Source organism: Haliotis rufescens, unplaced genomic scaffold (assembly GCF_023055435.1).
Source record: "Haliotis rufescens isolate VD_foot unplaced genomic scaffold, xgHalRufe1.0.p SCAF_46, whole genome shotgun sequence".
Taxonomy (NCBI): Eukaryota; Metazoa; Mollusca; class Gastropoda; order Lepetellida; family Haliotidae; genus Haliotis; species Haliotis rufescens.
The window spans coordinates 1,570,467-1,822,719 of NW_025964179.1; the positions used below are offsets into that span (position 1 = coordinate 1,570,467).

Genomic DNA, 252,253 nt, shown 5'->3' on the forward strand with positions numbered 1-252,253 from the left:
AACTCGTGTCACGGTTGACTACCTTCATAATGCCAACATCAACGTCTTGCCCTGGCCGTCGCGATCTCTAGATTTCAACCCAATCGAACACCTCTGGGATGAACTCGATCGACGTGTACGTCAACGTCAGAACACGCCGCAGACACTCCCACAACTGGCCAAAGCGTTACAAGCAGAATGGCGCAGAATTCCACAGGACAGAATTCGTACACTTACCCAGTCAGTGCCGAGGAGACGCAGAGTCGTGATTGCTGCCGGGGGTGGTCACACGAGATAGCGCCACTTTGTGACCTTATGTGACATGACAATGAACTGTTTTCAATGCCTTTGTACGACAACATGTGACTATCGAGCTCCAAAATTTCATATTTGCATCTATGATATTAAATTTGATATCGACTTTATTGGGTACAATAACTTTACTAAAAATATACCTGTGCGTTTCCTTTTTGGAGAGTGTATATTGATACTCAAGAACAAACTACCACAGCTTTCTATGAAATCATCGACAGACATAAGTCAGATGTAGTTGAGTTAAGTGTATTAGCGTCCTGTCACCAGACTATACTGTTTTCAGACACAAACCAATCCGTGAAGATCCGGGTTAGAATAGATCTTCAACAACCCATGCTTGTCGTAAGAGGCGACTAACGGGATCGGGTGGTCAGGCTCGCTGATTTAGTTGAGGCATGTCATCGTATCCCATCGTAGCTCATGATGTCAATCACTGGATTGTCTGGTCCAGACTCAATTATTTACAGACCACCGTCATATAGCTGGAATATTTGTGAGTGCGGCGTTAAACAACAAGCAAACACTTAGAACCAACCCCTTTGTTTACCGGCACAAAGTGCTTCTAATGTTACGATAGGTCGGTCAAGTATAGAGGAACTGAAATGGAGACTCCAAGTAAAAGCCGTACCAACATGCTGCAATATTTGAAATACGTCTTTCACCTTCGTGACTATTAAGATCACTACATCAAGTTCTTAAACGAGAATGGATAATTTGACTATATCGAGTACCGTAATTTAAGTAAAAATATTCACAATTTCCAGCAGTATCCTATGCCTTTTTAAAACCAGCGTACGTGCTAGAGGATTTAACATCATCTGGTAACAGATCCCGGGGGGGGGGGGGCTTACTGAAAAATCTTGAAAAAATTTCTTGTAACAGCATACCATTTCTCAATTTATAATTATTATCCATTTTTATCCGACGCGAACGACATTACAAAGATATTCTGGAGCAATGCTATTTTTCATTTTATAATAGAAACATAGTTTCCTGACTTCCATAGTCTTCTTGAGGGGCTGGGGGGCACGGGTGGCCCAGTCGTCTAAGGCGCCGCGATTCGCGGTGCAGAGTTGCGTCCCTTGGGCACGCTAGAAACCTATGATTGTGGGTTCGAATCCCGGTTCGCCCCGATTATGTTTCTAGGTTTGTCAGCACCATACCCGTGCTCGTGGGTTTCACCGAAGTGGTAAACGTCTGAGACCTGCATCACTTCGGGCTTTCCTCCCACATTAAGCTGACACGCCGTGATATGACTGGAATACTGTTAAACTCACTCACTCACTCACTCACTCACTCACTCACTCACTCACTCACTCACTCACTCACTCACTCACTCACTCACTCACTCACTCACTCACTCACTCACTCACTCACTCACTCACTCACTCACTCACTCACTCACTCACTCACTCACTCACTCACTCACTCACTCACTCACTCACTCACTCACTCACTCACTCACTCACTCACTCACTCACTCACTCACTCACTCACTCACTCACTCACTCACTCACTCACTCACTCACTCACTCACTCACTCACTCACTCACTCACTCACTCACTCACTCACTCACTCACTCACTCACTCACTCACTCACTCACTCACTCACTCACTCACTCACTCACTCACTCACTCACTCACTCACTCACTCACTCACTCACTCACTCACTCACTCACTCACTCACTCACTCACTCACTCACTCACTCACTCACTCACTCACTCACTCACTCACTCACTCACTCACTCACTCACTCACTCACTCACTCACTCACTCACTCACTCACTCACTCACTCACTCACTCACTCACTCACTCACTCACTCACTCACTCACTCACTCACTCACTCACTCACTCACTCACTCACTCACTCACTCACTCACTCACTCACTCACTCACTCACTCACTCACTCACTCACTCACTCACTCACTCACTCACTCACTCACTCACTCACTCACTCACTCACTCACTCACTCACTCACTCACTCACTCACTCACTCACTCACTCACTCACTCACTCACTCACTCACTCACTCACTCACTCACTCACTCACTCACTCACTCACTCACTCACTCACTCACTCACTCACTCACTCACTCACTCACTCACTCACTCACTCACTCACTCACTCACTCACTCACTCACTCACTCACTCACTCACTCACTCACTCACTCACTCACTCACTCACTCACTCACTCACTCACTCACTCACTCACTCACTCACTCACTCACTCACTCACTCACTCACTCACTCACTCACTCACTCACTCACTCACTCACTCACTCACTCACTCACTCACTCACTCACTCACTCACTCACTCACTCTGGCTGTAGACAAGGGTTCTCTATATAACTTACTCTGGCCCACACCACATGTTGCACCCCATATTCTTCTCAAGACATCAAGATGAAGCTCCTCTGGGAGTAATTCCTGTTGTGTTGTATACTTATCCCATATACTGGAGTTGACATCGAGTACAGACAACATAAAAGAGAAATACATCACTTCTAGCGTTTTCCGGGTGGCGATATTTATAACGCTTAACATAATTACTGATATGATCCTACCTAACATCTTTTAGTTGTATATTTATACGAAAATGACGCCAGTGGATACCGTTCTATCCGTTGAGAAACCTACGGCATTATGTGATAAAAATCGTTGGCTATTCGACCATAGTAGGTGTACGTTACATAGCTGGAGTTTCGATCGTGTTACGACCCGTGAAGATCCGGGGTAGAATAGGTCTTCAGCAACCCATGCCTGCCGTAAAAGGCGACTATGCTTGTCATAAGAGTCGACTAACGGGATCGGGTGGTCAGGCTCGCTGACTTGGTTGATTAATGTCATCGATCCCAATTGCGTGGATTGATGCTCATGATGTCAATCAATGGTTTATCTGGTCCAGACTCGATTATTTACAGACCGCCGTCATATAGCTGGAATATTGCTTAGTGCGGCGTTAAACAACAAACAAACGATCGTCTTACCCCCAGAGATGGCTTCATGGAACGATTCCCAGGACAAGGCGTCCGTTCCCAGTTAAGCGGGCTTCTTTGGATCGGAAACGTATATATGATATGTGGAGGTGTCAACAGTGCACATACGTCTATTTTTTATGCATGGTCATGGTTTGAATATTTGTTATGGCGACGACTCCTGCGTTCTCTCCCAGTCGTTCTGCAGAGTTACGTCCCTTAGCCGCTTCAGACGTGCCCTGATGAAACCAACTGGTCTGTCAGCATATGTGCGTCGTGGTCGGCGGTGTGACAGTAAAAGTCGCCGTTTCCGACCTGCGACATTTCGGTATCAACACGCACGCACGCACGCACGCACGCACGCACGCACGCACGCACGCACGCACACACACACACACACACACACGCACGCACGCACGCACGCACACACACACACACTGACACACACACTCCCTCACTCTCACACACACACACACACACACACACACACACACGCACGCACGCGCACACACACACACACACACACACACTGACACACACGCACGCACGCACACACACACTCCCTCACTCACACACACTGACACACATGTGCACGCACGCACGCACGCACACAGTGACACACACACACTTGTTAAACTCACAGAGTGGTATTAAACAGGACGAACGAGGGCCACGGAGCGTAATTGTGTGCGTCTGTGAATAGGAGGGGTGGAGTTTTAGGAGAGTTGGCCATGGCTAGCTCGATAGGGTGGAGTGGCAAGTTTCCAGACAGCCAACGGAGCCAACATACGGGCAGTTTCGGAGTTGGTCTAATTTGAGTACCGCGTGTTGGCTGGATGCTATTGTTTCTGGGTGATCAAAAACTAATTTCATTGTTTTTCTAAACTCCCGTAACTCTTCCTCAAACCCCCTCGAAGGTCCACCCGGCCTTATTCATCAGAAACAAAATCAGATGTTGAAAAAACTTCCCGTTTGAAATCGGAAACCGTCGCAACGATAAAATCAATCTCATTTCTCTCACCATACAAAGCGTCTTAACTGGTCATAATGAATTCGGGTCAAGGGTCATCACGCCACGAATGTTATCAAAAGTAGTGGAAAATTGTCCGTCAACTGACAATACAATTTAGGCCAGGTGTGAAGATCGTCAATTCCCTTCAGCCATAGAGTGGAACTGCCTTGTGTCTTCCTGCACGTGAGTCGCAGAATTAATTAATTTTACTTTTTGCTAATTAGTTGAAAGAGCGTGAGTTTTACACGCGTGCTGGCGGGAAGCGAGAAAACAACCCCTAACAGCAAGAAGCAGGTGACACTACCCTACCACACCGCCGAAACGTGCACGCCGGTGAAGACATTCACAGTGTCCTGTGAAACAATATCCGTAGGACGTCCGAGCTGAAATAAAAGGTCCGTATTCCGGATGATGCGGGCTACTTTAGTTTAAATATGAAGGGTTGTTTTTTTTCAAATAATCAACATCGATTCATCACTGTATAAATTGCCCGCCAGACAATATTCTTTAACGCGCGGTCTATTATTTCCGTACCAGATAAACATTGTTGTTACAAGCTAATGGAAATCATCCCCTCGAACAAAAAACATTTCCTTTAGTGATCTTCTCAATAGTGCCCACCGTCAGTGGGTGGTCCAAATTAATTAAATAGCTGTGACGTCACAAATAAGCACTTCCTTTTCCCTGCGTGATCCAATCGTAGGTTTAGGAAATACCATGTTATATTTCTAGTTTTGAAACTCTGGAAGGGAAGGCGTCAGCGAGGCGTTGTTGCAAAGCGTTATTCGGTTCAAAGCAGGTGTTGCACACATCATGATGCACCCGACGTCGTAAACAGCGGTGGTTAGAAGGAAGTCAACGAAAATCCGTCAAAACACATGACAACACTTTTGTCTTTTATAGCCATTGGTGACTGTGTATCATTTAAGATTAAAAGAAATATAGAACGACTTTGTCAACGTATCACATAGAACTATTATTCCATGGCGGAGGAGAACACACGATTTTGATCTTGGTCAGTCATTGGTTTCACAAGCATATCTCCAACAATAACATATCTCCAACAATTACATATCTCCAACAATAACATATCGGCAACAATAACTTATCTCCAACAATAACATATCTCCAACAATAACATATCTCCAACAATAACATATCGCCAACAATGACATATCGCCAACAATAACATATCGCCAACAATAACATATTTCCAAAAATAACATATTTCCAACAATAACATATCGCCAACAATAACATATCGCCAACAATAACATATCGCCAACAATAACATATTTCCAACAATAACATATCGCCAACAATAACATATTTCCAACAATAACATATCTCCAACAAAAACATATCGCCAACAATAACATATCTCCAGCAATAACATATCGCCGTCAATAACATATCTCCAACAATAACATATTGCCAACAATAACATATCGCCAATAATAACATATCGTCAACTCAAACAGCTGATTTGATAGAGTTGTACGTGCTGTGTAAGCCCACGTATAGTCACAGTGACTAGTGACGAGTGGTATACGAGGTGTGTGGAGCTCACACATTGACTAGTAACGAGAGGTATACGAGGTGTGGGGGAGCTCACACAGTGACTAGAGGTGTGTGGAGTTCACGCAGTGACTAGAGGTATACGAGGTGTGTGGAGCTCACACAGTGACTAGAGGTGTGTGGAGTTCACGCAGTGACTAGAGGTATACGAGGTGCACGGAGCTCACACACTGACTAGAGGAATACTATATGTGTGTGGAGCTCACGCAGTGACTAGAGGTATACGAGGTGTGTGGAGCTCACTCAGTGACTAGTGACTAGAGGTATACGAGGTGTGGGGAACTCACACAGTGACTCGAGGTATACGAGGTGTGTGTGGAGCTCACACAGTGGCTAGAGGTATACGAGGTGTGGGGAACTCACACAGTGACTCGAGGTATACGAGGTGTGTGTGGAGCTCACACAGTTGCTAGAGGTATACGAGGTGTACGGAGCTCACACGGTGACTAGAGGTATACGAGGTGTGTGGAGCTCACACAGTGACTAGAGGTATACGAGGTGTGTGGAGCTCACACAGTGACTAGAGGTATACGAGGGGTGTGGAGTTCACACAGTGACTAGAGGTATACGAGGTGTACGGAGCTCACACAGTGACTAGAGGTATACGAGGTGTGTGGAGCTCACAGTGACTAGAGGTATACGAGGTGTGTGGAGCTCACAGTGACTAGTGACTAGGGGTATACGATGTGTGTGGAGTTCACACAGTGACTTATATGTTGCTATATCTGTTCGTGTACATTTGAACTTATTAATTTCATGATGAATTTGTCTCTTAAAGAAAACCAACACACAGCTTCTCCCAAGCATCTATCAACCGAATTATCATCGCGCTGTGCCTCACTGTAGGTGAAGAAACTACCTCCGGCGCACTGCATCCTCACTCCAGCAATCCTGCGCGTGCTACTGACCTCCATTGGAGTCAGTGGTTTATAATGTTCGACCTTGTCATGGGGTACATGACCTTCGTTATGCCACCTAACGACAAAAATGTTCAAATGTCAGCAGAATACAACTGTGGCCTTCACCTTCACCTCAGTGGTGTCCCGGATGTACGTATCGACGTCAAAATATAACTCCGTGAATTACAGTGACACCACGTTAAGTATTTTTTTTAAAAATACATTCGTTTGTTACAAATTTCCGAAAATATCACGTGTCACGTGTCAATCACGGTGTCGAGAAGCTATGATTATTGCCACAGTTACGAGCAATTTAACGATAAAGGTCGACTTAGTGTCAATAGCAGACTACATTCGGCCTACAGATAGAGTAAACTTATCTCGACCAAAATTAAATTTCATTTAAATTAATCGTCAAAATTTCAAAAAGCTGGCACAGTTATGTTCACAAGTGTTTCCAATGGTATAAGATGCCTGTCACCAACGCCTTGTGGGACATATGTATAATGCCATGACCACATAGGTCACATTGTCACACACTTACTCGTATGCTACTGTGGTAAATTAATTCATTTGGCGATGTTGTGACTTGCCCTGTCTGTGGGTGAAATGAGGTTTGACGTCGCGTTCAAGATCGTTTCACTTGTATAGCAACGTGAACGCACGTGTGTGTGTCTTTGCGTGCATGTGTATCTGTGTGTGTATGTATGTGTCTCAGTATGTGTGTCTGTATGTATGCGCGTGTGTGATTGTACGAGTCCTGGTTTATACCTCTTTTCTAAGTCTAGTCCACTGAGATACCATGCCGAAGGTTAATGTAATCCCATTGGGACAACACAATACAATCTCCGCAGGAAGATCAGAATAATCCCATTGGGACAACACCATACAATCTCCACAAGAAGATCAGAGTAAACCCATTGGGACAACACTATACAATCTCCACAGGAAGATCAGAATAATCCCATTGGGACAACACCATACAATCTCCACAAGAACATCAGAGTAATCCCATTGGGACAACACTATACAATCTCCACAAGAAGATCAGAGGAAGCCCATTGGGACAACACCATACAATCTCCGCAGGAAGATCGGAGTAATCCCATTGGGACAACACCATACAATCTCCGCAAGAAGATCAGAGTAATCCCATTGGAACAACACCATACAATCTCCACAGGAAGATCAGAGTAATCCCACGGGGACAACACTATACAATCTCCACAAGAAGATCAGAATAATCCCATTGGGACAACACCATACAATCTCCACAAGAAGATCAGAGTAATCCCATGTGGAAAACACCATACAATCTCAACAAGAAGATCAGAGTAACCCCACTGGGACAATACTATACAATCTCCACAGGAAGATCACAGTAATCCCACTGGGACAACACTATACAATCTCTACAGGAAGAGCACAGTAATCCCACTGGGACAACACTATACAATCTCCGCAAGAAGATCAGAGAAAGCCCATTGGGACAACACCATACAATCTCCACAAGAAGATCAGAGTAAACCCATTGGGACAACACTATACAATCTCCACAGGAAGATCAGAATAATCCCATTGGGACAACACCATACAATCTCCACAAGAACATCAGAGTAATCCCATTGGGACAACACTATACAATCTCCACAAGAAGATCAGAGGAAGCCCATTGGGACAACACCATACAATCTCCGCAGGAAGATCGGAGTAATCCCATTGGGACAACACCATACAATCTCCGCAAGAAGATCAGAGTAATCCCATTGGAACAACACCATACAATCTCCACAGGAAGATCAGAGTAATCCCACGGGGACAACACTATACAATCTCCACAAGAAGATCAGAATAATCCCATTGGGACAACACCATACAATCTCCACAAGAAGATCAGAGGAAGCCCATGTGGAAAACACCATACAATCTCAACAAGAAGATCAGAGTAACCCCACTGGGACAACACTATACAATCTCCACAGGAAGATCACAGTAATCCCACTGGGACAACACTATACAATCTCTACAGGAAGAGCACAGTAATCCCACTGGGACAACACTATACAATCACCACAGGAAGATCGGAGTAACCCCACTGGGGCAACACTATACAATCTCCGCAGGAAGATCAGAGTAACCCCACTGGGACAACACTATACAATCTCCACAGGAAGATCGCAGTAATCCCACTGGGACAACACTATACAATCTTTACAGGAAGATCAGAGTAACCCCACTGGGACAACACTATACAATCTCCGCAGGAAGATCGTCCAAAGACTCAATTATACATCTCTCCAAATCCGACTTGATGAAAACTTTAAGTCTTGGCATGGAACTCGAGACGCCTGTTGACACGACAACAATGTACTTGTACATTCAGACGAAAGGACAAACTCACGCAGCAGCAGAATGTTCTTGGGTGTGATTCGAACGCCAAAACTTTATTTCCTCCAAGAAATATCTCCACAACTAATATGTTGCTCTTCTTAGGTAGTTAGTACCCGGTAAAGTGGTTGATACCTGATAAAATGGTTGATACCTGGTGAGATGGTTGATACCTCGTAAGATGGTTGGTACCTGGTAAGATGGTTGATGCCTGGTAAGGTCGTTGATACCTGGTAAAGTGGTTAATACCTCGTAAGGGGTTGATACCTGGTAAAGTGGTTGATACCTGGTAAAGTGGTTGATACCTGGTAAGATGGTTGATACCTGGTAAGATGGTTGATACCTGCTAAAGTGGTTGGTACCTGGTAAGATGGTTGATACCTAGTAAGTGGTTGATACCTGGTAAAGAGGTTGATACCTGGTAAGATGGTTGATACCTGGTAAGATGGTTGGTACCTGGTAAAGTGGTTGATACCTGGTAAGATGGTTGATACCTAGTAAAGTGGTTGATACCTGGTAAAGTGGTTGATACCCGGTAAGATGGTTGATACCCGGTAAAGTGGTTGATACCCGGTAAGATGGTTGATACCTGGTAAGATGGTTGATACCTGGTAAAGTGGTTGGTACCTGGTAAAGTGGTTGATACCTGGTAAGATGATTGATACCTAGTAAAGTGGTTGATACCCGGTAAAGTGGTTGATACCCGGTAAAGTGGTTGATACCTGGTAAAGTGGTTGATACCTGGTAAAGTGGTTAATACCTGGTAAAGTGGTTGATACCTGGTAAAGTGCTTTGTACCTGTTAAGATGGTTGATACCTGGTAAGATGGTTGATACCTGGTAAAGTGGTTGGTACCTGGTAAGATGGTTGGTACCTGGTAAAGTGGTTGATACCTGGTAAGATGGTTGATACCTAGTAAAGTGGTTGATACCCGGTAAAGTGGTTGATACCTGGTAAGATGGTTGATACCTGGTAAAGTGGTTGGTACCTGGTAAAGTGGTTGATACCTGGTAAGATGGTTGATACCTAGTAAAGTGGTTGATACCCGGTAAAGTGGTTGATACTTGGTAAAGTGGTTGATACCTGGTAAGATGGTTGATACCTGGTAAGATGGTTGATGCCTGGTAAGATGGTTGATACCTGGTAAGGTCGTTGATACCTGGTAAAGTGGTTGATACCTGGTAAAGTGATTGATACCTAGTATTAGGTTGATACCCGGTAAAGTGGTTGATACCTGGTAAAGTGGTTGATACCTGGTAAAGTGGTTGATACCTGGTAAAGGTCGTTGATACCTGGTAAGATGGTTGATACCTGGTAAGGTGGTTGATACCTGGTAAGATGGTTGATACCTGGTAAGGTCGTTGATACCTGGGAAGATGGTTGATACCTGGTAAGATGGTTGATACCTGGTAAAGTGGTTGATACCTGTTAAAGTGGTTGATACCTGGTAAGGTCGTTGATACCTGGTAAGATGGTTGATACCTGGTAAGATGGTTGATACCTGGTAAAGTGGTTGATACCTGGTAAAGTAGTTGATACCTGGTAAGATGGTTGATACCTGGTAAGGTCGTTGATACCTGGTAAAGTGGTTGATACCTGGTAAGATGGTTGATACCTGGTAAAGTGGTTGATACCTTGTAAGGTCGTTGATACCTGGTAAAGTGGTTGATACCTGGTAAGATGGTTAATACCTGGTAAAGTGGTTGATACCTGGTAAGGTCGTTGATACCTGGTAAAGTGGTTGATACCTGGTAAAGTGGTTGATACCTGGTAAGGTCGTTGATACCTGCTAAAGTGGTTGATACCTGGTAAAGTGGTTGATACCTGGTAAGGTCGTTGATACCTGGTAAGATGGTTGATACCTGGTAAGATGGTTGATACCTGGTAAGATGGTTGATACCTGGTAAGGTCGTTGATACCTGGGAAGATGGTTGATACCTGGTAAAGTGGTTGATACCTGTTAAAGTGGTTGATACCTGGTAAGGTCGTTGATACCTGGTAAGATGGTTGATACCTGGTAAGATGGTTGATACCTGGTAAAGTGGTTGATACCTGGTAAAGTAGTTGATACCTGGTAAGATGGTTGATACCTGGTAAGGTCGTTGATACCTGGTAAAGTGGTTGATACCTGGTAAGATGGTTGATACCTGGTAAAGTGGTTGATACCTTGTAAGGTCGTTGATACCTGGTGAAGTGGTTGGTACCTGGTAAAGTGGTTGGTACCTGGTAAAGTGGTTGGTACCTGGTAAGGTCGTTGATACCTGGTAAAGTGGTTGGTACCTGGTAAGGTCGTTGATACCTGGTTAAGTGGTTGGTACCTGGTAAGATGGTTGATACCTGGTAAAGTGGTTGATACCTTGTAAGGTCGTTGATACCTGGTAAAGTGGTTGATACCTGGTAAGATGGTTAATACCTGGTAAAGTGGTTGATACCTGGTAAGGTCGTTGATACCTGGTAAAGTGGTTGATACCTGGTAAAGTGGTTGATACCTGGTAAGGTCGTTGATACCTGCTAAAGTGGTTGATACCTGGTAAAGTGGTTGATACCTGGTAAGGTCGTTGATACCTGGTAAGATGGTTGATACCTGGTAAGATGGTTGATACCTGGTAAGGTGGTTGATACCTGGTAAGATGGTTGATACCTGGTAAGGTCGTTGATACCTGGGAAGATGGTTGATACCTGGTAAAGTGGTTGATACCTGTTAAAGTGGTTGATACCTGGTAAGGTCGTTGATACCTGGTAAGATGGTTGATACCTGGTAAGATGGTTGATACCTGGTAAAGTGGTTGATACCTGGTAAAGTAGTTGATACCTGGTAAGATGGTTGATACCTGGTAAGGTCGTTGATACCTGGTAAAGTGGTTGATACCTGGTAAGATGGTTGATACCTGGTAAAGTGGTTGATACCTTGTAAGGTCGTTGATACCTGGTGAAGTGGTTGGTACCTGGTAAAGTGGTTGGTACCTGGTAAAGTGGTTGGTACCTGGTAAGGTCGTTGATACCTGGTAAAGTGGTTGGTACCTGGTAAGGTCGTTGATACCTGGTAAAGTGGTTGATACCTGGTAAGATGGTTGATACCTGGTAAAGTGGTTGATACCTTGTAAGGTCGTTGATACCTGGTGAAGTGGTTGGTACCTGGTAAAGTGGTTGGTACCTGGTAAAGTGGTTGGTACCTGGTAAGGTCGTTGATACCTGGTAAAGTGGTTGGTACCTGGTAAGGTCGTTGATACCTGGTTAAGTGGTTGGTACCTGGTAAGGTCGTTGATACCTGTTTAAGTGGTTGGTACCTGGTAAGGTGGTTGATACCTGGTAAAGTGGTTGGTACCTGGTAAAGTGGTTGGTACCTGGTGAAGTGGTTGATATACCTGTAAGATGTGTAATAGTCTTCTCTATCGGGATGTCCTTACACATATAGTATGTACCTATATGGTTGATGCATGTCTTGGTATCCCTATTTCTCAATCGATGCTCATGATGTCAGTCACTGAATTGTCTTGCTGAGATATTACGGAGTGTGGCATTAAACAACAAACAAACTGGAGATGAACGAGACAATATGTGGTATCTTTACCTGTTGATTCTTGTACAGGCGATGTCGGGGAATAATATTCTCGTAGTTTGATATCCCCTTGAACATCCCTTCTGTGTCGCTTTACCTGAAGAACCAACCTTCAAACCTGTCCTATTCAACACCACCCTGAGAGAGAGAGAGAGAGAGAGAGAGAGAGAGAGAGAGAGAGAGAGAGAGAGAGAGAGAGAGAGAGAGAGAGAGAGAGAGAGGGAGGGAGAGAGAGAGAGAGAGGTGGGGGGGGGGGGTGCAATAATCTTACTTTGTGACAATGAAAGAACGAAGGATCGGGGACGCTTCTGAAGCATACTAGTCACGTTGACGTATACCATTTAACAAATATAAGATGCTGTGCACACTTTTTTCCATAGCCTTCATCTTCCACTCTTAGGTCCCTTTCACAGATGGCAATGGTCAAACAGTGTAAGGGAGAGTACTCCAGATACTTTACGTTTCCTCTATTCCGTGCCTCCATGTAAATGTATGCTACACGAGTTCAAACCTGCTGGCACCTGGGATGGGTGTTATTCATTTTCACTGTTACAGCGCGATACTAGTTTAATAAACCCCAATAAAATAAATAACATGTCTTATCTGGCGGGGCGGTAGTGTAGTCTAGTGGTCAAAGCGTACGTTCGTCAGGTCGGAGACCCAGGTTCGATTCCCCACAAGGTACACGTGAAGCCCAATTCTGGTGTCCCCAACCGTGAGATTGCTGGACTATTGCTAAAAACGGTGAAAAATATACTCACTCACTCACTCACTCACTCACTCACTCCCCCACCCACTCACTCACTCACTCACTCACTTCTGTCCTCGTTGTTTTTGCATGAATATGTCTTCCAGAAAAAATGGTGCAATCTTTACGCTTCTGAACATTATAAATCTGCTGCATCACTCCCAACACACAATATAGTCTTTACATTGTAAAGTATAGGAGAATAACCGATACTCACAACTCGAAACTACGGATTGACTTGATTTTTAATTGTTCAGCATTAATGGGAGGGACAGATATTCCGTCAGTCAACGAGGAGGGTATTACCCATCCTCCTGTTCCGAGAAAATATAGACGTGTGCAAATACTCAGGGGAACCTCGTGGCTGATACGATGGGGATACAGATGCGGTAGGAGACTAACTTCACCGGTGTCCGTGCCCTCAAGGGTTAGCGCATATTTAAGCCAGGAAATTACCGGGAGGTGGAGGGGGTAGACTCTCCATGTACTTGTCTCGCGTTAAAAAGAAACAGCTTTTGATACTTTGAATTAAAAGTAAACCAGTAATTATGACCCTTCCCAAAATTCAATTGAATATACAGAACAGTAAAAGACACACGTATACTACTACCATCTCGACATATGGATGCGAACTGGCGTTTCTTTTTCTGTTCAGTTATTTTTTATGACCCTGATGACCCCTGGAGCTGTGTTAATATATTCTTTACTTTTTTACCCGTGAAGATCCGGGGTAGATTAGGTCTCCAACAACCCATGATTGTCGTAAAAGGCGACTATGCTTGTCGTGAGAGGCGACTAACGGGATCGGGTGGTCAGCCTCCTGGCTGATGTATGTCATTGTCTCCAAAACAAGGACTGGTCGGTTCGGAGTCAGTATACTGTGTCTGAGTGGGGTATTCATGTTAAACTGTCGCATGGTATCTCAGTGGACTAGCACTATAAATCGGCATCAGTCCGGACTAGTACAAGCAGCCACACACACAAACCTGCATGCACATCGCTATATAAGTGCAATTATCTTGGACGCGACGTTTTACCCTATTTCACCTGGCCACCAATTGCGTGGGTCGATGCTCATGATATCAATCACTGGATTGTTTGGTCCAGACTCGATTATTTACAGACCACCGTCATATAGCTGGAATATTGCTGAGTGCAAACAACAAACAAAACTTTACTGTTTTACAAATCCAGCGCTATATTTTTTTGGTGAAATATTACATTTGGATTCTTTGTTGATTTGTTTGTTGTTTAATTATATATATCCTGTGACTGATATGGTGAGCAACGATCCCCGCCGTCAGAGTACGCGCTCACAACTGTCACCAGCCTGGCCACCGTTTTATAACATCCCTCTTTCGATCACCATGTGTTGCTAGGCGCCTTGTCTTACTCGGAATCCCATTGGAGAGAACAGGCTCCAATACACATATTGGCTGTTTGCACGTACCCTGGCCTATGTCGGGCTGATAGGGCTAGCCCCCCGAAATACCATGCCCGGGTGCCATCTTTCAACTTATTTACGTATGACGCAGCCAGGGATCGAACCACAAACTTTCCTCTCTCCAGACAGATGCTCTATCCACTAGACCACGCCGGCCGTAAAGGGATAAGGGTACTGACATAGCGGGTTTCTTCGTCTGTGGGTATTTGGAGGCGGCTAACATGAGGTGGGTAGAGAGGAAATCTAAAGAATTTATTTTGGCCATACGGTCGACCATATTTTTGGCTGCTGTTTATCCATCGAGAGAAACTTTTTGCTGTTGTTTATCCATGGGACGCAACTCTTTGCTGCTGTTTATCCATCCAGGGAAACTCTTTGCTGCTGTTTATCCATCGAGGGAAACTTTTTGCTGTTGTTTATCCATGGGAGGCAACTTTTTGCTGTTGTTTATCCATGGGAGGCAACTCTTTGCTGCTGTTTATCTATGGGAGGCAACTCTTTGCTGCTGTTTATCCATGAGACGCAACTTTATGCTGCTGTTTATCCATCGAGAGAAACTTTTTGCTGTTTGTTATCCATCAAAGGGAACCTTTTGCTTCTGTTTTTCCAAGCAACTGTTATCTGTGTAAAGTGTTTTCTATCAATCGTTGACAACACTTATCCAACACAGACCGTGTACCGACCCATAAACTATATTACACATGAACAACAACCTTGCTCCTCCAATGTATGACACTTCCATTCCATGAACACACCTGGACCCATTCCTACCATAGCTCATTCGTCACCACTCGCCCCTTCCCGTAACCTGCAAGAAGACTCGTCCCCCTCTCGATGAATGTTATGTGCGAAAATACCACAAACTTATCCGAATGCGCGTATGATTTCAAGTTCTTCGTCAAATAATCCCTCAGAAATAATTTTTGATTTTACTTATGTCTTGCATCTAAAAATATACCCAAGACACAGTGAAAGGTGTTCAATCATACTGCATAATGCCGCACGTTCCAATGTCCTATAAATTGCATCTGAAATATATATAATATATGGGGAAATATATGTGAACCATTACGCAACGAGTTGACACTTGTTTTATGCCCATTTGCACTAAGACGGAACCTAGTTGCAAAAATGGCCACGAGAGGAGCACGAGTCGCTATTCGGCTTGCCCTGGAATAACACGTGTTGGTCACGAATGACCATAGCTGTGTTTGGAGTCCAGTTCAAGGCACAAGCTATAAATACCATACCAGGCCAGGGTCTGTATCATTATAGAAGGGCGACATCACACTACAGATAACCAAACAGAACCACATGTAACTGTGAAAATAATAGTTTATTTAATAGGCATGTTATGTACTATACAAGAAATGCCATCTCACAACAGAGAAACAAGTCCTCCAGTGATTAGGAAGCTATGGCGTATGAATACAAGGTACAGTGGGCGTATAAACACATATCACAGAAAGTAGTGCGACGGATTGGATTGAAATTTGTGATAACACTGTTTTTGTGAAAGTGACATATATAAGATTGTCAATTATCACTAAAAGCACCTGAAATTCCTTTCATATTTGTAAGGAAATTTACAAGCTACTCCTACATATCATTTGAAACTACTAATATTTAGTACAAAAGATATTTATCACTGAAACAATCTTTGTGAAGTGTGCCTAGAGATGGTTATTGCAGTGGCACGTGTTTCCTTACTTCCAAACAACATCTAAATACGTACTTGTAACAAAATCAACAGAATAAACATTCTTTGGGGAAAACTCTATTATACACAATTGAAAATTTGAGGGCATTTACTAAAACATATCTTCCCTCAAATCTTCCACTGGCATAAATCATCAACAGTGCACTGGGTTTTTATTCCACTGTGACAATGTACAATTCAGATCCATTCTAAAAATAGGTCATGATATTAAACCTGCCTCATCAGCATAAAGTTCATCAAGAATACATATTTTGACAAAAAGGATAATCAGTATCTGACATGAACACTTAACAATGCTTAACAGAGTTAACTTTACCCTCAGAGGCTAACAGTTGCTTAACTTTACTTACAGAGGCTTACAGCTGCTTAACTTTACTTACAGAGGCTAACAGCTGCTTAACTTTACTTACAGAGGCTTACAGCTGCTTAACTTTACTTACAGAGGCTTACAGCTGCTAAACTTTACTTACAGAGGTTAACAGCTGCTTAACTTTACTTACAGAGGCTTACAGCTGCTTAACTTTACTTACAGAGGCTTACAGCTGCTTAACTTTACTCACAGAGGCTAACAGCTGCTTAATTTTACTCACAGAGGCTTACAGCTGCTTAACTTTACTCACAGAGGCTAACAGCTGCTTAACTTTACTTACAGAGGCTAACAGCTGCATTACTTTACTCACAGAGGCTAACAGCTGCTTAACTTTACTCACAGAGGCTAACAGCTGCTTAACTTTATTTACAGACATTTAACTTTAATGACAGATGCTTGACTTGGCATCTTGACCAGTCTTAGAAATAGGACAATGTCTCCAGTCTTTGACACAGAATGTCAGGCAGACATGTAGTGTTCCTAGTGTTCACAGCTCGTGTAAGCCTGGTCCTGAAGGACCGTTAATAGATTCCCGGACAACTTCCGGTTTACTGTGTTAGGTTTTCCCTGCTATGACCAACTACAACAAATGCCATATCCAAAATTCTAAAAATATCAACACAATCTGAAATCCTCTACATTTTGGCCGCCATTCACCGTTTTTGGCACAAATAAACCCGACTTCCTCATGAGGAGGAGGTCCCAACTAAAACTGTAAACTGTCTAACACTTGTCACAAACACGACATACAGTTTCTCCAGCAATGAACAAACGCATTACTTCTTACGAACAAAAATAAATTAAAATACATATTTTTACAAGGATATTAACAAATGACTATGGCTTTTATTATGAAATATACAACAAACATTATGAAACATACATTTGCATCTTTCGAAAACTCTTAGTATTAAAAACAGGGCGTTGTCGTTAGTTGACGAATTTAAACATGCAAAAGCAAAACAAGCTTCATGAGGACAGCATCACTTCAAGGAAGATACAGAAGGTGTTAAGAGTTGAATGGTACAAGTGCAATGTACATAAAAGCAGCATTTCCCATGAATAAAACACTGGATGAACACAAGGAATCTGACTTGTAATTTCAGACATGTGTCAACGGCTCAGATTTAAATCTTCCTCTCACTCAAACCTCAGGCCAAGCTGACTCTGTGAAATCGTTAAACATTAAATGTTGACTGTAACAAATACACCCTGATGTACATTTAAAATACTTAAACAGTGTCCTGATTAAAAGGAATTATCAACAAAATGTGTCAACTGTACACTTTAAATTACAGTACTTCTAAAACAGCGATGGGTTTCATTGATACATGAGTGATTCACATTATTTGGGGATTTCTAAAATAAAGTCTTTCCAGCTCAGCAATCTTGACAACAACATATGTAACTGACAGTCATTAACACTTCACATTTCTCATTGTAAAAATATCTCCTCTCATTTCATCCAAACAATTGAGTTTTTTAGTCAGTTCAGTTGAACAATTGGGAAATAATGACTCGTATATTCTAGCACTCATCACATCAATCATGACGAGACGAAGGCAAGAAGTGTCACTTGGCCACAGATACCTGTAACATGGTTTCCTTTTGTCAAGGCGTAATTGCCGAATATTTCTCCTGCCATAAAATTTCCGATACTTGCAACAAACATTGATCATCATTTATTCCAAATACTGATATCTCACTCAGACATAGTGCAGTAACTCCAAATACTCTCCAGGTCGTCATACACTCAGTGATGAGAGCAGTGACTGCCTCAATCTTGATGGTCAATGACTGCTTCTATATTGATGGCAATGACTGCCTTGATCTTGATGGCAATGACTGCCTCCACCTTGATGGGCAATGACTGCCTCCACCTTGATGGGCAATGACTGCCTCCATCTTGATGGCTATGACTGCCTCCATCTTGATGGCTATGACTGCCTCCATCTTGATGGCAATGACTGCCTCCATCTTGATGGGCAATGACTGCCTCCATCTTGATGGCAATGACTTCCCCAATCTTGATGGTTCAATCTCCGTTCTGGATGATGACATGAAGTAGATGTAAAGTGGAATCAGGGTGTAGTCCACGATGACTCTGGCGTTGGCAATGCTGATGTTGTTGATGCTGCCGTTATCTCCAGGCACTTGTCCTGGTGGGACTTGAACCTGGGGAGATGGAAAGGGATTGTGAGTCCTTCAACATTCAAGCAGAGATTTTGCACATTCTAGACACATCCTGCCACATTCAAGCAGAGATTTTTGGCACATTCTAGCTAGACACATCCTTCGATATTCAAGCAGAGATTTGGCACATTCTAGGCACATCCTTCGATATTCAAGCAGAGATTTGGCACATTCTAGACACTTGCTTCGACATTAAAGCAGTGATTTGGCACATTCTAGTCACATGCTTCAATTTTCAAGCAGAGATTGTGCACATTCTAGACACATGCTTCAATATTTAAGCAGAGATTTGGCACATTCTAGACACATGCTTCAATATTCAAGCAGAGATTTTGCACATTCTAAACACTTGCTTCGACATTAAAGCAGAGATTGTGCACATTCTAGACACATGCTTCAATATTTAAGCAGAGATTTGGCACTTTCTAGACACTTGCTTCAATATTTAAGCAGAGACTTTGCACATTCTAGACACATGCTTCAATATTCAAGCAGAGATTTGGCACATTCTAGACACTTGCTTCAAAACTAAAGCAGAGATTTGGCACATTCTAGACACATGCTTCAATATTCAAGCAGAGATTTTGCACATTCTAGACACATGCTTCAATATTCAAGCAGAGATTTTGCACATTCTAAACACTTGCTTCAAAACTAAAGCAGAGATTTTGCACATTCTAGACATATGCTTCAATATTCAAGCAGATATTTGGCAAATTCTAGACACATGCTGCGACATTAAAGCAGAGATTGTGCACATTCTAGACACATGCTTCAATATTTAAGCAGAGACTTTGCACATTCTAGACACATGCTTCAATATTCAAGCAGAGATTTTGCACATTCTAAACACTTGCTTCAAAACTAAAGCAGAGATTTGGCACATTCTAGACATATGCTTCAATATTCAAGCAGATATTTGGCAAATTCTAGACACATGCTCCTAAATTAAAGCAGAGATTTGGCACATTCTAGACACATGCTTCAATATTCAAGCAGAGATTGTGCACATTCTAGACACATGCTTCAATATTCAAGCAGAGATTTGGCACATTCTAGAGACATGCTTCAATATTCAAGCAGAGATTTGGCACATTCTAGACACATGCGTCAATATTCAAGCAGAGATTTTGCACATTCTAAACACATGGCTTGTGTTCAGATGAACATGAACAAATCTGTTAACTTATGAGAATTTTGAATCGTTTTGCTAAGTACTCAAATAATGCAAAAAAGGTTCTACCTTGTACTTTTAGGAACATTCAACCCATTCGGCCATCATTTAAATTCAAGTAACTGTTGGCATGGTAACCTACCAGTGGTGTAACTTCCAAGGCGGGTTTGAAGATTCTCTAGTCGATGAAGGAAGTCGTCTGTAGATTCGTCTGCAGTCGTAGCTCGCGTCATGGGGTGACTTTGACCATACGTGCTCATGGTCCCACTGGTATTAGTTTGAAGCAGACGTCTGTGGGACAAATATTTCCTGTTAATACACTGACCAATGGTCAAAACTGGAGTGAACTTGGGACTCGAACCCATGATCAGCATATGCTGGCTTGGCAAAGGTAGACAACTCTGCAAGCACACCTGAAGATGGTCTCATGATGTAATATGTTGATGAAGATACTGCTGAATTTGATGAATTGATGACTGAATTTTGATGATACTTGATGTTAATTTTATCATGTGAAAATTACTTCCGTGTAAAAGTAGAAAGGGCAAATCATAAAAGCATAAAGTAACATAACTATCGAGCTAGGAGCGTAGCGACAGTCGAAGTGAAGAGATCTTTTGGGGGGAACGAGAAGAGGATCAGTTCCACAAATTGTTCTTAGCGATGCTTTTCTCCATTTTGGGTCAATCTTAGCACTAACAGATACCAAACCCAGCCAGACACACCCAACACCACCCTTTTCACCATACCAAACCCAGCCAGACACACCCACCACCACCCCTTTCACCGTACCAAACCCACACTGACATACCCCATCCACACAATCCTTACCACAACCACACCCACCCATTGGAGCCTAGCCAATCTTAGTTGTATCCACCCAACACCACACCACCCAAACACACATTACTTGCTATCTCACACATCCACCCCCTGACCTCAACCACCTCTCTCTGACACAACCACCTCTCTCTGACACAACAACCTCTCTCTGACACAACCACCTCTCTCAGACACAACCATCTCTCTCAGACACAACCATCTCTCTCAGACACAACCATCACTCTCACACACAACAACCACCTCTCTCAGACACAACCATCTCTCTCAGACACAACCATCACTCTCACACACAACAACCTCTCTCTGACACAACCACCTCTCTCAGACACAACCATCTCTCTCAGACACAACCATCTCTCTGACACAACCACCTCTCTCAGACACAACCACCTCTCTCTGACACAACCACCTCTCTCAGACACAACCACCTCTCTCAGACACAACCACCTCTCTGACACAACCACCTCTCAGACACAACCACCTCTTTGACACAACCATCTCTCTCAGACACAACCACCTCTCTCAGACACAACCACCTCTCTCAGACACAACCACCTCTCTGACACAAACTCCTCTCTCTGACACAACCATCTCTCTAAGACACAACCACCTCTCTCTGACACAACCACCTCTCTCTGACACAACCATCTCTCTCAGACACAACCACCTCTCTCTGACACAAACACCTCTCTCTGACACAACCACCTCTTTCTGACACAACCACCTCTCTGACACAACCACCTCTCTCAGACACAACCACCTCTCTCAGACACAACCACCTCTCTCAGACACAACCACCACTCTCAGACACAACCACAGACACACTCACACAGAGACTCTCACCCAGAGACTCTCACCCACGCATGGAATCTCACCTTCTAGCACTGGAGGAAGGAGTTCTATCACAGGATGTGTGACTAGCACTGGTGTCTTTTGTTGGGGGTGTTGTAAACTGGCGTCTTGTAGCTCCGGCACTGGAGGTCAGGCGGTATGGGTTGGCTACATCGCCATTTAACACCAAGAGGGGTTCGGAGGTTGATGATCTCGGGAGATCGGGAATTCTGGACATTGATGGGAAGTAGCGTGGGGAGGTCGCGGGTTGAGGATGTGTGTAGGTCGACGGCATGTAACCTGAAAGTAGTTGTAATAAGTATTTTCTTTTGTTACATATTACACTACAACTGCTCATGATATTGACAACACTGTACAGAACTAGGTGGTTCAACACAGCACGGCAATCTGAAACTACCACAAAGCTGACAATTCACAAAATATTTTGACCTGGAAATCTGTTACCATGTAAAAGAAGGGAGTTACGATCATCTTAGCACAAAGATTGTATTTTTGTCAATATTTCACAAAGACTTAACTCTAAAACATTTGTTTTGTTTTCTACAACACTACATTTTCTAATGGGTTGAAAGTTTGGAGTCAGGGGCAACAAAAACCTTTTCTCTAAAAAATATATAGCCTGTTTTGTTCTAAATTAAGCAAAATTAAGCAAATGTGCCTGAGGTTCAACTGGGTTGCCAATATTTGAAGATTATTTGAGTCATGTTAACAAGATGCTGCTGTGACTGATGTACCCTGATGCTGCAACCTACCGACATTCATGTTGACACGCCCACTCACGACAGGGGAGCCCACTCTGATTGCACGTCGCCACTTGCGGACCATGAACCTCATTCTGAAACATAACACAACATCATAAGCAGATCCAGGACTTGACTCATCTCAGAAATAATACCATACCTTCATTCTGTCACAGGCAAGGTGAGGTGAAATGGGCTTTCATTGCATTCAAGATTATTGCACATGTGTGTACGTGTGTGTATGTGTACGTGTGTATGTGTACGTGTACGTGTGTGTATGTGTACGTGTGTGTATGTGTACATGTGTGTATGTGTACATGTGTGTATGTGTACGTGTGTGTATGTGTACATGTGTGTATGTGTATGTGTACGTGTGTGTATGTGTACGTGTGTGTATGTGTACGTGTGTGTATGTGTATGTGTACGTGTGTGTATGTGTACGTGTGTGTATGTGTATGTGTACGTGTGTGTATGTGTACGTGTGTGTATGTGTACGTGTGTGTATGTGTATGTGTGTGTATGTGTATGTGTACGTGTGTATATGTGTACGTGTGTGTATGTGTATGTGTACGTGTGTGTATGTGTACGTGTGTGTATGTGTATGTGTATGTGTACGTGTGTGTATGTGTACGTGTGTGTATGTGTACGTGTGTATGTGTACGTGTGTATGTGTATGGTGTATGTGTACGTGTGTGTATGTGTACGTGTGTGTATGTGTATGTGTGTGCATGTGTACGTGTGTGTATGCATGTGTACGTGTGTGTATGTATACGTGTGTGTATGTGTACATGTGTGTATGTGTACGTGTGTGCATGTGTACATGTGTGTATGTGTACATGTGTGTATGTGTATGTGTGTATGTGTACATGTGTGTATGTATACATGTGTGTATGTGTATGTGTACGTGTGTGTATGTGTACGTGTGTATGTGTACATGTGTACGTGTGTGTATGTGTACATGTGTGTGTGTGTACGTGTGTGTATGTGTGTATGTGTACGTGTGTATGTGTACATGTGTACGTGTGTGTATGTGTACATGTGTGTATGTGTACGTGTGTGTATGTGTACATGTGTGTATGTGTACGTGTGTGTATGTGTACGTGTGTGTATGTGTACATGTGTGTATGTGTACGTGTGTGTATGTGTATGTGTGTGTATGTGTATGTGTGTGCATGTGTATGTGTGTGAACTGTGAAAACAATCCATTCCACCGATAACGAACATTACTCACCGTAATGACAGAAAATGCAAAGTGCACTTTTCAAATAATGACAATTTTCCAAGTGCTAAACATCATCTGTCGTCATGGCTGTGGCTTTGTTGGCCTTAATTGGAAAATGCTGTTTTTAAGAATTGATCATTTTATAAGTGAAGTTATTAGAGTGTCTGGCTGTGCTCTAGACACACTAGACACCTACCTAGCTATAGCGATGATGACTCGGGCGGCACTCCGGAAGAGGCCGAACAAGCGGGAGTGTCTGCTGCGTCGCCGCGCGTCGATGTCGGAGGGGTAGCCCCCCATCTGTGCTATCAGCATCAAGGTCTCCTGCTCACAGTCCTGGTACCCCCCGAGGAGCATCAGCAGGTAGCGTTTCTGATACACCAGGGCCTTGCGGAAACTCTCCGATCTCAGGAACTTGCCATACAGTCTTTGCATCTGTCACGGAAACCACATTATTCAGGAAACATCTCAAGGTATACTATATTGATTCTTTTACTAAATTAAAATGAAAGCAATTATCACTAGTTAACATTTAAAAGTTTCCCCTGACTTGTTTGTTTGTTTGTTGTTTAACGTCGCAATCATCAACATTCCAGCTATGTCACAGCGGTCTGTAAATAACCGCGTCTGGACATAACAATCCAGTGATTGACGGCATGAGCATCAATCCATGCATCAACCAAGTCAGTGAGCCTGACCACCTGATCCCGTCAGTTGCCTTTTACAACAAGCAAAGTCGCCTTTTACAGCAAGCATGGGTTGCTGACGACCTCTTTTACCCCAGGTCTTCATGTGTTGGTTCCACTATTTCTCACCTTGTCTCTATCTGCCTCTGTGAGATACCCCTCCGAGTCCAGCTGACCTCTGACGTGACGAATCTCTGACTGCAGTCTCTCCACCTCATGCTCAGCAGTGTCCAGGGTCATCTGCAGCGACAGCCTCTCACTGGCCCAGGACATCCTGTCCTGGAGGTACCGATTTTCTTCCTCCTCCTCATTCCTCCGAACCTGATACACCAGGAATAAGCAGTATTGATTACTCCAATTACACTCCTGTCTTTATAGGTTAAAGGAATGTTATGATTTCCAGTCTCCCAAACTTGACCCATTTATATCAGTTCTGACCTTGACCCAGATGGAGGTGAAAGCAACCTGACCTTGGTATCACAATCCCGGCCTTGACCCAGATGCAGGTATCAGGTATCTGACACTCGTACTTAGATCCCTACCATGATTCAGATGCAGGTGTAAGCTACCTGATCCTTGTACCCAGATCCTGACTTTGACCCAGTTGTATCAGTTACCTTCCTGACCCAGGAACCTAGATCCCAACCTTGACCCTGATGCAGGAGTCAAGAACCTGACCCTTGTATTTAGATCCCAACCTTGACCCTGATGCAGGAGTCAAGAACCTGACCCTTGTATCTAGATCCCAACCTTGACCCTGATGCAGGAGTCAAGAACCTGACCCTTGTATCTAGATCCCAACCTTGACCCTGATGCAGGAGTCAAGAACCTGATCCTTGTATCTAGATCCCAACCTTGACCCTGATGCAGGAGTCAAGAACCTGACCCTTGTATCTAGATCCCAACCTTGACCCTGATGCAGGAGTCAAGAACCTGACCCGGGTACCTAGATCCCAACCTTGACCCTGATGCAGGAGTCAAGAACCTGACCCGGGTACCTAGATCCCAACCTTGACCCTGATGCAGGAGTCAAGAACCTGACCCTTGTATCTAGATCCCAACCTTGACCCTGATGCAGGAGTCAAGAACCTGACCCGGGTACCTAGATCCCAACCTTGACCCTGATGCAGGAGTCAAGAACCTGACCCTTGTATCTAGATCCCAACCTTGACCCTGATGCAGGAGTCAAGAACCTGACCCGGGTACCTAGATCCCAACCTTGACCCTGATGCAGGAGTCAAGAACCTGATCCTTGTATCTAGATCCCAACCTTGACCCTGATGCAGGAGTCAAGAACCTGACCCGGGTACCTAGATCCTGACCTTGACCCTGATGCAGGAGTCAAGAACCTGACCCTTGTATCTAGATCCCAACCTTGACCCTGATGCAGGAGTCAAGAACCTGACCCGGGTACCTAGATCCTGACCTTGACCCTGATGCAGGAGTCAAGAACCTGACCCGGGTACCTAGATCCTGACCTCGATAAAGATGCAAGTGTTAAGTACCTGACCTTTGTATCTAGATCTTGATCTTGAGCCAGATGCATCAGTCTGATACCTGACTCTGGTTCCCAGGCATCAGCCAACTGACTCTGGTACCTAGATCATGACCTTGACCAGATCAAGCATCAGCTTCCTAATCCTGGACCTGACCTTGACCTTGAAACAGGAGTCAGCTACCTGACCCTGCTACCAAGATCCTGACCTTGACCCAGATGCTAGCATCAGCCACCAGACAACTGAATCAACTACCTGACCCTGGGACAGAGATCCCCACCCAGACCAAGAGGCAGGAGTAAGCTACCTGTGTGTGTCTGCCCTGCCTCCGCAGCCTAGCTACATCCTCCTCCATGGCGTCCAGAGTCACTCGGAGCTCTTCCTTCTCCTGACACACCCGCTTCAGGAACAACGTCAACTCTGCATTGTGCTGCACGATGCGCTCGTTGGCCAGCTGACCAGCTGATGCACTGGCACGGACCTGCATGACACAACATATACAATCATCACTGGTACTGATTGAGGGCGTCACAATTCAATCGGGTCAATGCACCATAGAATTAACCACATGACAATTAGGGCTGGGACGATACACTAACTGTGCGTTCCAATACATATCACGATACCGTGCCCAAGATCCAATACATATCACGATACTTGCATGTGCTCTTATCTGTGGTCGTAAGCCATCTTGGACAAGATGGCAAAATACCTGGCACACTGATGATTCACAGTTGGCAGTGTCATATATGGTGCATTGGATGTGACCAATACTTGTATAGAGGAGTCAAAAATTGTGATTCACCAATGTATCGATGTATCAATGGATTGATGTATTGATTGATTGATGTATCAACGTATTTATTGATGTACTGATTTATGTATTGAATGATGTATTGATTGAATGATGTATTGATTGACTGAGTGATTATGGTTTTACGCCACTTCTTGTGACAATATACAACATGCTTTTAATATTGCACATATCTATGCGAAACCTTTGTCACAAGCTAATTCGCATATCACATGACCAGACCAGAATCACCATTTCACTGAAACCAGTTTCTCAATGTAACAAATAATTCCATGGCATAACTGATCCAGATGAGCAAACTATTCCAAAGCAAGATGGATGAGAACTCTCTGTAACTGTGTGGCGATGATTACTCCCATTTAGCTGGCCTGTGTCAGATGGCTGACCATGAGTCCCTGAGAGTAGAGTCTAAAGACGATGAGTTGATTAGTGTTTGTGCCACCCACCTCACTAGACTCGAGTGGTTGTTGTAGTTGTTTCATGTCCATGAGTACTGCCTGGATGTCCGCCACGTAGTTCGATGTCCTATCAACCTGGGCGTCCACTTCATCCCCTCCGCACTGTCGTGGGGTCAAGGTCACATCATCCTGCATACGCAGGGCCAGGAACTCCAGCCTCTGTACCAGGTTATCAAAGTTGTCTTTCCTCAATGTCGGCCTGCCATCAACACTGGTCCTCACATTGACTGCTGCAGCTGGTGGCTGAGGAAGATTGAAGGAGAGAGTAGTAACGACATCTGACATTGATAGATTGATTGATTGAGAGTAGTGACGATATCGTACATTGATGGATTGATTGTTTGATTGATTGTTTGATTGATTGATTGATTGATTGATTGATTGATTGATTGATTGGTTGGTGACAGCATCAATACCATTGACATAGCTACATGATGAGCTCCCTACCCTGTCACTCGAGCTGGTGGTGTGGTGAGTTGTGGTGGTGTGGTGAGTTGTGGTGGTGAGTCTCAGTCGGTCCAGCTCGTGCCGGGTCTGGAGCTCCCGCCCTCGGACGTCATCCAGCTGCAGCTGTGTGTCCTGCACCTTGTCCGTCAGCCGGTCTGTCTCCAGTTCCAGCTCATGCTGAAACAGCAACTCAAGTATTCCTATCTACCACAACTCAAGTATTCCTATCTACCACAACTCAAGTATTCCTATCTACCACAACTCAAGTATTCCTATCTACCTCAACTCAAGTATTCCTATCTACCACAACTCAAGTATTCCTATCTACCACAACTCAAGTATTCCTATCTACCACAACTCAAGTATTCCTATCTACCACAACTCAAGTATTCCTATCTACCACAACTCAAGTATTCCTATCTACCACAACTCAAGTATTCCTATCTACCTCAATTCAAGTATTCCTGTACATTGTAATGCAACCATTGTTTACAAAATACTCCATTTCTGGTGTCCCCCGCCGTGGTATTGCTGGAATATTGCTAAAAGCGGCGTAAAAACAAACTCACTCACTCACTACAAAATACTCCAAATATGACAACATTCCAGACAAGGGGAGACAACCCTCTTACCAGTTTGATCTTCAGTTCGTCCCTCTCCCGCTCCAGATCTCGGACAGTTTTGCGTACTGCAGCCTGTTGGCTGTCTGTCCGCATCTGGAACTCGTTCTCCCTCTGCTTGAGGACCTTCACCTCCTCGTGGAGCTGCTCCGTCTGGTTCTGATAGGTTTTTATTGTCTCACCCTCAAACTCAACTTGTCGTTTCAGCTCCGTCTTCTCAACCTTGAAAACAAGGATGGAATAAAAACAAGATATTCCTTTCAAGTTTTCCATCTTAGGCTTAAAAAAATAAAATAATTGGTTCTAAAGCAATAGTTTTTGAAAATATAGTGCGGGCGGGCAGTGTCTTTTTTTTTGGGTTGTTCAAACTAGTATTTAACCAATAAACAGTTGTGTAATCAATAAACAATTGTGTACAATCAACCTGGGACAGGGCGTCCCTACATAAATTTATTCCTTGATGAGTAAAATACTGGAATACAGTATACCACTACTGTTGGACTTGGAATATTTAAGGATTTGTGTGTGGGGGGCGGGGGGGGGGGTTTAAAAAATGGAAATAAAAACGAAACGTGTGGCGAACTTTATGATGATGCGGGCAGTGTCTGAGAACCAAGACTATTATTTTATTTAGCCTTATTAACTGATGTCAAACAGGTTCTGATTCAGTGGGTGGTGTTACATTCTCTCTAATCACTGAGCCTTAAAGTAATGCATTCTTCCTCTAATCACTGCTGTGTTGTGAAAAGCTGTGTTTTACAGTGCAGACACCACACAACACCCATATCTCACATTCACCCGAACACTACATCGTATCCATCAACTTCTTATCTCCTCCATCAACTGACCTGCAAGTCCTCAGCATCCCTCTTCAGCTGCCTGTTGACTGCTCTCTCGTGCTCCAGCGTCTGCCTCGTGTTCTCCCGCTCGGTCTCCAGCATCTCGCTCACACTCACCACCTTCTGCTTCTCCCGGGCCAGCGAGCGATGGAGGTCCTCCACCTGCGCCTGGTCCGACCTCAGCCGCGCCTCCATGTCCTCGATCGTACCTCGGTCCTGACTGGCAGCCTCCTGGTGATTTGTCCTCTCCAACTCGAGAGCCGTCCTCAATCGGGTGGTCGTTTGTCGTTCCTCATCCATGTTTCTGATGAGGCAACAAAAACATCTTACTTTACGTACAAAGAACAAAAAAGTAGTAACGTCCAACAATACAACCACAGGACTTCAACAAAATGTATCAGATCTGAAATACATTGCATAAAGAGACCTGGGGTCTGTTCCACAAAGCGATCTTAGTGCTAAGGTTATCGTATCTCCCATACCTTAACACAGTGAGTGAGTGAGTGAGTGAGTGAGGTTTTACGCCGCTTTTAGCAATATTCCAGCAATATCACAGCGGGGGACACCAGAAATGGGCTTCACACATTGTACCCATGTCGGGAATCGAACCCGGGTCTTCAGCGTGACGAGCTAACGCTTTAACCACTAGGCTACCCGACTGCCCCTACCTTAACACAGACGTATGACAGTCACAGTACTAAGATCGCTTAAGGAACAAGGTCCTCAAACATCAACTCAGGAGTCATGAACTTACTGACTAAGATCCTCGACTTTGCCCCTCTCAGCTTCCAGGGACAACTTGAGCTGTGCCACCAGTGCGTCACAGTCTGTCTGCACAGAACGCATCTTCCGCCGCTCTCCTTCCAGCTCCTGCTGCACGCCATGTTTGGCGGATCGTTCTTGTTCCGTCTGTCTGGAACACTCCACGCGTTTCTCCCTCTCGCGCTCTAGTTCAATACGTAGTTGCTGAAGCAGGGACAGTAAGGATGAAGTAGGTCATATCAATGAGAACACAGAGAGCAAATCATGGCATCATCATCATCATCATCATCATCATCTTTAGTGTGGAAGGTAACTTTGTGTTGTGGAGTTTGTACAATCTAGTCAAATACTATTCATACACACTCTTCAAACCTTGCATGTGATGTTTATCTGTAGTGTCATTTGAAAGGCTGTGTTGTTCACACATTGTTGTGTGTGTGCATGCTCTCCTTGCTGCAGTAAACTATTAGGGTATCGGAGATCGCTACCTCCACAAATCTGCTCTCCTTGCTGCAGTAAACTAGTAGGGTATCGGAGATCACTACCTCCACAAATCTGCTCTCCTTGCTGCAGTAAACTAGTAGGGTATCAAAGATCGCTACCTCCACAAATCTGCTCTCCTTGCTGCAGTAAACTAGTAGGGTATCGGAGATCACTACCTTCACAAATCTGCTCTCCTTGCTGCAGTAAACTAGTAGGGTATCGGAGATCGCTACCTCAACAAATCTGCTCTCCTTGCTGCAGTAAACTAGTAGGGTATCAGAGATCGCTACCTCCACAAATCTGCTCTCCTTGCTGCAGTAAACTAGTAGGGTATCGGAGATCGCTACCTCCACAAATCTGCTCTCCTTGCTGCAGTAAACTAGTAGGGTATCAGAGATAGTTACCTCAACAAATCTGCTCTCCTTCTCCAAGTAGTCCTTGTTGTGAGAGCGGAGGTCAATGACCTGCGAGTTCAGCAGCACACACTTCCTCCTCTCCGACTCCAGGAGCTCCGACAGCCGACTGTTCTTGGTTCTCTCTTCTTCCAGAGCATCTCTGGAAATACCGGGCAACATATGCAAATCTATTCATAATTTACTCTGTAAACATATCACCTTGCAAAGTTGCTTCATCAGCAATTTTTCATAAATATGTAACCTGACTCCTAAACTGAGCATCACGAACGTTGCAGTTACTTAATCTTATATCTCATTTCAACTGCTACACATCCCCTACTGAGAACACAAATACTCAGATATTGAAATATATTGAGAATACATCACACATCATCACACACTTACAGAGATTTCACAACTAATTATAACATCTCCTAGCAACATCACTGCAAACAGCTGCATCACTGCTAATGACATCGTCTAGATCAGACACAGTCACTTCCAGACCATGATACTACACAAAAACCTGACAAACAGTCCACATGATCAATAACCTTGTGGAGTATTACAAGTTGAAATAAAAAATTTCACGACATCAGAACTTGCATGCTTAACACGCAGATAATGACGAAGAAAACACGAGATATCCATGCAACCTGGCAAATTATTTCATGACATCACACAAACCTTCAAATCACACATTCAAATATAGACCATACAACTGAAACTTCATACCATATAGATCTATGAAACAAGAAAACACCAATCCCTTGTTAGTTGAACATGAATGGCACAAATATTCACCCGACAAATACATAACCAAACAAGGGAGAAACAGTTTGTATCAACATGCTTGTTATGTGATGGGATGTGGGTTATGGGGAATAGTGTCAATCCGGGAAGTGTAACGTCGCATTTAAGGGGCTCGTCATAGGTTTCTGGCATGCCCAAGGGACGCAACTCTGCACATGAAAATGCAGAGCATAAGGCAACTTTGCCACCCATGCCCCCCTGAGGCAAGGGTGAGGTGAGGTGAAATGGGGTTTAACATAGCGTTCAAGATTATTGCACTTATATAGCAACGTGCATGCACATGTGTGCAGCTGTTTGTACTAGTCCGGACTGATGCCAGTTTATAATGCTAGCCCACCGAGATACCATGCCGCAGTTTAACATGAATACCCCACTCAGACTCAGTATACTGACTCCGAGCCGACCAGTCCTCGTTTTAGACCCTTAATGTCAAGCGCCAGACAGGGTAACAACAAGTACCATCTTTTTGGTATGACGCGGATGGAGATCAAATCTCGGACCTTCCGCTCTCCGGGCAGACGCTCTACCACTGGACCATGGAGGTGGTCCTGAGTTCACTGACTGAAAGTCCAGTTTCAACCCTTGCCACACTCAGCTGGAATTCCATTTCAATTTGGCTGGACTAACAAGTCTATGCCTAGTCCGATCAAAACCTCGTAACAAACTAGACATACGGATCATAAACAACATGGATTTCAATGTGCAGATTTCGGAAAACTGCAGGATTTGCAAAGCATGTGTACCTCCAACTAGGCGTCGACAGATATTTTCCAAATATTTTCATGTTTTTTATCAAGGTACTCAAATAATCTGATGCACTTCGCGAGGTAAGACCTGCCTTATTACAAAAGAGGTCTTGACTACTGATCAGATCGTCCCGACTGTATGCCGCCATCTTGTGTGCAACAAAGGCAAGCTATACTAGAGGTGGAATTCGATAGGTCATTCGGATGGACATAGAAGGGTCATAACTCGTAAAAGCCACCAAAATCGAGCCATGAAATTCAATCCCGGTTCGGCAAGGGTGGAAACTGGACTTTTATTGTCAGTTAACTCCCTTGCCTCGGGAAGATGTGTAGTACTGATGACCTTCATTACGTCACCCTACAGCCTATAGGGGGTCATAACACTATACATACATCTTATCCCCAAGTTTATAACCCATGCGTATTGAGCCTATGTACCCTAAAGCCTTGGAGTATAACGTATCAGTAATACAATTAAGGGTAGTCCTGGGGTCCTGGAGGTTTGCTCCTATGGTCACTGAATCCAGGGCAAACTTAATATGTAACTCTAGACATCAGGGCAATCAGGGCACCTTGACTGTCATGCTTGACTCCGTACGTCATGAAGTCAAGGATTCCTTGTCCGAGCCCTCAAGTTAAACCTTAAGATTTAGGGTTCCTTGATTCTAATACCTCTGCAGCAACCCTCAAGGACTCCAGTTCCCCTTAATGTAATGCATATAGGTGCATGTGATGGCTGAAGCATAAATAGACTGAACCACATACATGGAGTATATATATCATTATATCATATACACGGAGTATATATACCTATATATCATATACACGGAGTATAGTCTTTTGTTGATATACATCTGAGCTGTTGATAAAGGTCATGTTCCATTGCGTGATTATGAATCATATACATTGTCAACACATCGTCAGCATATGGGATGCTAATATCTTCAGATGTATCCATCAACCAGAGGCTTAAACCACAAGGACTGACGTCACCTGGTGCAGTACTCTATCCCCATGTCGTTAACTCCACAGCTTACAACTGATTGGAAATGTTTTACCCAAACCTACATGGCGGTTCAGATTTATAAGAATGCCTATTAAACAAAGTCTTGATTGTGTATTATTTTGGCAATTTAAATTTACTCAACTCAATTTACTCAACTCAGACTTTGTCCAAGTGGCTAACGTCGATGATTGTGAAATACGTGTGACAAGATCTCCTATAGACCTGGGTGCCGTTGTACAAAACAACCTTAGCACTACGACAGTCGTAAGTTTATGTTAATGTGTGGGAGTTACGATCTCCTTAGCGCTAAGATTGTTTTGTACAATGGCACCCTGGTGCATAACTTCTCCAAGACCATGACTCCATGTAATCTCAGTCTGTTGTGTTACGCCACACTGGCCAATATTCCAGCTATATGACGACAGCCTGTAACTAAATTGAGTCAATCTGGTGACGGTCCAAACTGTCAAAAAAGTCACATGACCACCCTGTCCAATAAGTGGCCAGGTACGGTCAGCACGGTTTCTAGACTGGAATGCCCTGGGTGTGGTCAGTTTAGTCATGTGCTTAGGGGGATGTTAGTTTTTGGAGGGGGGGGTCATCACTGTTCTGGGGATTCACAAACATTGATCCATCTTCCCTTGACACTGCATTTGACTTTAACCTTCAAGAGTTATTTATTTAGTATATTTTCACATCTTTAACATAATGAAAAAGATAAATCTTCAAGACTATATGAGCCCCGTAATCTTTTAAACGGCTTACTGACTGAAATCCTGATTCCTCAAGACTAGTTCTTTGTTTGTTGTTAAAGTTACACAATAACACTGTTCCATCTATATGACGGTAGACTAAAAAATCTCTTCTGGACCCGATACTCCAGTGATTGATATAATGAGCAACAATGCTTGATGTCAAGGTATGACAACACGTAATCAACCAAATAATCTCTAGCAACCAGCATCGGTGGGGATCTATTGTAGCCTGGAATCCCCCCCAGGACCTCTGTGATTATTCCCAGAGATGAATTCCCAGTATTATGGTGAAACTTCTCAATATTTTCCAAAAACTAAAATCAGTATAATTTCACACTCTGAACAACAAACAATCTGAAAGAACTATCGCCCAAGTACAACCATGTGAAGGAACTATTCCCCTGTGTCTCTAGCCAACTAGCCGACTAGCTGACTAGCACGTCCAACACGGACAGATTATGATCAAGACAGGACACCTGGTGGCATGCAAGGTTGGTCGGCAGGCAACTTACATCACGGTGTTCCATATCTCCCTGTGTGGAGAAGATGGGTTGGGAGAATGAGAACACAACAGAAACAACATTTTGAAATACAGTACATAGCCCAGTCAAGGGAATAATACTCCAGCATGTTGTATTCTTACTTGCACAAATTTCAGTCAAATATATTTCATCAATGAAGTATGTATACCTAACTAAATCGAGCAAAAATAAACTTTCAGCTGAACAAACCTGCTATAGGAAACCAGTAAAGTAATCAAAGCAAGAAACAGAGTAATGGGCATTTCGCTCAGAGTGTGTGGTTTAACGCCGCTTTTAACAGTATTCCAGTTATATCACGGCGTGTCAGCTTAATGTGGGAGGAAAGTCAGAAGTGATGCAGGTCTCAGATGGTAACCACTTCAGTGAAACCCACGAGCACGGGTATGGTGCTGACAAACCTAGAAACACAATCAGGGTATACCGGGATTCGAACCCACAATCATAGGTTTCTGGTGTGCCCAAGGGACGCAACTCTACACAGCGAATCGCGGCGCCTTAGACGACTGGGCCACCCGAATCAAGGAAGAACAAAAAGAATATGGCAAATGGAATTTCTACCATTCTCTGCAGATTACCTCCATATATGGTAAAAGAATTACAGCTGATGGCACCATACATATGTGCTTGTGTACAAGTACAAGTAAACGAGAGTTTACGCATTGTCACACATGACCTCCGACCTCTGTTGGATGATACAACCAAGGACAACATCAAGGATGTAGCCACGATACAGATTCATCTCCTGGATGTTGAGGGCGGATCGCGGGGCCAAAGTAACAAAGCGAACTTAGCGATGAACCTTTCATACCACACCTTCTTAAACACATATTCCAGATTTAAAAAGGAAACATAAAAGTCAAGGGGTCAGAACCCAGCGGTTGAAAAATAAAAGCTCAGCTCCCAGGATCAAGATTGAGTGAGTGTGTATGGTTTTACGCCACTTTTAGCAATATTCAAGAATTATAATGGCGGGGGCATACAGTAAAATGGGCTTCCCAATTGTACCCATGTTGGGAACCAAACCCAGGTCTTCGGTGTGATGAGCCAACCCTTTAACCACTAAGGTACCCCAATGCCACCGTCCCCGCCCAGGATCAAGACATTATAGCAGAAAGCTTCAAGGATCTCCCGCAATCTAAAATGTGTGAGACTGTTTACGACAGTCGTACTCTATGGTAATTTCGTACAAATGAACACTCAAGCCCTGAGAATGTTTCTTGACCAACAAATCACACAAAGTTTCTACATACGTGACTGAGATGAATCTGTTGTGCTCCCGCTCCAGAGCATCCCGAGCTTTAGACAGCTGTATCTGCACAGTGGAGAGTTCTCCCTGAATCTCCAGGCTTGAGTTCTTCTCGCGTGACAGCTCACCGGACACTTCACGGACCCGCTGCCGCTCCAGGTCAAGGCTGGTCTTCAGGTCGTCCTGGATGACCTTCTCCTGCTGCAGCTTGTACTCCAGGACTTGGACTGTCGGGAACAGGGGAACATGTCAGTGGGGACTTCACTTCACACCAGCACTTCAACAATTGTTCAACATCTGTAGCAATTCTGTTCCCTGGGACCACTCAGTTCTATGATCATCAGGACCACCTTCCCCTCCATTCCCCAGGACTACCTTTCCCCTCTGTTCCCCAGGACCAACTTCCCCTCTGTTCCCCAGGACTACCTTTCCCTTCTGTTCTCCAGGACCACCTTCCCCTGTGTTCCCCAGGACCAACTTCCCCTCTGTTCCCCAGGACTACCTTTCCCTTCTGTTCTCCAGGACCACCTTCCCCTGTGTTCTCCAGGACAAACTTCCCCTCTGTTCCCACCTTCCCCTCTGTTCCCCAGGACCAGCTTCCCCTCTGTTCCCCAGGACCAACTTCCCCTCTGTTCCCCAGGACCAGCTTCCCCTCTGTTCCCCAGGACCAACTTCCCTTCTGTTCCCATCTTCCCCTCTGTTCCCCAGGACCAACTTCCCCTCTGTTCCCCAGGACCACCTTCCTCTCTGTTCCCCAGGACCAGCTTCCCCTCTGTTCCCCAGGACCAGCTTCCCCTCTGTTCCCCAGGACCAACTTCCCCTCTGTTCTCAAGGACAAACTTCCCTTCTGTTCCCACCTTCCCCTCTGTTCCCCAGAACCAACTTCCCCTCTGTTCCCCAGGACCAACTTTACTCTCTGTTCCCCAGGACCACCTTCCTCTGTGTTCTCCAGGACCACCTTCCCCTGTGTTCTCCAGGACCAACTTCCCCTCTGTCCTCCAGGACCACCTTCAACTCCGTTACCAAGGACCACCTCCCCCTGTTCTCCAGGACCACATCCCCCTGTTCCCCTGGACCAACTTCCCCTCTGTTCTCCAGGACCACCTCCCCCTGTTCTCCAGGTCCACCTTCCCTCTGTTCCCCAGGACTACCTCCCCCTGTTCTCCAGGACCACCTTACCCTGCTCCCCAGGTCCACCTTCCCTCTGTTCCCCAGGACCACCTTCCCCCTTTTCTCCAGGACCACCTTACCCTGTTCCCCAGGACCACCTTCCCTCTGTTCCCCAGGACTACCTTCCCTCTGTTCCCCAGGACCACCTCCCCCTGTTCCCCAGGACCACCTTCCACTCTGTTCACCAGGACCACCTTCCCTCTGTTCTCAAGGACCACTTTCCCTCTCTTCCCTAGGACCACCTACTCTGCCGCTGCTGCTGCCGCTCCCTCTTGGCGTTGTGGTCCTCCAGGGAGGAGAGGGTGGTGCTGTACTCCCGCTGCTGCTCGTCCGTCTGCCGCCGCGTCTCACTCGCCTTCTTCCGCAGCGCCTCCATCTCCGACAGCATGGACTGCCGGTCCGAGTGGTGTAGCTGGTCCAGTGCTGACCGGTGGAGGACCTCCTGGAACACCAAGAACAGATGCTAATGCGAGTAAATAACAGACATTGTGTGAAAGACAGTGAATCCTATGAAGTTTACATGTATCAGAACAACTGAGAGCCAGTGGTACTGGAGCGGTTCCTTCCTTCATAATGTTAATTCAGACAAAAATAATTGTTTTAAAAATTCCTTCACCAATATTCCAAGAAGCAGGAAGCCAAACAAAATTGACACATGCAAAATTAATTAGTGAAGTGATAAGGGGTTTAACGGCGCATTCAAGATTTTTGCACTTATATAGCAGCACATGTGTGTGCGTGTGTGTGAGCATCTGTCTGTACCCGTCCGGAGTGAAGCCGGTTTTATAGTGCCAGCCCACTGAGATACCATGCTGCAGCTTAACTGAGATACCCCACTCAGACACATTATGCTGACTGTGCCGACCAGTCCTTGTTATATCCAGGCAGGACAACAACAAGTACCATCTTTTAACATTTTTTCGTTTGACACATCAGGGGATCGAATTGACCTTCAGCTCACAGGAAAGACATTCTATCAACAATACCACAAATCTGTCTGTGTAAAATTAAGGGTATGCCTAGCAATACGGCAGGCAGAGTCAATAGATTGTCAGTCACACTGTTTGTCTGATGAGAGAAGACCTAGAATCAAGCTTGGGACTGAAAAGGTAATTATCTGCAGCCTGTCATCAAGACGGTGTTTGTGTATGGATGGTAAACACACTGATGCAGGAATGCAACAATATATCGGTCCTAAAATTAAGGAGGTGAAATAATTTCAAGTCTTTGAAAGGCATTTTGAAGTGATACACATTAGAAAGAAAATTCATGGATGTCCACTTCATTATTATGAGAAACACAACAAATCAATTCACCTGCTGTAGGAGTAAGTATATACTCTGAAATGTTGTGTTCCTCACAATAAAGAAGTTGCCATTCATTAATTCTCTTTCCCATGAAAAAAGTTTGCTTGGGTTTTTGTTTTAAATAAAATTATTTCAAATAAGTTGACTGACAGTGAATTGGCTACCTGATCGGAGATTCTCTGTTCAAGCCTCCTGGTGCTGGGGTCAGCGTCGGGGGCGTGAGTGACCACATATGTCCGCAGTTCTGCCAACACAGCCTCACGTTCCTTGTCAAACAGTCCACAGACGGCCGCCAGCAGGTCTCCACGCCAGTCCTCCTCCCCCTCACACTGCAACACGGGGACAAGCAGTCTCAGACACTGGTGTCAGAGGTAGTCATATCTGTCCACGATCTAAAACTATCTCCAGATTGTCGTGAACATTCTGCAAATAGCTGATTGCATATAGCAATAATTACTCAAGTGTGAGAGTTCTTCTTGTTTATCTTGAAGCTGCATCTCGGTTGTCTAGCAACAGTGTCACACAGACACACCTACCCTGTCACACAGACACCTACCCTGTCACACTGACACCTACCCTGTCACACAGACACCTACCCTGTCAGTGTCACACAGACACCTACCCTGTCACACAGACCCCTACCCTGTCACACAGACACCTACCCTGTCACACCTACACCTACCCTGTCAGTGTCACACACACACCTACCCTGTCACACAGACAACTACCCTGTCACACCGACTCCTACCCTGTCACACAGACACCTACCCTGTCACACAGACACCTACCCTGTCAGTGTCACACAGACACCTACCCTGTCAGTGTCACACAGACACCTACCCTGTCACACAGACACCTACCCTGTCAGTGTCACACAGACACCTACCCTGTCACACTGACTCCTACCCTGTCACACAGACACCTACCCTGTCAGTGTCACACAGACACCTACCCTGTCACACCGACTCCTACCCTGTCACACCGACTCCTACCCTGTCATACAGACACCTACCCTGTCACACAGACACCTACCCTGTCAGTGTCACACAGACACCTACTCTGTCAGTGTCACACAGACACCTACCCTGTCAGTGTCACACAGACACCTACCCTGTCACACAGACACCTACCCTGTCAGTGTCACACAGACACCTACCCTGTCACACCGACTCCTACCCTGTCACACAGACACCTACCCTGTCAGTGTCACACAGACACCTACCCTGTCACACTGACTCCTACCCTGTCAGTGTCACACAGACACCTACCCTGTCACACCGACTCCTACCCTGTCACACAGACACCTACCCTGTCAGTGTCACACAGACACCTACCCTGTCACACAGACACCTACCCTGTCAGTGTCACACAGACACCTACCCTGTCACACCGACTCCTACCCTGTCACACCGACTCCTACCCGGTCACACAGACACCTACTCTGTCACACAGGCACCTACCCTGTCACACACACACCTACCCTGTCACACAGACACCTACCCTGTCAGTGTCACACACACACCTACCCTGTCATACAGACACCTACCCTGTCACACAGACACCTACCCTGTCAGTGTCACACACACACCTACCCTGTCACACCGACTACTACCCTGTCACACAGACACCTACCCTGTCATACAGACACCTACCCTGTCACACAGACACCTACCCTGTCAGTGTCACACACACACCTACCCTGTCACACAGACACCTACCCTGTCACACAGACACCTACCCGGTCACACAGACACCTACTCTGTCACACAGGCACCTACCCTGTCACACACACACCTACCCTGTCACACAGACACCTACCCTGTCACACAGACACCTACCCTGTCATACAGACACCTACCCTGTCACCGACTCCTACCCTGTCACACAGACACCTACCCTGTCACACTGACTCCTACCCTGTCACACAGACACCTACCCTGTCAGTGTCACACAGACACCTACCCTGTCACACCGACTCCTACCCTGTCACACCGACTCCTACCCGGTCACACAGACACCTACCCTGTCACACAGGCACCTACCCTGTCACACACACACCTACCCTGTCACACAGACACCTACCCTGTCACACCGACTCCTACCCTGTCACACCGACTCCTACCCTGTCATACAGACACCTACCCTGTCATACAGACACCTACCCTGTCATACAGACACCTACCCAGTCACAAAGACACCTACCCAGTCACACCGACTACTACCCTGTCACACCGACTCCTACCCAGTCACACAGGCACCTACCCTGTCACACACACACCTACCCTGTCACACAGACACCTACCCTGTCACACAGACACCTACCCTGTCACACAGACACCTACCCAGTCACACCGACTACTACCCTGTCACACCGAATCCTACCCGGTCACACAGACACCTACCCTGTCACACACACACCTACCCTGTCACACAGACACCTACCCTGTCACACAGACACCTACCCTGTCATACAGACACCTACCCTGTCACACCGACTCCTACCCGGTCACACAGACACCTACCCGGTCACACAGGCACCTACCCTGTCACACACACACACCTACCCTGTCATACAGACACCTACCCTGTCATACAGACACCTACCCGGTCACACAGACACCTACCCGGTCACACAGGCACCTACCCTGTCACACACACACACCTACCCTGTCACACAGACACCTACCCTGTCACACACACACCTACCCTGTCACACAGACACCTACCCTGTCATACAGACACCTACCCTGTCACACACACACACCTACCCTGTCACACAGACACCTACCCTGTCACACACACACCTACCCTGTCATACAGACACCTACCCTGTCATACAGACACCTACCCTGTCATACAGACACCTACCCTGTCACACAGACACCTACCCTGTCCACATTGTTGGCTTTGTGCACCCTGGCCAGGAGGTCCTTGAGTGAGTTGATGGTGGACAGCAATGTCTCACGTTCTCTCTCCCAGGCCTGTCGCACGGCATCAATATCAATATCGCCCTTCAGATGGTCATGAGACATGTGCCGTTGAAGGAACTGGAGCTCGGAGAGTGTAAGCACATGGACACCCTTCTTGTGTAGCCGGCTCAACAACACCTGAAACAATGGCCACATTGACGATGTTATACAGATAGTGTCATACAGACGGTGTCATACAGATGGCGTCATACAGACGTTGTCGTAGAGATGGTGTCATAAAGATGGTTGGATGGAAAGTGCTGTAGGCCAAGGACTGAATCAAAATATCCGTTGGCTCCTTAAATATTCATGTTTAATATTCTTAACTAAACAAAAGAAATTAAAGGGCTGACAAACCAACACAGATTTATATGTTTGTTATGTTTTGTTTTTGTTTAACGCCGCATTCATTTCCAGCTATATGACCGCGGCCTGTCAATAGTCAAGTCTGGACCAGACAATCCAGTGACGATCAAAGCTGTCAGGTGACGATCTACCAAGTCACCTAGTCGGACCACCCGCTTCATTAAGTAGCCTCATAAATCCAGAATGTGGACATTCTAACATGGTACCACCACAACTCGGCATGCCATCCTACCTGTAGCTTTGTGGATATAGCACCAGGTGGCGCTGCCTCAATGCTGGCCGTGTCGGTGATGCTTGTGGTGTCCGAGTCTTCTCCACCCGGTCCGTCAAGCTGCTCCATGAGACGGTTGTCCATCAGTTCCGTCTGCTGGATGTCGGAGATCAGACTCTGCCTCAGGTCTGTCACAGATGCATCATCTCGCACTGGAAGAAGACAATGATGAACCAGTCATCTGGACACTACGTAAATAGACTATTGGTTTAGCAGTGGAAATTATACTCCTCAGGATATAAGACTCTCATTCAATTTAACCTGCAAACATATAGTGTGCTGTGTTCAAAATGTCTCTTTACCATCTTCAAGCAACTCATCCCTTAATAAACCTCTAGTATTGCTCCTCTACCAATCCAGGCCTACCACACCGACCATCCCCCTTCCTACCTCACCCCGTCCTACCTCATCCCCTCCAACCTCACCCCATCCGGCCTTAGCCCGTCCTACTTCACCCCCTACCTCACTCAGCGTTAGAAATTGGCACTAGTCCTATAGTCCTTGCTAAACTGCCCAATAGTTAAAGTATCATAAGGACGAGTAGAAATTTGTCCTTTTAAAGGGTTCTGCTATATGTTACCATTATAAGGACTAGTGGACTAAAACTGTTAGTTTCTACCGCTGCTCACTCCCTTCCAATCTCACCCATCCTACCTCACCCCCTCCTACCTCAACCCCTCGTACTTCACCCCCTCCTACCTCACCCATTCCACCTCACCCTATCCTCCTCCACCCTGACCTAGCTCACCTCGGCCTTCCTCACCCCGACCTACCTCACCCATCCTACCTCACCCCCTCCTACCTCGACCCCTCGTAATTCACCCCCTCCTACCTCACCCATTCCACCTCACCCTATCTTCCTCCACCCTGACCTATCTCACCTTTTTCTACCTCACCCCGTCCTACCTCACTATGACCCTCACCAAATCCCGATCTACCTCACCTCATCCTGACCTACCTCACCCCATCCTACTTCACCATGACCTACTTCACCTTGTACCTCATCCCATCCTACCTCACCTCATCCTACCTCATCTCGACCTACTTCACCCCATTCGACCTCACCCCAACCTGACCTATTTTACCCCACCTCACCCCATCCTACCTCACCTCGTCCTACCTCACCCCTACCTCACCCATTCCTACCTCACCCCATCCTACTTCACCCTGTCCTACCTCACCCCTTCTACCTCACCCCATCCTACCTCACCCCTTCTACCTCAACCTGTCATACCTTACCTCACCCTACTTCACCCCATCTTACCTCACCCTGTCCTACCTCACCCCATCCTACCTCACCCCTTCTACCTCAACCTGTCATACCTTACCTCACCCTACTTCACCCCATCTTACCTCACCATGTCCTACCTCACCCTGACCTACCTCACCCCCTTCTACCTTACCCCGACCTACCTCTCCCTGTCCTACCTCACCCTGTCCTACCTCACCCCATCCTACCTCACCCCATCCCACCTCACCCCATCCTACCTCACAGTGCACATCCCTCCACATCTGTTGCACCCACCATCCCTCAACATCCGTAGCACCCACCATCCGTCCTCCCCCTGTTCTACTCACCGATGCCCTCATCCCGGACCAGGTCCACCTCCTGCTTGTGTTCCGCTATCAGTCTGTTGATCTCCGTCTTGTGTTGCTTCTCCAGGTCCTGCCTCTGCTCGGCGAGGACGGCCTGCATCTTGCGGTCATGGAGCTGACGGAGCTGCTTGATCTCATCTTCATGTCGGAGCTGCAGCGTGGTGAGCTGGGACTCAGCATCCATCTTGAGTCGCTCCTGGATGTCCCGGATGTGGTTCTTGTGTTCCTCGGATAGCTCCTGTCTCAGCTCCATCACCTTCTGCAGGGGAGAAAACCAGTTTGGTTCAATGCCGCTTTGAGTGAGTCAGTTAGTGAGTATTGTTATACGCCGCTTTAAGCAATATTCCAGCAATATCACGGCAGGGGACACCAGAAATGGGCTTCACACATTATACCCATGTAAGGAATCGAACCCAGGTCCGGCACAATGCTGCTTTGAACAGTATTCAAGTATATCACAGTGTGTTAGTTTGTGGGGAGGAAAGCTCCCAACAATTGGGAATCAAACACAGGTCTCTGTTAAGAGTGAGTGAGTGAGTGAGTTGGGTTTAACGCCGCTTTTAACAGTATTCTAGTTATATCACGGCGTGTCAGCTTAATGTGGGAGGAAAGCCCGAAGTGGTGCAGGTCTCAGACGTTTACCACTTCGGTGAAACCCACGAGCACGGGTATGGTGCTGACAAACCTAGAAACATAATCGGGGCGAACCGGGATTCGAACCCACAATCATAGGTTTCTTGCATGCCCAAAGGGCGCAACTCTGCACAGCGAATCGCGGCGCCTTAGACGACTGGGCCGACCGTGCCCCCTCTCTGTTAAGAGCAAACACTTAGGCCAGTAGGCTACCCTTGGGTGCAGGTCAGCACATCATTCAAGTCTGTTAAAGTACATACTTCAATCAGAATTCATACAACAAATTCTGATAAGGATTGATATTCCTCCTGTTTCAGTGCAAAGCTGACATTACATTGAAACGACAACATTATATCATGTCCACTTTCCAACACAATTCCTACAGCTGCTCACCTTAACAAAATCTCTCGATGACATAGAAGCTGTTGTCTTAAATATTTGAAGCTCTTCCTTCAGTTGGGCTACTTCCCGCCGAAGATTACGAGCATCTTCTCCCAATCTCAGAGGTGATTGGTCATCCTCCGTAGCACTGCCCTCAGGAGTTCGATCAAGGAAGTCACCGTTATGATGAATTTCTGCAAGTGCCGATTTGGCTTTCCGTAGTTCGTGTCTCAGGTGGCGTATTTGATGTTCACTTTCAGGAGGAGTTGCCTCCCTTGCACTAGAATACCGCTGAGACTCGGATGCACGGACTGCATGAATTTCAGTGTCCCTTATAAGGAGAGTTTCATTTAATTCATCGATTTCTGCTTGAAGGAGTTGGTTCTTCTTATCACGTTCCTGACAAAAAGAAAATATATTTTATATAAATTAAAAAAAAAAAATTTAAAAAGAAATAAGCAAGGGGTTAGTCTTAGATCATCCTAAACAAGCATGAAAATCTCATATGGCATGTCTGGTTGTGTGCAGGGCAAGAAATACTGTATGGTTTTCAAGATCTGCTCCAGAAACGAGCACTACCGCCAAAAGTCCTTCCCAAACAGCACAATAGTTATCATAAGGTCTAGTAGAAATTTGCCATTTTTAAGTGTTTTGCTATATGTTATCATTAGAAGGACTCGTGGACTAAAAATTGTTAGTTTCTACCACTGCTTGCCCCTTCATCAGGTTAATCAGGTCTTTCGAAATGGTTATAAAAAACTTGACTGCTGGAAAGAAATACAAGACAGCTGAATACTTGATAATACTTGAATACTAGGTACCAAATACTTGCTACTGACCTGAATCTCTTGTTGGAGTGATGTTATATGTGTCTTCACGTCTCCGTCTCCGCGGTCCTGGGACAGCCATTGCTCCAGCTGTTTACGAACGACCGACAACTCTTTGTTCTTGGAGCCAAGTTCCTGCTTCTGTTGACGCACAAGACTCTCCACCTCGTGTAAACGTGACCTAATCAACAAGAAATATGCAGTGAGGTGAGGTAGGGTGATGTCAAGTTCAAGATGATTTGACTTATACATAAAACATGTCTGGACTAATGCTGGTTTTCCAGTGCCCCACTGAGGTACCATTCTGGATACCCTACTCACACACATTATGCCGACTCCAGATGCTCAGTCCCTTTATCTCCCTGAGCGCCAGGCAGGGAAACAACAAGTACCGTCTTTAAGTGACTTTTGGAATTATGCTGACTCCAGCTGCTCTGTCCCTTTATCTCATCAATGTTGAGCGCCAGGCAGGGAAACAACAAGTACCAACTTTAAGTGACTTTTGGAATTATGCTGACTCCAGCTGCTCTGTGCCTTTATCTCATCAATGGTGAGCGCCAGGCAGGGAAACAACAAGTACCATCTTTAAGTGACTTTTGGAATTATGCTGACTCCAGCTGCTCTGTCCCTTTATCTCATCAATGTTGAGCGCCAGGCAGGGAAACAACAAGTACCAACTTTAAGTGACTTTTGGAATTATGCTGACTCCAGATGATCAGTCCCTTTATCTCATCAATGTTGAGTGTCAGGCAGGGTAACAACAAGTACCATCTTTTGGTATTACCCATTCAGGGATTGAACCACCCATTTTCCGCTTTCCAGGGAGACACTATCAAATAGACCTGGGAGGCGGTCGAATATGCAAGGTAATACTGGATTATTTCCATTGCCACATACAAACAACACCTACGTTGTTGTTCTCAATGTTGTGATGCAAAGGGTGTCATCAACAACTTATATCAGGGAATGTTGTTCATCTCACTGCATCACTATTACCATCAACGTTATCAATATCAATGTCAATGTTGTTGTCAACATTTATATCGATGTTATCAATATTTATGTTGTTGTTATGAATATTTATATCAATGTTGTTAATATTTATATCGATGTTATCAATATTTATGTTGTTGTTATGAATATTTATATCAATGTTGTTAATATTTATATCGATGTTATCAATATTTATGTTGTTGTTATGAATATTTATATCAATGTTGTTAATATTTATATCGATGTTATCAATATTTATGTTGTTATGAATATTTATATCAATGTTGTTAATATTTATATCGATGTTATCAATATTTATGTTGTTGTTATGAATATTTATATCAATGTTGTTAATATTTATATCAATGTTATCAATATCAACCTCAATCTGGTTATGAATATTTATATCAATGTTGTTAATATTTATATCAATGTTATCAATAATTATGTCATTATGAATATTTATATCAATGTTGTTGTTAATATTTATATCAATGTTATCAATATTTACGTCATTGTTATCATGAATATGTATGTATGTATGTATGTATGTTTGTATGTATGTATGTATGTATGTATGTATGTATGTATGTATGTATGTCAATGTTTTTTATGAATATTTATATTAATGCTATGAAAATGTATATCAATGTTGTTAAGAACATATGTTATTTCAACATTGTTATAAATATCAGTAATAAATATGAATGTTGTTATCAATTTCAATATCAATGTTGTTATTCTCAATGAATCAATATCAATGTTTCCAACATCAATATAATCATAAACATTCTTTTTAAAATATCTACTGTTTATCGTCAACATCAATGTATTTATCCCAGTACATAAGTGAGTGAGTGAGTATGGTTTTACGCCGCTTTTAGCAATATTCCAGCAATATCACGGCGGGGTACACCAGAAATGGGCTTCACACATTGTACCCATGTCGGGAATCGAACCCGGGTCTTCGGCGTGACGAGCCAACGCTTTAACCACTAGGCTACCCGACCGCCCCCCCTGTACATAAACATCAACATGGTTATCAATAGCCATCACATGTGTTACCATGGTTACCCTAATGCATTGATACCGACATGACTGTGTTTATCTGCAATGTCTCACAGACAATCTCAGTGTTACTCCACCTAACAACAGGGAAGGACAACATCCACCACACAGCCTAACACACAAATAACTGTGACGACAGTGACAACAACTTATGATCATAGTGAGTGAGTTGGGTTTTATGCTGTCTTTAGCCATATTCCAACAATATAACAGCAGGGGAATCGAACCTGGGCCTTCTGTGTGACAAATGAACGCTTTCCCCAATAGGCCACCCCACCCAATTGTATGACAACCAATGCTGACAATTCATCACAACACATTCCTCGTTCAACTCCATTGACATTTTCAAAATGTTCAAAATCAGGAAAACAAGATGTAACTTGTAAAGAATTTCATGAACTTTAAAGATGTAGAAATTACTGAAATCACATCATCAGAGTTGTGTATATTACCTGAACAGATGACTCTCACGTCTCCAGTTATTCAGTGCCGGTTCTGACTCCGATCGAGTCATCAGCTGATGATCCTCATCCAAGTCCAATGGCAGAGAGATTGACAGTTGATCTCGCTGCGCATTGGTCAGTTCAAACGAGGTCTGCTTCAGCTTCTCCTCCGTCTCGCGTAAGTCCTTCAGTATCTTCTCATGGTCTTCTTCCACAGTCCGAAGACGAGATGACTTGATCTCAAGTTCCTCTTCCGTTGCTGTGAGAGCTGTAGACAGTCGTTCAAGATCCTCGTCTTTTTCCCGTAACTCTAGTGAGAGTTCATACACTTCCTGTTGTGAGTCCTCCAGAGCTCGATTCACTTCCTCTTGTGACTGACTGCTCGTGTCAAGCCGAGGCTGAAAGTTTAAATATTACGTCAACGTTCGTTACAAAACCTTATTGTCAGATTAAGTTGGATCTGGTTCAAGGGTATTAATATTTTTCAGATGAAGTTGGGTGTCATTCATAACCACTAATGCAATATGCACATCAGTTTGGAATGCATATGACCCTACAACAAAAATTCAAAATCTCTTTTTGCCATTTTTACTCTAAAATATGGTGTGATGTCCATTTTCAGAATAAGTCAATAAACAACTAACGTAATGGTGTAATCACTGACTGACACTGAAATATAGCATGAAATTTGAGATAGCAGACAAATAATTGTGAACCTGAATCCAACTAAGGGAAACCTAAATGAATGTTTTTGCAAACAATTGCAACCTAATTCCTAGTGAACTTTAGAGATACCATACAACAGTTAACAACCAGCAGTGCCCCATGCAACCAGCTGTAACACAATTCAGACGTCCATTTTAAGTCATAGACAGGCTATGTGGCCTGGCTGTTTCCAAAAGAAAAGAAATAATTTCCTCAACTCAATGTAGAAAGATTCAACCACATGCATACATCTTCATAAACATCCAGAAACATTAGAGTGATCTCCCCTGAACAGGTAAAAAAGACTGACAGGAAAGCACACACTAAACCATACTAACTACTATATGTTGTATCCTTAATGGCACAATAATACACAGCTGTTGTTACATGATGAATGAATAAATTTTAATCCTACTTTACCTGAACAAACAAATTCATAAAAAAAGTAGTTAAATAACAGCATATACAATATTTTATGACATTAAAAAAAATTCATATTAAAATACATATTCAGCAATATGGGAGTTGCTTGAATGAATCTTCGTCAAACTATATACATATCCCATCAACAAGGTACACCCAACCCCAAGCCCCACCCACAGCCTGCCCCACCCACAGCCTGCCCCACCCACAGCCCACCCCACCCTCACCCCTAGCCCAGCCCCACTCCTTCCACCACAGACACAGACAGACATCACCACAACATCAACTCAAATTTTCTGAACTGGAAATTAGCTCAATCAAAAGACATGTTTTAGTTTAACACAACTTTCCACACAAACCCTGAAATCACTTCAAAAATTCAAAACTCAACACACAGGAAAACAACCAACCCGAGACAAACTGGTGACCTGAAAACATTCCAATGTTCAGACACTAGAAACACTGGTCACAGCCAGGAGACGTGGACGCGGTCTCTGAGATACCACAGACTCAGTGGCTTCTGTAACCGTGACCCAGAATGTGGATGTTCTGTGTCTCCTTCAAAGCTATTTATATACACAGACTCTGAATCACACCTCACTGTAAAGCAGCAGTGGTAAGAATGCCATCACTCCCTCATTATAGCATGTGAAATGTCAAATGTGATGAGGAAATTGTTCAGATAATTGATCAAATTGACGGTTGAATTTTGAAAATGAATAATTTTGAATAATAATATGATAGTGTCATTATGAAATAATATTCATGTTTCAAAGTTTCAATAATAAACTTGACAATAGTTCCAGCAACAGTTAATTTACATTTTTCAGCTTTATTCTTATTTCATTTTTCCATCTTATTTAGCAAAGCATGCCCTGCATAAATTTTCTGGAAAACTAATTATTGGTCAGAAAGTACTAAATAAAACCACAAACTATTTACTTGTTAAAAATATTAAATTGGAGGAGCAAGCATATATTAAATTTCCAACTAAATGCCCAACTTCATTCAACAAAACAACTTATCAGCAGAATAATTTTTTTCTCTTTTGGAAGCTAGAGATGGAAGTGTTTTTCCCAGAGAGGTAACTTTGCAAAATACAAAACTGGTCCGTATTATAAAATGACCACACCAATGTCAGGAGCAGGTGCTTCACTTGCCATCTCCAGAGGCAGCATCGATTTCACCACATGTGTTCCCAGTGAAGAGTGAGTGAGTGAGTTTTACGTGGCTTTAAGCAATATTCCAGGAATATCACGGCGGGGGACACCAGAAATGGGCTTCACACATTGTACCCATGTCGGGAATAGAACCCGGGTCTTCGGGGTGACAAACAAACGCTTTAACCACTAGGCTACCCCGCTGCCCCCCAGTAAAGACAGGCTCCCATTACAGACCACCACATACATCTCATATCATTATATTTCCATTTCTCATCAAACCATTTACATATTCCCATAATCAACAAAATAATGAATTAAGGTTTCAAATGAAATATAACCAAACCCTAACAATGTCTTCATTATCCTCAGGGCTACAACTGTTGTGAAACAATGTCAAACAGTGGGAGTGAAGATGGTCACAGCAATACACTTGCTTTGTGAAACAGTACCCAGGCATCGGTTTTTGTTTTACACGACAGTCGACAATACATTGGTAAATGTAAATTGGTCTGTGCCAGGTCACCTTGCATGACCATCTGATCCAAGTTAGTCAAGAAAGCAATGCTGGGGACCAACTCAAACCCAGGGTCCAGTTCCAGGAAGTGATCGTAGCACTATCCCTGTCGTAAGCCTGTTAATGTATTGAGTTACAATCATCTTAATACTAAGATTGCTTTGAGGATTTCAGTTCCCAGGTTATCGACCTTCAAGTTTTAAGCCAACATTCTGAAAAGCAAATGCTCTTTAATTTTTTTTTAAATGAAACTCAATAATCCAAAGTGCAGCTTACCTGTCCCTTTTCAAAGAGAGCCTTGATTTGTTCGTCTCTCTCGGCCAGCTGCACAAGGGTCTGCTCCAAGCTCGTCTCTGCAGCCAGCAGCTTCTCCCTGGTCTTGCCCAGCTCTGCCGTGACCTCCCTCACCTTCTGCTGGGTCTCGGCCAGGACTCCCATGTCGGGCTGCCTCTCCTGGATCTGGTGGATCTTCTGGATCTCCTCCTCCAGCTTCCCAGCCTCCTCCCGCATCTGTTGTTTCAGGTCTTCGTACTTGGCCTCCAGTTCTTCTATTCTCAGGTTCTTCTCCTGGACCTGCTGCTGAAGGATGTGGAGACCCCCCGTCTCTAGCTGCTGCTTCTGTTCTGCACAGTGTGATTCCAGTTCTATGATCTTCAATTCCTTCTCCTCGATCTCCTTCTGAAGGTCTCTCAAACGTTCACTTTCCTCTGAATCAATCTGTCCTGAACTTGTGTCGGTTTCCTTGTCTTTCAGTTCTTGTTTCAGTTTTGCGATGAGTTCTTCTTTCTCTGAGAGTTCATTCTTATCATAATCTAAGTTTTCTAAATATTCTTGCTTTTCCTCCAGCTTTGTTTCCAAATCTATGACAGTCTGCTCCAGCATGATCTTATCAGTAAGGAGTTGGTCATACAGCTGTGTCTTCTCACTCAACTGTTTACTGAGATCTGACTTTGCAGGAGTAGCTTCAGAATTCTCTAAACTCAATCTGGCCAACAATTCTTCTTTCTCATGTAAAGCTTCTTCAAGCTCACTTATTTTCATATTCAACTCTTCCATGATATTCCTGGTCTCATTGGCAATGTCCGCATCTCCTCCGATGCTGCAATCTCTTTCAGCTGGGACACCTTCAACTTCATCGATGAGATCAACAACAATCGCATCTTCTTCCACAACCTCTCCACCATCAATCCCTGATGCATCCCTCCCTCTCAGTTTTGTCTCCAGGTCCTCAATCTTCTGCCTTAGGTCTTCAACCTGTCCTTCTTCAATGCTTTTCTTCTCTTCCTCCAATTCAACAATCCTCCTCTGGAGCCTCTCCACCTGTCCCTCCTCCTCTTGGCCAGCCTGCTGCTCCTCAAGCCAGACCTCCTTCTCCTGGAGTTTGCCCCGAACATCATTCAGCTCCTTCTGCTGTTCGCTCAGTCTCTCTTTCAGCTCCTCCACTTCAGCTCGGACACTGTCCAGCTTCTCTTCTTTCTGAGACAGCTCTTCCTGGAGTTGACTGATGCTGACCAAGCTGGACTCCTTTTCGTGGCCATCTTCATGACTGAACTCCGCTGATGAACTCTCTAGCTTCTGTTGAAGAAGTTTGACCTCTTCTTCCAAGTTCTGTTTGGCAAGCCGTACATCATCCAGGGTCACTTCAGTGTCAGCTAGCTGTTGACGAACTGTGGACAGCTCACCACCGATGGTATCCTGGTTAAAAAGAGAAAATCCCGGTAATAATCTGACACAAAGTTGCAATTTGTCACACTACCAATGTTATAAGCACGGTTATTAAGCCAAAACTGCTGCCTGATTTGCTGCATCCTTGGACATGTTGGAGTAGGCAAACTAGTAATCAGGAGTATAAGGATTGCTAAACATCATCAGGGTACTGTTATGTAGAAACAAATAACTTCACAACATTCAAATCTAACCAAACATGGGCATGCCCAAGAAACCGACCATTTAATATCTAATGATGTCTGTTTCTCTCTACATATGTTTGGGAGTTTTGTTGGAGTGTGTATGTGTGTGTGTGCGAGTGTTTTACACTGATCTTAGCAATATGTGAGTCGTGTGCTGATGTTGAGATGTGTGTTACCTGTAACTCAAGTTTCTCGTTCAGGACGTACAGCTCCTCCTCCTTCTCCTCAATGATGTTCACCTTCGCCTGGATTGTCTTCTTGAGACTCAGGAGCTCAGCGTCATATTTATCCTGAAAACCAGCACAACATTAATCTCACATACATGCTGCTGCAACACTTCGATTTAGGCTAAAAAATCAATCAGGCCACAGACACACATTGTTTGGGACAATCTGCCCGATCCTTCAAAATAGCTCAGATCTGATTATTTTCTGACATTTTTTACTTATTTTTTAGTGAGTTGTAGAGTAGGAAGTACCAAGGAGAGATATATGCACTTGCTCACTAGCACGGGTCATTTAATCTCAACGATGCCCAAAAAGTCCTTATTTGGAATTCAGAACCAGTATGTTGGTTCCTTGTGAGTGAGTGAGTGAATGAGTATGGTTTTACGCCCCTTTTAGCAATATTCCAGCAATATCACGGCAGGGGACACCAGAATTGGGCTTCACACATTGTACCCATGTCGGGAATCAAACCCAGGTCTTTAGGTAACGAGCGAGCGCTATAACCACTAGGCTACCCGACCGCCCCCTGTGGGTTGGTAAACATTTCTGGCTGACTTCTACATCTGAGTACCTGTAGTTCAGAGGTGGCTCCCTCTGGTGGTAGGCGGGATTCGGTCAGCTCTCGTGTGAGTGTCTCGATCTCCCTCTCCTTCTCTTCTAGCATAGACTGGACAGTGTCGAAGTCCTTCTGCAGCTCAGTCTGAAAGTGCCATGTTAGTTGAACACATGCACGAATCAGTTTATCACTTTTTGTTTATTGTATAAGTGTAATGGATAATCAGCATAAAATATGAAGCATTTTCATTTTTCTAAAAGGTTTTTGCACTTTTTTCAACTATTAATGTATCTGGTGATGGGAAAAAAAACAGAAATAATTTCACATGGTTCTGAGAAGAGATGGGACATTATACATTTATATATACAAATAAGATTTTAAAAACAGTATAAGATAATGCGGCAAACTGACTCTTTGACTGGCAGATGAGTGAGTGAGTGAGTTGGGTTCAACGACATTTTGAACAGTATTCTAGTTATATCACAGTGTGTCAGTTTTATGTGAGAGGAAAGCCTGAAGTGATGCAGGTCTCAGACATTTACCACTTTGGCGGAACCCACAAGCACAGGTATGGTGCTGACAAACCTAGAAACATAACCGGTATTTGAACCCACAATCAATGGTTTCCGGTGCCCAATGGATGCAACTCAGGGACTTGAGACGACTGGGCCACCCCATGCCCTGACTAGTAGCTGAACAACATCAAGGGTCATGACGCAGTTGGACAAGACCCATGTGGATCACAGTAACATCTAGGGACAAGCACAGGGAGGCGGCCATGTCAAGTTGGAGATGGTCTTGCCACCAACAGGCAAAAGTTAGCTTGGTACAATATAGAAAACTATGATACAGTGGTTAAAAAGCAGGCAGAAGCAACCTGGATAAGTTTACACATTAAATAATAATTGTCCATTGATACAGCATTAGGCTAAACGAACAAAACACACCCATTGCATATTATCCCGGTCAATAGATGAGTGTGCATTGAGTTACATTCTCAACTCCCTGGGGAGTATACCCCCCAGGCTGCCTGTCACGTGCTAGACTGGTTTCATTTCCTTATCTGCTGCTGCTGCTGTACCCTGATAAGATGTACAAGCAAGTTTCAGAATCATTATTATTATTATTCCAAGCACACCTCAGCATGTGTTAACATTGCAAGCAAAGTGAGTGAGTGAGTGAGTTTGATTTTACGCCGCTTTTAGCAATATTCCAGCAATATCACGGCGGGGGGACACCAGAAATGGGCTTCACACATTGTACCCATGTCGGGAATCGAACCCGGGTTTTCAGCGTGACGAGCGAATGCTTTAACCACCAGGCTACCCGACCGCCCCTTGCAAGCAAAGGTGCCGATACTGGGAGAAATATTTCTGAGTCTGTGGAAACTGATTTTGATGACAATCATGGCTACCCAGTACCCAGTACATTATGGTGAATGTTGGATTGAAACCCGCAATCACGGCTACCCAGTACCCAGTACATTATGATGAATGTTGGATTAAAACCCGCAATCCCGGCTACCCAGTACCCAGTACATTATGGTGAATGTTGGATTGAAACCCGCAATCACGGCTACCCAGTACCCAGTACATTATGGTGAATGTTGGATTAAAACCCGCAATCCCGGCTACCCAGTACCCAGTACATTATGGTGAATGTTGGATTAAAACCCGCAATCCCGGCTACCCAGTACCCAGTACATTATGGTGAATGTTGGATTTAAACCCGCAATCACGGCTACCCAGTACCCAGTACATTATGGTGAATGTTGGATTGAAACCCGCAATCACGGCTACCCAGTACCCAGTACATTATGGTGAATGTTGGATTAAAACCCGCAATCACGGCTACCCAGTACCCAGTACATTATGGTGAATGTTGGATTGAAACCCGCAATCACGGCTACCCAGTACCCAGTACATTATGGTGAATGTTGGATTAAAACCCGCAATCACGGCTACCCAGTACCCAGTACATTATGGTGAATGTTGGATTAAAACCCGCAATCCCGGCTACCCAGTACCCAGTACATTATGGTGAATGTTGGATTAAAACCCGCAATCACGGCTACCCAGTACCCAGTACATTATGGTGAATGTTGGATTGAAACCCGCAATCACGGCTACCCAGTACCCAGTACATTATGGTGAATGTTGGATTAAAACCCGCAATCACGGCTACCCAGTACCCAGTACATTATGGTGAATGTTGGATTGAAACCTGCAATCATGGTTACCCAGTACCCAGTACATTATGGTGAATGTTGGATTAAAACCCGCAATCACGGCTACCCAGTACATTATGGTGAATGTTGGATTGAAACCCGCAATCACGGCTACCCAGTACCCAGTACATTATGGTGAATGTTGGATTAAAACCCGCAATCATGGCTACCCAGTACCCAGTACATTATGGTGAATGTTGGATTGAAACCCGCAATCACGGCTACCCAGTACCCAGTACATTATGGTGAATGTTGGATTAAAACCCGCAATCACAGGCTCATGGCACAAGTCTGGGCAATGAATGACGGGGTCCGGACAACCAGACACTGTGTCCCTTGTCACACTTTGACCCACAAATGATTTTCATGAAATAATTATGATTTTTTTGGTGATTATTTTCTAAGGCAAATTTGAATTGTTATTGAGTATACTCTGATGTGTATTGCTGATATTATTCCTGCATCACTAATAACTAAATAGCTCCAAACTTTACATCAATACCAAAAACAACTGCCTAAGAAATCAAAAACATATCAAGCACCTGTTCTCATCATTTTGAGCTCAGATTTTACCAACTAATCTGTGAAAATAGAGATAAAAGTAACAATTGTAATTTTTTCAGAAGGAATCAACATTCATATATCTCTCAATGTACAGAGGACAGATTCTTGCTGGAATCTAACACAGATTCAAACACAGTCACAATCAAGTCCTGTTTAGAGAGAGTCAACTGTCATATGTACAAAATGCAGGCAACTTGGATAATATACTTGTTCTTGAAGCAGGTTTTAGTGACAAGCAGTAAGTGTATGACAAGCATAAAGCTGAAGACTACTGGTAAATCTTGTACATATAATTCAAATTTGTAAAATTCAGATGGGTTTTAGTGTATAAGAAGTTTGGGATTTCAAAATTATTTTCAAAAATTCAGCTAATGAGGAAATAACTCTATTGTAAATAACTGCTGTACTTCACTTCTTGACTCTTTTCAAATTAATTCAGCAGTTTATGGGTTGACTAAGAGGCGTCATGTACATGTCAACTGTGTGTGTAGCTCCATGCAATCACAGGCTGAGTCTACATAGGTACAGATTACTTCAGAATCAAGTATTTACTATGATGCCAAGTATCATGTCTTTAATAACAAATATTTGTTCTTCCTATCAAGTTACCCGCCGTGATATTGCTGGAATATTGCTAAAAGCGGCGTCAAACAATACTCACTCACTCACTCCTAACAAGTTATTAAATTTGTGCAATATTCAACAACTCTTTAAATAATGTACCACCTACCCTCGCACAACTCATCAAATGTCCCCACTTCACATAGAGATTGTAATTTTCATTTTAAGGACATAACGATCCAGGACATGAATCATAATTAACAGGAAAATCAGTTAACTTTCAAATATTCACAAAAGAACAAGATTCATTTAAAACAACATACCTCACACGATTTTAACTTTCTAACTTCCCAAGTAGAACGAAAAAACTGCCAAGGAATATTCCAAGAGGCCATCCTCACAAGAAAGTGACGCCAACATGCAGACAGTTTGCAGACAGAAGCAGACAGCGAGGGACAGAGGAGGAGGGACTCAAGAGAGACTGACCAGATGACCATGCAAACATCCCCTTGGGGGGCACCTTGTGGGCGGGGCTACTGCAGGATTGCTACACATCTACATCTTCAGGTTTCTAGCATCACATGCATCTGGTTGGATTTTATTTGAGGAAGGTAATCATTATATGTCATACATTGAAATTACATGTATCTTTGATTTAGCTTTAGCGTGCAAACATTTTTTATGCATCTGAATTATTATTATTATTATTATTATTATTATTATTATTATTTGAAGTTGGGTATTATTATTATTATTAATATTATTATTATTAATTGAAGTTGGGTATTATTATTATTGAAGTTGGGTATATCTTGACCCAGTGTTTATTCATTTGATTAAAGATAATTATGTTACAATTATTTAGAGTTTAATCATGATAGATCATGTGGCATATAACAAACAACTTGACAATATTCAATACTTTGGTTCCCAATACATTCTTTTATTTACATGTTTGTTTGAAAACTAAATATCAAAGGGTTTTGTTATTTTATTCATTGAAAATACAACTATGATTTTTTTCACAAGTTGTATTTGATTTAGATATGATGATGTCTGACACATATAGTCAACCATTCAAAGGGATGCATTAAGCTCCCGAAGCAACGAAGAAAGCTATATCGCTTTGTGGAAAACAACTCAAACACGAAACATACATACTTCCTGGACATCTGTGATGATAGATGCTGCTACTTAACACAGCATAACACAGCTAGAGATCACTGATTAGCTACATCTGGCTTGTATATTGCATGTATATTTCACCAGTGATATGTACACCAAGGCATAGTGATATAGCTGTATCACACATCTGGGTTGTATATTGCACGTATATTTCCCAGTGAGTGATATGTACACCAGGGCATGGTGATATAGCTGTAATACCCAGCTGTTGTATAATCAGCTGACATCACAGAGGCAGTGGTTACACACAGATTAATTGCAAGTCTTCCTCTGGGTACCACGGTAATAGTGAGTGTGTGAGTGAGAATGGTTTTACGCCGCTTTTAGCAATATTCCAGCAATATCACGGCTGGGGGACACCAGAAATGGGCTTCACACATTGTACCCATGTCAGGAATCGAACCCAGGTCTTCGGCGTGACGAGCAAATGCTTTAACCACTGGGCTACCAGACCACAACACCAAGGTAACAGTCTTCTATGATTATATGTTGACAAACATGTGATTTCTTTTTTTAACATATCTTCCATGACAGGTTATGTGACACTCAAGGATTATTCACTTACAACCTAAACTGGATATAGACAAGACTTACTAGTTTAGCAACTTACATTCTAACCAGTTATATCAAAGCCATTTCATAGTTCTTCAGTATCAATGCTTTTGTGAGGCTAAAGTTCTGTCTATAATTAAAAGTATTTAAAGTCAAGACATTTGTATTCATATTCTAACAGCAACTATGGACTAACTGCCAACAAAGTAAAAGAAACCAGTAACTTTATTTTTTGTTTGCCCATTAAGTATTTCCCTGCTAAATGCTCTTATGGCTTGATCAACCAGCATAGTTGTGTTATGGACAAGTCATTCCTGAAGCTTGAAAAAGTTTTAAAAAGATAAATAAAAATTCTGTTTTTCTTTCTTAACATCTTCTTGAATGTTTTTTGGTTGTTGTTTTTTTATTTCAAGATTTTGTTGAAAAATTAACATCATACCATCACTGGCAATATTTTTCACTTTTGCCTTCCTGTCTCTGGTCAGATTGACCAAGATATTTGGTCATCCTAAAACTGGTAGGACCAAGCGGATTCTAAATCTCTAACAAACCAACATGCTCAGGGTGATCCAAGTGCTATATCTACCATTAACGTCTTTAACATACAAAGAATACAACAGTTTTCAGTTATACCACGGCATGTCTGCGTAACAGGAGAAGAAAGCCAGAAGAGATGTAGGTCCTACGCGTTTTCAGCTTAAGCCAATATCCACAAGCACAGGCCATATTTTGCTTCACAAACCAAGAATCATAATAGGGCGAAATTTTAAATTCAAAAAAACAATTTAGCATACTAGGGGAGGAAACTCTGCACAGGAAATTGCAATGCATCAGGGGATTGCTTCAATAATACGCTGGATAAAGCAGTTAGAGCCTCTGTGCTTGTGGGTGCTGAGCTCATGGTCCTGTTGAAGAAACTAATCTAGGATTTCTATATTGAAAGTCTATGAAATGAGGTTCCTGCTATACGAGCCCCTGAACAAATGTCAAGCAGTCCTACACTGACACGAGTGTCCAGTAGTGACACTTTCCCCTATACAGTGGAGAGATGGGGTGAGGTGATATGGGGTTTAACGTTGTGTCCAAGATTATTGAACTTACATAGCAACATGCATTCACGTGTGTGTGAGTGGCTGCTTGTACTAGTCCTAACTAATGCTGATTTTATATTGCTAGCCTATGAGATACCACGCTGCAGTTTAACATGAATGGTTGGTTGGTTTGGTTTGTTCTTTAACGCTGCATTCAGCAATATTCCAGCTATATGACGGAGGTCTGTAAATAATCAAGTCTGGACCAGACTATCCAGTGATTGACATCATGAGCAGCGATCCACGCAATTGGGATCAATGACATGCATCAACCAAGTCAGCGAGCCTGACCACTCGATCCCGTTAGTCACCTGTTACGACAAGCATAGTCGCTTTTTATGGCAAGCATGGGTTGCTGAAGACCTATTCTACCCCGGATCTTCATGTGAATGCCCAACTCAGACACAGTATACTGACTCCGAGCTGACGGGGTTCTTGTTTTAGCCCTTAATGACAAGTGCCAGGCAGGGTAACAACAAGTACCATCTTTTAACAGGGAAAGAACCCCTACAAGTGGTAGTGGGGTGGCGAAAAGTGCAACTAACATGCCCGATTGCATTTTTAGTACAATATGGCATCCAATGCTAGAAATGTTGCTGAGGCATCACTGAAGACTACCAGGGTGGATGCCATCCTTGAATGTGCATTTTCTGCATTTTAGGGGCCATAAAAGTGTTGTTTTGATTCATAATTTTTTCATAAAAAAATAAAATAAAATATGTTTGATTGTGACTTCAAAATCATAACTGCTATTGTTCATAAGACCTATATTTCCTTAAACTGCCAATATTTTGGTTCATCTGGAGATGGAAAGGGGTCATCTCAAAAGCTGGAGAGAGGGACAGACATCCACACAGACACCAGTACCTGGAAGCCGGTGAGTGACTTGATCTCCTCCTGGAATGCATCCACTTGGACGTTCACCTGCTCCAGAGCGAGCTGTTTGTGGTCTCGTTCCTCTTGAAGGTGATTCAGCTCTGACTCCCGCTCACTCAGATGACCCTCAAGATTCTCCCTCGCTTCATTCGCCTCAGCCAGAGCAACTCGAACCTCCTCGAGCTGTCTCTGCAACTCATTGCTGTCGTTGTTGCTTTGAAGGTGAAATTTCTCTTCAGACTCTTTCAGAGCTTTTTGAGCCTCCTCCAGTTGTGTTTGATGATCAGGGTTTGGTTGAAGCTGTAGCTTCTCCTGAGCATCATTTAGAGCCTGCTGAACCTCCTCCAGCTTCTGTTGAAGTTCACTGTCCTGAGCAATAACCTTCTCTTCAGCTTCTTTCAGAGAAACTCTGGTTGTTTCTAGCTCTTTCTGAAGCACAGACATCTTCTCACTGTGTTCAGCATGTAATTTCTCCTTAGCATCCTTCAGAGCTTGATGACTTTCCTCAACTGTCTGCTGAAGTTCACTGTCCTGAGCTGTAAGCTTCTCTTCCGTTTCTTTCAAAGATATATGGGCATCTTCTAGCTTTTTCTGAAGCTCAGAGTAACTGTCACTGTCCCCAGCTTGTAATTTCTCCTCAGCATCTTTCAGAGCTTGCTGAGCCTCTTCAAGTTCTTTCCTCAGCTCATCAACATCCACATCATCCTTATCTGTTAACTTTTCTTCTGCTTCCTTCAAAGCCTCCTTTGATTCCTTCAGTTCTTTCTGGAGGTCACTATTCTGAGCATCAGTTTCTTTCAAAGCCTCCTGCACCTTCTGCAGCTCCTTTTGCATCTCATCAATCTGCTCCTGAGCTTTCAGTTGTTCCTGAGCCTCCTTGAGAGCCTGCTGTGTCTGCTCCAGTTCCATCTGGAGACTCTCCATCTGGTCCTTCTCATGAGACATCTCGTCTTTGTCCTCAGGAATCTCTTCAGGACTCTGTTCCTGGTTCTCCTCAAGACTCTGTTCCTGGATCTCTTCAGGACTCTGTTCCTGGTTCTGCTCAGCATCTGTAAGAGCCGTCCGAGCTGATTCCAGTCCCATCTCAAGCTTCTTCACTCTTTGCTCCATTTCAGTTTTCAAACTGATTTTCTCTGCCTCCACTTCTGTGAGAGCTAACTGCGATGTTTCAAGCTCCTTCCTCAGATCAGACATTTCATCCTCTTTCTGAGCTATGGTCTCCTCTAACTCCTGTTGGAAGTTGGTCTGAAATCAAGTCAGTTGTTGACCAAGACATACCTCTAATAGAAAAGTCTTTCACATAATGGTGCTACCAATAGCAACAAACGTTCATGCAATTCTCCCCTACAATCTCTTATTCCTAAACTCCCTTTCCAAAATGATAATTAAACAGTTCATAATTTGTAAGCTGGGTATTCAATGTTTCAGGAAAATATCTGCTTGACATCCATTTCTAAAACCAAGCTTAACCAAACATCCAAGGGGGAGATAATTCTAAAATAAACCACATGAAGGCTAGGTTTTCCCACACACCAATCTAGAGGGTGAATATTCTACGCTGAATTAGATCAGGCAACCACCACCACCACCAAGCAGAGGACAGTCTCACCTTCTCTGTGAAAGAAGACTCCAGTAGACTTCGGTCAGCATCTGTCAGAGACATGTCTCCGAAAAACTGACTGCCACGGTTGACCGATGACAGTTTCTCCTGTAACTCGGAGATTGTTTCAGCTTTCTGGCGTAGATCTTCTCGAAGTAGTTCCATTTCATCATTCTAAATGAAATTTGATTAATGAAAATATCTAATTTACAAAACAATCACCTGTTTCCTTCATTTTACATTTTCAGTTTCTGTCACAAACAACTATGTTAAATGTTACAGAAATCAGTGGAAATCTGTTTTCCTCTTCTTCAATGCATGTGTCTGTATTCACTTCAAGCAAAGGGTTTCAGATGGGACTCTTCTTGATTATTATCTTTACAGCAACTTGAGATCCAAATATTTCAACAGATATATTGATTTGATCAAACGAGTTGTAAAGAATGAGTTTGCCCTCTTTTCCTTATTCTCTCCCCTCACACCTGCATTTCTCTCTCACTCCTACCTCCCTCCGTCTCCTCGCTCCCACACACCTGCATTTCTCTCTCACTCCTACCTCGCTCCATCTCCTCGCTCCCACACACCTGCATTTCTCTCTCACTCCTATCTCGCTCCATCTCCTCCCTCCCACACACCTGCATTTCTCTCTCACTCCTACCTCCCTCCATCTCCTCGCTCCCACACACCTGCATTTCTCTCTCGCTCCTACCTCGCTCCATCTCCTCGCTCCCACACACCTGCATTTCTCTCTCACACCTACCTCCCTCTGTCTCCTCGCTCCTTCCTTCCCTCACACCTGCATTTCTCTCTCGATCCTACCTCCCTCCATCTCCTCCCTCCCACACACCTGCATTTCTCTCTCACTCCCAGCTCCCTACCCTCTCCTCTCTTTGCTCATTCCCTCCAACACACCTCCCACACCCCATTGGCTCAGACTTCTCCCAGCCCTGTCACCCACCTCTCTGACACTGTCATCAATGATAGAGGTTGCCTCGCTCCTTCCTTCCCACACACCTGCATTTCTCTCTCACACCTACCTCGCTCCGTCTCCTCACTCCCTCACACCTACATTTCTCTCTCACACCTACCTCGCTCCGTCTCCTCGCTCCGTCTCCTCGCTCCTTCCTTCCCTCACACCTGCATTTCTCTCACTCCTACCTTCCTCCATCTCCTCGCTCCTTCCTTCCCTCACACCTGCATTTCTCTCTCACTCCTACCTCACTCCTACCTCGCTCCATCTCCTCCCTCCCACACACCTGCATTTCTCTCTCACTCCTACCTCCCTCCATCTCCTCGCCCCTTCCTTCTTCACACCTGCATTTCTCTCTCACACCTACCTCGCTCCATCTCCTCCCTCCCACACACCTGCATTTCTCTCTCACTCCCAGCTCCCTACCCTCTCCTATCTTTGCTCATTCCCTCCAACACACCTCCCACACCCCATTGGCTCAGACTTCTCCCAGCCCTGTCACCCACCTCTCTGACACTGTCATCAATGATAGAGGTTGCCTCTAGTGCCATCTGAAGTTGACTGATCTGCTCCGACAGATCATCGATTTCCCGGTTCTTCTCATCCAGCAGGTCCTGTGTCAAGCGTGGCAGTCCGACCTCGACTGAATCTTCCTGGTGTCCAAGAAGCTTCTCCACCTCCGCCTGCACAGAGTGAGTTAGTGAGTGAGTGAGTCATTGATACTGGCTTAACTGGTGCCCCATACCTACCTCCCCTCTCCCCACTTCAAAACCAGAGTCATTTCAACAGACTTGCACAAGGACATAGTTTGAAACTGTACAAAACTGGAACTCTGTCATAACGCAGTAAGCGTTAATTGGATTAATCAGTGCCAGATATATTATACCATGTCTGGTGTAAAAGCCACTGACATACCTTGAGATGAGCATTCTCCTCCCTGGCCTTGAGAGCAGGGTCGACAGAAGCCTGGTGGTTGCTCTCATCCAGCTCCGCCCGGAGTCTCTGGACCTCCGTCTCCTTCTCCTGCAGCTTCTGCTTCAGCCCATCCTTCTGCTCCTGGAGGCTGGTCACCTGTATTATCATACAGTACAGTGGAATGAGTGAGTGAATATGGTATTTTTTAGTGAGCTCATTTAAATACTATTTCAGCAATATCACGGCGTCAGACACCAGAAATACGCTTCACAGATTGTACCCATGAGGGGAATTGAACCCAGGCCTTAAGCGTGACAAACGAACGCTTTAACCTAACGGTTCTCCACCGCCTATCAGTTGTACAGTATATTGTACACATGACATCAGTACACATCTCCTCCCTCCATCCATCTCTCCATTTCCTCCATCTCCTTCACCCATCTCCTTCACCCACCTCCTCCTCTTTCATCTCCAGTGACTCTCTCTCCACCGCCAGCCTCTCCCTCAGCTGTGATGCGTGGGTTGCCGTGGGCGCCTCCCCTCCATAGTGCCGCATGTCATCCAGCTGGTTCCTCAGCGCTGAGATCTGCAGGAGCTGCTCTCTCACCTGCTGCTGGAGGACGTCCTTCTCCAGGGCCAGTTCCTGAAGGCAATACACAGTCAGTATCACAGCATTGGACAGCATATCAGATATAACACAGCCTTGGACAGTATAGCACAGCTTTGGACAGTATAGCAGCTATATCACAGGCTTGGACTGTATAGCAGATATATTACAGTCTTGAACAGTATAGCAGCTATATCACAGCCTTGGACAGTATAGCACAGCCTTGGACAATATAGCACAGCCGTGGACAGTAGAGCAGATATATCACAGCCTTGGACAGTATAGCAGTTATATCACAGCCTTGGACAGTATAGCAGCTATATCACAGCCTTGGACAGTATAGCAGATATAGCACAGCCTTGAACAGTATAGCAGCTATATCACAGCCTTGGACAGTATAGCAGATATATCACAGTCTTGGACAGCATAGCAGATATATCACAGCCTTGGACAGTATAGCAGCTATATTACAGCCTTGGACAGTATAGCATATATAGCACAGCCTTGAACAGTATAACAGCTATAGCACAGCCTTGGACAGTATAACAGTTATATCACAGCCTTGGACAGTATAGCAGTTATATCACAGCCTTGGACAGCATAACAGTTACATCACTGCCTTGGACAATATATCTGTTACATGACAGCGTATCAGGAACATTCCACAGGGCCAGTTCCTGCAGTCTAGGACAAACATTACAGCCAGTCAGTTTAACACAGCCTTCCCCAGTATATCTATCACATCACAGTGTACCATGTGGTGAATCGAACCTGGATCTCTGACATGACAGGTACACAGAGTGAGGTGTTCTGAGGCCTGTTCAATGAAAACAGACAGGAGCTCACAAATCAAAAATAACACTCAGCCCAATACTGGATTTGAACTCAGATTCTAGCCATTAAAGGATGATAGGAATGGGCTTCACATATTGTACCTATGTGATTGTCGTATTCGACATAATAAGTGCCCCGCTCTGATGAGCACCCCTATTTCTAACTTTGAGAGCGATATTTGAAACTGGGTTTTCAGCATGGCAAGCAGACCCTCTAATCCTTCAGCTGTGAACTCCAACATTAGAAACATGTGACACAAACAGTCTCTGCTTTCCTGACCTCTCATTACTTCCATGAAATCAGCTTTCAAAGTATGTCAAGTTTTATCAAACAGAAGACAAAACCATAATGACAATCCTACCTCTCCACTCTTCTTCGTCCTCTCCAGTTCTTCCTCCAGGGTGATCTGTCTTCTCAGCGGACTGCGCCGGTCTGGAGACATCAGGTCGGGTTTAGAGAGTGGCTGCTCAGCCGTGGAGTTGAGGGAGCTGTCTGACGTTTCATCGGGCACCGGCCTCAAGGACAACTGCTTCTCTAGTCTCACAATTTTCTGGAAACACCAAGAGTGTTTATATAGTTGCTCATAGAAAGTGAGGTGAAATGTGGTTTAATGTCGCGTCCAAGATTATTGCACTTATATAGCGACGTGCATGTACGTGTGTGTGTTTGTGTGGCTGCTTGTACTAGTCCGGACTGATGCCGATTTATAGTGCTAGCTCACTGAGATACCATGTCGCAGTTTAACATGAATACCCCACTCAGACACAGTATACTGACTCCGAGCCGACCAGTCCTTGTTTGAGCCCCTTAATGCCGAGCGCCAGACATGGTAACAACAAGTTCCATCTTTTAACGTCTTTTGGTATGACGCAGCTGGGGATCGAACCCCGGACCTTCTGCTCTCCTGGCGGACGCTCTACCACAAGACCCTGGAGGCAGTCAGTTGCTCATAGAAATATAGCACCTTCACAAGGAATTTTCAGTATTTTAAATATAGAATCCATTTGTACATCAAAACCTCAACTTCACCAAATGCCAGTCTACCAATGCATGACTAGGAAAACAGAATCTCCGTGGAGATATCATTTCATCTCCCGCATGCAGTATCTCCTGGTGAAACAAGAATTGGGTAATACAAATATTTTCTACATTTGCAAACAAATTCGTGACGAAGACCCACCTGCTTCAGCCCGTGCTCCAAGGCAGCTCTCTCATCCACTTCCTGCTCGAGCTGCGTCACCCACTCCTTCAGCTCAGAGGCTGTCAGCTCCTTGTCCTGAAGGACCAGGCGTAATCTGCGAGTCTGCTCATCATGCTCCCCCTCCACAGCCAGACGGTCCTGAAGCTGCTCGGACAAGACCTGCACCTGCAACACACAGCACAACACCAGTCAGACACACAGCACAACACCAGTCAGACACACAGCACAACACCATTCAGACACACAGCACAACACCAGTCAAATACACAGCACAACACCAGTCAGACATACAGCATAACACCAGTCAGACACACAGCACAACACCAGTCAGACACACAGCACAACACCAGTCAGACACACAGCACAACACCATTCAGACACACAGCACAACACCAGTCAAATACACAGCACAACACCAGTCAGACACACAGCACAACACCAGTCAGACATACACCACAACACCAGTTAGACACACAGCACAACACCAGTCAGACACACAGCACAACACCATTCAGACACACAGCACAACACCAGTCAAATACACAGCACAACACCAGTCAGACATACACCACAACACCAGTTAGACACACAGCACAACACCAGTCAGACACACAGCACAACACCAGTCAGACACACAGCACAACACCATTCAGACACACAGCACAACACCAGTCAAATACACAGCACAACTCCAGTCAGACACACAGCACAACACCAGTCAGACACACAGCACAACACCAGTCTGACACACAGCACAACACCAGTCAGACACACAGCACAACACTAGTCAGACACACAGCACAACACTAGTCAGACATACACCACAACACCAGTCAGACACACAACACACCACACAGATTTTCTTCTGTACCAAATGGATTGAGTTGTAAAGTCCTAAAAGATGGTGAATGTACAAGACCCTTCCTCCCTTTGTGGCCGGCCCTGGCCACTCTGTTCCTAGTCAGACACACCACACACCACAAACAGAAAGATTGTGAATGTCCCTACCTCCCTTTGAGGCCGGCCCTGGCCACTCTGTTCCTAGTCAGACACACCACACACCACAAACAGAAAGATTGTGAATGTCCCTACCTCCCTTTGAGGCCGGCCCTGGCCACTCTGTTCCCAGTCAGACACACCACACACCACAAACAGAAAGATTGTGAATGTCCCTACCTACCTTTGAAGCCGGCCCTGGCCACTCTGTTCCCAGTCAGACACACCACACACCACAATCAGAAAGATTGTGAATGTCCCTACCTCCCTTTGAAGCCGGCCCTGCATGGCCACTCTGTTCCCACAGCACCAGTCAGACACACCACACAGAAAGATTGAAGTCGGCCCTGGGCACTCTGCTCCCAGTCAGACACACCACGTACCACCAGTCAGACACACAACACAGCACACAGAAAGATGGTGAATGTACAAGCTCCTACCTCCCTCTGGAGCCGGCCCTGGGCACTCTGCCTCTTGTCCCGATCCTGCAGCATCTCCTGGAGCCGCTCCACCTCTCGCTGGTAGTCCTCCCGCTCCTGTTCCCGCTCCCCAGACTGCTCCTGAACACACAAACACCAACACTCACTCTTAGGTTTTACCCCCTTTACGTCGAGCGCCAGACAGGGCAACAAAAAGTACCGTCTTTTACAGTCTTTTGGTATGACCAATCCAGGGATCAAACCAAAGCCCTTTCCCTCTCCAGGCAGGTACTTTATCCACTAGACAACAGAGGTGGTTTTGTACCAACCAAACCAATAATAGCTACGACTGTGGGATGATCGTCGTAAAGCTAAAATGTGTATGGGACGATACAGAGATAATGATTTAAACTCTACAACAGCAGACATAACTCGATATTCATGTCCACATACACCCAGGAACCGTGAAGATCTGGGGTAGAATAGGTCTTCAGCAACCCATCATTGCCGTCAAAGGCAACTGTGTTGTCATAAGAGGCGACTTACAGGATCAGGTGGTCAGGCTCGCTAACTTGGTTGAAGCATGTCATTGTATCCCAATGGCGTGGATCGATGCTCATGATGTCAATCACTGGATTGTCTGGTCCAGACTCGATTATTTACAGACCGTCGTCATATAGCTGGAATATTGCTGAGTGCAGCATTAAACAACGAACCAACAAAACTTACAGCCAGAAACTGTTTGGAGGCCTTCAGCTGTCTCTCCACACTGTCCAGCTGGAGGCGAAGGTCCTCTATTTCTTCCCGTTTGCGCTCCAGGCCCTCTTCATGGAGCCGCTCCATCTCCTCCACACCGAGCTCCAACTCATGGATCCGAGACTGGCTCCGGTCCAACTGGTGTTTGGTTTGCTTCTCTAGCTCCTGTTTGTCCACGGTCAGACTCGTCACCTCAAGAAGCAGCGCTAGCAGCAGATACCATAGGTCAGAGCCATGTTCACAAAGACAGCTTACACTTCACACTGTCATAAGTCTATATTATACAAATTGAGTAACGGTCGTCATCAGATGTAAGTGTATAACGGTTGTCATCAGTCGTAAGTCTATATTATACAAAATATAGTAACGGTCGTCGTCAGACGTAAGTGTATAACGGTTGTCATCAGTCGTAAGTCTATATTATACAAAATATGGCAACGGTCGTCATCAGACGTAAGTGTACAACGGTTGTCATCAGTCGTAAGTCTATATAGTTCAAAATATAGTAACGGTCGTCATCAGACGTAAGTGTATAACGGTTGTCATCAGTCATAAGTCTATATAATACAAAATGAGTAACGGTCGTCATCAGACCGGTCACCTCAAGGATCAATAAACTTATTGAGTCATGATCATCGTCAGAATGTCGACCTCATGGAGTACGGCCATGTTCACAAAGATATATTAGATTTAAGACCATCAGAAGTCTAAATAAACTAATTGAGTCGTGATCATCGTCAGAATATCGTCCTCATGGAGCACGGCCATGTTCCCCAAAACATTTTAATCTTCAGCCTGTCAAAATCTATATATAGATTTGAGATGTCATCAGTGTGGTCATGTCAGAGAGCAAGGCCGTGTTCATATAGACATCTTTGTGCTAAGGTTGTCATGTGCTAAGGTTGTCTTGTCCTAAGGTTGTCGCCTATTAAAGTATATGAATTACAATATTTGTTGTTTGACATCTTACTGAAACATGCACCAGTGAGGGAACTAAATGTCTTCGTTGGCACAAATACGTCTTTTTCATCATTTAAACCCCCTACGATTGCCAATGTTTTTGTGTCTGGGATGAAAAAGATGATGGATGAGGCCATCGCCTATGGTAGTCACAGTTTTTGTGAAGCTTTAAGAGATAAGACAGCGATCTGATTGGATATCCTGTTTCATTACAAGGGGCAATACTCGTGATCTACGCGAGGTGGCGGCAGGGTCTAGCCAAGAAAAGTGGCCTTGATGTGGCTAGGGTAGAAACTAGGCCTTGAAATAGGTTAGTGGACACGCTTGCCTCGGGGAGATGTAGAAACTAGGCCTTGAAATAGGTTAGTGGACACGCTTGCCTCGGGGAGATGTAGAAACTAGGCCTTGAAATAGGCTAGTGGACACGCTTGCCTCAGGATGATGTAGAAACTAGGCTTTGATACAGGCTAGTGGACACGCTTGCCTCGGGGAGATGTAGAAACTAGGCTTTGATACAGGCTAGTGGACACGCTTGCCTCGGGATGATGTAGAAACTAGGCTTTGATACAGGCTAGTGGACACGCTTGCCTCGGGGAGATGTAGAAACTAGGCCTTGAAATAGGCTAGTGGACACGCTTGCCTCGGGATGATGTAGAAACTAGGCCTTGAAATAGGCTAGTGGACACGCTTGCCTCGGGATGATGTAGAAACTAGGCTTTGATACAGGCTAGTGGACACACTTGCCTCGGGATGATGTAGAAACTAGGCCTTGAAATAGGCTAGTGGACACGCTTGCCTCGGGATGATGTAGAAACTAGGCTTTGATACAGGCTAGTGGACACGCTTGCCTCGGGAAGATGAAGAAACTAGGCCTTGAAATAGGCTAGTGAACACGCTTGCCTCGGGAAGATGTAGAAACTAGGCCTTGAAATAGGTTAGTGGACACGCTTGCCTCGGGGAGATGTAGAAACTAGGCCTTGAAATAGGCTAGTGGACACGCTTGCCTCAGGATGATGTAGAAACTAGGCTTTGATACAGGCTAGTGGACACGCTTGCCTCGGGAAGATGAAGAAACTAGGCCTTGAAATAGGCTAGTGGACACGCTTGCCTCGGGATGATGTAGAAACTAGGCCTTGAAATAGGTTAGTGGACACGCTTGCCTCGGGGAGATGTAGAAACTAGGCCTTGAAATAGGTTAGTGGATACGCTTGCCTCGGGATGATGTAGAAACTAGGCCTTGAAATAGGTTAGTGGACACGCTTGCCTCGGGGAGATGTAGAAACTAGGCCTTGAAATAGGTTAGTGGACACGCTTGCCTCGGGATGATGTAGAAACTAGGCCTTGAAATAGGCTAGTGGACACGCTTGCCTCGGGATGATGTAGAAACTAGGCTTTGATACAGGCTAGTGGACACACTTGCCTCGGGATGATGTAGAAACTAGGCCTTGAAATAGGCTAGTGGACACGCTTGCCTCGGGATGATGTAGAAACTAGGCTTTGATACAGGCTAGTGGACACGCTTGCCTCGGGAAGATGAAGAAACTAGGCCTTGAAATAGGTTAGTGGACACGCTTGCCTCGGGAAGATGTAGAAACTAGGCCTTGAAATAGGTTAGTGGACACGCTTGCCTCGGGGAGATGTAGAAACTAGGCCTTGAAATAGGCTAGTGGACACGCTTGCCTCGGGATGATGTAGAAACTAGGCCTTGAAATAGGCTAGTGGACACGCTTGCCTCGGGATGATGTAGAAACTAGGCTTTGATACAGGCTAGTGGACACGCTTGCCTCGGGAAGATGAAGAAACTAGGCCTTGAAATAGGCTAGTGGACACGCTTGCCTCGGGAAGATGTAGAAACTAGGCCTTGAAATAGGTTAGTGGACACGCTTGCCTCGGGGAGATGTAGAAACTAGGCCTTGAAATAGGTTAGTGGACACGCTTGCCTCGGGATGATGTAGAAACTAGGCCTTGAAATAGGTTAGTGGACACGCTTGCCTCGGGGAGATGTAGAAACTAGGCCTTGAAATAGGTTAGTGGACACGCTTGCCTCGGGATGATGTAGAAACTAGGCCTTGAAATAGGTTAGTGGACACGCTTGCCTCGGGGAGATGTAGAAACTAGGCCTTGAAATAGGCTAGTGGACACGCTTGCCTCGGGATGATGTAGAAACTAGGCCTTGAAATAGGCTAGTGGACACGCTTGCCTCGGGATGATGTAGAAACTAGGCTTTGATACAGGCTAGTGGACATGCTTGCCTCGGGAAGATGAAGAAACTAGGCCTTGAAATAGGCTAGTGGACACGCTTGCCTCGGGAAGATGTAGAAACTAGGCCTTGAAATAGGTTAGTGGACACGCTTGCCTCGGGGAGATGTAGAAACTAGGCCTTGAAATAGGTTAGTGGACACGCTTGCCTCGGGATGATGTAGAAACTAGGCTTTGATATAGACTAGTGGACACGCTTGCCTCGGGGAGATGTAGAAACTAGGCTTTGAAATAGGTTAGTGGACACGCTTGCCTCGGGATGATGTAGAAACTAGGCCTTGAAATAGGTTAGTGGACACGCTTGCCTCGGGATGATGTAGAAACTAGGCTTTGATACAGGCTAGTGGACACGCTTGCCTCGGGAAGATGATGAAACTAGGCCTTGAAATAGGTTAGTGGACACGCTTGCCTCGGGATGATGTAGAAACTAGGCCTTGAAATAGGTTAGTGGACACGCTTGCCTCGGGATGATGTAGAAACTAGGCTTTGATACAGGCTAGTGGACACGCTTGCCTCGGGAAGATGAAGAAACTAGGCCTTGAAATAGGTTAGTGGACACGCTTGCCTCGGGAAGATGTAGAAACTAGGCCTTGAAATAGGTTAGTAGACACGCTTGCCTTGGGAAGATGCTGGAAACTAGGCTTTGATACAGGCTAGTGGACACGCTTGCCTCGGGAAGATGTAGAAACTAGGCCTTGAAATAGGTTAGTGGACACGCTTGCCTTGGGAAGATGCTGGAAACTAGGCTTTGATACAGGCTAGTGGACACGCTTGCCTCGGGAAGATGAAGAAACTAGGCCTTGAAATAGGTAAGTGGACACGCTTGCCTCGGGATGATGTAGAAACTAGGCTTTGATATAGGTTAGTGGACACGCTTGCCTCGGGAAGATGTAGAAACTAGGCTTTGATATAGACTAGTGGACAGGCTTGCCTCGGGAAGATGTAGAAACTAGGCTTTGATATCGGTTAGTGGACACGCTTGCCTCGGGATGATGTAGAAACTAGGCTTTGATATAGGTTAGTGGACACGCTTGCCTCGGGAAGATGTAGAAACTAGGCTTTGATATAGACTAGTGGACAGGCTTGCCTCGGGAAGATGTAGAAACTAGGCTTTGATATAGGTTAGTGGACACGCTTGCCTCGGGAAAATGTAGAAACTAGGCTTTGATATAGGTTAGTGGACACGCTTGCTTCGGGAAGATGTAGAAACTAGGCTTTGACATAGGTTAGTGGACACGCTTGCCTCAGGAAGATGTAGAAACTAGGCCTTGAAATAGGTTAGTGGACACGCTTGCCTCGGGAAGATGAAGAAACTAGGCCTTGAAATAGGCTAGTGGACACGCTTGCCTCGGGAAGATGTAGAAACTAGGCTTTGATATAGGCTAGTGGACACGCTTGCCTCGGGCAGATATAGAAACTAGGCTTTGATTTAGGCTAGTGGACACGCTTGCCTCGGAAAGATGCTGGAAACTAGGCTTTGATATAGGCTAGTGGACACACTTGCATTGGGAAGATGAAGAAACTAGGCTTTGATATAGGCTAATGGACACGCTTGCCTCGGGAAGATGCTGGAAACACAAACTGACTGGGGCTTGGTAAGAAGTATGCTGTGTTGTCACAGATGGAACAGTTGAAAAAGGGCTGTGGGTGTGTCAGAACCGTGGGTGTGTCAGGGCTGTTGGTGTGTCAGGGCTGTTGGTTTGCAGGGCTGTGGGCGTGTCAGGGCTGTTGGTGTGTCAGGGCTGTTGGTGTGTCAGGGCTGTGTCAGGGCTGTTGGTGTGTCACAGCTGTGTCAGAGCTGTGGGTGTGTCAGGGCTGTTGGTGTGTCAGGGCTGTGTCAGGGCTGTTGGTGTGTCAGGGCTGTGTCAGGGCTATTGGTGTGTCAGGGCTGTTGGTGTGTCAGGGCTGTTGGTGTGTCAGGGCTGTGGGCGTGTCAGAGCTGTTGGTGTGTCAGGGCTGTTGTTGTGTCAGAGCTGTTGGTGTGTCAGGGCTGTTGGTGTGTCAGGGCTGTTGGTGTGTCAGGGCTGTGTCAGAGCTGTGGGTGTGTCAGGGCTGTTGGTGTGTCAGGGCTGTTGGTGTGTCAGGGCTGTGTCAGAGCTGTGGGTGTGTCAGGACTGTGTCAGGGCTGTTGGTGTGTCAGGGCTGTTGGTGTGTCAGGTCTGTGTCAGGGCTGTTGGTGTGTCAGGGCTGTGTCAGAGCTGTGGGTGTGTCAGGGCTGTTGGTGTGTCAGGTCTGTTGGTGTGTCAGGGCTGTTGGTGTGTCAGGGCTGTTGGTGTGTCAGGGCTGTGTCAGAGCTGTGGGTGTGTCAGGGCTGTGTCAGGGCTGTTGGTGTGTCAGGGCTGTGTCAGGGCTGTTGGTGTGTCAGGGCTGTTGGTGTGTCAGGTCTGTGTCAGGGCTGTTGGTGTGTCAGGGCTGTGGGTGTGTCAGGGCTGTTGGTGTGTCAGGGCTGTTGGTGTGTCAGTGCTGTTGGTGTGTCAGGGCTGTGTCAGAGCTGTGGGTGTGTCAGGGCTGTGTCAGAGCTGTGGGTGTGTCAGGGCTGTGTCAGAGCTGTGGGTGTGTCAGGGCTGTTGGTGTGTCAGGGCTGTTGGTGTGTCAGGGCTGTTGGTGTGTCAGGGCTGTGTCAGAGTTGTGGGTGTGTCAGGGCTGTGTCAGAGCTGTGGGTGTGTCAGGGCTGTTGATGTGTCAGGGCTGTTGGTGTGTTAGGGCTGTGTCAGAGCTGTGGGTGTGTCAGGGCTGTGTCAGGGCTGTTGGTGTATCAGGGCTGTATCAGGGCTGTGTCAGGGCTGTTGGTGTGTCAGGGCTGTGGGCATGTCAGTGCTGTTGGTGTGTCAGGGCTGTTGGTGTATCAGGGCTTTGTCAGGGGTGTTTGTGTGTCAGGGCTGTGTCAGGGCTGTTGATGTATCAGGGCTGTGTCAGGGCTGTTGGTGTGTAAGGGCTGTTGGTGTGTCAGGTCTGTGTCAGGGCTGTTGGTGTGTCAGGGCTGTGTCAGAGCTGTGGGTGTGTCAGGGCTGTTGGTGTGTCAGGGCTGTTGGTGTGTCAGGGCTGTTGGTGTGTCAGGGCTGTGGGCGTGTCAGAACTGTGGGTGTGTCAGGGCTGTTGGTGTGTCAGGGCTGTTGGTGTGTCAGGGCTGTTGGTGTATCAGGGCTGTGTCAGGGCTGTTTGTGTGTCAGGGATGTTGGTGTGTCAGGGCTGTTGGTGTGTCAGGGCTGTATCAGGGCTGTTGGTGTGTCTGGGCTGTGTCAGGGCTGTTGGTATGTCAGGGCTGTTGGTGTATCAGGGCTGTGTCAGGGCTGTTGGTGTATCAGGGGTGTATCAGGGGTGTATTAGGGCTGTGTCAGGGCTGTTGGTGTATCAGGGCTGTGTCAGGGCTGTTGGTGTATCAGGGCTGTGTCAGGGCTGTTGGTGTATCAGGGCTGTGTCAGGGCTGTTGCTGTGTCAGAGCTGTTGGTGTACCAGGGCTGTGTCAGGGCTGTTGATGTATCAGGGCTGTTGGTGTATCAGGGCTGTGTCAGGGCTGTTGGTGTATCAGGGCTGTGTCAGGGCTGTGGGTATGTCAGGGCTGCGTTAGGGCTGTGTTAGGGCTGTTGGTGTATCAGGGCTGTTGTTGTATCATGGCTGTGTCAGGGCTGTTGGTGTATCAGGGCTGTGTCAGGGCTGTTGGTGTATCAGGGCTGTGTCAGGGCTGTGGTTGTGTCAGGGCTATGGCTGTGTCAGGGCTGTGTCAGGGCTGTGGCTGTGTCAGGCCCGTGTCAGGGCTGTGGCTGTGTCAGGCCCGTGTCAGGGCTGTGGCTGTGTCAGGCCCGTGTCAGGGCTGTGGCTGTGTCAGGCCTGTGTCAGGGCTGTGGCTGTGTCAGGCCTGTGTCAGGGCTGTGGCTGTATCAGGGCTGTGTCAGGGCTGTGTCAGGACTGTGGCTGTGTCAGGGCTGTGTCAGGGCTGTGGCTGTGTCAGGGCTGTGTCAGGGGTGTGTCAGGGTTGAGGGTGTGTCAGGACGGTGTCAGGGCTGTGGCTGTGTCAGGCCTGTGTCAGGGCTGTGGCTGTGTCAGGGCTGTGTCAGGCCTGTGTCAGGGCTGTGTCAGGGCTGTGGCTGTGTCAGGGCTGTGTCAGGGTTGAGGGTGTGTCAGGACGGTGTCAGGGCTGTGGCTGTGTCAGGCCTGTGTCAGGGTTGTGGGTGTGTCAGGCCTGTGTCAGGGCTGTGGCTGTGTCAGGCCTGTGTCAGGGCTGTGGCTGTGTCAGGGCTGTGTCAGGGGTGTGTCAGGGTTGAGGGTGTGTCAGGACGGTGTCAGGGCTGTGGCTGTGTCAGGGCTGTGGCTGTGTCAGGCCTGTGTCAGGGCTGTGTCAGGCCTGTGTCAGGGCTGTGGCTGTGTCAGGGCTGTGTCAGGCCTGTGTCAGGGCTGTGGCTGTGTCAGGGCTGTGTCAGGGCTGTGTCAGGGCTGTGGCTGTGTCGAACTAATGTGATCTGAAACATCTCCCTGGGTTTCAAGTCAACCAATGAAATGAAGATTGTGATTAAATCATGAATTTAGACCCATGTCTATCAATGACCTTTATGAAGCAGTGAAGGTAATGTTGAAGTCTGCAGCTGTCCAGAACCCTTAACAGTTCCAGCTGGATCATGAGTATAGAGTGAAAGTGTGAGACACGCACACAAGTCAACAGTGCTTTGATACTGAGTTTCACAACAGTCAACTTGTCAACTCTTACATGTCTGATGTCATAACAGCCTTGTCAAGTCTAGGGAGCTCTTACATGTCTGATGTCACAACAGTCTTGTCAAATCTAGGGAGCTCACATGTGTGATGTCACAACAGCCCTGTCAAGTCTAGGGAACTCTAACATGTGTGATGTCACAACAGCCTTGTCAAGTCTAGGGAGCTCTTACATGTCTGATGCCACAACAGCCCTGTCAAGTCTAGGGAGCTCTTACATGTCTGATGCCACAACAGCCCTGTCAAGTCCAGGGAGCTCTTACATGTATGGTGTCACAACAGCCTTGTCAAGTCTAGGGAACTCTCACATGTGTGATGTCACAACAGCCTTGTCAAGTCTAGGGAACTCTTACATGTGTGATGTCACAACAGCCTTGTCAAGTCTAGGGAGCTCTTACATGTCTGATGTCACAACAGCCTTGTCAAATCTAGGGAGCTCACATGTGTGATGTCACAACAGCCTTGTCAAGTCTAGGGAACTCTCACATGTGTGATGTCACAACAGTCTTGTCAAATCTAGGGAGCTCACATGTGTGATGTCACAACAGCCTTGTCAAGTCTAGGGAGCTCACATGTGTGATGTCACAACAGCCCTGTCAAGTCTAGGGAGCTCTCACATGTGAGACCACACTAAGGACTGTACTATTCACTTCCAATGCCGTGAGTGCTGGAGCTCTGTGGACTGAGGTACAAAGTAAGTATGTGACACTGAGATTCAAGGCAATGTGCAGATGGGGGTGGGTGCAGATTGGGGAGTAACACAACACGACAACTCACAGCACACAGGCAGCATGCGAAATTACCACCAGCTGAACACTCTTTATCTATATCTACGTCTACACCCTAGTAGCTGAACACTATATCTATCTCTCGGTCTACACCCTAGTAGCTGAACACACTATATCTATCTCTAGGTCTACACCCTAGTAGCTGAACACACTATATCTATCTCTAGGTCTACACCCTAGTAGCTGAACACTCTATATCTATCTCTAGGTCTACATCCTAGTAGCTGAAAACTCTATATCTATCTCTACATCAACAAACTTTCAACTCAAACTGCACAAAACAGGATAAATACAAGTCATACTCGCTACAATTTTCAAACCAATTTTGAAATTACATACATAAAATATACTAAAAAGCATAGCAACATATCTTTTTTTAAATATGTCATATTAAGAATATGTTTATTATTCTGAAAAAAAATATCATATTGCGATATTCAAAAAAATATTTCTCTATTATGAACAGCTCCTGATCAGGTGCAGAACTAAGCTACATCTACACGAGTACAAAGCATGTGTCTTATCAAGGCCTCAATATCGAGTATATAGATGGGAGTATACAACACCATAGCACCTGGCCTACCTGTCTATAGATAAATGTATAAAACACCATAGCACCTGGCCTACCTGTCTATAGATGAATGTATACAACACCATAGCACCTGGTCTACCTGTCTATAGATAAATGTATACAACACCATAGCACCTGGTCTACTTGTCTATAGATAATGTTTAAAGCACCTGGTCTACCTGTCTATAGATAAATGTATACAAAGCTATAGCACCTGGTCTACCTGTCTATAGATGAATGTATACAAAGCTATAGCACCTGGTCTACCTGTCTATAAATAATGTTTAGAGCACCTGGTCTACCTGTCTATAGATAATGTTTAGAGCACCTGGTCTACCTGTCTATAGATTAATGTATACAAAGCTATAGCACCTGGTCTACCTGTCTATAAATAATGTTTAGAGCACCTGGTCTACCTGTCTATAGATAATGTTTAGAGCACCTGGTCTACCTGTCTATAGATTAATGTATACAAAGCTATAGCACCTGGTCTACCTGTGCATTGATAGTGTTTAGAGCAACTGGTCTACTTGTCTATAGATAATGTTTAAAGCGCCTGGTCTACCTGTATATAGATAATGTTTAGAGCACCTGGTCTACCTGTCTATAGATTAATGTATACAAAGCTATAGCACCTGGTCTACCTGTCTATAAATAATGTTTAGAGCACCTGGTCTACCTGTCTATAGATAATGTTTAGAGCACCTGGTCTACCTGTCTATAGATTAATGTATACAAAGCTATAGCACCTGGTCTACCTGTGCATTGATAGTGTTTAGAGCAACTGGTCTACTTGTCTATAGATAATGTTTAAAGCACCTGGCCTACCTGTCTATAGATAAATGTATACAAAGCTATAGCACCAGGTCTACCTATCTATAAAAAACTGTTATAAAGCCAACTGCTGGTGTTAAGAAAGCTTGCACAGACATGACATGCTGGCAGACAATGGGGAAAGACAGAACAAATGGATGGATGGATGGATGGATGGATGGATGGAAGAATCGATGGATGGATGGATGGATGGATGGACATAAGACTTAATATTAAGGCTTTAATTCAAAAGATTTACTCAAAAATGTTCAATGCCATTTTTCTTCATCTGCATATTCACATATCAAGTTCAATATTTTGCCTCCTGTTCTTTAATAAATTACAAATTCATATAAAAAAGAAATACCTTAAATTTAATGACCTGAAAAATTATTCAATCAGTTCCCAAACACTATGCAAGAGGCAATTGAACCCCACCCACCCCTACCCCACCTGTTGTAGAAACCCACATTCATAACAAGGGCACGGATTGCTATCTTCATGTTTCTTGTCACCGAAATCATTATTTGTACAACTAGACTACTGACCAAAAACAATATCTCCCTAACTCCTCCCAATTTTGTTAAAAGTGATGAACAAAATAATATCAAGAATTGTGAGTTATCTCCAATGAAATGCCAAAATCAACTTCTTGACTCATTAATAAAGGTGAAAATCATTTGCAAATCTTTGGGTAAATTTAATTGGGTTTAATGTCTTTCTTATTCTTGGGGAACTGTATGACTAAATTTCTGAGCATAACGGCTACATGAAACATAAAAATAACGATGACCTATTTGTAAACCCACCTGGAGGTGTGGTGGACAACTCGGTGGGCATCGAGACTGTCGCTGTATTTGAAAAGCAATCATGCATGAAGACAATCAGAAATAAACTGTGCCACTAAGAATGCGCCAAAAGTGATCAGATGAGTATCCCTTGATGAGTTGTACTGAAAGAAGTATCCCTTGATGAGTTGTACTGAAAGTAGTATCCCTTAATGAGATGTACTGAAAGTAGTATCCCTTAATAAGTTGTACTGAAAGTAGTATCCCTGAATGAGTTGTGTTGAAAGTAGTATCCCTTAATAAGTTGTACTGAAAGTAGTATCCCTTAACAAGTTGTACTGAAAGTAGCATCCCTTAACAAGTTGTACTGAAAGCAGTATCCTTAACAAGTTGTACTGAAAGTAGTATCCCTTAACAAGATGTACTGAAAGTAGTATCCCTGAATGAGGATGAATGGGATGTTGTCAGCACGGGTACTACAGACATGTACCTCAGGTACATTTTGGTAAACAGAAATGTACCCTAGCCAAAATCAGAAGCCAGAACGGTACCCAAGGATGAGTCCATTACGCAGAGCGCTTAACCGGTTTCTCAACTCTGAACATGGAAGATTTTCTCCAGTTTCTGGATCGGACCTGTCATATTGTTTATGGGATGCGTTCCACGGTGCTATATAAAAAACAAGCACATACAGTGCATTACGTAACAGTACTCTTATTCTGAGACGCACAGCATCACCCACCATGCATTTGTAATCAGGCGCACATGATTAGGTTTTGGGTTGAGGAATATGGACTTGTCCGCCGTTTAGGGTACCAGGAACTGTTCTGTATTCTGATTTTGGCTAGGGTACATCTCTGTTTACTTAAATGCACCTGGGGCACATATCTACAGTACCCGTGACAACAACGACCCCTTCCGCCTCAATGAGTTGTACATAAAGACAGGAGGGTAACATCAATCCAATGACAACAAAGTTAAAATTCCAGGAAGTCTCTGTGATTCACAAGTCACATAGTACGCAATTTATACAATCTTTCTGTCAGAGATTATTTTAAAAAAAAGCAAATTCGATAACATAATGAAAAGTTTAAAATTAACATCATACCAACATTACCATCAAGTTCATAACTTATCTGATCACTTCATAGAAACATATCATATATAAAATAAATACAATACTAAATCTGTATATATAACTAAAATATTTTACTGCACGTTATTAGTATTTTACTATTGTGTATGCTAAATTATTTATTAAATAACTTTATAATTCTAATCTAAAGGAAAGATAATATGATATAGAATCATAAACATGCAAAGACATTATTAAGTATGAATCATGCAAAAGAGTTATATGCAATTTTATCAAGCATTACATGCAACCAAAAGCTGATACATTTCATGCAAAGCAAGCAAAACTATTAATGCCGGGATCACTACTTGAGTTAAACAAGGGGATGTACTAAGTCTGCATTTATTAATACAAAATGCAGACAATCTGAGTTGAAGCATGCAAGGTGCCAGAGATAGCTCTATGGCATCATATAAGGGTGTGCTAGTGCTTCAGTGAACAGGGCAGGGAGTTTAGTCTATGTTTCATATTAAAGTGAATATTTATAACAGGCATCAGGAACAGAGGAGGGACAAGGGTTAACGCTGCTTCCCAAAACACACAATGTCTTAGGATGATATATGCTGTAGGTTATTGAGCGGAATATATGGAAATAATAATAATTTTGCATTACATATAAAGGCATATAATTTCATTATAACAGTCCAGGTTACCTCAAGATTGACAAATCATCAATTGCATTTGCACTTTAGGAAAATATCATAAAATTCAATGGCATTTTTTAATATTAAAATGACAAGCAAAGTTGAGCTCTTTTCCCCAAGCAACCAGAAAAACTGCTCAATCAAACATAAGGCCCCATTCCCAAATTGTTCAAATATTATTTTTTCCAATAACAATAATTCCAAAATTTAACAATATTGCCATGCTAAAATTTCAACAAATAAATTCAAAATAACAATGCACATATATATACAATGTATGTATAATATAAAATACAATACAATATAAATGTTGGTGCTTACCCCTTGAAATAATATACTCGAAAGTGTTAACAATGTACAATCACTGTAGACACTTTAACACTGTGTGTTTGTAGTGATCAGATTAACTAAAGGTGCATTGTAATAGTACCCATCACCATCCCACCTTGCAACAGCATCCACTGCATCACCAGACACACAATGTGTTGTCTCGTACACAAAAACAAACTAAAAATCATCAACCTTTATTACGGACAAAAATCCACCATGTAAATAAGGTCACAAAAATTAAAACGTAAGTGCATACATTTGACACCTCATTTGAAAAAACCAACAAGGAAAACAAAATTGGTTTTCATAATTTGAACCCTGTGTAAGATGAATAAACAGACTACTCTGACCTACAACTGCCCTACAAACAAAACCTAAAACTATTATTTCTGAGTGAGTGAGTGAGTGAGTATGGTTTTACGCCGCTTTTAGCAATATTCCAGCAATATCACGGCGGGGGACACCAGAAATGGGCTTCACACATTGTACCCATGTCGGGAATCGAACCCGGGTCTTTGGCGTGACAAGCGAATGTTTTAACCACTAGGCTACCCGACCGCCCCTATTATTTTATGACCCATTCTGAACCATTCTGAAACATTTATACAGTTCAAAAAGGCTAATGTTTCATGCATGTATAAGTACAGTGACCCAAAGCATCTGGTAGTGGTGAGAACTGTGTATGTCAACCATTTACTTCAAAACTACTTCATCCACTCATCCAGCTCAGATAAACGTCACCTTCTTGCAAAACTACTTCATCCACACATCCAGCTCAGATAAACCTGACCTTCTTGCAAAGCACTCAACAAGAGACAGACTTGAAGAACTCAAGAATATCTCATGAAGCAGTCTGCCATGAGGCAACCACAGCCTCGGGTATATCCTCCAAAGAATCAAACATGTTAAACTTGACATTTCAAACAGTGAGTGAGTGAGTGAGTATGGTTTTACGCCGCTTTTAGCAATATTCCAGCAATATCACGGCAGGGGACACCAGAAATGGGCTTCACACATTGTACCCATGTCTGGAATCGATCCCGGGTCTTCGGCGTGACGAGCGAACGCTTTAACTACTAGGCTACCCGACCGCCCCACATTTCAAACAGAAGGTGAACTACTGAACATTCTTCTGATTACCATTTCCCCTGACTTCCAATAACTAAAGGTCTCCTCGGTCATATTAAATGTAAGGATTAAGATCCTTTGTTTTAAACACCCAGGACAAATATAACTGAAAGATTTCTATTTTCAGGAAGGGTAGGTAACTCTAACATTTCACTTGCATTGCTATTATGAATTTCTTGTGAATTCAACATAATTCCTATTCTCTGTACCAATGCAAAATAGATGAGAACATAAGACATTTGATGCTTCAATAACTGTATCTATTTTTTGGCAAAAAACGAGAAACAATCTGGACATTTCCGAAGCCCGGTACGTTCGCATTCTCTGTACCAATGCAAAATAGATGAGAACATAAGATATTTGATGCTTCAATAACTGTATCTATTTTTTGGCAAAAAACGAGAAACAATCTGGACATTTCCGAAGCCCGGTACGTTGAACATGGGATGTACCCAAGTGAACCGTCACCATTGGATGGGGCAGGTATATGAGGGGAAGGGCACAAGGCAAAGAGCTGACTACACTGGCTATTGCTGGGTTAAAGTATGATCTCCAAATCAATTTTAAACTTAAGTTTACAAATTATACATTTATTTTATCAAATCCTGTCTAACGGTGCAAAAGATTCATGGTTATTACAAGTATTTAGATTATTTAAAAGTTAAATTCTATGTAAAGGTCATAATGGACAGGAAGTGCAGTCTACATGAAGAATGGATTCTGCATGATGAGATGGACATAAAACCAAAAGAGCAGCTAAAAGCAAATGTATGTTTTGCATTAACTAGTGCAGCAGCTAATTGCCTTACAAGCAGTAAATATAAACCTGCATGGTTTCCTCAAACCTTTCACTGACTCTCTCTCCATACAGGAACCACAGATCATTCAAAATCAATCACCTTTGGGCGTATACTTAGAATAAGAGCCTCGCTGATTTGTTACTTAAAGTCGTATGCTTCCAACAATGGGCGATGATAATGTTAATTTCACTTGTATAGTGCATCTTCCACACAGCGTGCTCAGCGGGCTTAGTCAGGTTCAGTGCCGAGGTCATGGTTCGCTTATGTAATCTGAGTTACTAAAACAGTTCTGTGAGATACACCAGACTTCATTTTCAAGAGAGTAAACCCAGTAAATCCCGATCTTAATCTGGAGAGAAAGGAGGAAAGATTTGTCTTAGCCATGCCGTAGTGACCTTGAAATGACCCTCAACCCTTACCTCTGACCTTTGATCCTGACATCACCACAGCAACCAATGAACTCGACTGAAAGTTTCTAAAATTCTAAAAACAAAAGTCTACAAACTTAATTACAGGACACAAGCTCTTCCACTTGTCCTCAGAAAGATCTGGGAGGCAACAACAACACTCCCTCGTTAGAATCAGAGCCTGTCACATCGGAACTTCCAAGCCATCAGTAACAGCAGTGTTAGATATAAGTGGAGCCTGCAAGACGAAGGCAGGCAAAGTTCCCAGAGGGATACGAGAATGCAGAAGGTCACTGACTCTTCTTGCAAGTGAAATATCAGAGAACTACATTCTCCTGATTGACAATATTTCAGGGCTATTGTTGATAGTCCTGAATGTAATATCATGTGATGCACACCCTAAACCCTCTATATTCAGTAAGTGCCCTGTCATGACCAAACAGTTATCACACTACAACAGCAGTCAGGGCAAGTTCATCAGTGCAAGTTCCTCAGGGCAAGTTCGTCGGGGCAAGTTCGTGAGGGCAAGTTCGTCGGGGCAAGTTCCTCAGGGCAAGTTCCTCAGGGCAAGTTCACCTGGGCAAGTTTGTCAGGGCAAGTTCGTCGGGGCAAGTTCGTCGGGGCAAGTTCGTCGGGGCAAGTTCGTCAGGGCAAGTTCATCGGGGCAAGTTCGTCAGGGCAAGTTCGTCAGGGCAAGTTCATCGGGGCAAGTTCATCGGGGCCAGTTTGTCAGGGCAAGTTCGTCAGGGCAAGTTCATCCGGGCAAGTTCATCCGGGCAAGTTCATAAGGGCAAGTTCATAAGGGCAAGTTCATCAGGGCAAGTTCACCCGGGCAAGTTGGTCTGGGCAAGTTGGTCGGGGCAAGTTGGTCGGGGCAGTTCATCCGGGCAAGTTCGTCAAGGCAAGCTAATGTCCTTGCTACTTGCCTGAGTGGCTCATAAAGCCTTCAAGTCAACTGCTCATGCTGTAACAGGGCCATCACAAACCATGGTAACCCTCCCCTCCACGTGTTAGTTACTGATGCTGAATGGCTGAGTTAATAATGGCAAAGACATTCTGGAAAAAATCATCAATGTCTTCCAAACAGTCTGATCTGAAATACTGGTTATCTTGAACCGAAACACAAAATACTTCTACTGGGTTGCCCAAACAATTGTAGTGTCAATACAACTTATATATTTCCTACAGAGTTGTTCCCCTTTCAGTGTTGAGCTCCCTGTTATTTACTTTGCATCTCTAGGTATTCCTAGCTCGTTATGTCAGGTATTACACTGTGGTCTTCAAGGTTCCTTTCAACTGATAACTTGGTTCATACTTTCTAGCCAAATCTTATCTCTTACTTTCCGTCAGAAATCACACAAAATATTCGCCATTTTAAACTTTATTGACCTCTCCAACACCATGAAAGTGAAGTTCTACAGTCACCATGGAAACAGGAATACGGTTCCGTTGTAAGTGTAACTCAAACTTTTCTCTATTTTGATTCATAAATATCACTCACTTGTGGACTATGCATTACAATGAACAAAATAACAAATAACAACATTGTAAACAGACGCGATGCTGTGTAAAGCTTTCCGACATTAAATATCGTCAACAGTAGTAAATGATAAATAGTCATCAAAAATATAACACATATTGCAATAAAATGTCATAAAATATAATGTCACAAACAACCGTCTGTATGCAACAAATGCCAAAATATTGACCAATGAGGCGGCAAGTTAAATCCGATTGAACTAAAACCCGCAAAGAGTGTTTATCTACATGAATGTGTATAGTCAACAAGGATATGTTCAGCAATAAAACTATTACAAATGCACCTTTAGCTACCAAGTACTCACTTTTTACACAACAAATGAAAATAAAATAAAATATATCTGCTTTTGCAATTATAGCCAGTCAACCAAATTTTGGTGACGAGATCCTGAATGATATATTATGTAAAAAGGTGTACATAAACGTCTCAGCATCATCAATCAGGTATTTTCACACCAAAAGTTCAAAGTTCACAAGTTCAAAGGTTATTGGCCATTTGCAGCCAATCACGTAAGAGGTAAGCACCAACAAAGACACCAAACGGCACAAGAAGGAATTGGTAGTCACGGAAACCTTGTGTCTCCTGGCCGACATTTTCCCTCAGGATCTGTTCCTGCCGATCGACCGACTCCTGCCGGGACTGGATCTCGTGGTGGGCATTCTGGAACTCCTGTAGCTTGTTGCGCGTGGTCTCGAGGTCGATGGCCAGTCCTTGCCGTTGTTCCTCGAGACACTCCAGCCTCTGCTCCAGGCCGTCCCTCTCCGTGGCGTATCCTGATATCAAGCCTGGACAAAAGAATCTCACATGTACAAATACAGAGTTTCAGTGGAAATCTTGCCCAACTGATCGTAAGAATAGGATGCCAGCCTACACTAGGAACTCATCTTGGACCCTCTGCTGCCTTAGTTGGGTCACCCTTGTAATTAACTCAGTTGACCATCCAATGCTTCATTTACTTGGAAGAGTGATGAAACAAATACTCCCCAACATCCCACTCTACCTCAACCCCTAGACAACATCCAACCCCTTCTCCTCAGCTTTTATCTTGGTCCAAGGACAGTTACCTCACCCAACATCCAATCCCCAACCCACCCTGCCCCACACCTGACCACCACACCCCATCCCACTCCACTGCATCCCACCCCACACCACCACACCACCACACCTCTCCACATACAACACCCTACCGTGCCCCTCCATACCTCGACCCCACCACAACCCTCCACATACCAAACCCTACCGTGCCCCACCATACCCCAACCCCACCACATCCCTCCACATACCACACCCTACTGTGCCCCACCACACCCCAACCCCACCACACCACACCCCTCCACATAACACACCCTACCGTGCCCCACCATACCCCAACCCCACCACATCCCTCCACATACCCCACCCCATTGTGCCCCACCACACCCCAACCCCACCACACCACACCTCAACGCCACCACACCACACCCCTCCACGTAACACACAACCCCACCCCATCCCACCACACCCCACCCAACCACATGCTGCCCTGCCCCGTACCTTCTGCCTTGTGTAGCTCCAGTGACAGGTACTCCTTGGCGGCGACCTCCTCGCGCAGTCGGTCATCAATGTCGGTGCAGCGCGCCTGCAGCACCTCGGCCTCGGTGCTGCGGGAGGCCAGCGTGTCGACCAGCTCCTGCTGCGTGTGCTTGGCCTCCATCAGCTGCTGCGTAGTCTTCTCAATCATCTCCAGCAGGCTGTTCACCGAGGTCTGCAGCCTGCCCCGGGCATCTGGGAGACAGGGACAACAGCAGTGAGGACTAGGGGGTTCTGCACCAGTCAGTACATGAGTTGCGGTTACAGTTCATGCCAGAAACATTTGAGACCACAAGTCCCAACCTGGCTCTTGGCATTGTTATTCCCCGCCACAATGTGGAAGGGGGAAAAAGGAAATGGTGCTGTCCGTCCACGTTTCGTCTGCCCGTCAAGTTTCATTTCCAGAGCAGAACTCAAAAACGACGAGAGATATCTTAACCAAACTTGGCACATTGATAGGTCTAGTGGTGAACTGGTGCCTTTTGATAGTTTGGGATTATTCAAAAAAAATTTTTTTCGAGTTTCCATGGCAAAGACTTTGACTTAGACTGAAAATGGTGGTATTGGATATGAGATATGAGAATTTCATGCATGTTTTAAGTAGATTATAGTGATATAATGAGCTTGCAAGAATGAACAAACTTTTACTAGACTCAGACTTGTAAGTAGTGGCTAAAATCTCAGAGTGTGGTTATATGTTGCTTTAGTAATATTCCAGCTAGATCACAGTGGAGACATTATTCTTTGGTTGAAATGTGGTGAAAAGAACCCAGGTCTTGTAGTGACAACGATTGCTTATATAAGGCTACCCAACCATCCCTATATAAGCAAGATGGCGATTATGAAATGAGTATCTGTAACACAAGACTGCAGTGTTCCACTACTCAGAATACAAGGGAGACAAACCTGAGAGAATCTCCTCTCCCTCGGCATCGAGTTCCGGTCCTGTGAAGATGCTCTCTGTGAGTCTCTGGGACAGGTCGAGCCCCTCATCTGTGTTGTTGGACAGAATACTCGTCTCCTCCAGAGCCGTGCTGTCCTGGCTAGTGTCAGCTGAGGAATATCACCAATATATATATACCGTATTCGACGTAATAAGCGCCCACGGCGATATTTGCTAATATATTGGCAAGTGAACAATCCCAATTAGCACCACTTCCGATTGATCAATGTACACAAGACCTATTTATCGTGTATAATACGCACTCGTGTGTTATATGCACTCTTAATTATGGGCAATTAAATTCTGGAAAAATATATCTATCGTATATGAACAGTCAGGCCGTCAGCATAAACCATGAAATTTATCTTTCAACTCTTTCCACCAAAATAATATTCTAATAAGAGCCCCCTATTTCTAATTTTCAGAGCGCCCTGGGCGCTTATTACGTCGAATACGGTAATCACACTTTCAGCATGCTGAGAAGATTCGAGGTTAAAATTGGACTTCAGCAACCCATGCTTGTCATAAGAGGCGACTCACAGGATGAGGTAGTCAGACTCACTGACTTGGTTGATGCATGTCATCGTATCTCAATCACAAAGATCAATCCTCATGATGTCATGATTTGATTATCTACAGGCCGCTGTCATATAGCTGGAATTTTGCTGAGTTCGGCGTTAAACAACAAACAAACACACAAGTTCAACTTACAATACAAAGTCAGAACAGTGTGTGTGTTTGTTGTTTAACGCTGCACCAAGTAATATTCCAGCTATATGACAGCAGTCTGTTAATAATCACATCTGGACCAGACAATCCAGTGACTGATAACAAAACACGCCATCAACCAAATCACCGAGTCTGACCACCCGATCTATTGAGTTGCCTTTCAGGTCCGGCATAGGTTGTTATAGATCTGTTCTAACCGAGAATCCTTACAGTCAATGAGTGAATGTTGTTTTAAGCCATAGTCAGCAGGATTAACAGCTATAATACAAAACAACATCTTGTGAATGATCAATCTTGGGTTTGGTTGACAGCCTGAGAAAGAAACGATGATGTTGGGGAAAGATGACACACACTGTCCAATATCTGTTGGCTATATCAATAAGACAGGGATTCGGGGGATCTGGTCTGGATACAGAGTCAGAACAGATGCGTGATAGTGCTACATCATCATAAGTCCAAAATGTACCAAAATGTCTCCGTTACAACATTGTCGGTGCTAAGATGACCTTGAGAGATTGGTTGGGCTGGCTATCGACATAGATCATGGAGATCGATAATCACTTACTAAATATTGGTCAATTATTGATAAATATCGGAGAAGTATCCATCAGCAAATGTGCCAGGAAGTCCCAAAAGAAATCAACATATCTCAGGTCACTGGTGAGCAGTGACACATTTATACATGGATTACTTTGTGGACATTTGAGATATAACAAAAACAGGTTGCTTTCTGTCTTCGACAATTGACATGATTGGCAATTACAAGTCGGTAAATCTAAACTTTATTTCATTACAATAGTTTCTGTAAGTTATTATCGATGAAAAAAATCTCATATTGATATTGTTTCTTCCCATCAACGATAATTCCGATTATCGACCTTCTTAGCCATCCCTAGAGATTGCTAAGATCACATTGAGGAAAGCAGAGATTGCCAAGATCACTTTGAGATAATAATGCGAGCACTAAGTTTGGAGCTGACTTAGGGCGGGGCTGTGAGACTTACCTCTGTCACTTCTCGGTGAGGGAGCTCTGGCTCCAAATTCATGTCCTCGACTCTCCCTGTGCCCATCAGTATCCGTCCCACGCCCATCCTCCCGGGACGTTCCACTGGACGGCCTTGACCTTGACCCTGACTGGTTGACCAGGCGTGTCAGTTTCTTGTTGATGATGTCTTCCACTGACACATAGTTCTTGACAGAATCCGTCAGTACTTGGAGCAGACGGTCATTGGCATTCTGCACGGCATCCCTGAAGAGAAGCATCCCTACGTTCACGTATCCAGGTAACAAGCAAATGAGGGGAATCGGCTGCACCAACATGGGAGCATCAGTGTAGTCATAGAAACCTAAAGCATCTTATTCCAAAGTTTGTGTGTTTGTTTGTTTGTTGTTTAATGTTGCTCTCAGCAATATTCCAGCTATATGAAGGCCGTATGTAAATAATTAAGTCTGAACCAGGCAATCCAGTGATTGATATCATGAGCATCGATCTATACATTTGGGATACAATGACATGCATCAACCAAGTCATCGAGCTTGACCACCCGATCCTGTCAGTCGCCTGTTACGACAAGCATGGGTTGCTGAAGACCTATTCTACCCCGGATCTTCACGGGACTTATCCCAAAGTTATGGGTTTAAATTGCTCAGTGGCACTGCTGACATTGTTGATAAATAATGGTGGGGAAACTCAAGAATACATTAGCTCAAGTGAAAACAGGATAGTTCAGGCTTTCAGATCAGCTTACTGACATTGACATATTGGCATCAAAACTGTCCTAAAGATTTTGTTCATATTTGATAATGACCAAAACATTATCATCAAAACACCATTTGTTTCCAGACAAATCACTGTAGTTACAAGTGAAAATACAAATCGTCTAAGGAAGAAGCTGGCGGACCTTTCAGCGCTGATCCTGTCCAGGTCGCCCCGGAGCATCATCACCAGGTTGCCCTCCTCCTCCGCCTCTCGAGCTCTCCTCCCCGTCAGCAGCTGCTCCTCACTCTCCTCAGTCTCCAGCCGGGCTCGCAACGTCCTCACCTCCTCCTCCAGCTGAAGCAGGACAATACACAATACAGAATACACAATGCACAATATACATACACTCGCTCTCCACTCTCCAGCCGGGCTCGCAACTTCCTCACCTCCTCCTCCAGCTGAAGCAGGACAATGCACAATATACAACACACAATACACAATACACTCGCTCTCCACTCTCAAGCCGGGCTCGCAACTTCCTCACCTCCTCCTCTAGCTGAAGCAGGACAATGCACAATATACAACACACAATACACAATACACTCGCTCTCCACTCTCCAGCCGGGCTCGCAACGTCCTCACCTCCTCCTCCAGCTGAAGCAGGACAATACACAATACACAATGCACAATACACAATACACAATGCACAATGCACAATACACAATACACAATGCACAATACACAATACACAATACACAATGCACAATGCACAATACACAATACACAATGCACAATACACAATACACATACACAATACACAATACACAATACACAATACACTCGCTCTCCACTCTCCAGCCGGGCTGAAGCAGGACAATGCACAATACACAATACACAATACACAATGCACAATACACAATACACAATACACAATACACAATGCACAATACACATACACTCGCTCTCCACTCTCCAACCGGGCTCGCAACGTCCTCACCTCCTCCTCCAGCTGAAGCAGGACAATGCACAATATACAACACACAATACACAATACACAATACACAATACACAATACACAATACACAATGCACAATACACAATACACTCGCTCTCCACTCTCCAGCCGGGCTGAAGCAGGACAATGCACAATACACAATACACAATACACAATGCACAATGCACAATACACAATACACAATACACTCGCTCTCCACTCTCCAGCCGGGCTGAAGCAGGACAATGCACAATACACAATGCACAATACACAATGCACAATGCACAATACACAATACACAATACACAATGCACAATACACAATACACAATGCACAATACACAATACACAATGCACAATACACAATACACAATACACTCGCTCTCCACTCTCCAGCCGGGCTGAAGCAGGACAATGCACAATGCACAATACACAATACACTCGCTCTCCACTCTCCAGCCTTGCTCACAACGTCCTCACCTCCTCCTCCAGCTGAAGCAGGACAATACACAATACACAATACACAATACACAATGCACAATACACAATACACAATGCACAATACACAATACACAATAAACAATGCACAATACACATACACTCGCTCTCCACTCTCCAACCGGGCTCGCAACGTCCTCACCTCCTCCTCCAGCTGAAGCAGGACAATGCACAATATACAACACACAATACACAATGCACAATACACAATACACAATACACAATAAACAATGCACAATACACATACACTCGCTCTCCACTCTCCAACCGGGCTCGCAACGTCCTCACCTCCTCCTCCAGCTGAAGCAGGACAATGCACAATATACAACACACAATACACAATACACAATACACAATACACAATGCACAATACACAATACACTCGCTCTCCACTCTCCAGCCGGGCTGAAGCAGGACAATGCACAATACACAATACACAATACACAATGCACAATACACAATACACAATACACAATAAACAATGCACAATACACATACACTCGCTCTCCACTCTCCAACCGGGCTCGCAACGTCCTCACCTCCTCCTCCAGCTGAAGCAGGACAATGCACAATATACAACACACAATACACAATACACAATACACAATACACAATACACAATGCACAATACACAATACACTCGCTCTCCACTCTCCAGCCGGGCTGAAGCAGGACAATGCACAATACACAATACACAATACACAATGCACAATGCACAATACACAATACACTCGCTCTCCACTCTCCAGCCGGGCTGAAGCAGGACAATGCACAATACACAATGCACAATACACAATGCACAATGCACAATACACAATACACAATACACAATGCACAATACACGATGCACAATACACAATACACAATGCACAATACACAATACACTCGCTCTCCACTCTCCAGCCGGGCTGAAGCAGGACAATGCACAATGCACAATACACAATACACTCGCTCTCCACTCTCCAGCCTTGCTCACAACGTCCTCACCTCCTCCTCCAGCTGAAGCAGGACAATACACAATACACATTACACAATACACAATGCACAATACACAATACACAATGCACAATACACAATACACTCGCTCTCCACTCTCCAGCCGGGCTGAAGCAGGACAATGCACAATGCACAATACACAATACACTCGCTCTCCACTCTCCAGCCTTGCTCACAACGTCCTCACCTCCTCCTCCAGCTGAAGCAGGACAATACACAATACACAATACACAATACACAATGCACAATACACAATGCACAATACACAATACACAATGCACAATACACAATACACATACACTCGCTCTCCACTCTCCAGCCGGGCTGAAGCAGGACAATGCACAATGCACAATACACAATACACTCGCTCTCCACTCTCCAGCCTTGCTCACAACGTCCTCACCTCCTCCTCCAGCTGAAGCAGGACAATACACAATACACAATACACAATACACAATGCACAATGCACAATACACAATACACAATGCACAATGCACAATACACAATACACAATGCACAATACACAATGCACAATACACAATACACTCGCTCTCCGCTCTCCAGCCGGGCTGAAGCAGGACAATGCACAATGCACAATACACAATACACAATACACAATACACAATGCACAATACACAATGCACAATACACAATACACAATGCACAATACACAATACACTCGCTCTCCACTCTCCAGCCGGGCTGAAGCAGGACAATGCACAATGCACAATACACAATACACTCGCTCTCCACTCTCCAGCCTTGCTCACAACGTCCTCACCTCCTCCTCCAGCTGAAGCAGGACAATACACAATACACAATACACAATACACAATACACAATACACAATGCACAATACACAATACACTCGCTCTCCACTCTCCAGCCGGGCTGAAGCAGGACAATGCACAATGCACAATACACAATACACTCGCTCTCCACTCTCCAGCCTTGCTCACAACGTCCTCACCTCCTCCTCCAGCTGAAGCAGGACAATACACAATACACAATACACAATACACAATACACAATGCACAATACACAATACACTCGCTCTCCACTCTCCAGCCGGGCTGAAGCAGGACAATGCACAATGCACAATACACAATACACTCGCTCTCCACTCTCCAGCCTTGCTCACAACGTCCTCACCTCCTCCTCCAGCTGAAGCAGGACAATACACAATACACAATACACAATACACAATGCACAATACACAATACACAATGCACAATACACAATACACTCGCTCTCCACTCTCCAGCCGGGCTGAAGCAGGACAATGCACAATGCACAATACACAATACACTCGCTCTCCACTCTCAAGCCGGGCTCGCAACTTCCTCACCTCCTCCTCCAGCTGAAGCAGGACAATGCACAATATACAACACACAATACACAATACACAATACACAATGCACAATGCACAATACACAATACACAATACACAATGCACAATACACAATGCACAATACACAATACACAATGCACAATACACAATACACAATACACTCGCTCTCCACTCTCCAGCCGGGCTGAAGCAGGACAATGCACAATGCACAATACACAATACACTCGCTCTCCACTCTCCAGCCTTGCTCACAACGTCCTCACCTCCTCCTCCAGCTGAAGCAGGACAATACACAACACACAATACACAATGCACAATACACAATACACAATGCACAATACACAATGCACAATACACAATACACTCGCTCTCCACTCTCCAGCCTTGCTCACAACGTCCTCACCTCCTCCTCCAGCTGAAGCAGGACAATACACAATGGACAAAACACAAAGAACAATGAACAATGCACAAAACACAATGCACAAAACACAATACACAATACACAATACACAAAGCCCAATACACCCTGACCCTTGGGGACCAATCTTTCTATTCTATTGCATGTTGCAAGGACCATACTGGATTGGAAATTTTGAGCCAAACAATAGAGTCTGCGATAACAGGGCTCAGACTATCAGGATTTCTCTGTACATTGATTCTTCTCCTCACCTGATGGATCCTTTCCTCTTTCTCCCTCATCTCTTCCTCGGACACAATCGGGGGAATCCCTCGCACAACTTCAGCGAAGGACCGTGTGGCCAGCATCTCATCCGGGGTGCTGCCCCTGCTGCTCCCAGCCTCAGGCCCCGGGTCCCGGGGGGTGCTCTTCATGAGGTGGTCCCCTTCAGCCCCAGACACCTCACTCTCCAGGGTTGAGTCCAAATCGGTCGCACTCAGCTGTAGAAATGAGAAGCACAGTGTCACAAAAAACACTACCATCCTACCTAGTCCACTGAAAGTCTTACATTTTCAGAAAGTTATTACGATATGTGAGTGTATTAGGTTCTACACCAGTTTAGCAGTACTCCAGCAATATCATGGGAGACACACCACAGATGTGCTACGAACGTGGAAAATCAAACCCAGACCCTCAGTGTCACAGCAAACACCATAACCTCCAGGCTAATCTCCCGACCAGCTGAGGCCTGTCACAAAGGGAGACACAAGTCCTTCTGAGCCTTCAACATTTCTGGTCTTGGACAGAGCTGACTCAATGCATTAAACAAGAACCAACATGATTCAACTCACGAGTGGCGTCGTCTGTGACGGCAGAACCACCTCAGACACTTCTCGCATCGCCTCCCTCAGCCCCTCATCCTGGTCATCCTGGTCAAGAGATTCCTGGTGCTGGACACGGCTCTGGTCATTCTGAGGAAATACAAGGCCATTAATGAGGAATTAGGAAATAACGCCGCTTCGACCAGTCTCAGTCCTATCACGGCGTGTCAGACAACGGTGGCACTCAGTTGGAGTAAAGTCATTCAAACACCATTATGTCTCTTACTCCCTTTCTCATGTTTATAAATCAAGCACTTATCATCCACCAATCACACAAAGACAATCTTCTGTCTCGGAAGTCACAAAGTACAACATCTAATCCTGAACTGAAAATGTGCCGGTCAAGGGAGGTAAGTCTGCACAATGAACTGCAGCACCTTGGACGACAGCATAGGTTGCTTAATATTCTTTTCATTAACATTTTCTTAATAATCTTCTAAAAAACTTGGATTTCAATTTAGGGTATTTAAATAATAAATGTTCAAGATTCATAAACGTGACCCACCATGAGAAAAGGGACCTTATGGGCACCAGGATACAATTGTGCTATGACATCATAAAAAGGTCAACTATAGCCATGTGTGATGTCATGTATCTCTGTAATAAATATGAATTGAAGCTTATGAATTGTATTTTTGTGTTCTAAAGATGCTGTAGTTTTTAAATGTAATGAAACATCAAAATATGATTTTTCACCCACAAGGTCACTTATCTCAAGGTTGGTCACAAAATTAATGCTAACACGCTACCTGTTGTCTGAGGAGCTGGTCCATCTTGTGCTGGTGCTCAGAACAGAGGTCTTCCATCTCCGTCTGGTGGGACCGAGACAGACGTGTCTCTAGATCTTGCAGCTCCCTCTGGTGGGCGGTCTCTAACTCGGCCTTGACCGCCTCTGTGTCCATGGCAGCCGCGGACATCTCATCCTCGTGGGCAGCCTTCAGCTCTGAGCAGAACATGACATCAGATAATAAACAATAGTAATAATAATGATAGGCCATTTATATTGCCCTATTTCCACACTGCTCAGGGGCATGCTCAAAGTGCTATTATTACCCCGGTCACTGGATCAATGTGCACTCAGCAATCATTCTCAGCTCCCTAGGGAGTATCCAACCATAGCTGCCTGTAAGGCGCTATAAGGGTAACAACCATACTGCCATCTCATCCTACCGGGTACCCATTCACTGCTGGGTGAACAGGGGCACATTTTGAAAAAGTCACTTGCCCAAGGAGAAGGCACATGTGTTACATGTGCTTCAGTGTAGAACAAGCCTCAGAAACTCTCAGGGGCCAAGCTGCCAAAATGTGGTCACCAATCCAAGGACTTTCCTCAACCAACATTGTTTAATTTCACCAGTTTGTGACCTGTGCGCTGTGCACAGGACATATACACACGTCAACATTCCAAGGACACCCAAGGACACCCAAGGACACCCAACACTCAACATCAAGACAACAGTGACCGAGACTAAATTCAAATATTGCAAACACACACAGGAAAGATGTTGGTGTCCCGCTTTCGAGATGAACACTATTTTTTACAAAACTGCTTACGGATAGTTGACAGAGAAGAATACTGCAATTTAGTGAGATGATAGCCAAATTATAGGATTTATGGCAGTAACGTAATAGAGGTAATATATTAGGAAATGTTAAATTCAGCGGCCACAGTTAGGTGATCTCACACGACTGTCAGACAATGGTTGGAAATAGAAGGTTAACAGTCTGACTACCATCTCATCCTACCAGGTACCCATTCACTGCTGGGTTAACAGAAGCATATTTAAACACAGTCACTTGCCACTGTGTCGAAGGACCAAAGCCCCACCAGGAATTCTGCTTGCCAAACATAGTATGCCTCAGTCAGCAATATGACAACATGTAGCATGTAAATACTCAAGTAATGGCCAAACTAGTGGCTGATAGCATGAGCATCTATCCACGTCTTCGGGCAAGAGGTGCGCAATCCTCTTGATGCACGGGGCATCGATTCTGCTCAGGAATTATCTATTACACCCAATCAAGAGTCAGTAAGTGAGTGAGTGAGTATGTTTTTACGCTGCTATTGGCACTATTCCAGCAATATCATGGCGGGGAACACCATATATGGGTTTCACACATTTTGCCCACATGGGGAATCCCAGGTCCTCGGCGTGACGAGCGAACGCTTTAACCACTAGGCTACCCAACCACCCCACACCCTATCAAGAACTCACAACAAGACCAAAAATATTCAAACAACTTCGCTCAGAAGCAAGAGATTCAAATGAGTTTCTACAATTGGCTTACGAAAATAAACTACAACATAACACAACCCACCTTCAAGTTGTTTCTTCCACTTGTTTTCCACTTCCTCCATCTCTCCCTTGTGTCTCTCTATCAATTCAGTTTGTCTCTCCTTCTCTCCATCACTCTCATCCTTATCTCCATCATTTTCATCCTTCTCTCCATCCCGTCTCTTCCTTTCATCATCACTGTTCTCAGCATCCGCCTCTGTCTGTAAGCGTGTGACTGTCTCAAGCTCCTCGGCATGTTGACTTGTGAGTCGAGCAACTTCAGCATCCCGTGAGATGAGTTGGTCCTTCAGCTGTTGAAGCTCGGCCTCCTGCTTGGCCTTGAGCTCCTCGGCCTCCTGGGTCCGGTCGGCCATGAAGTTGTCCATCATCTTACGGTGACGCTCCATGAACCGAGACTGAAACAGTGAGTGAGTGAGTGAGTGAGTGAGTGAGTGAGTGAGTGAGTTTGGTTCAATGCAAATTTGAACTGAATTTCAGATATTTACAGCTTGTAAACTTGATGTAGGAGGAAACCAGAGAATGATGCTGTCTTCCACGTTTACCACTTGAAACCCAGGAATATGTGTGTGGTGCTATTAAACCAGGAAACATAATCAGGGCAAACCAAGATTCGAACCCACAATCATAGGTTCCAGGCATGCCTGAGGGACACAACTCTGCACAGTGAATTGCGACGTCTTAGACGACAGACCACCCGTGTCCTCATTAACCATTTCATTCTGGAATCCTTCTCAACAAAGTTTAGTTGCGTGATTGTTGCTAAAACAACTCGACAAAAATCAATGTCCTTAATATAACCAGTATACTCAATCTAGCAATCATGCAAACACAATGTGTTAAATATCAACAATCGTCAAAATCACCTCAGGTGGTGTAGATCACATACGTGCAGTAGGCAAACAACTTGGGTCAAAAGTAACACCAAGACAGCCAGCCAACAGAGTAAGGCTGGTGGTTAATTCACATCAATTTTATAAAAGACAAGGGCAGGTAACTCTTATGACTTCTCGGTGAGTGAGTCTACAGGGTTTCACATTGGTTCATATTCTATGACATCTCCTGTCATCCAAAATGTCTTTTAGATATTTTTCAGTATTGGTGAAGTTATAGAAGAAATAGAATCAAAATTTGTTAAATCGCCCATTCATACCACAGCAGGGTAGACCAAGAATGGACTTCACACATTGTACCCATGTAGAGATTTAAACCTGGTTCTCCCCACTGAGCTATTCCATTGCTCCTTAACATATGTCAGTTGCATGGCATTAGGTATTTATATTTATCAGAGGCCATTCCTTGTAACATTCTAAAGAAACGAAGAAAGTCACATTGTCATTATGATTTGCTCAAATTATTAATGTTTGTATGTACCCATATTATTCGAGTTCAACAGTGTGAGGTCCCTTGCACTTTTATTAAAACAAAGCATTAGAATATAACCTGTCATAAACATCACCATAGTTACCACAAAACATCCCCATGGTTACCACAAAACATCACCATCGTTACCACAAAACATCCCCACAGTTACCACAAAACATCCCCAGCTACCACAAAACATCACCATAGTTACCACAAAACATCACCAAAGTTACCACAAAACATCACCATGGTTACCATAAAACATCACCATAGTTACCACAAAACATCACCAAAGTTACCACAAAACATCACCAAACGTACCACAAATACTACTAACCAAGTAATACCCGCACAAAACAATCCCCAGAAAAGTTTAACCCAAAAATGATTAATGCAAGATCATGACCCTCTCAAACAGCAACTCTTGAACAGATACACAATCTGATAGAGTAACACTTCACATTGGACACAGGTCTCAAGTCTCAAGGAGGGGAGTAGGTATACACATAAACCCTCCACCCAGTGAAGGTCACACAAAGCTGTATATCACACCGGACATTAAATCTGATCTTATAGACAAGAGTCAGGGTGGGCGTGGAGATATATATCTGTGAGAGAAGTACACTTGGCAAGTTTATGTAACTAGCAGCTCCAAGTCAACATGGCCCGACCCAGTCTTAGTCTAATGCTTCATTTCAAAACTACTATAACTAGATTGACGGTCCTCGATCAATACTGCCAGCATCTCCAGAGCAATCTTAAATATTGTATACTTCATGAGTGGATATTTCTATAAATGTTTAGTACAGGAGTATAATTTTATGCCGCTCTTAGTAATATTCCTGCCCTATTATGGCAGGGGGAACCAGGAATGAGTGTGAACCCATGTCGGGAATCAAACCCAGGCCTCCAGCTTGAAGAGCAAACGCTTTAACCACAGGGCTACACCACCACTGCTTCCAGAAACTGGATTCAGAAGCAAAGTCTTGTTTCTGATCCTCATAAAAATGAGTTTGACTGATATTCTTACAAAGTGACAAGATTTTAAACTTTACAAACACATAATCATTTCAGCAACATTACTTTTTAGAACTTTTTATTTTTGTAGCAGTTTTGGTTTTGACATTTCCAGTTGCTGTACAGTAGCATGGTCATGATTATTGTGGAGTTGGCCAATGAGTAGCCTAGGTGAACTGTAAATGACAGGCAGACCAGAATTACTTGATCTCATTGTGAATCTTAATCAATAGTAGACTGTCTCACAGCCCCTGAACCTATTTTGCCTTCCGCCAAGCCAATACTGTAATGGACCCGTGAAGATCCAGGGGAGAATAGGTCTTCAGCAACCCATGCTTGTCTTAAAAGGCGACCATGCTTGTCCTAAGAGACAAATAACAGGATCGGGTGGTCGAGCTTGCTGGCTTTGTTAAAGCATGTCATCGATCCCAATCGCAAGATCGATGCTCATGATGTCAATCACTTGATTGTGTGGTGTAGACTCAATTATTTACAGACCGCCGTCACATAGCTGGAATATTGATGAGTGCAGCGTTAAACAACAAACAAACAACCATACTGTAATGTTGTAGCTCTACATGAAGCAAGTCTAGATTTTCCCAAAGGTTCGAGAATTTCCCATCACACTGGGTTCATTTTCAAAATAATTTTTTAATTTGACGTTTACACGATATACAGCTTTTCCATTGGATGAGAGGTCAGTCACATGACCGCAATATTGATGTTCATAGGTGTCAGGTAACAGGGATATTGTTCCGCCTGGATGAACTCTAAGCTAGAGTTCATTATGTGATTCTATATCTGAATATGATCTGTTTAAAACATGATGAAAACAGCCAGCAGCATGTGAACATGATTTTTGACAGTGGTGTCAGTCACACGAGATGTGGTCAACTCAACTCCTGGTCTGTATATTGTATATAGGTGACCACCGAATAATTGATTTGTCAACTAGAACCCTGTGTCTGCTCCATTAATCAATGAACTGCATGTTTTGGATAATCCCACATGATCACATTAAGTATATCATACATTAGGTATATCATATATATAGTTTACCTGTAAACAGCTTTTGCAAATTACCATATTTTGAGGATATTCTAGTCAAATGTTCATGTATTTCTTCTAGCCATATATTAATATTCCAAACTAGGAAAACTCATGCACAGTGTTAGAAATTGGCACTAGTCCTGTAGTCCTTGCCACACTGCCCAGTAGTAAAGGTGTCATAAAGACAAGTAGTAATTTGACATTTTAAGGGTTTTGCTATATGTTGTCATTCTAAAGACTAGTGGACAAAATCTGTTAGTTTCTGCTGCTGCATGCATATCTATCAACATCCTTATCAACCTTATCATCTTTATCATCCTCAACATCAACATCCTCAACATCAACATCAACATCATCAACAACATCAACATCATCAACATCATCATCATCAACATCAGCATCCCTCATCTTACAACTATTGATGTTTTCATTACAGAATGATTATCATTATTATAAGTGTTCACCAGGAAAACCTGCAAATCATATGATATATTGACATCATTATCACTGTCAGCTACTTTTACATCAATAACACCACTATCATGATTATCATTATGACAAGTATCATCCTAACACCACATATCTCACACCAACCTTCCGTGACCATCTCCACTGCGTAAGGAACATGCCATGCTCACGGCCGACCACCACCACAAGAATGTTATGTCACAGTGACCTGATCGTGACAACACTTGTCCTCATTAACGTCCAACTCAGAGGACTAATTGCCATCACAATCACTCAATTGCTATTAATTGCAACAAGATGCTAATCCCAAGACGGCAAGTATTGTTGGCCATTAAACGAGCAGTGCTATACTTCGTTACAACTATTGTGTATATACCAGAGCTAATCCTTGTCATGTGACCTTGGTCATATACTGGTAAGCCTTGATCCAGTGATCACAGTGTCACGCCTTTCCTAGAAGAGGTCATAAAAACAAACTGACTGATCTTACCATGAGGTGAAATGGGGTTTACAGTCGTGTTCAAGATTATTGTACTTATATTGCAATGTGTGTGTGTATGGCTGCTTGTACTAGTCTGGACTAATGCCAGTTTTGAAGCGCTAGCCCACTGAGACACCATGCAACACTTTAACATGGATAACCCACACAGACAGAGTACAGACTCCGGCCTGACCAGTCCTTGTTTTAGCCCCTTAATGCCGAGGACAGGCAAGGAAACAACAAGTTCCATCTTTTATCGTCTTTTGGTATGACACAGCTGGGGATCAAACCACCGACCTTATGCTATGTAGTGAGTGAGTGAGTGAGTGAGTGAGTGAGAGTGAGGTTTTACGCCACATTTAGTAATATTCCAGCAATATCACGTCAGGGGACACCATAAATGGGCTTCACACATTGTACCCATCTGGGGAATCAAACCCAGGTCCTTGGCGTGAAGAGCGACCGATTTAACCACTAGGCCGGCCCCCACCACACCCCACCCTACCCCGGCCCACACGCCATTATGTAATAACACCCAATACTAACCTTCAGTGACCATCTCAACTCCTTTTGAAACATGCCATGCAAATTCCAAGCTTACAACACCGGCCCTCAAACTGACCATCTCCACTGACCAACAGACACAAATATCAATAGTGTCAATACAGGACAAGAAACCATTAGGACATTCCTCCTAAATCCCCTCAGCATTCAAATCTGTTTGTCCGTCCCCACAAAACCTGCCCGGACATGCGAGCTCCCCACACAGTTACACCCTAGCAGTGTGTTTGCTCACATATTGGTCATAATACAGGATCTACCCACACAGCTACACCCAAGCAGTGTGTTTGCTCACATATTGGTCATAATACAGGATCTTCCCAAATAGGGCCACGCCAACATCTGTCTCATGTCCAATCTCATTAAAATCAGATCTTAGTTTTTGCTACCGCTGAACAAAGATCTGAGGACATCCCATTACGGGTCACGTCAACGATCTTTCGCGAATTTTGACCGACCAATGAAATGACTGACAAGAAATCAACATAAGCCAATCAGAAGGCAGCTTTCTCGAGCTTTACGACACTAGTTTCAAACTGGCGACTATGTTTCGAAACATATTTTGAGTATTCTCGATTAAAAAAATTAAAACTGATAAGAAGAACATTCTGGAATGGCTTATAGATGGCCTCGATTGCATGGATATAATCATAAAACCTGTAACTGTCTTTCTGAATACCCCGTGTTAAATATTTTGTGGTTGCATGTGATCAGAAAACACTTTCCGACAGTCACTTTCATGATCTGGGAAGCGGCGCTCTGATTGGTTGGATGAAAGGTCGTTCTGACGTGACCCTTGATGGGATGTCCTCAGATCTTTGTTTAGCGATAGCGGGAACGAAGATCTGATTTTAATGAGATTGGTCACACGTCCAAGTCAGTGACAGACTCGTATGATTCTGTTATGGGTAAACTTCAGTACAGGTATGGAATTACCCCTAAGAAACACACACATGAAATTTGTCATCAACATCGAACACAAAGTTAAACATGAACATCAAGGGAGCTGTCACGCCCTAATGTCAAAAGTAAAAGATGACGGGGGTTTGAGGATTACACTAGAATGCCAAACTAAGTACCCTTGGTTTTTTGTGTTATTGTTCTCACTTTCTGAAATTCAGAGGTATTTCAAAATTACATTCAATGCAATAACGTAAAGGGAAGCATTAAAGCCTCCGCCTTGTTTTAGAATGAGTGAGTGAGTTGGATTTAACACCACTTTAATATTATTCCAGTTATATCACGGCGTGTCAGCTTAATGTGGGAGAAAAGCCCGAAGTGATGCAGGTCTCACACGTTTACCACTTCGGTGAAACCAACCACGGGCTTGGTGCTGACAAACCTAGAAACATAATCGGGGTGAAACGGGATTCGAACCCACAATCATAGGTTTCTGGCATGCCCAAGGGACGCAACTCTGCACAGCGAATTGCGGCACCTTAGACGACTGGGCCACCGGTGCCCCCCTCCCTCGTTTTTGGTCCTGTTATCGGTGAAATACAAGTCAAATTTGGAAACTTTTATTCATTTTCGGAAAATATTGGCCTCCATCTTATGCAGTCCCTGGGGTCGCTAGATTGAAACACAACAAGAGAAACCCTCAAGGACCCAGGACCTCCATCATTATCACTGCCATATGATGGGCTGTTTCATCAAGGTGGGAACTACAAACAGGTGAGACATATGCATGTGAAGTTCTGAACCAGACAATCCAGTGATTGATATCATGAGCGTTGATCTACGCATCTGGGATACCATGACAGCCAAGTCCAGATCCTGTTAGACATAACAAGCATTGGTTGCTGAAGACCAATTGTAACCTAGAACTTCACGTGATGTACTAGAGATAAGGATCAAACCTTGGTTTCCTTGTGTTAAAAGCAAGCACCCTAACCACTTGCCCACCAGCCAGCAACATGAATAAGATTGATCTTATATGATTCACATGATTTTATGATGAATAGGATTTTCACAAAAAAATAATTACACAATTTAGAAATATTGCAGGTATATTGTGAGTATGTAGACTATTGAACCACGCATATCCTAGTCATGTGAAGAACAGAACTTGGACTTTCAACACACAGAAATACACTGTAACCACAGGCTTAACCCACTGCACTGGTTGAGAGTTCTGTCTGCATGTCGCAGGTTACGAGCACATGGACCTTTTCATGTTGGAATAGCACCCATCCTGACCTAAATTTGTCAAAACCTTCCTATAAACAAGCAAAATTCAAATTAACGTAAATCTGTTTTAAACATTTGTTTATTTTAACATTCACAAAAACTGCAAAAAAATAACCTCAATACAACACAGGAACACATAACCGTTGCCACAGTACCACAAACACTGGTCCTCCCATCACCAACCCAGGTCAACTAGACCTAAACACGCTTCACTTAATGTATTCCTAAACTATCTCCCACAAGGTCTTCCTGATACAATTATACCACACCACAGTGTCCACAGCACTAAGTGGACCGCCTCCGTGGTCTTGTGGTAGAGCGTCCGCCCGGAGAGCGGAAGGTCCAGGGTTCGATCCCGGGCCGCGTCATACAAAAAGACGTTAAAAGATTGTACTTGTTGTTACCCTGTCTGGCGCTCGGCATTAAGGGGCTAAAACAAGGACTGGTCGGCTCGGAGTCAGTATACTGTGTCTGAGTGGGGTATTCATGTTAAACTGCGGCATGGTATCTCAGTGAGCTAGCACTTTAAATCGGCATCAGTCCGGACTAGTACAAGCAGCCACACACACACACACAAACACGTGCATGCACGTCGCTATATAAGTGCAATAATCTTGGACGCGACGTTAAACCCTATTTCACCTCACCACCTCCACAGCACTAAGTGACAGAATGGCTCCTGACTAACGCTGATTACACTCGTCATGAAGTAAACCGTCCGTCTACCTTTGATCAGGACTGACACTTGGAATTATGGGAAACCAATGATACGTGACCAGACATGGATCGGGTGATAAGTCCACAATAAGCATTAAGGTTAACAAGTTAGAATTTCACAGTTTACGTGAAGATCAGATTTCTGATACCAAGTAGACATAATTGTGTTCATTGCTTTCTGTTTAGTGTTGTAGGGGTGTCAAGATCAGCAAGACATCAGATATCACAAAGACTTTTTTTGCTGGTGGTTGTTTAAAGCTGCACTTACCAATATTTCAGCTGTATGATAGCCGCCTGTAAATAATCAACTCTGGACCAGATAAACCAGTGATTGATATTGAGAGCAACGTCCCATATCAGTGATAGAAATTGGCACTAGTCCTGCAGTCCTTGCCAAAGTGTCCAATAGTTAAGGTATCATAAGGACAAGTAGAAAAATTTGCCATTTTAAAGGGTTTGACTATATGTTACCATTATAAGGACTAGTGAACTAAAAAATCACCCGATGAGACAAGCATCGGTTGTTTGGGATCTGTCATTCAGTTATCAGTATTGGTGAGGCGAGGTGAAATGGGGTTTAACATCGCGTCCAAGATTATTGCACTTATATAGCAATGTACATATACGTTAGTGTGTGTGTGTGTGTTACTGCTTGTGCTAGTCCGGTCTAATGCCGATTTATAGTGCTAGCTCACTGAGATACCATGCCACAGTGTAGCATGAATACCCCACTCAGACACAGTATACTGACTCCGAGCCGACCAGTCCTTGTTTTAGCCCCTTAATGCTGAGCACCAGACAAGGTAACAACAAGTACCATCTTTTAACGTCTTTTGGTATGACGCGGCCGGGGATCGAACCCCGGACCTTCTGCTCTCTGTCAGTTTTGGTCATCAGAGTACATGAACTATTGTAATGGTGTCGCTGAAGGTGACACGGAAAAGTGACTGAATCTTGTCTCATGGTGCAGTCAACATTATTCAAATTACGTCTGTCATTTTTATTGTTGTTTAAAGCTGTAATCACCAAGTTGCCAGGAATATGATAGCGGCCGAAAAATAATCAAGCCTGGACCAGATCAACCAGCGATTGATATTGTGAGCAACAACCAACATTGGCACACAATCAACCAAGTAGCCAAGCCTGACTGTCACCTCATAACACAAGCAGAGGTTGTTGGGGATCAATCATTCAATTGTCAGTACTGGTCGTAACAGTGAGTGAGTGAGTGAAATATTGTAATAATGTCCTCGAAGTGACACAAAAAAGTGAGTAAATCTTGTTTATACTGCAGTTGCCAATATTTAAGTTTTGCCCTTGTCTGTTGGATTGTTGTGTGTACAGATGTCATGCATTGTCCATATAATCACAATTATCATTAATTATCAGTTATTGATATATACATGTAAGTTACTTTTGCCATTGAGTTCGGTACATCGCCGTCCTTAAAGTGGCCCCGCAATAAGGCGACCCCCTGTACAAGCCTTCATGGTCAGTGCTAATTTATATACCCTGTCTATAAAGAGAATCGGAATGAAACACGTCACCAGCACATACACAATCCCTACAATTTAAATAAAAACATGTTTGTCTTTGGCAGAAAAGAAATACATTGTATCCCTTCAGCGAATTCAGGGCAGAGAACAGATCATAACAATTAAACTTGGTCAATACAAATTTGAAATTTGAGATAAAACACCACCAGACATGATGATTTGCCGATTAAATTGTATTTCCTGTTCTGCTCGGCATTGTTTTATATGCAGGGGTTAAGATTACCGTGTGCATTGTCTCTTAAACTAAGCCGGAAGTAGCAATCAGCTGTATACAAGTTTCTTGGAATCTACCAGTGATTTGGTTAAAAATTACCCAATAATATACCTTTAAAGAATTTTGATACAATGATCGGAAGAATTGTTTCTGAAACTATTATTTTATCTGGAATAATTTATTCCAATATCATGTTATTTTAGTAGTATTTTACTATATATTATCACTATTGCCGGATATTTTTTCGTATGGAATGATTTGACCTATCACCAGCGATGCACCTGTGCTCGCAGAAGCGAAAACTTTATGTTGACATATAATAGTCAAACAACAGCAAATATGACCTTAAGCGGGTCATGTATGGCGTTTATGATATATGTATCCATTCTCAATCCACTAAAGTTTCTTTCAAGGCATCAATAGCGGTAATCTGACCATGGTTGCTGTAAATAACGATGAGTTGTGCGATCTTCCGATCCCTTCACATACAATGTCAACAATATTGAATGAAATTTTGAAAAAAATTAATAAAACAGATGACAAACTCCTTTTATAACCAGAAAGTGTAACATGTTGACATGATATTTCTGGTGTTATGTGCTCACAGTAATGTCTTTGTGTTGGTTTAGTAAATGAGGCTACCCCTACCCCTGAGGCTGAGGAAGCTATCCAGCTATCATCTCCTGACCTGACTCTGTGTCTGTGAATGAGGCTACCCCTACCCCTCAGACTGAAGAAGCTATCCAGCTATCACCTCCTGACCAGACTGTGTCTGTGTCTGTGAATGAGGCTACCCCTACCCCTCAGACTGAGGAAGCTATCCAGCTATCATCTCCTGTCCTCACTGTGTCTGTGCATGAGGCTACCCCTACCCCTCAGACTGAACAAGCTACCCAGCTATCATCTCCTGTCCTCACTGTGTCTGTGAACGAGCTACACTACCACACAACGGACTCACCCTCTCGGACTCCAGCGTCTCAGTGAACTCCTGCTGCATGAGCTGCTTGGACAACTCGAGCTGCTGGTCGTATTTCTCCTTCAGAACCTCCTCGTCATCCATGTCTACAACAGTACCAGCACCAGTCAGTGAGCGATGTTTTATTGTGCAGTCAGCACATATTCCAGGATTATCACATCTTATAAATAGTCAAGTCTGGGGCAGACAAACCAGTGGTTGACATCATCAGTGAACAAGTAGTGAGGGGCATGGGTTTAATTCCACTTTGAGTGAGTGAGTGAGTTGGGTTTAACGCCGCTTTTAACAGTATTCAAGTTATATCGTGGTGTGTCAGCTTTATGTGGGAGGAAAGCTCCAAGTGGTGCAGGTCTTAGACATTTACCACTTTGGTGAAACCCATGAGCACGGGTATGGTGCTGACAAACCTAGAAACATAATCGGGATAAACCAGGATTTGAACCGACAATCATGCCCAAGGGACGCAACACTGCACAGCGAATCGCCGCGCCTTAGACGACTGGGCCACCTGTGCCCTCTAGTTCCACTTTGAAAAGTATTTCAGTTATATAATGACATGTCAGCTTAATGTGGGAGGAAAGCTGACAAACCTAGAAACATACTGAGGCCCGGACAAATCTGGGATTTGACCAGGTAATCATCAGCCTGGTCAAACATGGAGGCCACCCAATCCTCACCAATCGGCTTTTTCCACAAGCACACGGTACAGGGGTCCACAAATGGTCAGACGTAATCAGGCTAAATATTAAGGGAGTGCGGTATTATCGGTATATTGTTAAGTTGAGGTTCATTCTTTCCACAATACATATCACAATATAACTTCATGCTCAATATATCGGGTGATTTCAAATAGCGATTTTTATTATGTGTTTAATGTTATATACTTGCCAAATGCTTTCCCTGCCCCGGATGGCTGCGTATTTAATGACAGAGTAAACATCATGTTGTACTAGCATCTTGTTTTGTTCCATTTATGAATTCCATTCATATCTTAATGTATCAGATTGCTTCTGAATTCAAAATTTAGAATCATACAATATATCGTGATACGTATCGTAATACAGCCTTGTGCATCGCAAAATATTGTGATACACTTTAAACCTCCAATACCCATCCCTACTAAATATATAAGTGCAAAACATCACTCACCGGAAACAAGCTTGTCATATCTTTCTCTCTCTTCGTCCAACTGAGACTGAAGACTCTCTATGTCCTGGTGATGCTTCTGGCAAAGTTCATCTCGCTCTGATTGTAATCTCTCCAACTCGGCTTCCAAAGATTTAATCTTTGATTCAAGCTGTATCCTAACCTCAGCATCAGCATCAACCGTATCCTCCACAGGAACAGCATCAACTTCATCAACATCAACAGGAACAGCATCGACAACATCAACAGCAACAGCCGTTGCACCACTTGATATTCCCTCTGAGGAACTCAAATCACTGTCGCCTGTGTCCACTGAGACTGTCTGCTCCAGCTGAACATTTGTGTCAACAGAAGTTACCTCCCTTGATACTACAGACGTTACCTCCCTTGATACTACACGACCAAACCCACTTACTTGTTGACTTAATTCCAAGTTTTTCACATTTTCTTCGTGAATTGTTTGTAATTCAGCAGCCTGTCGTTTAAGTTCAATTTCAAGTTGTACTTTGAACTCTGACTGTAGGGTTTCGATTTCCACTTGACTGTCGTGCTCAAGGTCATGTCGAAGGGACTCCAGCTCTTGCTTGTGAGAGTGCTCCAGCTCCTCCAGCTTCGTGATGAGCTCGTGCTTTTCCTGAGAGTAATCAACACTGCTCGAGTCATCACTCCGGATGTCCTTTTCTTGCAACTCACTCAAATATTTCTCCTTTTCATCCTCAATATTTTGAAGCAGTTTCTCCTTTTCTGCAACAACACCTTCCAGCCCCTCAATAACTTTCTCCTTGTCTGAAACAACAGTCTTAATATCCTCAACATCCTTCTTCCTCTCAGACACAACACACTGGAGCTCCAAGATATCTTTCTCTTTATCAGACACAACATTCTGGAGCTCCAAAACAGCCTTCACCTTTTCAGAAAGTTCAGAATTCAAATCACTAATTCTCTTTTCTTGTTCATTTAACTGATCTTTCAAAGATTTCACTTCCTCAGCCGATTCTCTTGATCTTCCTTTCTCTTCTTCGAGCAATTTTTCCAAGTCACTGATCTTGACGTCACGCTCTTGCACCAGCCTCTCCAGATCCGAGAGTCTTGACACAGACTTATGGGCCCCGCGTGGTGATTCCGTGGCAGAAGACTCATCACTATCAGTAATGACAGTCAACATGGTTGTCCTCTGCACATATTCTCTTTCTTTAGCAAGTTTCTCAAACTCTCTTGAATCAGATAAATTTTCAGAATCTCTATCGGTGCTCGTTAGCATGTTGCTGATCTGGGTTTCATATTTAGTCCTCAAATCAGTTATTTCGTCGGAATATGTTTTCTCAATATCCTGCACATGTTTTTCATAGTATGTCCGCAAGCTTTCAAGTTCTTTGGTTTGTTGTTCTTGAGTTCGAATCTTTTCCTTGTCGGACTCTGAGGACAGAAAGAGTGAGTGAGTGAGTGAGTGAGTGAGTGAGTGAGTGAGTGAGTGTGAGTGAGTGAGTGAGTGAGTGAGTGAGTGAGTGAGTGAGAGTGAGTGAGTGAGTGAGTGAGTGAGTGAGTGAGTGAGTGAGTGAGAGAGTGAGTGAGTGAGTGAGTGAGTGAGTGAGTGAGTGAGTGAGTGAGTGAGTGAGTGAGTGAGCAAGTATCCATGACTACAAAATGGCGAAGACTGACCATCTTCGATATTGTAAAATTTACTTCATTGTGTACAAAATAAATTGGATCTACATGTGCCAAACACTTTAGTTCCTAACATATGATGACACGTTAAGCTCCCAATATATCGCAATACTTTTACCTCCCAATATATCACAATATGTTTTGCAAAGCAGTCCTCGTTATCACAATAGATTGCAATACCTATTTTTTGTCAATATATATATATATATATATATATACATACATACATACATACATACATACATACATACATACATACATACACACACACACAGCCCTAAATATTACACACCAGAAGTGAGGGCTAGCTTCTCCTGGAATGTTCGGACTTGGTCCTCATACTGTGACTGCAGCGCCTCCATCTCCCGCTGCAACACCGTCACCTGCTCCGACTGCGATGTGACACCTTGTGTCCGGGACTGTAACATCATCTCGTACTCCGACAACATCTGACTCCTCAGCTGGGAGATCTCTTCTCGCTGACTCTCAAGAAGATTCCGGATTGCTGAAACAAAGCATAGTGGGTAGAAGGGAGATAATTCATGTTCATTTCCTGGTAAGAGACAAAGAGAAAGCAGGTTTTAGCATCATGGAATACAATTTTAGGCTAAAAAACAAAAACAGTCTTGGTTCTCAGGCTCCGCCACATCATCAGAAAGTCCTACGCAGGTTTCATTTTTATTTCCATTTTCAAAACAAAAAAATCCTTAAATATTTCGCGTCTTGAACACACGACCCCAACAGGGAAATGCTACAATAAAAAACCCAATGCATTCCAATATAGGGTGCAGTTACTTCCCTTTACATGCTCTCTCGTGTATGGTCAGGGCAGCAACATAGGAGTCTGTGTGCTTATTTTGTAGTTTGCAAATTTGGTCAATGAAACCATACAATTTATGATAAAACATCACGAGACATGATGATTTTACAAATTCAATGGTATTTGTGTACAGCATGCCAGACAATGTTTTATACGCAGAGATTAAGATCACATGTGTAATTGTCTCATAAAATAAGCCAGATATCTGTGGGTGATTTAGTTTGGAAAATACTTAATATAATGGCCAATATCATAACTGAAAAGAAATTTCAATACAGTGATAGGAACCCATGTTCGTTTAAAGGCCAGTTCATGGTAAGTTTGCCAATCAGTTCATACACAATTTTGCAAAATTAAAGAAATGTAAGTCCAGATACATAATGAACACTTTAATCGCCAGATAGTGAAATAACAGGACTAACTTCTGTACTTCAGTACAGCATTTGTTCCAGTGTTGCGTGCTCACGATAACATCTTTACATTGTGAAATATAATCGAAGAACATTGTATATGTGTATTATGCACACACTGGTTGTCCAACAGAAGTCAAATACTGTATTCCAGCATTTTACTCATCAAGGAATACATTTGTGAAGGGATGCTATTTCCCAGTTGATTGTACACAAGCGTTTATTTTGTTACACACTTGTTCGAACAACCGTAAAAAAAGAAAGAAATAGGGTCGCCCGCCTTCCCACACTATATTTCAAAAGCCATTGCCTGAGAACCATTTTTTTTTACTTTTTAAAGCTTTAACAATGAATGTATCCTTTCAGTTTTCATATTTAAGGACAATGTCAAACTAGCATGCAGGCTAAACTGGTCTTAAGCAACCAACGTAGCTGACGTATGTCATCATATCCTAACTGCAGAGATCGATGCACATGATGTCACTCACATTGTCTGTTCCAGACATATTTACAGACTGGTGTCACACAGCTGGAATATTGCTGAGTACAGTATTAAACAACAAACAAATAAAACGTATGAATCTATCTAAAAATAGCAGAAGTTAGTTCACAGCAGAATTCTGCAGCGTGTTGATGACAATTTAGGCAGACATCTTGTATCTGAACACTGAAGCTACCTTCTGAAGTGCTGGGGTCACTGAGATCACGGGGGTCACCACCAGGGGGAGCTTCTTCAAGGTCACGGAGCACCTGCAGTTCCAACTGCTCATTGATTCTCTGGAAGACAACATAAGATGGTCAATATTATCTTCAATTATTCTTGTATCTCCATTCTATTATGATCAACACCCGGGACATATTCATTATATTAGCTTCATTTTGAATCACACAATGCTAAAAATAGACGTCCAATCAAATGACACTGTTCTTCCAAGATCAAAGCAAGCAGTGATGTCACCCATACTCGTCACATCCTTTACGTGCCGTCATAAAGACTGTAGAAAGTCTTGCAGCACAAGGACTTCCCTTCCCCATCTTAGTATCATAACCACAGTCTTGTGATTCTCTTCAATACATCAAGGGCTCTCAGGCCGCCATTTTGCATGTAAATCTATCCGAACTGACGTCCAGAAGAGGCATTTGATTAGTTGTTGAACTCAAGCTGATGAGCAAGAGTAATTCTGTGCCCAGTTAGAGATGAAGACAGAGTGAAGATATGATACACTGGATTATCAAGGATGGGTCAATATTTTCACTTTTCAAGCACATTAGTTTTTTTTCCTTCCATCTGCTCTACTTCATGTACGACATAATCATAATGATCACATGAGGTTATGAAAAGCAAATGTTCTTCAATTTCGGACAATAACATTTTGTATCAAAGATTTTATCATCCTTTACAAATTTGTAGCATGCTGAAGATAACCAAACACCTTTCTTCTTAATTCCTCTTTAGATTCACATCACCCACACAAAAACAACCTGTCATGCCAGCCGGCACATGCTAACACACTTTCACTCAACACAAGATTTTCCCAGCAGCCCCACTTCCGACATGCACAGTGGGAGTAGCTTAGCAGATGATATATCAACAGTTCAACAAACTTTTAATCTGACCATGCATCTATTTACAGTGAAAATCCAACATGTTTTGTTTGAGTGTTCCCTGGCAGCAGTAGACACCCTTGCCAAATCCTCCCAGGGGTAGCACGCAATTACTTCTCTACAGTTCCTCGACACCCGACACCAGAAACCCGACACCCGACACAGACACCCGACACTCGACACCCGACACCAGAAACCCGACACCCGACACAGACACCCGACACCCGACACCCGAAACCCGACACCCGACACCCGACACAGACACCCGACACTCGACACCCGACACCCGACACCAGAAACCTGACACCCGACACAGACACCCAACACTCGACACCCGACACCCGACACCCAAAACCAGACACCCGACACAGACCCCCAACACCCGACACAGACACCCGACACAGACCCCCAACACCCGACACAGACACCCGACACAGACACCTGACACTCGACACCCGACACCGACACCGACACCCGACACTCGACACTCGACACTCGACACCCGACACCCGACACCTAACTGCTGCACTAAATCAGCCAGGGTGTCAGGATTCACTCATGTATCACTGCACTGCACTTTACACCTGATGAAACATAATGGTCTATCTGACTGCAGAATACTAGAATACGCCTCATTAACCAATAATGTGAGTATAACAAACTGGTTGAAAGCACAGACCTCTTGTCAGCCTGACGACAAAAGAGAAGTTTGTTCCCCAACATAACAAATGGATACAAAGACTGTTGAGCACTTCATGTGTGTACACCTTAATCACACAAACGGACAACAGTTTACAAAGTTTGCTATTTAACAAGTAAATGCAGGGCTGACTGAATTGGAGAATGTTGTTTGTTTGTGTGTTTAATGTCGCACTCAACAATATTCCAGCTATATGACAGCAGTCTGTAAATAATCGAGTCAGGACCAGACAATCCAGTGATTGATATCATGAACATCGATCCACACAATTGGGATACGATGACATGCAATCAAGTCAGCGAGTCCGACCACCCGATCCCATTAGTCGCCTCTTACGACAAGCACAGTAGTCTGTTACGGCAATCATGGGTTGCTGAAAACTTATTCACACCCAGATCTTAACAGGTAATTCTAGAATGTCCAAATGATTGTATGGTTAGGGTCGGCGTGACCTCCATGCATGCCGCCCACTCACCTGCACCAGGTGTTCGTATCTCTGGGTGAGTCGCTCATCCACTGAACCCAAACCTGACGTAGCACCCGGGTCTGTACAAATAAAAACACCAAGGTCATTGTATGAACTATATATTACACACTTTATTCAAATTCAACCTTAAACAAAGATCAGATTTGGATTGTTTGATTTTGTTTCGAGATCATCACATTCTTTCTAAATCTTCCATCACCTGTGAACACATATGGTTGTGTTGTGATTCATGTCTATTGTTATTTACCTCATGGATATCAACTGACAATCCGTGCATAAACTGAGTATAAACTCTGAGAAACTATTCTTGACATTAAAGCTCATTGTCCAGCAAGAAGCTTTGATTTTCAGCAGTAGCTGGCTTCCCTGCACGAGTGAGTGAGTGAGTGAGTGAGTGTGGTTTTACGCCGCTTTTAGCAATATTCCAGCAATATCACAGCGGGGGATATCAGAAATACCGTATTTTCTTGAGTATAGTGCACCCTTTTTTTAAAAAAACACACAGCTGTGCAGAAGGGGTTGCGCATTATACACGAAATAATGAGTTTTGATGTTTTTTCCCCCATGGAAAGACATACACGTGAGCACGTAACACTGGAAATACCAGTCAACAAATACATATTGAAGTACGCAAATTATTCATGTAATTACACTGTCTGGCTATAAAAAGTGTTCTTTGTATATCTGGACTTATGTTTGTATCTTATTTCATTAATTTTATTCAAAATTCCTTTTAATATTGTTTTAATTAATTTCGGCGAAATCGTGTGTGAAGCGCTGGGAAAATCGCACAACTCACCGTTATTAACAGCAACCACGGTCAGATTACCGCTATTGATGCCTTGAACGAACTTTAGTTGACAGAGAATGGATACATATATCATAAATGCCATACTTTGACTCGTTAAAAGTCATATTTGTTTTTGTTGGACGATTCTATGTCAACACGCAATTCTCGCGATCACGTGCATGATAGCCTTGACGGTGACTGGTCAGACTGGTTCCATGTAAAAAATAATACCTGGCAATAGCGATCAGCTGCTTCGCTTAGGGTTATTATTATTTTAAATATGTTTAGTAAAAGCTGCATCTAAATCAACAAGATATTGGAATAAATTATTCCTGATAAAAAAAATAGTTTCAGATACACATGTACAATTTTTACCTATCCTTGCATTAAAATCCTGTAAAGTTATATCATTGGGTGTGTCTTGACCGAATCACCAGTCGATTCCAAGAAAACTTGTGTACAGCTGATTGCTGTGTCCGGCTTAGTTTACGAGAAAATACACAAGGTAATCTTAATCCCTGGATCCCTCTGCCTAGCAGAAGAAAAAATACAATTTAAACGGTAAATCAACATGTCTGGTGATTTTTTATCTCAAATTTCGAATTTGTACTGACCAAGTTTCTCATCAACCGTTCGTTTGCCGGACTTCAAGGAGTACGGTGTAATTTTTTTTCTGCGCTTGGTATTCGAATTTTTTTTTTTTTTAAAAATACTGAATCCGCTAGAGGGGGGTGCGCATTATACATGGGTGCGCACTATACTCAAGAAAATACGGTAGACTTCACAAAGTACCCATGTGGGGAATCAAGCCTGGGTCGTCGTCATGACGAACAAACGCTTTAACCACCAGGCTACCCCACCGCTCCTCCTTGCACTAGAACCAGGCCCTTACTTGATTTGTTGGTTGAAAATAGGCTGCATGTATTCACAGATGATATAGGAACATAATGCATAGAAAATCATGAAGTACTGATACATGAGCTCTGTAGAACGTGTAATAAATTCACAATCATCATCTCCACCTACCAGTCTGTGAGTGGCTGTGTAGTGTTGTCTCCACAGAGGCAAGTTGCTCTTTGGTAAGTGTTTTACGTAGACAGGTTATGTGGGCGGCATGCTCCGCCTTCAGCTCCGACCGCACCAGGCTCAGCTGACTTGTGTGGATCTGCTCCATCGCCACCTTCATCGCCTTCACCTGCAGCTCTACTTCATCCTGGAGAAGAGAGGGAGCAAGTGTGTCAGGGAGGTGGGTGCGTGGGACATTTCTAACATCACTGTGTTGTGAAACAGTATTTCAGTCATATTCCAGCATGTCAGACCAAACTGAGCAGTTTCACATTTAGAACTTTGGTGGAACACACAAACAAAGGATCATAATCAGGTCGAATTTGGGACACAAAACCAAGATCACAGGATTCTGGCATAATAAGGGAGGCGACTCATGAGGGAAAGGTGAGGTGAAATGGGGTTTTACGTCGCGTCCAAGATAATTGCACTTATATAGCAACGTGCATGTACGTGTGTGTGTGGCTGCTTGCACTAGTCCGGACTGATGCCGATTTATAGTGCTAGCTCACTGAGATACCATGCCGCAGTTTAACATGAATACCCCACTCGGACACAGTGTACTGACTCCGAGCCGACCAGGCCTTGTTTCAGCCCCTTAATGCCGAGCGCCAGACAGGGTAACAACAAGTACCATCTTTTAACGTCTTTTGGTATGATACGGCAGGGGATCGAACCCCGGACCTTCCGCTCTCCGGGCGAAGTGGATGTGCAGTTTGACTCAGTTCTCGTGGAGAAGATTGAGGTAGTGCCACCATATGAGCGTGAAATGTTTTTAGGTCTCCCGAACTGAAGTAACAAGTTACTGATTCCAAAGACTGAAATGCACATCAACCCCCAAGAGACATGAAAGTCTTCCAGTCTGATATACCTTGAGCAGACATAGAATGCCGTGTTAGAGGTAGAAAGATGTGTGTATGTTACAGAACTATGTCTATTCACGTAGCTGCTGTCTATTTCCATGCGTTACTGACCCGGTTCTCGTGTTTGGCCTGTTGGATCTGGCGGTGTGTGAGTTCGGAGATCTGGGTCAGCACGGTATCCAACAAGGCCGCCTTCTCCTCCGCCAACTCTCCTCGCAGCCGGGCAACACTCTGTGCCAACAAGTGCAAGATCATCATATTTTAAAAAAGTTATTTTGCTTCAGGTGCAACGAACATGTTCAATTGTTCTTTGGATATGTTCCTGAGGAAAGCGAGGTAACTGACTGTAAAAGTCCAGTTTCCACACTTGCCGAACAGGGCTGGAGTTATAACAAAAGAATCTATACACAGACCAATCAAAATCGTGTAACAAAATCAACATCTGGTTCATAAACTGCTGTGCAGATTTCAGTCGATTGCAGGATTTGCTCGGCATAACAGATATTTTCCAAATCTTTTCATGTTTCTAATCAAGGTGCTGACATGACATCGCAAGGTAAGACCAGTTATATCACAATATAGATCTTGATTATCGATCAGATTGTCCTGACTGGATGCCGCCATTTGTTTGAAGCAAATGCAGGTGATATGAGAGGTGGAAAATGATTGGACTATAAGAAGAACATAGAAGGGACATAACTCGCAACAGCCACTGGTGGCGCTACAATCAAGCCTAGAAATTCCAGCCTAATTCGGCTGTACTGTAACTGTGTATGTTTCAAAACAGATATAAAGTTAGATATCATTCTATTAGATAAATTCTATAAACATGGGGTAGTGGGGACCTACTCTACCCTAGACTCCACACAGTGACAAAAACATGGGGACCTACTCTGCCCTCGACTCCACACAGTGACAAAAACAAGGGAACCTACTCTACCCTGGACTCCACACAGTGACATAAACATGGGGACCTACTCTACCCTGGACTCCACACAGTGACATAAACAAGGGAACCTACTCTACCCTGGACTCCACACAGTGACATAAACAAGGGAACCTACTCTACCCTAGACTCCACACAGTGACATAAACAGGGGAACCTACTCTACCCTAGACTCCACACAGTGACATAAACAAGGGGACCTACTCTACCCTGGACTCCACACAGTGACATAAACAGGGGGACCTACTCTACTCTAGACTCCACACAGTGACATAAACATTGGAAGCTACTCTACCCTAGACTCCACACAGTGACATAAACATGGGGACCTACTCTACCCTGGACTCCACACAGTGACATAAACAGGGGGACCTACTCTACCCTAGACTCCACACAGTGACATAAACATTGGAAGCTACTCTACACAGTGACACAAACATGGGGTACTGGGGACCTACTCTACCCTGGACTCCGTACAGTGACATCAACATGGGGTACTGAGGACCTACTCTTGCCTGACTCCGTACAGTGACACTGTCCAGGCATTTGTTACCTGCTGGTGATGTTCCTGAAGCTGCAAGTCCTGCTGGGAGCTGCGGTCCCGCTCTGCATCCAGTTCACCTTGTAAAGCCGCCATCTGAGATTCATGCTGGACCCGTAGTGACTCCAGCTGGAACAGAAGACCAGATGTCAGTCCAAGAATCAGTCCAAGGCATCAGCATTATTTACATGGATAAAGTTTCACTCATCATGGATACCACTGGATTCTAAGCATGCTGCTCAACCTGAAAATGATATTCCTCCAGACAGTTCATTGTGAACAAAACTAACTATATCATTGAAGAAGTAATGGTCCAGATACATCAATGAAATGTGAAATGTACAAAGTATAACCAACTGCAGCTGATCTGAAGAAGGTCCAGTTTGTGTCCTGGTGAGGTACATCAGGGTGTGTACAGTGAGGTACAGTCGTGGCCATGGAGGCGATCTCTGGGCAGACACACCACTGAGTGAGTGAGTGAGTGAGTGAGTGAGGTGAGGTGGGGTGGGGTGGGGTGGGGTGGGTGGGTTGAGTGAGTGAGTGAGTGAGTGAGTGAGTGAGTGAGTGAGTGAGTGAGTGAGTGAGTGAGTGAGTGAGTGAGTGAGTGAGTGAGTGAGTGAGTGAGTGAGTGAGTGAGTCAGTGAGGTTTTAACTCGCTGTAGGCCTATTCCAACCATATCAGGGCTGTGAAACCAGAAACTGACACAGTGTCCCAGGATAATGGAACCCAGGTCTTTGGTACGATGATCAAACACTATAACCACTTGGCCTTCTCACCCTCAAAGCAGCACCTCACACACTGCCAATGGCAACAATTAGCAACAATATTCAGTACCTTTGTCCATCCCCATTATGTCCACAAACACTCCACGAACACACAAACACAGTATAGAACAGTGTAGATGTTGCCTTTATAATGCTCCACCTGCCAGTGAATCAATCTGCTTATATTACATGTAGCTGTATTATGTCTACATGCTATCAATCAATACATGTCATGTCTGTCTCCTTCACCTCAGGAAACTCATCCCACGTCAAGGCTGCTCCAGGTGGGACATCATATTAGTTCGGACCTCAGTACCTCATCATTCCCTTGTCACCATCTGCTACATCACAGACCCAACATAAACCTGATACATTTTCTGTTTGCTCCTTCTGTACCAACATCCCAGAGACCAGGGCTGGGATGAGTCCAGATGTACTACCCAGGTACCCAACCCTCCATAACCTAACCCTTCCCGGGTACCCAACCCTCTATAACCTAACCCTTCCCGGGTACCCAACCCTCTATAACCTAACCCTACCCGAGTACCCAACCCTCTATAACCTAACCCTATCCGGGTACCCAACCCTCTATAACCTAACCCTACCCGAGTACCCAACCCTCCATAACCTAACCCTACCCGGGTACCCAACCCTCTATAACCTAACCCTACCCGAGTACCCTACCCGAGTACCCAACCCTCTATAACCTAACCCTACCCGGGTACCCAACCCTCTATAACCTAACCCTACCCGGGTACCCAACCCTCCATAACCTAACCCTACCCGGGTACCCAACCCTCTATAACCTAACCCTACCCGGGTACCCAACCCTCCATAACCTAACCCTTCCCGGGTACCCAACCCTCTATAACCTAACCCTATCCGGGTACCCAACCCTCTATAACCTAACCCTACCCAGGTACCCAACCCTCTATAACCTAACCCTAGGGGGTACCCAACCCTCTATAACCTAACCCTATCCGGGAACCCAACCATCTATGACCTAACCATGGAGGTCTAGATAATTTTTATATATCACGTGACTAAATATATCACGTGACTAACCACGGGTCCAGGTAGTCCTCAGGGTACCAGGATCCTACTCAGTACCAACCCGGCCCTCCCAGCTATAACAGAGACCCACCTAAATACATAACACATGGATTTCAAAAAGTTCCTTCAATGGTACTTAGAATGTCATTTTGGTATTGCAGGAAAAATGTAAAAATATTCTCAATATTTGAAAAAGTTTTCAAGGTGTCACCTCAGGTTAATAATCTTAAGCTGTTAGTTAAACACGTATGGTCTAAAGGATCAGAGTTCCATCAATGTTAACTCCGGCTGTAGTTTTGATAATGTTGTAAAGATATATTCCAAATTTCAAACTTATTTCACCTCAAGATAAAGTAAAATGTTTGAGAAGAAGAATTAAACGAAGACATGGCAACAACACCATGATTAACATAATTATACAACATGGAAATTGAAACAGTTATCAGTGAATGCTCTAGACTGTCTATCTATAGCCTAGCTCACTTGCCTCCAGTTGCATGCCGCAATGTTTTTCACAATTTAAACTTTATCTGACATCAGCTGACCTTAACACTATGGCAACACATATTTTATCATCTCTGACTGTTTGAGAAGACATCTCTTGGCCAACAAACCTCAGAACAAACTGTTTGTTTGTTGTTTAATGCCGCACTCAGCAATATTCCAGCCATATGATGACGGTCTGTAAATAATCGAGTGTGGACCAGACAATCCAGTGATTGACATCATGAGCATCGATCTACTCATTTGGGATACAATGACATACATCAACCAAGTCAGCGAGTCTGACCACCCATTCCCGTTAGTTGCCTCTTACGACAAGCCTAGTCGCCTTTTACGGCAAGCATGGGTTGCTGAAGACCTATTCTACCCCGGATCTTCACGGGTCTCAGTACAAACTGTGCCAATCAGGATAAGTCTAACAACTGAAGCCATTTACACAGTCCAGTGTCATCACCTGGTCCTGCATCTTTGTGGAAAAATGGTGGCAAGTTTTCTGCTTGACCATTATCTTAATGCCACTCACGGTATCTCAAATATTAATCAAAAACACCATTGGACACATATGACTTGGAAGTTGACTGTCAGAGATGGACTTTCCTGGCAGGAAAGTATTAAATGCTGTTATAAACATGTAAAACATTATTCAATTTATGTGAAATTTTGTTTCCAGGTTCATCTGTCAATTTACAATTGATTTGAAACAGTGAGTTTCTATGATAATGTTTTCATTACACATCCCATTGCGAGGCCTTATCTTATCTATTTTTTCAGTTGGCTTATGAGAATGACTGACAAAAAATTCCTAAAATTAGAAGAAAAAGCAAAATGATATTTGACAAAATAAATTATTTTTAGGAATCTGCTTTATGATTAGGTGAATTTAGTGTGGGGTTGAGTTGGGTTCAACACCACTTTGAACAGTATTCCAGTTATATCTTTCCGTGCCAGCTTGGATCTCGGACATTTATCACTTTGGTGAAACCAATGGGCACAGGTATGGTGGTGACAAACCTAGAAACATAATCGGAGCGAACTGGGATTCGAACCAATAATCAGATGAAATGGAAAAAAAACACCGATATCAAAAATACTGAACAATATGTATAAAAATCTTTATTCCAACAAACACAGAAAAAAATAATAACCTTGGTTACTTGCTATGTCAGAACTTGTTTTCATTAATTAGTAGCAGTAACAATCTGTAAGTTGAATTATCAATATCTATTTTTTCAACCACCAACATTGACTTTTAGGCCAGAATGTTTTGAAATCAATAAACAAAAACATAAGCCCTATTTAAGTCACTGAGAGCTAATTGATGTAAAAATCCTTCTTCATGAAGCTGGTTTGTAGTTTGGGCGTGGTACCCTGTGAGACAGGAAGTCGTCACCAATTCTCCTGATGCCTCGTATCAATGTACAGATTTGAAGTCAGCGTTGAAGCAATCTCAGGACACAGTCATTGCTTATTGTCAATACCATTCTTACATTAATTGTTAATATTACTATTAGTTTCATGGTTAATATTACTATTACAGTACGTTCATAACGAACTCGCTTATAACGAACTGACAGATATAACGAACTGGTCTTTCAGCCCCGGACATTTGCTGTATATATGATGTATACAATATGTATACAAGCCTATAATGAACTAAACTAAGTGGTCCCTTTGAGTTTGTTATAACAGTAGTTTACTGTAGTTTTATTGTTTATATTATATGCATATATATTGCTGTTGTAATTATCATGTTTCAACCGACATCGTTCACATATAATTTCAGCATTATTTTTTTATTTTTATAAATTTTTATTCAGTCTTATACACAGGATACATATGCACCCGAAAAACAGTACAGCTTTTTTAATGCAGGTACTTCTCAAAAGGATGTGGTACAGAGGAGGCCTAAGGCATAATCCACATCATGGTACAGATGAAGGCATATTTATGTATACAATTAAGAAGATGCGGCATTTATGGTACATCAAATTATGTTGCAAGCATCAAGTGAATAAGTTATTTTGCAGTTTGAGTAAACAAAGCCCATTTTCTATTAAAGGCAGAGAAGTCGTTATTTCTACGTGCAATATGATATTCAACGAATTTCAGCATTATTTAATTGCGACTAAATACATTATCTGAATTAACCCATTCAATGTGAAAATATTCCCTCTGTATATACGGTTAAAATCTATTAAAAGACTAATATTAATTGTATTCATATGAATCATTTCCTATGCACAAACAAGTATCTAATACCAAAATATCACCATGACAGCTGATATTCAAGAAACATCACACAATTTTAATAAAGCCAACCCTATATTTCACACCATGAGTATAGTGAGAGAGGGGTGGTTCTATGTGGTAGACGTGGGTAGCACTACCTTTGTGTTGACAGTGTGTGGAGAGTCGACACGTCCCCCATTCCTGACACTGACATGCACCAGACAGATGTTATTTACATGCAAACTGCCAATCAAACGATGTGTCCCACCATTGTGGCTTCCCGATATACACGCAATGTACACCAGGGTGATCTCACAGTGCCATATAGTGGCCTTGTCTCAGGTATGCAATCAATATCATGTCCACCTGGACGAAACACACACACTCCAACCAGCTCCGTCTATTTCATTGTAGGGCAAAATTAGGCATATATTTCAAAGGAAACATCCAGATTTGACGACAGAGAATACCACTGTCGTGTATATCTGAACATTCATTGTAGATTACCTGCAGGTGACATGTTTAAATATCACATTCGAGTCAGTCTCCCGCTCAACTTGAAATACATGCTTGAATGGCCGACCTCAGTGATGTTTCCAAACAAACCCCATTATACCGCGGCCCTATTCGTCACAGCTCTTACACCACTTAACACTCACAATCAGGATCAGACAAGCTTTTAACTTGAGGGGTGATAGCTCTCTGTTCCTTTCTGCACATTCAGATAACATTTTCTGCATGGCAGAGAGGATACTGATATTGGCGTTATAATGAGGTATTGTCACTAGTCGCTACTGGTGATTTAGATTAGGAAGGATCTAATTTGCAGCCAACTAAATAATTCAGGTGTAGTCCGTTTTCTCCCAGGTAAGGCACATATGTTATTGCAAGGTATGTCTATTACCTAATTAAATTGGACACTGTGATACAATTTCCTCCTAATATTGACATATGCAACAATAAGTTTCAACATACATCTCAATTTCTTACAAATATCAAATATTTTACTCATGAAGTTATCACGAACCTAAATTAATATTCTTTGATATTTGAATTTATATTGTTAATACTTGATGATAAAAAGTCCAAATAAACTGATCAATTTCATTTATCTGAAGTGATTGTGGAGTAGCCGAGTGGTTAAAGCGTTTGCTCATCTTACCGAAGGCCCGGGTTTTGATTTCCTATATGGGTTAAATGTGTCAAGCTTATTTCTGGTGCCCCATTGTCATATTGTTGTGATATTGTGATATTTTGATATTGTTGATATTGTTGGGATATTGTTGGGATATTGTTGGGATATTGCTAAAAGCAGGTAAAACCATACTGACTCCACTATTCCAACTCAGTCCGAGACATGAGTGCCAGTATCATACCACGCTGGTCTTTCAGGGTTAAAGTACCTTACGGCATTTAGTGAGTGAGTGAGTGAGTATGGTTTTACGCCGCTTTTAGCAATATTCCTGCAATATCACGGCGGGGGACACCAGAAATGGGCTTCACACATTGTACCCATGTCGGGAATCGAACCCGGGTCTTTGGCGTGACGGGCGAACGCTTTAACCACTTGGCTACCCGACCGCCCCTACTGCAGTTAGTCCCTCTGTCACATCGTCACATCTTACACAGTCCACTCATGTGTTTCTCATCAGTTTCATTTTGACCAGCGCACCAATTAATAAAACATATTTCCTGAAATGTTTAACTTTCATTGTGAAAATATCCCAAAATGTGTCAAAATATATCCATTTGCGTATTTATCTTCCAAGTGCTGTCATCTAAAGCCTAGTGTCACTTTGTGTATTGCTATATCGTCATGCACCTCACTGTCACAGTTGTAGTGGTATGTCTATACAATTATGCAAAACAATATGTAAAGCACACCGAAAGGTTTGCATAAAGCCATCTGTTCTTATTTCAAAATAAGAGTGTCTGTTTACAAACAAAAGAAAAGTCTAGTCACGTGATGGGCCTACACCCGTAGTGCTTCGGTTCATAGTGCATGTGTTTTGTGGAAATTGACCAAACATGGTGACAAACTTGAAAACACTGACAAATATCTTAATACACTGAATATGACCACCACTGACCACAGTTGACCACAGCCACAATACAGGTCAAGTTGTGACATGTATGTCATGTCAACAATGTCCACGAGATATAATGTCAGTAATTATTTCATCCCGCCGCTAATCATTAGTAGTTTCTCTCAAAATTAGAAAAATTAATATTACAAAACTAGGCGTCTAAAATGAATGTACAAGTCAGCGGTAGAAACTAACATTTTTAGTCCACTGGTCCTTATAATGATAATATATAGCAAAATCCTTAAAAATTGCAAATATCTACTAGTCCTTATGATACCTTTACTATTGGGCAGTTTGGCAAGGACTATAGGACTAGTGCCAATTTCTAACCCTGCAAGTTGGAAATATCTCACACTATTTATCCCTGATCTTCACACAAATGTTTATAGGTTTGTCTGTTTCAATTATTTTTTAAACTTAATTGTCATAATAATGTTAGCAAAAACTACGACCTATGAGATAAGTTACGACTTTATCATCCCAAGGGAAATTCATACTGCTGTAACTATGTTGCTAAACCACTAGAACTACCCTACATGGAGGCACTATTGCCATGAAGTAAATATACCTTTTGTTCTGAAGTCTCCAAGACCAGCCCCTCTGGCATCCATCGCACGAACAATCCTTCATTTTGACTCAGTGAAATTGACAATAATCCATCCATTGTCAATATCCGAAATCTATTTCACATGATTGACAGAAACAGATCAACTCCAGTGTTGTGTTAAAACCAACTTGTCATGACGAAGTACACGCACCAAGTGTTGCTCCTGTGCATCCCCCCCAAAGTTGCATCAGGGGCTCGGTCAGACCAGCACAGTGAACAATCAATTATTGATCTCAATGCTAATCAATAAATCGCAGCCTCTGAACTGAATTCCTCTCATTAATTTCATTGAATCTTCCGTCAGATCAGGTACTGAAACTGACCATGCTGAATAAGGAAATTAGTCATCAGCTACAAGAGCAAAGTGAGATCATAAGAAACGACTATCTACTTTCTGAAAGTGGTATAAATCTAGATATGTACCCAGTTGTAGCAACAGGTGTTTCCAAATCAACGCTACAGCCAATGTTATGAATATTTCAAACACAAATCAGTCATGTGAAACAAAAACATATCTTCCAACCAACATGTGTTTGGGAGTCATTTCCTTGTAAAATCTATGTAAGTTTTACACACTGATTAAACACTGACATGAGTGGGGGGCAGTCAACACTCAGTACGGACTACAACCTTGCCCCTCAACAACCAATCTCCTACAGGCTACAACCTTGCCCCTCAACAACCAATCTCCTACAGGCTACAACCTTGCCCCTCAACAACCAATCTCCTACAGGCTACAACCTTGCTGCTCAACAACCAATCTCGTACCGGCTACAACCTTGCTGCTCAACAACCAATCTCGTACAGGCTATAACCTTGCTCCTCAACAACCAATCTCCTACAGGCTACAACCTTGCTGCTTAACAACCAACCTCATACCAGCTACAACCTTGCCCCTCAACAACCAATCTCATACCGGCTACAACCTTGCTGCTCAACAACCAATCTCGTACAGGCTACAACCTTGCCAATCAATGATCAGCCTCATACCGGCTACAACCTTGCAGCTGAACAACCAACCTCATACCGGCTACAACCTTGCTGCTCAACAACCAACCTCATACCAGCTACAACCTTGCTGCAGAACAACCAATCTTGTATAGGCTACAACCTTGCCCCTCAATGATCAGCCTCATACCAGCTACAACCTTGCCCCTCAACAACCAATCTCGTACAGGCTACAACCTTGCTGCTCAACAACCAATCTCGTACCGGCTACAACCTTGCTGCTGAACAACCAATCTCGTACAGGCTACAACCTTGCTGCTCAACAACCAACCTCACACCGGCTACAACCTTGCTGCCCAACAACCACCCTCATACAGGCTACAACCTTGCTGCTCAACAACCAACCTCACACCGGCTACAACCTTGCTGCCCAACAACCAACCTCATACAGGCTACAACCTTGCTGCAGAACAACCAATCTTGTATAGGCTAAAACCTTGCTGCTGAACAACCAATCTCGTACCAGCTACAACCTTGCTGCTTAACAACCAGTCTCAACAACCAATCGCATACCGGCTACAACCTTGCCGCTCGACATCTAATCTTGTACCCGCTACAACCTTGCCGCTCGACAACCAATCTCATCAGCACTCCAGTAGATGTTGGCATTACTAATTCCTGTCCTACCCTGATTATTAATAATATCAGAAAGATACACCTGATTATTCCACCATGATCTATTAACATTCACAAGTTTCTTTACATCTACGCAGAAACATCCCTGCTTTTTTTTCAATCTCATTAATTTCCTGTGAATGATAGACCAGCTGATGAGGTAAGATCATATTTCTTGACAAAATCGTGAGTTGTTATTTCCTTCTATGATGTTGAAGATCTCCACGTGAGGACTGAGCTATTTATAAACCACAAATACCCATAATTTCACGAGCCTGCAGTGCACAAACTTCTGTCCTCGAAACACAGCGACTGAATGCTTCCTGGTGGAGATACTGATTAAAATGGGGAAATGTTTTACTGTCCAAAATTCAAATCAATAATGATTCCTTATTAAAATATCCCTCCCAAAATAAGAAGTTCAGTAAATATTTGACATAATTTGAAAAAAATCCAATGACAATGTGAAAAAAACGTAACGATAAATCTAAATTAAATTTGTTGGAGTTGATGCTGTTGAAGTAACCCCACTATGTGAAGAAAAGATTTCATATTTCTAAAAATCTCCCTATTTATGACAGAACAATTTGAATTTCACAGATACCAGAATGATTGCTACTGGTCTTGTTACAGCCTCTCCTCCACGAAGGATATCATCACACAAACTCCTAGCATGGTCTCCAAGAATCATGCACATTCCAGTAGCTTCTTGTGTCTTGCTTGACCGCAGCATCCAGCCGAGGCACTGCCCAGTCATAACCTCCGTCAACCGGTCACTCACAGCCTAGTTGACCATTCCACGTAATAACGTGTCTATGTTGTATATCCAGAATATTGATTCGGCTAGACCGGAACTCTTCACTTGAATGAGGTAGAAAAATTAGGATGTCTGCGTACTCACAAAAATTTGTCAATCAATATTTTTCACCAATTCCTCCTGGGTCTTTGACAAAAATAGATTAATGATAATGATCATCGTTTTCCATCCTCACAAGTTTGCAGAACTTGAAATTTTTTTTTTTTTATCAGAATTCTTCATCGAAGACACAACTGATATTGATTCTTCATTATTTTTTTTATAACACTGCCACCAACGCCTCTCGGAAGGACTCCGGGAGGAGAAATCGTTGCAAGCTTTTTGGGGAAAGAACGTTAACTAAGACCTGAGGCAAGCAAATTCAGCATATGAGAGTTCAAGTATTTATCAATGATGCATCCTGAATCTCCAGACAACTCAATTATTCTGCAGGAATGAAACAGGGAACATGCTAGACATCGATCAGGTCACGTTCTGGTCACAAAGTAATCTTGGTCATAATGACATTGCATGAAAAACATTCTAATAAAAGAATTTCAAAGAAGCTTTTGCTCTTCTCAATATTCAAAACTGTGCGGAAATTACTTTAAGCAATCCAATTTCTTTCAAACTATTGGTTCTGAGTCAAGTTTAAAAAATAATTCTGTTAAACTGGACATTTCTTAGAACCCTGACACCATCTACTGAAATAAACAGCATTAATGTTTGATAATATCAAATTAATTTCATCATAAATTTCTGAAGTAGACAACATAACATGTGAATCCACGATGTCCTCAGTTACACAACACACGACACCTATGAGCACTTTTTTCCGTGGACACTCCAAGGTCAAGGTCAATAATCGTTTCCTTCACAAATACAAGAACTTGACATCAAATCACATGACATATCCAAAAGTAGTTTCTTCAAATTAAGAAGCTGACACACAAGCTGTGACAAATCATGTCATGATCATCCATATGATCTAAAGATCATGAATCCGAATTCAAACATTGAATTCTTCAAAGTCCCAAAGTGTTCCATTTCATTCCTATTTCCTACTCCTGGTTCTTCCGGTCAACTTGTGCACTGACCACTGACAAACAGCTGACATGTGGCAGAGAACCTTGGTCTACAATGCCAATTCTTATTCAATGGTGCCAATGACAAGCCAATGAAATCTTCTCATGTCTGGGAAACACCAGCAAGAATAGCCATGTTGTATCGTTCTGGCTTCCAGCGAAATCCTTATTAAATATTCAATAAATTAGCAGTAGTGGGCTACCTTGGTCTCAGAAGGCAAAACAACAGCCCAGATGGAATCTAATTAGGGCTGAAATCAACATGCACACCTATTGAGGTGCTTTCATCATGCTAATGACAATCTTTACCAAATAAGTGTCAGGAATCATGGCCGCCTGAGGATAATCACATCCAGGTACACATCCACATTTTCCAAGATCCCCATATTTCCCAGAATCCCCACATTTCACAGATCTGACATTTTGAACTATTTTCATAATAAATAAACTTGTTTGATATCTTGTCATAATTCTATCAGTGAGTTATTGATGTGTGTTTCAGTACATGTCAGTGAGTGAGTGAGTGAGTGAGTGAGTGAGTGAGTGAGTGAGTGAGTGACTGAGTGAGTGAGTGACTGAGTGAGTGAGTCAATCCTCTCACTCAGTCCCTCAATTCCGTCCCTCAATTCCCCCACTCACTTACCCACCCACCAACCCACGAGGCCACCCAGAAGAACCAACTCACTCACTCACTCCTTAAACCTGCTACCTAGTATTTGTTGCCTGGGACTCCTGGAAGATCCATACAACGTTGTAGACAATCAGTCCTCTGTTCATACATATTCCATCCACACACCTGTCAATTCAGTCACATTAATTACCCACAATGCCCCAGAGGACCAAGCAATAGAGGCGCCACTTATCAAACCTTGTTCATGGGACGAAAGTGGACTTGTCAAGGAATTATTGATCATTTTCAGGCTGTCATAATGCAGCAACGTAAAACAACATTCACTCAGTGCATCAGGCAGAGCTTTGATAAAGAGTGAGTGAGTGAGTAGGTGAGTTTTGGTTAACGCCGCTTTTAACAATATTCCAGTTATATCATGGCGTGTCAGCTTAATGTGGGAGGAAAGCCCGAAGTGATGCAGGTCTCGGACGTTTACCACTTCGGTGAAACCCACGAGCACTGGTATGGTGCTGACAAACCTAGAAACATAATTGGGGCGAACCGGGATTCGAACCCACAATCATAGGTTTCTGGCGTGTCCAAGGGACGCAACTCTGCACAACAATCGCAGCGCCTTAGACGACTGGGCCACCCGTGCCCCATTTGATAAAGAGAAAACCTCAAATGTCATGTGGAGATCCAAGATCCTAACATTATTCACTAATCATAATCAGTATCCCCAAACCATCAGAAATGGGAAGATTTTGTTTACAAAAACAAAAACAAAAAACACAAAACAGTAATCTTACAAAAGATAAGGTGATTTACCGACAGATTTAGACCCAGCTTGCATAAAAAATGTCATGTCCTCGGGAACAATGGGTGGTGTAATTACTGGCTCGACCTGCTCATGACGCCATGAGGTGACATGGCCAGAAGCATAAATGGTACACAACGAGGACCATATGTATTGTGGCACTTGAGGGCGTCTTGTATGTATGATAAACAATGTGTTGACGCACCATTACATAGCTGAGTGAGTGAGTGAGTGAGTGAGTGAGTGAGTGAGTGAGTGAGTGAGTGAGTGGACACTTTAACTACAAGGTTACCTCTGGGACAAGTGTTGTGTTGGCTTTCCAAGGCGAGACAATATATTTTATATATATTTTATTACGTAATTTTTTAATTTTTTGGCTTCATTTAACTTAAACATGTCAGTAGTACGGTAGTAAAAATGTTTATTTAAAGAATCTCATAAAGTAAATTATTCTGTAATCATGCTTATCCACCCTGACCACAAAACAAGAAAAAAATGTGCAATTAGCAACACTGATGTTATTAAGTTTTGATTGTCAATGATAATTTCATCAAAGTTCCATAAATAACTCATATTTCAAGCACTCAGCCAAATAATAACACATAGAAAAAGGTCCAAACTAAGAACTAATTACTCATCGGGACGTGTGTGATGCGGGGTAAAATGTTAAGTAAACGCTCATCCTTTTGTTCAAAACTTCAGATTTCTAAAAATATTTAGCATCAACCATGGAAATATATTCTGCTATATACCAAACTATTCTTCATTATTAATTTATTCATTACACAATCAACACCAAAAGGCTAACAGATCATATATATGAAGCTAATGACAGTGTTTGAACGTATTAAACCTTATCCAAACACGACACCCAGTTACCCACCCTCAACCCAAGTCCCAACTGAAAGAACCCTAACATTCTCATAATGAAATGTACACACCAGTCAACACCGTAACCTTTGACCACTGCACAGCCATACATAAGCCAAGCTCCAGGTGCCTGTCACTCAGCTTAACTCCTACTGTGAAATGTGCATTGATCTTGTCAGTGATATGCCGTGATTGAAATGTACATTGACAGGCTTTGATTGACATGTTTGGGCAGAGCCGGCCAGCATGCTCCAGGTATTATCTGTGTGCACTGATAAACATGGAGCCTGGCCTCTTGAACAATGGCATTACGAGCCATGAATTATAATATCACACTGTACATTCCTCTCTTCTTGTTTCAGTGGTCAACCCACTTGCCATGTTATTATTTCTGTTATGGTGTATTTATCAAATATAATGCAGTTATTCAACACTGATCAATGGCATTATATTTAGAAGTGTTGCTGATTGGACAGCTAAGCACGGATAGATCGACTCACAAGTATGACGATATAGATTAAAAACAAAACAATTATTCTGTTCTTGTACACATATAATTCCTATCTGGACCTGCAATTAATCACTGTATTGCTACATAGGGACGAGGCTGATCCAGGTCAGGTTTAACATAGAATTATCTGCCTTCTTACTGTTCTTGTGAGCCATGGTAACAAATGTAAACGTTTCTGTGGTTTCTGATTAGTATCGCAATATACGATGACGTCCCTAATTATAGTGCTGTGGAAGATATTTGTGAAACTTTATAAGCAGTGCAAAGGATTATAAGCCATACATATACAAGGTTAATTAATGACCAGTCACTCAACCTTTCCAATATTATCCCATCAAATTTGAAATAACTGTGATTCTTGGTCAAAACAAAATTCTTTTAAACAGTGAGTGAGTATGGTTTTACGACGCTTTTAGCAATATTCCAGCAATATCACGGTGGGGGAACACCAATAATGGGCTTCACACATTGTACCCATGTCGGGAATTGAGCCGGGTCTTCGGCGTGACGAGCGAACGCTTAAACCACTAGGCTACCTGACCGCCCCTCTTTTAAACAGTGTGTGCCACTGACAAAGTAATCTTCCCAGTGCCAAGGCAGCAATGTACAACTGCAGCTGTCAACAGATTTATGAATGGTGGGCAGCCTGATAATGTGTCTCAGTGTCTCTTGGAAGGATACAGCGGATCCTGGCATGGAGAAGGGAAGTAACTCTGGATGAGACATGAGTCCCTAATGACACAGTGTGTCAGTCAGATCAGAGCCTGTTGGCTAAATAACGTAGAAAAGTCTAAAGTGAGGTAATTTAAATTTCTCGGAAACTTACACATAGGTGTATGGTGCTAACAGGCCAAGGATCATGATCAGGGAATATTTTGGGGGAAAACAGTGGATCCTGGCATTCAAAAGGGATGAAACTCTGGATGTAACATGGAGAACCTTAGACCACTCGACCACCCAAAGAACCACAATCACATTAACTTCCCACATTTCCTTAAGTACAGCTATTCCTGTAGTGTCACTTCACTGTTAACGTAGCAATTGTATTCGTCAATGATGACATCAAGTGCAGTAATGACGTCTATTCTGGACAATCTAACATCATGAAAACACAGAGTCTGTACTTTACAAAATCTACATTATTGTTCCATGTGCAATCAGTTTCCAGTAACAAGATTGGCTTGTAATTGTGTCCAGGATTGGTCTTACTGTTGACCTCCAATAACAAGAGGGCATTTACGTCAATGTTTACTGCTAAGATTATTACATATTACGAATTATGGCTTCATATGACCGGGGCCACATAACCTCTGTGTGTAGGGTGGGGGTTTAGTCAGGGAAACGTCACAAAGCAGTCAAACCAGTGGGGGATCCACTGGTCAGAATACAGGTCCCCAGCAACGTAAGCTTGTCATTAAGAGTGAGTGAGTGAGAGAGTTGGGTTTAACACCGCTTTTAACAGTATTCCAGTTATATCACAGTGTGTCAGCTTAATGTGGGAGAAAAGCCCGAAGTGATGCAGGTCTCAGACGTTTACTACTTCGGCGAAACCCTACCACGGGTATGGTGCTGACAACCCTAGAAACATAATTGGGGCGGACCAGGATTCGAACCCACAATCATAGGTTTCTGGCGTGCCCAAGGGACGCAACACTGCACAGCGAATCGCGACGCCTCAGACGACTGGGCCACCCATGCCCCCTGTATGGGAACGATGACACAGGCGACAAAGTCTTCACGCCTGACCACTGGATCTATTGGTAGCTAGCTTTGGGACCAATTTTAACCCAGATCAAGTGGACACACAGACTTCATTACACCGATAGTGTCAGTTCCATGTACAAACAAATAACATACCAATTATTACATCTCTGTCACCTGTCTGTCCCAACCACTGCAACATTTCCCTTGACCCTTGAGTGATTGATACATCCAAGTATTCAGGTGTTCATGGCTACACTGCACAAAGCTCCACAACTTTCAGCTGTCAACAATAATATTTCTTGTTCTGTTGGTCAAATTTATAAGTGACTATGTTTGAACTGTCCCCTCATTAGAACATGCAGATAATGTATGAAGATAACATTTTTTAAGTTATTAGTTAAAAAAGATGTCCTTCATGTCAATTTCTGTAATTTGGTATTGTATTTCAGTTCTATAATCATAAGCCATCATTATAAATCATAACACAACTTGTCAAGTATTCAGTAATCAGAAGGTGAGAGTCTAATGCTATGTGGTATTCCAGTTATAACATGGCATGTCGGCTTAACGTGGGAGGAAGATCTTGAAGTGACAGTTATATCACGGCATGTCGGCTTAACGTGGGAGGAAGATCTTTAAGTGACAGTAATATCACGGCGTGTCAGCTTAACGTGGGAGGAAGATCTTTAAGTGACAGTTATATCCCAGCTTGTCGGCTTAACGTGGGAGGAAGATCTTTAAGTGACAGTTATATCACGGCTTGTCGGCTTAACGTGGGAGGAAGATCTTTAAGTGACAGTTATATCACGGCTTGTCGGCTTAACATGGGAGGAAGATCTTTAAGTGACGCAGGTGCAAGGAATTTACTTCTTTGGTCAAACCCACCAGTATGAGCATGGTGCTGACAAACTAACCAACATAATTAGGGCAACTGTGGGCTGACAAACTAACCAACATAATTAGGGCAACTGTGGGCTGACAAACCAAACAACATAATTAGGGCAACTCTGGGCTTCAACAGATGCAATAAAGAGAAAGGTGTCAATAGCCTAAAGTTATAAAAACAATAAAGGCTCTGTTTGTGACTTGAACAGCATGAGATGCAAACTATCCCTGGTCACGCTCAGCTGCCGACACTCCAACCTTGAGTCTCGCAATGTGAGATATACATCCATATCACACCGCAAATCATGAAATAAACACTGCCACATGTTGTAACATATTCATATCACACAGCATGAAATGTACGACAAATCAGTTGTCAACGTCAACAATGGTTACTACAAGTGTATGCATCCATCACTCCCAAACCTTTTCAGTTCAGCAATCAATGAAAGCAGTGATGTCTAGGCAACAACAAATCAGACAGGTTACGAAAAATGAATCACAACACTTACATCACGCCGAAATGACCACGAAAAGAGTGTTGCATAACGAGTCCATGTGTGAAAGTGTCCGAGCATGCTACCACATGGTGAACAGAGAGGCCGACGACAGGTAGGTGTGGGGTAAGTAAAGTGTTTGACAGATTGATCTCGCCCTCTCAACGCTTCAATGACCTATAGTCATACCAACCTGGGAAGAACCTTTCTTTTGATTGGGGCTAGTCAATAACACTCAGGAGCCCGAACTGTGCACATGTGTGTCACCGCAATTAGATTTGTTGCTTTCATTGGTCTACAGCCAAACCAACTTATGATGAAGTATTTATACATGATATGGGCGAGTCAATAACTCTTTGGGCCCAAACTGTGTGATTATTGGACAATACAGACAGACATTGCAGTAAGTCTGTTTCTTTCACTGGCCTACTGTTGATCCAAATTGTGGAAGTTGCATATGCATGATCAGGGCTAGTCTTTAATTTACAAGAGCCCTTACAATGGTTGGTTGGTTTGTTTGTTGTTTTACACCAGCAATATTCCAGCTATATGACGGCGGTCTGTAAATAATCGAGTCTGGACCAGACAATCCAGTAATTGATATCATCTGCATCGATCTACGCAATTGGGATTGATGACATGCTTCAACCAAGACAGCGAGTCTGACCACCCGATCTCGTTAGTCGCCTCTTACCACAAGCATAGTCGCCTTTTACAGCAAGAATGGGTTGCGGAAGACCTATTTTACCCCGGATCTTCACGGGTCTAGCCCAATACAGTGATCAGGTATAGTGTGTGTGAAATGAATGATTGCATATTTCAATGACAAACAGTCCAACCAAACTGTAAGCAAGTTATAAGTCAATTATATGTTCTGTAAAAAATATTTTACTTCAAATTACGCATCAACATTGCAAATTAAAAAACAACAGTGCACTAAATCTCCTTATTAGAATAAGATCCAAAGGTGTCCATCTGACTTTCCATGAAACAATAATTTCAGATTAGCAGCATACTCAAAACAAAACAATATTATTTGATCATATTTTGATGACACAACCTTTTGCTAAAGAGAAGGAAATGTGTGAACATCTTCATCAATTAAGGGAAACTTAACCTACGTCCATCTTGTAAATTATATCCTTTGAGCCACTTTACCAGGTAGAAATTAACATTTTTGGTCCACTAGTCCTTATAATGATAAATTAGAGCAAAACCCTTAAAAATGGCAAATTTCTACTGGTCCTTATGATACCTTGACTATTGGGCAGTTTGGCAAGGAAGTGCCAATTTCTAACGCTGCGTTGTCATGGTAACTGAAGACAACACTGTAACCATGGTAACAGAAATCAAACACAATTCAATCCCAATAAGTGGAAGAGCAAACTCAAGGAGGCCAAATGAAGGGCACGTCCATCCCACCTTGGCATGACTGTAGACTGTTACAAGGGAACTTAGTGTTATGTGGGGTGTGATCCGGGGTAACACCCGACAATGGCGTGCAGGTCACGTACATTACTCACAGGTTCCTGCACAATACCAAGGCTACCGTCGGCTGTTGTAGGCTCTCTCAACACATAGGATTAGTTGTACAGCAAACAGCTTCTATTTAGTAAAGATCAAGGCCAGCACTACTTGCTTGTGGACAACACGTTCATGCATGGCACAACATATCAGCAGTATTACACTTCAGTGAGTGAGTGAGTATGGTTTTACGCCACTTTTAGCAATATTCCAGCAATATCACAGCGGGGGACACCAGAAATGGGCTTCACACATTGTACCCATGTCGGGAATCGAACCCAGGTCTTCGGCGTGACGAGCTAACGCTTTAACCACTAGGCTACCCGTCCGCCCCTTATTACACTTCATATCCCATACTTCAGAATGTTGGACAAACCACAGTTGTAAGTATGTATCAAACTGGATTAAACTTTGCCCTACGAATATTTAATGTTTTTTCTTATTTGACACTTGTTTTGAACTTAAAAATTGACATCAGTATCCACGTGGTGGCATTCCGCAAAGTGTGCACACCGTTTTTTCATGTTTACGTCAATTCTTATTAACAAATATGTCAACAATAATAATAATGATAACTGCTTATTTGATTATTAACACACCAAAAAGTACAGACAACAGTATGAAATCAGTGACATTGTTCTGTCCAGTCATGTGACACAAGCCCCGCCCATTCCATTATCAGCCAATCACTAAAGAGTAGTATGCTAGTGGGCATGGTCTAAAGAAATTCAATTTAGCGTGTATGTTTGACAAAAGAAAAGGCTTGGTTGGCCAATCATGTACACAGAATCACTTGCAATTTATTTATTTAGTACCGAAATGATTGTTCCAACAGTGGGGATGTTTGTACAGACGGCTGTTGTGGATCACAAATGGAGAATAGATCAAATATATTTTTTCTTCGAACGTCTGCCAACACCCTTCAGCAACAACAAAAACTCCAGAGGAAATGGAAGTAACTCTAACCATCGTCATTCATTCCTACCATCTCGTAAGGTTGGGCCGCTAAACAAACAAACACACACACACACCCACACCACACCACACCACACCACACCACACCACACAGATGTAGAAAGTCATCGTTTCAGTCCACTGGTCCAAATAATGATAACTTATAATAAAAGCCTTAAAAATGGCAAATTTCTACTTGTCCTTATGATACCTTAAACAATGGTCAGTTTAGCAAACTACAGGACTTTTGCCAATATCTATCGCTGACACACCACCTCGACACAATCCCATTTCTGTCATTTCACTGCAAGTATATGCTATCACTTTAGTTTGAAATGTTTGTGAAATTAAACTCTTATGTAAAATATAACCCGACGTTTATTACAAATCTGTTGACCACATATCACTTCTTGAGCACATCTCACACAGCTAGTTTTGACTGAAGCAGATTACTGTTTCTGGGGGATTGTCCATTACTGCATCAATAGAGAAAGTTACTGGCAACCATGCAGGTAATTTCAGTCAGAGGTGTTGTGATTAATGGAGATAATACAAGAATCAATCAATCACAATTACTCATAATCAAATACAAACAGTTTTTCTACTGCTACCAACCGGAACCCTGTCCGAAACAAGACGCTGTGCAAATTAAACAACTGAAGGGGGCCAATCATTATTTGTCCAATAAACACACAGAATTCCTTGTCGATATCATGCTTCATTGATTAGCAGGCAGCGATTAAAAAACAGAGACACAATGGTAAGACCTAAAACAAATACTGTAGTCAACGTAATAAGCACTGTGTATGTGCTTAGAGAAATACGATACTGTTTCAGTTTTCCAAACCAAGACAAAACAGGAGCCCCAACACAAAACCTTTTGTCTGTCTTACTCAAAGTGCACCATAGCTGTGATGACCACCCCAACATTGTCTGTACTTAATGCCACAAGATCCGGTGTAGACTAGGTCTTCAGCAACTCATGCTTGCTGTAAGTGGCGACTGCTTGTCGTAGGAGGCGACTAATGGGATCACGTGGTCAGGCTCGCAGACTTGGTTGATGCATGTCATCGATCCCAATGGCGTGGATCAATGCTGATGATATCAATCACTAGATTGTCTGGTCCAGACTCGATTATTTACAGACCGCCCTCATATAGCTAGAATATTGCTGAGTGCGGCATTAAACAACAAACAAACAAACACTGCAGGCATTCTAGTCACTGTCTACGAATTTTCAACGAATATATAACAAACAAGACAGAATGATCCACGTAGTTATTACTTATATGCGAAGAAATTGGGACCTATTTCAAGGACAAAGTCAACAAAGTTTATGGACAACAACTTCTATATTACACTGCAATAGCATAGTTTGGTACAGATCCTTGTACCATTGTCAACCAAGACTGAATAAGACTGTTTTGGTATAAGGGTCTACCATATTTTCTTGAGTATAGTGCACACCCAAGTATAATGTGCACCCCCCTCTAGCAGATTCAGTATTATATTTTTTTTTTTAATATTTTGAATATTATGCACAGAAAAAAATTATATCGTGCCCCATCAGCGAATTCTGGTAAATGAACGGGTGATAAGAAACTTCGTCAGTATAAATTTTAAAATTAGAGTTAATAAATCACCAGACATGTTGATTTACTGTTTAAATTGAATTCTTTGTTCTGCTAGGCATTGTTTTACATCCAGGGATTAAGATTACCTTGTATATTTTCTCGTAAACTAAGCCGGAAACAGCAATCAGCTGTACACACATTTTCTTGGAATCTACTGGTGATTCGGTTAAAACTTACCCAATAGTATAGCTTTAAAGGATTTTGAAGGAAAAGTTGTATCTGAAAACTATTTCTTTATCATGAATAATGTTTTCCAATATCTTGTAATTTTAGTTGCGGCTTTTACTAAATACATTTAAAATAATAATAACCCTAAGCATAGTACTTCGGTGCAGCTGATCACTATTGCCTGTTATTTTTTTTACATGGAACAATTTGACCAGTCACCTTCCAGGCTCCCGCGCACGTGATCGCAAGAACTACATGTTGACACAGAATCGTCAAACTACAACAAATATGACTCTTAACGAGTCAAAGTATGGCATTTATAATATATGTATCCCATTCTCTGTCAACTAAAGTTCGTTTCAAGGTGTCAATAGTGGTAATCTGACTGTGGTTGCTGTTAATAACGGTGAGTTGTGCGATCTTCCGATCGTTTCACACACAATTTCGCCCAAATTAATAAAAACAATATCAAAAGGAATTTTGATTAAAATGAATGAAATAAGTTTCAAACATAAGTCCAGATATACAAAGAACACTTTTCATAGCCAGACAGTGTAATTACATGAGTGAGTGAGTTGGGTTTAACACTGCTTTTAACAGCATTCCAGTTATATCACGGCGTGTCAGCTTAATGTGGGAGGAAAGCCCGAAGTGATGCAGGTCTCGGACGTTTACCACTTCGGTGAAACCCACGAGCACGGGTATGGTGCTGACCAACCTAGAAACATAATCGGGGCGAACCTGGATTCGAACCCACAATCATAGGTTTCTGGCGTGCCCAAGGGATGCAACTCTGCACAGCGAATCGCGGCGCCTTAGACGACTGGGCCACCCGTGCCCCCTGTAATTACATGAATAATTTGCGTACTTTAGTATGGATTTGTTGACATGGTATTTCCAGTGTTACGTGCTCACGGTAATGTCTTTGCAGTGGGGGAAATAAACCCATCAAAACTCATTATGGCGTGTATAATGCACACAACCTTCTACACAGCTGTGTCTTTTTGGAGAAAAAAAGTGTGCACTATACTCAAGAAAATATGGTATACGGAAATGTCGCTATTACTGTAGAATAAAGATGTTGTTATCCATAAACGTTTGTCTACTTTGTGATCCATCAACTTCAAAGAAATGTCTATCAAACTATTCAGAATTTAATACCTCAAGTAAATACACTACCTTCATTATTGATACAAAATACAAAAAAAACTACTTTTATATCAGGCAAAAAAGAGAGCTATGAAGTTCCCTAGATACGGAAGCTTAGCAACAGAACCTTAGCAATGGCAGACATGTTTCACTTTGACACCATGTTGAATCAACCAACGAATCTGCAGGATGTGATGGTACTGAGTGTGTAGTATGAATACTGTAGCAGTACTGTAGCAGTACTGACACAATACTGCCACAATACTGCCACAATACTGCCACAATACTGGTACAACTGTCGCACTACTATGTTGGAACCACTTCAATAATACTACAACAGTAGAGCCCCGAACACTCCATTATACAAGCAAAACACAACGATCAATCCAACATAGTTACATATAGAGATATAGCAAATTCAACAAGTTCATATTTATCTGAATCAACGATTGGCTGAATAATGTGTATTCCATCATAATGCGAAAGTGAAATACCTTTCATTTATACCAAAGTTACTCCTGGAAGAAATCCTCACCACACAGATAAATCAGAAACGTCAACCCAGCCTATCACATTGCCCAAGATCTCTCGTCAATTTCCCTACTTAACCTATCAGCATGAAGTGTGACTATTGTCAATCAGGAATCTATTGCAAACACTCTTTACCCACTTCCCCATTGTAACACGCCAACCCAACCAAGGAGCTATAGCACCAGGCCTCCAGGAAGAAAGGCTCCCATGTAATACAAGCCCGTATCACCCGTCGTACCTTTCAATGAAATAAACACTGATCATTCAGTCGTCAATCGCTCGTCAATAGCTCATTTGTACAAAGTCAGAACCCCAGGGTAGCTGCTATACCAAGAAATGCCTGGCTGGTCAAAGCCCGACGATAGACCCAGCAAGATTACCGTAAATGTTTCAGAATAAAAGTCTGAAGTGAAGTTAAATGAGGTTAATGTCAATTTCAAAGATTATTGTACTTATTCAGCAACACAGTGATAGAAATTGGCACTTGTCCTGTACTTCTTTCCAAACTGCCCAATAGTTAAGGTATCATGAGGACGAGTAAAGATGTGATTTTTAAAAGTTTTGCTATATGTTATCATCATAAGGACTAGTGGACTAAATTGTTAGTTTCTATTACTGCAACATGCATGCACATGTGTAACTGCTGGTACTTAGTAAATCCTGACTCATGCCGGGTGACAGAGACAGCCCTCAGAGACATGCTGCACTTTGAGATGGATACCCCACTCGGACACATTCTACTGACTCCTCGCTGACCAGTCCTTGTTTTAGCCAGCCCATGACAAACAGTGCAGGCAGGGTTACAAGAACCATCTTTTAATGTCTTTTGGTATGATGGGGCCGGAGATTGAACCACTGACCTGCCGCTCTCCAGACAGATACTCTATCTAGTACATCCCGGAGACGGGCAATAACTCCATGAAATAACCAAGGACAAATAACTGTAACGGGGACTGAAATCTCTGGGATTCCTAACTACCGGTAAGTGCCCCTTGCTGGCAATTTGGGGTGTGTGTGTGTGAGTGTGTGTGTAGGGGGGGGGGGGGGGGGAGAGAGGGAAATCGTTATTTTGTAGTTCACAATTTCCTTAATAATTCAATAAATTCAGAGGTAGTTTGAGATTGCATTTAAAGCAATACTATAAATGTTATAAAATGTTCCTATTTATTGGCCTTTTATTAGTGAATACAGGCTACTTCTACAGAACTATAAAATTGTTATCAGTTTTATATATTGATGCACTGTAACATGAATTGGGAAAGCTTTAGTTCCAAATGGACAATTTGTGATGACATTTGCTGCAGACTTGGGGCTGACTATTGGCCCTGGGGCAGGTCCAGATAAATCCCTGTAGAAGCCTGTATTAGTTACCTGATGTATGTTTTTAACAGTTTAGTCTACAGAATCAAACATTCCAAACTAAGTGACCTTGCCAGGCAAAATGGAAAAACGGTTATTGCGTTATTGTCAACTTATTGATAGTGTTTTTGAAAGTTATCATGTTCACAACTTCAGAGTGAGTGAGTGAGTGAGTTGGGTTTAATGCCGCTTTTAACATTTTTACAGTTATATCACGGCGTGTCAGCTTAATGTGTGAGGAAAGCCAGAAGTGATGCAGGTCTCAGACGTTTACCACTTCGGTGAAACCCACGAGCATGGGCATGGTGCTGAAAAACCTAGAAACATATTCGGGGCGAACTGGGATTCGACCCCACAATTATAGGTTCCTGGCGTGCCCAAGGGACGCAACTCTGCACAGCGAATCGCGGAGCCTAAGATGACTGGGCCACCCGTGCCCCCTCACAACTTCAGAAGAATATTAAAGTTTGTTTAACATTCCAATTCAATGGCAAATTGGTCAGCAGCAATCAAAGCTGACAATAGTTGAAATCAAAACCATTCTATCATATCCATAGTAACAGTAGACATAAAGAAAGTAAACACTGATAACTAGCATGTCTAGCAGTAATTGTACCATAGACCATTATACAATAATCAGAGTTACCTCCCTTATTCCACAACACCTTCCCCAGTCGTTAACTGAACACAAAATGTCAGATGTGTGAACAAGTCTGCTGACCTACACAAGTACTCACAACACTTTCACTTGCTTATTACAATAGTTTCACAACTGTGTCAATAACATCCCAAACATTGATAAATAATACTAGCTGGAGAGCTGTTAGCACTTGTGAGAGTTCCTGCTCAGAACAGGTCCTGACGAGGTTGTGTTCCTGAATGTCCCAAAACCTTCCCAGCAGAAACATAGATCAGAAACCAGTTTGACTTGACCAAATCAGGTGACTCACACATGCCCAATACAGTAGAACTTTGAAGCAGAAACATAGATCAAAAACCAGTTTGACTTGACCAAATCAGGTGACTCACACATGCCCAATACAGTAGAACTTTGAAGCAGAAACATAGATCAAAAACCAGTTTGACTTGACCAAATCAGGTGACTCACACATGCCCAATACAGTAGAACTTTGAAGCAGAAACATAGATCAAAAACCAGTTTGACTTGACCAAATCAGGTGACTCACACATGCCCAATACAGTAGAACTTTGAAGCAGAAACATAGATCAAAAACCAGTTTGACTTGACCAAATCAGGTGACTCACACATGCCCAATACAGCAGAACTTTGAAGCAGAAAATCCTAATGCTGTACCTACTCATTAACAATGTCAGCCATGAAGTACCTAGAGGTATGATGAAAATACAGTTTTGTCAAATGTCAGTGATAGATGCTCAAGATATTGACTTCATCTTAAATGACTGCATAAACATAAGAACTTTTCATGAAATAATCTTTTTAACTTTGACCCATGACACAGAAAAGTTGAGGTAAATCGAAATTTCACCTTAGAAATCATGTATACCAAGTTTCATAAAAATTCCAATAAAAAATACTCCAGTTTTATTGTATACAAGTCTATTTCATGCCAAACTCACTATGTGACCTTGACCTTCAGTATCATCCAATCAAATGTCAGGAACATTCCCCAGGGACATATGGAGGTATAACAGGCATGACATCTAGAACTTATGTCATAAGATCGTGGTTGAGAAAACTAATTGCACCATCAAACACAAAATATGATCTACCTGCCCTGCAGGACATGTTGGGTTTAAGCCCTGTATATCCTGGAAACTCCCAAGGCGCTTTTGGCAGTGAAATCAATATCTACCGTTGATCTTTCATTGCAAGGTCTACACTGTAATAAATATTTTTGTAGGTATTGCGATATACGTCTAGGTAGCGTACCTCTGTTGTGTTGAACAAACAGCCACTAACAGTATAACAGATGGACAGTATTCTTACGTCTGTCAATGTGATTTCATTGCTTGATCTTAGTGATTGATTTTATTGGATTCATTGACTGTTTGGTGTGCTGGTTGGTTGGTTTACAAGGCAACACTCAAGCAAAAATATCCATCAATTTCATTCATTAGTACATTTGTATTTTTAAGATCCCAACCAGAAAGACCCACTTCTGTGCAAATGTTTCAATTATAATACTTGTTTGGTCAATAAATATAAGTAGTCTCATCAAGTTTCTTTATACGAAGACCATGTACTTGAACAAAGGAGACAAATATGTTAGGCTAGGTACTTATTACACACCACAGTTTCCACTTGGTTCAATGTGGTGGAGCTGCAGATACTTGAAGTACAAAGAAGGCCTGTGTGTTACCTTCAAAAGTGGACCCGTGGTACTCGGCGGCCAAATGATCAAGTTATAATTAGACCCAGTGATCATGTGATCGTGGAGCGGGGGATGTAACATGATTGGAGTGTGAGAAGAAAAACAGTCATTCATTACACACACACGCACACGCACACGCACACACGCACACGCACACACGCACACGCACACACACACACACACACACACACACATACTTGGATACGTTTTTTCAACGGGTTTACAAAATAAACTTTTTGACTGAGTTGGACCCGTCTCCTTTTATTCAAGAATACAGCAACTGCAGAAGCAATATTAGTTGAATATTAGCAATATCAGTGCGAGCTGAGCATTTTCGGGCCCACATGCAAAGTGACAGTTTCGCGTTACACACGTTCAGTGTAGTTGAAAAATATTCAGGACCTTGTCAGAACAAAGCCTGCAATCCTGCAAACACAGTACCTGGTATTTGGAATTGTCTCACCCACTTTACAATCACACTCACCTAAACCAATACCCGGTATTTGGAATTGTCTCACCCACTTCACAATCACACTCACCTAAACCAATACACACTGACTTGACTCCACAACACAAGTGACGGATGAACCAGAAACAGGATCAGAAATTCATTTTCATTTTCACTCGTCCCCCAAAATGATCTTCTACAGAGTGCCATCTACCTAATGAAAAACATGGCAGTCAACAAAGAAATGTCACCGGCCCTTCCTGAATTTAACCGGTATTGGACCAGTGGATGTACGAGTATGTTAATGTACCCCGATGTTTGAACCCTGATAAACCAGAAGACAAGACCTTCCAAAGATACTGCACATGAATATCTGACAATCTGACAACACCTGCCAAAGATACTGTACATGAATATCTGACAATCTGACAACACCTTCCAAAGATACTGTACATGTATATCTGACAATCTGACAACACCTGCCAAAGATACTGTACATGAATATCTGACAATCTGACAACACCTTCCAAAGATACTGTACATGAATATCTGACAATCTGACAACACCTTCCAAAGATACTGCACATGAATATCTGACAATCTGACAACACCTGCCAAAGATACTGTACATAAATATCTGACAATCTGACAACACCTTCCAGCAATAGAAACTAACAGTTTTAGTCCACTAGTTCTTATGATAATAACATATAGCAAAACCCTTAAAAAGAATAAATTTCTACTAGTACAGTTTACTATTGACCAGTTTGTCAAGGACTATAGGACTAGTGCCAATATCTAACACTGCCTTCATGCAAGCAGTAATATATGAGCAGCACGAACATGTTGAAATGAACACAGTAAATAACGTCTGTCAATATTCATTCTGCCAACCGACATTGGAAGCATATAAACTAGGTATGTTATTGAAGGGGTGCCACTACGTTGAAGAGGTGAGGATAAGTACACCTAGATATAGATTCAGTGAAGGCCTTCTGTCCATGTAAGCCTCACAGCTAGGGAGGCTTCATAGGAATAGCCTCCGGTTGCGTATTAATGATGAAATCTCCTCCAGCCTTCTCCAGCCTTCCTACATGATCCACACACCAAGGACAGGCAGCTATTTTTCTTAATGAAGGTATCTGTAAGGCACAGTCTTGTCTGTTTTCTGGTGTTTTCTGCCTGACAGACATACAGACTGTAAACAACTGTGCATGGAAATATCTACAAGGTCACTGAAGCTGCAACAATTCCTCTCGAACCCTTATCATGACAATGTAATATGCAATACATTCACAACAAATTGTTTTCCAATATTATTCTCAGAGAATACATAGAAAGTTTTGTTATTGTAAACATTTCTCAAAAAGTGACAGATAGTTTTGTAGTGTTCGAAATGAAAGGTGTCCTAGGTGTACTGGGTGTACTGGGGTGTCCTAGGGTGTACTGGGTGTACGGGGGGGTCCTTGGGTGTCCTAGGTGTCCTTGGGTGTACTGGGGTGCCCTAGGGTGTACTGGGGTGTCCTGGGTGTACGGGGGTGTCCTGGGGTGTACTGGGGTGTCCTAGGGTGTATGGGGGTGTCCTATGTGTCCTGGGGTGTACTGGGTGTACGGGGGTGTCCTAGGTGTCCTGGGGTGTACTAGGGTGTACATGGGGTGTCCTAGGTGTCCTGGGGTGTACTAGGGTGTACATGGGGTGTCCTAGGGTGTCCTAGGTGTCCTGGGGCGTACTGGGTGTATTGGGGTGTCCTAGGGTGTATGGGGGTGTCCTATGTGTCCTTGGGTGTACTGGGGTGTACTAGGGTGTACGGGGGTGTCCTTGGGTGTCCTAGGTGTCCTGGGTGTACTGGGTGTACTGGGGTGTCCTAGGGTGTCCTAGGGTGTATGGGGGTGTCCTATGTGTCCTGGGGTGTCCTAGGGTGTATGGGGGTGTCCTATGTGTCCTGGGGTGTCCTATGTGTCCTGGGGTGTCCTGGGGTGTACTAGGTGTCCTAGGGTGTACTGGGGTGTCCTAGGGTGTACTGGGGAGTCCTAGGGTGTCCTAAGGTGTCCTAGGGTCCTTGAGGTTTGTTACAGCTTGATTTGAACCTAGAGACCCCCTGAATATTTAACACATGTTATGACAAGGGCTTCCAATTATCAAGATTATTATATACATGGTACTGCACCAAAGACTGAAAGGAACATTCTCTGTGACTATCTCATACACTGATCCATTAAATGGTACGAGGAGTACTGAAGATAAGAATGATTTTTGTCTGTAAACGCAGTCTGTGCCCCAAACTTGTGAGTCTACTCACCGACACCTGGCTATAGGTATCATATTGTGGACATGTTGATATTATTGTTAGACCATCACGAGCTGAGCTTACTAGCCTTGGGCTTCAGGATAGACTGTAAGTCAAGGAGTCAAGGACAATTTAACATTGCATTTAGCTTTCTTCAGCCAGTTTGTCTTTAGAAGGAAAGTATTGGTGTTTAATGCACACTCAGCACTATTCCGGCTCACTCATGGTAGCCTGTCAATTATCAAGTCTAGACAGTGCAAACCAATGTCTACATTATGACCAACGTCCGACACCGAAAGGGTACGGCCTGACCACCCGATCCACTGTCGTCACCTCTGCTACAGTTAGTACAAGTGTTGGTTACATAGGACCAGCTAGAGCCGGATTCCTCACCTAGTAGTTCACAAGACCGTCTGTTCCACAAAGCAATCTTAGCGCTACGATGATCGTAAGCCGATATTAAAGTATGTACGATGATCACAAACTAATGTTAAAGTATGTAAGTTACGATCACCGTAGCGCTACGATGATCGTGAGTCAATGTTAAAGTATTCAAATGTAGGACCACCTCCATCCCGGACTCCCCACCTGGTAACTACCAGACAGATGATCTGTATATATTACAAGCATCGTCCCACGTAATGGGATACGATGACACGAAATCAAGTCACCGAGGCTGATCATCTTCTTCACTGACTTTCTTTTAACAAGCAATGAAGACCAAGGCCCACTTGCACAAAGCGATCTTAGCACTAAGACTATCGTAAGTCTATGTCAAAGTATGGGAGTTACAATCATCTAAGCACTAAGATCACTTGGTGCAAGTGGGCCCTATTCTGATCAGGACCAATTCAGATGCAAGTGAAGCTCGGAAGCCAGTTATAGATGTTAGATTGATAAAAGTCGTCCACTGACATGCTGAGTATTTCTTACCAGAAATGAATTGTCAGTAATATGTAACACACAATCTTCTATTGTGACAAATTCAAGAATCTAAATGGTCATATTTCTTTGTGTCCTGCAGAATCTCAGTTTAAATTCTCGAATTAATGAGTACAGGACACAATCCATAGCGTCTGGTGACACGCGGTATTAGAAATAATAACCTGGGAGCTGTCCCACAAAGCAATCCTAGAACTATGGTGATCGCAAGCCCATGTTAAAGTATGTATGACGATTGCAAGCTAATATAAAAGTATAGGAACTACGATCACCTTAGGGCTACGATGATCATAAGCCAATGTTAAAGAATGGGAGTTACGATCACCTTACCACTATGATGATCGTAAGCCGTGTTAAAGTATGGGAGCTACGACCACCTTAGGGCTACGATGATCATAAGCTGATGTTAAAGTATGGGAGTTATGATCACCTTACCACTATGATGATCGTAAGCCGTGTTAATGTATGGGAGCTACGACCACCTTAGGGCTACGATGATCATAAGCTGATGTTAAAATATGTGAGTAACGATCACCCTAGCGCTACGATGATCGCTAACCATGTTAAAATATGGGAATAACGATCACCCTAGCGCTACGATGACGGAGTGGGACTGGGCCCTGGATCCCTGCTGTGTGACTGAAGGCTGACTCACTCCACTTGTGCTGACGATCAACAGACATAACAATTGTCACCTTCCAGTTCCACTTGGCTTAATGAGGGATTGGACTAATCTGCTTAAAAGATTATCCATGTAATGTTGTCCCAGAGATTCTGATGCTAATAACCACCTAGCCAACTAGTGCACTAACCAGCTGGGGGATTAACCTTGGTAGTAACACTACCGTAGGCACCATATTAGGCACCCTGCTCCAATGAGCACCCTTGACTAACTTCAAGATTTTAAGTAATCTTCATAAGTGCCCCATTCTGAGACCAAAAAATTACATAACAGTGCATATTTTATTGTGCATAGTACAGATTTTTACCAAAATAAACAGCAGCGTAGAAGAAGTTAAAAATTGCCTTGTAACTATTTTCTAAAGTTTTAGTTTTTTCGACATCGTTCAATCACTGACAACAAAATTAACTCGTTCTTATGCTTTTAACATGCATCCCCCTTTGTCTATTTTCTATGGGCCCAGGGCACTTATTACTGTGAATACGGCCATTCACATTTGTAGCACACTGATTGTGTTTATAGCTGGAGAAGTCAGGATGTATCCATGAAGCGGTTACTTGCAATACAACATTATACAATCAATACAATAATGAAACAGTTTCTTCAATAATAAATTATCCAACCCCACCCAGGTACCAGCTGTAGGTCTCAAGAGGTACAAAATGTCTGATTGGGAATTGTTTTACCAGAGCCCTGGCAAAACATAATTAGAAACACATAAAAAATGATCTTATCATGCATACACTGAAGTTGATTGAAGCCTTATCTTTACTCAAACATATTAAAGTCCGGTGGAATGTGTGCATAGTCTAAAAGAAATGTGAATGGGTATTGACATGTACAAACAAACACTTTTAAGGAGTACTTTTAAAGCTGTCCTAATGTTGACAATAACATTAGTAGACTGTGTGTTGGATTGTATATTGTCATACAAAATGGGACGATTGTATCAAGGATCTGAAAACAACAGTAAATTTACCCTTAGAAAGTATGCAATTCCTTACCCCCATGGGGATTCCAGGTTAGAATTGGTTCCCAATAACCTGTGTTGGTCATAGAGGCAACTTAATGGATCGGGTGGTCAGACTCAGCGTGTATTGTTGCTCACAATATCAATCACTAGATTGTCTGTCCCAAACTCAATTATTTACAGAACACCATCATATAGCTGGAGTGACGTTACACAAGAAACAAGACAAAGCATACCATCCTGATCTAAGAGTACAACAATTGAGACGTAGGAGAATTACCTTGTGTGGTGGTACCAACTGGTCAGAAAGTACCTGGTCACTTATCGTCCAGAGTAGATTACACCGCAACAATCAAATCAAATCCACATCCCGGACATCTTGTTCCTTCAATTCACCGTAATTTCCAAAGCAGATAACAATCCCAAATTGGTCTATCAAAGTTCACACACCAAAATACCTCCAGCTTATTCAAAACATGAACAGTCAGAAAATCATTATATTCTCTTTAAACATCCAAACTTAAAAACACAATGTAATCATCAAACATCTTCACACGTCCACGAGCAGATCACCACAATGCCCAGCTGGGAACTCCTCCAAACCATCCTCCAATTCCCTCAAGTCCAGTTGGAGTTTAAAAACAGGACACACTGCAACACAGGCCGTGTAGAAATCACCACAATTCACTCCTGTGATCCTAAGCCATGGTTTCCCTCCACTGCGAGCCTGCCTAAACATGACTTGCTAATACCGACCTAAGCCTTCTAGGCCTCTCTAATTCTGTGTCAGTCTCCCCACACCGAGTCTACAGCCTGTCATCTACGAGGGACAGTGTTCGTGGAGGCGAGTGTGTATTATTGTTAGTCCATGAGGTTTCAATTTGTCCAGTTGGCGAACGTCCATGTGACAAATACTGGCCGTAATTGTTCTGTTGACAGAGATCAGTGGCCGGCCACGCAGGTAATACAAGTGTGTTTGAGTGGATAAAGGACATATAAGTTGTTTTTGTTCTAATGTATTTCCTCCATGTCAATGTTTGACAATCTCAGATACCAAGCTCAATGTTCAGGAACTCATGCCATGTCAGATTGTCACATTCATTACTAAAAGTGATGTTAATATTTCCATCTGAAATGTTTACTTTCACAAGTTTATTTTCATTTTACACAGTTGTAAATTTATTCTAAAGTCTTTCAATATAAGGAAAAGATGTTCACAATCAGATTTCCAATAAATAAAATAATTAAGAATTGACTTCAATATATTTTTTCCAGTTATGGAGTTAAAAAGGAACAAATTGTGTGCACACCATTTCATAGGTATTTACTTCTATACATGCACACAATATATCAATACTTATCAACAATAAAAACTACAAAGACAGATTATTTAATCACCCACACACTAAAACCTCTAGGCAACAATATGAAATCAGTGCATCGTTCAACCCAATAATGCAAGACAAGCCCTACCCATTACATATTCAGCCAATCAGGAAACAGCCGTCCGTTAGAGGGCATGGCCAACTTTATATCAGTTTATGGAAACAAATGCAAACAAAAATACATGGTTACTCAATCAATGCCCTGAAATCACTTGCAGTTAATTCTTAAATGAAACCTGACAGCAACACCATATTGTCACATGAGTGAGTGGGTGAGTGAGTATGGTTTTACGCCGCTTTTAGCAATATTCCAGCAATATCACGGCGGGGGACACCAGAAATGGGCTTCACACATTGTACCCATGTCGGGAATCGAACGTGACGAGCGAACGCTTTAACCACTAGGCTACCCGACCGCCCCTATTGTCACATGAAACAAACAGAAAAGACAAACCATCTACAATTCAACATCCATGTGCTTAGGATTTCTTTAATTCTACCACCGTCCATGAAGTACGACAAGGAAATAAAGACTGATTCAAAAGTGTGAGTGAGAGAGTGAGCAAGTTTTTAACCCACTATAGCCAATATTCCACACAGACTTCACAAAGTGCATCATGTGGGAATCAAACCTAGGACTCGCTGCAAAAAGACAACGCCTTCACCGCTAGGCTACCAATTCCATCCTCAATCCCGAAGAACGCCAAATCAGTGTTTGAACTTTAGAATGCAAGGCAATGAATCTGTGGAATCCTAATGTAAAAAAACGAAGGTTAAGGGATCCAAAGATTAAAACAAAAACCTGTTACACTTGCCCTTCCCTAAACTAACGACACACATATACAGCCAACCCTGTAATGTTTAAAGCTGTAATCCCCCGTATTATGTTCCCAGGTTTGTCAGCACGACACCATGCTCGTGTGTTTCACCAAAGTGGTAAACATCTAAGACCTATATCACTTCAGGCTTTCCTCCAACATAAAGCTGACATGCCGTGATACAACTGTACTGCTGTTCAAAGCAGTTAAAACCCAACTCACTCACTCACTCACTCACTCCCACCTTAAGCTGACATGCCGTGATACAACTGTACTACTGTTCAAAGCAGTTAAAACCCAACTCACTCACTCACTCCCAACTTAAGCTGACATGCCGTAGTACAACTGTACTACTGTTCAAAGCAGTTAAAACCCAACTCACTCACTCACTCCCACCTTAAGATGCCATGCCGTGATGTAACTGGAATACTGTTCAAAGGTGTTATCCAAACTCGGCTACTTCTACATTAAGCTGACACGCTGTGATATGACTGGAACACCGTCCAATCTCCAACTATGTAGACCAACTAATCCCCTATCAGTCTCACTCTCCACTGCAGTGTGACCCAACTTGAGAAACAGCTTGGTTCTCACCACAAAGAAGGTTTATTATGCTTCAATTAAACCAGAGTCATGTCCAGGAGATAGAGTTATACTGTACTCTTACCACAACTCCATAACCACCGGCATCAATCCCCTTGAAATATATATGTTTGTGTTGTTTTAATTACAAAACTGGTGACCCCCTGCTGGGCCCGAGATCAGTGGGACACTGACTGCCATTCTGAATGCCCTGAAGATACTCATACACTTTGCTAGTGACGTACATGATAGAGAGAATGTCCTGTAAAACTTTGCTAGTGACGTACATGATACAGAGAATGTCCTCTCAAACTTTGCTAGTGACGTACATGATACAGAGAATGTCCTCTCAAACTTTGCTAGTGACGTACATGATAGAGAGAATGTCCTGTCAAACTTTCCTAGTGACGTACATGATACAGAGAATGTCCTGTCAAACTTTGCTAGTGACGTACATGATACAGAGAATGTCCTGTCAAACTTTGCTAGTGATGTACATGATACAGAGAATGTCCTGTCAAACTTTGCTAGTGACGTACATGATACAGAGAATGTCCTGTCAAACTTTGCTAGTGACGTACATGATACAGAGAATGTCCTGTCAAACTTTGCTAGTGACGTACATGATACAGAGAATGTCCTGTCAAACTTTGCTAGTGACGTACATGATACAGAGAATGTCCTGTCAAACTTTGCTAGTGACGTACATGATACAGAGAATGTCCTGTCAAACTTTGCTAAAATCATGATAATGTCCTGTCATCATGACCATTGTCTCCAGCAACATCGCTGCCTTGAGTCAAAATATGTACCAGACTGGACCACACTTCAAAGTGACTCTGTTTTGTCTGGCTTGAGAACATAGAGTTAGTAACAGTGTCTCACCCCTACCCTGTACTGACCCCTCCCACAAAACTACCTCACTACACCGCCCCCTCCCCCTCCACTGTCACTGTCCTCATCCTGCTCCAGATTCTCCCTCCTTCCAGTGTAAACCCCCCCACCCCACCCCGCCACCCCAAACCCTCAACATTCAGTGTCCTCACCCCATCAACAAACACACACACCCTCGCAGTGTCCTTTAACTTGTACCTTTCCTACATCCCACATCCCCCCCCCACCCCCCACCCCCACCCCCCCTCCCTCCACCCTTCCGTCAGGTGCCCTGAGAAGTACTCAGGGATGTAATGAGCCTCAAAGGTCTACACACTCATTTCACAGGTTTGGGGAGATGCTTGAAGGTTCACTCACTGAAAAACATTGTGACCTTACTTGCCTGCCAAAGAATTCCCTTTGCACATCTGAGAATTGCACTTGGCTACTTTCAGTAAAGTTTTATTTGTTCATGTAAGAATTTCAATGTACGAGTCAAGAATATCTCTTTCCCTGGCAACGACTGTCACATTGTGCAGAGGCAGTCTTACCACAGTGGAGTAACTTACAAATGCTTTCACTTAAACACACAGTCTACACTATCTTGTTCCTATATTTCTAAACAACAGTTTACACAACATGAAGCCTTACTGTCTCACACAGTCCTCAGCTCTCACCGACAGTCTGTGTTGACACAGACACTTAGGTAGAAGCATAGATCAGTTCACAAAGTCAGTTTGGTTCTTGTTGACTCAACCACTCAATATGGCTGTCCTCTACTTCAGTGTTCAATATCTGCAGTACAATGTTAGTCAGCCAAGTGGCTCTTGTACAGTACAACTGACTAAAGATGGAAATATGCTGAGCTGCTTGGTTTGTAATACAGTTTGTTTAATTTAAGTAATAAATACTTCATTCCAAATCAAATGCATAATATTATTTACCATTAAGTATTGGAATATTTTTGTCCTGCAAGGTTTCAAACATGTATTTTCTAAAAATGCAAATGCCACCTGGTTATTTAATTTAGTAGGTACAAATTTTTCCTGAAAGTGCAGGTGAGTGGGCATGCATTGTTCACTACAACAAGAAATCAGCCACATTTAATTCCGACTGAATCTGATTAATCTATAATATTGCATGACTGAAAAAGTTTCACATTTCACTTCAACCATACCATTTAATCATACAACATAAAATATCTTTCACTCAGTATTCAATTCCCATTCCATGAAAAGATCACAGGAGATTCCCCCATTGTTACCGGCTGTATATCACATGACACTATCACAGCCCTGTGACTGCCTGGGACATTACAGGGGAAATCAATCATTCCAATCACCAATCAATACAGATCAATGACAAGGGGCACCTGCAAGCAGGTCACCGATATGTCGGCCCTGGTGTCTGCTTCATGTATAATTATGCATGACGATAAGAGGAAATTACAAGTCAGTTTTCTCAACGTTTAATTCAGTTGAGATTTTACATGGATTGAAAGTTCTTAAATGGACCAATATTTCACATCCAAAATATTTACTTGATTAACGGATGTAAAATTTCTCAAATCTGATTAAATGTCAAATTTGTTCTTCCCTAAGCTGTTAATGAATCTCAAATGACATCTAAATAGTCAAAGAAGTCAGTGACAAAAGGGAAACAACCTTAAAACAACTCTTATTTATTATTATTTTGTTGTACTTTTTCACCCTGCCAAAAGAGTGAGTGAAAGGTATGGTTTTACGACGCTTTTAGCAATATTCCAGCAATATCACGGCGGGGGACACCAGAAATGGGCTTCACACATTGTACCCATGTCGGGAATCGAACCCGGGTCTTCGGCGTGACGAGCGAACGCTTTAACCACTAGGCTACCCGAATTTTAGAAATACCATGCTTATAATTTTTATTTTGTTTTCTGTGATCATCAACCCTGCAATTATGGAAAATACATCCTCACACAAAGAAATATATATAGAAGTTCTGCCTTGAATATTTACTAAAAGTTCTAGGTTCATGTCAGACAACTAAAGACTTCTTTCATTGGCTGCAGCCTCACACAGAGAAAATCGGATTGATTGCAGTGTTAATTACACCTGCACTACGTACATCAATTCCGTGCATGAACCCAGGGTAGTCAATACACCCGCATGAACACAGCGTGCATTTCAACATCAAAGCAACAACTGAGGCACATATAGTTGTTACATGTATTGATATTAGAAATATGACCAACATTAAAAACTACCCACAGCCCACCAGAGAAGCAGCCGACAGGGATGATCCATGTCAACAGTGACACAGGGTTAGAACTTAACACTACAGCAATAGATACTAACATTTGTAGCCCACTAAATGATGATGCTGATGATGTTGATGTTGAGGATGATAAGGATGTTGATAGATATGCATGCAGCGGCAGAAACTAACAGATTTTGTTCACTAGTCCTTATAATGACAATATATAGCAAAACCCTTAAAAAGGACACAGTTGTACTCGTCCTTCGAACACCTTAACTATTTGACTGTTTGGCAAGGACTACAGAACTAGTGCCAATTTCTAACTTTGCACTAGCCCGCTAGCCTGGGGCTAGTACAAATACCTGTGGGCTAGTACAAATTTCCCCATTGTTTTGACATTACAAGAGCGTCTTATCTTTATCCGAGCTAGAAAATGTTTGGAGTTTAGTTCTAACCCTGTGACATGCTAATATACAAGATGCAGCCTTCAAAATGCACACTAGTCTGCTAGCCTGAGACCACTAAAGTGTGCTGAGGACAAGTAGAAAGCCAACGATTGTCATCCTCATTGAGTGTTATAATTCTGACCCAGTTCTCAATGCTTCAATTGTGTTATAAATAGGAACCGTATCACACTGACAGGAAATGTAACATAACATTTTTATCTCATGTAAGCAGGAGAAGCTATAAAAGTATAAACTCGGATAAGAAGAATTAAAAAAGGAAATTCTAAGACTTGAGATGTAGCAGCAAGTCAGTACAAATTGTTCTTAATTTATGTTATTACTTTCCCTACTGTTACTTTCATTATTTCTTGTTTTAGAATATTTTTTATTATCAATGAGTCTGATTGTTGTTCTTGAATGAGCCAACGTCACACAACGAAAAGGTGCACAGTTATGAATTGTGGCCACTGGGCAAAAGAATAAGTCAAGTTTCGTTGTGTTACCATGGTTACAAAAGCTTAACTGACCAAAGTGACACCTACTGGTAATGAGGACACAGATTAGGTTGCTAAATGGCCATCAAGGAAATAACAAATACTATGAACCTAGTTGTCAGTTTCTCTAGCGTTCAACTCCACACAGGATGTTTAAAGCATATGACATATTACCAAGGTAATCACAGTGCATTCATATCTCATTCTCAGCTCCTTGGGAAGTATCATTGACTGCGCAATGCGTGATAAGGATGCTCTTGTTTGAACTGAGTAGGGTGGGGGTGAAATTCAGTGTCATCATAATTTACATTTTGCAGGGTGATAATTGTATTCATATTTTCATCAGTTGATCTGTTACATCAGCTGCCATCAACCAAATGGTAAAAGTGGCAGTCCACAAGGAAATGTCATAAGCCCTTCCTCAATTATAGTAAGCAGCATTAGAAATTGTCACTAGTCCTATTGTCCTTGGCCATTATTAAGGGTTTTGCTACATGTCATCATTATAAGGACTAGTGGACTAAAACAGTTAGTTTCTATCACTGGTAAGTGTCGGACAGGCTGACTTATGTTAATTTTGAACACTGTTTAGCATCAGGTAAACTGGAGTGAGGGAGACCCTTCTCCAAGCTCAACACAGTGCCTAGCGACAAAGTAGTTGAAGACATCACCAACCACATCTGTTGCCACTGGTCGCTCTTTTGTAAATAGAATCATAATTAGAACACCACAAGGCTACTGCACTGTAGCATAAATAAACTGACAAAGGATCACAATCAGACCATGATTATCAGTGTATCCAGGCCATGGGTAAGGGAAGCAACTCTGCACAGCAAACTCCACTTCTGAAAAGTTTTAACAAGGAGCTACAAAGTTCACTATTAGCAGTCTGTGGATTGTCACCAGTTGGTTGGGTGGACTACCTTGTCACCTGTTGATTGAGTAGCATACCTAGCTAGCTGTTGATTGGTTGGATTACATTGCTACTTGTTGATTGGGTGGAAAACCATGATGTGTCTGATACACAAGGGACAACTTTATGTAGTGTGAATCTGCAAAACTCATGAATAAAAATGTTCATATTTACATGCCGTTGCCGAAACACTACAAGCAAAAATGTAAACATAACTGCAAAGAAGTGACAATAGAAGCAATCGCAAGGTAAAAACAGCCCCAAAACAATAACTTCTTAGTTCAAATCTGACATTTCAGAAATTCTAGAATTTGGGGACAAAGTTTGAAATAATGTCAACAATTCCTTCTCCCTGGTGTTAGATCTCAATTAAATAAGCAAAGTTGTAACCATGGTAACCTTTCCTTAAATTGTCAGTAAAAGCACATTATGAAAGCTGATGTAAAAGCTGACAAAATAAAAACAAAAGAAAAGAGTGTTTGACAAAGTTTACTAAATCAGGTGACACTGCTTGTAAAACAATGCTTTGGGTTGAATACAAAAAGGAAACATATTTACACCAAAGTAGAAAACAGAACTTTATGAAAGGCACAAACAGCAATGACTTAAGAACAATAATAATATTAATAATGTTTGTGAACTATGACTATGATTGTTATGTACAATAGCCATCGTTCATTGATTGACATTATAGAAAATAGAAATGTACATTTCAAAAACAATGAAGCTTTTCCTTCACATCCAATGATTTATACTGAAATATACATCAAGTGAAACATATCATATTTTTGTTAATGTTGGTTCAACCATCAGAATATGAGCAGAAACCTCAAGCAGATTACAAATTCGTCACAAAGTGATTCTGAAATATTACCTGACATTAATCCTCCTATTTTGAATATATCACAACTTATCATGATCATGAATACAAATTTAGCTTAAGAACCACACAAACAATATTGGGATCACAATTTAATCTCAAATGCTTTATCGCAATTTCATCTGTCTCTATAGATTACCACTTGTGTCAAACATGTTGGTTAGATATGCTGCCAATAAACTACCCCTGACTGAAGAAGATGGTACTGGTTAGTAGAATGCAGATTCACACTGGTAGTACGCCCTGAGATCAGCTATAAAGGAAAATGCTTTATTAAAACTCAAGTCACATGCAAACTCCAACACATGCAAGCAAAAACAAGTGAATGTTGTTTTCTGCCGCAGTGAGCAATATCCCAGGCATATCAAAGAGAATTTAAATTAGTTTGGGCAAACCCGTGAGTGACTGATTGAGCAACTATCCTCACATGTTGGGTACGACGACACAATCAGCCAGGATCCACTTCCACAAAGCAATCTTAGCACTGCAATGATCGTAACTCCCAAACCTTAAGATAGACTTACGATCACATTTTGGAATCACATGATCCTAGTACTAAACAAGCAGGGGGACAGGGAAACGGGTGCAAGACTTCAGAACAACATTCTGTTTGGCGACAACAGCGATATAAATATTGCACCAGCTTTGGATTTAGATTATTGCACTCACAACTTGACATAAAGCCCTAATCTCATCAGAACGGGGAATTTCACCCAGTGGTCCATACTGGTATGATAAACTCATACCGTATTCGACATAATAAGCACCCCGCTCTAATAAGCGCCCATGGCGATATTTGCTAATATACTGGTTATTGAACAATCCCAATTAGCACCCCTTTCGATTGATCAATGTGCACAAGATTTATTTATTCGTGCATAATATGCACTCCTGTGTTATATGCACCCTTAAGTATGGGCAATTAAATTCTGGAAAATATATCTGTCGTGTATAATACGCACAGACTTTTCTTTTGTATCATCTCAGGCTGTCAGCATAAACCACAAAATTTACTATCTTTCAACTCTGTTTTTTTTCTTACCAAAATTATATTCAAATAAGAGCCAATTCTAATTTTGAGAGCACCCTAGGCGCTTATTACGTCGAATACGGTATATGAAAAACAGAAAATAGATCTATTGATTTGCATAACATCCAGCCCACTATATTCATTGTTCAAAATTGTCTTCATACCTATTACAACAAAACCAGTCAAAGTCATATGTATTCAAAACAAAACAGAGGTAATAACTGAGAACCCATTCATCAATGATGCAAACGTCCATGTTATTTCAGTGACACAAGCAGCACATCACGAAATGATCGTGGTCAAGAACTGACCTCCAACCTGAACAGCACCCACACCAGCGCCAACTGGCGCCGTTAACACTGGTCATCACTGGCTGATACCACCCCAGTTGAAAAAAACAGTGTTCAGGAAAGTACAAAACAAAAATTGACAGACAGTATCAGGTTGTCTAATGACTAACCAGTGTCAGAAATTGGCGCTAGTCCTGTAGTCCTTGCCAAACTGCCCAATAGTAAATGCATCATAAGTACAAGTAGAAATTTGCCATGTTTAAGGGTTTGGCTATATGTTATCATTATAGTGAGTGAGTGAGTGAGTGAGTATGGTTTTACGCCCCTTCTAGCAATATTCAAACAACATCATGGCAGGGAACACCAGAAATGGGCTTCACACACTAATGATACAACTACCTTGTCACATAGTCAGGTGATGCTGCAAACTGATGCAAACATAGTCGATGCATAAAGTTATCAGATATTCAACCATAAACTTGGAAATTACCCGATTCTGATTGGTCAATTATCAAATCACAATAACCACTACTATACCAGGTCATCAAAAACACTTATTGAACACTGCAAGGGGACAATGATATAGAGGATAAGTGTATTTTCTAGTAAATATCGAGTTCCACTTAAACTCTCTTTGAACAAGTAAACAATAAAAAATTTCAAACCTAATAATCGTTTCACATATACTTTTACACATATTCAAATGAAATAAATGCAAATACTATTTCTATTCCATACCACTCATCTCCAGCTTGGCAAGAATTTCTTGTGATAAGTCAACAAGAGTTATCTCCCATTAAGCTGCACATCAAAAGTTCATCACTGATCTCTAATGTCCCTATGTCCCACCCTACGATGTGATACGTATCATGATACATGGATTCATTTGCATGAAACTCTCCCTGGCCCACCCTACGATGTGATACGTATCATGATACATGGATTCATTTGCATGAAACTCTCCCTGGCCCACCCTGCCCAGCTGACAAGAGGTTGTTGCCATCATCCAGTCAGTGCTGCCTGACCATTTATCTTGGGATTGTTCGGACAGTGCAGGCAGCAAGACTAAGCACTCTGTGATTGGCATTCAGGTCAGGCCAGTCTTAGTGTTATCAGTAGGGCTGATACGATCCATTATGAATTGAATTAGTTATTTGTGGCCACTAGAATCAATCATGTGTATTTACATACCCTGTACCTAAAACATCCATAAGAACATATTATATGCATAGATTTCTTCAAAGACAACACTCTTATAATATTTAAGTTGACAGTACTGTGGTCACTGGTCATTGTCGCATTTGAGCAGATTCTAGTACCTTGATAAGTCCAGTATATAAATGTATAAAATGTTAATAAAAAACAAGCCATGTAAAATAATTTATGTTGTTATTTTTCCACTGAATATAACAAATAATTAATCAACTGCTGACTTTTTATGGTATTCATGAATTAATATTTGTATTCATTACCCTATATTCATGATATGAATCATATTCGCCTCATAGTGTATTCGTTGCAGCCCTAATTATCAGGCCAGGTTATTCCACCACCTAGGAAAATATTACTGTTGAAATTATACAGAATTAAACAATGAATAATTAGGCTCATCACGGGTAGCCTGTCATCTGGTGTAAATCCAAGATTCATCAGTGTGAATTTATGAAGCATTGTTATAACTGACCATAATTGGGTTAAGGTGAGCTTCTATACCTGCCACTAACTGACGGTAATTACCTAGGACCGAGGTCAGGTGAGTTTCCATACTTGACACGAACTGACTGTAATTACCTTGGACTGGGTTAAGGTGAGCTTCAGTACCTGCCACTAACTGACTGTAATTACCTAGGACCAGGATAAGGTGAGCTTCCATACCTGCTACTAACTGACTTTAATTACCTAGGACTGGGTTAAGGCGAGTTTCAGTACCTGACACGAACTGACTGTAATTAGTAAGGACTGGGTTAATGTGAGCTTCAGGACCTGCCACTAACTGACGGTAATTACCTAGGACTGAGGTCAGTGAGCTTCAGTACCTGCTACTAACTGATGGTAATAACCTAGGACCCAGGTCAGGTGAGCTTTAGTACCTGCCACTAACTGATGGTAATAACCTAGGACCCAGGTCGGGTGAGCTTCATTACTTGACTGTAATTACCTAGGACCAAGGTCAGTGAGCTTCAGTACCTGCTACTACCTGACGGTAATAACCTAGGACCTAGATCAGGTGAGCTTCATTACTTGAGTGTAATTACCCAGGATCAAGGTCGGTGAACTTCAGTACCTGCTACTAACTGATGGTAATAACCTAGGACCCAGGTCAGGTGAGCTTCAGTACCTGCTACTAACTGACGGTAATAACCTAGGACCCAGGTCAGGTGAGCTTCATTACTTGACTGTAATTACCTAGGACCGAGGTCAGTGAGCTTCAGTACCTGCTACTATCTGACGGTAATTACCTAGTCTAGGTAGGCTTCAGTACCTGCCACAAATTGATGGTAATAAACTAGGACCCAGGTCAGGTGAGCTTCAGTACCTGCCACAAATTGATGGTAATAACCTAGGACCCAGGTCAGGTGAGCTTCAGTACCTGCCACTAACTGACGGTAATTACCCAGGTCCGATGACAGGTGAGCTTCAGTACTGTAATTATTGAGGTCCGAGTTATGGCAAATGTATGGTGCAAACACTCCTACAACAGCGTGCAGGTGGAAACACAGAATACACACAGATTATAGGGTTAGATGGATCCACACTATGTGCAATATAGAGACCAGATATAATGACAAAGAATTAAACAAAACATATCAGTATATGTATATTAAAATAACAAAAAGATGTGCGAGTCTCTCGCTATACGAAGTTTGAAGAATTTCTACTTGTTCTGCTCCTACAGTGACCATGGTAACTACTGATGATCGCGAGTTGTGTTTTTTCACAAACTGTGATCCTACATATCAATCTATAAGAAATAATTTCATAATTGTTTCCCTGAGAATAAACTGAAATTCTAGACTACAACATGACTTGAAAGCAGCTGTCATAAACTGTAACACATGATGAGGATAATCTGTTTTGACAGCATCAGTTTTTGAAACGTTACTGACTAGTTGTTTTTCAATGCACAAATACCACATAGATACTACTTTCTATACTACTACTTCCTAGTCACATGACTGGAAGTATTGTATTTGGAGCATCCGAGTATGCTGATTACTCCAGCAGAAACTACTCAATAGTAAGGAGGGAGGTTTAATAGAAAAAAATAAGTTTGGTATTATTGGTTAATAATCATATTTATAATCCTGCTCCCAATGATAATTAGGTAACCATGATACTGACATTAACATATTGAGGCTACATCTAGGTTATCAAAGGCTATGAGGGGTCCTAAACAATGATTGGTTAGACTAGACAACTGTTTAGGCAAGTATAACTAGGCTTTTCACTTGAAACTGAGTCATTTCCTTTTCAGAAATGTTTCCAGTAGAATACATTCTAGAGAATGGTCAGATGATGTCACTGTCAGACTTGTGCATCAGCAGTAGCGTCATTGTCATAATCTTAGTACCCATGGTAACTGTCACAACAATTATTCCATCAAGACAAGTGGTTTAGGCAAAATATCATATTAATAAAATATGTCCCATCTGCTGTGGGCTTGTTATCAACTATGTACAATTATAACTATTGTTAGAGCTATCAAGATAAAACATCTAATATTAAAACTATGCTCTATGCAACTATCACAGTGAGCTTATTGGATGAAATAAACAATATAAAAAACTCTGTATTCACTCTGTCTACAGCACTCAGCAACTACTGCAAAAACTGTGTTAAATATATCACAAAATAACACTATAACCAAGAAAAGTATTAGTTCTGCATTTTGGCGGTTACTGATTCATATGATGAAAAAATATTCAAAAATAAAAATTCCCAATACCAGAAAACATATAGTAGGAACTAACACTGTAAACAACAGCATTATGAACAATACATCCTATACATTCACATCTCTGTGAAAAAATTCATATCATCCAAAAATATTTTCTCCATAAATATGTGCATAGACAAGTTCCAGAGCTTCCAGCAAACGATAGCACCACCTGCAGTAGCTGTGAACTGAAACTGAGATCTGAGGACATCGCAGGGCACAGGATAGACACATCAGCCTCAGTGTGGAGTTTCAGTCTACATGTCATTAAGTATCAAAAATTCAAAAAATCCCACTTGAACCAGGAAAGCTTGCTGGAAGAACTGTGACCAGTTTCTCTAATTCATGTAAGAGGCATCAGCTATGTTTAAAATCACATTTTCAGTAATCAAGTACAATGAAATGAGGCTTAAAACAAAATGAAAAAGGTGGTTTTCTTACATGAAATGTATCAACAGATATAAATAATTATCATTCCTTTTATAGTTTTACTCTTGTTTTTATAATATTTACATTCTTTGTTAGATATTTGTTGGCTGTCAAGTAGAACATAACTAATAAGGCCTTATCTTTCCTGGTTCAGTCATATTTTATAGAAAGACGAGGTAAAGAAAAAAGCCTTAACCACAGCTCTACCCTTGCAGAACTAATTCAAGATGGGTGAACGAATCACGGATGGATGAACTCGACATTATTTTTGTTCTGACCCATGGCTTGAATGAACTCTGCACTCCCCACACAACAGGAGCAGAACACTAAGGCACCTTCTTGTTCTGTTGCTGCCAGAACGCTGCTGTCTGTCCGGCGTGTTGTTCCTGAATCACGGCCTCCTTGACTTCATACTCCAGCTTTAGCTTCTCTCTCAGAATCTCGATCGCCTCGTCGTAGGGAGTGTCCGATGCCACCGGACTGGAACTCACACCTGACTTGGTACCACTGGGCACGTGTCCTGTCGAGGCTCGTCGTGCACCATGTCCACTGTGGCCATCTGTGGATCCTCCGGTCATTGTCTCAAGCTTCATGATGGTCAGGTTCTTTTCTTTCACTTCCCTTAACAATCTGTGCTTCTCTTCTTCCAGGAATGCTTCCCTTTCTCTCAATCTACCTTCGATGTCGTAAAACTCCCCTTCCAGGACTCGCTTCTGCTTCAGCAGCTGCTGCTCATTCTCATCCTTCAGGAGCAAAAGCTGCTCAAGCCTTCTCTGCTCTCCCCGAATGAACTCTAGTTCCAGGTGCTTCTGGGTGGAGATGTTCTGAACATCTTCATGTTGGACCAACTTCTCCAGCAGCATCTCTTTCTCTCGTCTCAGGGTCTCTTCCATGACTGTTCGAGCATCCAGAACTGACAAGAGTCTTTCATGTTCCGAATGAAAGTCCTTGAGCTCCTCCAACAACTCATCCCTCTGCTTCTGTATGATCAGCAGCTGGGTGTCAGACCCATGAGAAAACTCTTCTGGCTCGATAGCCTGTAGATCGTACTTATCCCGGAAATGCAATAGGACACACTCCTTCTCCCTTACCTGCTCCATCAGATGTTTGTTGTCACTCATAACCATCTTATTATTCTCCTTCAGCAAAGCCACTTCTTGGCGTAGTTCTATCACATCAGTCTGTAGAGGCAGCTCCTTGATGAGCTGGTCATCGGGAACCCTCTTTTCCAGCCACAACTGTCGAGCTATCTTCTCCCTCTCAACCTGTTCTTGCAGCAAGGCATTCTCACGTGCATACATGGCCTTAGTTTCATGAAGATCACGCTTCAGTCTTGTGATCTCCTCTACAAGCTCAGTATGATGAATCTCCAGCGCCACCTTGGCATAATCTTCTGGTACAATAGTTCCTGCCGACTTCACAGTCCCTGTAATTTCTATCTGCTCCTGGTTTACAGACGTCCCTCCTTCTGTACTTTTCATCGAGACAACCGAGGTCGTGTTGAATGAGATCTCAATCGGGGGCTCCTTCTTCTTCCTCCCCCTGCTGGTCGGACTCAGCGAGCTCCGTGAATCTGAGAAGATCATGCTTTCCATGTGATCTATACTTGGCAAAAGGAAACTGTCACCTGGTGAGGATGCAGAAGATATTCCAGACTGTCCAAATCCTGACGTTCCTGCTTCACTGTCAGTGAAGCTGAGCTCAGTTCGTACATTCTTCTTTTCACTCTTCGGCGTGCTCATTCTTGCATCTGGGTTACAACTTTCACCTTCCTTCTTCGCTGACAAAGTCTTTTCCAGTATGTCTTCAGCTGAGTCATTTTCCCCTACAAAGGATCTCTGACTGGTCTCAATCTGTTCGTTCAATATTGTCACTAAAATGTCCCCACTTATTTCAGTCTGTGTTTGAACAGAAGCCATCCCAAAGGCACAAGTAGATTGATCAACAACTTCCTCCAATATTTCCTCATCAATAGGCGACTTGAACTCGGTCCTAAGCTGGGACAGTGAGCTCTGGAGTATTTCATTCTGTTGCACTAGCTTGTCCTCAACTTCCTGGCGAGAAAATGCTGTGTTGTTCAAGTTTATCTGAAGATGTTCGCATCTCTCCTCCAAATGATGTTTCTCCACGCTGAACTTCTCAAGCTGGTCACACAGCTTCTTCTCCAAAGCAATATTCTCTGCTTCCAGTTTCTGAATCCTATCCTTGAAGCTATCCTCAAAGTCACCCTCACTGACTTCTTGTGAAGTGTCCACACCTTCATGTCTTGGATAGCTAGATCCTGTGTTCTCACTTCCTTGCTCACTACTATCAATACGGCTTCTCCTTCCAAGACTTGAGCTTGGGTTCCTCTCTGGACTATGTTCCACAATGAAAACACTCTCAGTGTCACCTTGAACCCGCTGGTACAATTCAAAAAGTCTCTGATACCTTTGTTTTATCTCGAGGCACTCATGCCTGGCACAGTATCCATCTCCATCCAGTTCTCTGTCAAACACTCCATCCTCTACGGACATTGCCATTTCCCACTCAAGGGGCAATTCACTACCCGATCTCTGAGACAAACTCTCCAGCTCTTCAAGGAATCTGTCTGATTGGTGTCGATCAGAGCCGTCTCTCTGGGATTCATCAGTCGATTGATCAGCTTTAGGTGAGGAAGTTTTAATTTCTGGCTTTGTCTGCCACGATTCCTGCTCCTCACGACTCTGCTGGTTCTGTGAGATCTCTTGCAGCAGAGCATCTCTTGCCTCAGCAAGTTCCTGCAATAAAGTCAAAGAGTTGTGTATACACATCATACACCACACTCAGAAAATTATACATAACAGTTAGTGAGCTGGGTTGTATGCATCTTTCTGCAATATTCCAATAACATATCGGTAGGGGACAATAACATATGGGCTTCCGACATTATAGCCATGAATTAAACATGAACCATTCCCATTCTTTAAGCTCATTTAAGAGAAAGTTATCATGTCAATCAATGAAATATTTCTAAAAAAATTCCTTGTTTGGAAAACAAAGGAAATTACAGGGCTAAAATGATGTAATGATTCTTACAAACACCATCATTTTAATTTAGTTCATGCATACACAAGCTCTTGATCAAATCTTTGCTAAAGTGACAACTTTAGCCTGCGACGCTTCATCTTCAAAATGAGTGAGTTGAGTTTTATACTGCTTTCAGCATTATTTAAGCTACATAACAGCAGGGGACAAGATTTGATTCAAACATTGTAACTATGTGGGGAATCAATTCCAGGTAATCAGAGTGACCAGCACATTACACACTGCCCTCCATCCATCCAGAAGTGTCCATACTGATTACAGTTAAGTTTCAGAGAACTTTCTTTTCTGACATTCAAAAGGAAAATGCAAAGACACAGTAGATCAAGCCATTACCTGGTTCTCCTTGTGGAGTTGCTTGAGAAGCTCAGACTCAGACTGCTCTACAACTGCTGCCTCAAGTCTGGAGGACATCTCATGTTTCACCTTCTCCACTTCAGACTTGTGTTTGGCCTCCAGTTTCTTCCTCGCTTTCCTCAATTCCATGATGAATTCCTGATGTTTCTTCTGTGTCCTAATTGATAAGTCCTGCTGCATCTTCTGATCAACAGACTTTTGGTACTCCTCCATGGCAGTCTGATGCTTGTGTTGCAGCTCCACCTCAAGACTCTTCATTTTCCTGATATACTCTTCCTCTAGAAGATCTTTCTCATGGTCATGCTGCCTCTTCATCAGATGGAGATCTTCAGACATTGATGAATCACTAGCAGGAGATGTTAATGTTGGTCCTTGTGTGTCAAGCTCCATGGTACTGGGCGACAGTAAATCGGAGGCCTCAGTTTGTGTTCCAGTTGTATTGGCAGACGACTTTGCTTCAGTTGTAAGGGTAGACAATTGAGGAAAGGTGCTGAGAGTCAGGTGGGTTTGAGATTGTATGTGATCTGGTTTAAATTCACCAGCAGCTTCAGGTTGGAATGTGTCAGTTTTGGAATCATCCACCTCTGGCTGGAAGCCATCTCCACTGGTGAGGTTATCATTGGGCTGGGCAGAATGTGACTCAGTTTGAACATTGGCTTGCTGTTCTTTGGGCATATTTAATGTTAAGTTGTGACTCAATGGATGAACAGCCTCAGGTACAAAACCTTCACCATGACCTTCAAGTTCAGGCTGGAATCCTTGCACTATTGGAACAACTGTTTCCTTAGGAATGTAGCCTCCATCGGAAGGAAATCTTGGTTGATTTTGTAACATATCTGGAGTTAAAGGCTCAGGTTCAAAGGCATCTGTAAATGGTGGTTCTTCTAAAGCCTCAAAACCTTCCTGTCTTGGTTCAGTTGATCCTTGGACAACATTCAGCTGCCTTGGGTCAGTCTCATGCTGCTTCAGTTTGCGTGTGAGATCATCAACCTTTCTTTCATAATTCTTCACAAGTGTCTCAAGCTCTGCTTGTCTCTTAGAACCGGCATCAGACCCTGCTCCCTCACTGTCCACCCCAGTTTGGTCCTGTTCCACAAACTTCCTCCTCTGGATGAGCTCAACCTCCCAGGCTTCTAGCCTCAGCTTCAGAGATTGGACCTCCTGATCAGATGATGCCTTCATCATTTGGGCTTCCTTCTTGCTCTTCTCAGCTGCAAGTTTGGCTGCTTTCAATTTTTGCTTTTCTTTTTTCATGTCCTGTTTTGAAGAAGCAATTTCCAAAGTAAGTTTGTCTATTTCAGTTCTCATTCTATCCATATTCTCCTTAACTGCTTCTGAACCTTCCCCTGAGGCCATACTTTCAATCTGCATTCTATAATTTTCAGTCTCTCTTTTGTGATTGGTGTTCAAATTCTCAAGTTTCTGAATTACCTCTTTCACATGCTCTCTCTCAACTTCAAGCTCTGTCTGAATATCCTCCTTTTCCTTTGTCAATCTATCAATCTCCAGTTTGTATGCCTCAGTGTTTGTTCTCTGGCTCTGAATTTCTTCCTTTTCTGAGAAAGCAGTTTCTACTTTCAGACTCTCTTGCACTATCTGAACCGAAGACTGTTCCAACTTTCCCTCCAAACCTGCCATCTTCCTCTGATAATCAAGCTTCAGCTGATCTACTTCATCTTTGTGACTAATCTGAGTCTGTTCAAAAACATCTTTCAATGCTGCATACTCTGTTTCTAATACAGTATAACGCTTCTGAATATCACTGATTTGAGAAGACATGGATCCCTGAAGACTCTTCCTCTCTTGCTGGGCACTTTCACTCACCAATTCAAGTCTTTCTTGAACTTCCAGTCTGCTCTTCTCAAGCTCCACACACCTTTCTTCCAGTTCTTGAATCTGTATCTGATAAGAAACTTTTGCATCATCAAAGTCTACGGAAATATCTGCCATATTACGCTTTGACTTGTTGGCTGTGAGTTCACTCTGACTACATCTGTCCTCCAAATCAATAAGTTGTCTTTCATACATCTTCTCCATTTCCTCTTTCTCAGATTTGAAATCTTTATCCATTTCATCCATCTGTCTCTTTAACTTTCCATTATCCATTTCGAATATTCTACATCTGTCTTCCCATTCTGACAGCTGCATGTCAAAGTTCTTTTCCATGTCTTCTTTCTCCTGTTCATGAGCCTTAGCTGCATCAGACAACTGATCCTTGAGTCTGAACATTGTAGACTCCAGTGCTTTGCAGTTCTCTTCCAGCTCGGTAATCTGAGACTCAAAAATACTCTTGATCTCCTCCTTCTCTTGTTGGAAGTTTTCACTGCATTTAGCCAGCTGGTCCTGTAGTTTTGTTTTCTCAAACTCCAATCGGCTGATGCTTTCCTCCATCTCAGAAACTTTGTTCTCATAGGTTTCCAGGTCACTGCTCTTAGTGTCTGTAGATTCAGAGATTATCTTCTTTGCCCGAGCAAGCTCAGCCTCAACCACAAGCTGTTTTTCTTCCAGCTGAGATATATGGGCATCATACATCATTTTCGTCTCATTGATATCTCGGTCTTTTTCTTTGGCAGTCTCCATCATCTCTCCTTGAAGTTTTCTTGTCCTCGTATCCTGCTCAGATAATTTCTGCTGCATGTCCACCATGCAGGAGTCAAAGTTGGCTTTCAGTATTTCTTTCTCTTCCTGCAGAGTTTCCACCCTCTGCTGACAGGACTTCATCTCCGCCAGTGCCGATGACCCCTGCACCTCAGCCTTCTCCAGGTGTCCCTTCAGGTCCTCCACGGCTGACTTCAAAGCTTCTTCTGAACCAGACAGTGATGATATCCGGTGGTTCAGTTCAGTGTTGCTAGCTTCAAGACAAGTAACCTTTTCTGTCAAGCCTTCCTGGATTGCTGTCTGTTCTTCAAGATAAACCTTCATCCTGTTCAAATATTCTTCCAATAAACCCAAACCAGTTCCAATATTTGACACATCAACATGTTGAATATTTTCGTTGTTCAAGTTTGTCAGTGTAATCAAAAACTCAATTCTTTGAACATAATTAACAAAGTCTTTTTTTAGTTTCTTTTCACTTGCATTTACTCTGTCAAACTCAGATGATATGCTATCATACTGAGACTGTACTTCTACCCTAGCGGCCTGTTCAATGTACAGTGCCTCTTCTAAAGATTGATTCTTGGTCTGAACATCCTCCAGTTCTTCTTTGCTTAATTTCTTGTCATCCTGCAGGCTCTTAATTTCTGCCATAGAATGCTCGATAAGATTTTGCAATTCCATTTTCGTTTCCTCTTCGCATTGGGAATTTCTTTGCAAATGCTCGACCTCTGTTTTATTTGCTCTATTTTGATTCTTGAGGTCATCCACATGTTTTTCATATTGTTCCAACTGAACCTCGTACTCACACCTCAACTTCTGCATCTCACACTTGGTCTCTTCCACTTCCTTATTTGCCTTGTCTAAAGCAGTCTGCAACTGGGTAGTTTCACTTGAAGCAACATCAAGTTGTGACTTAAATTCAGATCTGACATGTCGCTCCTCAGTGAGACGATTGTCATGTTCCAACTTCACTTGTTGAAGCTCAGTTTGAAGACTTCCTGCTTCCATCCTAAACTTCTCAATGTCCGTCACAAGTGCAGTTCTTGTTGTTTCAGCCTCAGCAACAACCTTCTCGAGTTCCTTCATCACTCTCTCCTTATCTAATCCAAGTTTAGAAATCTCTGCAGCTTGGTCTGCACACTTCATCTGCAGCTCCACTTGGCTCTGTTCAGCTCCAAAAGTCAGCTCCTGCAGCTTAGCAACAGTTTGATCGAGTTCACTCTGTCTGGTCAACAGTAGAGATTTTGTGTCATTCAGTTCAGTGGATACCTTCTCTGAGATGTCTTGGGAACTTGCAAACTTCAGAGCTGATTCTTCAAGCTCAATTTGAAGCTTCTGAAGCTCTTCCTGTAATTGTGTTATCTGTAGTTGATCCTCTCTCACTTTGGACTCAGCTATCTCCTTCACAGAACACAACTCCACATCCCTTTGTTCCACTTCACCTCTAAGGTTGGATATCTGCAATTCCCTGCTATCCAAGTCAGTTTTCATTAATTCCTGTTCCTTCTTCAGTTCAACAACCTGCTTCTCTAACTCGTGTAAATGTTCAGTCTCAGTCTGGAGTGTTTTGATCGTTTCTTCATATGATTTACATTTGTCCTGAAGTTCTTGCAGACTCTGTTCTGTCAGTTCCTCAGTTTGTTGTAGTCTGAGATTCACTTTCCCAATCTCAGACAAGGTGCTGTGGAGTCGTTGTGTGGTGGAGGCTACTTCTTCACAAAGAATATCTCTCTGAGATTCAGATTCTTTTAGATTCATTTCCAGTGTCTCAATAATTTGCTTCTTTTCTTTCTCAAACCCTTCTGACTGTGAATCATATTGTTCTCTTAACGACGTCACTTCTTGTTTATTCTTTGCCATAACTTCATCTACATTTTCCATTTCCTTTTTCAAGCTGGAAACTTCACATTGAAGACTGATGGATTTTTCCTGTTCTTGCTGCAGCTCTGCTCTAGCTTTGTCCAGTTTTTGTTTGAGTGACTTTACCTCATCGTCATATCTATCTTTGTCAGACTCCAAACTCTTAGACTCTTCTTGACCTTTCTCTAACATGTCTCTAATATGACCAAATTCAACATTTGTTGTTGTAAGCTCTTGCTGCAATGATTCTGTTTTTGCTAACAACTCTTTTTGCTCATGTTCAAAAGCCACAATCCTTTCCTGACTCTGGGATAGTTCTTCATTGGCCTGAGATAGTTCTTCCCTGACCTTAGATAGGTCTTCATTGGCCTGAGATAGGTCTTCATTGGCCTGAGATAGGTCTTCATTGGCCTGAGATAGTTCTTCCCTGGCCTGAGATAGGTCTTCATTGGCCTGAGATAGTTCTTCCCTGGCCTGAGATAGTTCTTCCTTGGCCTGAGATAGTTCTTCCCTGGCCTGAGATAGGTCTTCCCTGGCCTGAGATAGGACTTCCCTGGCCTGAGATAGGTCTTCCCTGGCCTGAGATAGGTCTTCCCTGGCCTGAGATAGGTCTTTATTGGCCTGAGATAACTCTGTCTGCAGTGCAGCAGCCTCAGCTGCATATCTATCACATTGATTCTGTAAGGCTTCGGCACCCCTTTCAGCACCAAGACACACTTCTTCCAATCCAGCTTTTGCTTCCTCCAGCTCCTTCTGAAGTCTCTGGATCTCTGCATCATGCTCCCTTGACTCTGCAGACTCAGGCACAATCTTAGTCTGCTGCATTTCACTTAACTGGTGCTCATACTCCAAACATTTGCCTTCAAGTTCTGCCTTGATCTGTTTCAATTCCAATTCAAGGGCCGTAAGCTTCTCTTCAGATTCATCCAGTTTGTGTTGGATTAGCTTCACTTCTTCTCCAGTCTCACTCAATTTGGCCACAAGAGCAGCATTTTCCTCGAGATGATCTGATAGCTGTTGTGATACATGTTCATACTTGTGCTTGCTGTCCTTCAGTTTATCACAGGTTATTTGTAGCTCTGATGAAAGACTTTGTAACACTGAATATGATTCTTGTTGTTGATTCACAAGGATACCATTCTGACTTTCTACTTCACCCATCTTAGCCTCTAATGCTGCTGACTGAGTTTTGAAATTGTTCACTTCAGTCTTTAATACTGAATTATCATTCAGCAAATGTGTTACTTTTTCCTCATGCCCCTTACACACTTCCTTCAACAAGGCAATCTCTTTGTTCAGAGTCACAATCTGTGAATCAGTCTTGGGAGGTCTTGTCACACTACCTCCTCCATCAATGGAAGAGAAGGCTGAACCCAAAGACTGTATATTTTCAGTTCTCACAACTCCATCATCTAAAACCCTTTGGGAAACTTCAGTTTCAAATTCTTTTCTCACTTCACTTTCACTTAGAGTCACCGACTCCATAACAAAACCTTTGAGTTCCACATTTGTCTGATCATTTGCAGAGATTCTTCGTACTTCCAGTTCAGACTCCACAGCAAACACATCAGACCCATCTAATTCATCATCCCCATCTTCAGCCACAGTATCTCCAGAAACACTTTCAGGATCCTTCCCAGCTTTCATCAACTCAGTTTTAAACCTCTCTGCTAAAGTCTTAAACGATTTGCTCTCACTCACAGATGCATTGAGATCTGCTTGCAACAGCAATATCTGTGAATTCAGAGATTCAATATTGGACACATATGAGCTGTTTTCATTTTGCAGCTTCTTAATGTCTGTCTCTAACTGCAGAATGAATGCATTCTTCTCCTGGAGTTCCATCTCCTGATCCTGTTCCTTGTTCTCCAGGAGATCCCGGAGCACATCCAGATCCTGGCTGCTTTGGTCCCCATCCTGTAGCAGGACCTCCACCTGGGACTTGAGAGCCAGAGTCTCACCCTGCTGGTCATTAATCCGGTTCCTCAGTTCATCATTCTCAGACTGCTTCAACAAACATTCCTCCTGCAACTCCTCCAATTGCTTACACAGCTCTTCAAGCTCAACATTTCTTGTTTTCACTTGATCCAACTCAGAAACAATCTTGTCCTTTTCTTGGTTCAGGTTCTGCACCTGTAACGTCAACTCAGCAATCTTCTGCTGCTCACCAGATTCTAGGGAGGACATAACAGCTTCCCTCTCACTGACTGCTGTTGCTAGCTGTGTCTCAAGCATGGTGACGGTCTCCTGTAGAGTTGCTTCTTTGCTTGCGTACTGCTGCACAAACACCTCCAGCTCTTTCTCCCTGACCTCATGCTGTTGAACACACAGAACCAACTCCTGCTCCCTGACCTCATGTTGTTGAACACACACAACCAACTCCTGCTCCCTGACCTCATGTTGTTGTACACACACAACCAACTCCTTCTCTCTCAATTCATACCTTTCAACAAGCTCCTGTGTCCTTATTTCATACTGACTAACTGAAGCTTCCAATTCTTTGGTCTTTGATTCAAATCCGTGGACAGATGATTCCCGTTCCTTCTCCCTCTGCTCAAGTCTCTGTGGATCTTCCATCTTGGCCTGCCTGAGCTGAGCAAGCACCTGTTCCTTCTCCTGGAGTAGGCTCTGCAGTGCCAGGATCTCAGCCTTGGCTTCCTGCAAGGCTTGTGCAGAGACATTGTGTTGGTTCAGCTGAGCCCGTAGCGTTTCACCAGCCTGGAAAGAAGAGAAAAATATATTTAAGGTTAGAGAGAATGGTTAAGAGCATAATTCACATGAAAAAGAAAAAGGAACATTTACAGACTAATGGAATTTCACACAAAATTCCCTTCATTCTGAAATTCTTTGCACTTGTTTCAGAAGATTCTAGTTTAGAAGTAAGTAGAAGCTGTTGTTTTCAAGTTTGACAGTCAATATTAAATTTTGACACTGTATGAAAAATTACTCATGTGCATAACAATTCAACAAAATCATGACATTTAATTCCATAGACTTCAAACCATGTTTCTTGCAAAACATTTCAGGCTTATACATATCAAATTGACAATTTTTTACTGTTGTGGTTTCTACATGAAGCAATCCTTCAACTGCAGCCTGCAGCCATCATCTGAGAGTATCACATCCATTCGATTTCGAAATCGTCCTGAGACAACATTTGCACTATTTCTGGCAGAACAATGTTTAAACGTCCTTGTCTTCCTAACGTTCCAGTCAGTAACCTACCTCACCATTAGTGGTCTGTAACTGTGCGACCATGCCAGATACAGACCAAAACATACCACTCAACATTCGATAGGGATATTGAGATATCATATTTCATGCATCACGACAACTTATTGAAGTGTGTACACGCATAGTTACGTTTAATCACCTGGACATGAAGCTGCACATGCTTCAGTTCCATGGCAATATTGAGATACTATTCACATGACAACATATCCAAGCAATCAGTCACATTCAGACCCAGTGAGTGAGTGAGTGAGTGAGCTTTTAGCAATATTCTAGCAATATCAGGGTGGGAGACACCAGAAATGGGCTTCACACATTGGACCCATGTCGGGAATCAAAACTGGGTCTCTGCGTGACGAGCAAACGCTTTAACCACTGGACTAATGACCGCCCCACATTCAGACCCAACTTGGACATGCTGGATACTCTCAATCCCTCTCAAAAGTTGAGTAGCATAATTTGAATTAACCAATGTCTGATAGTGTCTGTAAACACAGTGGGAGAGTGAGTGAGTTGTTTTATGCAACATTACAGTGACTACTTTTACAGCCCTTTCAATGTGGCCTGTAAAAAATAAAACATTTCAGTTCTTGGTCCTGCAGGAGGACTGACCTACTGGGGACCTATTATGACCTGAAATCACCAAAGAGAAATATTGAAAACCATTCGGCCTTGTAAACTATCAAAACCTGGACCATAAAAGCAGTTAGTGCAGAAAAGGATTCCCATTTTCATCTTATCGTACAAGCTTCAGGGTTCATATTCTGCATGCTAAACCCCACTGGGTGAACTATTGGATACCTATTCTGGTTGTGAATTCCCACAGGGTGAACTATTGGGTATCTATTCTGGTTGTTAATTCCCACTGGGTGAACTTTTGGGTACCTATTCTGGTTGTGAATTCCCACAGGGTGAACTATTGGATACCTATTCTGGTTGTGAATTCCCACTGGGTGAACTATCAGATACATATTCTGGTTGTGAATCCCCACAGGGTGAACTATTGGGTATCTATTCTGTTGTGAATCCCCACAGGGTGAGTTATTGGGTATCTATTCTGTTGTGAATCCCCACAGGGTGAACTATTGGGTACCTATTCTGTTGTGAATGCCCACTGGGTGAGCTATTGGGTATCAATTCTGTTGTGAATCCCCACAGGGTGAACTATAGGGTGCCTATTCTGTTGTGAATTCCCACAGGGTGAGTTATTGGGTACCTATTCTGTTGTGAATCCCCACTGGTTGAGCTATTGGGTGCCTATTCTGTTGTGAATCCCTACTGGTTGAGCTATTGGGTGCCTATTCTGTTGTGAATCCCCACTGGGTGAACTATTGGGTATCTATTCTGTTGTGAATCCCCACAGGGTGAACTATTGGGTACCTATTCTGTTGTGTCCCCACTGGGTGAGTTATTGGGTATCTATTCTTATGTGAATCCCCAAAGGGTGAACTATTGGGTGCCTGTTCTGTTGTGAATCCCCACAGGGTGAACTATTGGGTGCCTATTCTGTTGTGAATCCCCACTGGGTGAGCTATTGGGTACTTTTTCTGTTGTGAATCCCCACTGGGTGAGTTATTGGGTATCTATTCTGTTGTGAATCCCCACTGGGTGAACTATTGGGTGCCTTTTCTGTTGTGAATCCCCAGTGGGTGAGTTATTGGGTACCTGTTCTGTTGTGAATCCCCACTGTGTGAACCTCTGGGGACCAATTCTGTTGTGAATCCCCACTGGGTGAGCTATTGGGTACCTGTTCTGTTGTGAATCCCCACTGTGTGAACCTCCGGGGACCTATTCTGTTGTGAATCCCCACTGGTTGAGCTATTGGGTGCCTATTCTGTTGTGAATCCCCACTGGGTGAGCTATTGAGTGCCTATTCTGTTGTGAATCCCCACTGGGTGAGTTATTGGGTATCTATTCTGTTGTGAATCCCCACTGTGTGAACCTCCAGGGACCTATTCTGTTGTGAATCCCCACAGGGTGAACTATTGGGTACCTATTCTGTTGTGAATCCCCACAGGGTGAACTATTGGGTACCTATTCTGTTGTGAATCCCCACTGGGTGAGTTATTGGGTATCAATTCTGTTGTGAATCCCCACAGGGTGAACTATTGGGTGCCTATTCTGTTGTGAATTCCCACTGGGTGAGTTATTGGGTATCTATTCTGTTGTGAATCCCCACTGAGTGAGCTATTGGGTACCTTTTCTGTTGTGAATCCCCACTGGGTGAGTTATTGGGTATCTATTCTGTTGTGAATCCCCACAGGGTGAACTATTGGGTGCCTATTCTGTTGTGAATTCCCACTGGGTGAGTTATTGGGTATCTATTCTGTTGTGAATTCCCACTGTGTGAACCTCCGGGGACCTATTCTGTTGTGAATCCCCACTGGGTGAGTTATTGGGTATCAATTCTGTTGTGAATCCCCACAGGGTGAACTATTGGGTACCTATTCTGTTGTGAATTCCCACTGGGTGAGTTATTGGGTATCTATTCTGTTGTGAATCCCCACTGAGTGAGCTATTGGGTACCTTTTCTGTTGTGAATCCCCACTGGGTGAGTTATTGGGTATCTATTCTGTTGTGAATCCCCACAGGGTGAACTATTGGGTGCCTATTCTGTTGTGAATCCCCACAGGGTGAACTATTGGATACCTATTCTGGTTGTGAATTCCCACAGGGTGAACTATTGGGTATCTATTCTGGTTGTTAATTCCCACTGGGTGAACTTTTGGGTACCTATTCTGGTTGTGAATTCCCACAGGGTGAACTATTGGATACCTATTCTGGTTGTGAATTCCCACTGGGTGAACTATCAGATACATATTCTGGTTGTGAATCCCCACAGGGTGAACTATTGGGTATCTATTCTGTTGTGAATCCCCACAGGGTGAGTTATTGGGTATCTATTCTGTTGTGAATCCCCACAGGGTGAACTATTGGGTACCTATTCTGTTGTGAATGCCCACTGGGTGAGCTATTGGGTATCAATTCTGTTGTGAATCCCCACAGGGTGAACTATAGGGTGCCTATTCTGTTGTGAATTCCCACAGGGTGAGTTATTGGGTACCTATTCTGTTGTGAATCCCCACTGGTTGAGCTATTGGGTGCCTATTCTGTTGTGAATCCCTACTGGTTGAGCTATTGGGTGCCTATTCTGTTGTGAATCCCCACTGGGTGAACTATTGGGTATCTATTCTGTTGTGAATCCCCACAGGGTGAACTATTGGGTACCTATTCTGTTGTGTCCCCACTGGGTGAGTTATTGGGTATCTATTCTTATGTGAATCCCCAAAGGGTGAACTATTGGGTGCCTGTTCTGTTGTGAATCCCCACAGGGTGAACTATTGGGTGCCTATTCTGTTGTGAATCCCCACTGGGTGAGCTATTGGGTACTTTTTCTGTTGTGAATCCCCACTGGGTGAGTTATTGGGTATCTATTCTGTTGTGAATCCCCACTGGGTGAACTATTGGGTGCCTTTTCTGTTGTGAATCCCCAGTGGGTGAGTTATTGGGTACCTGTTCTGTTGTGAATCCCCACTGTGTGAACCTCTGGGGACCAATTCTGTTGTGAATCCCCACTGGGTGAGCTATTGGGTACCTGTTCTGTTGTGAATCCCCACTGTGTGAACCTCCGGGGACCTATTCTGTTGTGAATCCCCACTGGTTGAGCTATTGGGTGCCTATTCTGTTGTGAATCCCCACTGGGTGAGCTATTGAGTGCCTATTCTGTTGTGAATCCCCACTGGGTGAGTTATTGGGTATCTATTCTGTTGTGAATCCCCACTGTGTGAACCTCCAGGGACCTATTCTGTTGTGAATCCCCACAGGGTGAACTATTGGGTACCTATTCTGTTGTGAATCCCCACAGGGTGAACTATTGGGTACCTATTCTGTTGTGAATCCCCACTGGGTGAGTTATTGGGTATCAATTCTGTTGTGAATCCCCACAGGGTGAACTATTGGGTGCCTATTCTGTTGTGAATTCCCACTGGGTGAGTTATTGGGTATCTATTCTGTTGTGAATCCCCACTGAGTGAACTATTGGGTACCTTTTCTGTTGTGAATCCCCACTGGGTGAGTTATTGGGTATCTATTCTGTTGTGAATCCCCACAGGGTGAACTATTGGGTGCCTTTTCTGTTGTGAATTCCCACTGGGTGAGTTATTGGGTATCTATTCTGTTGTGAATTCCCACTGTGTGAACCTCCGGGGACCTATTCTGTTGTGAATCCCCACTGGGTGAGTTATTGGGTATCAATTCTGTTGTGAATCCCCACAGGGTGAACTATTGGGTACCTATTCTGTTGTGAATTCCCACTGGGTGAGTTATTGGGTATCTATTCTGTTGTGAATCCCCACTGAGTGAGCTATTGGGTACCTTTTCTGTTGTGAATCCCCACTGGGTGAGTTATTGGGTATCTATTCTGTTGTGAATCCCCACAGGGTGAACTATTGGGTGCCTATTCTGTTGTGAATTCCCACTGGGTGAGTTATTGGGTATCTATTCTGTTGTGAATTCCCACTGTGTGAACCTCCGGGGACCTATTCTGTTGTGAATCCCCACTGGTTGAGCTATTGGGTACCTGTTCTTCTGTGAATCCCCACTGGTTGAGCTATTGGGTGCCTATTCTGTTGTGAATCCCCACTTGTTGAGCTATTGAGTGCCTATTCTGTTGTGAATCCCCACAGGGTGAGTTATTGGGCATCTATTCTGTTGTGAATCCCCACAGGTTGAACTATTGTGTGCCTTTTCTGTTGTGAATCCCCACTGGGTGAGTTATTGGGTATCTATTCTGTTGTGAATCCCCACTGGGTGAACCTCCGGGGACCTATTCTGTTGTGAATCCCCACTGGTTGAGCTATTGGGTACCTATTCTGTTGTGAATCCCCACTGGTTGAGTTATTGGGTATCAATTCTGTTGTGAATCCCCACTGTGTGAACCTCCAGGGACCTATTCTGTTGTGAATCCCGACTGGTTGAGCTATTGGGTACCTATTCTGTTGTGAATCCCCACTGGGTGAGTTATTGGGTGTCTATTCTGTTGTGAATCCCAAATGGGTGAACCTCCAGGGACCTATTCTGTTGTGAATCCCCACTGGTTGAGCTATTGGGTACCTATTCTGTTGTGAATCCCCACTGGGTGAGTTATTGGGTATCTATTCTGTTGTGAATCCCCACAGGGTGAACTATTGGGTACCTATTCTGTTGTGAATCCCCACTGGGTGAGCTATTTGGTATCTATTCTGTTGTGAATCCCCACTGGGTGAACCTCCGGGGACCTATTCTGTTGTGAATCCCCACTGGTTGAGCTATTGGGTACCTATTCTGTTGTGAATCCCCACTGGTGGAGCTATTGGGTGTCTATTCTGTTGTGAATCCCCACTGGTTCAGCTATTGGGTGCCTATTCTGTTGTGAATCCCCACTGGGTGAGTTATTGGGTATCTATTCTGTTGTGAATCCCCACTGGTTGAGCTATTGGGTGCCTATTCTGTTGTGAATCCCCACTGGTTGAGTTATTGGGTACCTGTTCTGTTGTGAATCCCCACTGGGTGAGTTATTGGGTGTCTATTCTGTTATCAATCCCCACTGGGTGAGTTATTGGGTATCTATTCTGTTGTGAATCCCCACTGGTTGAGCTATTGGGTGCCTATTCTGTTGTGAATCCCCACTGGTTGAGCTATTGGGTATCTATTCTGTTGTGAATCCCCACTGGTTGAGCTATTTGGTGTCTATTCTGTTGTGAATCCCCACTGGTTGAGTTATTGGGTATCTATTCTGTTGTGAATCCCCAAAGGGTGAACCTCCGGGGACCTATTCTGTTGTGAATCCCCACAGGTTGAGCTATTTGGTGTCTATTCTGTTGTGAATCCCCACTGGTTGAGTTATTGGGTATCAATTCTGTTGTGAATCCCCACTGTGTGAACCTCCAGGGACCTATTCTGTTGTGAATCCTGACTGGTTGAGCTATTGGGTACCTATTCTGTTGTGAATCCCCACTGGGTGAGTTATTGGGTGTCTATTCTGTTGTGAATCCCCACTGGGTGAACCTCCAGGGACCTATTCTGTTGTGAATCCCCACTGGGTGAGCTATTGGGTGCCTATTCTGTTGTGAATCCCCACTGGGTGAGTTATTGGGTATCTATTCTGTTGTGAATCCCCACAGGGTGAACTATTGGGTGCCTATTCTGTTGTGAATCCCCACTGGGTGAGCTATTTGGTATCTATTCTGTTGTGAATCCCCACTGGGTTAACCTCCGGGGACCTATTCTGTTGTGAATCCCCATTGGTTGAGCTATTGGGTACCTATTCTGTTGTGAATCCCCACTGGTTGAGCTATTGGGTGCCTATTCTGTTGTGAATCCCCACTGGTTGAGCTATTGGGTGCCTATTCTGTTGTGAATCCCCACTGGGTGAGTCATTGGGTATCTATTCTGTTGTGAATCCCCACTGGTTGAGCTATTGGGTGCCTATTCTGTTGTGAATCCCCACTGGTTGAGCTATTGGGTACCTGTTCTGTTGTGAATCCCCACTGGGTGAGTTATTGGGTGTCTATTCTGTTATCAATCCCCACTGGGTGAGTTATTGGGTATCTATTCTGTTGTGAATCCCCACTGGTTGAGCTATTGGGTGCCTATTCTGTTGTGAATCCCCACTGGTTGAGCTATTGGGTATCTATTCTGTTGTGAATCCCCACTGGTTGAGCTATTGGGTGCCTATTCTGTTGTGAATCCCCACTGGGTGAGTTATTGGGTATCTATTCTGTTGTGAATCCCCACTGGTTGAGCTATTGGGTATCTATTCTGTTGTGAATCCCCACAGGTTGAGCTATTTGGTGTCTATTCTGTTGTGAATCCCCACTTGGTGAGTTATTGGGTATCTATTCTGTTGTGAATCCCCAAAGGGTGAACCTCCGGGGACCTATTCTGTTGTGAATCCCCACTGGGTGAGTTATTGGGTATCAATTCTGTTGTGAATCCCCACTGGTTGAGTTATTGGGTATCAATTCTGTTGTGAATCCCCACTGTGTGAACCTCCAGGGACCTATTCTGTTGTGAATCCCGACTGGTTGAGCTATTGGGTACCTATTCTGTTGTGAATCCCCACTGGGTGAGTTATTGGGTGTCTATTCTGGTGTGAATCCCCACTGGGTGAACCTCCAGGGACCTATTCTGTTGTGAATCCCCACTGGTTGAGCTATTGGGTGCCTATTCTGTTGTGAATCCCCACTGGGTGAGCTATTGGGTGCCTATTCTGTTGTGAATCCCCACTGTGTGAACCTCCTGGGACCTATTCTGTTGTGAATCCCCACTGGGTGAGTTATTGGGTATCTATTCTGTTGTGAATCCCCACTGTGTGAACCTCCGGGGACCTATTCTGTTGTGAATCCCCACTGGTTGAGCTATTGGGTACCTATTCTGTTGTGAATCCCCACTGGTTGAGTTATTGGGTATCTATTCTGTTGTGAATCCCCAAAGGGTGAACCTCCGGGGACCTATTCTGTTGTGAATCCCCACAGGTTGAGCTATTTGGTGTCTATTCTGTTGTGAATCCCCACTGGTTGAGTTATTGGGTATCAATTCTGTTGTGAATCCCCACTGTGTGAACCTCCAGGGACCTATTCTGTTGTGAATCCTGACTGGTTGAGCTATTGGGTACCTATTCTGTTGTGAATCCCCACTGGGTGAGTTATTGGGTGTCTATTCTGTTGTGAATCCCCACTGGGTGAACCTCCAGGGACCTATTCTGTTGTGAATCCCCACTGGGTGAGCTATTGGGTGCCTATTCTGTTGTGAATCCCCACTGGGTGAGTTATTGGGTATCTATTCTGTTGTGAATCCCCACAGGGTGAACTATTGGGTGCCTATTCTGTTGTGAATCCCCACTGGGTGAGCTATTTGGTATCTATTCTGTTGTGAATCCCCACTGGGTGAACCTCCGGGGACCTATTCTGTTGTGAATCCCCATTGGTTGAGCTATTGGGTACCTATTCTGTTGTGAATCCCCACTGGTTGAGCTATTGGGTGCCTATTCTGTTGTGAATCCCCACTTGTTGAGCTATTGAGTGCCTATTCTGTTGTGAATCCCCACAGGGTGAGTTATTGGGCATCTATTCTGTTGTGAATCCCCACAGGTTGAACTATTGGGTGCCTTTTCTGTTGTGAATCCCCACTGGGTGAGTTATTGGGTATCTATTCTGTTGTGAATCCCCACTGGGTGAACCTCCGGGGACCTATTCTGTTGTGAATCCCCACTGGTTGAGCTATTGGGTACCTATTCTGTTGTGAATCCCCACTGGTTGAGTTATTGGGTATCAATTCTGTTGTGAATCCCCACTGTGTGAACCTCCAGGGACCTATTCTGTTGTGAATCCCGACTGGTTGAGCTATTGGGTACCTATTCTGTTGTGAATCCCCACTGGGTGAGTTATTGGGTGTCTATTCTGTTGTGAATCCCAAATGGGTGAACCTCCAGGGACCTATTCTGTTGTGAATCCCCACTGGTTGAGCTATTGGGTACCTATTCTGTTGTGAATCCCCACTGGGTGAGTTATTGGGTATCTATTCTGTTGTGAATCCCCACAGGGTGAACTATTGGGTACCTATTCTGTTGTGAATCCCCACTGGGTGAGCTATTTGGTATCTATTCTGTTGTGAATCCCCACTGGGTGAACCTCCGGGGACCTATTCTGTTGTGAATCCCCACTGGTTGAGCTATTGGGTACCTATTCTGTTGTGAATCCCCACTGGTTGAGCTATTGGGTGTCTATTCTGTTGTGAATCCCCACTGGTTCAGCTATTGGGTGCCTATTCTGTTGTGAATCCCCACTGGGTGAGTTATTGGGTATCTATTCTGTTGTGAATCCCCACTGGTTGAGCTATTGGGTGCCTATTCTGTTGTGAATCCCCACTGGTTGAGTTATTGGGTACCTGTTCTGTTGTGAATCCCCACTGGGTGAGTTATTGGGTGTCTATTCTGTTATCAATCCCCACTGGGTGAGTTATTGGGTATCTATTCTGTTGTGAATCCCCACTGGTTGAGCTATTGGGTGCCTATTCTGTTGTGAATCCCCACTGGTTGAGCTATTGGGTATCTATTCTGTTGTGAATCCCCACTGGTTGAGCTATTTGGTGTCTATTCTGTTGTGAATCCCCACTGGTTGAGTTATTGGGTATCTATTCTGTTGTGAATCCCCAAAGGGTGAACCTCCGGGGACCTATTCTGTTGTGAATCCCCACAGGTTGAGCTATTTTGTGTCTATTCTGTTGTGAATCCCCACTGGTTGAGTTATTGGGTATCAATTCTGTTGTGAATCCCCACTGTGTGAACCTCCAGGGACCTATTCTGTTGTGAATCCTGACTGGTTGAGCTATTGGGTACCTATTCTGTTGTGAATCCCCACTGGGTGAGTTATTGGGTGTCTATTCTGTTGTGAATCCCCACTGGGTGAACCTCCAGGGACCTATTCTGTTGTGAATCCCCACTGGGTGAGCTATTGGGTGCCTATTCTGTTGTGAATCCCCACTGGGTGAGTTATTGGGTATCTATTCTGTTGTGAATCCCCACAGGGTGAACTATTGGGTGCCTATTCTGTTGTGAATCCCCACTGGGTGAGCTATTTGGTATCTATTCTGTTGTGAATCCCCACTGGGTGAACCTCCGGGGACCTATTCTGTTGTGAATCCCCATTGGTTGAGCTATTGGGTACCTATTCTGTTGTGAATCCCCACTGGTTGAGCTATTGGGTGCCTATTCTGTTGTGAATCCCCACTGGTTGAGCTATTGGGTGCCTATTCTGTTGTGAATCCCCACTGGGTGAGTCATTGGGTATCTATTCTGTTGTGAATCCCCACTGGTTGAGCTATTGGGTGCCTATTCTGTTGTGAATCCCCACTGGTTGAGCTATTGGGTACCTGTTCTGTTGTGAATCCCCACTGGGTGAGTTATTGGGTGTCTATTCTGTTATCAATCCCCACTGGGTGAGTTATTGGGTATCTATTCTGTTGTGAATCCCCACTGGTTGAGCTATTGGGTGCCTATTCTGTTGTGAATCCCCACTGGTTGAGCTATTGGGTATCTATTCTGTTGTGAATCCCCACTGGTTGAGCTATTGGGTGCCTATTCTGTTGTGAATCCCCACTGGGTGAGTTATTGGGTATCTATTCTGTTGTGAATCCCCACTGGTTGAGCTATTGGGTATCTATTCTGTTGTGAATCCCCACAGGTTGAGCTATTTGGTGTCTATTCTGTTGTGAATCCCCACTTGGTGAGTTATTGGGTATCTATTCTGTTGTGAATCCCCAAAGGGTGAACCTCCGGGGACCTATTCTGTTGTGAATCCCCACTGGGTGAGTTATTGGGTATCAATTCTGTTGTGAATCCCCACTGTGTGAACCTCCAGGGACCTATTCTGTTGTGAATCCCGACTGGTTGAGCTATTGGGTACCTATTCTGTTGTGAATCCCCACTGGGTGAGTTATTGGGTGTCTATTCTGGTGTGAATCCCCACTGGGTGAACCTCCAGGGACCTATTCTGTTGTGAATCCCCACTGGTTGAGCTATTGGGTGCCTATTCTGTTGTGAATCCCCACTGGGTGAGCTATTGGGTGCCTATTCTGTTGTGAATCCCCACTGTGTGAACCTCCTGGGACCTATTCTGTTGTGAATCCCCACTGGGTGAGTTATTGGGTATCTATTCTGTTGTGAATCCCCACTGTGTGAACCTCCGGGGACCTATTCTGTTGTGAATCCCCACTGGGTGAGTTATTGGGTACCTATTCTGTTGTGAATCCCCACTGGTTGAGCTATTGGGTGCCTATTCTGTTGTGAATCCCGACTTGTGAGGTACTGGTCTCTTATTCTACCAAACACCGATGTTTCTTTCCTCATAGCAAACTAGGCACTGAGGTCGATGTCTATCATGGAACATATAATGCAGGCCAGGTACAAGCCACCTGCCATACCGAGAGAAGGGGTTCTGGTTAAATGGCACTTGGATTAGTGTTTCAGCACACATCACAGTGTTTCACCCTAATGAGTGAGTTTGGTTTTACGCTGCGTTAGCATTATTCCAGCAATATCACGGCAGGGGACACCAGAAATGGGCTTCACACATTGTACCCGTGGTGGGGAATCAAACCCGGGTCTTCGACATGACAAGCTAACAATTTAACCACTAGGCTACCCCTTCACCCTTATGAAGGAGGAACATCAGACATCTACCACCAGCATCTTGCTGACTGACCAATGATACAGTGAGTCACACCTATCATCAGCAGATCCTGACATACCTCAGACAGGCAAGCACTTTCCCTAAGGCAATATCTGAGGCAAAATTCAACAATATATATTTTAGTGTTATATGTTGCTTATGGCTACCCTTCAGTGTTACCATGGTTTCTTGGCTGTGCAATAATTAGAAAATGAACACAGCAGCATTTGTTAAATCATTGATGCTGACGTTTTTTCTTCCAGGCCAACAGCCCCACCCCCACCTTTCCCCCCACCCCCAACATCAGTAGAGGACACCAGGGTGCGTGACCTGAATGACAAGTGGGGTTGTGACCTGAATGTCAAGTGAGGTCGTGACCTGAATGTCACCTGAATGTCAAATGGGGTCGTGACCTGAATGTCAAGTGGGGTCGTGGCCTGAATGACAAGTGTGGTTGTGACCTGAATGTCAAGTGGGGTCGTGACCTGAATGTCAAGTGGGGTCGTGGCCTGAATGACAAGTGTGGTTGTGACCTGAATGTCAAGTGGGGTCGTGGCCTGAATGACAAGTGTGGTTGTGACCTGAATGTCAAGTGGGGTCGTGACCTGAATGTCAAGTGGGGTTGTGACCTGAATGTCAAGTGGGGTCGTGACCTGAATGTCAAGTGGGGTCGTGGCCTGAATGACAAGTGTGGTTGTAACCTGAATGTCAAGTGGGGTTGTGACCTGAATGTCAAGTGGGGTCGTGGCCTGAATGACAAGTGAGGTCGTGACCTGAATGACAAGTGTGGTTGTAACCTGAATGTCAAGTGGGGTTGTGACCTGAATGTCAAGTGGGGTCGTGGCCTGAATGACAAGTGGGGTCGTGGCCTGAATGACAAGTGTGGTTGTAACCTGAATGTCAAGTGTGGTTGTAACCTGAATGTCAAGTGGGGTTGTGACCTGAATGTCAAGTGGGGTCGTGACCTGAATGACAAGTGTGGCCGTGACCTGAATGTCAATTGGGGTCGTGACCTGAATGACAAGTGTGGTCGTGACCTGAGTGTCAATTGGGGTCGTGACCTGAATGACAAGTGGGGTCATGACCTGAATGAAAAGTGGGGTCGTGACCTGAATGTTAAGTGGGGTCGTGACCTGAATGACAAGTGGGGTCATGACCTGAATGACAAGTGTGGTTGTGACCTGAATGTCAATTGGGTTTGTGACCTGAATGACAAGTGGGGTCATGACCTGAATGACAAGTGGGGTTGTGACCTGAATGTCAAGTGAGGTCGTGACCTGAATGTCACCTGAATGTCAAATGGGGTCGTGACCTGAATGTCAATTGGGGTTGTGACCTGAATGTGACCTGAATTACAAGTGGGGTCGTGACCTGAATGTTAAGTGGGGTCATGACCTGAATGTCAAGTGAGGTCGTCACCTGAATGTCACCTGAATGTCAAGTGGGGTCGTGACCTGAATGTCAATTGGGGTCAGGACCTGAATGTCAAGTGGGGTCATGACCTGAATGACAAGTGAGGTCAGGACCTGAATGTCAATTGGGGTTGTGACCTGAATATCAAGTGGGGTCGTGACCTGAATGTCAAGTGGTTAACCTGATGGTTAACCATTCACTGGTTACACTGAAGGCCTGCATTTGATTATCGACTTGGGTGATCTCAATCATGATACTGCTGGAATATTGCAAAAAAATGCATATAAATCAACTCACACACAACTAATTTCCAGGACATTTCTAGAAGTGTGTTCAGTCCCTGACTGGAACATTGTGAAGGCAGTCTCGCCAGGGTATTTGTGGATGAAGGACAATCAGAAACTACATACAGCAAGAACAGGACACGGAAAATGTAGTGAATCACAACATCCAACAGTGTGCACAGGAAATGAAACTTGCACATCACCAAACGAAAACCATGCAAAGAAAGGACACAACCAAAAATGAAATGAAAACAGCACAAAAGATGGTAACAGGCCAAATAACATGCAGTGAGTAAAGGATCAGTCAGAAGGCCACTGACATGAAACTGATGAAGCGTGCAATGTAGTAGGCAATGGGTAGCTGAGATGCATGACTTACTGATCAATACATGACTTACTGACCAATACATGACTTACTGATCAATACGACTTACTGTTCAATACATGACTTACTGATCTATACGACTTACTGTTCAATATGATTACTGATCATATATTACTTACTGATTAATACATGACTTACTTATCAATACGACTTACTGTTCAATATGACTTACTGATCAATACATCTTACTGTTCAATACGATTTTCTGATCAATACGACTTACTGACCAATACATGACTCACTGATCAATACGACTTACTGTTCAATATGATTACTGATCAATACGACTTATTGTACACTTTCGATGTAGGTTCTAACACTGTTATCGAGCAAGTGATCACTTATTAGAACCTACACTGAAAAGTCGCTTCTTATTGTAATAAGGAAGTTGTTCATCCATATATCTTATCCTTACTTAGTTAGAAGCCTGTTCCCTTTGATCTTGTCTGAAACTTATCATTCCTAACACTGAAATTATCTCAAAAATATTTCTGCCTGTCCATACATGAATAAATCTTTACAAACTGGATGTACTGGTCACTGATCCTTGTTCTCCCACAGTGAAAGTATTGTGGGTGGTGGGAATGTACATCAGTCTAGATGCAACTCATGCAAGTATCAGCCAGGCACCAGAGCAGGGGAGGATGAATAATGATGATGAGGACTGGCATGTACCCCGGGTACCCATCAGGGAGCTTGTCTGAACAGTCTAGATGCAACTCATGCAAGTATCAGCCAGGCACCAGAGCAGGGGAGGATGAATAATGATGATGAGGACTGGCATGTACCCCGGGTACCCATCAGGGAGCTTTTCTGCACACAGGAAATTCAGTCCCAGAAATTACAGACGGCAATGGATACTGCCATATTATAGAACCAAGAGACGCCCTAAATCTTCAATTTTTAAAATATATTTATGACAAGATTGTTTTTCTTCAAGAATTCACTTCATGAGCAATGCCAAATCGGAAGAAGAGAAGTCTCACATATCAAGGGAAATTGATTTTGTATTTTTGATAGTTGGCAAATTGTATCCCAAATTATTTGACAGACTTTCTCCCAGTTGAGTGCCGGAGTACATGCATCCTCATCACCAAGTGGTGTTAGAACCCAAGCAAAGACTGGACTGAGCAACACGCAGTAGTAATTTCCAAGCATCAGACAAGAGTCATTACAACAGGGAACCTGAAGAATGTCTGATTGTGACAAACAAGGGGAAGTAACTGCAGTTGGTCAAAACAAGAACTATTTGAATAGCAACCCTTGGAAATCTTTACTTACTTATAAAAACACAGCTTAAAGAGATTTTTGTTGAAGTGAAACTTTGGATTTTCAAACTCTTTTTAAAAAATTATATTAGATTAAGATGTTTTTTTAACTGTAATTGATATCTTGTTAATAATAAGATCATAACAAGCTTCATTTTTTAAATCTGCCAAATTTGACGTGAAAAGTAATAAAACATAAAATCAGTCTGGTATCCTAAACAAATTTGATCAAAATTTGGAAAACATCAATATTGATAAAGGAATGTGTCACAGAGATTTCTAAAAAATGTTATTGTGCAGAACAGTCACAAATCTGTTAAACAAATATTTCAAGAAGGCTTAAAAAAATAAAAGAATTGGTTCTCAGGCAATGTTTTTTTAAACAAAAGAGCTGGCGGGTAGTGCCTTTATTTTCTTTTTTCTTTTTGTTCAAATTAGTAGGTAACCAAATAAACAGTTGTGTAACCAAATAAATAGTTGTGTACAAACTACCTTGGAAGGGGCCTGCCTACATAAATATATTCTTTGATGTGTAAAATACTGGAATACAGAATTTTACCACCGTTGGACTTGGAATATTTAAAGATATTTTTGTTCGTTTTTTAAAATGGAAATAAAAACGAAACGTGTGGCGAACTTTATGATGAAGCAGGCGATGCCTGAAAACCAAGACTTTTTCTTTAGCCTAATGTTGATCTGAAACAGGGTTGATATTCAAATGACGTAGGATTTCAATGCAAACTAGAACTAGACACTGTATACAAACCCAGTCACCTCAACGTTCATATTGCTCTGTACAGTCCATCTTTGCATTGGAAACAGCAGGGAATTGACTCAAATATCACCCGACAAACATTCGCGAAAAAAACAAAAGATGAGAAATGACGACAACATTCACCATGGGAAATGATGGGAATTTGTTCCACCTTGAGAAATGACGGAAATGTTTCACCTTGGAAAATGATGGGAATGTTTCACCATGGGAAATGACGGGGATTTGTTTCACGATGTGAAATTATGGGAAATTAGTTTCACCATGGGAAATGATGGTGATTGGTTTCACCATGGGAAATGACTGTGATTGGTTTCACCATGGGAAATGATGGGGATTGGTTTCACCTGGAGAAATGACGAAAATGTTTCACCATGGGAAATGACGGTGATTTGTTTGGTGGCAGCTTGTGTGATGACATGCCATACAGAACTGAGGGAGGTGAACACGAACCACAGAACACAGAGTATTGTCGATGTTTTCTTGTCAAAACATATAACTACTTCTAATAATAATCTAATCACAGCTTATATCCATATTTTATCATGTCGTATTCTTGCTTAAAGTGGAAATAAATGTTATAATGCATGTTTGTGTTTTTTTAAATTTCCCAAACCTTACTTCTAAAATCCTACAGAACAAATTGGAGACATATCAACCTAAGTCTCCCATGATATATTTGTTTGACGATGTCATAGTATAATTTCTCTTCATGAACAAAGTTTGAAAAAATAACTGATTCAGTCAGTTCCTATGTCTTCTGTGCCTTGACAGAAAAAAGTATACACAAATTACGAAGCTGAACCACATGTAACATTCCACCGACAGCACTTCCCCGTAACCACGACAACCAATAGGTTGTGCATGAACACTGGGAATGACTAATATCATGGATTATGGTAATACCATATAAAGGCACTTTGCAAACATTGTTTTCAGTACAATAAAATAATGGTTATTCCACAATAGAGGGGTGGTGTCTGAGTAAGCTGAAGTGCCACTGAGTTATCTCCCTTGGCTGCTGGGTTTGAATCAGTTTCAGCCCCATTAGAATCAAACTGGCAGCTCAGGATTCCCAAAACTTGTATACTGTCTTGATACAGATAGATACCATTGGAGATCAATAATGATATTTACCATCCACACCAATTAATTGTGCCCCCATTTCATTAATCGCATGAGCTGTAGCAAAATCTTATCACAACCGTTTCAGCAATTGAACTGAATTCTAATCAACACAGAAATCCAACTAGAAAAATGCATTGTTTCATTGCAAAGCGTTAATGACCTGCTTCAAAGCAGAAATTTTAGATAATGTCCTGGACATAGAGAAAGTCAGATAAGTATAAAAAGTATTTTCTCTAAAGAAAAGAATAAGCATTGGTATACGAGTAATGGCGCATAGGATGTGAACGACTTCCTGGGAGCAGAACTCACGTATCACAGCAGAAACAATAAACACAATCCAAGACGGCACTAGGTCGCAATTCAAGACAGCACCAGGCAACTATCCAAGACAGCACCAGGCAACTATCCAAGACAGCGCCAGGCAACTATCCAAAATGGCACCTAGTGACAATCTGTGGTACATCTGGATACCGAGAATCATTTCAAACCTTGAGGCCTACCTGCTGAAGTTGTTGCTGAAGCAGAGACACCTGGTGGGCTAGTGTTTGCGTTTCTTGTGTATAGTCATGTGAAGACTTCTCGGCCGTCGCTTTGAGTCGCGAGGTCAGCTGTTGAATGATGAGGTCCCTCTGTGCCAACGCTGAATGCAGATCACCTAGATGTACCTGGAAAATGGATTTTATGCTTTTAACAAAGTGTGATAGACTTAGTCCTAACCCAAGCAATTCTTGTGTATAGAGTGATGAATGTAGTTTAACACAGACCAAGAGGATGTTAGTGTATTTGCAGTGTTTGATTGGCAGCAAATCATGGAAGCCCTGTCGATGGCTGTTGGGTTTCACCTCCCTTGGTCGATGTAAACAAACATGACAGATTTGATCATTAAAAGATTTCTGGATGGGACTGTTCTGGAAGGCTTGCTGTACCTACATAAGAGCAATGTGAGGGCTATTTGAAGCATGTTTGGACCTGACTTGCATCATACCTACTTGCCAAGTGCAGATTGGATACCTATCTCAAAAACACCAAATATATGCCAGCTTACAACGCTATTCGGGATTCAAGAACAGAGTCAGGTTTGCTTTGAGAATGCTTTGTAATCAAAATGTGAATCTAATCCTTACCCTTGGTTCAGCGACGCCCCCTCTGCCTTCTGCTATGTTGTTTTCCATGTCTACATTGTCCGGTGTTCGCTGTGAACATGGATTGATTACATACAGGGAAGAGAGAGAGAGACACATGTAACTATGGTAACATCTGTACAATGGTTGACAAACTATCGATTTCATTGTCAATTTCAAGCCTCACACACTTATAACTGGAACATGTTCTCAATTTCCATATCATCTACATCTGCTTGACATCCTAGAGAGAGGTTTGACTTCTTGACAAGTGCCTATCCCTTAGGAAGGGTAGATTCTGTGTTTGTTTGTTTGTTTGCTAAATAATCAAGTCTGGGCCAGACAATCCAGTGATTGACATCATGAGCATCAATCCACGCAATTGGGATGCGATGACATGCATGTACCAAGTCAGCAAGCTTGACCAGCAGATCCCGTTAGGCGTCTCTTACAACAAGCATAGTCGCCTTTTACAGCAAGGATGAGTTGCTGAAGACCTATTCTACCCCCGATTTTCACGGCCAGAATCTGTGTGTACACACATCGTCATCCATCATGGCCATAAATGCTGCAACACACTGACGTTAGCCATGTTACAGCTGCAGCACATCACCCTGACAGTACAGCCACCATCCCTGTGTAGATGACACACAATCAGCCAGGTCACACACTGTTCTCACTCAGTATTCCATAATTTCACCCATAATTTCACCCATACAACATTAAGGGTGAAACGATACACCGATATTCTGATGCATCGCGATACTTGACCCACGATACGATATACGATAAACGTAGGCCCATTTATCGATACGCCACGATACGGAATGCAAATCTCAAGTACAGCGTTTCCTCGCTATTGTGCCTTTCAATAAACCGCTAACTTGGTTTTAGCGTGCGGTAACGCATGGCTCCCAAAAACGTACTTACATTTTTAATAAGCTCAGGTTTTACACTGACAGATGTTTTTCCCAGTCTCAAAAAACATTATCAGCTGATCCCCGCAAGCACATAACAATCGAAATACCTGTCAGCAAATCCGAACTGAAGTACGCAATTCAATACCATTATCATACTATCTTGTTATTAAAACCTGTTCATTGTATATCTGGACTTGTGTTTGTAATATATTTTAATAGTTTTTTCAAAATTTCATTTAATATTGTTTTCATTAAGTTAGGTGAAATCATGTGTGAAGAGATATAGCAACCACGGTCAGATTACCGCTTTTGACGCATTGAAACGAACTTTAGTTGCTAGAGATTAGATACATATATTAAAAATGCCATACTTTGACTCGTTAAAAGTCATATTTGTGGCAATTTGGCTAATATATGTCAACATAACGTTTTCGCAATCGAAATACATGTAGCACGGGAAGTCCCTAGGGTGACTGGTCAAATTGTTCCGTGGGTAAAAATATCCTGCAACAGCAATCACCAGTACCAATATGCTACACTTGTGGTTCTTATAATTTTAAATATATATATAGTAAAACCTGCAACTAAGGTAACACGATATTGGAATATATTATTCCCAACAAAACAATAATTTCAGATACAATTTCTTCGACCATTGCATCAAAATTCTTTGATGTTGTATCACTGGTGGAGCACATTAATTATTGTCTGGTGTTTGAACTTTGAATTGTTTTTAGGAAAGTTAGAGAAAGTTCCACTTTGAAGCTGAACAACTTCAGTAGTCTTGTTATTATAAAATAATTTTGACTGTTCCAAAATCATGAAAGGTTCAATCTTGACATGCTTTAAGTCTTGTTTCTTTATCATTGCGTATCGAGATACGTATCGTATCATGACCAGAATATCGAGATGCGTATCGTATCGTGACCTTCCTGTATCGTTGCAGCCCTATACAACATCATGCAAGAAGCAAGGGGATCCTGATTTCTGATGGAGGTCCACAATCAGTGAAGTGATACACCGCAGTTACTGTATTTGCCTTAATAAGTGCCCTGGGGGCTTAAAAAATTGAGGGGGGGAGAGAGAGAGAATGTGCACTTATTTTAACCTAAACAGTTAAACTTGTCAAAATTTGAGGGGTAGCAAACAAACTTTGTTTAAATGTCAGTGAAAATAATTTTACAATAATGCATACAAGGCAATCATACATGTATTCGACACTGCTGTTGTCTGTAACAAATCTGTAAAATACACAAGCTAATACCAACTGTCATCTACATTTTGTGTTTTAGTAGTGGGCACTTGTTAAAATCATGTAAAGATTGGTATGGGAGGCAGTCAGGTGGCGCCTATTGGATCAGGGTGCTTAGTACGGTGAATACGGTAGCAATATTTCAGCTGTATCACAGTGGCCTGTAAATGATTAAGCTGGATCAGACACACCAGGGCTTGACTTCATTGACGGATGCTTCTCCCTCCCACTGCACGATTCATGCTTCTGAGTGAGTGAGTGAGTGAGTGAGTGAGTGAGTTGGGGTTAACGCCGCTTTTAACAGTATTACAGTCATATCAAGGCTTGTCAGCTTAATGTGGGAGGAAAGCCCAAAGTGATGCAGGTCTCAGACGTTTACCACTTTGGTGAAACCCACGAGCACGGGTATGGTGCTGACAAACCTAGAAACATAATCGGGGCGAACCAGAATTCGAACCCACAATCTCATTCTTCTGAAGGCGTATTTTGTGCAATATAGTCCTTGTGATAAGTTCCATGATAGACTGGCATATTATTTGTATGAATTAAGGAAGAAATCATATTTTCAAAATAAATACAAAACATTTTGGACATTTGGCAGTTATAATAAGGGTAACACTATTTTTCAGGGAATTATCAGTTGCAGAAGCCCAAGGTCTTCCATTAACTGCTAGACAATGAATGTCTCTGACCCACTTTTATAAATACATGGAAAATGTATGGAAACGTCCTAGAACAAACCAGATGACGTTACCTAACAATGGGCGTGATAATGGCCCATCATCAAACAATTTGAGGGCATCATCAAGTTACAGTGGCCCGCTCATTTCTGATAACAGCTATAATGAAAGGAAATGGAGCCCTGTTCTCTCCATGTTTCCCTGGAGGGGTGGAGCCTGACCTGTTGTTTGGGCTGCTGTCGGAGCTGGTCGTTCTCCTGCACCACCTTGTCCAGAGCGAGCTGCTTCCCTTCCATCATCTCCTCCAGCTCAGCAACTCGGCGCGTGGCATCCACCAACTTCGTCTGGTAGTACACGGAGGAGTGCATGTCCGCCTCCTGCAACCCCAGAACATCAGGGCGTGTCACTCACACAGTGTCATGTCACAGGGGTAGATGTAACAACAGATTCCCATGTAGCCAGCAGGGCTTGCTCCTTTCAAAAGTTACTGGCCCTTCTCCAAACTAACTGGCCTACAACTAAATGGTGGCGACCGTGAAGTGGCTGAACCTGAGGTCATGTAGCCACCGAGCAGGTCTCTAAATATTTTAGAACTACTAACCCTTAAAACGTTTTTCCTGTTCTCTGCGATTAAATCTTGACTCCCATTTGCTTCATTTCATGGTGATTCATACAAACGAAGAAGTTGTTGTACACAACATTACAAAATTTGCATGAGACAGCCAACTGGTTTTCTGTGTTAATATGCCACGCATGGTAAGACTTTTCTTTTCACATACCGTATTCGACGTAACAAGCGCCCAGGGCACTCTCGAAATAAGGAATAGGGGGCTCTTATTCGAATATTATTTTGGTGGAAAAACAGAGTTGAAAGAAAAATTTTGTGGTTTATGCTGACAGCCTGAAATGTTTATGTACGACAGATATGTTTTTCCAGTGTGTATTATACGCAAATAAATAAGTCCTGTGTACATTGATCAATTAGAAGGGGTGCTAATTGGGATTGTTCACTAGCCAATATATTAGCAAATATCGCCATGGGCGCTTATTAGAGTGGGGCGCTTATTACGTCGAATACGGTATTATTCAACAAGGGAGGAAACAGGACTTTATAGTCAGTTTCTTCCCTTTAACACCCCTAAACAAGCCTGACATTTAACCCCCTCTATTTAACATAAGATAAAGTGTTAGTGACAGATCAGTGCCATGCTGCTAGTGCCCAGAGCAGGTGCCCCTCCTGACCTACCTCTGCTGACCACTCCTCCCCGCTGTAGCTGACCAATGAGCCCTGGTCACTCTGCAATAAACAACACACAACATGCACATGCAAAAACATGCAAAACATGCCACACAACAACAGTGAGTGAGTGAGGTGGGTATTCCAGCTATAACCCGGCTTGGCAGGTTAATGTGGGAGGAAAACCCAAAGTGGTGCAGGTCTCAGACGTTTACCACTTTGATGAAATCCACAAGCACGGTGTGGTGCTGACAAACCAAGAAACATAATCGGGATGAACCAGGATTCAAACCCATATTTTCTGGCATGCCCAAGGGCCGCAACTCTGTTCAACAAATTACGGTGCCTTTGACAACTGGGCCACCCATGCCCCTTTAAACAACAGTAAAACAACAATGAAAAACAACAGTGAGAAAAAACAGCTGACCAACATTTGGACAAATAAGGAAACTGTGACTGATAAGTTGTATAATGATGGAGTCAGCTATATTCTGAAAGATCATGGATTATTGTTAAATAACTTAGGTTATTTAACTTTTAACATGGGTTATTTACAAATAAATTATTAGACCTTTCTCGTCCGCCTCAATACTAAACACCCAGCCTCACATCCGTTGATAGTCCCCAAGTACCTACAGAGGACGTAAATCGGCACTTGTGTTGCCATCTATCTTTATTTGATGAGTGAGTGAGTGAGTTTTATGCTGCTTTGAACAGTATTCCAGTTATATCATGGCGTGTCAGCTTATTGTGGGAGGAAAGCCCGAAAGTGGTGCAGATGTGAGACATTTACCTGGATGAAACCCACGAGCACGGGTATGGTGCTGACAAACCTAGAAACATAATCACTGCAAACCCGGATTCGAACCCACAATCAATGTCTGGCGTGCCCAGGGGCTGCAACTCTGCACAGCGAATCGTGGCACCTTAGACGACTAGGCCATCCGCTTTTTGTGATGAAATACACCACATACATCATCTATCAAACATTCCTGCTTCCTGTGAATCACACCTGGTGACTATTCATACACAGAGAGGCTTTGCAAGTTGAACAGTTTGTTTTCAAAATAATAAAATAAGATATAAGAATTAAAATGTCCCCATTCTCATTTTTCAAATATTTGGATAAAAAAAATTGATTAATTTGCTGTGTCCTTACAATGTATTTGTTCTGGAGTTTCCTTCATTGAAAATCCACTTAACAACAAATCTGTCCAATCTCATTAAAATCAGACCTTAGTTCTCACTACCGCTAAACAACGATCTTAAGAACGACCTTTCACCGGACCAATCAGAGAGTCGCTGACCAGATCAGGAAAGTGACAGTTGGAATATGTTTCCTAATCATGTAACTTTGAAAAGGTTAACACAGGGCATGCCGAACAACAGTTGCAGAATTGTACGAGTGAGTCCATCAAATTCATCGTCTATCTCTCGCTTCAATGGGATAAACATTTGAAAAGGAAGAGACTCTCCAAAGTCCGTTGGAAGACTGCCTTACATTGGCCATCTATTAAACATTCCAAAATTTTCAAATAGACGTTTTCAAATTTGGAATGAAAATTTTTCAAAGCATAGACTGAAATGGAAGTCGCCAGTGCCATGAAGCTGAAGACAGCTGCTTTCTGGTTGGGTGAGGTCGACTTCTCATTAGTCCTGATCAGTCCTGAAAGACACGATAAGTTCACGAGAGGTCGTCATGACATGACCTGTTATGGGATGTTCTCAGTTCTTGGCGTACTGGTAGCGAGCACTAGGATCTCATCTTGATGAGCATGGAAATCAGCCCCGCCTTAATTTGGGGTGAAATGACAAATAGGACAAAGAAATAAATATAAAAAACAAATGCCAAAATCAAAGTAACGTCAACATACAAAACATCGTGCATACACCAGTGCACACATTCATGCAACTACTTCACACCGGTTGAGTGTAACCATGGCAACACGTACATCTCCTGTGAGGGACTGCACATCACTACACGACGACGCATCAGCCATGTTGCCGCTGCGCTGGCTACTCGCATCGTCGTCCGTCGGCTTCCGTCTCTTCTTAGCTTTCTTCTTTCGGAACGCAGCCAACTGTAGAAAAGAGAAGCATTCTCGTATCAGCTGCTACACACACATTTAGACCCTCAAATAAAATATTTAATTTTCGGTTTAAATTGTCATTTGATTTATAATGGAAAGAAGTGCAGAGAACCTCCTCATTTTCTGAAACTGAAGAAATCTAGACAGGGTATACACAACAACTAATCCGTCTGAAAATTAGTGAAAATTAGTTGTTTTCAGACAAAATCTAGCTATACATAAACCACTAGTCTGAAACGAACTGCAGACCAGTTGGATTTGCTCACTGGTGTCTACCCACGTATCATCTTTACTGGGAACGTCTTGTGCATTGTTGTTTCAGAGACTCTCAGCCAACTAGGACTGCAGGGTATACTAGTATTCTGAAATACGTTTTTCAAACGATGCATATTGCAATATATTTTTCTGTTCTGGTATATCATGGTATATTGGGCTAAAAATATATATCAAGTTTTGATATCATTTGTATCGTTTAACCTGAAATCTACACGGACATTCATTCACAAACGATGTTTCCCTTCAAAATTGATTGACAGCAAAAGGCAGAAATGGGGAAGGGAATTGTCTCTCACATTGTTATCTCCCCTGTATCCATGACTACAAAATGGCAGGAGTGAGTGAGTGAGTGAGTGAGTGAGTGAGTATGGTTTTACGCTGCTTTTAGCAATATTCCAGCAATATCACGGCGGGGGACACCAGAAATGGACTTCACACATTGTACCCATGTCGGCAATCGAACCCCGGTTTTCGGCGTGACGAGCGAACGCTTTAACCACTAGGCTACCCAACCGCCCCCAAAATGGCAGGAACTTACCATACTGAGTGATATTTAGTCAGTGTGTAGAAAATAGCATCTGACTTTACAATCAGTGTGAATCACTGTCAAACACTTTAGCTCCAAATATATCACAATTCATTGCAGGCCTGTAACATAAACTGATTATTTACAGAATTTTGACAATAATCATTGAATTGTGACAATAATCACAGAATTATGACAATAACCACAGAACTATTACAATAATCACTGAATTGTGACAATAACAACTGAATTATGACAATAACCACAGAATTGTGACAATAACCACTGAATTGTGACAATAACCACAGAATTATGACAATAACCACAGAATTGTGACAATAACCACAGAATTGTGACAATAACCACAGAATTGAGAGAATAACCACTGAATTGTGACAATAACAACTGAATTATGACAATAACCACAGAATTGAGAGAATAACCATAGAATTATGACAATAACCACAGAATTGAGAGAATAACCATAGAATTGTGACAATAATCACTGAATTGTGACAATAACAGCTGCATCGCAACAATAATCACTGAATCGTGACAAGCCTCTGAAAACACAGGGTCCTATAATGAATAATAAATATTGCTTTCTGCCGTATCAGCAATTTTACAGCTACTTGAGGCAAGACTGGATCTTATAATCATGTTATTGGATCAAGGCCACCAATAATTGATGATTGTCATAAGAGAACGACATTTACTGTTGGGGCTGGGACTTTTACTGGAGACAGAATATTTAATGAGCCATCCAGTGGTAGAAAGTAACATTTTTAGTCCACTGGTCCTTATAATGATAACATATAGCAAAACCATTAATAATGGCAAATTTCTACCAGTCCTTATGGGTTAGAAATTGGCACTAGTCCTATAGTCCTTGCCAAACTGCCCAATAGTAAAGGTATCCTAAGGACTAGTAGAATTTTGACATTTTTAAAGGTTTTGCTATACGCTATCATTATAAGGACGAGTGGACTGAAACTGTTAGTTTCTACCGCTGTCCTTATGATACCTTAACTATTGGGCAGTTTGGCAGGACTACAGGACTAGTGCCAATTTCTAACGCTGCCATTGCATCAAGACACATAAACTTTACTCTGAGTGGACATTGATGGAGGAGCTAAACAATGCAGAAGTTTCCACAACATCTTGTCTGGCCAACATCGTTTCAAGCCCTTCTGAAAAGGACGATATTTATTCAAAGAAATCCCAGTTGGGTTATGACAAAGACCCCTTGACTTTCGTGTTGAATTTCAAATACCAAAAACATATCAGAGAAATCTCCTACCGTTTCCACAACGTTGCTCACAGTTCTGAAACAGGTCCAGGTCACCCTGACACAACATAAGGTCAACACACATACACCGACGGCTACTGTAACACTGTAACTGATGTAACACTGTAACTGATACAACAGCGTAACCGATGTAACAACATAGCCGATGTAACACCGTAACCAACGTAACACTGTAACACTGTGACCGATGTAATACAGTAACAATGTAACACCATAACCGATGTAACACTGTAACACTGTGACTGATGTAACACCGTAACCAACGTAACACTGTAACACTGTGACCGATGTAATACAGTAACAATGTAACACCATAACCGATGTAACACTGTAACCAATGTAACCTACTGTATCCGCCATCCTGCTCGCTGTAGGAGACTAACAGCTCGGAGACTCCATCACCTCTCCAGCACACAATCACTGCAGTGGTGAAATGTATTCCTTCTTATTGATGTGTGCAACATGCTGGACTAACACAAAGGACATGAACAGTCACATTGATTCCTGCAGGTCACGACTGATCAATACTCAAGGATTCCTTAAAGTACACACAGGTGAGTGTTTTGCATTGGGAGCAAGTTCTACATGTTAAAGATAGCATGTGACATATGGTGAAACATGTGAGGGCGTGTATCTGACGAGTTGGAGTTTCATTCCCTCCCTGAAGAAGATCGATATCTACTACTAAATCTACCATTCAAAGATCTGGATTAGATGCATGTTTGTTTAAAATATGCAAAAGATATCACCATTACCAGTGTTTCTTCTGGCTTTTGAAACTCTAATAATTACCAGTTCCCCCTAAATTGTGCCAATCCCAACTTTCAACAAATATAAAAATGTATGAAAAATACCTGGTCTTAGTTCTTTGAAAATCATGTTCAATGCAATGACATCATCGCTGCAGTAACTTAGTTAGATCTACATGTCATTCACACAAATTTCAGACACAATTTTCTCTTCTTTTCTTGTTGAATATTTCGAAACGGGTCATTACAAATAGATATTTAACCACGAAGTAAAGCAAAATGTTATTTCCTTGCACAAAAAATAGACAAGGGGAAACCCTGATGGTAACAGATAGGGCTGCAACGATACAGGAAGGTCACGATACGATACGCATCTCGATATTCTGGTCACGATACGATACGTATATCTAGATATATAAAATGATAAAAAAAACAAGACTGAAAGCAAGTCAAGATTGAACCTTTCATGATTTTGGAACAGTCAAAATTATTTTATGATAACAAGACTATTGAAGTGGTTAGGCTTCAAAGTGGAACTTTCTCTAACTTTCCTTCAAAACACCAGAAAATAATTAATGTACTTCACCAGTGATACAACTTCATAGAATTGTGATGCAATGCATATGGCCGAATAAATTGTATCTGAAATTATTGTTTTATCAGGAATAATATATTCCAATATCATGTTACTTTAGTTGCAGCTTTTACTATATATATTCTTAAAATTATAAGAACCACAAGCATAGGATTTTGGTACTGGTGATTGCTGTTGCAGGATATTTTTACGTATGGAACAATCCAGTCACAAGTCACCGTAGGGACTTCCCGTGCTACATGTATTTAGATTGCGAAAACGTTATGTTGACATATATTAGCCAAATTGCCACAAATATGACTTTTAACGAGTCAAAGTAGGGCATTGTTAATATATGTATCCATTGTCTAGCAACTAAAGTTTGTTTCAGTGCATCAAAAGCGGTAATCTGACCGTGGTTGCTGTATCTCTTCACACACGATTTCACCTAACTTAATGAAAACAATATTAAATGAAATTTTGAATAAAATTAATAAAAATATATTACAAACACAAGTCCAGATATACAATGAACACGTTTTAATAAAAAAAGATAGTATAATAATGGTATTGAATTGCGTACTTCAGTTCGGATGTGCTGACTGGTATTTTCGGTGTTATGTGCTTGCGGTGATCAGCTAATAATGTTTTTGGAGATGGGGAAAAACACCTGTCAGTGTAAAACCTGAGCTTATTAAAAATGTAAGATTAGTTCGTTTTTTGGAGCCATGCGTGACCGCGCGCTGTAACCAAGTTAGCGGTTTATTGAAAGGCACAATAGCAAGAAAACGCTGTACTTGAGATTTGCGTTCCGTATCGATAAATGGGCCCACGTTTATCTTATATCGTATCGTGGGTCAAGTATCGCGATGCATCGGAATATCGGTGTATCGTTTCACCCTTAGTAACAGACAAATTGACTTCTTTCAAAAAATTTACTAATATGAATATCGCCGATGTTTTGTTAATAAGGTACTTTATTTGCCGGTCCCAGAGACCATATAATAGAGGGACGGCCCTCCCCAACAGTTTATCATAAACCATCATTGCTACGGTCTGGCATGTAACTGATACACCCCGACCCCCCGCTGTCAACCTCCCTGTACCGCTGCAGATGAGCAATAGATGCACAGACATTCACTACTGACCATTCTGGTAACCACGTAAATAATATTACATAATATCCGGGGTAAGAGTTAATTCCCTTAGCCGAGATTTCTCCGACTACGACCAGCGACAATCCAATAAAAGGATGTCTCTTAGTGGATTACAAAGATTTTTTTATGATATCTCTCATTAGCACATGTCAGTTGGCTGCAAATTGTTTGCTGAACATGTGTGTCTTCCGGGACATTTATTTCAATTTACATTCGCCAAAGCCATGGACGACTTTATTCACTGGGACGATTTTGTCTTTGACCTAGATATGCCACTTGAAGAATTCCCACTTTTCGACCAGGGGTTCTTTCGGATGACTCCTGGTCTAAATAGAATGACAGTGATGTTACCGCTACCAAGCCGTTGGTAAATACCTCCCAAAAGGTTTCACTCAAAGAAAAAGATAGGAAATGAAAATATGACGTCTGTCCACAAGCGTAAGTTTTCGAGGGCGTGTGAAGGAAAAGCCGTTCCGATATCAAAAGTATTTTATAATGTATTCTATTCGTTTTAAAAATCAGTTAATATATCTCATTTTACGCTGCAATTTTGAACTATTATAAATAAACAAATATACCAAATCTACTACGAACGCCACAGAAAACTATGATCCGGTAAATTGCACAGGAACTCAGGAAGTGTAAATAAAACTCATCCAGACGCAAGGAAGACACTTGTAACATATCACCATATTCCCGATGTTCACAAAATATATCTCCAGATTAACTTCATATCTTATAATAAATCCAGGCTAGATTATTTGCAAAAATGCATGATCCCCGACTGGAGTAAAAGCTTTACTATTAGCCAGAAAAAAATGACGCCAGTTTAATGTTTTTATTTCATGTAAATTCACTACTATTTTGTAATGCTAATAGTTCCAATGAAAGTAAAAATACACATTAAACTACGAGCGTTGTTCAATGAATTTTCGATGTGTCTGACAATGTGCTTAGAAGGAATCAAACGTTATTGGTTAATGCCAGTTTGGGGCTAGCAGTGATAATGGGGTTTGCCAGAGCGAGATAAGTTTTTTTCAAAGGGAGGCTACTGTTAAATTCCAAAGCAAAGAGGACGATTGTAATTTTACAATCGTTATTTAATATTACCCGATTAGTTTGATATTTCAGCATACAAATAATTAGGTATTTCAGGTATAACAATATAGCTTCAACTAGCATGGTACCAGATATGTACTAGTATATCGTAAACTGTAGTAACGTTTGTAGTTTTCAAAATTGTTTCATCATAGTTTTCTATATATATCTGATCAATGAAAAACAAACTTTAAACTCTAACCTTGAACGAGGCATGCAACTATTACTATTAAAACAAAACAAAACATCACAAACTCTGACATATGTAAATGTATTTTTCATAGAAAAGGACAATAGACCATCTATTTATTTTACTGAATGACTGAACTTCTCTCCCGAAGACTGCCGATATAATCCTTCTTATTTCTTGTCATTTACAAAGAAAATGATAATTTTATAATACAAATATTTCACGTAACGGATTTTTACTTTTGTATGATGTTTTCATTGTTGTGTAAATACACAAAGTATAAGTAGTACCTTCATCATATTTACATTATTATGATTGGGTTTAGACCCATATCATATAGCTCATAATCAATATTTACACGGCATAAAATAAATAATTGATTAAATGTAGTCATGATTAATACAGACAAAATCTACAGAAGATAACTAATATGTAGTATTGTAGTACGTAGTATATGCGCAATATGTGATAGAAGCCTACCTGAAACAAAGTTAAACTTACAAAGAAATGGAGAAATCAATGGTAAAGAAAATATGTGTCTCACAAAAACAATTCTAATATCATACAATATGAGCCACTTTGTAGAATGTTTCAAACGATATAAACGGTTGATAATCACAGACAAAATGCATGTTATGTCGTCTGCTATATGGTAATTTAACTTACAATATGTGACGTAAAATATGGCCTTGCACCAAAAATCACACAAAAAAACTACCGATCATACCTCAATAACTTTGGTACCAAGCCCAAGGGGAAATCGTGATGAATGTAAAACTTTTTAATTCAGGACCGATAATAGGAACACATTCGTCTGAAAACATGCGAAAATTAAGAGTTGGGGTGTAATTATTTCGGGAAAATTCAGATTTAGTCCCATTTCTTGCGTCAAAATCTGAAATTTCGCATCCGACCTAAATTTGTTAATGGCACCAAGCCAATTTTTAACATATCTCCTTTTTATACACCTAGGTAACCAAGGACTTTCATTGTGAATTAGAGGCCATTATTGAAAATCAAAATCTGCACTTTTGCGGATTTTACATGTGCGGCATTTTGTTCTCTCGGACAAAGACAAAGCGTGATCACAGTCATCAAATACAGTGACAACGACATGCTTTAGGGCACCAACAAATCTCAGTAGTAATGTTAACAATGTTAAGAAAAACATGAGTGTAAATATGTATTGTGAAATATATCTTTTGCATGGGAAAAAAAGGCGACAACGATGACTGCAGTGAACGCGTTTCTGCTCGCTTCCGGACAGGCTGCGCAGTACAAGCCATAGCACTGATGGTTTCGCGGGGCCGTCCCTCTATTATATGGTCTCTGCCTGTCCACATGGACTGGCAACCACATGAATTACCAGTCCAAGCCTAATATTACTGGTAAACCGGACCACTGGCAAAGATATAGTGTCATGCACCTCACTGTTGCAGTTGCAGTAGGATATCCATATAATTATGCAAAACAATATGTATGCACCAAAAGGCTTGCATTAGGCCTGTCTCTTCTTCTTTCAGAATATGTGCGTTTGTTTACAGTCTGGTCATGTGATAATGTATATATTATTTCATTTAAAGCAATCTCAAAATATCTCTGAATTTAAGAAAATATTAACTTTTTAAAAATCCCAATTTTGAACAAAATAACAATTTCCCAATTTGCCTGCCAGGGGCACTTCATTATAATCTTAGGTAAATCCCTGGCACCATAAACATAGTGACAGAGATCATGATGGGAGATAATATTATACATTAATTTGTATAGTGCCAATTCCCAGATTGGATCTGCTCAAAGACGCTTTTGCATGAATCTAGTGGTCAAAGAGAGAGTTCAATGAGAGTTGTAGGCGATTGCAACAAATATGTTCTGAACAGTCCCTTAAATTCATTGATATCTTTAGCACTTTTGATGTTGACGGGAGATAACAGAAAGATGTTCATCTGTTCCCGCGAACCGACTGAAGAACAAAGATGAACATGATGAATGTCATGTTGTCTCAGATCTAAAGGAGGTGAAGAGAACAAAGGGCATTTTTGCGGAGCTCCCAACACCCCTCATTTATTCTCTACATTATCATCCAGCTGATTCCATAATTACACCACCCAGAGTATTTCAGTAACTTTTACAAGTACCAAATTTTACTTGTACAAAATATAAAGAAAAAAATTTAAGTGCATTTCAGACTTGTATCCACTTACGCTAATTATGAAATACACAAGATAATCACAAAACAATCTTGATTCTTGCTCTACACTTCTCCGCCACTATCTATTCCATGCCTTGAAGAGTTCACACAGTGCAATCCACATCATCCAAGCCTGAAAGCGTCTGAGTCACAGACTTCAGCATGCTCAACACGATGGAACAGAAGGATGCATGACATGAAGTGAGCTTTATTTAACTCATTTTTATTTTTAGATTTCAAAGAAAAGAAGGCACCGAAATGAAAGTGAAGAAATACAAATCTCCCGAATCTGTTTCAGGCAAAGCTGGCCACTGGTCTTTGTGATGCACTCTTGGGTAATCTGTAACTAATCTCCCCAGTGCAACTCAACATGTACACCTGTATCAACATTAGGAAGCACATCTGCCGTAACTCTGATAAGGGTGTCAAGTTACAGACCTCCAAAATAAGGCTATCATTCAAGGTTGTAGGGGGCATTTCTACACCACCCCCCCCCCCCCCCCCCAAACTGCTGCAGAAAGGGAAAGTAAAATCTTCAAGATCTTATTTAATGTTGACAGGTCCATATTTCAGTTTTGTGCGCAACAGCCGGGATGCTGTGGCTGCACGATGCCATGATGATCGAAGCCAAACGTGACTAGCGGTGAAATGAAGCATGACAGTCTGTCAATCAAAATCAACAGGCGAACCGGAAATGCACGTTATTTTCGTTTCCAGGCAGAACTCTCGCCATTACAGTCCGTATTTCACAAACATAAAACCAACATACTAAAATATATCAAACCTGGCGACTTTTCTCTGTTCGATGCCGTTCTTGTAAACTTTTATCGCAAGCATATGCACAAATCACTTACTTTGACACGTTGGCCGTACCGGTGCCAACATGTCTCGAACGCCATTTAACGAATATATCGCTCATGAAACAATACAAGCAATTGCAAATTGTGTATAACTTAATCACCTTCTCTTTTCCCGCTTCTAGTTTCTTCTTTCTTTGCTCTTCTTCCATCTTTATTGGTTTATTGTAGCGATTTTGTCAACAAAAACATCTGCGGCCATTTTCTTCCATCGCGTCGCTTAGAAGTGACACAAATTTATAGAGTTACCCCCCTTTGTCTAGACTCGCCGAGTCTATTAGAAAATTGATAGATGGTGTTTGTGGGGGGGGGGTTACTGTCATTTAGTACTTTGACTTCTCTGAATTATATCTCTTTTCGACATCATGTCAATTTTAATTGAAACGATATTAAATAGTTCACAAACAGTATCGTTTCTTGAACAACATAGATCTAAATCCCAGCTAAATCACGGTGACACTTACTTTATATAATTTTGTCTTGGCCTGGCTAGCCATTGTTTGACAGCAGGAAAGATGTTTCAGTTACCACTAGCAGTGGGATTTGGGGATACCCTTTCAGAAATTACACAAAAAAAGTTTGAAGTGTAAAATATCACAGACAAGGTAAATGACTGTGTGCTCATTATTTTCTATGGTGTGAAAGCTGCTGGTGTAGGCTTATCCGCATTGACCCTAGACGATATACCATTGCTGCTACACAATGTTCAAAACACATGTTAAGCATGGCGGTATATACCAGATATCTAATGGGACAACTTCAATATTTCAGACAGGTTTGGCCTATATGTTGATTGTAAAGCCCAAGATAGTAAAAATATACATTGATTAGACAACTGCCCGATAAATCGCAAAGTACAATGAAGAACGAAGTGAGGTTTTTTTCACGATGAAACATTGTTCTATTATGACGTCATTTCAGGAGATTCGAACATGCCCTCGAAACTTGATGACGTCGTATCCCAACAAGAATGGCTTTTGTTCTCTTCACCTTCATTGGATCTGAGATAACATATGGCATTCACCAATCCATGTTCATCTTTGTTCTTCAGTCGGTTCACGGGAACAGATGAACATCTTTCTGTTATCTCCCATCAACATCAAAAGTGCTAAAGATATCAATGAATTTAATTTAAGGGACTGTTCAGAACATATTTGTTGCAATCTGCCTACAACTCTCATTGGACTCGCTCTTGACCGCTAGATTCATGCAAAGGCGTCTTTGAGCAGATCCAAATATTTTTGAGAGGGGGTATCACGTGAGTTGTTCCCTATAGATGTTGCTGTGCAACGCAGATAAACGCAAATGACCAAAAGCGGGGAGATATGACAATCGGTATTTGGAGAAAAAGTACTGGTAATCGACAATCGAGGATTGTGAGAATATACGGGAAATACCAACTTTTCCCGCATTTTCGCGGTCGGATTCTATTCAGGAAGTCAATTATTTTAATACGAGTAGATATTATTAAAGCGTGTACTTTTTACTAAAAATGCTATTAAAGACGCTGTACGTAATGTTGATATCGCATATATAGGAAATAAACGACTTGTGGTGGTTGTTCATCGTACAATAAAACTGCACCCGTGGTGGTTTATTCTCCCTGCAGTGTTTGATTGTACGATAAACAACTCCCACTCATATTTTATTTCCATATGTTTAGCCAAGAGGTATTGATAAAGAATTCAAAATTGCTACCAAAATTTGTTGTTCAACATTTTTAAGTCATTATAGATCAGATGAATGTTGGTTATGACCTGTCAGAGTCCATACGTCAGGCTACACTGACACGTGTATTTTCCAAGTTTCATATCCTGTCACCTAATTTATAGGTGAGGTGAAATGGGGTTTAACGCCGCGTCCAAGATTATTGCACTTATATAGCGACGTGCATGTACGTGTGTGTGTTTGTGTGTCTGCTTGTACTGGTCCGGACTGATGCCGATTTATATGCTAGCTCACTGAGATACCATGCCGCAGTTTAACATGAATACCCCACTCAGACACAGTATACTGACTCAGAGCAGACCAGTCCTTGTTTTAGCCCCTTAATGCTGAGCACCAGACAAGGTAACAACAAGTAGCATCTTTTAACGTCTTTTGGTATGACGCGGCCGGGGATCGAACCCCGGACCTTCTGCTCTCTATCAGTTTTGGTCATCAGAGTACATGAACTGCACTAAAGTTTGTTTCAAGGTGTCAGTAGCAGTAATCTGACCATGATTGCTGTAAATAACGGTGAGTTGTGCAATCTTCAGATCACTTCACATACGATTTCGCCAAAATGAATGTCAACAATATTGAATGAAATTTTGAATAAAATTAATAAAACCGATGACAAACATAAGTCCAGATATACAATGAACTGTTTCATAACCAGAGAGTGCAACATGTTGACATGATATTTCTGGTGTTACAGCTATCATCTCCTGTCCTGACTGTGTCTGTGAATGAGGCTACCCCTACCCCTCAGACTGAGGAAGCTATCCAGCTATCATCTCCTGTCCTGACTGTGTCTGTGAATGAGGCTACCCCTATCCCTCAGACTGAGGAAGCTATCCAGCTATCATCTCCTGTCCTGACTGTGTCTGTGAATGAGGCTACCCCTACCCCTCAGACTGAGATACCATGCCGCAGCTTAACATGAATGCACTCAGACACAGTAGAGCTGACCAGTCCTTGTTTTAGCCCCTTAATGCTGAGCACCAGACAGGGTAACAACAAGTACCATCTTTTAACGTCTTTTGGTATGACGCGGCTGGGGATCGAACCTCGGACCTTCCGCACTCCGGGCGGACGCTCTACCACTAGACCACGGAGGCGGTGCTAATTTATAAGTGAAAAAAAACCAAATTATAGTGAGGTTGATGTGGATGTGTTTGTTACATATTTTAGAGCCAGTAGAAATCATTGAAATATTAGAAGTACATTTTTTTTGGTGTGTTTTAAAGGAATATCGGTTCCAAAGAAACCAATGTTTTCTTCATGGTAAGACAATAAGGTGAAATGGGGTTTACATCGCGTTTGAGTTTATTGCACTTATATAGATGCGCGTGTTCATGCTTGTCATGCTTGTACTAGTCCGGGCTGATGCCGATTTATAGTGCTAGCCCACTGAGATACCATGCCGCAGTTTAACATGAATACCCCACTCAGACACAGTATACCGACTCCGAGTCGACCAGTCCTTGTTTTAGCCCCTCAACGCCAAGCACTAGGCAGGGTAACAACAATGATTGTTTGTTGTTTAACGCTGCACTCAGCAGTATTCCAGCTATATGTTGGCAGTCTGTAAATAATCGAGTCTGGACCAGACAATACAGACCGCCGTCATATAGCTGGAATATTGCTGAGTGCGACATGGTTGAAGCAAGTCATCAATCCCAATTGCGTGGAATTATGCTCGTGATATCAATCACTGGATCGTCTGTCCAGACTCGATTATTTACAGACCGCCGTCATATAGCTGGAATATTGCTGAGTGCAGCCTAAAGAAACAAACCTACCAACCTGTCCTGGTGAGCTAAGAACATTATTGAGCTCTTTGCCCTATGATGTGTGACTATTCAGGGCATCTGTTGCATAGGGTGGATAAAGGTGAAAATAAGACCCTTGTCCCTATCATCTCATTTAAAATGAAACAAATAACAGACCTAGCAATAAATTCTTTATTTTCATAAAACATTGTGAATAAATATACAAGTGAACATAAAACACAAATATATAAAGGCAATGTATACTACTCAAAAGAAGTAACAACACCAGACTCTTTCATAGTAATGTTGTTCTTTAACTTGTTTTGAGCAGTATATAATATATACCTGCGTGGGTGGGTGTAGAAGGAGAATATAAGATATAAAGAAATATATAGTTGTTCATATCAGGTCTAAAAACAAGCAGTTCTTAAACAGGGTCAACATTATTTCATGTACAACTATGACTAGGCAGGTAAAGAAAGCAAATATTTCATGATACATGTTAAAATATAGATGAATATTTTAATAACAGTTGGATAATGTCTTCCAAAAAGGTAAATACTAACAATGACGCTTTATGCCAAACTATTTACACAGTGGGGTGTGTCCCCCCGGCATGGTGTTGGGTGTGGTCATGAACAGGTGCCCCTACAAAGTAGAATGCGCAGCTACTCTCGACGCATGTCTTGTGGACAGTGAGGACAATCAGATGTTTAAACTATCTGTACTGGAAACAGTAGGGATGTATCTAGGAGGCTAAATTCAGTGTCCATGGCAGGCAAATTATAAAAAACACACTATTATTTTGTTCAAAATTGGATTTTTTTAAAACATGTTTATTTTTGTAAATTTGGATGTATTTTTAAATTGAAGCATTAATGCCTCATCCACTTTACTGTCCCTGTTGTAAGTTACCTCTATAAAGTCACATAATTGAGTAACATTATTTTTATTTTTTTCAATTCCAATTTGGGAATTTTCATGACATTTGCTTGGGGCCAAATAGGGCCTTTAAGGAAGTCTAGATAAACCCCTGAACAGTGAAATAAACTCCTACAGATCTGAAGACATCCATTTTCCATCCACATTATTTCAGCATCACTATTGAGAACACAACTCGCATGATATTGATAAATAATGATAAATAATGATAAATACGATACAGAACGAGTGTTGTTTTCCGCCAGTCAGCAATGTTCCAGCTATATCGAAGCAACCTGTAAACAAACCATGTCATGGTCGTGCAAACCAGTGGCCAATTTAACCTGTCCTATATCGTCAACTCATACATCCAGCATGGGGACTGGAGACCAATTCGGCCCAGATATCCCTACACAGAATAAAACCAATGTCATCTTTTTTATTTATCAATCTCATTTTGAAAAAAATATTGTGCATGAACTTCCATTATGGTGTCAAATAATGCAAAATTTCAGGATTATTTACAACGTACAATGTACACAACATTGTACGTACTTTATCTGACTATGTACACAACATCATCTTGACTGCATACCTCATCTTCCTGAGGCAAGGGAGTTAACTAACAGTAAAAGTCCAGTTTCCACCCTTGCCGAACTAGGCTGTAATTTCTGGGCTTGATCGTAGTGCCACCAGTGGCTATTAAGAATTATGTCCCTTCTATGTTGCCCCTATTGACCAATCAGATTCCATCTCTCATATCACTTGCATTTGCTTCAAACAAAACGACCGCACCCAGTCAAGGTGATCTGACTGATAATCAAGATTCTATTCTAAAAATACTAGCTTCTGCTGTGATGTTGATGTCAAATTGGCTGTTTCAATCAGAGGGGGTTTATTGTGATTTGATACCTCTGATTGACCAATCATAATCAAGTATTTTCCAATTTCATGGTAACATAAAGAATTGACTATAATATGTTTTTGCTTATATGGAGGTATAGTTATATAGCCTACAGTGTAGCTGCCCATAAAGTGGAACTAAAGTAAAGTGTGCACACTGGTTTTTAACTTCATAATTTCATGAACATAAAACATACTGAAGTCAATTCATGTAAATAAACATGTCCACAATAATAACTTCACAGACTGTTTACTGAAACATAAACAAAAAAAACAACTGAAGACAACAATTCGAAAACTCAGCGACATGGTTCAGCACATATTGCACCACAAGCCACCACAGGCCACCACAGCGATACCGGTACTCAGTAAGTGAGTGAGTGAGTTGGGTTTAACGCCGCTTTTAACAGTATTCCAGTTATATCATGGCGTGTCAGCTTAATGTAGGAGGAAAGCCCTAAGTGATGCAGGTCTCAGACGTTTACCACTTCGGTAAAACCCACGAGCACGGGTATGGTGCTGACAAACCTAGTAACATAATTGGGGCGAACCGGGATTCGAACCCACAATCACAGGTTTCTGGCGTGCCCAAGGGACGTAACTCTGCACAGCGAATCGCGGCGCCTTAGACGCCTGGGCTACCCATGCCCCCTACTCAGAAACAGTTGCTCATTGGTGGGCTTGACCTAATTGTTTTTAGCTTCATGGAAACACAAACGCAAAACAGTTGCTTCGTTAGCCAATCAAACACCATGGAATCACTTGCAATATAGATATCTCAATCTTACCACGCTCCTTCCAACTGTTACACATATTAATGACATGAAATTGAGAACATATATCTGTAAGGACATTAGAATAGTAAAACAAATAATATAACAAGTATGAAATAAAAGTGAAAGTTGGTAATGCCACTTTGAACAGTTTTTTCAGTTGTATCACAGTGTGTCAGTTTAAGGTGGGAGTGAGTGAGTTGGGTTTAATGCTGCTTTGAACAGTACCGGTATTTCAGTTGTATCACGGCGTGTATCAGTTTAAGGTGGGAGTGAGTGAGTTTGGTTTAATGCTGCTTTGAACAGTACCGGTATTTCAGTTGTATCATGGCGTGTCAGTTTAAGGTGGGAGTGAGTGAGTTGGGTTTAATGCTGCTTTGAACAGTACCGGTATTTCAGTTGTATCACGGCGTGTCAGTTTAAGGTGGGAGTGAGTGAGTTGGGTTTAATGCTGCTTTGAACAGTACCGGTATTTCAGTTGTATCATGGCGTGTCAGTTTAAGGTGGGAGTGAGTGAGTTGGGTTTAATGCTGCTTTGAACAGTACCGGTATTTCAGTTGTATCATGGCATGTCAGTTTAAGGTGGGAGTGAGTGAGTTTGGTTTAATGCTGCTTTGAACAGTACCGGTATTTCAGTTGTATCACGGCGTGTCAGTTCAATGTGGGAGGGAGTGAGTGTGTTGGGTTTAATGCTGCTCTGAAAGTATTTCAGTAAAATCACAGTCAGCATATTGTTGGAGATAAAGTGAGAGATTCAGGTTAGAATGGGTTGTGGAGTAATTGTGGTGAGATTTATTCAACTGCGAAATTAAAGATTTCTTAGTTTACTGATGAGACTGATTTATAAAGTGATGCTCATTTTAACGACCCTCTATCTTTGAGGGATGAGAAATCCAAACAAGATAAAACTACTGAAATCCAAACCAAAGAAACTAGGACTATTTTCTATTTAATTGATCTAATGCAGAGTACGTAGTTGTAAACGGTCAATGGAAGCAGGAAAGCAGGAGCTCAAACTGTAGTCTAATTATTTCAGTTGCTAAGCAACCACAATCTGTATCTCTCCTTTACGTGAGGAACACACAGGAAGTCAGCTGCCATCTCTAGAGCTCCTTGATTCAATGAAATCTCACAAGAACAACATGGCAACATCCCAAACACAGCGTAGTCTGTGAAGCCCAACTTGTTTTGAGCAAGCAACTGACTCCCTCTAAAATTGGTTTTATATGATTAAAAAGTGAGACACCTCGATCCATCTTCCTGAGGCAAGGGAGTTAACTGACTGTAAAAGTCCAGTTTCCACCCTTGCTGAACTAGGCTGGAATTTCTAGACTATATTACCAGTAATGTCCCTTCTAGGTCCCTCCTAGTGACCAGTCAGATTCCACCTCTCATGTCACATGCATTTGCTTCAAACAATATGGCGGCGCCCAGTCAAGGTGATCTGATTGATAATCAAGATCTATATTGTAATAAAATGGGTCTTACTTGAGCACCTTCATTAAATACATGACAAGATCTGTCGATGTCCAGTCGGCAGTACACATGTTTTGCAAATCCTGCAGTCGACTGAAATCTGCACGTTGAAATCCATGTGGTTAACGAACCGGTTAGTCTAGCTGGTTACGCGATTTTGTTTGGACTATACATAGACTCCGTAACTCCAGGCTACCAGACCCAGTTTGGCAAGGGTTGAACTGGACTTTTATAGTCAGTTAACGCCCTTGCCTCAGGAAGATGCCTCAATCCCAAAACTCAGTGAAAATTGTACGGTCATATCCAAGGAAGGATTCTATTTTTGTTACTTGGTAAAAGTTTGTTTCCAAAATATAAGGGCCGGGGTCAAAATTACAATAATGTGTTGAAAATATTTATTCTAAAAATGACAAGCCAAAAGAGTTACCTCCCTTACCATATTTACCTCCTTTTTTTCTCTGTTACTGATAATCTACGTGAGTTCATTGTTTTTCCAGTAATTATACAAGACTTCTCTCAAATTTTGTTTTACTCCAAATACAAGAAGCTTTGGGTTGTTGGATTAATATTTCAACTGAAAATATAATGCTTCATGTAGCAGTCTCAGATGGTATTGTTAAAAATAATAAATGTTAATGAAAGTTATACTTCTTTTAGATTAATCAAATTGGTTTGAAGTCTTCAAGGCATACATGACCTTACACATTCAACAGAGAGAGATGCGATGAGTCAGCAAGAAAACACTCGATGAAGAGACATCACTCAATACATGGAGCCTCGTGTCTGACAACACTTGTTCTTTCTTCACTCAGTTTGTTCATAGCCACAGATTGACGTCTGCTCCAGTGTCCCAGGGTGTACCAGCACTGTGGTCACATGTTTCATGTGGAAAATCCCAACTCCGTGGGTCAGACCTCTGTGGCGTTAGAGCAGGAAACAGGTTGGAACGTGGTGAGCGTCGTCTGCTCGATGTGGCCGAGATAGCTGTAGTTTGCTGTTAATCTAACAAAGTAAAGGAAAGTAAATTAGCTGAACAAATACATTTTTAGAAGAGTGTTTGTTTGTTGTTTAATGCTGAAATCATCAATATCCATGAATGATCAAGTGGCTGGACCAGACAATCCACTTATTGATGTTATGAGCAACACTCGTCTGGTACGATGACCTTCAATCAAGCAGGTCGCAAGTCTGACCACCCGATCCACAAAGGTGCCTCTTATAACCAGCATAGGTTATTAGGGATCCTGTCCAACTCGGAATCCCCACAACTGGAAGAGATTTGACAGTGAAGGATCTGATGCCATATTTCTAGAGTGGCAAAAGTTGAACTTCTGAGCAGAGTTAAAGACACTTTAGAAGTATGTCAGTTCCATCCATGTGGGAGGAAAACCGGGGGTGATGCAGGTTTTGACTTGGTTAAACCCACAAGATTAGGTGCCGACAGACCATAATCAAGGTAAATCTCACAATCAGTACAGTATCCTGGCACGGTTGGGGGAAGTAACTCTGCACAGCAAACTGTGCAACATTCACAACAGGGAGAATGCGGACCCCAGCCACTCATAGCAGACCTCGGCACCACAACTTGGGATGCAGGTTCACTGAAGCAGTATCTCCTTGCTAACGATATCTCCTAGGAGATATCACTTGATCTCACAGAGTGATATCTCTTGTTAAAGCAGTGTTGAACAATAAATACAACTCTACCAATCTTCTGTAGGAAACCGTAAACAAGGACTAAATATAAATTGTGGCATAAACCAGACATTTTCATTTGTATACCAGAACCAAAAGGAAGAGAACTGATAGGTTTCCATGACAACTTACTGGAATGTTATAGGGAGATTGTGCACCCATGGCCTTGGATCTTCACAGAAACGTCTGCAACATCAAAAGAATAATCATAATAATCACAATACCTGGAGACATCACCTGACTTCAAGTTAACGACCATGTCCAGGTACATACAAGTTCGCAGCTGTCACATATGTTGCCATTAGCAAGTTATAAATATGACTTGCTCAGGAAATAAATTCTGTTCCTACTGGACACAGAAACAAAATGATTACCTACCAGGCCATATTACTTCATGATGTTGTTTTTAAATATAACTTTGTATTCATGAATAAATTGTGTATATAAACTTGGTCTTGTCACTATATCGCTGAAATAATGCCGATGCGACGTACATACTTCGTGATGTACTTGAAAATACTTTCATTTTTTATTATTTACTGGACAAGTAAAACATTCATAGAACTGACGAGTGTGACCATGTTAGGCTGTCAACAGAAGGTAAGAGTAGTCTTCCTGACAACAGTATCACGGACTGCACGTGGAGCACACGCAGGTCAGTTTCATCACTTGTTGGCTGATGCTTAAATTGTAACATTGGCTACTTTTTGTACTTTCGTACGCATTGGAACAAAACTGACGAGGAACACTACAATATTCTTCATTTCAACTAACAATTACAATAAATAGTCTAATTTTGCATTGACATTTTACAGTTACTATCATCAACATTAATGTTACTCAGTTTGTAACCATGGTAACTATGATACAGATGTTTGTTTTGCTTGTTTCTTTGTTGTTTTACACCGCACTCAGAGCCGTCTGTAAATAATTGAGTCTGGCCCAGACAATCCAGTGATTGATATCATGAACATTGATTCACTCAATTGAGATACGATGACATTCATCAACCAAGTCAGCAAACCTGACCACCCCATTAGTCGCCACTTACGATGCGGATGTAATGTCCTGATGCATGGGCCGTAAGTTACGACACCAATTTTCGAACTCTTTTGAGATCATGACCAGTAACAACAGTGTATGATTTCACTTCTCTGACTTTAATGGTTTTTGAGAAGCTGACAGACAGACTTCGACGTGAGGGATAATAATGCGTTGTGAGTAAAAAATACATGTAAAATTAGCTGGCTTCAAAAGTGACTGTACATGTCCTGCCACCTGGTGGCGGAGTGTAGCATTACAGAAGCTGTAGCATCCACACAGACAGAGTTGATCGTCATCCAAAACTGGCTCCCACAGGAGATATCGCTTTGGCGAGATCAAGCGATATCTACTTTGCAGATCATTGTGATGTCATTAGTTACCATGACGTCACAATCAAATGACATCACTAATGGCTCTGATACTGAAGCTGTTAGCAGTACTTTTTACACTTAAGACACTGTTATTACTGTCTACAACCTGAAAAAGTTGGAAGAATGATGTTGGATGATAAATAGAATCTCACCCTTGTGTCTTTTGATATCAGATACATCAACAATCGTTGATAAAAGTTGAAAAACTCCTCGGCAAAACCTCAGAGTTTTTCTACTTTTATCAACTCGTGTTGATATATTTGATATCAAAAGACACTCGGGTGAGATTCTCTATTTATCAGGCAAGTACACTTGACCAAGACTTAAAATAATAATGAAGTGGAAATCCACAAGTCAAGTAGTCAACATGAAGCCTGGTTCCACCACCCCGAGGTAGTCAAAGCAGGCGACAAGCAGAATGTGGCGATGCATGGCAAGTTGGGAGTACCTCTTTTCAGCTATATCATGAGCTTTGCAACAAAAGAATTGGTTCTCAGGCAATGGCTTTTGAAAAAATAATGTGGGCAGCCTTTTTGTTTTGGTTGTTCAGTACTAGAATGTAACCAAATAAACAGTTGTGTACAATCAACCTAGGAAAGGGCCTCCCTACATTCCTCGATGAGTAAAATACTGGAATACAGTATTGGACTACCTTTGGACTACCAGTTTGTGCATAATACACACATACAATGAGCTTTGATTTTATTTCACAATGCGAAGACGTTATCGTGAAATGCAACACCGGAAGAAGCATGTCAACAAATCCGTACTGAAGTACGCAAGTTGGTCCTGTTATTACACTATCTGGCTATAAAAGTGTTCATTGTGTATCTGGACTTACGTTTGTAAGCCATTATATTACTTTCATACGAGAATTCATTCAATTTTGTTTACATAAATTTTGGTGAAATTATGTATGGACTGATCGGCAAATCACATCAACTCACCATGAACTCGCCTTGAAACGAACATTAGTGGTTAGAGACACAATGTCTTCGGTCATCCTTTCACAGTATTGAAATTTCTTATCAGTTATGATATCGGCCATGATATTAAGTATTTTGCAAACTAAATCACCCATAGATCAGGGAGAATGTGTGAATGATTGCTATTTCTGTCTCTCCGAGACAAATAAACATGTAATCTTAATATCTGTGTATAAAACATTGTCTGACATACAGTACACAAATACCATTGAATTTGTAAATCATCATGCCTTGAGATGTTTTAACGTAAATTTCACGTTTTCATTGAACAAACAGACAAACTCCAACTGCCACCATGATCATAACACGAGCATGTAGAGGGAAGTAACTGCATGTAAAGGGAAGTAACTGCACGCTATATAGGATCGTGTTGTTTTAAGTATTGTAGCATTTCACTGCCGGGGTCGTGTGTTCGAGACGCGGAATATTTAAGGGTTTTAATTAATTGTTTTTGAAAATGGAAATAGAAACGCAAAGCGTGGCAGACTTTGTGATGATGTGGCGGTACCTGAGAACAAAGACTTTTTCTTTTAGACTTATACTGAAGCAAAGTGGAAATGTAAAGAAGCCTCACCATGAGAGACCAACAGGCGTGTAACCTCCGGTACACTACTGACCCACTAACCACAAGCCTGTGCCGTGGACGGTGGCTACAAGCACAAATGTCAAACCCTGAAATGGTCATGTGATTTTGTCCTATTATCCCACCTGTTGTCAAAATAACCTATTGACCTCTGCTTGTAACTTATGTCCTACAGTCTACAGTCTCATGTCTCCTTGACTACAGTCTCACGTCTATTTGTCTACAGTCTCACGTCTCCTTGCCTACAGTCTCACGTCTCCTTGTCTACAGTCTCACGTCTCCTTGTCTACAGTCTCACGTCTACTTGACTACAGTCTCACTTCTCCTTGTCTACAGTCTCACGTCTACTTGTCTACGGTCTCACGTCTCCTTGTCTACAGTCTCATGTTTCCTTGTCTACAGACTCACGTCTCCTTGCCTACAGTCTCACGTCTCCTTGTCTACGGTCTCACGTCTCCTTGTCTACAGTCTCACGTCTACTTGTCTACGGTCTCACTTCTCCTTGTCTACTGTTTCATCTATCCTTGCCTACAGTCTTACGTCTACTTGTCTATGGTCTCACGTCTCCTTGTCTACAGTTTCACGTCTCCTTGTCTACAGTCTCACGTCTCCTTGTCTATGGTCTCACATCTCCTTGTCTACAGTTTCACATCTCCTTGTCTACGGTCTCACGTCTACTTGTCTATGGTCACACGTCTCCTTGTCTACAGTCTCACGTCTACTGTCTCACGTCTACTTGTCTACAGTCTCACGTCTCCTTGCCTACTGTCTCACGTCTACTTGTCTACAGTCTCACGTCTACTTGTCTAGTCTCACATCTACTTGACGACAGTCTCACGTCTACTTATCTACAGTCTCACGTCTATTTGTCTACAGTCTCATGTCTACTTGTCTACAGTATCACATCTACTTGACGACAGTCTCACGTCTACTTGTCTACAGTCTCACGTCTCCTTGCCTACTGTCTCACATCTACTTGACTACAGTCTCACGTCTACTGTCTCACGTCTCCTTGCCTACTGTCTCACATCTACTTGACTACAGTCTCTCGTCTACAGTCTCACGTCTCCTTGCCTACTGTCTCACGTCTACTTGTCTACAGTCTCACGTCTACTTGTCTAGTCTCACATCTACTTGACGACAGTCTCACGTCTACTTATCTACAGTCTCACGTCTATTTGTCTACAGTCTCATGTCTACTTGTCTACAGTATCACATCTACTTGACGACAGTCTCACGTCTACTTGTCTACAGTCTCACGTCTCCTTGCCTACTGTCTCACATCTACTTGTCTACAGTCTCACATCTACTTGACGACAGTCTCACGTCTACTGTCTACAGTCTGACGTCTCCTTGTCTACAGTCTCACGTCTCCTTACCTACAGTCTCACGTCTACTTGTCTACAGTCTGACGTCTACTGTCTACAGTCTGACATCTCCTTGTCTACAGTCTGACGTCTCCTTGTCTACAGTCTGACGTCTCCTTGTCTACAGTCTGACATCTCCCTGTCTACAGTCTGACATCTCCTTGTCTACAGTCTGACGTCTCCTTGTCTACAGTCTGACGTCTCCTTGTCTACAGTCTGACGTCTACTGTCTACAGTCTCACGTCTACTGTCTACAGTCTCACGTCTACTTGTCTACAGTCTTACGTCTCCTTGTCTACAGTCTCACGCCTCCTTGTCTACAGTCTCACGTCTACTTGACTACAGTCTCACGTCTACTGTCTACAGTCTCAAGTCTACTGACTACAGTCTCACATCTCCTTGTCTACAGTCTCACGTCTCCTTGTCTACAGTCTCACGTCTACTTGACTACAGTCTCACGTCTACTGTCTACAGTCTCACGTCTACTTGTCTACAGTATCACTTCTACTTGTCTACAGATTTGATTCTAGAACAGTCCGGCACCACTTGCTGTAGCGCCTGTGAGGAAACCAGTCCCAGTGTTAGAGACCAATATGACTATCACCATTATGTCTTCTCAATGTCAAATCCAAAATTTAAACATGAATTTACGTTAAAGTGATAATTTGAATATTACATAATTTAAAATATTTAGGATAATAATATACTGATCCTGTTACAACATATTGAAAGTTTCCACTCTCTTTAAACCCGAAACACAGAACCCCAATCCTGCATCAGTGACACACAGAACCCCAATCCTGCATCAGTGACCTCAGGGACACACAGAACCCCAATCCTGCATCAGTGACCTCGGGGACACACAGAACCCCAATCCTGCATCAGTGACCTCGGGGACACACAGAACCCCAATCCTGCATCAGTGACCTCGGGGACACACAGAACCCCAATCCTGCATCAGTGACCTCGGAGACACACAGAACCCCAATCCTGCATCAGTGACCTCGGTGACACAGAGAACCCCAACCCTGCATCAGTGACCTCGGGGACACACAGAACCCCAATCCTGCATCAGTGACCTTGGGGACACAAAGAACCCCCAATCCTGCATCAGTGACCTCGGGGGCAGCCCCACTGGCAGAGAGACACACTCTGGGTTTTGCTGCATGGTGAGGTGAAATTGGGTTTAACGTCGCGTCCAAGATTATTGCACTTATATAGGGACGTGCAAGTACGTGTGTGTGTTTGTGTGGCTGCTTGTACTAGTCTGGACTGATGCCGATTTATAGTGCTAGCCCACTGAGATACCATGCCGCAGTTTAACATGAATACCCCACTCAGAAACAGTATACTGACTCCGAGCCAACCAGTCCTTGTTTTAGCCCCTTAATGCCGAGCGCCAGACAGGGTAACAACAAGTACCATCTTTTAACATCTTTTGGTATGACGCGGCCGGGGATCGAACCCCAGAACTTTCGCTCTCCGGGCGGACTCTCTACCACTAGACCACGGAGGCAGTCTTTGCTGCATGGAATAGAGATGGAATTTGCAATTATTGTATCAGGATAAGAAACAATGAATTGTTTGCGAGGGAACTCCAACAATTTCAATATGCTGTATACTAAAGCTCTCTCATCTACACCAAAACTTTCGAACTCAAAACTAAAATGGAAATCTCTCATCCCAGACATAAATAAAACATGACAGAAACTTACACCAGGAAATCCCAGTCGTTTTCCTTCTCAAATATCAAATTCATAACAACATCGTATCTTCCAACACCGCGAGTGGGGAGGTCCACAGTGGTCTTGTTTTTTGCCACGGCAATCTGTTTGTTGTCATACAGCGACACCATCAGTGCTCCTGTCACTTCCACAGGGAAAAAGTTGTTGTTGGTGAAGTTGTAGGAATTCTGAAAACAAAGAAAAGATGGTGGGCTTTTTTAACACAATTAGTCAAGGCAGCCTGTGTAAGACAAGGCACGGTCCAAGGAACTTGACAGCATGATGACCATTGCTTCCAGACTTGTTTTACAAATCATTTTTACTTTGTAGCCCCCACAGCAGGATCCACCCCTACCCAACCCACAGCAGGATCCATCCCTACCCAACCCACAGCAGGATCCAGCCCTACCCAACCCATAGCAGGATCCACCTCAACAGCAGGATCCATCCCTACCCAACCCAAAGCAGGATCCACCCCAACAGCAGGATCCAACCCCTACCCAACCAACAGCAGGATCCACCCCCTCAGCAGGATCCAACCCCAACCCAACCAACAGCAGGATCCACCCCCACAGCAGGATCCAACCCCTACCCAACCAACAGCAGGATCCACCCCCACAGCAGGATCCAACCCCAACCCAACCAACAGCAGGATCCACCCCCACAGCAGGATCCAACCCCTACCCAACCAACAGCAGGATCCATCCCCACAGCAGGATCCACCCCTACCCAACCCAAAACAGGATCCATCCCAACAGCAGGATCCAACCCCTACCCAACCAACAGCAGGATCCACCCCCTACCCAACCAACAGCAGGATCCACCCCCACAGCAGGATCCACCCCTACCCAACCCACAGCAGGATCCACCCCTACCCAACCCACAGCAAGATCCACCCCAACAGCAGGATCCACCCCTACCCAACCAACAGCAGGATCCACCCCTACCCAACCAACAGAAGGATCCACCACAACAGCAGGATCCATCCCTACCCAACCAACAGCAGGGTCCAGCCCCACAGCAGGATCCAACCCCTACACAACCAACAGCAGGATCCACCCCTACTGCAGGATCCACCCCCACAGCAGGATCCACCCCTCCCCAACCCAAAGCAGGATCCACCCCAACAGCAGGATCCACCCCTACAGCAGAATCCGCCCCCACAGCAGGATCCGCCCCTACTCACCACTATTGTGAGGTTGGCAAAGACCTTCTTTTGGTCCACAAAGAGACTGACTGGATTGAGGAGACCCTGACTGCTGCAGACGTTCACGTCCCGCGGATACAGGAAGTACAGTATGAGACCTGCCGTTACAGCACACAGCAGAATGGCCAGTGCTACATACTGGACCCTGGAAGTAGACAGAACATGATTATAGAAAATACAGACCAGCCACACAGCAGACAGAACATGATTATACAAAATACAGACCAGCCACACAAGGAGACAGAACATGGAATATCTGGCCACTGTACTAAAACTCTTAAATTTGATGTTCAAACTTTGAGAAGAACACCTTCAAATTTGATTGAATCGAGCTAGACTGATTTCTGTTCTTTCAAAGCAGAAAAAGTTTCATTTTGGGGTAAAATACCAGATATAGCCTGCAACCTCGGGGTATCGTGGTACTTGTCATGTATGCTGAACGGAACAAAATGCACTCACTAACCTTTATGATTATTTTTGTTCTCTATATCAGATGTCATTTATTTGATCTAACAATGCATATTTTACTGATAAAAGTTCATTAATTACATTAGTAGCTCCAAGTAAAAGACGGGCCTCGCGCTCAGTTTGACAAGGGAGAGAACTCCATCGTATCTCGGTACAGAGGAAAGTTGTGTATGGAGGTCCGAATTGGACAAAAAGAGGACATAATTCTACCAACCACTTAGTATGATCATGCCAGATATCAGTGATTTGTCCAGACAATTGCAAAGAAAGCACAAGTAAAATTCTAAATGTGTTATCAGCAATAGGTATTCAATGCATATTTACAGAAAAGTAAGAGAAAAATATTTAAAAAATCAACAACAAAATATCAGAAATGATATTCTAAGATTGTTTATAAAAAAAATTGGATGACAATAATTTGTCACATAATGGAAAAATGTTAAAAGTCAACAATAAATATATAAAAAACACTCCTAGTATGCCTAAAGTATGTATTTATTATTTGGCTACTAGTGAAGAACGTATTTCTAAGTTTGGCATTATGGCCCTTATGATCTCCCAATAGATTCTGGGCACAGAGCGGGAATAAATGTGCGTACGTAACTTCCGTTACCTTATTAGTCGCCATGAATATGTAGATGATCTAGTTCAGGTCGATAGAGAAAGTTTACTTGGGGACCTGCGGGTTATATTGTTGGCCATTGATAGATGGGGGTAAGGCAATATTACCAAAGATGCCAGAAATATGTATCAACGCATTAATAACTCCTTACTTACAGCAGACGGAACATTCCGAGAAAATTGAAATTGTTTAGAAGTGTGCACCTCCTGGTTACTGATTTGCATTAATAGACAGCTGCTAAGAGGCGTGTCCCACGTGAACTACCGGATATCACAAATGCCGCGATATGATGAATGCCGTGGTACCATGGGGTCAGAATATACAATGATGTTCTCTGCAGTGGCCTAAGAACTACATGCCGTGTTCGATGTAATAAGCGCCCAGGGGGCTCTCAAAATTAGAAATAGGGGGCTCTTATTAGAATATAATTTGGGTGAAAAAAACAGAGTTGAAAGATCGCTTATTACGTAGAATAGGGTATATTGAGGTACTGGTGACCTGCCACGAAGACATGCTGCCCCAGATTCCTACTTCCAGATCAGGCTACAACATTGAGGACACACCCATGGCTGCTTTGACTTCTTTGACTTCTTCCTTATCTATAGGACTTCAACATCATGACTTCCACATCCATCATCTCTGCTGATTGTAGTCAGACACTGCTAGCAATTACCAGGTCTCAGTAAAGAGAAACCATTAGTTACCATGGTTACAAACTGCCATCAGAACCTGCTCCTGATACCTGGTGTGCTGACCAAACTCATTCAACTTTACTAATATCCATGCTCAGCCAGGCGTGAGATCCATATTACAGCAGGCGTGATATTGGGTTCAAAACCACATAAATCAAAACTGAAAGCTACATATTAATATGAAAACAATTAAAATTGTTCCTGATAGATATCAAATTACTGCAGAAAACACAGCTTGCGCTTGGCCAAATAATGATAGCAGATACATTGCAGTGTTAGAGTGAGTTTGGTTTTACGTCGCTTTTAGCAATATTCCAGCAATATCACGGTGGGGGACACCAGAAATGGGCTTCACGCATTGTACCCATGTGGGGAATCGAACCAGTGCCTTCAGCATGACGAGTGAACACTTTAACCACAAGGCTACCCAATCGCCCAGATAGTGTTAGAAATAAAGAGGGGTATGGAGACCTTGAGCATGTTGAGGTTTTCTGTTATAGTGTTTGAATCTAGGGCCCGCTAAAGCTGTGATTTTGAACACTAGGGTTACGACAAGAGAACCTTAATTTGCGGAAAGATACCTTCCATTTTGGCAGATTGTGCTGATAGAAAATAAATTATGTCAGATAAGAGTCTGCCAAGATATTCTACAACTCAGGAGAAATTTGTTTTCTTACGTTCGTCTCGGCTTCAATCTTTTGTCCTTGAGGGGAATTAACGCCACTAGCTCGCCTTTTTGTTCTGAAAAGAATCATCATCATCATCATCATCATCATCATTCCATCCACACCAACAGACACATTTGATAAACAACCCTGAGACAGCACAATTAAAGCAGACAGATAAGATCAGTTCCAAATTGCATGCCATCATCATCATCATCATCCTTAACATCATCGTCGTCATCCATTTTCAATTGAAAGATCTAGGTAAATTAATTGTGGTAATTCTCGCACAGTAAACAGTGTGGCAATACTTGTTTTTGTGTTATTGTTGTATAACTCTAGCAATATCATATGACAGTGGTCTGTAAAAACTCTGGACCAGACAAACCAGTGATTCATGTGATCAGTAACGAAATGTAGAACTATGACATAGCCCGGTCAGAACATGCATTCATCTCTCGTCATGTGGCAGGAGAGGCTCTTGTTAATTTGTTTGTAATTTGTAGTAACTGTCAGTGTAGCAGTACACTGTTGGGTGTTGCTGGTAGCAGCGTGTGATTCCAGTTATCTGTGCCTGGTTGAAAGTTGAGAAGGTTCTGAATGGGACACTTTCTAGAAGGCTGGCCATACCTACATAAGAGTCAAACGGCATGATCCAAGACTCCACTGCAACTTAAAAGAAATGCCTCAACACATAATACTATATTGCACACATTACCAGCAACACAGAACAACACTCCAATCCACACTAATCTGCAACAGTCAAATGACACTAGCAATGGTACTAAACCCCCTAAATAACTTACAAACCTTTAAAGCACTAGGCATATATCTAATCAAAACAGGTCTACTTGGCCGCATCTAACAAAGTACAACAAACAAGCTGCCAATAAACCCTAAAATACTAAACCTATAAAAACACACGAACTCCATTTAGTCCCCCCTCCACCTTTTGCATGGCATATTTCAAAATTCCAAATTTGTTCTCCAAATTAAGTAAGCAACCCTAAAGAGCCCCACCTAGGTTGCCTCACCTTTTCGGACATACCCTTTTCGACCAAACACTAAATGGCCTGTCGGGCCCCTGCGGGAAATACTTATATGTCGGAAAGCGCACGTTAAATTCCCAACTTAAGTAGGATCCAAGACATTTTTTTTATCTTACTTGCATCTTATCTACTTGCCATGCACTGATTGGACAACTGTCTCAAAACACTGAATTCCTGCAGCTGCTAACACTCTTCTTCATTCAAGAACGGAGACAGAGCTGAAGATATTCCACCATGACAAAATTCTGGACATGTGGAATGCACGTGCACTGATTCTGTGGCTTACTGCTGCTGCCACCAATTTGACTCATTACCTTGTCTTGTTTGATTGTAACCATGGAAACTCTGGAACTGTGCTTCAATATCATTTACTGATAGTTCATTGATTTTTTGTGGTCATTTGGTGATGTCACAACCTAGTTCTGTGTGAACCTATTTCTGATTTGACTGTTCCATTTTGGAAATCACCTTGTAAAACTCATTCCAACATCATGTCCCTCCAATAAGCTTGTGAGTCTGATGACAATGTTGTTTCATCGCCTTTAACCTACCATCATCTTCAATACCTCACAGAGTGTACACCCACATCCTTCCATCACACGTTAAAACATACAGGACCTGTGAAGATCCAGGGTAGAATAGGTCATCAGCAACCCATGCTTGCCTTAAAAGGCGACTATGCTTGTCGTAAGAGGCGACTAATGGGATAGGGTGGTCAGGCTCGCTGACTTGGTTGATGCATGTCATCTTATCCCAATTGCGTAGATCGATGCTCATGTTGTCAATCACTAGATTGTCTGGTCCAGACCCGATTATTTACAGACTGTCGTCATATAGCTTGAATATTGCTGAGCATGGCATTAAACAACAAACAAACAAATCAAACATACAGCCTCTATGCAATGTGATAGCGCTAGAACAGTTAACTACCATAAATTATTTGTACTCGACACAGTGTGAACGTGGAATGAATTACCGGATAATGTTCAGTCAAAATATACTGTATATGACTTCACTAAATGAATCACCACAACAAAAAATCCTAAAAAAATTGGCTTTAACTTAGAGTGAGTGAGTGAGTGAGTATGGTTTTACGCCGCTTTTAGCAATATTTCAGCAATATCACGGCGGGGGACACCACAAATGGGCTTCACACATTGTACCCATGTCGGGAATCGAACCCGGGTCTTCGGCGTGACGAGCGAACGCTTTAACCACTAGGCTACCCGACCGCCCCCTTTAACTTAGACTATGGTACCCGTTTTTGTTAAATTATCCATTGCCGCCTCAGGTTAGGATGCAGTGATTTAAATCACATACCTATTCATGGACGATGTCAAATATGGCACAAACTCGTGTAGTGCTGACAATGATAACGTACCAGGCCATGGTTACAAATACTGACTGCACTGCAAAGAAGACATACCTATTCATGGACGATGTAAAAACATGGCACAAACTCGTGAAGTGCTGACAATGATAACGTACCTTTTGTGACACGCCCCAGGCCTCGACACGTGGGGCACGGCTCGCTGTCCTTAAACAGCTCCTCATAGGTGGACGTGTCTCTTGAGTTGACGATTCCATTACCCACAATGCCATGAACGTTTCTCCTCAAGGGTGTGTTTTCATCATCACTAAACGCCATTCCTTGAAACCATCAACAGAAACACTCCACATTATACCGCTAACTCAAGCACTTTGTGCGACATCACAAATTTGGTCATTTTATGTATTGTACAAATATATATATTTTTCAAATATTATTTTATACCATGTCATATTTTTGCAACCTTTCACCAGGGGAAGATGTAACTACAAATCTGTATGTAGCCAGCAGGGCTTGTTCTACTTAAAAGAAACTGGCCCTTCTCCAAACTAACTGTCCTACAACTAAATGATGGAGGCCACAAAGTGGCCGAACCTGAGATCATGTAGCCACTTAGCGGGGCTCTGAACATTTTAGAACGCCTCACTCCCAAAATGTTTTTTCCTGCACCCTGGGATGAAATCATGGCTTCCATTTGCCTCATTTCGTGATGATTTATGAGCAAATAAAGATGTTGCTGTACACAACATTACAACATGGCGAGAAAGAGGCGACTAACGGGATCAGGTGGTCATGCTCGCTGACGTGGTTGAAGCACCTATTTTAGGTGCTATTTAATAACATTTCGATTTGCTTCAAGGTTAAATATATATTTGCAGCGATTTAGTCGTGAAATATTCAAAAAAAGGGAGTTGAAAGAATTAAAAACAGGTAATTTTCATACTTTTCTTCATTGTTGAAAGTTGGGACTGACAAAAATTAGAGGGGACTGATAATTTTTAGATTCTAAAGACAGCGGGAACACTGAATAATCTTGAACACAAGGTATAGGCAATTTCACCGCACCAATTATAATATCATGATCTCACTATTGTGATTACAAGATTCTTATCCAATTTTTGAAAGGAAAAAAATGTGATTCGGGAAGCATTTGACTAAGTTTGCATGTCAATCCAGTTAGTACACTATGTGGTTATGTTTGTAATCTGATTCCATCACTGATTACATTAAAGTCGTGTGTTAACTGATCGACAGATCGCTCCAACTCACTGTTATTTACAGCAATGGCGATCAGATTACAGCTATTGGTGCTTTGAAACTAATGCTAGGTCACAGTGAGTGAGTGAGTTGTGCTTAACGCCGCTTTTACCAGTATTCCAGTAATATCACGGCGTGTCAGCTTAATGTGGGAGGAAAGTCCCAAGTGATGCAGGTCTCAGATGTTTACCAATACGGTGAAACCCACGAGCAAGGGTATGGTGCTGACAAACCTAGAAACATAATCGGGGCGAACCGGGATTCGAATCCACAATCATAGGTTTCTGGCATGCCCAAGGGTCGCAACTCTGCATAACGAATCACGGCGCCTTAGACGACTGGGCCACCGGTACCCCCCACTAGTTGACAGAGAATGGATACATATGTCATAAATGCCATATTTTGACTTGTTAAAAGTCATATTGTTGTAGTTTGACTATTACATGTCAACTTAGTCTTTTTGTGATCGAATAAGAAAAACACAGGAAGGCTGTATTGATGACCCAGCAAACTGTTCCATAAATAAATCACGTCTGTATATCAAGAGCTACACTTATGGTTGTTAATATTAATTTATATTGTTAATTTATAAAGCTGCAACTGAAGTAACCGACAATGGAACATACCACTGCTGGAAAAATAAAGTTTCAGGTACAAGTACTTCCGATCACTGCATCAAAATACCTTCAAGTTATATCATTGGGTATCTTTCAAAAGAGTCACTGATAGATCCGGGAGAAAATGTGTGTATAGCTGATTGCTCTTACTGGTTAGTTTATAGGACAAACACATACGGTAATCTTAATCTCTGCATAGAAAACAATGCCTAGCAGGACTGAAAAAATAATTGAAATGGTCTTGTGATGTTTTAAGGTAATTTTCACATTTTCATTGACCAAGTTTGATATTGATCCTTCTGTTCGTTCCCCCGAAGAGATATTTTATAGTTTTTGAATGCCCGTAGCCTGATGCACGAAATATCCGTGTAATGTCAGCATGAGTGCTTGATGGGAAGCAAAGGGAATTAACTCTCAGGTTTCACGCTTTGCATTAGAATGTCTACCAGTCTACAATATATTGGAAACAATATAGGCATTGACATTGACTGACTAGCAGTACATGCATGAAAACAGACACATGGAACTGTTTGAAATATAGAGACTAAGAGTGAGAGGGTTGAATATAATTTTCATAATATAAATCATATTTGTTGTCATTAATGTTAGGGTGATGTTTTAGCTGCAGATGAATGGGTCTGTTTTAGCCAGCATACCCACAATACCAGTATGAACTGACAAGCTTGGTCACTTCTACACATTCCTAACTTCAGAATTACCCCTAGACTCACGCTTAGTCTCTGAAAATATACAATTTTGATAGAAACAAATAACTCAATTTTAATTGAAAAGGAGCCCCGGTGAGCTGGGAGATTCAGAACCTGAGGAAAGTCTAGTATGACTTCTTTTAGTCTTTTGCATTATAGGAAGGGCTGGGAGGAAGGGAAAATACTATGGTCAGGGACTGTGAGACAGAGTTCACCCCATGCACAGGACCTTGTGACTCATAGTAATAACAGTCTCACAGACGCGGCCTCTTATACATATTTTTGTGGGAGTTTGTTTATTTATAGTAGAATTAGATCTAGGTGGCTAGTAGTAGCAGTGGTGTGACATGGCCCTGTGCCCCGTGTTGGGGCTACTGACAAGATGTAAACATTGGAACTTAACGTTATAGTTTCCAATAATCCCAAAAGGAATGTGGAATTCCTGATATATATCCTCGTGAAAGACTTTGTACCGTTTGACGCGTTTGTAACACTCTCTAGTCACGAGATCGAACAGCGTGTGTCTCAGTGTTTGTCAACAAACTCTTGCTGTGACATTGCACATTTTCTGTCACTAGGACAACTCTCGTAATTTCCCTTTTGTCTCAGAATCATTTCACAGCAACTAGATTGTCGGAGTCTCCAAACAAACTTACCAAATCTTACACAACAAGCTCGTGTCAGCGCAGCAATGACTCGCCCATCCAAGACATGACTGATTGATGGAACGTACTCCACAGCAGCACGTGTAACAATTACTGCCCCCCCCGCAACTTTTTTTCTAGTATTTACAATCACTGTTAGGAGCTTTGGTGTCAACCCATAAACATGCCGGTGTTCAACAAGAATAGTTACCTTCGTATTATATATGCCATCTTTTAACTATTATTTGAATTAAAAAAAAAATATCTGATGGACAATATGCGGACTTCGTGCCACATGGAACATTATCACAGCAATAAAATCATCATTTACTATATGCTTTAACATGATGGGTCATTGGCACTGCACCGTTTTAAGTTAGACTAGTTTCGTGGCTATGCGCTCCAGTAATCAGTCGCTCGGGTTGACATTCTAGACGGCACCAAGTCAATGATACCCATGCCTCAGCATTTTTGGGCAAGGATCTGTTCCCGACCCATTATATCCGCTAAAAGCTAGATGGAAACTTGGCAGCGCCATTTTGAAATTTGATACCCCCATGATCACAGACAAGGCCACAGCTGGCTCGTGTCAAAATCAGGGGTTATAACAAAGCTTGCCCGGAATAAATGACAGATTCAATTGTGAGAAAGCCCCTGCTCATATAAGCACTCGCAATAGTTGTACTCAATTCATAATACCAAAGCTCCATGTTCTATATTCACATCTTATTTTCAATCACTTCAGAAATACCGTCATATTCAAATATCTGCTCAGACTTTTGTACTTATTCATTGGTTGTCAGTGTTTTGTATGGCGACATACATATAAGATTTACATTTCTGTACTCAAATTATCCTTATCCGAGCTTCCATGATTTATTCACTCCTTGACGCACACATTATTATATTTCACTGCGTCGGTGTTTTGGATAATGACTTGCAAATATGGGCTAACGGCATCTGCTCCTGTATGTACTATTGTACTGACATCTTCAATATCTCTGCTTCATTGATTTATTCACACATTGCACCAGATAGTATAATTTGATGCATCGTTCCTTTAAATGCATTCAGCATATTCCTTGTGTTTGCTAATGTTTTGTGTTCATGAAATATATTCCGAACATTTTAAAAGCAATCCAGCAAAGATCCACTACAAACTTCCATGGACACCAATGTGAATGTCTATGTTTGGTCGATGGATGTGAAAATGGAGAAGACTGATGCCAGCTATATATTATATAATAGTATATGTTGCTGATGCGACGACTTCCACACTTATGCACATCAACAATGACAGCATCCTACCTCTCCTTGGAGACAACCATCACCAGCATCCTACCTCTCCTTTGAGACAACCATCCTACCTCTCCTTGGAGACAACCATCCTACCTCTCCTTTGAGACAACCATCCTACCTCTCCTTGGAGACAACCATCCTACCTCTCCTTGGAGACAACCACCACCAGCATCCTACCTCTCCTTGGAGACAACCACCACCAGCATCCTACCTCTCCTTTGAGACAACCATCTTACCTTTCCTTGGAGACAACCATCCTACCTTTCCTTTGAGACAACCATCCTACCTCTCATTGGAGACAACCATCCCACCTTTCCTTTGAGACAGTCATCCCACCTCTCCTTGGAGACAACCATCTTACCTTTCCTTGGAGACAACCATCCTACCTTTCCTTTGAGATAACCATCTTACCTTTCCTTTGAGACAACCATCCTACCTCTCCTTGGAGACAACCACCACCAGCATCCTACCTCTCCTTGAAGACAACCATCACCAGCATCCTACCTCTCCTTGGAGACATCACCAGCATCCTACCTCTCCTTGAAGACAACCATCACCAGCATCCTACCTCTCCTTGGAGACAACCATCACCAGCATCCTACCTCTCCTTGAAGACAACTACCACCAGCATCCTACCTCTCCTTGAAGACAACTACCACCAGCATCCTACCTCTCCTTGGAGACAACCATCCTACCTCTCCTTGAAGACAACCATCGCCAGCATCCTACCTCTCCTTGGAGACAACCATCACCAGCATCCTACCTCTCCTTGAAGACAACCATCACCAGCATCCTACCTCTCCTTGGAGACAACCATCCTACCTCTCCTTGGAGACAACCATCCTACCTCTCCTTGAAGACAACTACCACCAGCATCCTACCTCTCCTTGAAGACAACTACCACCAGCATCCTACCTCTCCTTGGAGACAACCATCCTACCTCTCCTTGAAGACAACCATCACCAGCATCCTACCTCTCCTTGGAGACATCACCAGCATCCTACCTCTCCTTGAAGACAACCATCACCAGCATCCTACCTCTCCTTGGAGACAACCATCACCAGCATCCTACCTCTCCTTGGAGACAACCATCCCACCTCTCCTTGAAGACAACCATCACCAGCATCCTACCTCTCCTTGGAGACAACCATCCCACCTCTCCTTGAAGACAACCATCACCAGCATCCTACCTCTCCTTGGAGACAACCATCCTACCTCTCCTTGAAGACAACCATCACCAGCATCCTACCTCTCCTTGGAGACAACCATCACCAGCATCCTACCTCTCCTTGGAGACAACCATCCCCAGCATCCCACCTCTCCTTGGAGACAACCATCACCAGCATCCTACCTCTCCTTGAAGACAACCATCCTACCTCTCCTTGAAGACAACCATCACCAGCATCCTACCTCTCCTTGAAGACAACCATCACCAGCATCCTACCTCTCCTTGAAGACAACCATCACCAGCATCCTACCTCTCCTTGAAGACAACTACCACCAGCATCCTACCTCTCCTTGAAGACAACTACCACCAGCATCCTACCTCTCCTTGGAGACAACCATCCTACCTTTCCTTGAAGACAACCATCCTACCTCTCCTTGGAGACAACCATCCTACCTCTCCTTGAAGACAACCATCACCAGCATCCTACCTCTCCTTGGAGACAACCATCACCAGCATCCTACCTCTCCTTGAAGACAACCATCACCAGCATCCTACCTCTCCTTGAAGACAACTACCACCAGCATCCTACCTCTCCTTGAAGACAACCATCACCAGCATCCTGCCTCTCCTTGAAGACAACCATTACCAGCATCCTACCTCTCCTTGGAGACAACCATCACCAGCATCCTACCTCTCCTTGAAGACAACCATCCTACCTCTCCTTGAAGACAACCATCACCAGCATCCTACCTCTCCTTGAAGACAACCATCACCAGCATCCTACCTCTCCTTGAAGACAACCATCACCAGCATCCTACCTTTCCTTGGAGACAACCATCCCCAGCATCCTACCTCTCCTTGAAGACAACTACCACCAGCATCCTACCTCTCCTTGAAGACAACCATCACCAGCATCCTGCCTCTCCTTGAAGACAACCATTACCAGCATCCTACCTCTCCTTGGAGACAACCATCACCAGCATCCTACCTCTCCTTGAAGACAACCATCCTACCTCTCCTTGAAGACAACCATCACCAGCATCCTACCTCTCCTTGAAGACAACCATCACCAGCATCCTACCTCTCCTTGGAGACAACCATCACCAGCATCCTACCTCTCCTTGAAGACAACCATCACCAGCATCCTACCTCTCCTTGAAGACAACCATCACCAGCATCCTACCTCTCCTTGAAGACAACCATCCTACCTCTCCTTGAAGACAACCATCACCAGCATCCTACCTCTCCTTGGAGACAACCATCCCCAGCATCCCACCTCTCCTTGAAGACAACTACCACCAGCATCCTACCTCTCCTTGAAGACAACTACCACCAGCATCCTACCTCTCCTTGGAGACAACCATCCTACCTCTCCTTGAAGACAACCATCACCAGCATCCTACCTCTCCTTGGAGACAACCATCACCAGCATCCTACCTCTCCTTGAAGACAACCATCCTACCTTTCCTTGAAGACAACCATCCTACCTCTCCTTGAAGACAACTACCACCAGCATCCTGCCTCTCCTTGGAGACAACCATCCTACCTTTCCTTGAAGACAACCATCACCACCATCCCACCTCTCCTTGGAGACAACCATCCCCAGCATCCTACCTCTCCTTGAAGACAACTACCACCAGCATCCTACCTCTCCTTGAAGACAACCATCCCCAGCATCCCACCTCTCCTTGGAGACAACCATCCCCAGCATCCTACCTCTCCTTGAAGACAACTACCACCAGCATCCTACCTCTCCTTGAAGACAACTACCACCAGCATCCTACCTCTCCTTGGAGACAACCATCCTACCTCTCCTTGAAGACAACCATCACCAGCATCCTACCTCTCCTTGGAGACAACCATCACCAGCATCCTACCTCTCCTTGAAGACAACCATCCTACCTTTCCTTGAAGACAACCATCCTACCTCTCCTTGAAGACAACTACCACCAGCATCCTACCTCTCCTTGGAGACAACCATCCTACCTTTCCTTGAAGACAACCATCACCACCATCCCACCTCTCCTTGGAGACAACCATCCCCAGCATCCTACCTCTCCTTGAAGACAACTACCACCAGCATCCTACCTCTCCTTGAAGACAACCATCCCCAGCATCCCACCTCTCCTTGGAGACAACCATCCCCAGCATCCTACCTCTCCTTGAAGACAACTACCACCAGCATCCTACCTCTCCTTGGAGACAACCATCCCCAGCATCCTACCTCTCCTTGAAGACAACTACCACCAGCATCCTACCTCTCCTTGAAGACAACTACCACCAGCATCCTACCTCTCCTTGAAGACAACTACCACCAGCATCCTACCTCTCCTTGAAGACAACTACCACCAGCATCCTACCTCTCCTTGAAGACAACTACCACCAGCATCCTACCTCTCCTTGAAGACAACCATCCCACCTCTCCTTGGAGACAACCATCCCCAGCATCCTACCTCTCCTTGGAGACAACCATCCCCAGCATCCTACCTCTCCTTGAAGACAACTACCACCAGCATCCTACCTCTCCTTGAAGACAACTACCACCAGCATCCTACCTGTCCTTGGAGACAACCATCCCCAGCATCCTACCTGTCCTTGGAGACAACCATCCTACCTCTCCTTGGAGAAGGGGCGGTTGGGTAGCCTAGTGGTTAAAGCGTTCGCTCGTCACGCCGAAGACCCGGGTTCGATTCCCGACATGGGTACAATGTGTGAAGCCCATTACTGGTGTCCCCCGCCGTGATATTGCTGGGATATTGCTAAAAGCGGCGTAAAACCATACTCACTCACTCACTCACTCTCCTTGGAGACAACCATTACCAGCATCCTACCTCTCCTTGGAGACAACCATCTTACCTTTCCTTGAAGACAACCATCACCACCATCCCACCTCTCCTTGGAGACAACCATCACCAGCATCCTACCTCTCCTTGGAGACAACCATCCTACCTCTCCTTGGAGACAACTACCACCAGCATCCTACCTCTCCTTGAAGACAACTACCACCAGCATCCTACCTCTCCTTGGAGACAACCATCCTACCTCTCCTTGGAGACAACCATCCCCAGCATCCTACCTCTCCTTGGAGACAACCATCCCACCTCTCCTTGGAGACAACCATCCCTCCTCTCCTTGGAGACAACCATCCCACCTCTCCTTGGAGACAACCATCACCAGCATCCTACCTCTCCTTGGAGACAACCATCCTACCTCTCCTTGGAGACAACCATCCTACCTCTCCTTGAAGACAACCATCCCACCTCTCCTTGGAGACAACCATCACCAGCATCCTACCTCTCCTTGGAGACAACCATCCCACCTCTCCTTGGAGACAACCATCCCACCTCTCCTTGGAGACAACCACCACCAGCATCCTACCTCTCCTTGGAGACAACAATCACCAGCATCCTACCTCGCCTTGGAGACAACCATCCCAAGCATCCTACCTCTCCTTGGAGACAACCATCCTACCTCTCCTTGGACACAACCATCCTACCTCTCCTTGAAGACAACCATCACCAGCATCCTACCTCTCCTTGGAGACAACCATCCTACCTCTCCTTGGAGACAACCATCCCACCTCTCCTTGGAGACAACCACCACCAGCATCCTACCTCTCCTTGGAGACAACCATCCTACCTCTCCTTGGAGACAACCATCCCACCTCTCCTTGGAGACAACCACCACCAGCATCCTACCTCTCCTTGGAGACAACCATCCTACCTCTCCTTGGAGACAACCACCACCAGCATCCTACCTCTCCTTGGAGACAACCACCACCAGCATCCTACCTCTCCTTGGAGACAACCACCACCAGCATCCTACCTCTCCTTGGAGACAACCATCCTACCTCTCCTTGGAGACAACCACCACCAGCATCCTACCTCTCCTTGGAGACAACCATCACCAGCATCCTACCTCTCCTTGGAGACAACCATCACCAGCATCCTACCTGTCCTTGGAGACAACTATCACCAGCATCCTACCTCTCCTTGGAGACAACTATCACCAGCATCCTACCTCGCCTTGGAGACAACCATCACCAGCATCCTACCTCTCCTTGGAGACAACCATCCTACCTCTCCTTGGAGACAACCATCTTACCTTTCCTTGAAGACAACCATCACCAGCATCCTACCTCTCCTTGGAGACAACCATCACCAGCATCCTACCTGTCCTTGGAGACAACCATCCTACCTCTCCTTGGAGAAGGGGCGGTTGGGTAGCCTAGTGGTTAAAGCGTTCGCTCGTCACGCCGAAGACCCGGGTTCGATTCCCGACATGGGTACAATGTGTGAAGCCCATTACTGGTGTCCCCCGCCGTGATATTGCTGGAATATTGCTAAAAGTGGCGTAAAACCATACTCACTCACTCACTCACTCTCCTTGGAGACAACCATTACCAGCATCCTACCTCTCCTTGGAGACAACCATCTTACCTTTCCTTGAAGACAACCATCACCACCATCCCACCTCTCCTTGGAGACAACCATCCTACCTCTCCTTGGAGACAACCATCCTACCTCTCCTTGGAGACAACCATCCTACCTCTCCTTGAAGACAACCATCACCAGCATCCTACCTCTCCTTGAAGACAACCATCCTACCTCTCCTTGGAGACAACCATCACCAGCATCCTACCTCTCCTTGGAGACAACCATCCTACCTCTCCTTGGAGACAACCATCCCCAGCATCCTACCTCTCCTTGAAGACAACCATCACCAGCATCCTACCTCTCCTTGGAGACAACCATCCCCAGCATCCTACCTCTCCTTGAAGACAACCATCACCAGCATCCTACCTCTCCTTGGAGACAACCATCCTACCTCTCCTTGGAGACAACCATCACCAGCATCCTACCTCTCCTTGGAGACAACCATCACCAGCATCCTACCTCTCCTTGGAGACAACCATCCTACCTCTCCTTGGAGACAACTACCACCAGCATCCTACCTCTCCTTGAAGACAACCATCACCAGCATCCTACCTCTCCTTGAAGACAACCATCCTACCTCTCCTTGGAGACAACCATCCCCAGCATCCTACCTCTCCTTGAAGACAACCATCACCAGCATCCTACCTCTCCTTGGAGACAACCATCCCCAGCATCCTACCTCTCCTTGAAGACAACCATCACCAGCATCCTACCTCTCCTTGAAGACAACCATCCTACCTCTCCTTGGAGACAACCATCCCCAGCATCCTACCTCTCCTTGAAGACAACCATCACCAGCATCCTACCTCTCCTTGGAGACAACCATCACCAGCATCCTACCTCTCCTTGGAGACAACCATCACCAGCATCAGCATCCTACCTCTGAACAATGGGGTCCATCTTCAGGTTTGTTTGTTGTTTAACGCCTCACTCAGCAATATTCGAGCTATATGACGGCGGTCTGTTACTAATCTGGTCTGACCAGACAATCTGGTGATTGATATCACAAGCTTTGATTTTCACAGTTGGGTTATGATGACATGCATCAACTAAGTCACTGAGCCTGACATCCCGATCCATTTCGTCGCCTCTAACGATCGGGTGGTCAGGCTCGCTGACTTGGTTGATACATGTCATCGTATCCCAATTGCGTGGATCGATGCTCATGATGTCAATCACTGGATTGTCTGGTCCAGACTCGATTATTTAAAGACAACCGTCATATTGCTGGAAAATTGTTGAGTGCGGCGTTAAACAACAAACAACATATACAAAAAACACTCTGGATAGCTGAGGGCACGGTGTCACATGGCTGGGGCTCCTCTTAATCTCTCGTGTTCTGAAGCGTTACAAGAAGGGGCTTCTTTGCTGAGCGAACAGTGCCGAGAGTTCAAGAAATGTACCATCAGAGTATATGTGCGCTATAAGTTGTAGCAATATTACGAGGAGGACACGGGTTTTTATGTGTTCCTCGTTAGGTTTTTTACCACTCCCCTCCGACTCGTGGTATAAAACCTAACGTGGGACGCATAAAGCCCCATGTCCCCCGAGCGATAGTGTTACAACGAATTTATCTTATCGGCATGTGTTAATATGATGTTGTAAAGTATTAAAACAAATCCAAAATTGATAGAAAACAGCTGATCGATTGAGCTGAGGTTAACTTGTACTATGTCACGTGGCTTTCATTGTCTCTGGGAAAAGAGTGCGGATTTTGGCTTTGAAGTGGGTATAAGGGATGTATTCTGCCTCTCAGAAATCCACGTGCAGCCTGACTTGTTCGTGGTGGGGTATAAGGGATTTATTCTCCCGCTGAGAAAGTTATTTCCCTCCAAGGCGGGATACATAGTATTTTATCAAGATCACATGGACCAATCAGATCTCATACATGGAGGTATGGTAAATATACGTATTAAAGTTTTTAATATTTTAGAAAAGGATTACTGTTTGATTTATTTGCGTATATATTTGTCATGCTTCAGTTGAACAATTAGCTCCGTAGGGTTATATATTTAAGTCGAATAACCATTTCTTCTTTGTTTCATTCAGCAACCATCAAACATGGGTGCATACTTACTCCTTCCCGGGACCCATCATGCTTTGCGTGACGAATGGCTACCTAAATTCTGACCTACACATGTGAGAAAAATATAGCTAGTAAGAAGTCTTTGAAAGGCAAAGAATTAAGAATTAAGTCTTTGAAAGGCTGGTAGAGGGGCGACAACAGAAAGTAATATTTAGAACGAAGCCACACAGTCCATTTTGTGTATTATTGCCGCACACAATTATTCTACGATACATATTTTATAATTGATCCAAGGAAGGAAAAAGTTCGAGCCCGGGCCAGCTAAATCACTGGTTGGTAAATACACGTGAAAATATATATGTAAAAGGCGACTATTTTTGTCGTAAGAGGCAACTCACGGGATCGGGTGGTCAGGTTCGCTGACTTGATTGATGCATGTCATTGTATCCCAATTTCGTAGATCGATGCTCATGATGTCAATCACTGGATTGTGTGGTCCAGGCCCGATTATGTACATATATAGATGGAATATTGCAGAGTGTGGCGTTAAACAACAAGCAAACAAAACAAAACTGGTTTGTACCTGGGTGCGACACACTGAATGTGGGTGGGGAGTTACATGTGTATATTTATTTGTATTTGTTTCAAAAGGTGTTGGGTTGAACGACGCCAGGGATTGGTGTCACTAATTGTACCTATTTTGGGAGCCGAACCCTGAACCAGCTTTAACCACTTGGCTACCCAACGTCCCCGATCATGCAGTAACGACGCATATTTTCGTTGTCCCACATCAAAACAATCTATACTCAAACACACGCTAACGCAAGCAAGCACGCACGCACATACACACCTTGACTTTCGGCAATATTTTTGTGTCCTACTATAATAGCGAGAAATGTAGTCATTTATAATCCGAATTCTTGCAACTTCTCGCAGTGAACACAATTGTCATGAGACGGCGTATCACGGTATATATTGCCACCCGGTCGGCATTTTGTCGGCATTCGCCAGAACAAACCAAAACCTTTTGGAGGTGAGTGAGTTGTGTTTAACGCCGCTTTTAACAGTATTCCAGTTATATCACGGCGTGACAGCTTATGTGGGAGGAAAGCCCGAAGTGATGCAGGTCTCAGATGTTTACCACTTTGATGAAACCAACGACAAGGTATGGTGCTGACAAACCTAGAAAAATAATCGGGGAGAACCACAATCATAGGTTTCTGGCGTGCCCAAGGGACGCAACTCTGCACATCGAATCGCGGCGCCTTAGACGACTGGGCCACCCGTGCCCCTCTTGGAGATGACGATGTTGATGATGATCATCATCATAACGTTTATAGGAAACATGTTAGTCTTGATTTTTATCTCTGAAGTGAAGGACCCGTGAAGATTCCGGGGTAGAATAGGTCTTCAGCAACCCATGCTTGCCGTTAAAGGCGAATATGCTTGTCGTAAAAGGCGACTAACGGGATCGGGTGGTCAGGCTCGCTGACTTGGTTGATGCATGTCATCGATCCCAATTGCGTGGGTCGATGCTCATGACATTAATCACTGGATTGTCTGGTCCAGACTCGATTATTTACAGACCGCCGTCATATAGCTGGAATATTGCTGAGTGCGGCGTTAAACAACAAACCAACCAACCAACAACCAATCTGAAGTGACGGCAAATAAAAAATAATGTAAAGCATCTTTATAATGGTATCGGCTTTTACGATATCCTGGGTCATCTAAAATCTATCAGAACTGTATTTCAAATCACTGCATCCCCGGGATATATCGTCGCCGGCGAATATAACTGGCGATTGTTGACAATATGTGCCGTGAATGTTGGCTTATACTGTCGCTGGCGACTATATATGTCCCGCTGACAATGTATGCCGTAACAAGACTTGTTTCAAATATATCATTGTGTTATAGTTCTCGTAACACGCGTTCTCAGTTAACCTCAAGGTCACAATGAGATATGTTGTCGCCTCGTTTCATACGTCCTGTATTGTGACCTGGGAAGCTCCCCTGGCGGTGTCACAATGAAAACATTTCTTTAAAATAATTGTATTTTGTTTTCGAACAAACCTTCCTTTTCTGCTGTTTTCATATGTGGAATGTTAGTTTGATCTAGACATTCCTAGGCTATCCATTAAAAATATATATACTAGTGTATACATTCCACAGTCATATGGCGCATGACTGTCACTGGATGCTTGGTGCCATATAAGTCTATCTTATTATTAAGCTCTGTATTCTTTAATAACTAATGTCGTCAATCAGATCATATTTCTCAGCGGTAGCGAGCACTAAGATCTGATATTAATAAGATTGTTTCTTGAAGACTTAAGCTGTGCTGGTATATAGGAGGGGTGAATATATGTTTTCATAGAGCCTTAACATAGAGACAGGGGCTCGGTTTAGTTAGAGGTCCAAACAAATTATGTTTAAGTCATTAAGTGTTATGATTAAATTATTAAAAAAGAAAGAAGAAAATATCGATTCTTACTTGTACAATTGCATCGTGGGTTCCACCTTTGTATAACGTTCCCCATGCTCACAGTGTTGTGGCGGTAATGCGCCCTCGTCAGCGTTCCCGCCCGCCTGGGGTCATCCGTATCACATCACAACTTACAAGGACATTAGCCATTTGTTGTTCTATTAAAAACAACAACTGAAAACTTCTTCAAAACGTGAATGTCAAGTGCTTGTGATTGATTTCCTCTTTAGCCGCCCGTGCGTCACGTTCCGCTATGTTACAACGCAACCCTTCATGTATTTATTAAGATAAGACTTGGGAAAAGGTTTGAGTTTACTAAACAACGTCTTTTTGTTCCGTATCTCCAGGGGAAATGGCGCGGGGACTGTGTTACATGTAATTAAATTCTCCCAACTATTTGGTACATAGTTATAAAAAGGGTTCATGTCGTACGGTAATCATAGAAAACTGCTGATTCGCTCTGCAGAGTTGCGTCCCTTTGGCACGCCAGAAACCTATGACTGTGGGTTCGAATCCCGGTTTCTGTTTCTAGGTTTGTCAGCACCATACCCGTGCTCGTGGGTTTCACCGAAGTGGTAAACGTCTAAGACCTGCATCATTTCGGGCTTTCCTCCCACATAAACTCACTCCCTCTTCGACATAGTTACTTTACACATTCATTTTTATTGAAAGGAAGATCCACCTCAATGCGTCCCCTGCAAGTGTCCAATCAGTTTGAAGCACATGTTGCTTGAATGTGTTGACTTTGCACATGTCAGACATCATTCTTTCTAATGTCCATACCAAAGAATAGATATATGAAGTTCAATTTTCACCGTTGAATGTGATATTTGACTGAGGTTTTAGCGATTTTCAGCATCACTTTTGTTATGTTTAAATGTGGTCAGATTGTGGTAGCGAAGGGCTGCAGGATTGCTAATACGGCGATAAGCAATCATTAGGTGAGGTGAGGTTTAACGTCGAGTCCAAGATTATTGCACTTATATAGCGACGTGCATGTACGTGTGTGTGTTTGTGTGGCTGCTTGTACTAGTCCGGACTGATGCCGATTTATAATGCTAGCCCACTGAGATACCATGCCGCAGCTTAACATGAATGCACTCAGACACAGTCGAGCCGACCAGTCCTTGTTTTAGCCCCTTAATGCCGAGCGCCAGACAGGGTAACAACAAGTACCATCTTTTAACGTCTTTTGGTATGACGCGGCCGGGGATCGAACCCCGGACCTTCCGTTCTCCGGGCGGACGCTCTACCACTAGACCACGGAGACGGTCTAAGCAATAAATACTCATTTACTGCGATGAGGATTGACGTTCCTCTCACACGAGAGTGATGACGTTATAGATAGAAACAGGGAATACCCCCCATTTTGTGAATGACTGGTATTTGTGTAGTATACTCTGCGAAAATAAAAGCGCAAAAGTAGTGAAATCGTAAATATTGGATTGGGAGTGAATTTGGTTGGAAATGAGGTACTGCAGACATTTGGTGAAAAATTGGAATCATCCCCAAAACACAACGACGTGAGAGCCTGGCGCCGAAACGCACTAACATGACATGCACGTGTAACATCACTTGTTGGGTTATAAACGCGTTGGGTTTTCATTTGCAAGCCATCACAATCTTACAGAAAGTGAACAGCGAAAACATGCCACGGCTGACGAAAACCCAAGGCTACAGCGCCATCGGTCGACTGCAAACAGGAGAATCATCTTCGGCTGTATCCAGATTTTCCATGTAGCACCAAGCACCATCACATGACTGGAGCCGTTATCAGACGCACGGGACACCACGTGACATTTCCCGACCCGGTCTACTACAGCACAGGACAGATTCATACGGCTACGTCACTTACGTGACAAAAAAACCACGAACACCTCTACAACTACGGCAATACCAGGCTTGCGTAAGATATCAACCCAGACAGTGAGGAACCGTTTATGCGCTGAAGGTATTCGAGCTAGACGACCAGTTAGGGGTGTTCTTTTGACGGACGTGCATTGTCGGTTGCGACGTCAATGGTGTCAAGGTCACAGAGTATGGCTGCGATGGAGACAAGTTCGGTTTAGTGACGAGTCACGTTTTATGCTTCACCGTGCGGATGGTAGCTGTCGTGTTTGCAGGCGTCGCGGGGAACGTTATGAACGAAACTGCATGCAGGAAGTGGACAGATTTGGTGGTGGTAGTGTGATGATGTGGGCGGAAATCTCCTACCCTGGTAGAACTGACTTGGTCAAGTTCTGGGGAAGTTAACGCCACAGCGTCACAGGGGTGAGATTCTTCGGCCACACGTCCTTCCCATTATGCAACAAGCGAACGTCATTTACCAACAAGACAACGCCAAACATGACAGCAGCCTTTTTCAGGAATTACCACATCCAGGTCCTGCCATGCCCTCCAAGTCTCCAGATTAAAACCCAATCGGACATTTATGGGATGCACTGGATCAACGACTGCGAGCACGTCAGCAACAACCACAGAACCTCCAACAGTTGGCACAAGCATGCACTGCATGCATATTTGGTGAACATTCCCCATGCGACAATTCGGGATCTGATTGCTTCCATGGGATGACGATGTCAACCAAAAACACTCCGACCCCAGACCCAAACCATCTCCTTCGCCCATCAGAATCATCATACCCTACCAAGGCCCTGTCACTCATCAGGTTTCCCGCCTCAACAAGAACAAATTAAAGCTAACATAGATGTCACCTTCCCTAGCGGCAAGTCCACTAAGACCCATCTACGTTGTGTTCCTCATAATATAGAAGTTGACATCCATATATTCTCCTCCTTATGTGTATCACTTCTAAATGCCTTTCAAAGACCAATTTATATTATTTATATGATATACAATATATACAAATAAAATCACTGTTGCGTTCCTCTTTTGTTGCAAAGTATATGTGTTTAGACACGTTGGTTCCACCCTCGATGAAGCGAGAACAAGGGATAGAAATTAATTCCATGAAAGGAAGTACTATGACGCCGATATGAATGGAGTTTAAAAGATCCGCGCACTGGTCTGGCCTCTAAATTGGACAATGGCGCTTTTTTAACCGACCGGGTGCGTGACCCACTGGAGAAGGTGGAGCCTTCTTTCTACTCCAGTTTCTTTCGTCTACGGTCAGTGCATAACTTTGTTCGGGTATACTGCATTCGAACGAACTGTAGGCGAACGTGGACGCCCCATGGTGAATGAGTATAGCTTGTCGAGGAAAACAAATTATAAGTCACCAGTCTTGAGTCGTATATAGCCAACCAACTCGGTCTATTTCGATAAAAATGTAAGAGTTTTCTCGTTAAAAGTAATAAGAAAAAAACATGTAAACCATCGAGCGTACACGTGCTTAAGTGGTCTTTAGTTTCCTACGGTAATAGTTTCATGAACTGTTTTCTCAACTCTAATCATACCTAATACTGTAATACTGTAATACTGTTAATACTGTAAAACATACGTAGTAAAACTAACCTCCTCACTTTAGCGGCGGTCGGGTAGCCTAGTGGTTAAAGCGTTCGCTCGCTACGCCGAAGACCCGGGTTCGATTCCCGACACGGGTATAATGTGTGAAGCCCATTTCCGGTGTCCCCCGCGTGTTATTGCTGGAATATTGCTAAAAGCGCGTAAAACCATACTCACTCACTCTCCTCACTTTTATCTAAACAAGGGGCTTACGTCGCTCGGTCCTGTCGAAGCATAATACGTCAGTACCCAGTCCGCCTTATGAATGAAGCAATTGTGGACGCACGTGCATCTGACCGTACAGGTGAACTTATTGTTGTTTGTTTGTTTGTTTGTTTGTTTGCTTGTTTGTTGTTGCAATATTCCAGCTATATGACGGCGGTCTGTAAATAATCGAGTCTGGACCAGACAATCCAGTGATTAACACCATGAGCATCGATCTATGCAATTGGAACTTAAGTTCGTTATATCCGTCTTCGTTATAAACGTAGTTTACTGTATATCAACTTGTTCTTGTCGCTTTATGGCTGAAATAATGCCGATGCGACGTTAAATGTTAACTCACTCACTCACTATAAATATTGTTATGCCTCCGATGTTTAAAGCAAAGAAATTCAGGTAAAACATCTTACATACACAATACCTATCATCTTCGTTTTAAGGTGTTTAACATTCAAACTAGTATTTTTCTTTCATCGCTGAGACTTGATTTTGAAAAATATAAACAAAAGAAAAGTGTTTTATTGGGAGAATCGTTTTTTGGGTAAGTAAATCGTATATCATTGAGACCGCCTCCGTGGTCTAGTGGATAGAGTGTCTTTCCGCAGACCGGAAACTTGTGGGTTCGAGCCCCGGGCGCGTCCTCCCAATAGATGTTAAAAGATGGTACTTGTTGCTGCCGTGCCTGGCACTCGGCATTAAGAGGATAAAACAATGGCTGATCGGCGGTGACTGCGTAGGGTATTCGTGATAAACTGCAGTATTGTATCTCACACACGCATTTAACCCCATTTCCCCCTGCCTCTTATATCATGTTATGTCATAAATGTGGATGTTGGTTCCCAGGGTTAATGACTAGGCACTATAAAACATTCACGCATTTTCAGCGGAAGAAGCTGTCAGAGGAAACGCCTTAAGCTAAACATGGGTACAAAGTCCAGCCCTCTGTCCCTGGATATATTTGAAAATACTTAACGTCCCAAACTAAAATGATAAACAAACGAAAACAGTATATAGAACAGAAATACCACGAAACAGCCCAAGTGAAGTCACCCTTGCCACATCAAGCCCACTTTTCTGTGCTGAATATGATTGGACTATGGCACAAATCAATATCGCATTCTGAGAACGTTTCACAAAATCAACATCCACGACTGTCACTCAGCAATATTCCAGCTATATGACAGCGGGTCTGTAAATAATCGAGTCTGGACCAGACAATCCAGTGACTGACATCATGAGCATCAATCCACGTAATACGATGACATGCTTCAACCACGTCAGCGAGCATTACCACCCGATCCCGTCAGTCGCCTCTTACAAGCATAATCGCCTCTTACGGCAAGCATGGGTTGCTGAAGACCTATTCTATAATGGGAGATGTAAGTGATTTTTTAAATTATTTTATGATTCTATGTACTGTTGCCTCAACACAAAATTGGTAAAATCTTCGTTATTTATGGGGTTTAATTAAAATAGATTACATTTTCAGGGGTATATTGTATCAGTTGATCAGAAGGAAACAAATACTAAAGAGTATCCATGACGGATGACAGCTGTCACAATGTCATCAGATTGATTTACTGACAAAACAAATCATATCACAACTAAAAGCGACAGAAAATATATTTCGCAATCAAACGACACTATTGTGTCCCGTGTTGGCGAGAACTGGATTGGGATATAGGCTACTCAGCATCAAGATATCGAGGTGCGTGTGTGGTTTGTGGATGTCAACAGAGCAAGTATTATTGCATTAGTTTTATATAGAGAATCTCACCCGAGTGTCTTTTGATATCAAATATATCAACACGAGTTGATAAAAGTGGAAAGATTCCGAGGTTTGCCAAGGAGGTTTTTTTCCACTTTTATTAACGAGTGTTTGCAGATACGTGTATCTAAATACATTTTGCCAGGGCAGACGTTTCCAAATCGGACATTTTGTACCTATCTTATGAGACCTACAGTGGATACCCGGGTAGGTATAAGTTTTCAGATTCAGGGACACAAAATGAGCATATATCATCATCCATTAACTTCATTTTCAATAATTCCTTTTGGGTATATAGAGCTCTATTTATGAATCTGTACTGGAAGTCTATTAGTTTAACATCGTTGGTACACAATCTACAATTGGAGATAACATTATTCCATAAAATGCTTTGATTACGTTCATTTTCCCATTTATCACAAATCAGAGGAAAGTTAGTTGTAGCTATAAGTATATCATAAAATATTCTGGAGCCCTTTGTTCTTATCAACAAGTCCTTCAAAATGTTATTTATGTATAAGTTAGCTGTGATAGAAAAACTGCCATTTATTGCTTTTTTCAATGATTTAGGGATATTTAGCATTACTCTGTTGAAGTCAAGTATAGTACCTTTAATTTGAAATTGGTTTTGTAATTCTTCAAATGTTAGAAATCTGAAATTATTTTAAATTGGTGATTGAACCATAATGGCTCTGATAAAATTTCGTCAATACTTTGTTTGTCAACTTTATGTTTTCTGTAGTAATTACCCCAAATATTCAATATATCCCTCCAAAAGGGATTTTTCAAAGTAGTAAACTTATCAATATTTGCTCCCAAAAGGAATATCTGTTTTGATTGGAGGTCTTACTTGCTTCGGTGATTCTAACCATTCGATGTCACTGGTGTCGCAGGTCTGCTGATTTTTCGATCCGATGTTCCGGTCCGACACCTTAAAACGTGTTGTTCAGGTTATCAAGTGGAACCAGAGAGAAAATGAAGTGAACATAGATCTTGTTTTAACTCCACCTCAAATCACTATTTAATAGGACGTCTTTGCCTGCGGTTGCTGTAAATAGGATGGCACATGTCACAGATTGAGAAGCTGCAAGTTTTAAATGTTTCGATGACCTTTGTAATACTTTTTAAATCCTTTCCGTCCTGTTTTAGCAACTCTTATTGGTGTAATTTATTTATAATTATGTACCGT

At 42.9% G+C, this 252,253-nt stretch overlaps 2 protein-coding genes across 6 annotated transcripts; both read right to left on the minus strand.

Annotated features, from left to right (window-relative positions):
- Nucleotides 1-16,224: 16,224 nt before the first annotated feature.
- LOC124141589 (A-kinase anchor protein 9-like) lies at nucleotides 16,225-209,831 on the minus strand. 5 transcript variants are annotated; one of them, XM_048383251.1, is made up of 61 exons: nucleotides 209,720-209,831; nucleotides 200,551-200,679; nucleotides 198,608-198,658; nucleotides 197,583-197,738; nucleotides 194,513-194,581; nucleotides 193,889-194,053; nucleotides 169,222-176,418; nucleotides 166,158-168,581; nucleotides 119,871-119,987; nucleotides 118,483-118,602; nucleotides 117,470-117,656; nucleotides 115,642-115,712; nucleotides 113,539-113,638; nucleotides 111,924-112,136; nucleotides 109,970-111,382; nucleotides 108,803-108,906; nucleotides 98,251-98,623; nucleotides 96,681-96,874; nucleotides 95,902-96,021; nucleotides 95,323-95,550; nucleotides 91,018-91,169; nucleotides 90,121-90,365; nucleotides 88,351-88,497; nucleotides 87,409-87,639; nucleotides 86,448-86,660; nucleotides 79,913-79,954; nucleotides 68,979-69,211; nucleotides 68,271-68,390; nucleotides 66,814-66,999; nucleotides 65,995-66,183; nucleotides 64,647-64,835; nucleotides 64,193-64,348; nucleotides 63,784-63,960; nucleotides 62,317-62,481; nucleotides 60,699-61,952; nucleotides 53,667-53,795; nucleotides 53,045-53,158; nucleotides 51,235-52,653; nucleotides 48,163-48,551; nucleotides 45,662-45,830; nucleotides 44,835-45,221; nucleotides 43,791-44,067; nucleotides 42,174-42,364; nucleotides 41,495-41,713; nucleotides 38,771-38,935; nucleotides 37,546-37,741; nucleotides 36,134-36,356; nucleotides 34,854-34,874; nucleotides 31,031-31,181; nucleotides 30,136-30,347; nucleotides 29,391-29,685; nucleotides 28,555-28,764; nucleotides 27,923-28,099; nucleotides 27,464-27,718; nucleotides 26,511-26,684; nucleotides 24,837-25,028; nucleotides 24,218-24,456; nucleotides 22,812-22,894; nucleotides 22,083-22,338; nucleotides 20,507-20,655; nucleotides 16,225-19,172 (listed from the first exon to the last, which is right to left on the minus strand). In XM_048383251.1, exons 1-61 carry the CDS (start codon nucleotides 209,765-209,767, stop codon nucleotides 19,138-19,140), a joined length of 23,505 nt encoding a protein of 7,834 aa, XP_048239208.1. In that variant the 5' UTR covers nucleotides 209,768-209,831; the 3' UTR covers nucleotides 16,225-19,137. The 5 variants fall into 5 exon arrangements, with proteins under 5 accessions (XP_048239208.1, XP_048239211.1, XP_048239210.1 ...); XM_048383254.1 differs by lacking the exon at nucleotides 198,608-198,658; XM_048383253.1 differs by lacking the exon at nucleotides 79,913-79,954.
- Nucleotides 209,832-217,621: 7,790 nt separating this feature from the next.
- Nucleotides 217,622-234,326, minus strand: LOC124129288 (transmembrane protein 106B-like). The gene is made up of 7 exons (XM_046492810.2): nucleotides 234,205-234,326; nucleotides 231,126-231,287; nucleotides 228,601-228,664; nucleotides 226,121-226,286; nucleotides 224,926-225,122; nucleotides 218,992-219,045; nucleotides 217,622-218,166 (listed from the first exon to the last, which is right to left on the minus strand). Exons 2-7 carry the CDS (start codon nucleotides 231,283-231,285, stop codon nucleotides 218,073-218,075), a joined length of 735 nt encoding a protein of 244 aa, XP_046348766.1. The 5' UTR covers nucleotides 231,286-231,287; nucleotides 234,205-234,326; the 3' UTR covers nucleotides 217,622-218,072.
- Nucleotides 234,327-252,253: the final 17,927 nt, after the last annotated feature.

Bases quoted from the DNA above. Each gene is read 5' to 3' on its own strand.
- LOC124141589 (XM_048383251.1), bottom strand. From the start codon at position 209,767: ATGGAAGAAGAGCAAAGAAAGAAGAAACTAGAAGCGGGAAAAGAGAAG. The intron at 87,640-88,350 runs GTTTGTCTCCCT...CCTGTCTCCCAG, and splicing joins GGGAGAGGAGATTCTCTCAG to ATGCCCGGGGCAGGCTGCAG. The intron at 22,339-22,811 runs GTAGGTTGCAGC...AACTACTTTCAG, and splicing joins GCGTGTCAACATGAATGTCG to GTTACATGCCGTCGACCTAC.
- LOC124129288 (XM_046492810.2), bottom strand. From the start codon at position 231,285: ATGGCGTTTAGTGATGATGAAAACACACCCTTGAGGAGAAACGTTCAT. The intron at 226,287-228,600 runs GTAAGAAAACAA...GTCTACTTCCAG, and splicing joins AGATTGAAGCCGAGACGAAC to GGTCCAGTATGTAGCACTGG. The intron at 225,123-226,120 runs GTGAGTAGGGGC...CTTTGTTTTCAG, and splicing joins TTGCCAACCTCACAATAGTG to AATTCCTACAACTTCACCAA.